The sequence below is a fragment of the Neoarius graeffei genome, chromosome 7 (genome assembly GCF_027579695.1).
Source record: "Neoarius graeffei isolate fNeoGra1 chromosome 7, fNeoGra1.pri, whole genome shotgun sequence".
Taxonomy (NCBI): Eukaryota; Metazoa; Chordata; class Actinopteri; order Siluriformes; family Ariidae; genus Neoarius; species Neoarius graeffei.
In genome coordinates this window covers 53,453,170-53,693,443 of record NC_083575.1, presented here as the reverse complement: position 1 = coordinate 53,693,443, position 240,274 = coordinate 53,453,170, and the positions used below count along the sequence as shown (strand labels likewise).

Sequence of the window (240,274 nt, the reverse complement as noted above, 5' to 3'; positions counted from 1 at the left end):
GAGTCGGGAGCAAACACACTCACCCAGCCGCGTTTAGGTAATCAGCAATCAGCTGAAGTAAACAAGCTACAGTGCGAATCAGAAGCGCACACAAGCACCAATTAAGTATCATACTTGCAACAAAACAATACTTATTAGATCGCTACAAAGCGAGAGAACACCCCTATGATCACAGTGAAACTGAAACTTATAATTAAAAGTTGCTAGTTGCCGAAGTCAGAGCGAACTTCACTCAGCAATCAGCTGAAGTAAACAAGCTGCAGTGCGAATCAGGAGCGCACACAAGCACCAAATAAGTGTCATACTTGCAACGAAACGATACTTATTAGATCACTACAAGGCGAGAGAACACCCCTATGATCGTGGTGAAACTGAAACTTATAGTTAGAAGTTGCTAGCTGCGGAAGTCAGAGCGAACTCACTCAGCAATCAGCTGAAGTAAACAAGCTGCAGTGCGAATCAGAAGCGCACACAAGCACCAATTAAGTATCATACTTGCAACGAAACGATACTTATTAGATCGCTACAAGGCGAGAGAACACCCCTATGATCACAGTGAAACTGAAACTTATAATTAAAAGTTGCTAGTTGCCGAAGTCATTGCAAACTTCACTCAGCAATCAGCTGAAGTAAACAAGCTGCAGTGCGAATCAGGAGCGCACACAAGCACCAAATAAGTGTCATACTTGCAACAAAACGATACTTATTAGATCGCTACAAGGCGAGAAAACACCCCTATGATCGCGGTAAAACTGAAATTTATAATTAGAAGTTGCTAGCTGCCAAAGTCAGCGAACTTACTCATAAACGGTTTTTTACCTTAAGCAAATGGCAAATCGCAGTCTTAAGAGGGTGAAAAAAATGCAGCTCCAACCCGTTAAGGGTTTGCAAGACTCCAGCGATTGCTCTTAGAAAATAGTGCTACTCGAATAATCTGCTCTGCACGAGAAGATGCAAGAGAACGCTTCCGGGGTAAACGCACCTTAAATACCGGTGCAGTGACATACGTCACCCCTGTCGCAAGCGACTTTGTTGGTATACACACTCGAACTGCATGCGCATGTGATGGACATCCGGGTGCTTAAAGCACCGCCTCTGGCGGTCAGGAGAAATGAAATAGGACATAGATGACATATCAAATGTTTAAACTGAGAAAATGTATCATTTAAAGAGAAAAATTAGGTGATTTTAAATTTCATGACAACAACACATCTCAAAAAAGTTGGGACAAGGCCATGTTTACCACTGTGAGACATCCCCTTTTCTCTTTACAACAGTCTGAAAACGTCTGGGGACTGAGGAGACAAGTTGCTCAAGTTTAGGGATAGGAATGTTAACCCATTCTTGTCTAATGTAGGATTCTAGTTGCTCAACTGTCTTAGGTCTTTTTTGTCATATCTTCCGTTTTATGATGCGCCAAATGTTTTCTATGGGTGAAAGATCTGGACTGCAGGCTGGCCAGTTCCGTACCCGGACCCTTCTTCTATGCAGCCATGATGCTGTAATTGATGCAGTATGTGGTTTGGCATTGTCATGTTGGAAAATGCAAGGTCTTCCCTGAAAGAGACGTCGTCTGGATGGCAGCATATGTTGCTCTAGAACCTGGATATACCTTTCAGCATTGATGGTGTCTTTCCAGATGTGTAAGCTGCCCATGCCACACGCACTAATGCAACCCCATACCATCAGAGATGCAGGCTTCTGAACTGAGCGTTGATAACAACTTGGGTCGTCCTTCTCCTCTTTAGTCCGAATGACACGGCAAGGCAAGGCAAGGCAAGGCAAGTTTATTTGTATAGCGCATTTCATACACACAGGCAATTCAATGTGCTTCACAAAAAATAAAAGTATAAGAACAGTAACAAAGAATTAAAGTAAAAGTGAAATCATTAAAATCCAAAATTAAAAAGAAATTAAAATAAAGAATTAAAGTAAAATCATTAAAATCAAAATTAAAAGAAATTATGTTAAAGGAAATTAATTACACTTTAGGTAAAAATTAATCAAGTGAAAGCATCTGAAAACAGCTTTGTCTTGAGCCTGGATTTAAAACTAACAACAGTAGGAGCATTTTTTATATCATCTGGAAGTTGGTTCCAAAGCTTAGCAGCATAGCAACTAAAGGCTGCTTCACCACACTTCGTTTTGACAGCTGGTATTACTAGCAAGTTTTTCTCCTGTGATCTTAGAGACCTAGTTGGTGCATATAATTGAAACATATCCAGTAGGTAGCTGGGTCCCATCCCATTTAATGTTTTAAATAGAAAAAGTAATGCCTTAAAGTCAATTCTATAGCTCACTGGGAGCCAGTGCAGAGACCTTAGGATTGGAGTGATATGGACGACCCTTTTTGTTCTTGTAAGAACCCTTGCTGCTGCATTTTGGATTAGTTGAAGCTCTTTGATGGTCTTTTTTGGAAGACCTGTGAAAAGGCTATTGCAGTAATCAACCCTACTGGAGATGAAAGCATGAATAAGTTTTTCTAGATCATGCTTTGACATGAGACCCCTGAGTTTAGAAATGTTTTTTAGGTGATAGAATGCAGACTTTTTTTACCACTTTCATATGACTGTTGAAGTTAAGTTCACTGTCAATAAGGACACCAAGGTTTTTGACAGTATCCTTTGCTTTAAGCCCCTTAGTTTCAAGAACAGTGGCAATCCTAAGCCTTTCCTCCTTTTTGCCAAATATAATTACTTCAGTTTTATCTGCGTTCAGCTGAAGAAAATTGTGAGACATCCATTTGTTAATTTGGTCAATGCATCTATGAAGAGACTCAAGAGGGGCATAGTCATTAGGTGACATAGCTAAGTAAAGCTGAGTGTCATCTGCATAGCTATGGAAGTTTATTGAGTTATTCTTAATAATTTGTCCAAGTGGGAGCACATAAAGGTTGAATAGTAATGGTCCCAGGATTGAGCCCTGGGGAACCCCACAGTTCAAGGACACGGGTGATGAACTGTGGCCTCCAATGGCCACATAAAAAAATCTTTGTTGTAGGTAAGATTTTAACCAGTTGATTACTATACCAGTAAATCCAACCCAATGCTCCAGTCGATGTAACAGTATGAAATGATCTACCGTGTCAAATGCAGCACTTAAGTCTAAAAGCACCAAGACTGATGTTTTACCAGCATCAGAATTAAGACATAGGTCATTCATGACTTTAGTAAGAGCTGTTTCAGTGCTATGATTGGCACGAAAACCTGACTGAAACTTGTCAAAACATCCGTTTGATGTCAGGAAGGCAGTTAATTGATTAAAAACAATTTTTCCAATTATTTTACCAACGAATGGCAAATTGGATATGGGCCTGTAGTTGTTGAGTACTGAGACATCCAGGTTATTCTTTTTCAGTAGGGGTTTTACAACCTCTTTTTTCAGAGATGAAGGAAACATGCCAGTTCGTAAGGAGGTGTTGATAATCTGAAGTATCTTGTCTGATATTAGGTGAAGAACAGATTTGAAAAAGACTGTAGGTAAAATGTCCAGTTCAGATGTGGAGGAGCTGAGACTTTATACTGTTTTTCTCAGAGTCTCAACATCAATTAAACTAAATGTTGACATTGTATTACAACCCCCTCTCTCTTTATCCAATGGTTCCAGATTTTGAAGTGTTTGCACCTGTGTGGCTATATTCATACGTATTTTATCAATCTTTCCTTTGAAAAAAGATGCAAAGTCGTTGCATGTATTAACTGAGAGAAATTCAGAAGCAGTGGCGGCTTCTGAATTTTTTTTCAGGGGGGGCAATTTTCCCCCGTTATGTCTACACGGACCGTAAATGTCCACAGGACTGAAGTAAATTGATCTAGGTAGCAAATCAATTGGCCGAACTTGTTTTTGCCTGGTAAATTCAGATATCAATATAGACAATCTCTTCTCTCCACTAGGTGGCAACACTAAACAAGTTAAAGGTGGCAAACTAAGGTAGCCTAGTAAACTAGACCCACCCACCTAGCAGCCAAAAATATTTTTGCCTACGAGTGGCAAATATTCACATTTAGTCTGGCTTGCCAGGCTAAAACTAAGGAAGATCCATTGTGAAGCCTTCAAAGCAAAACATTTGGCATCACAATCAATTAATATTACATTACTCATTTATTTTCTCATATTCCAGTATTCTATAATAAGTAGACACAAATTCTTAATTATAAACATATTCTAATTTCTTCATTCTAAAGAATGCAATTAAAGTGGCAGGATATAAATCCAAAACAAGTGTTTATTTAAGTTTTGAAAAAGATGAAGAAAAGCATAACCATCAAACAAACATCTCATCTCATTATCTCTAGCCGCTTTATCCTTCTACAGGGTCGCAGGCAAGCTGGAGCCTATCCCAGCTGACTACGGGCGAAAGGCGGGGTACACCCTGGACAAGTCGCCAGGTCATCACAGAGCTGACACATAGACACAGACAACCATTCACACTCACATTCACACCTACGGTCAATTTAGAGTCACCAGTTAACCTAACCTGCATGTCTTTGGACTGTGGGGGAAACCGGAGCACCCGGAGGAAACCCACACGGACACGGGGAGAACATGCAAACTCCACACAGAAAGGCCCTCGCCGGCCCCGGGGCTCGAACCCAGGACCTTCTTGCTGTGAGGCGACAGCGCTAACCACTACACCACCGTGCCGCCCTCAAACAAACATGTGCAGCTTAATTATGTGTTTTTTTTATATGGAATTGCACCATTTTAACAACAAATAATAATTCTAAATAAATTCTGCAGTTTTTCCCCCCAAGAATTCCTCCAGAAAGCCATGCCTTAAAAGGAAATTTAAAGTATTACAAGCATGTCAATGAACACAAAAGGCTTTAGTTATTTAGCTATATACACACAAGGTTTTGTAGTCAGTGCAACTTGGCTTAACAAGTTGGAAAAAAGGTAAGGTGCTGCTGGCTCCAATGAACACATATACTGTACAATATATAAAAACTGAAAATATGCTTAATTTACACCAAGTCAGAGAGAACTTGAGGCTACTGAAATATTCCAAGCATGGCAATGTTAAACTGCCATTGGTAAAACAAAAACATGGCAATGTTAAACTGCCATTGGTAACACACACACAAAAACAACTTTTGCCTAGTAAATTCAAATATCAGATATCACTGTACCGTCTGCTGTGCTACTTCCAGGGTGGAAGAGAACGCAAGGGTAGCAAAAAAGAGCACTGACTACATCACAGCCAGCTAGCCAAGTTTTCCGGTGGTACCAGTTCTTGTTAAAACCTCTTGAGTAGGTCTTCTCCCCCTTCGTAGACACTTGCTTGATGTTTAAATTTGGTCTAGGAGGTCCTAGCTGTTTGATTGCCATTTTCTCCTCATTGGTACGACGACTAAAGGGAACTTCTTTCAGAGACGCTATCATATTGTTGCACTCAACACTCGCCATCTTCTTCATAGAATGTTCACACATTTCCCGCGCAAGTTGCGTTTTCCAGCCCAAAATTATGTTCAAAACCCACCAAAATGCACTTAAAACCGCCCAATCTGGCAACACTTGCGCGGCGCAACGGGCGTATGACGTAAGCATGCTGCTTGTGCGAGCACATAAAACCTAAGAGAAAATGCATTGGGAGCATGATTTTCGAAAAAAACGTACGTACCATTACTGTCAATGAGAGATTTTGGGGCAAATCTGAACCTGACAGAAATCGCCCCAAAAGGGCGTGGCTACACCAGGCGCGACCTTAGCCTGATTGGACAATGACATTACTGTTACCGTGGTAGTAGGAGTAGATAAAAAAAAATCTCCCTCCCTGTTTGGGAGTGCGTCGCCCAAATCACCCCTATTAACGAGCCGCCAGTGTTCAGAAGGCATTTGTCTTGATGGGTTTGTTAGCTTTTCAACTGTAGAAAATAGCACACGGGCATTGTTGATATTCCTGTTAATAATGTCAGCAAAAAAAGACTGTCTTGCTTTAGAAATTTCTAAGTTGTGTTTACATAACATCCCTTTGTAGATTTGATAATGAATCTGGAGTTTAGATTTACGCCATTTTATTTCAGACTTTCTACATTCCCTCTTTGACATTTTAACTGCTGGATTTAGTTTCCAGGGTGCTTTTCCTTTGTCTATGACTCTTTTGGTTTTTAAAGGAGCAATAGCATCCATAATATGTTTTATTCTTGAATTAAAAATTTCCATTAGATCATCTGCACAATCTAAAGATTGACATGGGAGTTCTGAGAGTGCCTGCTCAAAAAGAGCTGCTGTGCCATTGGTAATTACCCTCTTTTTTACAGTCACAGACTTGTTTTGAAAGTGAGGGGAAATGGAAACATCAAAGAAAACACAGAAATGATCAGATATACCCAGGTCCATGACACTAGTAGATACATTAAGACCCTTAGTGATGACAAGGTCGAGGGTGTGGCCATGGGAGTGTGTTGGCCCTTGTACATGTTGTGTTAGGTTGAAGGCATCAATCAGTGTAAGAAACTCATTTGCATACGTGTTATCTAGATTATCAACATGGAAGTTAAAATCCCCAGAAATAATAAGATTGTCAAACTCTAAACAAATATTTGACAACAGTTCCCCAAACTCCTCTAGGAACAGTGGTGCAGAAAGTCTTGGTGGTCTGTAAATAGTCAACACTAATATGTTAGAAGAACATTTTAGGATTGCACTTAGGTATTCAAAAGATGTAAAGTCACCAAGAGTTGTCTGTTTGTACTGAAAACATGCCTTGTATATATTTGCTATTCCTCCTCCCCGTTTATTGGCTCTTCCAACACTCATAAAATCAAAGAGTGGGGGAGTTGCTTCAATATATTTTTGATATAAAATATAACGCTAGTAAGAGTAAGATCATGATTATAAGGAGCAGAGAAGATAAACGATCACTCTTCCCTGTCTTTATCTGGCTGGCACTGCACTCAGTGAGTGCAGTGAGATTAAATATCTGGGCCACATTATTGCTAATGACCTGACAGATGATAGAAATACCTATAGGCAACATCAGAAATTGTATGCGCAAGCGAACATGCTGTGCTGTAAATTTAGTATGTGCTCTGTGTCGGTCAAGATCTCACTCTTTAAAGCGTACTGTACACCATTGTATACTGCACACCTATGGTGCCACTACAAACAAGGCAGCATTAGGAAACTCATGGTGGCTTACAATGACAGCATGAGGCTGCTGCTGAGAATTCCAAGGAGGTCTAGTGCAAGTCAAATGTTTGTCAGTGCTGGGGTACCTACTTGTGCAGCTGTGTTGTGTAATCTGATGTATAGATTTATGTGCAGGGCATCTGAGTCACGAAACAACTTAATTGCTGTTTTGGCTAGCCCTGGACGTAGCTCTGTGAGACTGTTCTCTAGCTTGTGGAATCACTGGCGAACATGCCTGTATGTGGGACAATGACTAATGAGAACTATGCAACGTTTTTGTTTTTTTTCTTTTTGTCTGTCTGTTTTACTTTTTACTGTGTTGTGATGTTTTTATTGTGATATGGATCCCCCTGGGTCTGGAATAAAGAATTGAAAAAAAAATAAGAGTAATAGAGCTGCTTGATTGTTCAAGCCAAGTTTCAGTAAGAAGCATAAAATCCAGTTTGTGTGTACCGATGAAGTCATTAATTAAAAAAGGCTTATTAAGTGATCTTACATTCTGAAGAGTTAGTTTTACAGTGAATGTGGGGGTAATTTCCACAGAAGCGTTCTGTGGTTGTTTTGGAACTGGAAGGAGATTTGACAAGTTTACCCCATTGATAGGATGTATAAGAACACCTCTCCTTCTTGTTAGCACAGGAATAGAAAAGTACGTCATGGGTCCCAGCTTATTTTCAAAACTACCATCTGGACCCAGATTATATCAGTTCATTCCAACATGGTCATCACTGCTGCCGGTGAACTGTAGCTGTGCACATGGTCCTTGAGTCTTATCTGTAGTCACAGGGGGAGGTGGTGCCCTCCGTTTCTTGGGTGCTGTAGCAGTTGGGTATATCATTAAAGATGTTGGGGTACACAAGACCTGACCATGAGACAGCTCTGTGTACGGTACTTGATTTGAGTGTCCTCTTGGGCTTGCCAAAGACACTCGGCTTAAAGACAATAGTCTCTCCATTTTCTCAGGAAAACGCAGTCTGGGGGGTGAAGGAGATACAGAGGGGCTTGGGGTTACATCCACTGTTGTTGTTGGTGATTGCCTATTGCCAGTCTCAGGAGGTTGTGGTGATGCTTGTTTATCTGATTGTCTTTCTGATAGTTCTGCCAGCTTACGTGTGATGGGGATATGTGTGGTGATAGATCCACCCTCTGATCATTTTCCTGAACTGTATTGGGGGCAGATGAGCCAGCATGATCCTCTGTAGTTGCTGGGGGCTTAGTTGCCTTCGTTGGTGACAAGGAGTTTTGCTTGACTCCACTGAGAATGGGAACTGAGATTGGACATTTCCCGGAATGTTGTGAATCATCTGTGTGTTTGATGTTGTTTATCACTTTTTCAGTTTGTAATCCATCAGAGTGAGCGTTAGTCCCGCTTCTTTCTGCCTGCAGATTCACTGTTACAGAGTGTTTCGTGTCGTAAGCCACTGCTTGAGTTTGAACCTCAACAGTGTGTTTCCGTACTGTTTTTGAGTCTTTGTTGATGTCCCTGGGAGGTTCAGTTTGTACCCAAACAGAGTTCGTATCAGTGTTGTTAACTCCTTTCAGTGCAGCTACAGAGCACTTATCAGAGAGTGTACCCAAGGTCAGCATGGAATGGTGGACAGAATATTGATAATGGTCTGCCAAGACTTTGGCACAAGTCCAGCTGAGTTCTGTGCTATTTGGGCTGAAAAAGGCTTTGCGTTTCCAGAAAAGGTTGAAGTTGTCAATAAAATTGTTGGGTTCACCCAGAAAGAAACCCCGATTCCTTCGTGGGCCTTCCCCTCGGATCTGAGGACGAATCAACAGGTCGAGAAAAACAGACAGAGAACCAGAGGTTTCACATGCCGGTTTATTCGCACAGTCACTTCGTCAAAATGAAAACATTCTTGAAAATGTCTTATAGTGTCTCTGTGTTTATGTTTTGTCTTCGTGTGTGTGTGTGTGTGTAATGGGTGTGCGTCTATGTGGAAGTGTGTAATGATCTTGAATCATCTCATCTCATCTCATTATCTCTAGCCGCTTTATCCTTCTACAGGGTCGCAGGCAAGCTGGAGCCTATCCCAGCTGACTACGGGCGAAAGGCGGGGTACACCCTGGACAAGTCGCCAGGTCATCACAGGACTGACACATAGACACAGACAACCATTCACACTCACATTCACACCTACGGTCAATTTAGAGTCACCAGTTAACCTAACCTGCATGTCTTTGGACTGTGGGGGAAACCGGAGCACCCGGAGGAAACCCACACAGACACGGGGAGAACATGCAAACTCCACACAGAAAGGCCCTCGCCGGCCCCGGGGCTCGAACCCAGGACCTTCTTGCTGTGAGGCGACAGCGCTAGCCACTACACCACCGTGCCGCCCGATCTTGAATCAATCATAATATAATATATTTTTGCTGACAGTAAGGTACAGATAGATATCAGAGTCTTGGCTTATGATCAATATTATGGTTAATATTCATGGAATAGCATGGAATGTTTAAACACAGATAATGTCTAGTCTACAGAGAAGGTCAAAGACACTAGTTTGCACAGAAAGGATCTTAATAATTAAACATAATTTCTTAACACATAAATGTGTGTTAAGTCAGTAAATTACATCTTGATTTCATCAACATAAGTAAAATAACAAATAACAATATGTCTTTAATAATGCTAAAACAAGGAATGTTATAAGAAAATAAACATAAAAAATAAGAACAACTTAAACACAAGAACAATGAGAATATGTCTGAAAGAGGGAGAACAATTAAACAACTAACAGGATTAACTCATAACTAAATTAGGTTAATGCTTTTAAACTAAAAACCCTTAGAATCATAAGATCTTAATTATAATTATAATCCCATTATGAAACTAATCTAAAACTATAAAACTAACATTAAATCACGGAATGCATTCATTAATTACGGGATCCAAATCACTACCATAGTATATCTCAAGCTTTTATGAAGCTATGACCTAAGTTTCAACTAAATGAATTAACATAAACATGAACTTTAATTCTACCATTTCAGAGTGTGTGTGAGTTGATCTGACACCAAAACAGACCTTGGTGAATCCTTCAGACACTTCTCTGTTCAAAATACACATTCATATCAAAGAATAAACAAAATGTTCTCAAACAACGTCCAGCCGAGACATAAGGTCAACTAATATAATTTTGACACAGAATAATTCGCTGAATTCTTAACTAAACTTACATATGTCTACATATATCTTGATTTAACCTACTGACTCTGATTCATATTCTGATCATAACCTACATATAATAAAATTTGACCTAACAATCCCCCCCTTTAATACTAATCACAGTATTAACTAGGTTTTAATTAGATTAGTGTTACACCCTAGCAGGACGATAATATATATTGTTTTCTCTATGCAGGGGTTTGCGGGTAAGACTATCATCTTATGCATTCTGTCCATCAAGCATCTCAAAATGCAAGGTCCCAGGAAAATAAACAAAAGAAAAATCACCACTACAGGGATACACATAGAAAAAATAGCAGACCAATTACCAAACAGTCTAGAAAACCACACCCACCCTGCCATATCCCCATGTTCATCATGTTCTAGTTGTTGAGCAATCTGTCTCATTTGATGTACTGCTGCACCTATTTCACCATCCGGGTTATCATTAGTAGGAATAAAAGTGCAACAGCTGTCTCCGATCATAGCACAAACACCCCCCTTTTCTGCTAACAAAATATCAAGGGCCATACGGTTTTGAGTAGTCATTAGACACAGGGCGGTTAACTCAGTCCTAATACCATCGACAGCTTTAATGGTTTCATTAACAAAGCTGGCTAAGCGATAATGTGTTAATTCTACATTCTTCCATAGATCAGCTACACCAAAATGAGGAAACATTGATGTCCAAAACCGGTGCCACCTAGTAGTAAGATGATGTTCCAAGGGTGGAAAATTATGAATGACATCTCGTTTTGGGCGATGAGCAAAGAGAGAGGATGGATAGCAGTGATAGCGTTTTTGAGTTGTATGGGAGCGCAAATGCCTGACCACTTGGTGGGAAACGAAACAAGGAGATTACTATTACTGCAGTACCAGTACCAGTTTAATGCTAATTTAACACCAGGATAATTACAGTTGTGTTCAAAATTATTCAACCCCCAATGCTGTAAAGGGTTTTAGGGAATTCAGTGTACATTTGTAATTGTGTTCATAATGACATCTTACAAGGACTTGTTAAAGAACCAAATGCAACTAAAATGACATAAACTGCTTTTTTGTAATAAAGTATTAAATGGCCTTTTTGTGATTTCTTCATTGACACAATTATTCAACCCCTTTAAGACTACCACGCTTAAGAACAGAGGTTCATTCAAGTGTTTTCAATCAGGTATTGAAAACACCTGTGGATGTCAACGAGCATCAGTCAAGCATAATAAGCACCAATTAGGCAGATTTAAAAGGACTGTGATACTCAGCTCCTTCTAGACATTTGCTGGTGTGTTGACAAACATGGTGAAGGCAAGAGAATGGTCCCAGAAGACAAGAGAAGAGGTTATTTCTCTTCACAAGAATGGCAATGGATATAAGAAGATTTCCAAAATGTTAAACATTCCAAGAGATACTATCGGAAGCATCATCTGTAAATTCAAGGCAAAGGGCACAGTGGAAACGCTACCTGGTCGTGGCAGAAAGAAGATCCTGACGGTGACTGCTGTGCGCTACCTGAAGCGCCAGGTGGATAAAAATCCCCGTGTGACTGGTGAGGAACTGAAAAAAGATCTGTCAGATGTGGGCATTGAGGTTTCAGCACAGACAATAAGGCGCACACTGCGTAATGACGGCCTCTATGCCAGAACTCCCAGGCGCACCCCCTTGCTGACTCCAAAGAATAAGAAATGTCGACTGCAGTATGCCAAAAGTCATATGGACAAGCCACAAAAGTTTTGGGAAAGTGTTCTGTGGACTGATGAAACTAAATTAGAACTGTTTGGGCCCATGGACCAGCGCTATGTTTGGACCAGGCCTATGAAGAAAAGAACATCTTGCCTACTGTGAAGCATGGCGGGGGGTCAATTATGCTTTGGGGCTGTTTTGCTTCTAATGGTACAGGGAAGCTTCATCGTGTGCAGGGTACCATGAATTCTCTTCAGTACCAGGAAATCTTGGAAGAAAATGTGATGGAGTCTGTCACAAACCTGCGGCTTGGGAGACGTTGGACCTTTCAACAGGACAATGATCCTAAGCACACATCCAAGTCCACTAGAGCATGGTTGAAGATGAAGGGCTGGAACATTCTGGAGTGGCCATCGCAGTCACCAGACTTAAATCCGATTGAGAACCTCTGGTGGGACCTAAAGAAGGCAGTTGCAGCGCGCAAGCCTAAGAATGTGACTGAACTGGAGGCTTTTGCCCATGAAGAATGGGCTAAGATACCCGTTGGTCGCTGCAAGACACTTGTGTCAAGCTATGCTTCACGCTTGAAAGATGTTATAACTGGAAAAGGATGTTGTACTAAGTACTAAGAATGAATGCCACTTGGGGGTTGAATAAAACTGATAATGATGTGAGCACACAAAAGACATTTGTGGCCATTTTATTATAAATGTTATGTTATATTTGTCTAATTTACAAGTGCCTCTTTGATTTAATTGTAAATAAGATGACTGAAATGATCAAAATCAATGTAAAACTGGCCAAAACACTTAATTTCAGTGGGGGTTGAATAATTGTGAACACAACTGTATTAGGGTGTGGTGGAACACAATTAGGATGAGCCCTACATGTATTCTTGATATACCCGATACTGTTGAGTGTACAATCAGTTAGCGGAGGGTTACATCGACATGAATTCGGGACTGTAGCGCAGACAATGAGTGGGTGGAGCACAGAGGATGGCAGGACAACGTTTGGAGGTAGTGACAGCGTATTTATTAGTAAACTTTTCAGTCTAATAATCGCAGCACACAGACACACACTCAGCCTCCAATCCCGGGTCGCGCTCCCTCTGCTCTCTCTCAGCCTCCTAAAATAGGGAGCGGTTTACTGGGAAAACACACACAAAACACAGGTTAATTACAGTCAGGTGTAGCGAATCTGCCACTCACCTTCCCCGGCTCCACCCTCCTGTCACAGACCGATGCTTGACCACGCCCCCGCTGCCACATACCCCCACTGCCCGACTCAGGCCGGGCGCCCGTCCGGCCCGCAGCCGACTACCCCCCCCCTTGACGGGAGAGGAAGTCCGCCACGACCATCTGCGCCCCCGGCCTGTGGACCACCTTGAAGTTGAAGGGTTGGAGTGCCAGATACCAACGGGTGATCCGCGCATTGGCATCCTTCATGCGGTGGAGCCACTGGAGGGGCGCGTGGTCCGAACAGAGGGTGAAAGAGCGCCCCAGCAGGTAGTAACGGAGGGCGAGGACCGCCCACTTGATCGCCAGGCACTCTTTCTCAATGGTGCTGTAGCGCCCCTCACGCACTGACAGCTTGCGGCTGATGTATAGGACTGGGCGGTCCTCCCCCTCCACCTGCTGGGACAAAACGGCCCCCAGCCCTCTGTCCGACGCATCCGTCTGCAAAAAAAAAGGGAGAGAGAAGTCAGGGGAGTGTAAGAGTGGCCCCCCACACAGTGCAGCCTTTACCTCAGAGAAAGCCCGCTGGCACTGCTCCATCCACTGGACCGGATCTGGCGCCCCCTTTTTAGTGAGGTCAGTCAGCGGGCTGGTGACGTCCGAATAATTAGGTATAAACCTACGATAGTAGCCAGCCAGCCCCAGGAACTGTCTCACCCCCTTTTTGGTCTTGGGCCTCGGGCAGGCCGCAATCACTGCCGTCTTATTAATTTGGGGACGCACCTGCCCGTTGCCCAAGTGGAAGCCCAGATACCGTACTTCCACCCGCCCAATCGCACACTTCTTCGGGTTGGCAGTGAGTCCCGCCCGCCTCAGCGACCTAAGGACGGCCCTCAGGTGTTGCAGGTGCCGCTGCCAATCATTGCTATAAATGATGATGTCGTCTAGGTACACGGCCGCATAGGTGGCGTGCGGCCGGAGGACCCGGTCCATCAGCCGCTGAAACGTAGCGGGCGCCCCAAACAGCCCAAACGGAAGTGTGACGAACTGGTGTAAGCCGAACGGTGTGGAAAAGGCCGTTTTCTCTCAGGATAATGGAGTCAAGGGGATCTGCCAATATCCCTTTGTCAAATCCAGTGTCGAGTAAAAGCGAGCCGTGCCTAGTCGATCGAGCAGCTCATCAATACGAGGCATTGGGTACGCGTCGAATTTAGACACCGCGTTGACTTTTCTATAGTCCACACAGAACCGGACCGACCCGTCGGCCTTGGGAACCAAGACCACCGGGCTGCTCCAGTCACTGTGGGACTCCTCGACGATTCCCATTTCGAGCATGGCCTGAAGTTCTTCCCGAACCACCTTTTTTTTGTGTTCGGGTAATCTATAAGGGCGGCTACGCACTACCACCCCCGGGGGCGTCTCTATGTGGTGTTCTATGAGGTTAGTGCGACCGGGCAGGGGCGAGAACACATCCGAAAACTCGGCCTGCAACTGGGCGACCTCCGCGTGTTGGGTCGGGGAGAGGTGGTCTCCACAGGGGACCGGAGAGGTACGTGATGCCAATGACCCTTTAGGGACCTCCGGCCCCAGCTCCGCCTTCTCCGGAACTACCGACACCAACGCCACGGGGACCTCCTCATTCCAGAGTTTCAGCAGATTGAGGTGGTAGATCTGTAGCGCCCCCTCCCTGTCCGTTCGCCTAACCTCATAGTCGACGTCCCCGACTCGCCGTGTGACCTCAAAGGGTCCTTGCCACTTGGCGATTAATTTGGAGCTCGACGTGGGCAACAGGACGAGTACCTTATCTCCCGGAGTGAACTCTCTAAGGCGCATGCCCTTGTTGTACAGGCGGGCTTGCCGTTCCTGGGCCTGCCGCAAATTCTCCTGAGTTAGGTGGGTGAGCGTGTGGAGTTTTGCGCGCAGATCCATAACGTACTGAATTTCGTTTTTGCTCTGTGAAGGTCCCTCCTCCCAATTTTCCCGCAGTACATCTAAGATGCCGCGCGGCTTACGCCCGTATAATAATTCAAACGGGGAGAACCCCGTGGAGGCTTGGGGGACCTCTCGCACTGCAAACAACAAGGGTTCGAGCCACTTATCCCAGTTACGTGCGTCCTCACTTACGAATTTTTTAATAATATTCTTGAGGGTGCGATTGAACCGTTCAACTAAACCGTCCGTCTGTGGGTGATAAACGCTGGTGCGGATCGGCTTAATACCTAGTAGCCCATACAGTTCGCTCAGTGTCCGTGACATAAACGAGGTGCCTTGGTCAGTCAGAATCTCTTTCGGGATTCCAACCCGGGAGATGACGTGGAAGAGGGCCTCTGCAATACTGCGTGCTGAGATATTGCGAAGAGGCACCGCTTCCGGGTATCGCATTGCATAGTCCACCAGAACTAATATAAAGCGGTACCCTCGTGTTGACCTATCTAATGGCCCGACGAGATCCATCCCAATTCTTTCGAACGGGGTCTCGATTAATGGTAGGGGGCGCAAGGGCGCTTTTGGAATGGCCGCTGGATTTACTAACTGGCATTCGCGGCACGCCGTACACCACTTACGGACGTCGCCGCGAATCCCCGGCCAATAGAATCGGGCCATTATCCGGGCGAGTGTCTTATCCTGCCCGAGGTGTCCAGCCATGGGATTAAAGTGGGCCGCTTGGAATACCAATTCCCGGCGGCTCTTTGGAATTAATAACTGGGTGACTCGCTCTTTCGTCTGAGTGTCCTGCGTCACTCGGTATAATCTATCCTTCAAAATGGAAAAATAGGGGAAGGACGGGGTGGCGTTCGGCTGGAGCGTTTGACCATCGATTACTCTCACTTGGTCAAACGAGTGTTGGAGAGTCTCGTCTTGCGATTGTTCCAGTGGGAAATCCACGAGGGATTCCCCAATAGAAAGAGGAGGGGCCGGCGGCTCCTCACCCTGTCGCGGAGATGACGTAGACGGCTCTGTGACCGCCGCTCCAGCCAAAGCGACACCGGGACCCTCCCCCGTCAACTGGCAGGACCCACTCTTTACTAGGCGTGCCATTAAACCCCGAAATCCCGGCCAATCGGTCCCCAAGATCAAAGAGTGGGTAAGGCGAGGATTAACCGCCGCCTTCACTATAGATTTTTCCCCTCTAAAATATATGTGGACCGACACCAACGGGTAGCTGTGAATATCCCTGTGCACACACAACACCTTCACCCCTTGTGCTCCCCCCAATGCCTCGTCTTGCACCAGACTTTGGCGGATCGAGGTCTGATTGCAGCCTGAATCCACCAACGCCTGATATGTAGCCCCTTGCACACTTACCGGTATGCGATACGCTCCGGCCCGATCGAGGGCAGCCTCTGGCGCGTCGGGGATCCGCACCACCGCCCCCACCTCCATCGCTGCACATTGTTGCTGCAGGTGGCCCGGTTCCCCGCAGCGCCAGCAAACCGGCCCGGGCCTTCCCTCTGCAGCTGTGTTCTGGGGCTCACTCACCTGAGGGGGGGGAGAGACAGACACAGAAGGGAGAAACGGGAGGGCACCACGGGTGCGGCGGGCCGGCTGGGGTGGAGCCGGCCCCCGCCTCCGTGGTGGGGGAATGGGGCGAGGACGGGACACGGGAGGAGGGGGGGAAGACAGAGAGAGAGAAGAGGAGACAGAAGACAATGTCATCCGTTGTCCTGCCGCCGGAACAGCCGCCAGATGATCCTCCGCCAGTCCTACGGCCTGATCCAGCGACGCCGGGCGGTGGCACTGGACCCACTCCGCGGTTCCGGCTGGTAAGCGGGCACCGAACTGTTCCAGCGCCACCTGGTCGATGATTCCCTCGGCGTCGCGATCTTCGGCCCTCAGCCACCGCCAGCAGGCGTCCCGGAGCTGCTGGCCGAACGCGAACGGGCTGCCGACTTCCTCCATCCGCAGCGCGCGGAAGCGCTGGCGCTGCTGCTCCGGCGTGCACCCCACGTGCTGGAGGACGGCCCGGCGAAGGTCAGCGTAGGCCAGCCGGCGGTCGGCAGGGAGCTGTAATGCGGCCAGCTGCGCCTCTCCAGTCACGAGGGGGAGGAGGCGCGCCGCGCGCTGCTCCATCGGCCACCCTGAGGCTTCGGCGACCTGCTCGAACAAGGTGATGAAAGCCTCGGGGTCATCCTGCGGGCCCATCTTGGTCACAGTGAGGGGAGACGGGCCCGCGGCCGGGGCGCTGGTGGACCCTGCCGACGCGAGGAGCCGCCGGAATGCCTCTCGATCTTCCTGTTGAACCAGCACCAGGGCTTCGAAGCGGCGCTCCTGCTCCTTTCGGAGCGTGACGAGTGCCTGGTGCTGGCTCTGCTGAGCCGTGGCGAGGGCGTGGACCAAGTCCGCGAACGGGGAGGATTCCATGGAGCTGCAGCACTGGTGCTCCACCTTTTCCCGGGTTTCGGCACCACTGTAGCGCAGACAATGAGTGGGTGGAGCACGGAGGACGGCAGGACAACGTTTGGAGGTAGTGACAGCGTATTTATTAGTAAACTTTTCAGTCTAATAATCGCAGCACACAGACACACACTCAGCCTCCAATCCCGGGTCGCGCTCCCTCTGCTCTCTCTCAGCCTCCTAAAATAGGGAGCGGTTTACTGGGAAAACACACACAAAACACAGGTTAATTACAGTCAGGTGTAGCGAATCTGCCACTCACCTTCCCCGGCTCCACCCTCCTGTCACAGACCGATGCTTGACCACGCCCCCGCTGCCACAGGGACCCAGCGAGGACATGGAGAGGTGGCGGAATTCTGATCATATATCTGCTTACATTGAGACTTAGGAATGTGTCCTAAATAAATATTACTTTTTTGAGAGTAATTCATTCTAAAACAGTGAGGGAAAGTGAAATTAGAAGCCATATCTACTTTCAGAGTAGTGAGAATAGAATCTTGTAATATAATGTCAGGGGTATTTGTGCCATGTGCTAAAGAAGTCTGGTTTAACCTTGCTACCACAGAAGGGTGAGGAGAGTAATCACAGAAAGGGCCCCAAAACTTAAAAGGTTGGCCTTTTGGTCCCCAAGCATAATATAAAGCTTCAGAGCATAACGGCAAAGTTGGGCGTGTAATAATAGTAGAAGACGGCATCAAATGACATACATAACAACTTTCGTTTGTGTGAGCCCGTGCAGTCCAGTTAGCGAATTGCCAGAAGATGTTGTCTCGAGGTCCAGCTCCAGCGGGTAACCCTGCTCCGAGCAATAAGAGAATAGTCACGAGGGCTCGGGCGGGTAACCCTGCCCCGAGCAGAGATGAAGCAGCCATGAAAGCTCGGGCGGGTAGCCCTGCCCCGAGCAATGAAGTGGTCCCGAAGGCTCGGGCGGGTAGCCCTGCCCCGAGCAATGATGAAGTCACGAAACCCGCGATGCGGACCATCATGGTTGTAGTGAGGTGGTTCCAAACGGTTCACGGGTGGTTCCAAAATGGGCGCGAGATCTCTTCCCCTTTTTGTTCACAACGTCTCGCAGGCAGTAACTGATTCTCAGTCAGCCGGGCTGCACACAGGTCAAATCTATATAGAGCACAGAGAGAGGAAGAGAGAGAGAGAGAGACAGACTGGATAGGGACACAAAAAGCGTTAATAGCAAACTGATTATTGTAACACAACTTTGTTATGGAGCCTTCTTCAGTCGGGTGGCATGGATCCACTGTGGAAAAAGGTCAGTTAAGACAGCAGTACGAGTAATGGCGACTATTTCTGCAGGCTCACTATATCTAGGTTCTCCCAATTGTCCAAATCGTTTAAAAAGTCTCACCAGCACCTTGTCTCCCACTTGGAAGGGGTGTGTGTTTGCTGATGGTGGAAATGATATCGTACTATTGACCTTAGTACAAATTTCATGCAATTTATTGATAAGGGCTGCAGAATACTCATCCATATGTGTCTTCAAATCAGAGATACCCAGAGCCGGAGTCCCTTTTCTCCAGGGGACAGGGAACGGTCGCCCAAAAATGATCTCGTAGGGGGAATAGCCGCCAAGACTAGGTTTCGATGTCATGCGAATTTCAGCCAGTGTGGCTGGCAATAGGTCTACCCAATTTTTGGAACCTGTGGTCTGCATAGCCTTAGTTAGTTTGTCTTTCAATGTTCGATTAGTACGTTCTACGATACCAGAAGATTGAGGATGGTACGGAATGTGAAAACACCAGTTTAGTGAGAGATACTTACACAGGTCTTGTGTGACCTTTGAGGCAAAAGGGGTACCCTTGTCTGAGTCTATGGCATCGGGAACCCCATAAAGAGGTATTATTTCTTTTGCCAGCGTACGAGTCACTACCTTTGCATTCTCTCTAGAACACGGAAAGGCTTCTACCCATTTAGAGAATTTGTCCACAATCACCAGGAGATATTTAAACGGCCCACAGGGAGGCATGTGTGTGAAGTCGATTTGCCATTCTAGGAATGGAGACGTAGGTATGGGTAAACACTCGTGTTTCGCGACTGCTTTGGAGTGATTGTTTTGTGTGCAGATGAGGCATCTCTCGAGAATTGAATCCAACAAACTGTTTAGATTGGCTATACAGAAAAGTTTGTTCATGTCCCCCTTCACCCCCCTTCGTGCACGGTGTGTCACGCCATGAAATTCACGCACGAGAAAGGGAAGGCAATGTGATGGAAGACAAAGGCGGCCATCCTGGCTGTACCATAGGCCATCAGAGGCGACATAAGCATCTTGTAGCTGCCAAAAGGCAGAATCATTTGGAGAAGCCGAAGCCTGTAAAGAGATAAGGTCTAAATCTGGGATCAGGCTTCTAGCAAGACAAGATGTATTACATGATGAAGGGTCTAGACCAGGAGACATGACACCAGAAGCAGCAGCAAGTTTTGCCATACGATCAGCAAGAGAATTACCCATGCGTTCAGGGGTGTTTCCCGAGGCATGCGCTTTAGTCTTAACTATGGCGAGTGACCTAGGGAGATGACAAGAATCAATAAGGTTTTGTACTAAGGTAGAGTGTGAAATGGGCTTCCCATCTGCGGCGTGGAAGCCCCGTGACTGCCAAATCTTCCCAAAATCATGAGCCACCCCAAAGGCATAACGAGAGTCTGTGTAGATTGTGATGTCCTTGCCCTGAGACAAAATACAAGCACGCATTAGTGCATACAACTCGGCTGCCTGAGCGGAAGAGAACGGGACAGCATAGGCCTCGTGTACAATGTCAGGCAGGGAACACACAGAATAGCCACAGAGGAAAACACCATCTGAAGGTTTAGAACAAGAGCCATCAACAAAGATTACTTCCCCCGTCTCCAGAGGGCTGGAGGAAAGATCAGACCTGATACTGGTAGTATGCAAGATTTCAGATAGACAATCATGATCGGTGTCCTCTAAGGTGTAGCCCTGAGAGTTAAGAAGGCGTATGAGAGCGTGACCTACAGTATTAGAGGATGTGGCACGAATTTCGAGATTGTCAGTAGAAAAGAGAATGGTTTCATATCCGGAGCGTCGCTGCGCAGTCATATGTTGAGTCTGTAAATTTTGCAATACCTGCTTAACTTGATGTGACGAGTGCAAGATCAGTGGATGAGACAAAACCAATTTCTCTGCATCTGAAACCATCATAGCACAGGCAGCGACAGCTCTTAGACACGCAGGCAAGCCTTGAGCAACAGTGTCTAATGTTTTAGATAAGAACGCACACGGACGAATCCCCCCTCCATGCTCCTGAGCCAAAACACCAGACGCCGTACCTTGTTGTTCACAGGCGTAGAGATGAAAGGGCTTTGAGTAGTCAGGTAAACCCAGAGCTGGGGCGGAGCAGAGAGCGCTTTTGAGGGAGTGATAAGCGTTAATCATAGTGTCAGTCCAGGTCAAAGGACGTCGCTGTGGATCTTGATGAGAGATTGCAGAACGGAGAATCTTGTCATATGAGGAGCAGTCAGGGATCCATTGTCTGCAATAGTTGATAAGACCCAAAAAAGACATGAGTGCATGCTTAGTGGCAGGGCATTTTGTGTCTAGAATCGCCTGCACCCGATCAGCTGACAGCTTACGACAACCTTATGAAAGTTCAAAGCCCAGATACTTAACAGTGTCCTTGCAGAACTGGAGCTTGGTTCTGGAAACCTTGAAACCCTTTTGCGCCAGATGTTGGAGCAGGCGCAATGATGCGTCTTGGCAGATATCAGAAGATCATCTGCGTATGTCAGAATCACAGAGCCCTGGGGGAGGGAGAGGTCACAAAGTGCGTTACGAATTACAGCTGAAAACACAGCTGGAGAATCAATAAAACTTTGTGGTAGGCGTGTCCAAGTATACTGCTTCTGTCTGTGCATGAACGCAAACAAAGGCTGTGTGTTTTCTCCAACTGGAACGCTGAAAAAAGCAGAGCAGAGATCAATGACGGAGAAACAGCAATGATCAGCAGGAACTTGTGATATTACAGAGGAAACGTCAGGTACAATGGGTGCTACAGGAACAATCAGTTCATTAATCTTACGCAAGTCCTGCATAAAACGCCAGGTACCGTCCGGCTTGGGCACGGGGTTGACAGGTGTATTGTATGGGCTAGTACACTCTCTCACCACGCCTTGTTCAAGGAGAGACTGTAAGATGACATCAATTCCTTTGACTTTATCCTCAGAGAGAGGATACTGGTTAACATAGACAGGAAGCAGGTGTTTCAGCTTAGATTCATAAGGAACACAATGAACTAGGCCTACCTCATCCTTCTGTTCAGCCCAAAGAGAGGAGGGGATTTCAGCCAAAGCCGTAGAAGGGTCAGTAGAGGAAATAACAGGGTTTACAGAAGTCATGCAAACAGCAGAGATATTTGGCACAGTCACATGTGAAGAAAGATAAGATAAAGCAGGAGGCAGCGAGTCAGGAGTGCAAATAGTCATCTTGGATCCCTGAAACGAAATGGATAAATGTAACAGACTCATTAGATCCCGTCCCATTAAGTTAAAAGGACACTGTGACATCAGCACAAAAGAGTGATGTTTACGAAGTGCTGGGTCAGCGGGACAGGTTACCAGTAACGGAGGAGTGCAAGGGGAAGAAAAAGGGACCCCATCAATTCCCACAGAGCAAACAGTTTTGTTAGACATCGGACCCTCGTATGAATTTCCCACCGAGGACATTGTAGCACCAGTGTCAATTAAGAAAGGGAGCACCGTTCCATTCACAGCTAATTCTACAACAGGCAAATCACTAGCTAGATAAGAGTCGAAAGAACAATGTAGCATCATGGGGTCACAGCTCTGTAGGCAGCTCTATGCTCGATATGGGCCTATGCTTGCCGTAGGAGCAGGCAAAGCAAGAGGAGGAGGAGGAAGAGCACGCTGAAGATTAGAAGAAGAAGAAGAAGAGGATCTTTGCCGTGCCCTGTCTTCATCCGCCCTTCTCTTTCTACACTCACGTTTCCAATGTCCTTCTTTACCACAATAATAGCACAATCTATCACCAGGGAATCCCTTATTCCCCGCCCTGCCTTGTGGATCACCCCAATTCCGCTGTGAGTAACCACTAGCAACGGAAAGGCAGGCCACCTGCTTAGTATCCAAAAGATCATCTCCCTCCAAAACTCTAATTTTCTCCCCTAGAGCTCTCACTATCATATTACTCCGGTCACTCAAATGATGTTTCAAAACCTTCTGTACATCAGGACGAAAATTATTCAGAAATGTCGAAATAAAGAGAGGATTGCTTTGCTGCTGATTCAGTGGCATATTTCCCAAACAAGTCCACGTCTCGCTAAAGCGTGTCAAAAACTTTGAAGTGAGTTCAGCCTTCTCCTGTTTACAATTAGTAACCTGTGAAAGATCACGGCTAGCCTGTCTTTGTGAGAGCAGATAACGCGTCAATTGGTCCTTTAATTCTGCCATAGCTCTATCAGTCTCTTTCCAGTAAAACTTAATCACGTTTAGTAGTGGTTTGGCCGTCTTCTTCTACCTTCGTTTCAATCACTTCATATTCATCATTCTCAGGACCTAAGCAAGGCACGGCAGCTAGCAATGCAGTTTCATCATATCTATCACTGAGAACAGCATGCATGATAAAACGATAATCTGCACCAACCATTTGTTTATGCCTGCACATTCTTACGAGCATGTCTACAAAGTTGATTGGGTTGTTTATCGAAGGCAACAACTTAATAATATCTTTTAATTCTAATGCCGAAGGCAGATTGATCTTGAATCCTTTTCCTCTTCGCGCCCACACACAAGCTGTATTTATTTCGTCGTCAGAATCTATATTAGAACCGTTCGTCTCGTTTCTTCTGTTCATTACAGTTTTTCTTCTAGCGCCTGTATTATGAGATACGCTAGGAACGTTATCAGCGGGACATGAAGTGTTCGCCGGTGTATCTACAGGAATGTTTCTTGCTCCCTCGGATATCAGCGGGGAAACAGAGGCTATGGCTATGGATCTAGATAAAGCAGGTTTCACCTCTTCATTACGCTTAGGATGTGGTATTGAATTCTTTTGCTCTTTAGTCTCTTTAATTCCATGAAAATCATCCCATATTGGCTTCATTTTAATCCACTCTAAATAACCTTTGGTCATGTAATCATAATCCCATTCTGGGTTGCCAAATCCTTCATATATCTGTTTATGTGCCGAAACGAGATACTCTGGTTTAAAAGTTCCTGCACGAGGATAAATTAACCGAGACTGAAATTGTTTTTCTGACCACTCGGCTAAAAGGTCTAACCAAGGAGTAGTATAGAGTTCTAAATCACATCGATTGATCCAATCCCGTGGAGTGTCTTCAGAATCGGGTCTAAGTACCTCCTTACTACAGATACCCCCCATGGCTGCACGAAGGAATCAACAAAAAGCGCGCTCTTCTCGTGACAGCTCTTTCACTTCACGAGGATCACCTTCCCGTAAACAAATTACGAGGTTTACCAGTCTTCCCGTGGCTCTACCAAGCCCCGTCACGTCCCATAAACAAGAGTCTAAAAAGTCTACGAGGTTCCCCAAAACGTCCCGTGCCTCTACACGAGGTTTACCAACCTGAATTGGGTCTCTTTTCTTTTTTGAAATTACTACCAACCAGGCGGCAAGTCTAACCAATCAAATTATAAATTAAAATTAAAATAATTTACTCACCTGGTTGGCAGTATTGCACTTCTGACACCAAATTGTTGGGTTCACCCAGAAAGAGACCCCGATTCCTTCGTGGGCCTTCCCCTCGGATCCGAGGACGAATCAACAGGTCGAGAAAAACAGACAGAGAACCAGAGGTTTCACATGCCGGTTTATTCACACAGTCACTTCGTCAAAATGAAAACATTCTTGAAAACGTCTTATAGTGTCTCTGTGTTTATGTTTTGTCTTCGTGTGTGTAATGGGTGTGCGTCTATGTGGAAGTGTGTAATGATCTTGAATCAATCATAATATAATAACATATTTTTGCTGACAGTAAGGTACAGATAGATATCAGAGTCTTGGCTTATGATCAATATTATGGTTAATATTCATGGAATAGCATGGAATGTTTAAACACAGATAATGTCTAGTCTACAGAGAAGGTCAAAGACACTAGTTTGCACAGAAAGGATCTTAATAATTAAACATAATTTCTTAACACATAAATGTGTGTTAAGTCAGTAAATTACATCTTGATTTCATCAGCATAAGTAAAATAACAAATAACAATATGTCTTTAATAATGCTAAAACAAGGAATGTTATAAGAAAATAAACATAAAAAATAAGAACAACTTAAACACAAGAACAATGAGAATATGTCTGAAAGAGGGAGAACAATTAAACAACTAACAGGATTAACTCATAACTAAATTAGGTTAATGCTTTTAAACTAAAAACCCTTAGAATCATAAGATCTTAATTATAATTATAATCCCATTATGAAACTAATCTAAAACTATAAAACTAACATTAAATCACGGAATGCATTCATTAATTACGGGATCCAAATCACTACCATAGTATACTTCAAGCTTTTATGAAGCTATGACCTAAGTTTCAACTAAATGAATTAACATAAACATGAACTTTAATTCTACCATTTGAGTGTGTGTGAGTCGATCTGACACCAAAACAGACCTTGGTGAATCCTTCAGACACTTCTCTGTTCAAAATACACATTCATATCAAAGAATAAACAAAATGTTCCCAAACAATGTCCAGCCGAGACATAAGGTCAACTAATATAATTTTGACACAGAATAATTCGCTGAATTCTTAACTAAACTTACATATGTCTACATATATCTTGATTTAACCTACTGACTCTGATTCATATTCTGATCATAACCTACATATAATAAAATTTGACCTAACAATAATTAATGCCAGAGGAAAAACATGTCTTTGCAAGCCAGGTGTTGAGACTGAGCAGTCGGGAAAACCCGTAATTGCCGATCACAGATCCTGGTAATGGACCACTGATAAAAAAAAAAGACATTCCAAGTCCGTTTAGGGCAGAAAAAAGGTCTTTGAAAGATTTCCTCACAGTGAGCTGTTCCCTGAAAACATCATTTGCTCCAACATGCACAATAATGCGTTTAATTGATTTGTAGTTTGACAGCATTTTTGAAATGTTGTCTGTAGTCTCTGAGATGGAAGCGTGAGGAAAACAGCACACAACCATGGACTCTCCTCCAATATTTTTCACAGTGAAATCACCCACAACAAGGGTTGTAGGATTAACAGGTGTTGGCGGCTGCTTTCTACCTCTACTGCGAGCTTTATTTTTGTTATTCAAATTCTGCCACTTTCTAGGAACTACTGGTTCCATGTCTGTAAGGCACTGAAATCTGTTCTGGAGTGTAATGGGCTGTGTATATCTGTAGTTTTCAGCCCGGTGGTATTCATAGACTGTAGATCTGACGGCATCAGACCGCAATGGAGTTGAAGTTAATGCCCTTTTGTTTTTGGGTCTAGCACCTTGTCTTTTCCAGCAATCAGTACTCACATTTTGCTTTGTGAAGTCAACCAATTCATCCAAATTCCCATCATTCAGATGCTGAACATTCCCCGCATTCCCCTTTGTGGTATCGGCTGCTGGACTCCCTTCAATCCTTAATGGACGGGCATCAACCATAGATTCCAGGCTAGAAATTCTTTTTTCAAGCTCAGTCCATTTGTTACTAGAGTTCCTTGGTTTCCCCATTTTACAATAATCCAGTCTTCTGTGTCAGTTGCTTTGTCTAACTTCTAGGTTATCTTGTATAAATGGGAGAAAACATCTGTCCTTCCTTGCTAAACTTGTTGAATGTAAGTAAAAAGAAAGCAAATAAGAAAAAATAGAGAAATAGTGAAAAAAGCGGAAAAAAGGAGTTCAAGCAGGAGCAAAGCAAAAAGCGTCCTACTCGCTTGAGTAGGAGGAGCAGTTTCCATAAAGAACTTCAAATTTTGATTCGTCTGATCACAGAACAGTTTTCCACTTTGCCACAGTCCATTTTAAATGAACCTTGGCCCAGAGAAGACGTCTGCGCTTCTGGATCATGTTTAGATACGGCTTCTTCTTTGAACTATAGAGTTTTAGCTGGCAAGAGCTGATGGCACGGTGAATTGTGTTCACAGATAATGTTCTCTGGAAATATTCCTGAGCCCATTTTGTGATTTCCAATACAGAAGCATGCCTGTATGTGATGCAGTGCCATCTAAGGGCCCGAAGATTACGGGCACCCAGTATGGTTTTCCAGCCTTGACCCTTACACACAGAGATTCTTCCAGATTCTCTGAATCTTTTGATGATATTATGCACTGTAGATGATATGTTCAAACTCTTTGCAATTTTACACTGTCGAACTCCTTTCTGATATTGCTCCACTATTTGTCGGTGCAGAATTAGGGGGATTGGTGATCCGCTTCCCATCTTTACTTCTGAGAGCTACTGCCATTCCAAGATGCTCTTTTTATACCCAGTCATGTTAATGACCTATTGCCAATAGACCTAATGAGTTGCAATTTGGTCCTCCAGCTGTTCCTTTTTTGTACCTTTAACTTTTCCAGCCTCTTATTGCCCCTGTAATCATTTGAGTAGGGTGTGCACATCCAAAAACTCTTTGCAGGTGCCAGACAAAAATGTCAGACAATAAAAGAAAATAGGTCTGCACACTGCTGGATACGCTCCAAAAAATAAACTTTATTTAATTAAAACAAGCAACGTTTCGATCACCCTGGATCTTCATCAGGCATATGGGTAACAGGAAGAGGCTGTGGCCTATATCACATGACCCTACTCTACACCTGCCCAGGCAAGGCACCCAAAGGTGCCAATCAATTAGACAGACAGGTGTCTTAACCTGTACCAGTCATACAAAAGGCAAAACCAAAAAACATTTGCAAGTTTGAAAGATTAAAAAGATGTGAATATAGTACACCAACATCTAAAATACATATCACGTGAAAATCAATTACAAAAAAGGTTTTAAATCAAAATACATATTCATTCCCTTAGGTTTCAAACTTGCAAATGTTTTTTGGTTTTGCCTTTTGTATGACTGGTACAGGTTAAGACACCTGTCTGTCTAATTGATTGGCACCTTTGGGTGCCTTGCCTGGGCGGGTGTAGAGTAGGGTCATGTGATATAGGCCACAGCCTCTTCCTGTTACCCATATGCCTGATGAAGATCCAGGGTGATCGAAACGTTGCTTGTTTTAATTAAATGAAGTTTATTTTTTGGAGCGTATCCAGCAGTGTGCAGACCTATTTTCTTTTATTGTCTTATTGCCCCTGTCCCAACTTTTTTGAGATGTGTTGCTGTCATGAAATTTCAAATGAGTCAATATTTGGCATGAAATTTCAAAATGTCTCACTTTTGACATTTGATATGTTGTCTATGTTCTATTGTGAATACAATATCAGTTTTTGAGATTTGTAAATTATTGCATTCCGTTTTTATTTACAATTTGTACTTTGTCCCAACTTTTTTGGAATTGGGGTTGTATTCTATTCCCTTCTGGTGGGTTTCATTCATTTGGTTTGATAGCATGCAATATTGTTAGCATATTGCTTATCCTCTGTGTACATAGGATTCTGGCTACCTCAGCATTCTTATCCTCCTCGACCTCACTGCGGCTTTTGACACCATCAACCACACCATTCTTCTTTCCTGTCTGGAATGCCATGTCAACATCACTGGCACTGCCCTCTCCTGGTTAAAGTCATATCTCACAAATAGACAACAGTTCATCAATATTAACAACTGTACCTCCTCTGTAGCCCCTTTGTCCCAAGGCATCCCCCAGGGTTCAGTGCTTGGTCCTCTTCTATTCATCCTCTACATGCTTCCCCTTGGCAACATCATCCGTCAGCATAGTCTCCACTTCCACTGCTATGCTGATGATGTCCAGCTCTACATTTCCACCAAATCCATCACTACTGCAACTTACTCTACTCTGACCAAATGTATCACTGAGGTTAAATCCTGGATGCAAGCCAATTTCCTCATGCTAAACTGGGAAAAATCAGATATGATCATCATCGGTCCCAAATTCCTCACAAAAAATGTTCACGTCTGCCTCACCATCAATAACTCCACATTGTCTCCCTCCCCACACATCCGTAACCTTGGGGTCATTTCTGACAGCAACCTCTCTTTTGAACACCATGTTAACTACATCATCAGAACTGCTTTCTTCCACCTAAAGAACATAGCATGTCTTTGTTCATCACTCTCCTTTTCTGCTGCAGAAACTCTGATCCATGCTTTCATTACATCCAGGATTGACTACTGCAACAGCATTCTTCATGGCTCATCAACCAAAGTCCTAAATAAACTTCAATACATTCAGAACTCTGCTGTTCGCTTGCTCACTCACTCCCGTTCCTGTCATTACATCACCCCGGTCCTTCAGAAAATCCACTGGCTTCCTGTCCCTCAACGGATCCAATTCAAAGTTTTCCTTTTCACCTTCAAAGCCCTCCATAACCAGGCCCCCTCCTATCTTACCGACCTGCCCCATCTTCATGCTCCTTCCCGCAGCCTCTGTTCCTCTGATGCGAAACTCCTGTCTGTACCATGCAGGACCAAGCACCGGACCTGGGGCGATAGAGCCGTCTCCATTGCTGCCCCCTCCCTCTGGAATTCCCTCCCCCAACACATCCGAGATTGCACTGAACTATCAATATTCAAATCCCTCCTTAAAACCCATCTCTTTCGAATTGCTTTTAATTCATGATTAACAATGTGTCTTATACCTTTTTATTGCATTGATTTTATGACTTCTCTCTCCTTAGTCAAGTGCCTCTGACTCTTATACTTATTTTATTATTCTTATGTTTTCTTGTGATTTTTCTTGATTATGATTCTTTTACTGATTATTTTATGCTTGTTAAGCATCTTTGAGTATCATGAAAAGCGCTCTACAAATAAAATTTATTATTATTATTATTTGTATTACATCACTCTACCCAATGGAGAATGAGCATTGAATATGGTTTATGATATTGCATGGTTGTCAAGACAACATGACGTCACACATCAGAGACGTAAAATTTCCACGCTAGCAAGCAACTGTGACAATTTGTAAACAAACATGGCCGCCAGGTTTGCTTCATTAAATACAGAAGATATTGAGAGAATTTTGAAAGAGAAAGATGCGTTGAACACCCGAAAGGAATGTGTATGTATAATAATAATATTGGCTGGCTTTTTTTTCGTGGTATATCAGATATATTCCATTCAGCTAGCATGATACTGAACTTGTCTTCGACTCATCCTATATCATGCTAGCTGAATGGAATATATCTGATATACCACTCAACACCAGCCAATATTATTTAAATAATTTACACATCAAAATTCCACCAGATTCCTTGAATTATTTAATGATATTATGCAACATAGAGGTTGAAATTTCCAAATCCCTTCCGATCTTTCTTTGAGGAACATTGTTTTGAAACATTTCAATAATTTTCCTTATGCATTTGTTGACAAACTGGAGATCCTCAGTCCATCTTTGCTCCTCAAAGACTAGGCCTTTCCTGGATGCTGATTTTGTACTAAATCATGATTACAGTCAACTGTTGACATCACCTTGTGACAGTTCATGTAGGTGGGTGGAGCACAGAAGGACGGCAGGCGAGAACTGAGTTCACAAAACTCTCTTTTATTCAGCTTTTCGGCTTTTTTAAACACTCTCACACACTCGGACACACGCGCGCACACATCAGCCGTCTGGTTCGGGAGAGAGCTCCCTCTTCTCTCGCTCTCTCTCCTTAAATAGGGCGTGGTCACTGGGAAGACACACAAACATTAATTAACGACAGGTGTAGTGATTCTGCCACTTACTTTCCCTGACTCCGCCCTCCTGTCACAAACCGATGCTTGACCACGCCCCCGCTGCCACATACCCCCACCGCCCGACTCAGGCCGGGCGGCCGTCCGGCCTGCAGCCGACTCCCCCCCGACGGGAGAGGAAGTCTGCCACAACGATCTGCACCCCCGGCCTGTGGATCACCTTGAAATTAAAGGATTGGAGTGCCAGATACCAATGGGTGATCTGCGCGTTGGCATCCTTCATGCGGTGGAGCCACTGGAGGGGCGCGTGGTCCGAACAGAGGGTGAAAGAGCGTCCCAGCAGGTAGTAACGGAGGGCGAGGACCGCCCACTTGATCGCCAGGCACTCTTTCTCGATGGTGCTGTAGCGCCCCTCACGCACCGACAGCTTGCGACTGATGTATAAGACTGGGCGATCCTCCCCCTCCACCTCCTGGGACAAAACGGCCCCCAGCCCTCTGTCCGACGCATCCGTCTGCAACATAAAGGGGAGAGAAAAGTCAGGGGAGTGTAAAAGTGGCCCCCCGCACAGTGCAGCCTTTACCTTAGAAAAAGCCCACTGGCATTGCTCCGTCCACTGGACCGGATCTGGTGCCCCCTTTTTAGTCAGATCAGTCAGCGGGCTGGTGACGTCTGAATAATTAGTTACAAGCCTACGATAATAGCCAGCCAGCCCCAGGAACTGTCTCACCCCCATTTTGGTCTTGGGCCTCGGGCAGGCCGCAATTGCTGCTGTCTTGTTAATTTGGGGACGCACCTGCCCATTGCCCAAGTGGAAGCCCAGATACCGTACTTCCACCCGCCCAATCGCACACTTCTTCGGGTTGGCTGTGAGACCTGCTCGCCTCAGCGACCTAAGGACAGCCCTCAGATGTTCGAGGTGCCTCGGCCAGTCGTTACTATAGACGATGATGTCGTCGAGGTAGGCGGCCGCATAGGTGGCGTGGGGGGGGAGGAACCTGTCCATCAGCCGCTGAAACGTAGCGGGCGCCCCAAACAGCCCAAAAGGAAGTGTGACGAATTGGTGTAAGCCGAACGGTGTGGAAAAGGCCATTTTTCCCCGGGATAATGGAGTCAAGGGGATCTGCCAATAACCCTTTGTTAAATCCAGTGTCGAGTAAAAACGACCCGTGCCTAGCCGATTGAGCAACTCATCAATACGAGGCATTGGGTACGCATCAAATTTAGACACCACGTTGACTTTTCTATAGTCCACACAGAACCAGACCGACCCATCAGCCTTGGGTACCAAGACCACTGGGCTGCTCCAGTCACTGTGGGACTCCTCGACGATGCCCATTTTGAGCATGGCCTCGAGTTCTTCCCAAACCACCTTTTTCTTGTGCTCGGGTAACCTGTAAGGGCGGCTACGCACTACCACCCCCGGGGGCGTCTCAATGTGGTGCTCTATGAGGTTAGTGCGGCCGGGCAGGGGCGAGAACACATCCGAAAACTCAGTCTGCAACTGAGCAACCTCTGCGAGTTGGGTCGGGGAGAGGTGGTCTCCACAGGGGACCGGAGAGGTACGTGATGCTAATGTTCCTTTTTGAACCTCCGGCCCCAGCTCCGCCTTCTCCGGAACCACTGACACCAATGCCACGGGGACCTCCTCGTTCCAGAGTTTGAGTAGGTTGAGGTGGTAAATCTGTAGCGCCCCACCCCTGTCCGTTCGCCTCACCTCATAGTCGACGTCCCCGACTCGCCGTGTGACCTCAAAGGGTCCTTGCCACTTGGCGACTAATTTAGAGCTCGATGTGTGCAACAGTACGAGTACTTTATCTCCCGGTGCGAACTCTCTAAGGCGCGTACCCTTGTTGTACAGGCGGGTTTGCCGTTCTTGGGCCTGCCGCAAATTCTCCTGGGTTAGGTGTGTGAGTGTGTGGAGTTTTGCGCACAAGTCAATAACGTATTGAATTTAATTTTTGCTTGGTGAAGGTCCCTCCTCCCAATTTTCTCGCAGCACATCCAAAATGCCGCGCAGCTTACGCCCATATAATAATTCAAACGGGGAGAACCCCGTGGAGGCTTGGGGGACCTCTTGCACTGCAAACAACAAGGGTTCGAGCCATTTATCCCAGTTACGCATGTCCTCACTTACGAATTTTTTAATTATGTTTTTGAGGGTGCGATTAAACCATTCCACTAAACCGTCCGTTTGTGGGTGATACACGCTGGTGCGGATCGGCTTAATACCTAATAACCCATACAGTTCATTCAGTGTTCGTGACATAAACGAGGTGCCTTGATCAGTCAGAATCTCTTTTGGGATTCCAACTCGGGAGATGACGCGGAAGAGCGCCTCCGCAATACTGCGTGCTGAGATATTGCGAAGAGGCACTGCTTCCGGGTATCGTGTTGCATAGTCCACTAGGACTGATATAAAGCGGTACCCTCATGTCGACCGATCTAATGGCCCGACAAGATCCATCCCAATTCTTTCGAACGGGGTCTCGATTAACGGTAGAAGGCGCAAAGGCGCTTTTGGAATGGCCGCTGGATTTACTAACTGGCATTTGCGGCACGCCGTACACCACCTACGGACATCGCCACAATTCCTCGGCCAATAGAATCGGGCCATTATTCGAGCTAGTGTCTTATCCTGCCCTAAGTGTCCAGCCATGGGATTAAAGTGAGCCGCCTAGAATACCAATTCCCGGCGGCTCTTCGGAATCAAAAGCTGCGTGACTCGCTCTTTAGTCTGAGTGTCCTGCGTCACTCGGTATAATCTATTTTTCATAATCGCGAAGTAGGGGAAGGACGGGGTTGCGTTCGGCTGGAGCGTTTGACCATCGATTACTCTCACTTGGTCAAATGCATGCCGCAGTCTCATCTCGCGATTGCTCTAATGGGAAATCCACGAGGGATTCCCCAACAGAGAGAGGAGGGGGCGGCGGCTCCTCACTCTGACGCGGAGATGACGTAGAGGGCTCTGTGACAGCTGCTCCCACCAAAGCGATACCGGGACCTCCCCCTGTTAAATGGCAGGACCCACTCTTCACTAAATGTGTCATTAAATCCCAAAATCCCGGCCAATCAGTCCCCAAAATTATAGAGTGGGTAAGGCGAGGATTAACCACCGCCTTCACTATAAATTTTTCCCCTCGGAAAAGAATGTGGACCGACACTAAAGGGTAGCTGTGAACATCCCCGTGCACACACAACACCTTCACCAATTGTGCTCCCCCCAATGCCTCGTCTTGCACCAGGCTTTGGTGGATTGAGGTCTGATTACAACCAGAATCCACCAACGCCTGATATGTATCCCCTTGGATACTCACTGGTATGCGATACGCTCCGGCCCGATCGGGGGCGGCTCCTGGCGCATCGGGGATCCGAACCACCGTGCCCACCTCCATTACCGAGCACTGCTGTTGGAGGTGGCCTGGCTCCCCGCAGCGCCAGCAAACCGGCCCGGGCTTCCTCTCTGCACCAGTGCTCTGGGGCTCACTCACCTGAGGGGGGGGGGGGGGGGGGAGACAGACACAGAAGGGAGAAACAGAAGGGCACCGCAGGTGCGGCGGGCCGGCTGGGGTGGTGCCGGCCCCCGCCTCCGCGGTGGAGGAATGGGACGAGGAGGAGACACAGGAGGAGGAGAGAGAGAGAGAGAAGAGGTCGTCTGCTGTCCTGCCATCAGGACAGCCGCCAAATGGTCCTCTGCCAGCTCAACTGCCTGATCCAGTGACGCCGGGCGGTGGCACCGGACCCACTCTGCGGTTCCTGCTGGTAAACGGGCGATGAACTGTTCCAGTACCACCTGGTCGATGAGTCCCTCGGTGTTGCAGCTGTCGGCCCTCAACCACTGCCAGCAGGCGTCCCGGACTTGCTGGCCAAACGCGAACGGCCGGCCGACTTCCTCCAAGCGCAAAGCGCGGAAGCGCTGATGCTGCTGCTCGGGGGTGCACCCCACCCGCTGGAGGACGGCCCGGCGAATGTCTGCATAGGCCAGCTGGCGGTCGGCGGGGAGCTGTAGCGCAGCCAGCTGCACCTCTCCCGTTAGCAGGGGGAGGAGGCACGCTGCGCGCTGATCCATCGGCCACCCCGAGGTATCCGCGACTTGCTCAAAGAGCGTGATGAATGCCTCGGGGTCATCCTGCGGGACCATCTTTGTTAGGGTGGGGGGGGACAGGCCCGCGGTGGAAGCATTGGTAGACCCCGCCAACGCGAGGAGGTGCCGGAACGCCCGACAATCTTCCTGTTGCGCCAGCACCAGGGCCTCGAACCGTTGTTCTTGCTCCTTTCGGAGGGCGAGCAGTGCCTGGTGCTGGCTCTGTTAGGCCGTGGTGAGGGTGTGGATCAGGTCCGCGAAGGGGGAGGACTCCATGGGGCTGTTCTCTTCTGTGCTCATGATCCGGGTCATGGCACCACTGTGACAGTTCATGTAGGTGGGTGGAGTACAGAAGGACGGCAGGCCAGAACTGAGTTCATAAAACTCTCTTTTATTCAGCTTTTCAGCTTTTTTAAACACACTCACACACTCAGACACACGCGCACACACATCAGCCGTCTGGTTCGGGAAAGAGCTCCCTCTTCTCTCGCTCTCTCTCCTTAAATAGGGCGCGGTCACTGGGAAGACACACAAACACATTAATTAACAACAGGTGTAGTGATTCTGCCACTTACCTTCCCTGACTCCGCCCTCCTGTCACAGACCGATGCTTGACCACGCCCCCGCTGCCACACACCTGTTTCAAATCACATCATTATTTGTTTTACCTCATTACTAGACTTAAAATGCCCCCGTCCCAACTTTTTTTGGAATGTGTTCCAGGCCTGAAATGCAGGAATGGATGTACAGTACTGTGCAAAAGTCTTAGGCACATACAAAGAAATGCTGTAGAGCAAAGATGCCTTCAAAAATAATGAAATTAAATGTTTCTATATTTAAAAAAACCCCATAAAGATCAGTAAGCAGTAATGCATGAAAAAAGTCAGTGTTTGGTGTGATGGCCCTTTGCATAAAAAAATAGTAGTCTCAGATACAATTAGTGCAGTTTTATAAGGAAATGAGCTGTAGGTTTTACTGAGCATCGTACAGAATCAGCTGCAGTTCTTCTGGAGACTTTGTCACATTTCCTTCTTATTTTTGCAGCAAAACCCGGCAGCCTTCAAGGTGGGGTATGAGATTTTGGAATAACGGTTCCTGCAAGCCATATTTTGAAAAGAAACACGCCCGCCCTCGCCATGCTCCCACCCCCCGCGTCTCCACCCCTCCTCCCCCTTAGAGCAGAGTGTAGAGAGCTTGGAAAAATAGCTCAAACTTTCTCATTTAAACTGTGTTTTCAGCCCCAATTTTCACTCCACACACATAATTTTCTCAAAAGTAGTAGTTGTCCTGATTCACCCAATGTGTCTACCTACACGATAGGACTTGCAGTTTTTGAATGAGAAGCCTGAAAGTGAGGAGAGCACAGCCACCCAGCCCCATAGACTTCCATTATAAAACTTGCCAGAAAAGTCACTCGTTTTTAACTCGCTCTAGTGACCTCATTCTTTTACACTACAGACAAAAAAAATTACATCAGTGTGTTCAGGAGATCCTTGTGGCACTCACTGTGAAAGAATTTTGTGAATATCTCCTTCCGTTTTCGTGTAAATCCCCATTGTTTGGAGGAAGTGCACTGAGAGAATCCTGCGCTCTGTGTGACACTGCTCGCTCTCTCTCACACACAGAAGGGACGGGCTGCTCGGGCTTCAGTCTGATTGACGTGTCAGTATCCAATCATTTTGAGGTGGTACCTTGATATGATTGGATGGCGTTTTTCCTTTATTTTACACTGTAGACTGGATTAAAATATTTCGTTTTTGGGTCAAACCTTCTATTGTACTGCTTGCAACATGGGTGTGAGGAGCTTTTCAAGCAATATGGTAAAAAATACTCCTGAAAAAAATATCATACTCCACCTTTCATTATGTTTTTGTCTTAAAAGTAGTATGTAATATGCTGCTTTCTTTACTGACATACAAACATTTTTTCTGTAACATTTAATTTTGTGCTGGAAAACTAATGTTTGGAATCTAAAGTGTTTTTAGATATCCATCTCATGACTACTTGGATGTGGATTCTTCTGGGGCACTAAACAGACTGGGTATTTTTCTCTACATTTGAGGAGAACTATGCCAGATTGTATGAAAAGCACAAAGTACTAGGGTTGGGCGGTATCCAAATTTTGATACCTTTAAACGGTCTCTGTGTTTTCCCGGGGTATACGGTATTACCGAGAAAAAAATAATATTTTGTTTCGGCCTACTGTGTAACGTGCGCCTATGCCTCAAATGTACTATTTAAAAGCAGCATAGCGAATTGTGTGCATTGTGGTATGGATTAAGCAGCAAAGCGAATTTTGTGCATTGATGAATGGATTAAGAGATATTTCAAAGCATCACGCAACTCTTCCTTCATCTTGAAAATAGCATTCAACTGTCGTTTACACATGTCTGCGTTGAAACGCCATTTGCAGCACTATTTCACCTACTCCATCAAAAAAAGTACACGATGAGCAGGATCATACCCTTTCAAGCATGGGAAAAAAAAAAAGAAAAAGAATCAACCAACACCCAAGTCCGTTTAGACTGCGCGATAAACCATATTCTTCAGCGCAAATGAGGCGAACCTAATTCAAATGCGTGATAGCTGCACAAGGCAAAATCATATGGGCCCACGTCATGCCATGGCGGGGAAATTAATAATCAAATGGCCTTACCTTGCTTAAAACGTTGTCTTGTCAAAGATAGCAAGCGCATTGCTAATTCCCACGAGAAACCTAACAGTTTACGCTACGATGTTTTCTTCCGTTTCTTCAGTAGATGACATTTCAAACGTTTATTACCCACATCCCAAATGTCATACGTTATATTATTTTACCTTGTTGTTACTCATGTAACCTACTCAAAACACAACTCATTGGAGAGATCTCGTGGAAGTGGAGTACCCCAGGCTATGGTGTGCCTTAGGGGACATATTAGATTTTTCGTTTGGTTTGAAACCAAAATACTGCCACACTGCCGATGTTGTATTTTTTTTTGCCACTAACTCGTTATCTTGACTTGCCATCTTTCAACCGCGGTTTCAGTCTCTTTTTTTTTTTTTTTTAGATAGGACAGTATAGAGAGACAGGAAATGAGCAGGGGAGAGAGAGACAGGATCGGGAAATAACCTCGGGTCAGAATCGAACCCGGGTCCCTGGATTTATGGTACGGTGCCTTAGCCATCTGAGCCATGACACCCCCGGTCTCAGTCTCTTGCGAAGCTTTCTGTCAGACTCCAACTGTCACGCAGGGTTGCCATGGTAACGACATAAACAACCCTGCACGCGATGAGAACTTCTTTAGGAAATTGATAGAATTAGTGAAAATACGATCACACAGTTATTCGGGATGATCTTCAATTTATTATTTTATATTATGACCTCATGTACTCCATATTTATTTAGATATTATATATTTTTTTAAAATGACGGTAATGAGACCGATACCATTGGTACTTTTGGATACCTCGGGATACCTTCTTACCGTAATACCGCCCAATCCTACAAAGTACATTTTTGGACATTACACTTCAGTAGACCATACCAGAAAAAACATATATGCATGGATTAAAGAAAAAAAAATCATCTGACTGAAAAAAAAAGCTCCATGTCGTTGGCCCCTACCACGTCAGCGATGCGTCAAATTTTAAATGCCGTGTTGTCCATTGTCCCCTAGGTCCCTACTTATAGTACATTTATATAATTTTAACAATGACTAAAGCTAAGGCAAGACTTTACCATTGTCATTACCGGCTATAAATGATGAAACATCAAGTTTTCAGCGCAAAGTGCAAATTTATTTCAACAATACTTTAGTAATGCACAACAGTGGTTAAGAGAAAAGTGCAAGTGCAGTCGAACTTGAACCATGCTTTCAAAAGAGTGGAACAGAAAGAAAAATAAGAAAATCTGTTGAAATAAAACCAGGAAACAAGAAAAGTAAAGTGAAAGTTCACTTTTTCTGCTTCTTCGCAGTGAAGCCAAAGGCATTTAGTTTGGCAACACCTGATGCCCGTTTTTGTTTCTTTTTCCTTGGCACAGCAGCAGGAGCTTGCCATTATTGCCCATTTCATTTAGCCAAGCCCATCTCCACTTATTCTTTACCATTTTGTCGATGTCTGACACATCTGTGCCTTCATTTAAAAGAAGCGCGTCCATGCTGGCAAAACCGAAAGTAATTTGACGCGCTCTAGTGATGGAAATCGAAGGGCCTATGTCCGGTGAAATATGGCCTTATACGCAGTACTCGAGTTGAGGGGGGATGTGGGGGGATGGCATCCCCCTTCTGAAATAAAAATCTCAAATCATCCCCCTTATAAAATGGCCATCCCCCCATCACATCCCTTGTGCCATTTTATCAATTAATGTGGAAATTAGCCTACTATTATTTTAACAAATATTACTACCATTTCAACATTAGAGGCTTTGCGCAGTGATAGCCTACATGTAGCCGGATAAAAAAGATGCATATTTATTTATTCGGTTGCACCTCTCATTCACACCTATACGGAGGTTTCAGTCACTGAACACAGCTACTTTCGCAAACTCTGGGCAGAGTGAAGATTTCTGAAAACTCCATCTTCAGACACGCGTGTAAATCGGGAAAACGAAGCAACAGTGGGCGAGAGGGCATGCGCGAATATAATGAGTCATAGGTGTGAATCTTTCACCGAATGCCAATTGTCCCGGTTCTTCATGAAATCGCACGTGCATGCACAAATTCATTAGGTCAGGGCTTTTCAGAGTGTGGGGCGCGCCTCCCCTAGGGAGCGCCAGAGTTCTTCAGGGGGGTGCAATGTGAGGAAAAATAAACCAGAATAAGTAACGATTGCGGACATTTAGCGAACTACAGCTAGCCTTTGCCAGAGACAAAATGGATAGATTTTTAGTACCTAAAACTACAGTGAGTGAGGAGACAGAGTCTGGCCCAAGCAAAAAAAGAAGGAAGTATGACCACGATTATTTAAAGTTTGGATTTTCATGGACTGGATCTGAAGATGCTCCACTGCCACAGTGTGTTGTCTGCCAAGAGGTGCTAGCTAACAATGTTATGAGATGTTTAAAATCTGTAAAACAAGATGTTGTTTTTTTTTTAAAAGCACAGATGTTTAAAATGTGTAAAAAAAGATGTTTTAAAAAAAGCACAGATGTTTTAAATGTGTAAAAAAGATGTTTTCAAAAAGCACAGATGTTTAAAATGTGTAAAAGAAAAAAATAAAAATGTGTACAACACCCTTTTTTAAAAAATATGAATGGAACATTAAGTATAGCAACAACAAAAATTGTAAGGGGGAGCGCTGTTGTTTATTTGCTCTCTGAGGGGGGGCTGACTCTCCCACACTTTGAAAACCCCTGCGTTAGGTTAACTTTCAAATAACTGTTCTTGTGCACTTGCGACACCGGAGCCACTTTCCTGAATTTTGAGCTTCGGAGTATTGGCTTCTTTATCTATTTAATCAATGAATTTATTTGTCACATACATTAAATTACAAATCTAAAACATTCGTAGCCTATTTAAGCAATAGCTGTTTTCTCCACTGTTTTCCGACCTTTTGTGCTGAGTGAATGAGACACTTCATTACACTCCACTGACTGACTTCCAATTCCGGACTTTTTTGAAAATGTAAAATATAGGCCTACGAGATGTTTTTTTGGGACTTAATTCGCGTTGGTCCTTCACTATTAATTTTTGAGACTGATGAGGCACTAAATACTGTGGAATTATTTTCTCCTTACTATGAAGTTTGGCGGGGCGGCATGGTGGTGTAGTGGTTAGCGCTGTCGCCTCACAGCAAGAAGGTCCTGGGTTCGAGCCCTGGGGCCGGTGAGGGCCTTTCTGTGTGGAGTTTGCATGTTCTCCCCGTGTCCGCGTGGGTTTCTTCCGGGTGCTCCGGTTTCCCCCAAAGTCCAAAGACATGCAGGTTAGGTTAACTGGTGACTCTAAATTGACCGTGAGTGTGAATGGTTGTCTGTGTCTATGTGTCAGCCCTGTGATGACCTGGCGACTTGTCCAGGGTGTACCCCGCCTTTTGCCCGTAGTCAGCTGGGATAGGCTCCAGCTTGCCTGTGACCCTGTAGAAGGATAAAGCGGCTAGAGATAATGAGATGAGATGAAGTTTGGCATCTTAAACAAGTGTCGGGAAATCTTGCAGCCCGACTCTGGAGCCTCCAATGTTTAAGCGAACTGCTGAAACCATAATGTTTAAAGATTAAATCGTAGGCTAATCAAACCAAAGAAAAATACAGCCTTTCCAGAACGTTGTCTGCTGAAGCCTGTTTAACCTACAAAAGGCTTAATAGCAAAGGTCTTGCTGCGGCTTCAGCAGGGCTGTTTAGATTTTTCACCTGATCACCTTTCAATAGGCAAATATTATTATTATTATTAGGGCCCGAGCACCATTCGGTGCGAGACCCTATTGTTTTTTGAAGGATTATTATTATTATTATTATTATTATTATGCCATGTTTGGCCTTACTTGAGGCATTTCCCATGCACAAAAACTCATGAAATTTGATATACACATCAGTCATTGTCATCGCTATTCAGCCACAGACTTTTGGCCCCGGGCATGGCCCAGGGACTTCATAGCGCCCCTTTTTCCATTTCCCATTGAAATGAATGGGTAGAACTTTGGAATGATGTCACAAGGCCATTTGGAGTGAAATTACACATGGTCATTTTTAACGTACGCCTCCTAGACGGTTCATCAAATTCATGTCAAACTTGGCAAACATGATGCCAAGATATTGCTGAAGTTGAATTGCTAAGGGATATTTGGTATGTTGTAATATGTTGAAATATTATAACATATGCCAAGATATTGCTTGATCCATCCTGGTGCCCTGTGTCTGGTCGGAGTTTTATCGCACCGCTCCTGTGAAGGACGGCCTCATGAGGACAGTTGAGGGTTATACCTGTTAAAACTGTTAATATTATAGTCATGTTGTCTGTTGTTGCCCAAATGAGGATGGGTTCCCTTTTGAGTCTGGTTCCTCTCGAGGTTTCTTCCTCATGTCGTCTGAGGGAGTTTTTCCTTGCCACCGTCGCCACAGGCTTGCTCATTGGGGATAGATTAGGGATAAAATTAGCTCATGTTTTAAGTCGTTCAAATTCTGTAAAGCTGCTTTGCGACAATGTTTATTGTTAAAAGCGCTATACAAATAAACTTGATTTGATTTGATATTGCTGAATGTTGAACTTGATATCTTGTAATATGATTCTGATTCTCTTTAGCTGTTATGGGCCTGTCTGGTATAGCGCCACCAACTGGCCAAGGAAAGAATAGGGTTTTGAATATGTGTGTTTTGACACATGATGCATTTTAATATGCTACTCCTAGACGGTTCATGAGATTCATGTGAAATTTGTTATACGTGATGCCAAGATGTCGCTGATATTAAATTGCGAAGGGATTTTTGATATCTTGTAATATGTTGAAATGGCCTTATGATTTTAATATCTTGCCACATAAACAGGAAACATGTCAAAAAGCCACAGTGCATTGACTGTATGGTCGGACACTTCTTACTTCAATAGATATTATGATTATTATGATAACCTGACGCCCAATGGGCCTGCCTGTTATAGCGCCACCACCTGGCCACGCAGGAAATGTGCCAGAAATTGGCAATGCCTTAACTGATTGATCTGACACTTTACAAAATATTGTCTATTATGATTGTGATGGGGCGGCACGGTGGTGTAGTGGTTAGCACTGTCGCCTCACAGCAAGAAGGTCCAGGTTCGAGCCCCGTGGCCGGCGAGGGCCTTTCTGTGTGGAGTTTGCATGTTCTCCCCGTGTCCGCGTGGGTTTTCTCTGGGTGCTCCGGTTTCCCCCACAGTCCAAAGACATGCAGGTTAAGTTAACTGGTGACTCTAAATTGACCGTAGGTGTGAATGTGAGTGTGACTGGTTGTGTGTCTATGTGTCAGCCCTGTGATGGCCTGGCGACTTGTCCAGGGTGTACCCTGCCTTTCGCCCGTAGTCAGCTGGGATAGGCCCCAGCTTGCCTGCGACCCTGTAGAACAGGATAAAGCGGCTAGAGATAATGAGATGAGATGATTGTGATGATAATCACATGTGTAATTCAGATGCTTAGCACAGCGCCACCATCTGGCCAAGCAGGAAATGTGCCAGAAATTGGCAATGCCTTAACTGATTGATCTGACACTTTACAAAATATTGTGTATTATGATGATATTCACATGTGTAATTCAGATGCCTAACACAGCGCCACCATCTGGCCAAGCAGGAAATGGGGAAAAATGTTCAATTCATTGGTGGATTGATCTGAAACTTTACAAAATATTGGATATCATGAGTCTGATGATATAACATATACAATTCTGTGCACACTCATACACACACTCACAGTCATATGCATATTTATGCATACACACACACTCTCACAAATGCACTCACATGCACACGCAACATCTATGAGCACACTCTCTTTCACACACACACACTTTTTCTCTCTCTTTCTCTCTCTCTCCCTCTGACAAACAGACACACACACAATAATAGCGGAGCACCATACCTAAGAAGAAAATGGTAAACACATCGAGTCGATATTTTGTGGTTTGTCCGTGTACCACCAGTCATACACACCGCCTAGTGGTCGGTGTTAGTAATTACCAGTCATACACACCGCCTAGTGGCCAGTGTTAGTAATTACCAGTCATACACACCGCCTAGTGGCCAGTGTTAGTAATTACCAGTCATACACACCGCCTAGTGGCCGGTGTTAGTAATTACCAGTCATACACACCGCCTAGTGGCCAGTGTTAGTAATTACCAGTCATACACACCGCCTAGTGGCCAGTGTTAGTAATTACCAGTCATACACACCGCCTAGTGGCCAGTGCTAGTAATTACCAGTCATACACACCGCCTAGTGGCCAGTGTTAGTAATTACCAGTCATACACACCGCCTAGTGGGCAGTGTTAGTAATTACCAGTCATACACCGCCTAGTGGCCAGTGCTAGCCAGTAAAGAAATAAAACAAAAGAGACTGGCTTGGATATAAGAAAATTTTACAACCCAGAAACAGATGGGAGCTCCGCTTTTAGGCAGTGCCTAAATCTATATATTAGTGACCTGCCATCATTGTGCATTTTGTTGCAGACATATGAAAACTCTGCATGTACACACACACACACACTGCAGACACAGGAAAGCTAAGATGACTTAAGATTACAGCGTGAGATAGAGATAAGGAGGAGACACATGTACAGTTTTATACATTATATATATATGTACATTTTCACACTACAGAAACACACAGTCTTTGTCTGTCTATCTCTCATCCATCAAGCAGTCATGGCATTTGCAAAATGCACATCACCTTTGAACATTTGATGAATATATGACATGTGACTGTTTTGTTGGGTGGCGGGATGTCCTGGGCTGTGGAACCACACGTGCGAGGGCCCGTCAAGGCCGCTAGCGGCTTTAATTATTAATATTATTACTACTACTACTACTACTACTACAATAGGCCTAGTATTAGTAGTAGGCAAGTAATTGCCTAGTAGTAGGACAGCCAAATTGTTTCATCAGTGGCCTACGCCTAGCCTCCCCGGGACTAGACAGTAGCGTAGGCTGTATTTATTTATTTATGCCTATCTAGCACAACAACTTATTCCTTTACATATACTCAAACATAGCACAAGAAAGGGTTCAACAACAGGCAATCACAGCAGCTTGGTGAAGTTCTAAATCACATCGGTGTCAGACCTATGGGCCTACCCCCCCCTTTTCCCCCTCGGATCTGCATCAATCTCATTATTGACCTTTAGCGCTCCCAGTTGACGGAAACCCGTCGTAGCGACGGAAAACTTTAATCCATGTATATGTTATAGCTGTTTTTGTAAGTTTATTACACTTTATTGTTTATCGTTCCAAAACAAGCACCAGTTCACAGTGAGGTGTGTGTGGAAACATATCCACAGGAATAGCAAGCTTTGGTTTGAAGGGCTCTCCGATGAGCTTTCTCTTTAAATCGGGCTTTCCACAAAGTTCCCTGAAATTCCGCATTGCTTCTCCTTCTGGCTTGCAGGATATATAGATAAGTCTTTGTAGGTTAGGATGATTGCGCAGGGCTTGGATTACTCTATAATGCAGGCCTGCCCGGGATGGATTCACAACAGCTGTGAGTGCTCCCTCAGAGTGCAGTGTGGGTATCAGTTTAGGAAGAACAATCTCTGCTTTTCCTGATATAAACTCACAGTTATGAACATCATTTAGTGCTGCGTTATATTGTGCATCCTCTACAGCCTGCTCAATCAGTTCAATCCCAATGACCTTCTTCAATCTTGGGGATAATGAAATGCCAATGGCTCCTGTACCACAGCACACATCCAGTAGAGTTCCCTTTTCATTGGCCTTGTTCAGTTCCATTACAGTCATGTACAGGGCCTCTGCTGCACCTCTATTCACCTGAAAGAAGGAATCAGCAGAGATGCGGAACTTGAAGCCAAGGATCTCCTCGTAGATATGGGGCTCCCCATACAGCAGCTGGTATGGAGAATCTTCATGACTGCAGCGGGTCATGGTGCTTTCCTGAAAATAAAGAGAGTCCAGTTGGCAAACTGTTCCTGGACCTTTTGTGAAATATTCTACAAGAGATGCTTTATGGACATCAATCTCCTCAGGACTTAGGTTTTGTGGATGGAAATATACTATGGCCATTGTGTTACCAGCAGAGTTTGTTCTCACTGTAATTTCTCTCCAATGTCCACCATCATGAAACAAAATGCATGGTTTCAGTGGTGAAGCACGTATAAAATCCTCATAACACCTTCCCACCAGATTGTGCTTTGATGGCATGTTAGGAAGGTGGTCACTACGAATACAGACAATGTTTCTTCCTTTCCCAGTGCCAATGTAGAATCCTACAGTTTTTGGATCTCCATCTACTCCTTTGTTGACCGAGAAGGTGGATTTATTGCGGTAGCCATTCCTCACTGGTGAAGGCACTATGGGCAGGACAGGAAAAGGAAGCTCTCCTTTACTGGATGCCAGAGATGAGTCCTGTGCCAGGTGATCTGCCATCTGAAGTAAGATCTTGTGCTGTTGTTCCTGTTTCCACTGAAGCTGCTCCTCATAACTCAGTCGCCATAAAGGGGTCACTGTATCAGCTAATCTTTCCTCCAGAGACAGAGCTTCTCCACCTGGAACCCAGGACTTCTTTTTTCTTCTTCTTCTCTTTTCAGTACTGCTTGTACATACTACACTGCGATTTAGTGTCGCATAACTTACAGGAACTTTGAGCAGATCCCCAACACATTTTAACACTGCTGTTAACATCTTACACGAGTGCATTTTACTGATAATTTTTCTGAATTCTTACACATCTAGGAAATCTTTCCTTCACTGCATTCCCCCCGTATATTTTGGATTATTCTGCTGTTCTCGCGCTTGTTTGGCAAAGCTGTGACGTATCATTTCAGCGTCTAGTTTTGCTCACGTCATAATGCTGCGCCTAAAAACCTCAGTTCCGCTGTCGCAATGGAATCAAACAAGGACGAAGCGGAGCGTTGTATAGAAATATCTATCGCGGCGCTTCGAGATAATCAACCCGACAAAGCTCGGAGATTCCTGGAGAAGGCACAGAAATTGTTTCCCACACAGAAGGCACAACGTAAGTGAATTTGGTTTTGTTACGCTACATGAGAGCTAAATCTGGCGCTAATGTTTATGAGCTAGCTCGTTGGCTAACGTTAACTAGCATCCTCAGATCTAACTAGTCTTACCTGGCTTGTGTAGAACTGTGTATGCCTTGACCTTTACATTTTTGACTACAGGTGTGCTTCCTGCACTGTTATGATGGTGTCCACTATTATTCAGTAAAAAGCTAAGCTGCTGTTAGTCATGTATAGTTTAGTGTAGCGTCATAAACCCGGAATTACCAGTGAATGATTTCCACCGCCTGGGATGGGCAAAGATATATCAAAATGTATTTTAAAATAAGATACCAAATACCCCAATTTTAAATGTACCAAAAATAAACTGAAATGTAGCAGTCACACCATGTAAAAAAAAAAAACCTGGAATAAACTAAACTATACAGTAATGCACTGTCAAAATAAACTACTGTCATTTTTTTTGGGGGGGGGGGGGGAGTTTAAGTATTTTTTTAAAAACCTTTACAAGAGAACATGAAATCACTTCACAATCCTTCAGTCCATCAGCGTATTTGATCTGTCCCTTCACCAGGACACAGACTCACTTGATCCAGTGGGCAGTATTTAAAGTGCATATCCTGGACCAATTTTTTTTTTTTAATATGAAAGAATGTCCCTTTACACACTCATCCAGAAGGGTAATTTTGCACAAGGCCATCTGTCTACAGCAGAAAAAAATAAAATAACAAAACGCGTCTGGAAAAATCCCAAGGGAGTCTGGAGCCAAATTCGTGACGTCACCTGCGGAAGCATCAGCAGACTGTGCGAGCTTTGCACGGTTTCAGTGCACAGCCTGTGTAGACCAAGCGCTCCCGTTTCTCTCTCATTGTTCGGTCTTTTGGGAAACGATGAGTACTAATCCCATCAAGATTGGTGTTGCTACACCCTCCTACGATACATCTGTTAACCATTTTAATAATTATGTGATAACGTTGAAGAAATTTGCAGAAAACCACCAGGTCGTTTTCTCATAAACAAACCAGTGCTGACGTAGGATTCAGAGGGAGGCGTCCCGCACGCGACGTCACGAAAGTCAATGTTTGCCGGGAAATCCAAATGGCAAGTTTTTTCAGAGGCAGACCAATTTGCCTCAAATGGTTTGATTTCAACTGAATTTTTCTGGTATTGCGCAAGGTAAAAAAATTGCACAAAATGTGACAGATATTTGACCAAAGTTTAATATAAAATAGGAGAATTACATTGATCTTGCTCCTGAATTTACCCGTGATATGCACTTTAAGAGCCACAGCTTTCCTCTGCCACATGCCAAATGTTCTGGCCTGAGCTTCCGAAAGGCATCGCAGCACAAAGATCATCATTAAATGGTAATGCGAGCAGCATGATGAACGCTGTCTCTCCTAGTTAAGATGCTCTTAGTGTTAAGCGGCTTTTGGGAAACCCACTCCTGATCTATTGGTCTGTTACATCCCAGATCACCCAGATGAAGGTTAATTTTAAAGTAACCAACAGATCAATTTGTTAATGAAGTAGCTTTGGAACCAAAAGGTCACTGCTTTGATTCCATGGGCCAGCAGGAATGAATGAAGTGCCCTTAAAGGAGATATGCAGAACCTTTATTTTTAAATACATTTCTGAGTGGATAGTATCTCCATCCTTGACTCTTGTATGCTGCATAAATGGGAATTAAAAATATATATATTTTTGAGCGCTAAAATCCAGCCAGCCAGCTCTGAGTGTGTGACGTCACAGCAGCAACCGGTTTTAAGGCCGAGGTCTTTTACAACTATAGACCAAAGTCATATAAATAAAAATTTATGGTGAAAGTAAGAAATACCGTTACCGACTTGCTCAACTAAGACTGATTTGACTTCATTGATTGTGGGTTGACTCTCATTAAAACAGGATAGGTGTTATAACTTATGCAACATACATGTACATGCATGCATTTTCACTGATAAAACATAAAAGGCTAATTAAATAATCAGATGAACTGTGACAATCACATTCTGAAGCAAATTAAATAATCTTATACCGGTAACTTAAATACGCAATACAAGTTACATGTATTAATCTAAATGCAGGTAAACGTTTTTTTTTTTTTTTTATCCAAACGAGAGTTGGAGCTTACCCATCTGTGTTCTCGCTTCTTGAAGGCCGATCTTGTGGCCGTTTTTTTTTTTTTTTAAACAGTCTGACTTTCAGTTATTCGTTCAGTTCTCCGTTCATTCGCTTCTTCCACATAAGGGCGAGATGGCAGCAATATCCGGTTTAGAAATGAGACTGCTGGTCCATTCATTCTCTCCATACTGTGTATTCCGCCATTACAGTTGCTCAGGTAGTTGCTAAAACCTGGGACTGAACGGGATGTTACCAGTATTAGCAACAACTGCGGGGAGGTCACTGCCCGAGCGATATGTCCCATCCTGTTCCGTCCCGGGTTTTAGCAACAACCCAACTGAATTCACTTTCCTTTTAAAAAAAATTAATAAAATGAATAAATACTTTCCTTTTTTTGTAGTTTTATTTTCCTTTAATTGTTGGTACTGCACCCTCTTTCAATACAGGCTTATAGCCAACACTCCTTAACAGATCAGAGGTCTCGTACGAGTCTTCGGTACAATGTGCAGAGCAGAGGAGAGACCACTTCATAGGTGTCTAATGTGCCCGCAAACTACTCGCAAAACGCGTCCAAATCTTTGCAGTTTGAACATTCTTGGGCCATGAATGCAATATAAATCCAGCTTCTGTCATGTTGCTGTACCGGCCAGCAACACATCTACGTGGCATGGCGATAAATTGGCTCAAAATGGAAGATCAGAGTTGCAGTTAGCTCTGTCTTTTTAGTATAGCGGAAATGGCGATGAGACCAATAGCCTTCCTGCTGTGACATTACGGACATCAAGGTCATTCACTCAGACTGCTACCTATATAAGTCACTTTAATCGCAAAAATTACTATATTAGATTTATTGTTGACGCTTAAATATTCCTGTGCCGTTCTTGAGGTTTTAAGGCATTTATAAACGAAAGTGAGGCCATGGCTCTGCGTATATGCTTTAAGCAAGGCACTGAACCCCCAATTGCTCCCTGGGTGAGGTGTGTCAGGGTCCTGTTATACATCACTATAGATAAGAGCGTCTGCTAAATGCCTGTAATGTAATGACTCATAATTTAATTAGTTGGAGTTTGGTAATAAAGGGCCTCCTTTTCATCAGCAACACTGACTGAATGACAAACAAGTCATTCATACAGCTGACAGCACCTTTATCCATAGCAACAAATTTCTGAGTAATTAATAAAACATTTGATTGATAATCATAAATGTGTTAGGCAGTCATTCATGTAATGTTATGCGAATGCATGATTCTACTAAACAATTGCTTTAATTAAGGTACAATCATTGAATAATCAGTTATTTACTTATCAACCTTTAGATACTGATTTGAAAGTTGGAAAAACATTTTAGCACTTGGTCAGAAATTATTAAATGATCAATATGTTTCTGGTATCAAAACATAATCGGAATGACACTGCAGCACAATGGAGTTAATGACAATAAGGCACAAAACATGGGTGTGTTTAACAAGTTACACCATCTCATGGCATTATAAAGTAATGGGCAACAATTCTGAAATGCTTTATTGTCCCCCTGCCCATGCACAACCAATGAAATCTTAAAGGGTACCTGTACAGTATTTAATCAAGATCGATACTGATATACAAGCCTTAATTATAATAATGCACACAAGTGCAGCCACCTGATTAGCTATCATAAGTAGCTTTAAGTGCTTAAAAGTCCAAAAGCAGATCCAGTTTTATTGCACATGTGCAACTAATATGGTGCCCAGGATGTGATGTCAAGTCGTTGATGGCCAGGTACTGGAAGTTAAGTGTAGCTGATGTAAACATATGTGAACCTGAATTTAGTCAGATGAAGGTTATCTTAAGGTCAGTATGGACAACAGAGAAACCGGATATCTGTATGAACACTGGGGGGGAAAAAAGGACTATCAGCATCTGGGAAATGATTTCAGCAGCGAATCAGATGATTCTCATGATGAAAATCGGTGGTGCTTTGCAAGTGTAAAGTCGGGAAGGCAGGTCAAAGCATTCGGCAGCTATCCGGTGCTGATGTGGAAAGTGTGCCAAGCAGAAAACTGACATTGAATGTGTTTGTTGTTTCAATCACAAACTTCTAAACAATATACATTGAATTGTTTCACGGATAAACCTGGCTTGGAAACCTATGTCACGCACAAACCTGCACTGGAAATGGACTACAGTGGTATACAAAAGTTTGGGCACCCCTGGCAGGGCTCGAAATTAACTTTTTTTTCTTTGTGTCCCCCAGTGGTCCCGAATTCTGTGTTGTATTGTCCCGAATGGAAGCAATAGTGTCCCCATTTTTTTCCTCTCTGAAATAACCAGTGGTTAATATTATCATATGAAGTTACTATTATATTTGTAACTCTGCGATTTTGAACCCTTTATATCATTTTTACAATAAGTCACAAGACACAAGCGACACATGTCCTATACATCATCTACTTCAAAATTACAGTTATTGCATTTTCAGTTTATTAAACTTTGGCGATCTCACTGTATGAATAGATACCCGTTTATTTAAAGGGGCCAACTAGCTCATTCAGAAAATGTTTCAACTCACTACATCTGCAGTACACTTTAGTTGAAAATAAGACCCCTTTTATGTTCGTTTCATCTACTTATACCTTGAATATCTGTTGGCACTTATAAGGCCAACTTATCATTTTCACCATTACCGTTATCCATTTTTATGAACTTTCCGTTATCCATTACCGTTATCCTTTTTTATGAACTTTCCGTTATCCATTTTTATGAACTTTCCGTTATCCATTTTATGAACTTTCACTGCCGGGTGCAAATGTTAGCAACATCAGCATAGTGCCAGGTCCGAGCCTAGTTGTGCTGCTAACTGACTAAACTTTCTGAACTAGAAAGACACCAAGAAAACTCACTTATTCTGTTGAACGGTATCTTCCGTCAATATCATCCACATCATTCCTGTTGTATTTTATAACGTGTCTAACAGTGTTCATTAAGTTCATTCAGTTGCTAGCGTTGCCTGCAGACCAGGCGATGACACTTTGGATCCTGAAGGTCCCGGAGACGTTATGTCTGGGCTTTCAGTTTCTTCCCCGCGGTCGGTCCGCTTCAACCACTTAAGCATTTTTATTCTGGCAAGAGTCGGCGCAGCGTGTGCGGTAGCAATTCCATTCCAAGTCCATATAATGCGGACACCGGCCGAAGATTCTAGAACAGAATGCGCTGCTCTGTAGCCTACGGATGCAGGTGCATCGAAAGTGTAGCTACTAATGTATTTTTCGCTGTTAACGTTTTAAAATTAAAATTGACAAATTAGGTGAATGTCTACGTATGTGTGACGGCTTTGTAAATAATATTAATGTAGAACTTTTTTTCTAGATCTATTTTTTTCCATTGTCCCGGGATTGTCCCAGATATGATAATTTCGTGTCCCGATGACATTTTTTATGGTCCCCGGGACATCGGGACACCGTTAGTTTCGAGCGCTGACCCCTGGTCAAAATTGCTGTTACTGTGAACAGTTAAGCAAGTTGAAGATGAAATGATCTCCAAAAGGCATAAAGTTAAAGATAACTCATTCCCTTTTATATTTTAAGCAAAAACAATTTTTTATTTTCATCTTTTACATTTTCAAAATGGCAAAAAAGGAAAAGGGCCTGAAGCAAAAGTTTGGGCACCCTGCATGGTTAGTACCTAGTAACACCCCCTTTGGCAAGTATCACAGCTTGTAAACACTTTTTGTAGCCAGCTAATAATCTTTCAGTTCTTACCTGGGGGATTTTCACACATTCGTCCTTGCAAAAGGCTTCCAGTTCTACAAGTTTCTTGGGCTGTCTTGCATGCACTGCTCTTTTGAGATCTATCCACAGATTTTCAATGATGTTTAGGTCAGGGGACTGTGAGGGCCAGGGCAAAACCTTCAGCTTGTGCCTCTTGAGGTATTCCGTTGTAGATTTTGAGGTGTGTTTTGGATCATCGTCTTATTGTAGGACCCATTCTCTTTTTAACTTCAACTTTTTTCAGATGGTGTGATGTGTGCTTCCAGAATTTGCTGGTATTTATTCGAATCCATGCTTCCCTCGACCAATGAAATGTGCCCTGTGCCACTGGCTGCAACACAACCCCAAAGCATGATCGATCCACACCCATGCTTCAGAGTTGGAGAGGTGTTCTTTTCCTGCAATTTGGCACCCTTTTTTCTCCAAACATACCTTTGCACATTGTGGCCAAAAAGTTCTATTTTGATTTCATCAGTCCACAGGACTTGTTTCCAAAATGCATCAGGCTTATTAAGGCTACGTTTACACTAGACCGTATCTGTCTCGTTTTCTTCGCGGATGCACTGTCCGTTTACATTAACCCCCCTGAAAAAGCGGGGAAACGGGAATCCGCCAGCGTCCACGTATTCAATCTAGATCGTATCAGCTCCGGTGCTGTGTAAACATTGAGAATACGCGAATACGCTGTGCTGAGCTCTAGCTGGCGTCTCATTGGACAACGTCACTGTGACATCCACCTTCCTGATTCGCTGGCGTTGGTCATGTGACGCGACTGCTGAAAAACGGCGCAGACTTCCACCTTGTATCACCTTTCATTAAAGAGTATAAAAGTATGAAAATACTGCAAATACTGATGCAAATACTGCCCATTGTGTAGTTATGATTGTCTTTAGGCTTGCCATCCTTCCACTTGCAAGTAATAAGTGATATGCGCTGGGATCTCACACACAGCGGCTCAGTCCCGAATCGTGGCTTGTTCACTTCACTCGCGCGCTCTGTGAGCTGCGCAGGGCCGGAGTGCGCACCCTCCAGAGGGCACTCGCTGTTCAGGGCGGAGTGATTTGGAGCGCAGGATGCCTGCGGAGCCGAGCGTATCCGCGTATTGGTGTTGCTGTGTGCACGGCTAACGGTTTTAGTGTAAACGCGAATCGTTTTAAGAACGTTAATCTGATGATCCGCTGATTCGACGTAATGTAAACGTAGCCTTAATGTTCATTTGCAAACTTCAGATGCTGAATTTTGTGGCTAGGACGCAGGAATGGTTTTCTTCTGATGACTCTCCCATGAAGGTCATATTTGTTCAGGTGTCGCTGCGTAGTAGAACAGTGCACCACCACTCCAGGGTCTGCTAAATCTTTCTGAAGGTCTTTTGCAGTCAAACAGGTTTTTTTTTTTTTTATTTGCCTTTCTAGCAATCCAACGAGCAGTTCTTTCAGAAAGTTTTCTTCATCTTCCAGACCTCACCTTGATCTCCACTGTTTCTATTAACTGCCATTTCTTAATAACATTACAATCTGAGGAATCAGCTACCTGAAAACACTTTGCTACGTTCTTGTAGCCTTCTCCTGCTTTGTGAGCATCAATTATTTTATTTTTCAGAATGCGAGGGAGTTGCTTAGAGGAGCCCATGGCTGTTGATTTTAGGGACAAGTTTGAGGAGTCAGAGAATTTATACAGCTTTGAAATCTGCATCATCTGACCTTTCCTAACGAAGAATTTGAACAAGCCACAGCTCAATAAGCTAATTAAGGTCTGGAACCTTGGTAAAAGTTACCTGAGAACTCAAATGTATTGGGGTGCCCAAACTTTTGCATGGTGTTCCTTTTCTTTTTTCACTCTCCAATTATACAAAACAAAAATAATACACAAATCTTGCAGAAAACGCTGAAAAGAAATGTGTCGTCTTTACCTTTATGCGTTTTGGCGATCAGTTCATCTTCTGCTCACTTAACTATTCACAGGAACAGACATTTTCAGTAAGGGTGCCCAAACTTTTGCATGCCACTGTATATACAGGCCATGACAGCCAGGCAGGTGTGAGGGACAGCACCAGATAGAGAACTCACAAATCAGTCAGCATCTTGTGCTATCTATCTATCTATCTATCTATCTATCTATCTATCTATCTATCTATCTATTAGTGCTGTCAAAAATGTCGCGTTATTAACGCGTTAACTTGACTCAATTTTAACGGCGATAATTTTTTTTATCGTGAGATTAACGCTCTATGACATGATGCCACGCCCCGCACAGCCAGAGTCCTCTGCCCTCCCCCGAAGAGCCACGGTGCTCGGCGGCTCCAGCCCCACTTTGCAGTGGCTGTGACAAGACGTGTTATGCTCTGCAATAAAAAAAAAAACATTGGTACAACCAGTGTTCGAACTATGCCGATATTTTCGGGGGGGTCCTTTATTTTCCCTTGGGGGAGGGGGTGCTTGCGCTTGTCTCAGAGCGCGGATCTCCATCGCGCGCTCACTTCGGATATGCAAATGCTTCCCGTTACACACGATTGCTATGTCAATAAACATCATTTTGCCAATATTTTAGAGACCTCCCAACATTTCCCAAATCATGTTTTCAAGGGCTCTCATGTCTGTTTCAGGGGATCTCGGATCCCCCGTGTACCCCCGTAGTTCGAATGGTGAGCAAGCCCATTCACTTTTTTATGCTGATAAGAGAATTACAATGGTTTTTCATGTGACAAAAATGTGCGATTAAATTGCAATTAATCGCGAGTTAACTATGACAGTCACGACATTAATCGCGATTAAATATTTTAATCGCTTGACAGCACTAATATATAAACTGTGTGTGCATGTGGCCCATTCCACACACAGTGGTCCTGAGTTGCAAAAAATGAAGTGATTTGTTTGGGGCAAAAAATACTTATTTCTGATATTCTGAGCTTCAGAAAAAACACATTTGCATTGCCTGTGGTGGTGCTGTGCTGTCACCAGCTACTGAAATTGACTACTCCAACCATGAAAAAATTCTCTAAAAACCAAGAACACATGTATTTCAATAAAAAATCAGTTTATTTTATAAAACTTCAGTTGTTTCTTATTATTCCATAAAGCAGGGGCGTCAGACATACGGCCCGCTAGATGGTTTAATCCGGCCCCAGACTTGTAGAGAAAAAATTTCTAAGGATGTCAAAAAAAAAGTAAATCTCTTGCCCATTCCTGTGACGACTTCTCATCTCATTATCTCTAGCCGCTTTATCCTTCTACAGGGTCGCAGGCAAGCTGGAGCCTATCCCAGCTGACTACGGGCGAAAGGCGGGGTACACCCTGGACAAGTCACCAGGTCATCACAGGGCTGACACATAGACACAGACAACCATTCACACTCACATTCACACCTACGGTCAATTTAGAGTCACCAGTTAACCTAACCTGCATGTCTTTGGACTGTGGGGGAAACCGGAGCACCCGGAGGAAACCCACGCGGACACAGGGAGAACATGCAAACTCCACACAGAAAGGCCCTCGCCGGCCACGGGGCTCGAACCCAGGACCTTCTTGCTGTGAGGCGACAGCGCTAACCACTACACCACCGTGCCGCCCCTGTGATGACTTATGAATTTTTAAAGAAATAACCGAAATGCTCAATTCAGCCGCTAGGGGCAGCCAAAAAAAGCAGCACTGACATAACAAGAGATCAGGAAATAAACAGCACATTTTAGCAACGTGCCCGGATATGCTGCCTGATTCCATGAATGGCAGTCTTGCCTCACCACTATTAAGTTGCTATCAAAATTATCAAGAGTGATACCCCCATTACCAAAATGTCTTTGTCAAAAAGAAGAAAAGTTGACGGAGAGTGCAGAGTTTTCCAGGAAAAATGGACTGAGTATTATTTATTCACAGAGGTGAATACAAAACCAGTGTGCTTGGTATGTAATCAGCAGGTTGCAGTGCTCAAAGAATATAATATTCATCGCCTCTATGAGATTCATCATAAAGAAAAATTTCACAATTTGTATGGACAATTAAGAAAAGAGAAGATAAACGAATTGTTAGCTGGTCTGAAGAAACAGCAGTCTGCATTTACTCGCAGCCGTGAGGTCAGTGATGGAGCAGTGAAAGCTAGCTACCTTATTTCAAACGAGTTGGTGCAAGCATCCAAGCCATTTTCTGATAGTGAACTTGTGAAAAAAATGCATGCTGAAGGCTGCAGAAGTCGTGTGCCCTGAAAAGCAATCTGCCTTTGCCAGCATTAGTGTGGGGATTTGGTTCAGGTTGTAAGATGTAAAAATGTATTCACTCAACTGTATAAAAATAAACCAGTTGTTTGAGAGTGAAATGCATTTTATTTCAAATCCATTGGCCTCTCTGTGAATAAATGTGTAATAATCTAGATCCCTTGTGATCAGTGATTATGTAGGCTACAAATGTAGGCTGAAGCATAAAGCATAGCCTACTGAAAAAACAATGCTAAAGATTTGGAGTTAACAAAGGTTATTTTGCAGTTATTTTACTGGTCCGGCCCAGTTGAGATCAGATGGGCTGTATGTGGCCCCTGAACCAAAATGAGTTTGACACCCCTGACCTAAAGAATGATAATCCTCTACAGTCTTGATGACCCTCCTGTGCCAAAAAATAAAGAAATTAAAAAAGCATTGAGTCCATGTGACACATCACTTAATAATTTTCATAGAAGGGCACTGAAATCAGTCTGATTATTCATGTTCAATATTTAAAGCTAGAAAACAGTTATAAACAAAGTTTTTAAATATAGCTGATGCCAAAAGCTTCCAACTTTCAGTCAGTGCGTTTACATGCACATCCAAATCGAGCTACTGTCGGTAATCGAGCTAAGGGTCCCAGCAGGGGTGCCAGAGAAATCCAATCCTATATGCACACAAGGAAATCAAGCTATTGTGTGAGGTACATTGTGCACCCGAGCCACAGGTGGCGCTACACGCCCCATCGTGTTGGTACACTTCCGGTTGTCGTCATGAAGAAGAGCTACTCAAGAGTATAAACAAAGTTATCAGTTCCATGTTCTCTTCTGCTGCTCGCTACTACTACTGTTGTCATGCCGACCGAGGCTGTTGTGTTTCCCGCTTGTGGTCTCGTCACTTCCGGAAGGGGCAGTGCTGAAGTAAGTAGCTCAACTACGTAGCTCGATAGGGTATACATGCACTAAGTAGCTCGGCTGCAATCGCATAATCTAGGTCGCGTAGCTTGATTACGAGAAATCCAGTTCGGTTTGATTTCAGCCGAGCTAAGGTGTTTCCATGGCATTTAGAACTTCGATTTCAGTCGAGCTACGGCAGAAATTCGATTTTCTCTATGTGCATGTAAACGCACTGAGTGTATTACATAACTCAAATCCTGTGACGCATGTAACGTTACGTATGTCACAAGGTATGTGTGTTACAGCAATTTTTTTTTTTTTTTTTTAGGGTAAATCAGCTATAACTGGTGCATTTTATTGACATGTTTTATTTTAAATGCATCCAAGGTTAAAGGGATAGTTCGGGATTTTTGACATGAATCTGTATGGCATCCCTATCAATAGTGTCGTGCAAACACACTGACTTACCCCTGACAGCATCCTGTGAGTCCAGTTCTTGTCCAGTTTTGGTCCAGATTAAGGTAGTCCGGCAAGTTTGTTGGGGTCACGAAAGTAAAACGTTTTTCGTCTCAAAACAGTATGTGTTCAAAAGAGTGATATATTTGCATCACAAAACCGTTGCCAAATAAAAAGTCAGACCTCGAAATCGCTTGGCACTATTTTCTCTCCCTCGGTATCACTGTGCGCTGTCATGTTGACATCTGCGCAGGAATCAACACCTTTCCCATTGTTTGGCAGTGATTAGGAGTTCAGATCAGCGACGCTAACAAGCTAATTTGAGAGCAAGAACAGCGACAAATTTATCACCTTCTATAACCTATACAATAATATATTTGTGAAAATGGTGCGCACTTGCGACTATCCAGGCTGTAGCAACAAAGATGTGGCTGAATCTCCGCACACATTTCACCGTTGTAGTCAGACATGTTGTCGCTAACTTTGCTAGCAGTAAACAATGTAGTGATGTGTCGGTCGCGAACGATCCGGTTCAAAGAGCCGTCTCTTTGAAGTGAACGACGGGAGCCGGCTCTTCGGTGGGAGCCGAGTTGGGGAGCCGAATTAGTTTTTTGTCCTTAGGTGCCTCAGAGAGAGAGACAGAGTTCAGCTCAGCTGAAGGATGATTGTCTATTTGACAGCCATGATCATTGTTTTGTTGCCGTGAATTCCTAAAGCTCATGATACAAATTGTCGCTCATAAATTGACAGGTTCGGGCGGCAACCGCCTTGGCATGGCCAGATTAATCTGCGGTATACAACGAGACAGCAGTCATTATAACAGGAGCATATTTGCTGTTCCAGCGGCTTCTCATTACTGGTGGAGCAGAGTGCGGCACTTTTTTCTCTTTTTACATGCGCTCAAGGTGCCACATATTTTGTTGCACATTGTTCTGTGTTTGTTAAAATAATTTCCAACTTTGCTTCATAGTTTCTTAGGCCTGATTTATACTTCATAATTTATTTTGTGGCATTTTGTTCAAGGTCGAGTGTGAAATAAAGCCATAAAGGATAAACAGTTGATGTCTTCTGTGTATTTTATATTGGTAATATAACACAGTTTTGCATTATGTTTGTGAGAAAATAATTTATTAATTGGTAAGTAAGTTTTATTTCTATAGCTAGAACATTGTTACACTGCTATACTTTACAAAGCTTTACAATGGCTACAAAAACTCATCTCATCTCATTATCTCTAGCCGCTTTATCCTTCTACAGGGTCGCAGGCAAGCTGGAGCCTATCCCAGCTGACTACGGGCGAAAGGCGGGGTACACCCTGGACAAGTCGCCAGGTCATCACAGGGCTGACACATAGACACAGACAACCATTCACACTCGCATTCACACCTACGGTCAATTTAGAGTCACCAGTTAACCTAACCTGCATGTCTCTGGACTGTGGGGGAAACCGGAGCACCCGGAGGAAACCCACGCGGACACGGGGAGAACACGCAAACTCCGCACAGAAAGGCCCTCGCCAGCCCCGGGGCTCGAACCCAGAACCTTCTTGCTGTGAGGCGACAGCGCTAACCACTACACCACCGTGCTGCCCGGCTACAAAAACTAAAAAATAAAATGGAAAACATCCTATTGATAAAATATAAATTATAATGTAATTAATTAACTAGTTCTCCCCGTGTCCGCGTGGGTTTCCTCCGGGTGCTCCGGTTTCCCCCACAGTCCAAAGACATGCAGGTTAGGTTAACTGGTGACTCTAAATTGACCGTAGGTGTGAATGTGAGTGTGAATGGTTGTCTGTGTCTATGTGTCAGCCCTGTGATGACCTGGCGACTTGTCCAGGGTGTACCCCGCCTTTCGCCTGTAGTCAGCTGGGATAGGCTCCAGCTTGCCTGCGACCCTGTAGAAGGATAAAGCGGCTAGAGATAATGAGATGAGATGAGATGAGATAATTAACTAGTTAATTGCAGCAATTAAATCAAAAATAAAATCTCAGGAGCCGTTTGGGAGCCGAAAGAGCCGGCTCCTTATAGTAAGAAGAGCCAAAAGAGCCGGCTCCCGAAAAAGAGCCGAAATTCCCATCGCTAAAACAATGAATGAAACAGCTGTGGCTGTCACCTGGCGGCAGCGCACAGTGATAAGAAGGGAGAGAAAATAGTGCCAAGCGATTTCGAGGTCTGACTTTTTATTTGGCAACGGTTTTGTGATGCAAATATATCACTCTTTTGAACACGTACTGTTTTGAGACGAAAAACGTTTTACTTTCGTGACCCCAACAAACTTGCCGGACTACTTTCGTCTGGACCAAAACTGGACAAGAACTGGACTCACAGGATGCTGTCAGGGGTAAGTCAGTGTGTTTGCATGACACTATTGATGGGGATGCCATACAGATTCATGTCAAAAATCCCGAACTATCCTTTTAAATCAGCACAATTCTACTATGGCTTCATTCTAGCCTTTTGGTTGAACATCTTTAATTTATCAAGTCTTCATGTCAAATTCATAGAGGACATTTTCTCCTTCTCCAACACCAAGATCTACATGCACAGGTGGATTTATCTTATCAGCAATGGATTCTGATTTGTAATCCATTGCATCCTCATGAGCAGGCCAATGCCATTTGCCTTTTCTGGCACTATTCATGACAGAGATACTCACATCTTCACACACTACTTGAATTACCTCCCCAGGGAACTTCAAATCATCATGCACCCAGTCACCAACATTCAGATTTACCTTCTTGGGGGCAGACTCATACATGTCATAGATCACTCTACCCAATGGCTCTGAATCTATTTCTGTGTGCAGAAGCTGACCAGTACCACGAGAACACCTCACCACATGCACTTTGCTTATACCAGGTGCATCTTTGACCCCACTCCAAGGTTTATCCCTTTCTATAACCTCAGAAATTTCAGCTTGTGTCACATGCAGAACATTCACTTCTTTTAAACTCTAGCAAAATCAGATAAACTCTGGACTATTTTTGCTGTAGCACCTTTGCTCATTACCTGCCTTCTAACATTTGATTTTGCAACTCCACCGATTCCATCAACAACACCTTTACCATGTGAGGTGGCAAAATATTTCCACTGTACTCGACAGTGGTACCTTGCAGCCAGATCAGAGACAAGTTTCACCATGTACTTGTTTTTGAATTCGGATGAAGGCCCATCAGTGAAGTTGATAAGCTCATTACCCTCCTTAATTTTGATAAGTCTGACCAACTGCAGTAGAAATGAGTATACAGCATCTTTTCCTTTGTCCTGGCTGTCAGTGACTATAAGAAAAGATTTGCATGGTTTGAGTTTACTGTAGAGAGCTGCTGTGAATACATTTACAGATGTGTGTGACCAAAGGGCCGACTGAACCTCATTTTGGTATTCACAACAGGCCTAGAAATTCATATATTCATATATATTATATCATATATAAACGTTTTTTGCTTTATCCTGTCCTACAGGGTTGCAGGCAATTGATATAACAATTGCACTGATGATAATTAGTTTACAGTTATTACAACACATTGATTAATACTGATAATGGTTATGAAAGGTGACAGTTGTTTTTCTGTGTTTAATGTAACGCTCTGATGATTGTATGACTGCATAAACAGGTTTATGCTGTTACCTGCTATAATGCAGAACAGGCTTTTAGGCAGGATTTTTTTTTAGGGAGTCTAACTTTTTTGCAGGTGTCACTGTATGTGGCGAGGTGTAGCGGCGCGTTGAGCGCCGCTGGCACGAGTGTTTTAGGGGGTTCCGGGGGTACTCCCCCGGAAAATTTTGAAATTTCTAATGCTCTCAAATGCTATTTCCTTCATTTTGACAGCAAATTTTGAGCAATACCGAAAATACATACATATTTTTGAGAATTATGTAAAAATGTTAAAGAAAATGTATTCAAAATACATGTAGGTATAACAGATTGGTAATACAATATCAACTTTGGGAACACCAAAACAAAATACACTGCAAACTGCGTATATTTTTAATGAATATTATTATTAAAATGGGTATATTTCTGGGATTTTTTGAGCTGGAGTTGCATATTAAGCATGACAAATTAGCTATAAAGCTTTCTGATCGCAGAATACTACATAAATAAAGCTTGTTGTAGCTGTGTTTGTCTCAGTCAGTAGTGCACCTATTGCAATTGCATTACATGTGACAACCAACCCCGAACACAGTGTGACAACCAACCCCGGCTGACCAGTTTTGCTTTCAAAGCCGCTAGCGTCCAAAGATTTAGTATAACAAAGAAAAAAACACACAGGAAATATGGCTAAGTCTTCAAACATTATAATGGTATTCGTTTTTTATTTATTTATAACGAGGGCTCTCACAACTTTGAAATTAGTGCAGCCATAGAAACGCGTGTTTCTGTAGCTCTGCGGCGGGTGCCTATATTTTGTACTCTGGGCTCGTGCTGTTGCTATGGTAACCCTGGGCGTCTTCGGGAAAGACAGCTGTCAAAGCGAGACTTCTGAAATTTCCAAAATGGCGGTGTCAACAAAGCTTGTAGATCCTCGGAAAGCTCAGACTCGGCGATTTTTTAACATATTCAGCTAAGTTACCGGACATAACACGGGCGGAAATATTAGGGCGTCTTTAGGGCGTCGTACTAAAAAGTAGGGCGTCCAATTTCTTGTTTTTTTCAGTACAGGGCGTCGAAAAGACGCCCAGACGCCCCTCTATCTAAAAGCCTGATGCAGAAGATACTCGAGAACTTCCTCAGCCAACTGTGTACTGTACGACACTCAGTACACAGTGACCGCCATTTTGGACATGAAGAAATAACGGTTTATGGCACAGACCCTTTCAGTTCTCGCTCATCTAGCTGCTACAATGACTGCTTAGACTGCAACAATAATACCTAACACACATTTAAGTATCCGTCGTAAAGACGTGAAACTCGTCGAGTGACGAGTGTGTTCATTGATAAGCTAACACAATCTAAAAGTAGACATACCATCACACTGCCCTGGCGCTGTGTACAGTTTACCCTCTATGGTTTGTGCACTCACTATTTGCCATTACTTTCTCCAACCCAGTGTTCGAACTATGCTGATATTTTCGGGGGGGTCCCTTTTTTTCCCTTGGGGGGGGGGGGGGGGGGGGGTGCTTGTGCTTGTCTCAGAGCGCAGCTCTCCAAACACATGAGAAGCCTCTCTTACACACATATCACGCGGACTCCACACGTATCGCGTCTGAAGTCATAACTCATCAGGGGAAATCGTGTCCGCATTGGCATGTTCAAAAAACAACCTCGCGTCAACAATGATACCACACGCAAGGGAAAAAAAAAACAGTCAGGCTACTCAACACATCTGATCCACAGCAGTACCAAAGCATCACTGGAAATCATGTCAACAACCAATCTTCCATTTCAACACGCGTCAACAAACAAATGGCACCACAAACATGAACGAATCGGTCAGGCTACCGATTCCAAACCCACAGCAGACGAATAATTAAATGCATCTTACCTTAAAGCAGAATCGACCACAAAGGAAGTGTGTTGGCACTGTTGGCACACTTTCTTTCTACTAGTTTGTGTCCCCAACCTGGCAGCAGCAGTCGTTGTCATATCGGTTTATTTTATCTTTGATGTAAACACAACACCAGATATGCAAATGCTTCCCGTTACACACGATTGCTATGTCAATAAACATCATTTTGCGAATATTTTAGAGACCATCCATCTTCTCCGTCGGTCAGCATCTGTCGGGATCCGATAAAATGATAAACCTTGCCTTGTGTGTTGATGGTTACTACATCCAAGTGCACAACAATATAATGGCATGATGGAAGTCTTGCTGAAAGTAAAAACTTTCTTTGATGGCTATATTCCTCTCGATGCTTCGCCGTCGTTCCTCGTTGTTGGCTGTGGTAGACTACTGGTAGTTCATGTCCAAAATGGCGGCCGCGTTTGTCATGACGTCATGTGAAAAGGGTCTATAGCAGTCTCCGATCAGAACTTTACTCAATCCAGAATTGTAGATGAAACTGGGCTAACTAATAATCTGCAGAAATCAGTACTCATTTAAAAGGACAATTTTTTTTTAAGAGGCTTCTTTGTTGCCTTTATTCAGTGGCTTCAATTGCACATGGCTTTGCACCAAAAATGCTAACACAGGATGGCTCCACTGTCTTCAGAGTCATACATGTCTTCCTCCGGAGCCATTAAAGCCATGTGATGATAATTCTGCCCGAATCACTTCACAGCCTGTAGAAATAACTTGCATAACCATATCTATCATGTCAATGCACATACAACATAAATAACAATGTAAAAATTGCAAAATAATGAAGTGTACATTGCCTGTTTCAGATTTGTGACACACATAACACTACATTTCACCACTGAAAATTGTAAAAATGTAAGAGTTTCTGAATAATCTTTTTTTTTTTCTCCGATAGACTCCATATAAACTAAAATGAACTAAAAAGATCAAATATACAATGACACACTTCACAGAATTTTCACATTTTCTGTCATTTTCATGTTTCGTCTGAATGTGACACACGTAATGTTACTTAACACCGCCCTGTAAATAAGGGTCATGAAATTTTTTCAGTGACCAGATTGATTAGTACTGAGGTAGCTACATTTCAATACAAAAAAATGAGTGAGAAACCTCTCCAGAGCAAAACTACTCATCTCATTATCTCTAGCCGCTTTATCCTGTTCTACAGGGTCGCGGGCAAGCTGGAGCCTATCCCAGCTGACTACGGGCGAAAGGCGGGGTACACCCTGGACAAGTCGCCAGGTCATCACAGGGCTGACACATAGACACAGACAACCATTCACGCTCACATTCACACCTACGGTCAATTTAGAGTCACTAGTTAACCTAACCTGCATGTCTTTGGACTGTGGGGGAAACCGGAGCACCCGGAGGAAACCCACGCGGACACGGGGAGAACATGCAAACTCTGCACAGAAAGGCCCTCGCTGGCCACGGGGCTCGAACCCGGACCTTCTTGCTGTGAGGCGACAGCGCTAACCGCTACACCACCGTGCCGCCCAGCAAAACTACTGAGAAATAAATTTCAAAAACTGAGTCCCAACTGTGACGCACGTAACGTGGAATGGGCCATGTGTTTGTATATACGTGTCCAGACTAGCGATAAAGCCTATTTATTTGTGTGTGAGAATACAGGTATACACATGCAATGTGCCACAATAGTTTATATGGTCTAAATATAGGCTAGTGACTGCTCAAAGCCAAGTGTGGCTCTCTAGCAGAGCGAAGCTCCATATGAAGAGAATATGGTAATGCATCGACCTGATTTTTGATGGCTTTTGCATCCGTAGGGAACTGGATCGTAAGTGCAAGGCAACCTATCTCATAATTTCATTGTTTGGTAGTCAAGTGTTTTATCTTTTAGCTGCAGAAGATAAATGAGGTTTTATTCAGTGCTTATTTTAATTTGCTTTTTTAAAAATAATGCGGGATTATTTACTAACATCTTTATTCACTGGAAGCACCACTTTTAGGTAGTGCCATATATAATATAAAAAACAGGCCTTTCAGTTACATAATTTGGGCTACACCCTGTATTTCTGAATTTGGGCTTTTTCCATCGTGATCCAGGGTAATTTGGGATTTTCTGCATGCGCAAAGTGCTGTTTTCCCAGCGCTCTGTGTTTTAAATGATACACAATAGGGTAGTAAACATTCTGGTTCACACTCTAGTCCAGAAGGTGGCGGTAATGCACCTAAAAGCTGTTTGCCAACTGCCATAAAACAATATGAAAGAAGCTTTACCTAATGTGGAAATCCTGCTCTGGTCATTGGTACACGAGTCTCACTCCTCCATGAAATGGCGTGCCGATCACCGTTGAAGAATTCGTGCTCTGCGTGAGGCTTACAGCTAGTTCCACGAACCCGGAACAACACGGGAATGGTGCGGATTTCGCATCAATTACGAGAAATACATGCTAATTCTTGCTAATTTTGGTGTTTTTAAAGAAGAAAGTCAAGACATTGGGTTTTATGCAGCCAAGTTTATTTAATCAACATTTGGTGTGGTTTGTTTGTTTGTTTGTTTGTTTGTTTGTTTGTTTGTTTGTTTGTTTGTTTTTAACTTTTTGTAGCATATTTTGGGCACTTGACCTTAAAGGGATAGTTCGGGATTTTTGACATGAATCTGTATGGCATCCCCATCAATAGTGTCGTGCAAACACACTGACTTACCCCTGACAGCATCCTGTGAGTCCAGTTCTTGTCCAGTTTTGGTCCAGACGAAAGTAGTCCGGCAAGTTTGTTGGGGTCACGAAAGTAAAACGTTTTTCGTCTCAAAACAGTACGTGTTCAAAAGAGTGATATATTTGCATCACAAAACCGTTGCCAAATAAAAAGTCAGACCTCGAAATCGCTTGGCACTATTTTCTCTCCCTTCTTATCACTGCGCGCTGCCGCCAGGTGACAGCGAAACGCAGACCCACTAAGCTGGTGGGAGACCAAGGCTGCACTCTATCCACGGCTTACACACGTGATGGCACGGAGGATGTGTATAGTGGCAGCATCTGTCCCCCCAGAGAGGATCTTTTCAAAAGCAGGACAGATTATAACTGAGAGGAGAAATAGAATCAGAATTAACTAGTTAATTGCAGCAATTAAAGGAATAGGTAGGAAAAGGAAGGCGCAAAGACACCGCGCAGCGCCTGAAAACGGGTTTTCAGGCGCTGCGCACCCGTTTTCAGGCGCTGCGCGGTGTCTTTGCGCCTGCAGCGGTGCTTTGCCTGTGCTGTGGCTGAAAATAGTTCCAGATATAAATTGGTCTAGTAAATCCCTTCGTGTTAATTTGCATCGATATGTGTACTCGATGTGAATGTACAAGTCATGAGAAATAATTATAAAAAATCTTGAGTTATTTAATTCACTTTTGCAACGACAATGCTAGCTGGACACGCCGGATTACAGCGACTATGCTAAGCTAAGCTAACCTGGGCGTTTATAGATCAGGACAATGGCTGGGTCGGCTACAAAACGCTTTGGCTCACTCATCCAACTCTAGGGACTGCAGGGACTGACTCAATTTCATTTGGGGGTGGCGTATTCCTTTAAATCAAAAATAAAATCTCAGGAGACGTTTGGGAGCCGAAAGAGCCGGCTCCTTATAGTAAGAAGAGCCAAAAGAGCCGGCTCCCGAAAAAGAGCCAAAATTCCCATCACTAGTAAACAATGAATGAAACAGCCATGGCTGTCACCTGGCGGCAGCGCGCAGTGATAAGAAGGGAGAGAAAATAGTGCCAAGCGATTTCGAGGTCTGACTTTTTATTTGGCAACGGTTTTGTGATGCAAATATATCACTCTTTTGAACACACTGTTTTGAGACGAAAAACATTTTACTTTCGTGACCCCAACAAACTTGCCGGACTACTTTCGTCTGGACCAAAACTGGACAAGAACTGGACTCACAGGATGCTGTCAGGGGTAAGTCAGTGTGTTTGCACGACACTATTGATGGGGATGCCATACAGATTCATGTCAAAAATCCCGAACTATCCTTTTAATTTGGGTACCTACAACATTATCTGTCGCAGGTTTCATGTAATTGAAAGGCCTGGAAAAATATAAATCATGTATGTACGTCTGTACTATTCTAGTTAATCATCTTGCACGGCCTGAATCCCTTGACTGTGGATGGTGTTGGAATATTGTTGGCACTGTTTCAGGTTTGAGTCTAACGTGACCTGCATAGCCCAAGAGCTCAGCCTGTAGATTGCTTTCAAAGCAGTCAGGCTCAAAATGATCCTTGCAAACAGAATTTCAGCCAAAGGAGAGTTGTTCCCAAGTTGCCACTGTTTAGCAAGTTGTTTACGTTGGTCTGTTGTCGGCAGTGAAGCACAGAAAAAAAATGCTTTCCCTTATGACGTTTATTATTTTTGTAACCATAGATTTTCCACTCTGCCATTTTTCAACGTTTTGTACATCCGGCTACATTGCGGTGTCAGGAGCAGCGAGCCAATCAAGATACAGGAAACCTATCAATGATTCTACATCATGCTGAGCTTTGACACCACCAAACCTTTGACAAAATAGCAATATGGCTGCGCCCATAAGTGAACAAGAATACAAAAGAATTTTAAAGCACTGCTTCTTCTTCTCGTATGTTAGCTGGAGTTGACTGTTTGTTTACTGCAGATTTGTTATCGAGCTCAGGCGTGCTACCCAGGGTGGACGTAGAGCAGTTCCCACTCAACCATTCACACACATTCATGCCAATGAGCAGTTTAGAGTAGCCAGTTAACCTAACCGCATGTCTTGGAACTGTGGGGGAATCCAGAGCACCCGGAGGAAACCCATGCAGACAAGGCGAGAACGTGCAAACTCCACACAGGAAGGCCTCCATCGGCCGTGAGGTTCAAACCTGGAACCTTCTTGCTGTGAGGTGACCATGCTAACCACTACACCACCGTGCTGCCCAAAGCACTACTTTGTGTGATACTGTGTGACAGCACAGGGTAGTCAAAATGCAGTTGTGCAAAAAGAAATAATATTTCTAGCCTGTGGTTTTTGTTTTTTTTTTTTTTTTTTTTTGCTGCAGGTACCCATTAACAAAGGCTGAAAGTATTAAGCTAATGTTAATTATGAGGGCTGCTACTCGGGTCAAATAGTGACCTACAGCATTCTGTAAAATAGGGGAAAATTTTAGCCTAAGCTACTAAAACTTCTTCGTTGTCCATCGCAGTCGATGATGACCACAGTCTCCATTTGTGTGTCCTCATGTGGTTAATCAGCCCAATTTTTGCTCGAAAAGATCTGCCACATAAGCTACAAGTGCAGCGATCAACTGCTAGGTTTTCCGCAGCTCTCTGCTTGCGGTGGCGCCTTCTTTCCACTGCATGTAGCTTGCGCTTTGCCTCTGCAGTTTCTCCTGGTGGCAAGGTGGTGTAGTGGTTAGCGCTGTCGCCTCACAGCAAGAAGGTCCAGGTTTGAGCCCCGTGGCCGACGAGGGCCTTTCTGTGTGGAGTTTGCATGTTCTCCCCGTGTCCGCGTGGGTTTCCTCCGGGTGCTCCGGTTTCCCCCACAGTCCAAAGACATGCAGGTTAGGTTAACTGGTGACTCTAAATTGACCGTAGGTGTGAATGTGAGTGTGAATGGTTGTCTGTGTCTATGTGTCAGTCCTGTGATGACCTGGCGACTTGTCCAGGGTGTACCCCGCCTTTCGCCCGTAGTCAGCTGGGAGAGGCTCCAGCTTGCCTGCGACCCTGTAGAACAGGATAAAGCGGCTAGAGATAATGAGATGAGATGAGTTTGTGCTCCTTTGTGGATGGCTTCTTTCCATGATGACCTGTCTGAGGCTGCTACTTCCCATGAACTTTGATGTTAAAAGCTTTAAGCGAGCATTTCAGTCAGTGCGTTTACATGCACATAGAGAAAATCGAATTTCTGCCATAGCTCGACTGAAATCAAAGTTTTAAATGCCATGGAAACACCTTAGCTCGGCTGAAATCGAACCGAACTGGATTTCTCGTAATCGAGCTACGCGACCTAGATTATGCGATTGTAGCCGAGCTACTTAGTGCATGTAAACCCTATCGAGCTACGTAGTCGAGCTACTTACTTCAGCACTGCCCCTTCCGGGAGTGACGAGACCACAAGCGGGAAACACAACAGCCTCGGTCGTCATGACAACAGTAGTAGTAGCGAGCAGCAAAAGAGGTCAGGAGGAACAACATCTCTCGATGTTGCTGTCCTCGTCGTCGTTCTTCTTGTGAACACGGAACTGATAAATTCATTTATACTCTTGAATAGCTCTTCTTCATGACGACAACTGGAAGTGTACCAACACGATGGGGCGTGTAGCGCCACCTGTGGCTCGGGTGCACAATGTACCTCACACAATAGCTCAATTTCCTTGTGTGCATGTAGGATTGGATTTCTCTGGCACCCCTGCTGGGACCCTTAGCTCGATTACCGACAGTAGCTCGATTTGGATGTGCATGTAAACGCACTGAGTGTGTCTTTGTATCTTTCTCTGTCCTCCGTGAGAGCGTTTCCCAATGGTGAGTTCTCCATATATTAGTTGCTTAGGAATGCGTTCATCAGACATGTCCCGCCCATCTAATTTGGTTCTTCTGGATGATACTGTGAACGGATGGCTGATTTGCTCGAGCTAGGACTTCTGTGTCAGGGATCTTGTCTTGCAATTTAATCTTTAGGATCTTACGTAGGCAATTGAGATGAAAGTGATTGAGTTGTCGAGCACGTCTGGCGTAAACCGTCCATGACTCCAAGCCATAGAGCAGAGTGGTTAAAACCACTGCCTGATACACTTTCACCTTAGAAGAAGATTTAACACCTCTACGATCCCAAACATTAGAACAAAGCCTTCCAAAGCATGCACTAGTTTTCGCAATACAACAGTTCACTTCTTGATCGATAACCGCATCACTAGTGTACTTCCTAGATAAGTGAACTTATCTACTAAAACTAACACCAAACTTAACAGGAACTGTTAATTCTTAGCATAAATTGTTACAATTATTAATAAAAAGCTGGCAACTTGCACGCCTCCCACCTTGTGCTGGATCAATTTTCATGCTGCCCTTAACGCAACCGGGCAAATTACTGAGTGGACTGCAGGCATCATTTTGCATTTGTACGATGTCATTACGTGGACATCGCACAAAGTATTTTACAGTATCTTTAAACTATAAAAATATGAAACACTATTCTTCAAAAACCTCTGTGGCAGTTTTCAAAAGTCCTATTATGTATTTAAAAATGTCATAAATACTGCCTGAAAATTGCGCAATACATTTCTTACACAAATTGTATTGTCCAACAGTCCTGTGACTGCAGGCAAACCAACATTAATAGCTGCATTGTTCTACACTGACAAGCGCTCTCGAAAGAACAGAGAACTGCTCATCCTGTGTGTGCTCATACTTGAGCTTCATTTTGCATTAGGCTAATGGAAGGATCTGCATTGTGTATTTTAAAAAACACACACACGAGTGCTCTGAGCCATCTTATTTGATGTAAACAGTACAGGCAGAAGATGGCAGCGTTGTGGGATGGGAACATTTTCCTGGTACATCCTGTGGCCTTCACAGTCCCCAGATCTCAGCCCTGTCGAGCATCTCTGAGATGAGGTTGAAGGGGCTCTGCAGCCATTTAATTTGCTGAAATTGTGCAATTCTGTATGGTGCAACATTTATGCATAATAACAGATACAGTACCAGTCAAAAGTTTGGCCATGCCTTCTAATTCAATGGTTTTTCTTTCTTTTTATTAATGAGGACACTTTGTGTCTTAAGATGGATGTCGCTTCTCTTTACTTAGTTGAGTGGCTCCTAACATAATATGGATTACTACAGTTATGGAATAGGGCTATTTTTACTGTATTTTTATTATTTACTATTTACCGTTTGAGCTCAAACACATTAAGAAGGCAAGAAATTGTAATTGTAGCTAATTAACTTTTGATGAAGTACACTGTTAATTGAAAACAGGGTTCGTACGGCCTGGAAAAACCTGGAATTTCAAAATATGCCCTAAAGGCCTGGAAAAGTGCTTGAAATTTCATATTGAGTCCTTGAAAATCCTGGAAAATTGGTCTTAAACAAATAAAATGATAAAATGCCCTTATTGTAGGTTATATCTAAAGTTTCTGTACACGCGCGCATACACGTTTTCATAGAAAAATCATAGCGACGATTAACCATCGGTATTCAATGTTTATAGTGACGTGAACGCCATCTGTTGGTAAAATAAGATGCAATGCTCTGATTTGATGCATGTGTTGTAGGTCTGTACAAAATGGTGCCACCTGCAAACATCATGCGTTAGCTCATAAGCGATCAGCTTTCGGTAGTGTTAGTGTAGTTTTTTTTTTTTTTTTTAGTTATATATATTTTTATTAATTGTGATGCCTGGAAATTGTTCGTTTACTGATCGATGGCTACAAAAGCCAGAATACGGTAAGTGGCTGCGGCGAGTGCCGGGAGAAAAGGCAGCTCATGGATGAAATTGACATAGTGAAAACCAAGAAGCAAAGATTGGTAGAAGACATCTCCAGCATGGAAAAGTCTGCTAATGATTTGTCAGAGAAAGCAGAAAGAACGGGAAAACTGACTTTCTGTTCTCATTCAAATAGCTTAAGAAGAACCATCACTGAAAAGAAGGCAGAATTGGATGAAACGGAGAAATGTTTAGATGGACTGTTAGTCAAACATAAAGGACAGTAATCATCAAATGAGATGGGAAATTTTTATTTTCAATATTTATTTACTGTCAGCTGAGTTTAATTCTAGTCTTATTAATATTTTTCTATATTTTTTATTTTTAATATTTATTTACTGAGTTTTATTCTAGTCTTGATCCAGCAGAGGAGTTTTTGTTTTACAGTCTAATCATAGTCTGGCATTATCAATGTCATAAGCTATAAATACAGAAGATTAAGTGTGCATAATTATTGTATAATAATATTGCTTGATATGTTTTCATTTTCCAGTAGACCGTGGGTTGTTGCACATTTTATATTTTTTTGTTTGTTTGTTCAATGATTCATATTCCGTAATTACAGTAGATTATTTTTGTTTTATTGTTCGTTTAGTTTGATGTTTATGCAGATGTACAACTTTACAATTTATATTTTTATCATTTGATAACATTTTTATTTTTTATGATTTTTTTTTATTTACAAATCTTATTTATAGTACATGATATACAGATTGTTGGCTCACACACAGATGTGTGTGTGTGTGTGTGTCCTAAATTTGATAAAATATGTATTTTCACAAGAAAAAGAAATAGTATGAATCTTTAATTTCCATAATTCAAAGTTTTAATTGCATTTTGAATGATAATTATTGTTGATACACATGATTATTGTTGTTGATAAAGAAAATAGAAACATTTCTGTGTACATGTTTTTCTTGGCTGAGGTCCTGGAAAAATAAGATTGTAACCTGGAAAAGTCATGGAATTTCATTCCCTCTCAGGGGGAAGAACCCTGTGAAAAGCGTTCCGGGTGACTACCTCATGAAGCTGGTTAAGATAATGCCAATAGCATGCAAAGTGTCATCAAGGGAAATGCTGGCTATTTTGAAGAATCTAAACTATGAAACTTTTTTTTTTTAAGCTACAAAATTCCATTTTGTCCCGTATGTTATTTCATAGTTCGGATGTTTTTAAGTATTGTTCTACAATGTAGAAAATGGTCAAAATACAGAAAAACCTATGAATGAATAGGGTTGTCCAAACTTTTGACCGGTACTGTATGCCTAGCTATGTGTATGCTATTCTACTGTTGAGTTGTATCTAATAACTTGGCTACTCACTGTGGTTAGATTAAATTTGCTTGCAGGTTGACTTGTCAGTATGAAAGACTGATGCATATCTTTTTTTCACCTCAACTTGCTGTTTTAGGTTTATTAGACTCGATCGCACTGAATGGAAATGCACATGGCAGTAATAATAACTGTGGCGAAAATGCGGGCAGTGGAGTTAGACACCGAGCCACCAGTGCTGGAGAGGAGATATCAGAAGACGCTGCCACAGATGGAGCAAAGTCATATACAGCAGAACAACTGGATGCAGTCAAACAGTGCGTTTCCCTTGAACTGCAATTGTACACATCTACTATGGCTCTAAGGCTACGTTCACACTGCAGGCTGAAGTGACTCAAATCCGATCTTTTCGCCCATATGTGACCTGTATCCGATCTTTTATTGACAATATGAACGACACAGATCCGAATTTTTCAAATCCGACCCAGGCCGTTTGGATATGTGGTCCTAATTCCGATTCCTATCCGCTCTTTTCATATGCGACTTCAGTCTGAACCGCCAGGTCGTATTCATCCGACTTACACGTCATCAACAAGCCACAAACGTCACTATTCTGCGCTGAAGTAGGTGTCGGGTCTCTCAAAAAAAGTTACAACAACATGGCGCATGACCACGGGCGCAGATAGAGGGTGGGACTCGTCCCACCCAGATTTAAATTCACCTCGTTCGGTCCCCCCCACTTATAGGGAGGAAAAAACGTCTATGCTGTCTTTCTTTGCATAAGGCAAACCTCACGGAAAAATCAAAAGACTAATTACCATTCGGTTTATTGAGGTGCACGGCAGTGTATACATATAGTTGCAACAACTCACATAAAACAAAACAAAGGCTGATATTCGGTTGGTTGAGCTGCGCAGACTGCACAGGTTGCGAGCTCGAGCTTGGTTGCTATGGTTACTAACAACAAGTTTGACAGGCATATCGGGGTTGGGGTTGGTTTGCTGGCAGCTTTGTCCCCCCCAGTTCAAAAAACGTATCTGCGCCCCTGCGCATGACATCAATGCGAGGGACGCTTCGGGCTGTGAAGGTTCTGAATCTTCTCAATGGAAGGACGCAGAGGTTAGGGAGCTGATTTCCATTTGGGGGGATACAGCTATTCAAGCTAGATTGGATGGGTCATACCGCAACCGGGCGGTTTTACTTCCGTAAACATTGGCCATGCTCACTGCGTGTGACGTCGTCGTATCCTGCAATGCGCATGCGGAACACTTTTAGGTCGCTTTTCGTTCATACTGAGGATCACATACAAGTCGCATATATTTGTTAATGTGAATGACCTCACAAAAAAAATCGGATTTCACAAAAAAATCGGAATTGAGCATTAAGCCTTGCAGTGTGAACGTAGCGTAAAAGCTACCTTAAACATCATGCGGTTAATTGTGATGCTGTCTTGGTTTTGTAATATACCTTTCGTATGATCTAGGATAAAGAAGTGCAAAGACTATTACGAGATTCTGGGAGTCAATAAAGATGTGTCAGAGGATGATCTTAAAAAAGCTTATCGAAAACTGGCTTTGAAATTCCACCCGGATAAAAACCATGCTCCAGGTGCGACAGAGGCATTTAAAGGTATGTCATGCCCATGCTTTTTAAACTCTCGGCTTCTTACTCTGATGAAATATAATCCTGTTTAGTGGTCTTAAGCAAGTTCCTATACCATGTTTGTATTTATTTATTTTTGTTTGTTTGTTGGTTTGTTTCCAGCTATCGGAAACGCATATGCTATTCTTAGTAACACAGAAAAGCGGAAGCAGTACGACCTTTATGGTGAGGAGAAAGTTCACCAGTCACGTCATGGCCATTCTCATCATGGCTTTGAGGCAGATATTTCGCCTGAGGATCTTTTCAACATGTTCTTTGGAGGTGGATTCCCATCTAGTAAGTGAACAATTTGGTAATTGGTATATTCTCTATATGCTAAAGCCACTGTTAAGAATTTAAGAATGGCATCCAGGCTTGGGTGATGGAGTGATGTTATCAGATATCAGCGATAATTAACGCATGACCTGATGCTGATGTTTGACATGCACTATTCTCCAGTGCTACATGGACACAGGAGCACACGGTAACCATAACATGACACTCCCACTGTAATGGTAAGGGGAAATAAAAGCTGAGCACTCTGATCACCTTGCAGGCAATTAAAATAGAGTTAGCTTAACATATTAGCCTGTTTACATAGTTTCTATTACTGTTATTAAACAAAGATTTTAAAAGCATGGGTTGTGACCGGGTGAACAATCAGGCTACAGCAGAGCGATATTTATTTATTTTATTTTATTTTATTTTATTTTATTTTTTGACTTGTACCCAAGTGAGCCCTATGATAACCTGGCGACTTGTCCAGGGTGTACCTTGCCTCTCGTCCATAGTCAGCTGGGATAGGCTCCAGCTTGCCTGCAACCCTGCACAGGATAAGCGGCTACAGATAATGGATGGATGGATTGCACCCAAGTGTGGCATATTTTCTAAGGAAACATCAGCTTGGGTGTTCAGAGAGATCAGATGGGGGTTGTACAATTAGGATATAATACTTCACTGTGAGTGTGTATTGCGATCATTATGGGCTTTTTTTTTTGGGGGGGGGGGGGAGTACTGGCAAATGTTAGAGGGCCAGAAGATATTAAAATATTGTGATATGTAATCATGGTTTTCCCCAAAGCGTTTTAGCGTATCAGGCCCGATACGCTTGCTCTGCCTGCTGATACGCTTAGATTTATACCGATATGTTAAATTTCCTACCTACAAGTAACTAGATACATGGGAGAGCAAATAACAGATCCATTTACATATTGATTGATATTTGTGTTAAACAAATGTTGTTGTGTTTTTTTTTGTTTTTTTTTTCCCAATGTTTGTGTTGATTCTGTCAAAGTAATATGTCCGCGTGGTATGATGTAAACAAACTGTAATCTGTTGGCTATGTCAAGATCACGTGTTCAAACCGTCCAATAAAAATATCGAAAGAAAATGTCAGACATCCCGGAAGTTTCCGATTCATTATAAGCGATCTCGTTGGCTGCCGATGTCGTCCCCCACCAGACGGACAAAGCTGACTGATTTTAATCACAAAAGTTTGACCTGGTCTATTATCATTCATGAATGTGTTTTATAAGTACATAATCTTTCTGCAAACTTAAATGTAATGAATTAAGTTTTCTTTTCCTTTAAATATGTTTTAATCTTAATCTAGTCCATTTAATAAAGTGCCAAAATTTAAACTTTATAATATGCAGTTGCCTTACTTTTCTTTTCGGTGTATATTACGGTAATTGCATCAGAAACATTCTAAATCAGGGGTGGGCAAACTTTTTGGCTCAGGGGCCACATTGACTTTTGAAATTTGCCAGGCGGGCTGGGCCAGCACCAAATTCATACATATCGAACATAAACCGGAAAAGCTTTAGTGTTGTTGTAAGGCCTTCACTGACAGAGACCCAAATGCAGATCAGATTGACATTTATTTTAGTTCTCAGTCAACAAAGGCAGAGCAGAAAAATGCTTGCAGTTCAATAGATTGGCACATAAAAAAAATATATACACATAAAAACAAACACCAGCACTACAGCAGCCACCCACGACAACCAAAATTACTAAGAGTTATACTTTTTATATTATTATGTCTGTAAACATGTGACTACCATCTTATTACAGCTCCAACATAGTTTTAAAAAGAGAAAGTGTTAATACTCACATTCACTCCGCAACCGCTGAGCTGTATTCGTCCGTGCTTGCGCTGACTGGTTGTTAGCATAATTAGCATGCTTGGAGGAAAAGTGCCGTTTGATGTTATATTCCTTTAAAACTGCAACGGTTTCTTTGCAAATAAGACATACAGCCTTTGATCGGACTTCAGCAAAAAAATATTTAGTTGTCCATTCTTTATTGAACACCCTGCACTCACTGTCCACTTTTCTTTTTTTAGGACCACTCATTGTAAAGTTTTATCGTGTGTTCTCGAGATCATCAGTGGCACGGGCGCCAGAATGACTTCCATGGCACGCGCTGCACCACTCTGCAAATGTAATCTCGCGTGAATACGACTGACTGGAAAGACGGATCTCTAGAACACCTGTCTACGTGATAACACTGATGCTTATAGTTTATAGATCTGCTCAATCGCGTTTATATGATTGTCTTCCGCGGGCCGGATTAAAAACGCCAACGGGCCGGATGTGGCCCGCGGGCCGTAGTTTGCCCACCTCTGTTCTAAATCATTACAGTTATAGTAATACAGCAACTTATTTTAAGGTGGCAGTTCTTAGGTTCAGATCCCTTTGTGATCAACAGGAGGTCATGATGATCGATTCTCTTCATTGGGTTGCATAAGATGGAGCAAAGCACTGTTCATATTTTCATGCACATTTTTGTTATAACACTACTTGATCATAGATAATTAAGGGATCCCCGTAGATTTTCAGTCTATCATATACCTCAGTAATCTATAACAAAACAGTTTAACTTGCATGTTGAACTTTTAAGGTGAAATTTCAAATGTGTATGCATTATTATTTAGGTCAGAAATTATTGAAACACTGGTAAAATCTATTGTATAATCATGTATCGAAAACCTCTGAGACCCTGAAAATGCACCTGAGAGCATCTGTTTTCAAAAAATAGATGCCGTTTCGCTTCACGCCTTCAGCGCTCGCTTTCGTGCCATTGGTGCTCAATTGCCTGTGTATTATCATGCCAGAATTTAGGGCTTTAATTTTTTCTGGGGAAAAGAGTGTGTAATTATCATGATTATTTTTAGTTATCGCCCAGCCATGGAGGCATCACATTGCTTCATCAGCATAAATTTTCAATTTTAGATTTCTGGCACACTTGTTGACTGACTTATTTTTGTAATAAAATGGAGCAGAATGGTAGCATTCTGTTACAAATCTAAAAATCTATCTGTAGATCATAATATTGAAGAGTATGAAAATGGAAGCAAAGCAGTTTTACAGATCCCTGTTTAGTGTTTGTACAGTTTTGGTTACATGTTTCCTTTGCACATGCAGACCTGCCAAACTTCATGCATTTTGCTTAGGAGCTCCCTTTTTTAAATATCAGAGTACACTAGTACTCCGAGTATCACTCAAACTTGCTAAAAGAGCAATCTCACTACTACTGAAATATATGGTCTAAAATGGCACTTTAGGTTTTTGGCTGAAAGAAAAAAAATCGTTAAAGTGATTTAAACCCAGTTTCTGTTGTTCACATGCACCAGTCAGTGTTCAGTTTGAGTATCATGAGAAAAACATTCCTCAGTTTGTATGCAGGGCCTTAGACAGGCAATTGGGTAAAAGTGTTCTGTCTAAAATCTAACTCCCACCTTACAGGACCACACATTTCCTCTTCTGGGCTGGCAGCTCTGCAAATGTAAAGCACTCGCATATGGAAAAATGATTTCAGGTGTTTGCATCATGAATCTTTTCATTCCTTCCAGGTAATGTCCATGTTTATAGTAATGGCAGAATGAGATTTGGACCTAACCAAAGGCATGAACGAAGAGAACAACGGAGAGATGTAAGTAGATGCACTGGAACAGTTTTACAGCCTCTGAGAAGACATGCTATGTATTTTTAATGAATTTGAAGCATTTTGGCACAATTTCTTTCAAGGCTATAATAGTGGGGGGGGGGGATTTTATTTTTTTTATTTTTAATTGTATAATGCCATTTAACTATGCCAGAATGTCTATCCACAAGCTGATAGTTTAACAATAAGAACTGTTTAACGGATTCTACTTTTTATTCTTTCTTCACAAATTAGGGAAGCCTTGCTCTGTTCGTTCAGCTGATGCCCATCCTCGTCCTCATTGTAGTTTCAGCCCTTAGCCAGTTGATGGTGTCCAGCCCCCCCTACAGTCTAAGCCTCAGACCGTGAGTCTGTGCATGTCTTACTTTTAAACAGCAAACACTTTTCAAACTTGTCTGACTCACTTTTGTATGTACTAAACGATAGTTTTTATGTTACTTATTGAAAAGGTTTGCTAACCACACAAAAGTTTGCCTTGTTGGAAAATTATCAGCGTTTTATAATATCCAGCGGAGTCCAAAAGTCTAAGATCGCTAGTGAAAATGCTTCCATTTTACGTTTTCTATTTTAAAACAGTTTTTTAAATTTCAAATTATTGACAACAACTTGATTGAAAAGTAGAATCTTCTAAATATTTTATATGCATTTCAGAGTTTCTTAGTACATCTCCTTTTTGCACTCCAAGTTTTTAAAACCTTATGGACCATTCTAGATCAAATCCATCGCGTTGTCGTCTGAACACAGGCTTCAGTAAAAGACGTTAGCCATGAGGAAAATCTGACCTTTTGTATAAAGACATTAACATTCTCTATATCACAAGTTTACTTGTGTTTTAAATTGGGATCTAGAAATAGTGCAGGATCTTGAATGTTAAATTTTCAAGATATTGAACTTTTCTTTGTTTAAATATTTCAAAGTTCTAAAACCTTTTGTTTATTGTAAAATTTGAAATAAAAAAAAAAAAGCTCCTTTTCAATGTGGTCTTAAACTTTTGGACCCCACTGCTGTTCCCTTTTACCCCTTTTCCACCAAATCAGTTCCAGGGCTGGTTCGGGGCCAGTGCTGGTGCTGGTGCTGGTTCACAACTCGTTCAACTTGCGAGCCAGCTGAGAACCAGTTTGCTTTTCCATAGCTCGCGGTGCTAAGGGAAGCCATGTCATTACGTCGCTGTATACGTCAGTTACGGCGCTACGTTTGCATAAACTTTGGTGCGAATATCGAAGCAAAAACAACACGGAAGAAGCAGCAGCAACAACAATAATAATAATGGATGACTTCGCGTTTGTACAGCTGCTGCTTCTCGTCACTTAAAAATGGTGATCTTTCGCGGTCTTGTTATTGTTGTTGGTCTTAACAACTCCGCCCCCCGCTGACGTAAGCGGTTCTTTCCTCTGGCCCAGCAGAGAGCTGGTGCTAGCCTGGAACCAGTTTTTCTGGCCCCAGAGCCAGTTCTTTGTCAGTGGAAACAGAAAACCCGGTTCCAAACTAAGCACTGGCCCCGAACCAGCCCTGGAACTGCTTTGGTGGAAAAGGGGCATGAAACACCAACACTAACTAGGTGCTTGTTCTTGGCTGGTGCTGGTTTAGATTTGGTTCAGTTTGGAAACTTTCTATGAACCGGTTTGCTTTTCAACAGGCTAGAGTCACCATTAAGTCTCACCATTGAGTCACACCATTATGTCACTGTATATGTCTGTATGCATCTTTGTTTTCCCAGAAATGCTAGATCAGCAACAATAATGGCAGACTACTGGGTTAGTCAGAATAGATGTTACACTAGGGTGGTTTTTTTTTTTTTTTTTTTTTTAAATGGCAGTTTTAGCTGGTCTTATTGGTCACAGCAGTCCTGCCCCTGATGGAAGCGGTTCTTGGTTCTAGACCAGCAGAGTTTGTGCTGCTCTCGAACCAGTTTTCCTGGCTGAGAGCCTGTTTTTTTGGCTGTCAAAACATCAAGATCTGGTTCAGGATTTGGCACCAGCTCTGAACTGACCCTCAAACTGCCTTGGTGGAAAAGTGGTATCAATGTCCTTCAAGGAAAAACAATTTGTATTTCATATGCTGCAGATCCTCAGGGCACACGAACAGGCGGCAAACAGCTCATCTGAAGGTGCCTTACTATGTGGGTGACCACTTTTCAGAAGAATATACTGGAAAGCATCTTAAGAATGTTGAGCAAAGTGTGGAAGATGACTACATTTCAAACCTTCGAAATAACTGCTGGAAGGAAAAGCAACAGAGTGAGTGAAACCATTTAATTGCATTGCATTTGTCTATCAAGACTTTTGGAGCCAATTTTAAGTATCATATGATCTTACAAAACCACAACTCCGTTTACATGGGGAGGTGGACAATGATTGAGCATTCAGCACAAAACTGTGCTACACAGCTGTCGTAGTGAAGGTGCATTATCATCAGTACTGAGTACTTGAACTTTTTTGTATTTGCAGAGGAAGGGCTGTTATATCGGGCACGGTATTTTGGAGATTCAGACTTGTATCAAAGGGCTCAGAAGATGGGCACACCCAGTTGTTCAAAGCTGTCAGACATTCAAGTCCTTTTACATGGACACTGAAAAACAAGTAAGTTTTTATAAAACTATTAGGAGTTCTTTTTTATAAAATATAATGTAAGAAAAGCCAGTAATGTCCGCTGGTCTGGTTAAGTTTCCAGCGGACATTATTGGCTTTTCTTTCTGAATATGCGTTCTTTAACCTGGTCAAGCTTACTATTATGTAAAAGTTAATTGTACAATATACCGTACATCTAGAGTATTTAACCATTATTCGCCAAAGGCAAGGTGAATAATAAGAGATGACGTTGAGGTTGTTATTCACCAATGTTCACTGAACCCGAGGTGGATAATTGTTTAAATTTTTCTTTTAATAATCATTTATTTCAGTCTTCAAAAGTGGTATGCAAATGTATAATGTGTGCAGGCTTGTGTCCTTAATCTATGCCAAGTCACATAAAATGCTTTGTTTAGAAATGGATCACAATTCCACCTTACCTTTGAATAGTTTTAGACCAAACTTCGTAGCCTCTTTAGTGCTTTGAGGAACAGCATTTTCTTTCATAATTTGTAATTTCCCCTCACTTATGGTGACGAAGCGATTGGCCGCCATCCTGGACAAAGTTTGGTACCCATGATTGCTAAAATCTTCTTTTAATTTTATTTATGTGATCTTCATGTGCATCTTCCATTCCTGGAATTCTTTGGACAAATTGGGATGTAGAGCATCAAATGTTTCATCAGGTTAGATGTATTGCCTCCACCACTATACATTACCTGAGACACCATTTGCACAAATATGTAGAAGGGGTCTCTACTTCTCCACTGCCACTTCTCCTAAAAGCAAAATATCATCTCTCCCAGAGAGCCTTGTTTCTCAACAGGTTTCAGAAATATAATGCTGAATCCATAACATCTTCCCTAAACTTGGCTAGATAACTCGAGGCGGTGTGGCAGGTCACTGGTCAGAGGGAGAGCTCTTCACTGTTAGACTTGCATCACACCCACGAGCTGCCAGTTTAGTCTTAAAGGGTGGCAAAAGCATGAACTCTTAAAGGTGCATTTCAGAGTATAGTGAAAAGTGATAAAATGCAGTAATATTAATGACTGAAATTTGTGAAATGATACCGTACTGTTTCAAATGTCAGATTTACCGGTAACAATAAATTATTGGTAACCGCAGCAACCCTAAGAGTGCCGTATAGTGTATAACTATAAATGGAAAAATCCACAATGGTTGAGTAGTAAATTTTTTTTTTAAATAAATCGTGTGCAAATTGCTTCACACCTGGCTGTGTAATACCACCAGTCTTTTTTTTTTTTTCCTTCCTTTAAGAGCTATTTGATTTTAAAATGTTACATCATGGGCGGCACGGTGGTGTAATGGTTAGCGCTGTCGCCTCACAGCAAAAAGGTCCGGGTTCGAGCCCCGTGGCCAGCGAGGGCCTTTCTGTGTGGAGTTTGCATGTTCTCCCCGTGTCCGCTTGGGTTTCCTCCGGGTGCTCCGGTTTCCCCCACAGTCCAAAGACATGCAGGTTAGGTTAACTGGTGACTCTAAATTGACCGTAGGTGTGAATGAGAGTGTGAATGGTTGTCTGTGTCTATGTGTCAGCCCTGTGATGACCTGGCGACTTGTCCAGGGTGTACCCCGCCTTTCGCCCGTAGTCAGCTGGGATAGGCTCCAGCTTGCCTGCGACCCTGTGGAACAGGATAAAGCGGCTAGAGATAATGAGAGATGAGATGTTACATCATAAATTGAAATGAAGTATTATATAAAATTCAATTTATTTATTACTTATAGACCGGTTGGCAACAAAGCAGTTTAATCCTGAATGTGTGGTGTTTGAAACTGCTGTTTAACTTGCTGTTTTTGAGGAATTGGTCTTATAAAATCCCTGCTATGGTGCTTGTGATATCATGTACCGGTATATTGTACTGTGTTTTGAGTTCATTTTTGAAATTGCTGAAAATGTTAACTTTTTCCAATGTAGTGAAACCTTTTTAATTCTATGTGTCAGCATTCCCATGTTTTATGGCCTTTTTTTTTTTTTAGGAAGGTCCATATTTGAAGGTGACCAACTACAAACTCACCAAACTTTCACTGAAGAGTGGGAATTTGCACCAGTTCAAGAAAAAAAAAAATCTCTCTCCTTGCAGCAGCTGGCAACTTTCTTTCCTCTCTCCCATAATGATGAAGTGGGACATCATTGGGTAGCAATTACTGAGATCTGAAACAGCACGAACACTTAATTGTGTTTTGTTTTGAAAGTAAGTGGTGATGCTTATGAATGTGAAACATGAATAGATATACTGTATTCTGAATGGTAAGTTACACTCCAAGCTTAATGCCTTTCTCCATGTCCATGCACCCAAGTTTTATGTTAAGCAGTTCTTAAAATCCCATCTTTGGGTTATCTGAGCCAATTCAGACTTTTAGTATTTGAACAGCAAGATGTTTGAACACTTCAGTTATTTGAATTGTTGCCATTTGTTATTTAATTCTTCACTGTAAAGTTCCTGTTGGATTTTTTTTTTAAGAAGCAATTGAGATTAATGAAGATATTTGCCCTGTATTTATTAAAATTGTATCACCTATTCCTGTATGAGTAACTTTTTTATTTAGATTTATCACAAGGGCTAATCTATCAGAACTAATCCATAGTTGAGTGCAATATTTATACCCCCAACATTTGAGAGGAAAGAAGCATTCCAAGAAGCTGATAAAGCCATGTGTGTATAAAGCATAAAGTAGTCTGGGGGGGAAATTCTCCTTTCTGAATTTGAAAAAGGCAGCGTGTGACATCTGGCAGAGACAACACAATTCAAAAGAACCAGTTGTCCATGACAAACAGTGAATAGAAGCGCAATTGGTGGTGTTGTGCAGTTTTATTTGTACAAAAAAAAAAGCCAAAATTTATGGCTGTATGAAGTTTAAAAAAAAAAAATGCAAGTCTTTTGGCAATGCATTCAGATTTAAGCACTTGTGTTCATCTGGATATCTGATGAAAGAACACTTAATAAAATTAACACATTTTGTAAACATCATATAAAGGAGGTAGTGTAAACATTCAAGCATAATTGTAAAATGTCTCCTAATTACTTTCCTGAGGTAGTAACTGCCATTACTCAAGTGATGGGTATTTCCAAGGGCTAGATTGTAAGTTTATGCTAACACAGCTTGACCTATCAGCTTAAGTGTACAGTAAGACCCATATCAATATTTGTATTTATTTTTAAATAAGGAAAAAAAAATCCAAGAGAGAGTTCAAGTACTGGCTATAGCTTAGAGTAGTTTGTAGTAGAAGTACAATCTTCAGGTTATAATTCTTCCACATACACTCCCTCCGAGCTGTACAGCTTCCTTTTCACCACTCTAAAGTTTGTGCTCAGTTTCACTGTGTTACTGATCCTACTTGTGAACTTTGGCCACAGTCCTCCAACATCCATCCGCAGTAAAAACGTGAGATGAAAAGTTGGAACAATGTCGGGGTCCACAGAGATCTGTGCCACACTCTGATGACCCTTGCTGTTGTCCACACACACGTCGATCAGAGCCCCTCTGAGTCCGCAGGGTTCAGTGGCCGCCAGCTGCAGCAGCTCCACACTGATCCTCTCCAGTAACGCAGGAGGAACCAGCAGTCTGGAGGAGCCCAGGAGCTCAGAACTGCTCTCCTTCAGGACATCAGACACGACGGACACCGTCTCTGCACACAGAGCTTCTTCAAACGGGTCGTCGTCCATTGAAATAACCGATAAACACCCTGAAAGACAGTTTCAATTTCCATTCATAATGCAGACTTCCAGTGGAGAGTCCTTCTAGGACCTTTAACACTGTGCAGACTGTATCATCTTCAAAGTAGAGAAATATTAAACACCCCGAGTTTACCTGAATCTCTCTTCCTTGCTGTTTCTGTCTCATCAGCATGACTGAGCAGCTTTTGGACCACTCTCCCCCAGGACAGGCGTTCTGGACCACCCGAGTCTGTCGGTGAAAAATACATCCCGCAGTAAACAGAATAAATAAAGCTGTAGTGGAGAGCTCAACACCTCTAAGGAGTATTTATACATCCTGATAGTGACCCCGCCCTCTCATACTTCCTAGCCAATCAGGTTTTACGGCACGTTCTCAGCGTTTCAACGGGTCTGAAATCGCTTCCGGCTTTTTTGGAAGAAAAAGCTGAATCAGTTTACAGTCCTCATTTCCGTCCAGAGGGGCTGAGAGAAATATGGACGGCTGGTGAGGAAAATGACAGCGTTTAACCACAAATGTGAAAGACAAAAGCTAGAAAATACTTTTCTCGGTCTCGTGCTGGAGTGACTGTGTGAGAGACTGAGCTCTTCCGGGTTATTCCTTCTTGTAGGAATGATGGTGTATCAAACACAAGGAGCGTAAAACCTGGATATTTACTGCTATGTTTTACCTCCTTTTTATCCTGTTTTGAATACAAAATGAGAACGCGGACCAAATGACTAATTTTATTCGAGATAACGTATGTGAAGGTTTGTGTGTAAGACTGCCTCTGGGGAAACTTTTTAACATGCTATTGGAGGCTTTTTTCAGCTCTTTTTTTTTTCTCGTCACACTTCCGAACCAATCAGCTTTCAGAGCACGTTCACAGCCTTCCACTCTGCTGGAATCCCACTCTGCTTTGAGCTGCTGCTGTGATGTAACCGTAACTCCTTCCCTCCCCCACTCCGACCGAATATAGGTGAACGGCAGAAATGTCACGTAGACACCGGGACTCGAACAGTAACATGTCAGATCTTGTTCGAGGTTACCGGATTATTAGACGATTCCGAAGTAATAACCTGCTAACTGGAAAGTTTCAAAATCTATGTGTCAGACCTTGAAAATGAAAGTCGTAATAGTAAAAGAACACATCTGCTGTATAATATTCATCTCATCTCATCATCTCTAGCCGCTTTATCCTGTTCTACAGGGTCGCGGGCAAGCTGGAGCCTATCCCAGCTGACTACGGGCGAAAGGCGGGGTACACCCTGGACAAGTCGCCAGGTCATCACAGGGCTGACACATAGACACAGACAACCATTCACACTCACATTCACACCTACGCTCAATTTAGAGTCACCAGTTAACCTAACCTGCATGTCTTTGGACTGTGGGGGAAACCGGAGCACCCGGAGGAAACCCATGCAGACACGGGGAGAACATGCAAACTCCGCACAGAAAGGCCCTCGCCGGCCACGGGGCTCGAACCCGGACCTTCTTGCTGTGAGGCGACAGTGCTAACCACTACAACACCGTGCCAACCCTGTATAATATTATTATTATTATTATTAATAATAATAATAATAAAAGGGGGCGGCACGGTGGTGTAGTGGTTAGCACTGTCGCCTCACAGCAAGAAGGTCCTGGGTTCGAGCCCAGCAGCTGGCGAGGGCCTTTCTGTGTGGAGTTTGTATGTTCTCCCCATCGAGGGCCTTTGGGATGGGCTCTAGCTTGCCTGTGACCCTGTAGGACAGGATAAGCGGCTACAGATAATGGATGGATAGATAATAATTAAACCTCCAAATCATCTATAATGATCAAGACAAGTCTCTGAAATGTTTGGTGCAAGCAGCAAAATAAAACCTGAGCAGCAGAATGTGATTCACTGATATTGAAACGAGTGTACATGAATTATCATTTGTTTGTTTGTTTGGATGGGAGCCCCAGACACTTGGAAATGGACTCTTCTTTAAAGAAGAATTCACAGCTTTGGACATGAGCTAACATTTTATTATACAGTACCAGTCAAAAGTTTGGACACACTGCTTCATTCACAGTAATGTGTGTCCAAACTTTTGACTGGTACTGAAACTGGAATAACTGACGTTTTATGTGTTTGAATCATATTAGATTCTGCCTTTGGATAATTGTATCAGTTATACATGGTTCACAATCAAAGCAAATATTAACAAGTGTTGCCAGGCAAAACAAACCTCGCCCGGTAGCATTTATGATGAATATGAAGGAAGATATTGTCAAAAAAAAGGTACCCTATGCATACATGTGCCTACTGCTTATAAATAAAAAAAAAAAAATTCTGATACCATGTCCATACAGTAAACATAGCGCATATATATCACACACTCTGCGAGGGAGTAGCCACAAAAATGAAGCGTAATCCAAAAATGAGCAATTTAAAATCACAGAAATACAGTGGTGCTTGAAAGTTTGTGAACCCTTTAGAATTTTCTATATTTCTGCATAAATATGACCTAAAACATCATCAGATTTTCACACAAGTTGTAAAAGTAGATAAAGAGAACCCGGTTAAACAAATGGGACAAAAATATTATCCTTGGACATTTATTTATTGAGGAAAATGATCCAATATTACATATCTGTGAGTGGCAAAAGTATGTGAACCTTTGCTTTCAGTATCTGGTGTGACCCCCTTGTGCAGCAATAACTGCAACTAAACGTTTCTGGTAACTGTTGATCAGTCCTGCACACCGGCTTGGAGGAATTTTAGCCCATTCCTCCGTACAGAACAGCTTCAACTCTGGGATGTTGGTGGGTTTCCTCACATGAACTGCTCGCTTCAGGTCCTTCCACAACATTTTGATTCGATTAAGGTCAGGACTTTGACTTGGCCGTTCCAAAACATTAACTTTATTCTTCTTTAACCATTCTTTGGTAGAATGACTTGTGTGCTTAGGGTCGTTGTCTTGCTGCATGACCCACCTTCTCTTGAGATTCAGTTCATGGACAGATGTCCTGACATTTTCCTTTAGAATTCACTGGTATAATTCAGAATTCATTGTTCCATCAATGATGGCAAGCTGTCCTGGCCCAGATGCAGCAAAACAGGCCCAAACCATGATATTGCCACCACCGTGTTTCACAGATGGGATAAGGTTCTTATGCTGGAATGCAGTGTTTTCCTTTCTCCAAACATAATGCTTCTCATTTAAACCAGAAAGTTCTATTTTGGTCTCATCCGTCCACAAAACATTTTTCCAATAGCCTTCTGGCTTGTCCACATGATCTTTAGCAAACTGCAGATGAGCAGCAATGTTCTTTTAGAAGAGCAGTGGCTTTCTCCTTGCAACCCTGCCATGCACACCATTTGTTGTTCAGTGTTCTCCTGATGGTGGACTCATGAACATTAACATTAGCCAATGTGAGAGAGGCCTTCAGTTGCTTAGAAGTTACCCTGGGGTCCTTTGTGACCTTGCTGACTATTACACGCCTTGCTCTTGGAGTGATCTTTGTTGGTCAACCACTCCTGGGGAGGGTAACAATGGTCTTGAATTTCCTTCATTTGTACACAGTCTGTCTGACTGTGGATTGGTGGAATCCAAACTCTTTCGAGATTGTTTTGTAACCTTTTCCAGCCTGATGAGCATCAACAACACTTTTTCTGAGGTCCTCAGAAATCTCCTTTGTTCATACCATGATACACTTCCACAAACGTGTTGTGAAGATCAGACCTTGATAGATCCCTGTTCTTTAAATAAAACAGGGTGCCCACTCACACCTGATTGTCATCCCATTGATTGAAAATACCTGACTCTAATTTCACCTCAAATTAACTGCTAATCTTAGAGGTTTGCATACTTTTGCCACTCACAGATATGTAATATTGGATCATTTTCCTCAATAAATAAATGACCAAGTCTAATATTTTTGTCTCATTTGTTTAACTGGGTTCTCTTTATCTACTTTTAGGACTTGTATGAAAATCTGATAATGTTTTAGGTCATATTTATGCAGAAATATGGAAAATTCTAAAGGGTTCACAAACTTTCAAGAACCACTGTATATCAAGTGTCTGTACTTTATATTATTCTACTCTTACCTCTTACAGTTTTCAAAACTGAAACCTCCAAACCGAGGCTGACATACACACGCTGTCGCCATGACCGAAACTTTTATTTCCCAGAAATGGCCCGGCGCTAGAGCTCAGTGGAACGCACTTTCCCTCTGTAATAAGCATAAACATGTCTGAAAGCAATTTCTTTAGTGTAGTCCATTTATTTCAAATGGTAAACCAAATTGTATACACTCACTGGCCATTTTAATCAGAACATGTGTATGCGCATGCGTAGTGTGTGATTGTTACACTGTTACATTCTTACAGCACAATGACATAGTGGCTAGCACCTCTATATGAGGCAGTAGCCACAACAAAAACGATTTTGACCTTTTAGGTGACCTTGACCGGATGACCCCCAAAAAGTTGGAGGTTCTATTTGAGACCAGTGCCCATCTATCCTGAAAGTTTCATGAAGATTGGTCCAGCCGTTTTCCCGTAATATCGACAAAAAAAAAAACAAAGAAACCCAACCGAAAACAACACCTCACCCTCTGGTGGACTCCGTCCTGGGTGAGGTAACTAGCATTCTAGCTAGTGTTAGCTATCTAATTCAATGATGTTATAGGCTATCTTAATGGCCTAGCCATTATTTAAGTTGTCACAGAGTTTTGGTGTGATTTTCTACTGACATGAAAGATCCCAGAGCAGTTAGAAGAAATGAATAAACTGTAAATATTCAGTGGTGCAGGGTGACAGGGGCAGGTAGTGTTTCAGCCTCACAAATCCTTTCTGGGGTTTGGTTCTGAGCCCAAGCCTGGTTTTCAGTCTTTAGTCTGCGTGGACATTTTTTGTGTCCTTTTCTCTCTTCCCCTTCCTGTATGTGTTAGAAGGAGAGAGAGAGAGAGAGGTGAACAACAGGGGTTGTAATGTGAGATGAGATCTAAAATATCAGTTATTTCTATTTATATTGATTTCTGATTTATTGTTTTGACACCTCAGTTAAATTTTACTATCATGTCTCGTGTAAAGACGGTTTATTCATCTTTACCTTATGCTATGGCTCTATACTCATACTGTGAATTGGAAACAGTAATAATGGTCTTATTACATACTTTTAAAATTAAGGGCTAAGATGTGGAAAGAGCAAGAGAAAAACTGCATCTTGCAAAATTGTTTGTGGCATCAAAGAGGCCTAAATTCTGTGTATATGTGGATATGCAACAAACAACTTGTTTTCATTTACTGAAAGAAAGAAGCAAAGAAATTGCATATTTCTGAAAAATTATGTGGTAACACTTTATAATACTGTTCCATAACTCATTGTTAACTACACAGGAACAAATGAAAAGTTCTTCATTAACACTTACTGTATGTTAACTAATAGTTAGTTACTTATTAAGTATATTAATAGGAGTTCACAATTGACTAAGCAGCAATTACCAAGTCCTAAGCAGTAATTACCTAGTATTACTTTACCCCTGTAGAACTATATATGACTCTTCTATAACAACTACTGGACGGCACGGTGGTGTAGTGGTTAGCGCTGTCGCCTCACAGCAAGAAGGTCCTGGGTTCGAGCCCCATGGCTGGCGAGGGCCTTTCTGTGCGGAGTTTGCATGTTCTCCCCGTGTCCGTGTGGGTTTCCTCCGGGTGCTCCGGTTTCCCCCACAGTCCAAAGACATGCAGGTTAGGTTAACTGGTGACTCTAAATTGACCGTAGGTGTGAATGTGAGTGTGAATGGTTGTCTGTGTCTATGTGTCAGCCCTGTGATGACCTGGCGACTTGTCCAGGGTGTACCCCGCCTTTCGCTTGTAGTCAGCTGGGATAGGCTCCAGCTTGCCTGCGACCCTGTGGAACAGGATAAAGCGGCTACAGATAATGAGATGAGAAGATAACAACTACTGATTAGACATTAATTCCCAATACCTAAGCTGCACCTTCCTTGTGGAAATCTGTCTTAGCAATAATATATCCATCTTGCCATGCTACCGCATATTTGATAGACTAGAAAATGTCATTGGAATTAAGGGAATGGCCCTCTCCTGGCTCAGGTCTTAGTTAACTGAGTGTTATCAGCTTGTTGATGTAAATGGTGACTTCTGTATAATAAGGCAAAGTTTGGTGTTCCACAAGGTTCTGGTGTAGGCCCCCTGCTCTTTCCTTTATATATGCTACCTTTCTGTAATATTATTCATAAGCATGGTATTAGCTTCCACTGTTATGCTGATGACACACACTTGTATGTTTCAGCAAAGCTAGATGAGAGACACCAGCTTAATAAAACTGAGGAATGTGTAAATTGCATTAGACACTGGATGCTTATTAACTTACTTCTACTTAATTCTGACAAGACAGAAGTGCTTGCACTAGGACCACATGCAGCTAGAAATAAGCTTCCTGATTAAAAAGTAACTCTGGCTGGCCTTTCTATTTCATCATATGCAGCAGTTGAAGACCTTGCTGTGATTATTAACTCCAGTCTTTCATTTGAAGCTCATGGATACAATATTACTAGGATAGCCTTCTTCCATCTCAGAAATATTGATAAGATCAGAAATATAATGTCACTACACAATGCAGAAAAACTAGTTCGTGCCTTTGTTACCGCTAGGTTGGATTACTGTAATGCCTTACTGTCTCAATGTTCCAGTAGATGCACAAACAACCTCTAATTAGTCCAGAATGCAGCATCAAGAGTGCTTACCAGAACCAGACAATATGAGAAGTTCTGTCTGCGGTTCTGGCTATTTGTCTTCGATCTTGGAACATATCCCCCAAGGATACAGTGCTCCCACTGTATCTGCCGATGTTTGCTTGCTGTTTTGAGTTTGGTGCTGGTTGTTTTACATTGAGGCAGTATGACTAGTGCTATCACAATATCACTGTGTCATCATTTACATCATCACAACCGTTCACAACATGTAAATCTGACAGTTCTGATTTTCACTAGAGTTGGGACAAAAAAATATCCATTAGTGTTACTATTTCAACGGGGGGTAGATTACCATTTTGACTTTGCCAGTTTACTCCCATTCCCACAGGACACCATTACTTTATAACAGAAAGACTATGGTTTTCACTGTGAGTGGGAAAGGGGTAAAGTTAGACCCTGTGTGCAGGGGGTCTACGGGTTGAAACACCTCTTTGTTGAGAGAGAGAGATCAGAGGAGAATGACCACAGTGATTTGAACTGACAGGAAGTCTACAGTAACTCAAATTGTAACATGTGAATTGCCCCTATGAGGGATCAATAAACTTTATTACTACAACTGGTGAGATCCCAGTGCAGGATTTGAACCTTGTCAGTGTTACAGGCACAGTCTTTTTCTCCATTAAGGCAAAGGAACAGGTCAGACCCAATTGCAGAGACTCACAGGAGAGAGAGAGAGAGAGAGAGAGAGCGCACGAGCACACAACCACCCCACTGTCTGTACTGTAGCCAAACATGAGCTGAGTTCACAGAGGTGGACAAATAATCCGGAGAAGAGAGGAAACAATCTAGAAGTTTAAACAAAATAAAAGTAGCAAAAATCCTAAAAGATAAACTACAACAAAATACTACAACTCAGAACTTCCAGAACACCACCAAGGCACCGGTGCTAAGAATACAACCACACCAGAAAAAAACCCTGATGAGCAAAGAAACCGATACAGGGAGGGCTTGTATACAAGGGCTGACAAGGAACAGGCGCAATGAACACAATAATCACAGGATATGAGGAAGCAGGAAGTAACATAGTAGTCCTAGGGAAATAATGGCTCCACCTGGGGTTCAGGAGGAGAAAAAGTCTTGGATCCTGACTTCTCTTCTCTTCTCTTCTCTTCTCTTCTCTTCTCTTCTCTTCTCTTCTCTTCTCTTCTCATTCTTTACAACATAAGTGAGTAGAAAAGCATCTCAGAATACACAATGCATCAGACCTTGAGGTGGATGGGCTACAACAGCAGAAGACCACATCAGTTTCCACTCCTCTTAGCCAAGAAGAAGAACCTGAGGCTATTATGGGCACAGACTCGCCGAAACTGGACAGTTGAAGACTGAAAAAAGACCAGGTGTGTTTCCCCCCCCAACCTTCAACTTTGTTCAATCTATTATTTTATTATTGGTATTTTTATTTAACTGGGTTCAGTAATTGAAACTTAACATTTGAATTGATTGATTGATTGATTGATTGATTGATTGATTGATTGATTGATTGAGTTTGGAAGTCCTGCTTTGTACCATTATAATGAATGACAGAAATTGTTCTTGTAAAATGATTTCATTTTCTTTTAAACATTTCTGCTTTGATTTGGAAGCATGTTTGGCTTCATAACTTGTTGAAAGATTCTATAGCTTAAAGTCTTGGTTATATAAACCCTTCAGATGGGGTGGACAGCTGTAGTTCAGAAAAGTCATGTGACCACCACAACTGCGAATGACCTGGTGGATCATTATCAGTGTTGGGGGCCGTAAAGTTTTTTTTTTTAACCTGGCCTCTATTGTCCCATATTTATATGCCATTTTCTTTAGTGAATATTGACACATCCCAGGTGATGCCTGATCATCTTCAGTGAGTGATGATAGCTGCTGCACGCACAGTGAAGTATACTTTATGGCCAAAAGTATGTGATACCCAAAATTATGGGCATTTATAGGGTGTTTAGGCAACGACTCTCACCCCACTCTACCCCTTTTCCATTATAATAGCCTCCAATCTTCTGTGAAGACATTTTTTTCAGAGCGTGGCTGTGGGGATTTGCTCATTCAGCCACAAGAAAATGAGTAAGGTCAGGCAGTGATGTGAGGAGGACTGGAGTGCAGTCAGTGTTCCAGTTCATCCTACAGGTGTTCAGTGGGGTTGAAGTCTGGGCTCTGTGCAGGACACTCAAGTTCTTCCACTCCAAACTTGGTAAACCATGTCTTCATGGAACTCCCTTTGTGCACAGAGGTGTTATCATGCTGGAACAGGTTTGGGCCCCTTAGTTCCAGTGAAGGGAAACACATTCATGCTACAGGATTCCAAGACATTCTAGACAACTGTGTCCTTTCAATCTTGTCGCAACAGATTGGGGAAGAATTACATATGGATGTGATAGTCAGGTGTCCAAAAACTTTTGACCATATTGTGTATCTACACCTAATTTTCATCATATTGTGTTTGTAGCTGGATGTGGTCAAGCTTAACATGTCAACATGTATATGGTAAAATATTAAGGTAAGACAATTTTGGAATATTTAAAAGAGATTATTGTGAACAATTAAATGTTTTTCCAAGTAAAAGTCAACCATATTTTTACCAGATGTCCACCCTGCCATTGTGTGTGTGTTATATGTATGGTAATGTATTGATTATATTGACACGATTGTTTAACTGGGAAATACGCCATTTGTATTTTTCATACGAACTACATCTGGGACATTGAGTAACATATTTAACAGTTATTCCACGAAATGAAGTCGTACATGAACTGATAGCCGACGAGGTGCGCAGCGACGAGATTGAGTGGAATAACTGTTTTATTCTATCCACATTCACTGGATTTTGAGAAACAGAGCATTTTTACTTTTATTTTTTGCAAATTCGATAAATAAAAACTTAATAAAAAACATCCAACAAAATCATTTCCACTTAGAATATAAACAAACTGGTGAAATGACAGGAGCAATTTGTGAAAAATGCTATAATAATAATAATTCTTGAAAAATAAAAAAAGATACGTTGTTAACATCGAATACTTTCATTCCATATTATGTTGCTTTTTTGTATTTTGGGGGGTTTTCAAGTAAAGTTTTTATTTCATCCTCAGTTGGTTCAGCAACACGCGCTGCCATTTTGTTTTTCTTCTTCTTTAGGGTTTTTCGGCGGTTGGTAAACCTACTTAAAAGTGCATTGCTGCCACGAACTGGGCTGGAGTGTGGAACAGGAAATATGGGGGTGGAGTGTGTGTGTGGGTGTTATATTCTTTTAGCTGTTTCTGTTTCTTTTAAATACTTGATAATAAAGTGATATATCTGACTTGATGTGCTTTGCCATTTTGTTTTTTTCTACTAACAGTATATGAGCTGATATCCTAATAGTAGAGTAGCCAATCAGAGCATGTGATTGCTAATATCCAGTGAATGTGGATAAAATAAATGTATTTTTTTCGCGGTCCAAATCCTGCGCTCTGATTGGCTGGCGAGCGGGTCTGTATCCTACGATATGGTCCCGAGTTACGGACCCCAGTTACAGACCTCTGGCGACTCGCTCGTTCACAACAACAAACAACATAGTAGCATTTTTGTCACCATTTATCTTTTTTTTATAAGATTTATTTATAAATATTATCAAAAATCTTTTATAAATTTTTGCCAGCATTTCTCAGGAGAATAGCATTAATTTTACATCATGGATAGCGATAACAACAGTCTTCACAGCGAAAGCGAGTTTTACTACCCTCAGGAAGAAGAAATAAAATAAAACATTTTAGGAGAAAACTAAAACCTGTAATTTGCTAACACCAAGCAAAAACATGGCTGAATCCTGAATGACTCCTATTTGTTTAAATAGGGGACTACATAGGTGGCAAAATGTAGGTTTTGTTTTTTTTCCTGCCATGGAAGTGCACTTGTATACCGAGGAGGAAGCAATTTGCATTACAGCTGTGAATGAGGATTCAAAATGGCGGCTCAGCTTGGTTTTCCCTTTCGGGGGCTCTCGTTTTCTGTTAGAATTTGGTAAAGAAAAAAATAAATATATTATTTACCAGCTTAAGGTCGGTCCGTATGGTGAAATATACTGACCTCGGCCCAGAGGGCCTCGCTAAGTACTTTCAAGACCTCGGTCACGGTATTTCACCATACGGAACTCCCAGCTGGGAAATAACATATATATATATATATATATATATATATATATATATATATATATATATATATATATATATACAGTGGTGCTTGAAAGTTTGTGAACCCTTTAGAATTTTCTACATTTCTGCATAAATATGACCTAAAACGTCATCAGATTTTCACACAAGCCCTAAAAGTAGATAAAGAGAACCCAGTTAAACAAATGAGACAAAAATATTATACTTGGTCATTTATTTATTGAGGAAAATGATCCAATATTACATATCTGTGAGTAGCAAAAGTATGTGAACCTTTGCTTTCAGTATCTGGTGTGAACCCCTTGTGCAGCAATAACTGCAACTAAACGTTTCCGGTAACTGTTGATCAGTCCTGCACACCGGCTTGGATGAATTTTAGCCCATTCCTCCATACAGAACAGCTTCAACTCTGGGATGTTGGTGGGTTTCCTCACATGAACTGCTTGCTTCAGGTCCTTCCACAACATTTTGGTTGGATTAAGGTCAGGACTTTGACTTGGCCATTCCAAAACATTAACTTTATTCTTCTTTAACCATTCTTTGGTAGAACGACTTGTGTGCTTAGGGTTGTTGTCTTGCTGCATGACCCACCTTCTCTTGAGATTCAGTTCATGGACAGATGTCCTGACATTTTCCTTTAGAATTTGCTGGTATAATTCAGAATTCATTGTTCCATCAATGATGGCAAGCCGTCCTGGCCCAAATGCAGCAAAACAGGCCCTATGACACTACCACCACCATGTTTCACAGATGGGATAAGGTTCTTATGCTGGAATGCAGTGTTTTCCTTTCTCCAAATATAACACTTCTCATTTAAACCAAAAAGTTCTATTTTGGTCTCATCTGTCCACAAAACATTTTTCCAATAGCCTTCTGGCTTGTCCACGTGATCTTTAGCAAACTGCAGATGAGCAGCAATGTTCTTTTTGGAGAGCAGTGGCTTTCTCCTTGCAACCTTGCCATGCACACCATTGTTGTTCAGTGTTCTCCTGATGGTGGACTCATGAACATTAACATTAGCCAATGTGAGAGAGGCCTTCAGTTGCTTAGAAGTTACCCTGGGGTCCTTTGTGACCTCGCTGACTATTACACACCTTGCTATTGGAGTGATCTTTGTTGGTCGACCACTCCTGGGGAGGGTAACAATGGTCTTGAATTTCCTCCCTTTGTACACAGTCTGTCTGACTGTGGATTGGTGGAGTCCAAACTCTTTAGAGACGGTTTTATAACCTTTTCCAGGCTGATGAGCATCAACAATGCTTTTTCTGAGGTCCTCAGAAATCTCCTTTGTTTGTGCCATGATACACTTCCACAAACATGTGTTGTGAAGATCAGACTTAGATAGATCCCTGTTCTTTAAATAAAACAGGGTGCCCACTCACACCTGATTGTCATCCCATTGATTGAAAACACCTGACTCTAATTTCACCTTCAAATTAACTGCTAATCCTAGAGGTTCACATACTTTTGCCACTCACAGATATGTAATATTGGATCATTTTCCTCAAGAAATAAATGACCAAGTGTAATATTTTTGTCTCATTTGTTTAACTGGGTTCTCTTTATCTACTTTTAGGACTTGTGTGAAAATCTGATTATGTTTTAGGTCATATTTATGCAGAAATATAGAAAATTCCAAAAGGTTCACAAACTTTCAAGCACCATTGTATTTCTCTTGCATTTAAAAAAAATAGTCAATGTAATCCATGTTATTAAACATGTTTAATTACATTAATGTAATTAAACAATGTAATTATGTAATCCATTCTGTTAAAAACAGATACTCACACATAAACACCTATTAAAAAAATCCACACACACTGTTAGTTCATCCTCCATGCTACACATTAATGCATTCCTAAATTCATAGCTATTTAATAATTTCTTCATGTAAATAATTTCTTATTGTAATTTCTTATTGTAATGATCTAATAATTTCACAACTTGCAATACATTTCTATATGATGAAACTATTAGAGAAAATTGCAGTAACTTGACATTTTGAAAAATTCCTATCAAATTTGTTCATTTAATTGACTGAAATATTTTCGTGAAATGCCATCCATCACAGGTGTTATGTTTCAAATATACAGTGTTGTAGTGCACTGCATTCTTCATTTTCTAGCAGAATGTTCAACAAATCCTGTAAGTAATTCAAATGTTTTAATTAATTTGTTATAAACAATTGGCCAACTCATCCATCCATCATCTGTCACCGCTTATACTGTGCAGGGTCGCGGGCAAGCTGAAGCCTATCCCAGCTGACTATGGGCGAGAGGCGGGGTACACCCTGGACAAGTCACCAGGTCATCACAGGGCTGACACATCAAGACAAACAATCATTCACACTCACAGTCAATTTAGAGTCACCAGTTAGCCTAACCTGCATGTCTTTGGACTGTGGGGGAAACCGGAGCACCCAGAGGAAACCCACGCAGACACAGGGAGAACATGCAAACTCCACACAGAAAGGCCCCCGTCGGCCACGGGGCTCGAACCCAGAACCTTCTTGCTGTGAGGTGACAGTGTTAACCACTACACCACCGTGCTGCCCGGCCAAATCATATTATTTGAAATTTTGCTTAAATATCTTTGTTGTTAGATTTTGTAGAGAACAGAAAATGAATCTTGTGTGGATTGGGTTTTAAAACACTCTTATTTTTAAAAGATTTGATAATGCAGCCATAGGTAGAATAAATCCTCCTCCTTTTAAAGGGTGTCTTTTTTCTTTTTTTTTGTCCTTTTGTTCTGTCTACTTCATTTACTTAAAGGAAAACTCCGGGAGTTTTTAACCTGTGCCCCATTGTCCCGTCTCTTTGGGTCCAGATATTTACTCTGGACAAAATCGCTTGAAATTGGTCCAGTATTGAGTTAGAATGCTATAACTGGCAACCTACAAAACGGCTATATAATGTAATCCTATGGAGCAATCATCTGTGTCAAAGTAAACCGCTTGTTTTTGCCACTGACAAGCTCATAATGTTAGTATAAATGTCTGACAACATGGGAAGCATCCCTACAGAGATACAGCTGTGTCTGTTCAGCTCATTAACTGTAAGGATACTGTAGAAAATAACTGTTTCTACACTCATTGTTTCACCTTCAGATGGATGTGCCATTACTCACTAAGTTTTCTCTATGTTTTTATGTAAAGCAAATTAACCATATGTCAAGCCACACAGTGAAATATTAGATGTTAGATTTTACTGTTTTACACATACCGGTAGAAGTGTGGTGTGTTTGTGGTGATATAGAAACCAATCCAGTAGTGTTTATATTTGTGCAGTTATGCAGTGTTTCTTTCTCATGTTTTAGTTTGATTTCCTCAACAATTCAAATATAAGCTTAGTTACATATATATTAGGTGAACCATGTAGGAAGTTTATTTTATTTTATACAGATGTAAACATGCTCAAGTTAAAACAAAAATAACAAAAAAATTACTGTAGAGTTATTCCAATGTTGTGCAGTTTACAATATACAGTGGATATAAAAAGTGTACACACCCTGTTAACATGATAGTTTTTCTGCTGTAAAAAAAAAAGAGACCACAATAAATAATTTCAAAACTTTTCCCACCTTTAATGTGACCTATAACCTGTACAATTCAGCTGAAAAACAAACAAATCTGTTAGGGGAAAGAACATAAAAAAAGTACAATAAGCTGGTTGCATAAGTGTGCACACCCTTAAACTAATACTTTATTGAAGCACCTCATCTCATCTCATCTCATCTCTCATTATCTGTAGCCGCTTTATTCTGTTCTACAGGGTCGCAGGCAAGCTGGAGCCTATCCCAGCTGACTACGGACGAAAGGCGGGGTACACCCTGGACAAGTCGCCAGGTCATCACAGGGCTGACACATAGACACAGACAACCATTCACACTCACATTCACACCTACGGTCAATTTAGAGTCACCAGTTAACCTAACCTGCATGTCTTTGGACTGTGGGGGAAACCGGAGCACCCGGAGGAAACCCACGCGGACACGGGGAGAACATGCAAACTCCGCACAGAAAGGCCCTCGCCGGCCACGGGGCTTGAACCCGGACCTTCTTGCTGTGAGGCGACAGTGCTAACCACTACACCACCGTGCCACCCTTGTTGAAGCACCTTTTAATTTAATTACAGCATTCAGTCTTTTTGGGTACATACCTGCCATCAATTAAAATGACTATGATTAACCCCGTGGGCGACATGGTGGTGTAGTGGTTAGCGCTGTCGCCTCACAGCAAGAAGGTCCGGGTTCGAGCCCCGTGGCCGGCAAGGGCCTTTCTGTGTGGAGTTTGCATGTTCTCCCCATGTCCATGTGGGTTTCCTCCGGGTGCTCCGGTTTCCCCCACAGTCCAAAGACATGCAGGTTAGGTTAACTGGTGACTCTAAATTGACCGTAGGTGTGAATGTGAGTGTGAATGGTTGTCTGTGTCTATGTGTCAGCCTTGTGATGACCTGGCGACATGTCCAGGGTGTACCCCGCCTTTTGCCCATAGTCAGCTGGGATAGGCTCCAGCTTGCCTGCGACCCTGTAGAACAGGATAAAGCGGCTAGAGATAATGAGATGAGATGATTAACCCCAAATAAAGTTCAGACATTTACTCAGTTGCATCGTCCAGCAAAAGCCAGGGTTCACAGGGAGCTTACAAAGCATCAAGGGGATCTCATTGTTGAAAGGTATCAGTCAGGAGAAGGGTACAAAATTTTTTCCACAGCATTAGATAGACCATGGAGCACAGTGAAGACTGTCATCAAGAAGTGGAGAAAATATGGGATAACAGCAACATTACTGAGAACTGGATGTCCCGCCAAAATTGATGAAAAGGCAAGACGAAAACTGGTCAGGGAGGCTGCCAAGAGGCCTACAGCAACACTGAAGGAGCTGCAGGAATTTCTGGCAAGTACTGGTTGTGTACTACATGTGACAACAATCTCCCATATTCTTCATATGTCTGGACTACAAGGTAGGGTCAAAGAAAAACATCCAGACCTGGCTAAATTCTGCAAAAAAAAAAAACTCTCCCAAAAGCATGTGGGAAGATGTGTTATGGTCTAATGAAACCAAGGTTGAACTTTTTGGCCACAATTTGAAAAGGTGTGTTTGGCGCAAAAACAGCATTACACACCAAAAGAACACCATACCCACGGTGAAGCATGGTGGTGGCAGCATCATGTTTTGGGGTTGTTTTTCTTCAGCTGGAACAGGGGCTTTAGTCAAGGTGGAGGGAATTATGAACAGTTCTAAATACCAGTCAATTTTGGCCCAAAAGCTTCAGGTGTCTGCAAGAAAGCTGAAGATGAATTTCATCTTTCAGCATGACAATGACCCCAAAAAAGTTTTGGAATGGCCCAGCCAGAGCTCAGACCTAAATCCAATTAAAAATCTGTGGAGTGACCTGAAGAGGGCTGTGCACAAGAGATGTCCTCGCAATCTGACAGATTTGGAGCGCTTTTGCAAGGAAGAGTGGGCAAATATTGCCAAGTCTAGATGTGGCAGGTTGATAGACTCCGACCCAAAAAGACTGAATACTGTAATTAAATCAAAAGGTGCTTCAACAAAGTATTAGTTTAAGGGTGTGCACACCTATGCAACCAGCTTATTGTACATTTTTTATTTTTTATGTTTTTCCCCCTAACAGATTTGTTTGTTTTTCAATTGAATTGTACAGGTTATAGATCACATTAAAGGTGGGAAAAGTTTTGAAATTATTTATCGTGGTCTCATTTTTTTTTAACAGCAGAAAAACCTATCATTTTAACGGGGTGTGTACACTTTTTATATCCACTGTACTTGCATTGTTGTAATTTAAATTGCAAACAGTGTTATATATGGTAATGATGTAAAAATGTTTAGTGGTAATGAGAGTGAACAGTTAGCAATCTGGGTGGTATGGTGATGTAGTGGTTAGCACTGTCGCCTCACAGCAATCGGGCTCTGGGTTCAAGTCCAGCAGCCGACGGGGGCCTTTCTGTGCGGAGTTTGCATGTTCTCCCCGTGTCTGCGTGGGTTTCCTCCGGGTGCTCTGTTTTCCTCCACAGTCCAAAGACATGCGGTTAGGTTAACATGGGGCAGACATGGCCTGAGATTGGTGAGCAAGGCACCAAACCCCCAACTGCTCCCCGGGCGCTGTAGCATAGCTAGAGTATGTGTGTGTTCACTGCTTCAGATGGGTTAAATGCAGAGGTTACATTTCACTGTGTGTTTAAGTCTGTGCTTGAGTGTACGTGTGACAAATAAAGGCTTCTTGGCTTGGCTTTTCAGAAAAAAAAATATTTGTAATAACAAACATGTACACTAGGAGGCATTCATGACCTATTATGGTTCACGTAAACCAATTGGTTTGACCTCCTAGGTTTTGTTGTAATTGTGCAGACATAAGTATACTTCTTAACATTATTAACAAAATTGATATTACAATTGTGTTGTGCCTAAATATCTATTAACAAATGGCTACCATGTAAAATGCATTGCAGCCAAGCTCATAGTGATCTGTGGTACACGTCTACACTTCAGCCTGCATTTAGAGCAGCTCCAGATAGCACTACTGAATAGATTCAGCCTTTTTGAACATGTAGGACATTTTCCTTGCTGTATATGGGTGGTTGTGCTTGCACCAAGGAGAATAGCTGAATTCTCTGTCATCATGTGGCCTCAATGCTGATACCATGAGTTCTGTTAAACAGTGAGAAATACTGAATCAAATGTAGAGGGAGTGCTGCAGGAGAGTCCCAGGGCTACACAGAGTAGTTCGTATCCATAGAAACACCATGCTTTAAGGACACGGAGACTTCTGTTTGGTATGGGCCGCATCTGCTGAAAGTCTTGAAAGCTTTATTTGCTGCCTCTTCTTTTCTCCATTCTGCAATCGCAAGCTACATAGCAAATGCGAAACCCAGCAGTATAAAAATATAAACTAAAACTAGCATGCATTTGAAATATTGGCTGTATTTGGAAATACAATGCTTGTTTGTCGTTATGCTAAGGTTTGTTTTTACATATTATGACATATGAGCAATATTAAACTCAATTCACTCTACAACAAAGTGTTAATGCTGTCTTTAGATAAAGACCGAGTGTGTGGTTTTTACCTGTGGCCCCAAATAAGGTGCTTTCTATGCTTCTCTCTCTCTCTTTCTTGTCTGTATGTGTGTGCTCTTAGTCACTGGCTAAAACATTGTTCCATTTACAGTTTGATTTATGGCTGGAAGAGCTAGAAGAGGATTCCAATTCCCAAAGGTGCAGCAGAAACAGTGATGCTGGATAAATCTTGCTGAGAGGCAATGTTCTCTTTTTCAGTTCCCATACTTTGCACAGCACCTCTTTGTACAGTCGTAAGGTTAATGTGGTGGAAAAACGTGTATGCAGCTGACAGTTTTCGTGTATTAGGATACATCAGTAAATTAGTAATAATATCATACTACCATGCCACATTGCAACATTTCTGCTGCAGTATGGCATAAACATAAAACTGTCTCCAAGAGCTGTGTTGCCATAGGCAGAAACAATAACATCATTCATGTTAATAAATCAAGGCTGTGCTGTGTTCATTAAAATGAAGATACTCCTGACTTTTGGAAAGTCCAGTCATTCCGGCGCCAAGCCAAATCCAAACTAATATCAAGACATGATATGACTAGGAAAGTAAGCCCACTTTTCAAAATGATTATTTTTCTTTTCTGGAGGAGGAGGGAACGAGTTACCGTGAGGCATAGTGTATATAATGCAGCATTGCCCATTTCCCGCGTGGTCTGACTTACTGATTTGATTTTATTCATTCTCTGAGCAGCCATTGCTTTCATTAATTAAAAGCATGCTGTCTTTCTGAATACAGTTTGCTGCATTCAAAAGAAAAGTGCAAGATAAAAGTGGGATCAATTATTAAAACTGAGGGAAAAGCTGCATTCTAGGAGTGGTTTAATTTGTGTTGTCTTATTTCTGTCCAGAGTCCATGCTGAAGGAAAAGTTTCTATTTAAAACAAACAAGCAAACCCATAAAGGTATTAACCTTCACATAAAATGCCCAATGGTTTCACATTCCCATTATCTAAACTGAATTATGTGATACAAAATTTAAAGACCACTTTTATAGCCTTGAAGAACTGCAGTTGTTGCAATTCATAGTTCATCATATAGCGGAGCCTGGATTCTCTTTTTCTCCACATCACAGCCTGGTTTCTTTTTCGAGCAGTACAGAACAAAGAAGAATTGCAGTGCAAATATAATTGTTAAATGATCAAGCAAGCATCAGTTTGAACACACTCTCATCTTAACATTGCAATACTTTTGGCAAACTAGACTTTTGCACTACTTTGTGTATATTAAGTACAGGGTGTTTCAAAAAATTTGATATCATTTCACAATCTAATAACTTTGCTAATTCTCATTCAATTGACCTCAAATTTTAACAGCATGTGTGGAAACAGGTCAAAATTTTAGGCTTAATGTTTTTTGTTTTTATCTTTTTAGGTATAGAAATGCCATTCACTGGAAAAGAAAAGGTGTTTTGTGTGTTAGAGTACGCTCGAACACAGTCGAACAAGACTGTACAGCGTGCATTTATGAGAGAATTCTCTAAAAATGCACCAACTGCAATGCAGATTTGGACACGGCACAAAAAGTTCAAAGAGGAAGGCTGTCTGTGTGTCTGTGTCTCAGGCGGCACACATATTGAAAATTTGTGAACTCATTCATGGAATCCACATACCTTTGAATTCCTCAAAATTTGGATGAGAAATAAGTCTTACATTGCTCAATATTAAGCCTGTTCTGTTTATTTGCCTAGACTATGTAGTTTCTGGGATATTTACATCTCAAATAATATCAATTTTTTTGAAACACCCTGTATATTAAATATACTGTGTATGTATATTAAGTTATAACTTAGCGATATAGTTTTGTGTATGGATTTTCTTAATTTACTTACAACTAATGCTATTGGAAAGCAGTAGCATACACAGATGTAAAGTATAAAAGCCATGAGAAGAAAAACCTACTGAAACAGTGTGTGACCAAAGTGTGTGTGCGTGACCTGTATTAGGCTGCAGAACTAATTGCTTCTGAGAAGGGATTGATATCAGAGATGTGTCAGCATCTCACGGCAATTGAAAGAAGGTGAAATCAGGGTGACTAAGTATAGTATTGTTCTTCACTGCAGCATATCAGTGACAGAAGTGGCTCTGCAAAGCAATGGTGGAAACTGCTGAGAGCAGGGGAAACTGTCCCCTCCTATGCTATATAATACAATCTCATCTCCAAACACTGATGTTTCTCCCTCAGAGGTTGAGAGAAGAAAGATTGATCCAGCAGCCTGCAGTCAATAGTCAATCCATTCCATTTAGAAAAAAAGGGGCCTAGGAACAGAAATGGGAGAAGGTCAGCGAAATCAGCGATGGTGGTACAATTTTAAAAAGGTTCTGGAAGATCCAGGAATATTTAGTAACCTTATTATTGATGATACTTAATAAAAACCTAATTTAACGCCTATTTCAAAATTCAACAGGTTGACCCAAGAAAACACTCCGTCACACAGGCACATGTAGGCTAGTTATACATGATTAATTATAACTGGATGTTTAATTCTATTCATATTCCTATTCGCACAAGAGACAGTGCTGCTTGAGGCAACATGCCATGGTGCGAAAGGGATTTCTGGATTTAATAGTACAGTAGTTATACTGCATACTGTGAATGTAATAAACTGAAAATGATTTTAAAATGAACAGAAACATTCTTAGTGGATTTACTGCAGTAAATAGTTTAAAATGTCAGCAGGGTTAGGCATACTGAAAGAGTCTAGTCTTAATGGATACATATTACCATGGATGCATATCACAGAAGGCATATACAATTCTCCATAAGGATTTGGTGCATGCTGTCTTTGTACTAGGTTTAGTGTTTCAGGCCTGCAGCTCTTTGGATTACTGAATCAATAGTCACTGACAAACATATACCTAAGAACCTCAATCACATAACCACATAATAACCAGTCATGGTCATGTACACCAGCGTTTCTCAACCTTTTTTCAGTCACGGCACCCTTCAGAAGTATGCAAATTTCCAAGGCACCCCCATATAAAATATACGCAGTCACGCTGACCATACGCTGACCCCGGCAGTGGCGTTGTGACATGGGAAAGGGGGCCGTGAGACAAATTTTGATGATGCATGAGGTGGCGATGATCTGCATTAGTGTAACTATCGTTTTTTGGAATTTTAATTCATTTTATTTCAATGTTAGAATATATACTTTTTTGACGGCACCCCTAACAAAGCCAGACGGCACCCCGGTTGAGAAAGGCTGATGTACACTATGCTCCTTCAGTAACAAGTGGAACACCAGGAAGTTCCCTTGAGTGTCTGTGGTTTCGAATACACCACACACTGGCATGTATGAGTGACACAGGATTAATTATGCTCGGACAGTGTGTCGTCCGTTATTTTATTTGTTACATTAAGTTAATTAAGATTAAGAATCGAAAGGAAGAGTAACAACAACAAAAATGTTACTCCACAACTATATTTGCAGCTCACTTAATAGTTTTCAGTGTTTTAATAACTAATTTTTAGTTCAGCAACCAGTGTCAGTGATTGCAATTTGTGTTTGAGTGTCATTTTTGCAGAGAAAAACAACCACCCATTCAGGCTTCAGCTGTATGTAAATTCTCTCAGCAATTTGAGTAAATTTACATATTGCACATTGGATACTGTGGCTTTCAACGATTTTATGGGCCCTGTGCAAATGCAATCTCTTTCCTTGTCTTTTACAGTAAATGCAGGAAAGTGTTTAGTCCAAGCCTTTTGAAGGTCACTTCCATTTAGGTTCCTTGGTTAGTCTGTTGCCTGATTGAACAGATTTGTACAGTGATAGCCTTAGCTTTTGTTCTTAAAAGAGTACTTCATAGAGGTACCACATGGAATGACACCCTGTTGCATATTTATGTGCATTTAAGTGTTTGCTTTGGATACTTTGGACAAAGGTTTGAATAATGCACAAGAACAAAATGAAAATAATGTTTATGGACTTGTGTGTGTGTGTGTGTGTTAATGGAAAAGAAATCCAGTATCATAACGGCACAATTTGTAACGATTGCATTTCCATGTCTGGATGTGATTTGAATATTCTTTTAATAACTCGTCTGGCCACATGCTGTTTACACTTTTTTGTGCATCCTCTGAGCAGCTTTTGCATCTTTTCTGTTGTAATATTTGCCCATTCTTCCTCATGTAACTCTCCCTGATACTGCAGACAGCCTTTTTCAGAGGTTCATTGCAAATTTCATCTCATCTCATCTCATTATCTCTAGCCGCTTTATCCTTCTACAGGGTCGCAGGCAAGCTGGAGCCTATCCGAGCTGACTATGGGCGAAAGGCGGGGTACACCCTGGACAAGTCGCCAGGTCTCATTGCAAATTTCTTTTCAATAAATATTTTTGTATTAAAAATGCTTTTGGCTTATATATAATTTTCATGTTGTGTTCATCCACATTGTCAGAAATAGGAGTACAGTACACTGCAAAAAAATATCTCATCTCATTATCTCTAGCCGCTTTATCCTTCTACAGGGTCGCAGGCAAGCTGGAGCCTATCCCAGCTGACTATGGGCGAAAGGCGGGGTACACCCTGGACAAGTCGCCAGGTCATCACAGGGCTGACACATAGACACAGACAACCATTCACACTCACACCTACGGTCAATTTAGAGTCACCAGTTAACCTAACCTGCATGTCTTTGGACTGTGGGGGAAACCGGAGCACCCGGAGGAAACCCACGCGGACACGGGGAGAACATGCAAACTCCGCACAGAAAGGCCCTCGCCGGCCCCGGGGCTCAAACCCAGGACCTTCTTGCTGTGAGGCGACAGCGCTAACCACTACACCACCGTGCCGCCCCTGCAAAGAAATATATTAAACTGAATTTGAGGAGAAAATTACTTAATACTAGTGAAATTATCTTTCTGCATGGACTGATATTTTTACTTGATAAGACATCTTAGAATAAAGTTGGTTGCAATCTAGAACTAGGTTTAAAAATCTCAGAATTGGTGTCTTGTATTCTTCTAATAGGAAATGCTAGATCGTTTCAACTATTTTCAAGATATTTTCACTTGCTAAGATATCATTTTTTTTTTGCAGTGTAAGAGTTCATTTCTGTCCCCTGAGGTACTACACTAATGTACCCTCTAGGGCTCATTACTGGACTTCCAGGTAACTATGTGCACCTTTATAGGGTCAAAAAGGTATATGTTCCCAATTATATATTCCCAAGTATATAAATGGTAGAAATAAGTACTTTAGAGGGTACTGCCCAAATAGCAAGCAGTTGTATCCAGGTATACTCACCTTCTTCTTTTGGCTGCTCCCCATTACGGGTCGCCACAGCAGATCTTTCGTCTCCATTGCTCCCTGTCTTCCGCATCCTTCTCTACCACACCTGCCACTTTCAGGTCCTCCCTCACCACATCCATGTATCTCCTCTTTGGCCTTCCTCAACATTCTCCTTCCAACATGCTCTGCATCTCTTCTCAGGATGTGCCCATACCATCTCAGTCTCATCTCTCTTAGCTTAATTCCCAAGCTCTCTGCATGTGCTGTCCCTCTGATGTGCTCGTTCCTTATCCTGTCCAACCTCGTCACTCCCATTGCAAACCTTAACATCCTCAACTCCGCCACCTCCAACTTTGCCTCCTGTCTCTTCATTAAGGATACGGTCTCCAATCCATACATTACAGCTGGTCTCACTACTGTCTTATACATCTTACCTTTCACTTTTGCTGGGACTTTCCTATCACAAATGACTCCTGAAATCCTTATCTACCCTGCCTGCACTCTCTTTCTCACCTCACTATCGCAGCCCCCATTTTCCTGCACAGTTGACCCCAGGTACTTGAATTCACCAACTTTCTTTACGTCTACTCCTTGCATCTTCACTACACTCTCATCCCCATTCTCATTGATGCACATGTATTCTGTTTTGCTACTGCTCACCTTCATTCCTCTTCGTTCCAATGCATACCTCCATCTCTCCAGACCCAACTCAACCTCCTTTCTACTTTCACCACATATCACAATATCATCCGCAAGCATCATGTTCCACTATGGCAAACAAGAAAGGACTCAAAATTATAACTGTATATTATACAAAACTAAAATCACTGTAAGAATACCAGGACTTTATTTGATTAATTCCTTGTATGATGTGTCCCTCTGTCCATCTCTCTGTGTTCCTCGCTCCCTCACAGTCTGCATGGAAGCCCTCTTTTAGATGCAAGGTTGGTCACTCTGAACACAGCGCTGTCAACTCACCCCTCTCTGGTGTCCTTGGACCTGGGAGATTGTATGCTGGGAGATGAGGCGATTCAGCTGATTTGTGGCATGTTGCCTCCAGATGGGGCCAAATCTGGTAAACGTTTATATTACCCTTAAAAAAAAAAAAAACACCATAAAACACATTTAACTTTTCAGCCATGTACAGTATTAAAATCACTGGGAGAAGGAATGAGTATTCAGAGTCAGATTAAAATGAATTTTTTTTCTTGCCATATTTTATTCTTAGATAAAAGAAAGAAAGAAAGAAAGAAAGAAAGAAAGAAAGAAAGAAAGAAAGAAAGAAAGAACAACTTTATTCATCACACACTTGTGAAATTCCTCTCTGCATTTAATCCATCTGAAGCAGCAAACACACACATGCACACACACATACCCAGAGCAGTGGGCAGCCATGCTAACAGCACCCGGGGAGCAGTTGGGAGTTAGGTGCTTCACTCAAGGGCACCTCAGCCCAAGGCCGTCCCATATTAACCTGACCGCATGTCTTTGGACTGTGGGGGAAACCGGAGCACCCGGAGGAAACCCACACAGATACATGGAGAACAGGCAAACTCTACACAGCAAGGCCCCTGCCGGCTGCTGGGCTCGAACCCAGAACCTTCTTGCTGTAAGGCGACCGTGCTAACCACTACACCAGCCATGCTAACAGTATCTGGGGAGCAGTTAGGAGTTAGGTGCCCCGCTCAAGGGCACCTCAGCCCAAGGCCGTCCCATATTAACCTAACCGCATGTCTTTGGACTGTGGGGGAAACGGGAGCACCCGGAGGAAACCCACACAGATACGTGGAGAACAGGCAAACTCTACACAGAAAGGCCCCTGCCGGCTGCTGGGCTCGAACCCAGAACCTTCTTGCTGTAAGGCGACCGTGCTAACCACTACACCAGCCATGCGAACAGTGTCCGGAGAGCAGTTAGGAGTTAGGTGCCTCGCTCAAGGGCACCTCAGCCCAAGGCCGTCCTATATTAACCTAACCGCATGTCTTTGGACCATGGGCGAAACCGGAGCACCTGGAGAAAACCCACACAGACACGTGGAGAACAGGCAAACTCTACACAGAAAGGCCCCTGCCAGCTGCTGGGCTCGAACCCAGAACCTTCTTGCTGTAAGGTGACCGTGCTAACCACTACACCAGCCATGCTAACAGTGTCCGGGGAGCAGTTAGGAGTTAGGTGCCTCGCTCAAGGCCGTCCTATATTAACCTAACCGCATGTTTTTGGACTATGGGGAAAACCGGAGCACCCGGAGAAAACCCACACAGACACGTGGAGAACAGGCAAACTCTACACAGAAAGGCCCCCGCCGGCTGCTGGGCTCGAACCCAGAACCTTCTTGCTGTAAGGTGACCGTGCTAACCACTTACACCACCAAAAAGTTGACTTTACAGATTTTGTAAACATGTACAGTATTCTGTTTTGCTCCTGCTCACCTTCATTCCAGTGCATACCTCCATCTCTCCAAATCCAACTCAACCTCCTTTCATCACATGTATCCAGGTATAATAATGCACTTTATTTTCTGACAATCAGTTCAGAAACTGTGATGCAAACCTGTGTAGAGAGAAAAAAAAAAGCACACAGTGTTTGCTGCAAATTGACTTGATACACTGCATCTCTCCCTCTCTCTCTCTCTCCCTCTCTCTCTCTCCAGCAGAGTGTGTTGCATCCTGTAATCGGGTCACATTTCAGTGAAGCCTCAGCATCCATCTCTTGCTGTTAGGAGAAACAGATCCTCTGACTCTGTGTGTTTGTTTTGGGTTTTTTTTTCTCTTGCACGGAAATCATGGTGCTCTTGTGTCTTCTCTGTCTTCTCCTCCCGATCCTGATGCTCTCTGGGTCTCCGGTTCAGGTGGACGGAAAGCGAGGTGGCAAAGATGCGGTTGAGAAAAGCGGCAATTTCATGGAAGACGAGCAGTGGCTGGCCACCATTTCCCAGTACAGCCGCAAGATCAAACACTGGAACCGGTTCCGAGATGTAAGTCCGACTGAACGACCAAGACGAGCTTCATTTGGTTTAATTGCTTGTTTTTAATGCGGATTTAATGCAGGCTACAGACACATAAAGTCTCCAAAAGCCTTCGTTTACAGTTCCACTGAAGGGTTGCTGTGGGAGGTCTGGCGTCGAAGGCTGTGTCCCAAACCGCATAGCTTTATTGCTCCTGCACTAACTGGTGTGTTCAAACAGCACACTGATCATTCTGTTCAGTTTCTGACACATCCATGCTTTAGATATTTTTGATCAATTTACTTTGAGTCTGGGTTGAAGTATGAACTAAATGTGGCAAAGTCATCTTGTATTGTAGCTTAGTTTACAACAGTGAAGTAATGAAGGGGTTCAGTTCGAGTCCCCAGTGCTCCTGGTTCACTATTGGCTAAAAGGTGAAACCTCACTTCCACTCTTGTTCAGTTCATTAATGGGTTTCAGTTTTAAATGCTAGAGTATGTTAGTTATTGTGTTTTTAATTTCCTCACAGATTTTGTACTGCATACTGTATGTGGCAGCTTAATTAGCCAGTCAGAGCAGTTAGAAGACAGCACACACACACCTTACCACAGGATATGTGACTAAAAATAAATGAAATAATAATAATAATAATAAAGGGGCGGCACGGTGGTGTAGTGGTTAGCGCTGGCGCCTCACAGCAAGAAGGTCCGGGTTCGAGCCCCGTGGCCGGCGAGGGCCTTTCTGTGCGGAGTTTGCATGTTCTCCCCATGTCCGCGTGGGTTTCCTCCGGGTGCTCCGGTTTCCCCCACAGTCCAAAGACATGCAGGTTAGGTTAACTGGTGACTCTAAATTGACCGTAGGTGTGAATGGTTGTCTGTGTGTATGTGTCGGCCCTGTGATGACCTGGCGACTTGTCCAGGGTGTACCCCGCCTTTCGCCCGTAGTCAGCTGGGATAGGCTCCAGCTTGCCTGCGACCCTGTAGAACAGGATAAAGCAGCTAGAGATAATGAGATGAGATGAATAATAATAAACAGCTAAATTTGCAAGCTACATTGAGGGTCAAAAATCCAAAAGTATTGGATTATTTTGTATTAAATAACTCGAGCAAGAATCTAATCAGGCTGTATGGACTAGCACTAGTGAATGAAACATTAACCCCCCCCCCCCCCCCCCAAGAGAAAATTTGATTTAGCACTGTTAATGATTTTTTCCAATAGTATTTATTAAACTCCTGAAGCTGGACTGTGTATCATTCTCTAAATTAGCAGCACAGTGAGATAGGGATAAGTTAGAACAAGACCATTATGATTTACCAAGGAGTTTTACATGATCACACTGTCATTGAAGCTCCACTACATAGGAGCCTCTGTAGTCTGATCATCAGGTACTTTTAAAAAAAATCGCATCAAAAAGTGCGCTCATGACCCCAGTATTAGCCATTCAGTTAAGATTCTTTTATCTCATCTCATCTCATTATCTCTAGCCGCTTTATCCTGTTCTACAGGATCGCAGGCATATGCATCTGAAATTGAGTAAAACAGGCTACAGACCTCTCCTCAGTGGTCGAACATTTTCCTAATTTTGGTATAGCATTCAAGTGACTGTGGTAATCTTCACATGTATTCTATGACTAGTCATCCCGTGATCTTGTAATTCAGTATATTAATGCAAAACCAAATCAGTAATCACACATTCTAATGAAAGCTGCTTTAGTGCAACCCACCACTTTCTCAAGCCAAACCTCTCTGTAACATCGGAACTGTGGGATTGAGTAATATCCACTGCTCTTCCACTCTGGATTTTTTATTTAATTTTTTTTAATGTAACATGGCCTCTGGTTATGTTTTTTAATCTAAAGTATCTAGTGATAATGAATATTTTCAGATGCACTCATCTTTCTGTAGTACTGATTTGACATACAGTTTATAGCACAAATACTGTACAATATGTTATTTCAATTGCAGTGCCAGGCCTTTGTATTGCTTGTTTATGCATAGATCATATTATGGAAACAAAGAAAGTGCACTGGCTCCTAAATATGTGCATTGTACAAGTGTTTTTGTTTTGTTTCCATGTGATTAGATTAGATTAGATTAAACTTTATTGATCCCTTTGGGAGGGTTCCCTCAGGGAAATTAAGATTCCAGCAGCAGCATTACAGATAAACAGAGAAAAGAAATAAGATAAATTAAAATAAATTAAGTATTTACATATACAAATATAAAAAGAATAAGATATGGGGAAGAGAGGAGGGGGAGAGAGAGGAGGGGAGAAAAAAAAGCTTCAGGGAAGTCACATTGTTCCTAATGGTTACTGAAAACTGCAATTTGGGATTTGTTACCTTGTGTCTCTGGTGAACAGACACTGGAGAACCCCTGTAAATCTGATCCACCATGCCTTCTCCTGAGAGCAATGTCAACAACTCCTTTGATAGAGGTGAAAATTTAGCAGCAAGAAACTTGAAATTGTATCTCATAGTATTTCATTCTTTTTTGAAGAATACTCTTCTTTTGCTGAAAGGAAAAGAGATTTATGATAGTTCATGTGTCCTCTGAGATGGCTAAGATGCACCATTAAGCTGAGAGGCACATCGTTTGAAAAGAGCAGTGGCATCCTTCATACCCGTTTTTTTTTTTTTTTAGCAGACTTGTGTCCTTCACATTCCAAGAATTATAATACAAAGGGCCAAATTACTCAATTCTGATTGGTCAATCAATTATTGACCCCTTAACCTGGGGCCGTATTTCTGAAATGCTATTGGCTAGTTCATTGCTTGGTTACGGTTACAAAAATTAGCAAATTTTGTCAACAAAATGGCTGACTCTGATGACTCAGCAATGCCGTGTTTCACTATATTTGACGAAGAAATGATAAACCAATTGAAAGCTGCAAGCGAAAATGAAAATACCAAAAAAAGTATGAATTTTTGGCTTTCAGTGTTTAAGAAATGGGCCGCAGAAAGACAAATAAATGACTCTCTAGTGGCATATGAATGCTGTGAGTTAGACAAGGTGCTATCGCAGTTTTTTTTGTGTCATGATGAACGACGCTTTAGAAGCTGATTCAAACGTGCAAGATAGTCTTGCGCCCTGATTGGTTCAGAAAACGTGAATGACAAATGTTGTGAACTTGAATGGCTTCCGAAGTATGAATTTGGCCCTATATATTATAAATAGTGCTGTCAAGCGATTAAAATATTTAATCGCGATTAATGTCGTGACTGTCATAGTTAACTCGCGATTAATCGCAATTTAAACGCACATTTTTGTCACATGAAAAACCATTGTAATTCTCTTATCAGCATAAAAAAGTGAATGGGCTTGCTCACCGTTCAAACTACGGGGGTACTCGGGGGATCCGAGATCCCCTGAAACAGACATGAGATCCCTTGAAAACATGATTTGGGAAATGTTGGATGGTCTCTAAAATATTGGCAAAATGATGTTTATTGACATAGCAATTGTGTGTAACGGGAAGCATTTGCATATCCAAAGTGTTGTGTTTACATCAAAGATAAAATAAACCGATATGACAACGACTGCTGCTGCCAGGTTGGGGACACAAACTAGTAGAAAGGAAGTGTGCCAACAGTGGAGATCCGCGCAATGGAGATCCGCGCTCTGAGACAAGCGCAAGCACACACACACACACACACCCCGAAAATATCGGCATAGTTCGAACACTGGTTGTACCAATGTTTTTTTTTTTTTTTATTACAGAGCATAACACGTCTTGTCACAGCCACTGCAAAGTCGGGCTGGAGCCGCCGATGGGAAAACGAAACCTAGCCGAGCACCGTGGCTCTTCGTCCCGAGGCGCGGGGCTAGCGCGCTGGTTCTTTGGGGGGAGGGCAGAGGACTCTGGCTGTGCGGGGCGGGGCATTACAGTCTAGCTGCTATCGTTTTTCTAAGCAAAGTCTCTGTTCCAAGTTCCTGGCAGTTTCAAAAGCTTATGAAAAACCTACATCATGTCACAGAGCGTTAATCTCCCGATAAAAAAACTATCGCCATTAAAATTGAGTCAAGTTAACGCGATAATAACGCAACATTTTTGACAGCACTAATTATAAACAAGTAATCGTATGGTTCCTGGTAAAATTAAAGGATCAATTTCACTCGTGATTTCAAAGTTTTGACATTTTCAAAACTTCGAAACCACTCGTGAAATTAATCCTTAATTTTACTCGGCCCCATACGATTACCTACAGTATACTAATAGTGTGTTGAAGCACACAACTCCTGTGACGATATGATTATTAATAGGGACTGCAATTACATCAAAGCAGTGCGTTCAGTACATAGACATTGAACTCGAATATATTAAACGGCATTGTAGTCAGTAAATTTGCACAGACCGGGTAAATTGAAAAAATGTACCGTGATACTGATGTTTATTATCTTTTCCATACAGATATAGGAAGTAGTTCAACTGTATTGGGTTCTCTTTGTGAAAATATTTATTTTATCTTCACTGGGTATCAAGGCAAAGTCAAATTACTGAAATTGATTTTGACTTTTAGTGCCCTTCCAGACACAGAGTATTGAGTGGCATTGTAATGAATGGTAACAGTAATCCAAACAGCAGAACAAAAAAGCATATGTCCTCACACACAGAGATAAATATTTAATGAACATTCTTTGCCATTTGTTATTGTCTGTATCAGGGGAGGACGTGTTTGTAGATATGAATTTGCTCCACTGGGATAGATATTTCTTCTGCTGATGGGCTTAAAAACCAGACATAAGCTTAATCTCTGCCTGTAGGTTAGTTTAACATACAGTACAGTAGGTTGAGCAAACAAGCAGACATAGAAATACTCCTCTCTTGCTGCTTCTTATTCTGACTGTCTGCATATAGATCTTTGCACTGCCATTTGCAGTGTCTCTTAGACCCCAGAGTCAAAGATGCCTAATAAGATAGCTAATCTATGGATCATGAAACACCTTTCTGAGTTTTCAACTTGCTTGTATCTTGAGAAACTAGTTTGAATTGCCAGATAATGCTGAGACATCCTTGTGTAGGATGCAAAAATCATGTTCAGGAAATTGTGCTTTGTACACTATTAAGAAATGGTGGTTGGATATTAAAGGAGTTTTGTTTGGTTATATCATATATACAGGGGGCTGCAAAAGTAGGTATACAGTAATGAAAAACAAAACGTTATTTTATTGATTATCCAAACATGTCAGTTATAACATATTAATCCCTTAAATGTTCAAATTGTTTGCCCCCGGCATTCATACACTCCACTGGTCGAGTGTGGACACCCATGCACGCTCTGGCACAAAGGTCTTTATCAGGATCAATTTCCTGACAAGCCTCCCGTATGAACTGAATCATGGCATCAATAGAACGTGGCTTGCGTGCGAAAACCCTATCTTTTACACATCCCCAGAAAAAGAAGTCCATAGGGGTGAGATCCGGCGAACGTGGTGGCCAGTCAACGGCTCCCCGACGTCCAATCCACCTGTCGGGAAATTCTGTCAAGTAGCGCACGCACATTGAGTGCAAAGTGCGGTGGTGCCCCATCCTGCTGAAAGTAGAAGTCGTTCTGCTGCTGTTGTTCACGTATAATCCTTACTGTATACCTACTTTTGCAGCCCCCTGTATAAAGGTTTTTAATGTATTTTAAATGTCACCTAAAGAATGTACACTACCGTTCAAAAGTTTGGGGTCACCCAGACAATTTTGTGTTTTACATGAAAAGTCACACTTTTATTTACCACCATAAGTTGTAAAATGAATAGAAAATATAGTCAAGACATTTTTCTGGCCATTTTGAGCATTTAATCGACCCCACAAACGTGATTCTCCAGAAACTCAATCTGCTCAAAGGAAGGTCAGTTTTATAGCTTCTCTAAAGAGCTCAACTGTTTTCAGCTGTGCTAACATGATTGTACAAGGGTTTTCTAATCATCCATTAGCCTTCTGAGGCAATGAGCAAACACATTGTACCATTAGAACACTGGAGTGAGAGTTGCTGGAAATGGGCCTCTATACACCTATGGAGATATTGCACCAAAAACCACACATTTGCAGCTAGAATAGTCATTTACCACATTAGCAATGTATAGAGTGGATTTCTGATTAGTTTAAAGTGATCTTCATTGAAAAGAACAGAGCTTTTCTTTCAAAAATAAGCACATTTCAAAGTGACCCCAAACTTTTGAACGGTAGTGTATTTCAGTATAGCCTAATATTCATGTTTTGTGGGTTTGTTTTTCTGGCCTGTTTACTTCTTGTAGTATTTTATGGAAGAGCAAGGTGTTTTCCTTCCCCAAATTGGCAAAGAGCAATATTTATGATGAGATTTTCAGTAAACCAACCATGACTTGTGTGAAATAGGCAACACTAAGGAGATTCCTGCTTTCAGTTTTAACACTGTGGCCTTGATCTACTCGTGTCATGCTCGCTGTCTATTTACATATTAGTAGAATATAAAATCCAATTCCACGGTTGATATTTAAACCCATGTGAATGACGATGTAAAAGAATAGACCATTTAACATCCTGACTGAACATATTTAATTATAAGCAATATTTTAACCAAGCCGTACATTCATCAGTCTCAGCGTTAAACAGTACATTCGCAAGACGAATGTCCAATATTTTCCTTGGATGCAATAACATTGTCTTCTAATGACTCGCTCAGTGTTGTAATAGGATTATGCTCATTATCAGCATATATGTCTCAGTTTCTGTGAGTGCATGCCTCTGATTGCCCCTTCCTCCACTAGCAGCTAAGAGAGAGTTTCTCAGAAAGCAGAAGTGAAGCTGTCATCTGTTCCACTGAAAATAAACAACGAACAGAGTCGGCCAATCCTCTGGTGGCTGCCAGCCTCTATCTCTCCCCCTCTCTGTGTAGAAGGAGCTCATTAAAAGCAGTGCTTCCCCTCAGCAGCGGAAGACCGTGTCAGGCTTGCACCTGTTACACTGCCACTACATTTTTAATGAAGCAAAATGTTTCATGCATCTTCTCCCCAGTTCCCTAGTCATTACCATGGTCTTAAGATGCACACTGGACCAGGCTGAGGTGGGTGTAATAATGTTGCTCTTAGGGAAGCCTGTCATTTGGCAGACTTCCTAATTGCAGATAGGAAGATTTTTTAAGATAAGACAAGCAGGATGATGATGACAGTTCATAATGTCTTGATTGGTGGAGTTGAAGCTTGATCAAGAGATTAATTTGTTGCTTCTCATCAAGTGCATTAATCACTGGTAGAAATGTGTGCTGGTTTGCATTTGTGAGCCTAATAGATTAATGAAGTGTGACTACCATATGAGCTGAAATGCTGAAGCATCCGTCTTTACCCTCAGTGATAGGTGAGATACCTGGCTGGGTAGTGTGAAGAGTGAGTACTTGTGACAGTCCCACAGGGCATGTATCACAGCTATATGAAAGTCCCACAGTGCTGTTATGACTGGCACTAATCCATCAGGATTGCAGCCAAGTGGCCGTGTAGGTTGGTATACGTGTGTCATCATGTCATATTGACTAAGATTATCTATAATACTGTATAACGTAATGCCAACAAATATCCCAATACAGTTTGTGTTTAGACAGGGCTGCCAACTTTTCAAAATTCCTTGGAGTGAGATTTTTTTTTGGGGGGGGGGGTCGACGGCAAAATTTTTCCGCACACCACGCAGTAAGTGGGAATTTTGTATTCAGTTTGATATTCACTTGTCCCCCTGCATTCTGGTGTTTTGTTTGTGGGTCGTCCAGCTGGAGATGGACAATGGGGGGGGGTATTGAGATTTTGGATTTAGTAGATGTTCCTGCATTCTGGTGGATTTTTGGAGTGGCCTGCTGTGCCATACCTACATTCTTACACACCCTGACTTGCCAGGCCTTCAGCTTGTGGCCAACAAAAGCACCAAGTTTTGGCTTAAAAGCCCCCACACTAGAAAACTACAGATGACTGCCAGTGTTCCTGTAGCCCTATAGACCTGCTCTTCTGTCTGCCCGGTTTGTTGCTCTTCTGTCTGTCCTGTCTGCCTTTTCTGGCTTGGCTGGACTGTCAAAATAAAATATTCCACTTTTGTCCTGCCAGTGGTCTTACCCTTCGGGACATCCTACCTTTGAAAGAATTCAAATAGTCATGTTGGTTTAATAAATCTACGCAGTCACAACAACATGCCTTTTCCTGGAGGACAAGTTTCTTGTGTTTATTCTGAATCTTACCTGCTCTGAGTGGTAGGCAGGCCTACAGCAAAACGGTCAAGTTCTTTGATCTTACAGGTGACCATGCTTTATTTACTTTAACTGAGCAATTACATACATCATAAATAATTAAAAATAAATACCCTGTAAATAAACAATAGGTATGGTGGCTAATGGCTCTTCTTGCATTTGTAATATTATCTCTTACTTGCTTTATTTTATAACATTTCCAGTATGGCTTCAAATAAAGTCATAAAGTATGATAACATACAGTAAACAAAACTAAAAATGCGCCTTAATAAACATGTGCTAAGGAGGTGCTCTCCCGTGCTGCTTGTTGGGGAAGATAGAGGCTGTGGCACAGCAGCAGGCCTATAATGATTTAGCATGCCTAGTACACAGCTCTCGATATGGCATTAAATATTCTCACAACACTTATAGGCTAAAACGATTAAGAAACTTTATATAAGTTCATAATTACGCCAGTAATGCCACACATTGGCGTGCATATGTACAAACCTGTCTGAGACACTCGTCTTCAACTCGGATACCTTCTTCTCTCTCCTCTTCCTCTAAATTGGCGGTAGGCAATTATCCAACTTCTGGCGAGTGCAGCATCATTAGATGCGCCACCTACCATAGGGGAGTGTGTACAGAAGGGAACACCTGTCTGCCTGTTTAGCCGTGCGTAAGGCATAATTGATCGATCGCAATGGGTAGCCTAGATCAGATAGATAAACTAGTTTTTTTCTAGCGTGAGAAATCAGAGGTATGGCGTGTGAGCGTGTGAAGACAGTCAAATGCGTGTGTCTCACGCTCATTGCGTGAGAGTTGGCAGCCCAGGTTTAGACAAATCACAATTCTGCAAGCTACACTGGCACAAAACAGCCAGAGAATTCTGTTTGCAATGGGCAGGTTTCTTGCTCTAAAGCCAGTACTGATAAACTCGCAGTTTTACCCTGAGGGACTGGGCACAGGCTTAATGGGGAGCAGAGTTGGAGTACACTGAAATGGCAGCCAATGAAAGCAAGTTAGTGGGGTGTAGGAGTTTCTGGCCACACACCAGTGTTGTTGGTGGGACTTTAATCGAATCAAGAGAAACTGGTCTTTCATCATGCTGATCCTGTGTTCCGTGCCCTTTCCTGCTGAATTGGACATTCAGATGTGCAGGTGCAAAGTGTGGCAGGCCCAGCACCAGTTTCAGTGCTGCTCAGTCTCCTGTACATTCCTGAGCGAGACTTTTTTTAAATTCTATTTCTAAGACTGCTAACGCTTATTGACGAATTGAACATTTCCATGCTTCTACCAGCTATTTCACTTCAGTCTTCAGTCTAAGTTTAACAAAGAAGGTGGTTGAATTATCTGAAATAACTCAATAAAAGTGTAGCTGAATTGGAACAGTGGATGAACTTTCTGTCTTTTTTTGCTTGTCCTTAATAAAGTCAAGAGCCGAGTATACCTCAGACTGGGAACTTTTCTTTGAAAGTAGTAATGAGTAGCCAGGTTATTTGGCAGAGACTTGGTCAAAATGCCAGAAAGGTGCAGTCTGCCTGTAGTCATAATGAGCCAGAGTATACTGGGAATGCGTTTAGGAAATGTGTAACATTGACATGCCCTGTCAAAGCTGTCAAGATCTGCTCCACAGCAGTCAAGTCCCTCACTTCTTTCTGCTGCTTTTGGGCAGAATGGGTTATTGACTGCTTCTCATGTCAAATTTGCTCATTTAAAGGCATCACTGTATTGTATTGCTCCCTCTGGCTGTTACCTTTATAGCTGTCATTCATTCTCATTGTGTGTGTCCCAAAGTGTGTCCTGAAGACTAACAACTAGGAAATTGTTACTGAGTTACAAAGAGCTTGTTCATTTGTCTCTGCAGCATCCATTCACAGCCTGAACTAAATGAATGTGTATGGATTGGGATTGATTAAGGCTCAGGGATTGTATTAGTGTGCCTTGACAAATTAAATGAAGCACTTATATTCATTAAGCAGGAACATGTATGAATGTATCATCCTGCTTGTATATAGTTAAGAATATAATGAATAGTTCTGTGATGTTTTTAATAAACTGATGGCATTTGTCCTAGTCAGATGATATTCAGTTACTTTTCTGAAGTGTTCATCATCAGTACATGAATATATATGTTATGCCGCTTTTCCACTACCAACGCGGCTGAGCCGTGCCGTGCTGAGTTGGGCTGAGTCGAGCCGAGCGGGGCTGTTGGAGTTGCATTTCGACTACAACCGCGCTGAACCGTGCTGGCTGGAAGTGGGTGGACACATTGGGTGGAGTTAGCGAAAGTGGGTGGACGTCAGGTGATGTCGTTAGGCGGCGCAAACAGTGACATCAGTGAGCTTTTAAGCGGTAGTCTCACAACCCGGATAGTAAACAATAAACATGGAGGACATGGAGTCGTTAGTGTTGCTGGTCTTGGTGCTGTGGCTTGTTGTCACCGACAACGCCAACAGATACTGGCAAGAGCGTATAGATGAGGCGAGGCGCATAAGGCTTCCTAATTCGTAATTCTCCTTCTTCCGGGTTTACGGTGTTTACAGATCCCAGCGTGCTCGCGGGGCGTGTGAGGACACTCCTCCTCACCAATCAGTGCACAGGGGAGTGTCTGCTCACGCCCCTAGCCTCACTCAGCTCGGTTTGGCTCGCTTCAGCCCCACTCCAAAACGGTGCGAGTTTTGGGGGCTAAGCAGGGCTGAAGCGAGCTGAGTCGTGCTGTTTTTAGATAGTCGAAACGCGAGCCGTGTCGGGCTGAAGCGAGCTGAAGCGAGCTGAAAAAGGGTAGTGGAAAAGGGCCATTATTTACCAGTTGGGAGGTCCGTATCGTGAAATACCGTGACCGAGGTCTTGAAAGTACTGGGCCGAGGTCAGTATTCAAGGCCAAAGTCACGGTATTTCACCATACGGCCCGACCTTAAGCTGGTCTCATCTTATCTCATTATCTCTAGCTGCTTTATCCTGTTCTACAGGGTCGCAGGCAAGCTGGAGCCTATCCCAGCTGACTACGGGCGAAAGGCGGGGTACACCCTGGACAAGTCGCCAGGTCATCACAGGGCTGACACATAGACAACCATTCACACTCGCATTCACACCTACGGTCAATTTAGAGTCACCAGTTAACCTAACCTGCATGTCTTTGGACTGTGGGGGAAACCGGAGCACACAGAGGAAACCCACATGGACACGGGGAGAACATGCAAACTCCACACAGAAAGGCCCTTGCCGGCCACAGGGCTCGAACCCGGACCTTCTTGCTGTGAGGTGACAGTGCTAACCGCTACACCACCGTGCCGCCCCCTTAAGCTGGTAAATAATATATTTATTTTTTTCTTTACCAAATTCTAACAGAAAACGAGAGCGCTCGAAAGGGAAAACCGAGCCGAGGCGAGACGCCATTTTGAATCCTCATTCACGGCTGTAATGCAAATGGCTTCCTCCTCGGTAAACAAGTGCACTTCCATGGCAGGAAAAAAACTACATTTTGCCGCCTATGTAGTCCCCTATTTATACAAAATTGAGTCATTCAGGATTCAGCCATGTTTTTGCTCGGTGTTGGCAAGTTAGAGGTTTTTAGCTTTCTCCTGAAATGTTTTCTTTTATTTCTTCTTCCTCAGGGTAGTAAAACTCGCTTTCGTTGTGAAGACTGTCGTTATTGCTATCCATGCTGTAAAATTAATGCTATTATACTGAGAAATGCTGGCAAAAATTTACAAGATTTTTGATAATTTTATAAATAAATCTTATTAAAAAAGCTAAATGTTGACAAAAAAATGCTACTATGTTTGTTGTTGTTGTGAACGAGCGAGTCGCCAGAGGTCCGTAACCGGGGTCCATAACTGGGGTCCATAACTGGGGTCCGTATCCTACGATACGGACCTGCTCACCAGCCGATCAGAGCACAGGATTTGATGGAAACCGGACCGCGAAAAAAATAAGTATTATTATTCTATCTGCAGTCGCGCGCTCTGATTACTACCAGGCTATCAGTTCATATACCGTGAGTAGAGAAAAACAAAATGGCGGAGCGTGATGCTGAACCAACCAAGGATGAAATAAAAACTCTACTTGAAGATAAAACCCCCCAAAATACAAAAAAGCAACAAAATATGGAATGAAAGTATTTGATAGTAAGAATGTATGTTTTTATTTTTCAAGAATTATTATTATAGCATTTTTCACAAATTACTACTGTCATCTCGCCAGTTTGTTTACATTCGTCATCTTTAATCATTAAAATTTGTTGAATTTTTTTAGACCGGTTCAAAAGCTCAAAGAAGTTTGAAAATTACTAGTGCTGTCAAAAATGTCGCATTATTAACGCGTTAACTTGACTCAATTTTAACGGCGATAATTTTTTTATCGCGAGATTAACGCTCTGTGACATGATGCCACGCCCCGCACAGCCAGAGTTCTCTGCCCTCCCCCGAAGAGCCACGGTGCTCGGCTTAGGTTTTGTTTTCCCATCGGCGGCTCCAGCCCCACTTTGCAGTGGCTGTGACAAGACGTGTTATGCTCTGCAATAAAAAAAAACATTGGTACAACCAGTGTTCGAACTATGCCGATATTTTCGGGGAGTCCCTTTTTTTCCATTGGGGGGTGCTTGCGCTTGTCTCAGAGCGCGGATCTCCATCGTGCGCTCACTTCGGATATGCAAATGCTTCCCGTTACACACGATTGCTATGTCAATAAACATCATTTTGCCAATATTTTAGAGACCCCCCAACATTTCCCAAATCATGTTTTCAAGGGATCTCATGTCTGTTTCAGGGGATCTCGGATCCCCCGAGTACCCCCGTAGTTTGAACAGTGAGCAAGCCCATTCACTTTTTTATACTGATAAGAGAATTACAATGGTCTTTCATGTGACAAAAATGCGCGATTAAATTGCGATTAATCGCGAGTTAACTATGACAGTCGCGACATTAATCGCAATTAAATATTTTAATCGCTTGACAGCACTAAAAATTACATAACTAAAATGTCCAAGGAAGAATTAAATAAATTTCTAAATCTATTCTATACCTCGGCAGGACGGCACTTTCTACAAAAACACAACACTAAAGTCAATTTGTGCAGTCATCGATAGGTTTTTAAGAAGTCCACTTCAGTGGAAATGATTTTGTCGAATGTTTCGTATAAAGTTTTTATTTATTGAATTTGCAAAAAATAAAAATAAAAATGTTCTGTTTCTCAAAATCCAGTAAATGTGGATGTAATAAACAATTATTCCACTCAGTCTTGTTGTACATTGCTTATAGCCAACTCAGCGCTAAGCGCCTTGTCAGCTATCAGCTCATGTACGACTCGATTTTATGGAATAACTGTTAAGTATACACACTCGGGGAGCATGGATGTAGACAAGACACAAAACAGCAATACAGTGCTTTAATACTGACACATTGTGCTTGATACAGATGTCTAGATAGCAGTGTGGTATGCTTGTGACAGTTTTATTGTATCAGACCAAATTTGGTAAATGTTTTTACATACATTTTTTACAGATTTAAACAGCAGTAACAAAATTCAATCCCTCTGTCTTGCCACACCACATTTTATCGAAATGATGGATTTGGCATTCACTGACCTCCAGTCACACTTTGATTAATAGATACTCAATTTTATTAATTGCTCATGTTACCTGAGAACCTCTTTTCACTGTTGGTTGTCATGTGTCATTGTGTATGCTACAGATGAGCAAGTTTACACGTTGGCTTCTTGGAATCTGAAAGCTAAGGAGACAGACTACTATGCTGAACCTGCCACCCACAGCTTTATGTTTCCTTAATAGACAGTAGTGAAGCAAGGCGTTAGTCAACTGCAGGGCATTCTCTCAGAGATGTTCGTTTTATTCTGTGCAAAGCCTTTGGGCTTCTTAAAACGATCTGTCAGTCTGGGTCAGAGATGTGTCTCTGAGGAGATGCCTGCCTGCCTCCCTTGGCTCTGAAAACCTCTTCTGAATGGTCGACCTTCAAGCTTCTTCCAGAACATGAAGGAGGGCTGGGATGCTCTGAATCAGCTGAGTGGGCTGGTAACAGTGCTTTTGATGTGCTGTACTGCTAATCTGAAAAGCCTGGTCAAATAAGCCTTGTGCATAAATCAAGTGGGAGGCTTATGTTTGCCTGTCTGCTCCAACTGTGCTATGACAGTGAAAATAGAGTTCTGGTGGGCGCATTGCTTATTCCTAGTCTTTTCGTGGTACATGACTGATTGGATTCTCAATTGAAAAGCAACTGAATGAGAACACATGTATTTGGGAGCTGTGAGAAGCCCACATAACTGTTAGTAGCCAAGCAGAGTTATCTTTGTGTGGGATGTGAGACCATTTTGAGGTCTTCATCACAATGATACATCTGATTTTGATAAAGCCTACATGCAATCATTATAGTCAAATGGCAGAACTGTTAGGAATTTGAATATCTGTATACAGTGGTGCTTGAAAGTTTGTGAACCCTTTAGAATGTTCTATATTTCTGCATAAATATGACCTAAAACAACTTCAGATTTTCACACAGGTCCTAAAAGTAGATGTGTTGTATTGGGAGTAAGCTTGTGCAAGTCTGTCTGTCTTCTCTTGCATTTGCATGTATGTGTGTGAGAGTAGAACTATATCGTCTGCATAATCCAGATCATCCAGTTGCTCCCACAATGTCCACTGGATTCCATTTCGCTTTCCCTCTGTTGTTTTTCTCATGACCCAATCGATGGCGAGGAGGAAAAGGAATGGTGAGAGAAGACATCCTTGCTTGACTCCTGTCTTGACTTCAAAGGTCCGGGAAAGCTGACCTGCATGCATGACTCTACAGGAGGTGCCGTCATATAAATTCTTGATTAGGTTTATGATCTTGGTGGGGATTCCATAGTGTTCCATTAGCTGCCATAGTGTTGTCCAGTCTAAGCTGTCAAAAGCCTTCTCAAAGTCAATGAAATTCATGTACAGGGATGTGTTCCATTCAATAGACTGTTCAATGATGATGCGAAGTGTTGCTATGTGGTCTGTGCATGAGCGATCTTTCCTGAAACTTGCTTGCTGGTCCCGCAGCCTCCTGTCAACGGCTTCCTGAAGACGGTTCAGGATGACTCGATTAAAGATCTTACTGGGCACTGAGAGTAGGGTGATCCCTCGGTAGTTGTTGCACTTTCTTAGGTCACCTTTCTTCGGGAGTTTCACTATGTGGCCCTCTGCCCATTCTGTGGGTGTTTTTTCGTCCTCCCAAATTCTTCCAAAGAGGCTGTACAGCATGTCTGTAGATGTGTTCACATCAGCTTTGAGGGCTTCAGGTGGAATATTGTCAGGGCCAGCAGCCTTACCTGGTTTTAGTTGTTTGATTGCAGCTTTTATTTCAGTTTTTGTTGGTCTGTCACACTTGATCTTTAGCTGTGTCTGGGCCATAGGAATGTGTGGCTTCTCTGCTGGTGGTGGTCTGTTAAGAACCTCTTTGAAGTGTTCTACCCATCTATTGAGCTGGTCTTCTGGGGTTGAAAGGAGTTGGCCATTCTTGTCCGTGATCGGTTTATTACTTTGTCGATGTGTCCCAGCCAGTTTTCTTGTGATGTTGTACAGTTCCTTCATGTTTCTTTGGGATGCTGCAAGTTCTGCCTCCTTAGTCAATCTCTCCACCTGTGATCTCTTGTCCTTCTTGATGTTCTTGCGTACTTCTTTGTGGCAATGGTTGTATTCCTTTACGACTGCTGCTTTTTCAGATCTTGTTTTTGCAATGTTTACTTTTTCCTTCAGCTGTCTCCTCTGATGGATTCTGTTGAGGGTTTCTGGTGTTATCCAATCTTTCTGGTTTTGTGATCTTCTCTCCAAGACCTCCTCACATGTTGAGCTCCAAGCAGTTTTTAGGTTTTTCCACTCTTTGTTTATTGTCCATTCTCTTGTGTGACCAAGCTGCATCTCTGTATTTTTCTTTGAGAGAGTATCTCTGAATTCTTTCTTGATTTGAGCATTGCTGAGGTAGCTGGTATTATATTTTGTCCTCTGGCCCTTTGCATGATGGTATCTCTTCAGCCTTAGTTTGAATTTCCCCACCAGGAGATGGTGGTCTGAGGCTGCATCTGGCCCCCGTCTTGTCCTGACATCTTCCATGGTTCTTCTAAACTTTTTATTTATACAGATGTGATCGATTTGGTTTTCTGTGACATGATCTGGTGACACCCAGGTTATTTTATGGATTGTCTTGTGGGGGAAAACACTCCCCCCTATTAGGAGGTTATTGTTCACATAGGTTTCAGCAAACATCTCGCCGTTTTCGTTCATGGTCCCCCACTCCATGTTTACCCATCACAGACTCGTATCCCTCATTTTGGGCTCCAATCTTTGCATTAAAATCCCCCATTAGAATAATGAGGTCCCTAGTTCCAATGTCATTGAGAAGGTGGTTTAAGCTGTCATAGAACCTCTCCTTGGCCTCGTCATCTGCGTCATTGGTGGGTGCGTAGCACTGGATGATGTGGGCTTTCACTCTCTTATTACTAGTGTTGAAGTTTGCTGAGATAATATGGGAGCTGATGGGTTTCCATGCAGTTAGGGTCTTCCTGGTCTCTTTTGTCATCATGATAGCCACTCCCTCTGTATGGCTTGCTGCCTCTTCTTCATATCCAGAGTAGATAATGGACTGGCCACTGGTTAGTTTGACCTCACCTGACTGTGTCCATCGAGTTTCTGCCAGGCCCAGGACTGAGAGATTGTAGCGCTCCATTTCCTTGCCAATGGTAGCAGCCTTGCCAGCCTGGTACATGGTTCTGATGTTCCATGTCCCCACGGTAATGAGTTTCCTTGGCGTCAGAAGGTGTTTCAGCCTACCAGCTCCCTTGCGGGTTTGGCTGGTAGGCGTCATAGTCCCCATTGCTGGGGCACCCTCTTCGGCCAGGTGAGTGATTTGGTTTTTCTTCGTCAGCGTTTCCGTAACTGGAGTGTGTTTTACAGGGTTGGGTAGTTAACCCAATGCCCAACCCCCAACCTGGAGGGCCAGCTGCTGCTTTTCATCTGGCCTCTACTCTAGAAACCTGCCCGGCATGGTTGGACCTACCAGGGGCATGGGCCCCCACCGATATAGCCTTCAGAGTCACGGAGGCACGCAAGCAACCCTACCACGACAAGGTAGCAGCATAGGGGAGTGAACACAAGTGATCAAGATCCACTCCAAGACCAACAATCCTGTGACCTTGAACAGCGCTGCCCTAGCAGAGGTAGAATCCTTTACCTACCTAGGCAGTGTTGTAGACACCACGGGAGGGACGGATGTGGACACGAGAAGCAGAATTAACAAAGCAAGAGTGGTATTCAACATGCTCAGAAACATCTGGAGCTCAAAGAACATCTCCACAAACACTAAGATACGCATCTTCAACTCCAACGTGAAACAGGTGATGCTGTATGGGTCTGAAACATGGAGAACAACACAACACACAGGCTACAAACATTCATCAACTCCTGCCTCAGAAGGATACTAAACATCTGGTGGAAAGACAAAGTGAGCAACGTGGATCTATGGAAAAGAACAAATCAAGACCCCATAGATGTACAAATACAGAGAAGAAAATGGAGTTGGATTGGTCACACCCTCAGAAAACCTGCCACAGACATCACCCGTCAAGCCCTGAAGTGGAACCCCCAAGGGAAAAGGAAACGAGGTCGCCCCAGGAACAGCTGGAGAAGAAGCATAGAGGCAGAAATGTCTGAGAGAGGGTTGAACTGGGGAGAGCTTGAACAGAAAGCCAGCAACAGAGTGAAATGGAGGTGGTTCGTCAACGGCCTATGCACCCAAGAGGAGCAAAGGGCTTAAGTCAAGTAAAAAGTAAGCCTAAAAGTAGATAAAGAGAACCCAGTTAAAAAATGAGACAAAAATATTATACTTGGTCATTTATTTATTGAGGAAAATTATCCAATGTTACATATCTGTGAGTGGCAAAAGTATGTGAACCTCTCATCTCATCATCTCTAGCCGCTTTATCCTTCTACAGGGTCGCAGGCAAGCTGGAGCCTATCCCAGCTGACTACGGGCGAAAGGCGGGGTACACCCTGGACAAGTCGCCAGGTCATCACAGGGCTGACACATAGACACAGACAACCATTCACACTCACATTCACACCTACGGTCAATTTAGAGTCACCAGTTAACCTAACCTGCATGTCTTTGGACTGTGGGGGAAACCGGAGCACCCGGAGGAAACCCACGCGGACACGGGGAGAACATGCAAACTCCACACAGAAAGGCCCTCGCCGGCCCCGGGGCTCGAACCCAGGACCTTCTTGCTGTGAGGCGACAGCGCTAACCACTACACCACCGTGCCGCCGTATGTGAACCTCTAGCAGTTAATTTGAAGGTGAAATTAAAGTCCGGTGTTCTCAAACAATGGGATGACAATCAGGTGTGAGTGGGCACCCTGTTTTATTTAAAGAACAGGGATCTATCAAAGTCTGAGCTTCACAACATATGTTTGTGGAAGTGTATCATGGCACAAACAAAGGAGATTTCTGAGGACCTCAGAAAAAGCATTGTTGATGCTCATCAGGCTGGAAAAAGTTACAAAATCATCTCTAAAGAGTTTGGACTCCACCAATCCACAGTCAGACAGATTGTGTACAAATGGAGGAAATTCAAGACCATTGTTACCCTCCCCAGGAGTAGTTGACCAACAAAGATCACTCCAAGAGCAAGGCGTCTAATAGTCGGCGAGGTCACAAAGGACCCCAGGGTAACATCTAAGCAACTGAAGGCCTCTCTCACATTGGCTAATGTTCATGAGTCCGCCATCAGGAGAACACTGAACAACAATGGTGTGCATGGCAGGGTTGCAAGGAGAAAGTCATTGCTCTCCAAAAAGAACATTGCTGCTCGTCTACAGTTTGCTGAAGAACACATGGACAAGCCAGAAGGCTATTGGAAAAATGTTTTGTCGACAGATGAGACCAAAATAGAACTTTTTGGTTTAAATGAGAAGCGTTATGTTTGGAGAAAGGAAACCACTGCATTCCAGCATAAGAACCTTATCCCATCTGTGAAACATGGTGGTGGTAGTATCATGGTTTGGGCCTGTTTTGCTGCATCTGGGCCAGGATGGCTTGCCATCATTGATTCGCTGAATTATACCAGCGAATTCTAAAGGAAAATGTCAGGACATCTGTTCATGAACTGAATCTCAAGTGAAGGTGGATCATGCAGCAAGACAACGACCCTAAGCACACAAGTCATTTTACCAAAGAATGGTTAAAGAAGAATAAAGTTAATGTTTTGGAATGGCCAAGTCAAAGTCCTGACCTTAATCCAATCGAAATATTGTGGAAGGACCTGAAGTGAGCAGTTCATGTGAGGAAACCCACCAACATCCCAGAGTTGAAGCTGTTCTGTACGGAGGAATGGGCTAAAATTCCTCCAAGCCGGTGTGCAGGACTGATCAACAGTTACCGGAAACGTTTAGTTGCAGTTATTGCTGCACAAGGGGGTCACACCAGATACTGAAAGCACACACACAAACAAAGGTTCACATACTTTTGTCACTCACAGATATGTAATATTGGATCATTTTCCTCAATAAATAAATGACCAATTTTTGTCTCATTTGTTTAACTGGGTTCTCTTTTGTCTACTTTTAGGACTTGTGTGAAAATCTGATGATGTTTTAGGTCATATTTATGCAGAAATATAGAAAATTCTAAAGGATTCACAAACTTTCAAGCACCACTGTATCTCTATATGACTTAAAGGGAGATGCCCCTTACCTGAACCCTGAACCTCATACCAGTTCAAGGAAATAGACTGTAAAATATATTATACACAGTTATTATACAAGATATACACAGATATTATCCAAGTTCTGGAGTTTAATCCTGAGCTCAGGTTTCTTTGCTTTTTATCTTTGTGTCCGTGTATAACCCCAAATCGAAAAAAGTTGGGACAGTGTGTTGAAATTGAAATTAAAACTTAAGGCAATGATTTGTAAATAATCTTTGACCTGTATTACACTCAAATCAATACAACAGCACATTATTTGATGTTTTACCTCGTGAATTTTATTGTATCTTCAAAATAAACACATTTCAATTTTGATTCTTGTAAGATGTTTCAAAAAAAGCTGGGACAGTAAAGCATTTACCACTTTATAATGTTGCTATTCCTTCTCACAACACTTAAAAGATTTTAAGGACTTAAGACACCAAGCGATGAAGTGTTATTTTTTTCAAATTTTTTCTGCAAACCGGTCTTAAGGTGTGCAACATTACAGGGTCATCACTGTCATATTTTTTGTTTCAAAATTCACCACACATTCTCTATTGGGGACAGAGGGGACAGGCACCCGCTTCTTCTGCAGCCATGTCTTTGGAATGTGTGTATAATGTGGTTCTGCATTGTCTTGTTGAAATATCCCTGGAAAAGATCTTGTTTTGAAGGCAGCATATGTTGCTCCAAAATCTCAGTGTACTTTTCTGCATTAATGCTGCCATCACAGAAGTGTAACTTACCTTTGCTAAGGGCAATGACACAGCCCCATACAGACCCTGGCTTTTGGACTTGTTCCTGGTAACTGTCTGTATGGTGCTTTATATCTTTGGTCCAGAGCACATGGCATCCATTTCTTCTTCTTCAAAAAAAAAAGAAAGAAAAAAGACTTGATATACAAATTCATCTGACCATAATACACATTCCCATTGCGTGATGGTTCATCCCAGATGCGTTCGAGCCCAGAGAAGTCAACGACACTTCTGGGCACAGTTAAAATAAGCCTTCCTTTTTGCACAGTAAAGTTTTAACTGGCATTTGTAGATGTAACTCTGTATTATAGTGCATGACAAAGGTTTACCAAAGTAATCCTGAGCCCATGTGGTTATATCAGCTCTAGATGAATGATGGTTCTTGATACAGTGCTGTCTGGGGGATCAGAGATCACGGATGTTCAGCTTAGGCTTGCGCCCTTGCCTTTCACACACCGAAATTCCTCCAGATTCCTTGAATCGTTTAATGATAATATGCACAATAGATAGTGAAATATCAAATCTCTTCCTATCTTTCTTTGAGTAACATTTGTTTTTAAACATTTCAATAATTTTCTTATGCATTTGTTGACAAAATGGAGATCCTCGGCCCATCTTTGCTCCTCAAAAACTAGACCTTTCCTGGATACTGATTTTATACCAAATCATAATTACAGTCACCTGTTGACATCACCTGTTTCAAATCACATCCTCATTTTACCTCATTACTAGCCCTAAATTACCCCCAACTCAACTTTTTTTGGAAAGTGTTGCAGGCCTGAAATGCATGAATGGCTGTATATTAACAAATGAAATGAAGTTGGCCAGATACCAGGGCTCTACACTAACTTTTTATTTCAGGAGCACACGTGCGCCTAAGTTAAAAATTTTAGGAGCACAGGGGAAAAAATGGGGGCACAAGCACAAGTAGGTTTTCATTTTAAAGGTTTATTGCAGCGCAAACCTTAGACACACCAACACATAAAACGCAAAATTCAATTGAGAATGAATGAATGAATGAACAAACAAATGAATAACGAACAACTGAATGAATGAACAAACAGTAGCTAAACAGAGAGCAGAGCTCAGCAGAGCTAACAACATCATCAAGGACAGCTCCCACCCTGGCTCTGAGTTCTTTGACTTGCTGCCCTCAGGCAGGCGTTACAGGTGCATCAAAGCAAGGACCAACAGACTCAAAAACATTTTTTTCCCATAGGCCATAACCACCTTGAACAATTAGCCTTTTTCACATTACGTCACTTGCAGGGGAACTCCTATCCGTTTTCAGCCTTTTGAATGGAAGAAGAGGTATACGGCGGCAACATATGTTAACAAAACTGTGTCATTCACAGATAAGATTGATATTAATATTGCGCATTGTTGTTAATCATTACGTATTGTTAGCGACCATTCCAGTCACCTATCTGCCTTGTTTTGGAAAGGAAGTTTACTGACTTTCTATGGTTGCTACTTGTTAGCCAGCAGATTAGCATGCCGCCTCTTCTTCCATTCAAAGGGCTGAAAACGGATGTGAGGTTCTTCTGCAAGTGATGTAATGTGAAAAAGGCTCATTACATGCACTGACTGATGCCACTTCTGGCAGGTGCAACAATGCACCAACAAGGACCTAAAAGGACAATATTCTCACACTTACCTGATACAGTGCAATACTTATTACAGTGCAACCTCACAGAGCAACTTTTTAGTTTTTATAGCTTTTGTATATTTTATATTTATATTTCTACACTTTTACATCCATACCCAATACAATGCAATACCAAATACAGTGCAATATCCTGAGTTTTGTAGCTGAACTGAGTTTCTATAACTAACTAGAGACAATTCCCTTGTGGGAAATTGTGAGAGTGATGCAGTGTGTGTAGCAGTCACAGTTGCTGGAGCTGAGCTGTACTGTGTGAATGTGTGACTTGCCATGAAGCTACAAGCCTGTAGTCTGGCTAACGCGACTTCAAAGCTCTGCGAGCATTTGGTCTGGCAAAGATATTAAGCCCAACCGTTTCCCAAAGTGCGTGGTTGACCCGCCTCCTTGAAATGCCTCAGTTTGCTACTGGTTGAAGCCAGAAAAGGCTGTGATGAAGCTTAAACCAGTCACATCACTCTTTCCTCTGACGTATGTGACGCGACGGGGCTAACTGGTAGATTAAACTCTTACAGAAGCCGGTCGGGAGCAAGGCAAAAATGTCCTTCCTTTCAATAAATACCTCCAGGGCTGCTCTTTGCTCCGTTTTCAATGAGAACTTGCTCCATGTTCGTAATGTTTCTAGTGAATGAAGCGCTTCCGGCATAGATTCTGTAAACAATCTATGGCTTCCGATCGCAGTTCTACTACGTCAGTGCCTTGAACACGCCTCTACCCAGGGCCGTTGGAGATGCTCAAAGTTGATTGGCTCCTGATTTTTCGGGAGCTTGGAAGAGCTGTAGATAGCTTGCCTTGCCAGACTAAGCTCGCAACAGGCCCTTGTGTTGCGTCACACTTAGGATGGGCGGGCCCAGGCTAACAAGCCTGTGTCTCTCTGAGAGGGAGCAGACCCTCCCTCCTGTGTGTGTGTGAGAGAGCGAGCAGCCCCTCGCCCACCCGCGCGCTGAGCACAGAGTGTCACACAGAAAGTGCAGGATTTTCTCAGAGTGCTCCCTCCAAACAACAGGGATTTACACGAAAACGGAAGGAGATATTCACAAAATTCTTTCACATTGAGCACTACAAGGCTCTGATGAACACATTGATGTAATTTTCTTGTCTCTAGTGTAAAAAATTATATTAGGTAGGCTATCCAGCGCTGGATTTACATACTTTGCAGTTTAACGTTTGATACATTTTAGAATGTTAAACTCGTCGCGTCTGTGCTCAGTGCTTTCCTAAATTGTCGGCCGCAAGAAGCCCTCGCACGAATGCGCGTTTTTTTTTTTCGTCGTTCGCATGCCGAAAAATTTGCTCGCAAATGCGAGTGAAATGTGTGCACTGTAGAGCCTTGCCAGATACAATCTAAAATATTTTGGATTTATTCTGTCTGCAGTGAAATACAAGTCAAAGTTTCCATACCATCCCAACTTTTTTCTCATTTTGGGTCGTATATTTTCTCTGGTTGCTTTGGCCCCCACTCCTGAAAATTTCTTTGGTATGAATAAGTGTTTGTGTGTACATGTGTGTGTCTAATACCCTTCAATTGACTGGTGTGCTGTTCAGGGTCTATTCCTGCCAGCAAGGGCTCTAGACCCATTGTGACCCTGAATGGATGCTGAACAACTATGTAAATCACCATAACTTGTTATGCAATGCTGGAATTGAAGGAAATGTATCTATTACATGTGTTTCATTACTTATATCTTGGCTACAAGGATAAATCACTCTTACACTGTGCTGTTTCTTAAATGTAAGAAAGGAGCTGATCCTGTTCACCCAGGCTTACTGCGTTTGCTTTTCAAACTGCATGTGCGCATACAGTACAACCACATGCATGCACTCAAGTCCTAATGCATGCCACTAAAGCACAGTTCAATTTTCGAAAAGTGTGTTGGGAGATTAAAGGGCTGTCGATAAGTGTTCTCAAGCAAAGGAGGTGAGCAAAATATTGTGCTGCACTGAACAATGAGACACGGTCCTGTGAGTGTTATCCATGACAGAGCACACTCAAAGGAGTTCTCTGGCATATCTGATGACACAAAGCACTTGGTGGTTATCAGATAAAACCAGATTTTACTAAATGTTTATGTGCTCAGGTAGATCTAGATAAAGATATGTGAATCATTCATAAGAGATTATGTTATAACTGGATTATGTTCGCACAGATGATGGCAGGTTCTAAGGAAAAAAAACCTCCTCGTAGCGGCCCGTGCTATCTAAAATAGCGCACAGGCTTCAAGATGAGAGGTTCTCAGAGTTCAAGTGAAGGCTTGCAGTGCTACTTCAACTCTGTCAGGGAAAGATGTGAATGTTGAACATTTGACATACTGTCTCTTTTTCACACAGTGCATCACAGTTGTCTTACCAATGAAGGACATGTTCTCACTCAGTATAGAACCTCCAGGGTCAGTTAACGTCATAGCTATTTATTTTCCTTTAAAGGATTCCCAAGGGTGTCATAAGATAATCGAGTAATCATGCTAAGGTGCTAGTCAGTGCTATTGTTATGCTCATGGTGGATTATACCCACTGTACATCAATGAACATGTACAGCTATCTTCGGCTTTTTCGTATTATTTGTTGCAGAATTTGGATATTACAAAACATCCCAAACATCTTTATACTATTTGAAAGCCCTGTTGCTCAAATAGAGCTTCCCTTGGAGCTCTGTGCAGTGTTTCTGTGTGGTGTGGTACTGTTTCATGCTTGTGTTTGCTCATCATCATCATCATCATCATAGCAAAGATGAAGAACTTATTAGCAGGTTATTTTCTATTCACTCTGCTGTCTGAGTGTAAAGAGTAAAGAAAGTAGGAGTACATGCCAAATAAACACTTGCATTGATTTTGTTTGAAGATATGTTCAATGTGCATGCAGGAACAATTAACCAAAATAAACCAAAAACTCAATAGCTTCATCACCCTGACCAAATAAAAGCGATGACTTCTTCTGCATGTCCTGCCATGCTTTTTGGTCCTTGACAGGGCACTAAATGATGCATATGCCAGGGTACCAACATCATGTCTGCGTAGTGCTATAGATTATCCAAGGTTTGAAGTTCTAGGCTTTTACAGAGTGACATCACTCATGACTTTTTATTGTATAAGCTGAATGGGTGAAGCCGTTTCTCATTTTGATGAAGCCGAAAGACGTTTAGATGGCTGAGGCTGTTTGATTAATGCTATGCAAATAGAAAAGTTGATGTTGTGGCAATCATAGAGCAATTTACCTCAATGAAATAGGTCTTGAAATGAAACGCCAAAGTGCCAAGCTCTTTTATGAGGAACATTTATTCCTCTATGATACGAAGCAGGGGTTTCTGGCAGCTTTTTTTTTTTTACAATATGTACTGTAAATTTTTAGAGGGCTGTATTTCTCAAGACTCTACAGCCCAGGAAAAAGGCACATAAATTCACAGAATGGCTTGTATTTACTGTAGGACTAACAGCAAATAAGCTCTATATCTGTATGGTTACTGACATTGTTTTCGATTTTAACTCATCTACTCTGGTTACTGGCATTGATTTATAACAGCACATCTCTCTTCTTAACAGCATGATGCTCACTATCTTGCTCACATTTTTAAAAAACTTGACACTTTTCTCTTGTTTATGTAACTGCATTAAACACAAATTATTAAAGCATTGTGAAGTTTAATTCCAGTCATGTATTTGCCAACACTTCTTATTTACATGCAGAACAGCAACAAGCAATGGGTGCAAGGCGAATAATTGGTCATAATGCTCACATATGTGACTGTGAAGACCCTGAATAGCAAATGCATGATGAAACAATTTAGCTATTTTAGTGCACACATTGGGAAATATGCAGATGAATTATTTTGCCGAGAGATCTATTAAGCAGTTGTACGTTGTCTTCTTTTACTTTTGTATTTTTCCTATGAGACTTATTCTCCTCTAACTGTGCTTTTTCTTCTCTCTTTTACTCATCCGCCTCACGTTTCACCAGGAAGTAGAGGTCAGTAATATGGTCTAAATCTGTCTTACACCCTTGGCTTTCTTTGATGTTTCTTTTTAAGATGAGGAATGTATAATCATTATGTATTTAACTCCAGCCTACTTGTGTCTTTCAGCCCTCTTCTTTTGTCCTGTGTTTCTGAACCTTTTACTTTCTGCTTGTTGTTACTTAATAATGCTTGTTACTCTCTTCAGTAGAAACCCATAAGGATTTAATTATATGGAATCCAGATTACATACACAGCACTGTACAAAAGTCTTAGGCACCCTATTTTTTTTTCAGTGCAAACTTTGTTATAGATTCCTATTTTATGACTTCTACATTAGGTGGCACGGTGGTGTAGTGGTTAGCACTGTCGCCTCACAGCAAGAAGGTCCTGGGTTCGAGCCCAGCGGCTGGCGAGGGCCTTTCTGTGTGGAGTTTGCATGTTCTCCCCGTGTCCGCGTGGGTTTCCTCCGGGTGCTCCGGTTTCCCCCACAGTCCAAAGACATGCAGGTTAGGTTAACTGGTGGCTCTAAATTGACCGTAGGTGTGAATGTGAGTGTGAATGGTTGTTTGTCTCTATGTGTCAGCCCTGTGATAACCTGGTGACTTGTCCAGGGTGTACCCCGCCTCTCACCCATAGTCAGCTAGGATAGGCTCCAGCTTGCCTGCGACCCTGTAGAACTACAGAGGATGGATGGACGGACTTCTACATTATCGAGCCAGTACAAAAAACATTTTAGAGTCCAAACGTTTGTTTTCCAGCACAAAATTAAATGTTACAGAAAAAAAAAGTTTGTATCTGAGCAGCATATTACATAAGAGAGCACGTTTCAGCTTAAAAAAGAAAACATAATGAAGGCTCCTGGGTTTTGGTGCAAAATGAAGACGCGAGTGTGACAGTCAAAGTGTCCAGAAGAACTGGGGCTGGTTCTGTAAAGCCACAGTAAAACCTACAGCTTGTTTCCTTATCAAACTGCACTAACTGTGCCTAAGACTACTATTTTTTTTTAAAGCAAAGTGTCGTCTCACACCAAATATCGACTTTGTTTCGTTTATTACGGCTTACTGCTGTTTATAGTATTTTGTAATGTTGAAACATTTCATTTCATTATTTTTAAGCCATTTTTGGTCTACAGCATTTCTTTACATGTGCCTAAGACTTTTGCACAGTACTGTAGGTTTAACTCATCAATTTAAGGTTAATTTAAAAAATTCTCTCTTTCTCTCCATTAGGATGATTACATCAGATCATGGGATGAAAATCAAGGTTCAAATGAAAGTAAGTTTCATATATTCACAGTGATCACAGTTCTGTCCAGTTATTTGACTTAATGACAATCACGTCTGACTTCTGTTAAAAGCATAATGACCAGTCGAAGCATCAGATAAGAAAACAGTCAAACCTGCAGTTCATGAACACAGACATCCTCATTAAACCTGCAGCCTGGCATGATCTATATGTGATACTTTATAGCTGATATGGAGTGACCTCTACAGAATTCTAAAGTGGAGAAATGGCCAGACACGTTTCAGTACTGTATCTTGATTTGCAGTTTAAATGAAGAGCACAGAATAAAGGAGTCCATTATCACATATCAAAATGTAATTAATGAATCTCTGTCAGTTCAACTGAAGGCATAATAAGAGTCTTGGAGGCTTGATTTAGCACGGAGTGACATTGGCTTTGTTCCGACCCACTTAAAGTGCAGACATCAAAGATGCTCCTGTATTTCATGACTTATTTTACAACTAGGTTAGCACTCCAAGTCTGCAGCAGCAAAACTCTGTGACTACTAGCCGTTTGACAGAAATGAAGTATTTTAAATTTCAATAACGAGTACTATTAATTATTAAGCTCTGCAAGAAAAATAATGCAAAGCTGTATACATATAATTCGCTCATAAATGACATTCTGATAAACTGGAGAGGGCGGCAGTATGGTGGTGCAGTGTTCAGTGCTGTTGCCTCACAGCAAGAAGGTTCTGGGTTTGAACTTCATGGCCGACTGAGGCCTTTCTGTGTGGAGTTTGCATGCTCTCCCTGTGCCTGTGTTTGTTTCCTCCCACAGTCCAAAGACATGCAGATTAGGTCAACTGGCTGCTCTGACTTGCCCATAGGTGTGAATGCGTGTTCATCTCTGTGTTAGCCCTGTAACAGATTGGTGAGCTACCCATTGTGGACCCTGCCTCTCACCTGAAGTCAGCTGGGATTGGCTCCAGCGTCCCTCACAGCCCTGACACATAAGCGGTGTAGATAATGGATGGACTTGGAGAGGGTTTATTTGATATTTGTGTATTTTTGTTGCAGGTCATGTAGCTTTTTATTATTATACAACTGAACCTAAAGCAAAGGTTTATTAGCTCATCCGGCTGACAGGCGATGAGGTTATGCCATCATGTGCTGTCCGGCGTTGTCCACATTTCACAAAAATCACTTCTTCTCTCTCAATTCTTCACCGATTTTTATTCTTTTTGGCAGGAAGGTAGGTCTGCCTGGGGTGCATATGGCTTCTATATCCAAATTTGCATAATTGCAATTAATAATGAAGATATGGAGTAATTAAGCCCTAACGATGAGTTTCCACACAAATCGCTTCTTCTCCCTCAATTCTTCACCGATTTTGATTCTTTCTGGCATGAAGGTAGAGGTACTGTACCTAGGGTGCATATAACTTCTACCCAGATTTGCTTAATTATAATGATTAACGAAGTTGTGGACTAATTAAGTCTTAATGAGCAGTTCAACAAAAATCGCTTCTTCTCAGTCAATTCCTCGCCATTTTGGATTCTTTCTGGCAAGTAGGTCGGTATTCCTAGGGTGGATATAGCTTCTATACATAGCTTGTATATAGCTTGCAACATGTATTTCGCAAGGTGGCCCACTTTAGATTGTTCCTTCTGGACTAGACAGGGCCAGAGTGAGCTACGCCATCATTGACGGTTTTGTTACTCTATTAGATACCTTAGGGTCAATCAATAAAAACATACACACTGAGACAAACCTGCACTGTAACAGTTATTCAGTGAGGAATTTGTGTCTTTTGCTTTGTTTGTCTCCTTTTTCATTCGCTAAATCGTAATTTCTTGGTTAAATAATGAAGCAGAAGAAGGATGTGTACCTGAGATTTTTTTTGCCTCTGATGTCTCCACTTAAAATATCTGTAGTGTGCATTGTAGAAACAAAGTCGCAGGTCACTGATCTTAGAAAGAGCAGTGAATTGTTTTATAGCAAAAAGAGAACCTTTCTCAATCAGTTTGGGTTTGTCCTGTCTCAGCGGGTGAAAGAAAATCATACTGAGGTGTGCTCTGGACCAACAGACTTTAACAGAAGAAACACTGGATTCAGCAGGCTCCTCTGCATGCGAATGATTAACATATTGGGATTGTAATGCTGCTCAGGGAAGGTCAGATTCTATGCTCAGAATTACATCCTGTCAGATAGTAAGTGCATGACTGCTCAGTTAGCGCAGCTATAGATCAAAGTCATGTAAAATCCCGGAATGCCCTTTTTTGACATTTTCTCCCTAATTGATATACTGATCATCATCCTTGATCATGTGGAAACAATCATAAATATCAGTTAAAAAGCAATTCAAAGACAGTATTGCTCCAGGTACATTAGTCATATTTTCCCCAAACGTCTAGTGATATATTTTAGCCTTTACAGCTATAAATCCTATCCTCTTATGTTCAGTTATTCTAAAATATGAAAGTGCCAAATCCAATCTGCAGTAGTCTGCCTGCTGTTTACTCACGTTTAGAGCTTGTTGCTAGATCAGGAGTTTGTGTCTGGCGTTCGGCTCCAAGACAGTGATGACTGTATTAAATGCTTCTGCGTGTGTAAACAAAGCATGAGCCTGACGATTAGGACAGGAAGCAGAGGAAGCATTCACTCGAAAGCAGCTCTGATTTTCTCCATTTGCCCAAGCTGAATTTAGCTCTGCCTCGATACAGGAAGCCTAATTCCAATTTTTATAGGGTTACTGGGCAAACCTGATGAAGATATATCCTGATAGTGAGATTGCAGAATCAGAGGTAAAGAAGTGTATGTCTGGGAAAAGGTAGTGCAATTCTTGTCGCTTACCACAGTCTAGCAATTGTCCTGCCTCTCTATAGTATAGTGAGTCTGTTGCTATGGCAACATCATCATTCTTGTATTTTCTTTAATCTTACTGAAGCTGTAGTGATGCAGTATGATTTATAGATCCACCCAGAGCCATGGTACCTACCACTGAATACCTTCATGCATCTAAAGGAAAATGATGATAATAATCCTGAGAAGGTTACTATGACAGTGATGTGATACAATGCCGTTGATGGCACTGCAGCTAACTAAGCGCATGAAGTGCCAAATGTGACTTCAGCACAAATGTGATTACCAATGAATAAAAGGTTACGTGAAGAGCAAACAGTAAGACTACTGACTGCATGCAATAATATCATTGTCTACCTATGTAATGTTTTGAATAAAGTTGGATCGCTGTATGGAATCATTTGAATGTGTGCTTCTACATCATTTAAAGATTTGGACAATCGATTTACAGAAAGAATGTCACAGCCTGGAAGCTCATGGAAAACTTTGCTTGACAGATATTTGATCGTGCTTGATTGGTCACAAGATTTGGTTTATAAATTTACTTCATTTATCCTTATAGTGGTACTGATGCTAATCAACTGACATACAATAGCTGACTTTTTTTTTTTTTAAAGCTATTTCGAATTTGTCCTTATGCATTTAACCTCTGTTTCTCTGGAACCCAGAATTATTTTGGAGATAATTGTAGTCTCCGAGCAGCCTGTTTGTCCCCCACAGTGATTGCTGTTATGGATTACAAGGTCCCCTCTCCTCCTACAGATGTAGACACCACTAAAGACCCCTGCCAGAAGGTGAAGTGTAGCCCACACAAGGTGTGTGTTGCCCAGGGCTACCAGCGTGCTGTGTGTGTGAACCGCAAGAAGCTGGAGTACAGGTAAGATTAACTCATCCTTTAACAATTCATTCTCTCTCTCTCTCTCTCTCTCTCTCTCTCTCTCTCTCTCTCTCGCTCTCTCTGGCTGAGTTCTATCATAAGAAATCAGTTACAGATTTGCATTATACTGTATAAAGCAATCACAGTTTAAAATTATGTACTATTAAATATAAAAAATTAATAAGTAAATAATGCATGCATGAATAATTAAACTAAAACATTAAAATACTGACACTTTTACAAAGCTAGCTTATATTGAAAATGCAATCTGCTATAAAAGCTAGACTTAAAACGTTCAGTATTAACATGTGGAAGTAGACTTCCCGGATTTCTAAGGCGCAAGGAACGGTGTTTAATACAAGGTAAAAGATGAAAAAGAGGATGGCAATGCTTACTTGAAATTCTATTGAAAAAAGAAAGATCTGATTTTTCTACAAGGTCAGAAATAGCTATTAGTTGGGAAATGTATTTGCGTTTATAGCAACGTTTAAGGAAATTCTGGATGGTAGTAAGTTCTGGAGGAGAAGTGGCATAGACTGATAAACCATACGTAATTTTTGATAAAAACATAAAGTCAATATTAGGTTGCTGGTAACCTTCCTTACGTAAGGTTAGAGGCACTTGTTTGCCTCTATGAATTTTCCTTCAACATGCTCATTAAATCTCTTATTACTCTGAAAAATTACTCCTAGTATTTTAAGCTTCTCTACTTGCTTTATGCCAATAACTGAATTCATGTCTACCTTAGTTTTCTTCTGAATAACTAATTCATTAGATTTATTAATGGTCTGTAGACCAATCAAAATATTGTTCAACAACTTCCTTACATATCTGATCATTAGTATTAGTATTCTTGCTCTTGCATACCTTAACTTGGATGGTAATATCGTCCGGATATATAACTATATGATTCAATTCATTTTCAACAATATCAACATCATTAATAAACAAATTAAAAAGATATGGGCCACTTACACTTCCTTGAGTCGTTCCCTTATTAATATGATGCCATGTTAAGGAAAGGCAGCAAGACATTTCAAGAATAAACTGTTGTCAATTGAGATCTTATCAATCAAATGTATTTGTCTTACAATAATATATTCTAAACATGCTTAGGCCGTAGGGCTCTCAACCTTGGGATGAAGTCGTCTGAGATGCAGATGGGGACGAAGGAAATCTTTACCAACTATCATTGATAATGTAGTTCTATGTACATAAATTGATTTATGGAATATTTAATTCAATTTGGAGCTCCTCTTAAGCCTGTTTTACACCAGACTGCAGCGGTGCCCCATCCATCACGCTATCATGTTAATCAGTTTGGCCTTTACACTGACAGCGCACAGAGTGGCTATTCAAAATAGAAATACGAATTTTTGGGTGGCATGGTCATAGGTTATGCTAGAAATAATATAAAACACTCATGCTATAGTTTACAGTGTATGCTCATGCTATAGTTGCTCATATGCCCATAATCTAAACTGCACATGGGCGATATTTGAGTCTGTAGCGTACCTTCACCTAACAGAGTGTCCTCTGGTATCAGTTAAAATTTCATGAAAGTTCATGTTTTTTTTTTCTCCCCCCTTCCTCTCTCTCTCTCTCTCTCTCTCTCTCTCTCTCTACACGCTGTTTGCACTGTTATTGGAGATGCTTTAATCTCATTGTACATGTGTATAGTGACAATAAAGGCATTCTATTCTATTCTATTCTATTCTATATCAGGAATAATGCACGTTGATAATACTTACAACACCAGCACAAGAAAGCACAGAAATGAATGCACCACGCCCTAGCACACACATTCTGCAATGCTTTTGCTGTAATATGGATTTAAAATTCATGAAAATTTGACATGAAATGCAACAAATGGACCTGACTAAACCGACAAACCCAACCATTTGTTCGCACTTATTTATGGGACTCAGGGTTCATTGCCCTTGTGTGCATCAATTCAAAGTAGCAATCTAATTTGAATGTAATCTAGCTGAAATGAGATGCGCACTTTTGACTACATCTCCTGAAGCTGCAGTGAGGTTCAGTGAGTGTACGCAGAGTGCCTGCAGTTGTAGGATCTCACACAGTGATTCATAACAGCATTGTGAAATGTGTAAATATATAGAACCCATGTGTTGTCTTTCCTTCTTTTATGTATAACAGTTAAATGTAATGTGCAGTATACAGTAAGTGGTTTTATGTTTTTATGTATGGATTTGTTAAGATTAGTTTTGTTCTTTAAATGAGAAAGAATGAATGTTTTAAAATAGTAGGTCTATTATTCCTACTAAATGAACAGAGGGGAACCGTCAGGGCCTTCTAGGCGTTCAGAGAAGGCCCAAACATATAATTTTAAATGCTATATTTAATTTCTTTAATCCTTTATTTCTTTCATTCTTTCATAATTTCATTATAATTATTCTCTTCTAATTCTAATTTGGCCTCATTTTCTATCAAGTTTGCTTCAGAAATGAAAGGGTTACTGTCCTGAAAATGTTAAAATAGAGTTATTCATTGAGATTTTTTTTGTTTGTTGTCTCTAGGCAGAGAAGAGTTTAGAGCTGGCTCAATCACTGTTAGGACTTCACTGCTGGGACAGAAGGCCATGGCAGTGTATGTTCATGTAGGAAGTGACAGATGAATTAACCAATCAGATTTTGAGTTACAGTGGGAGGGACCAAAAATTTATCGCCCTCGGCCTTCTCAAAGGCCAATGCTTACTTCAGCACAGCAGTGAAGTCACCTTCCAGCCGGTGTAGCGTTCATCAGTAGTGTTTGCGAATGCTAATGAAGCGGTCAAGCCAGTGCTATGGAGAGCAAGTAGCACAGGCTAATGACCGAGAAACTAAGATTTCTGTCTCCAGACTCTTCTTCCACGCGTGCTCGCCACAGTATTTTTCACTCCTACTTAAGTATTCATTTCCCTGTGTAATTTACTTAGTTACTTTTAAAATCAGCATTGACAACTACACAATACGGAGCTACCTGGCAGCCTGCCGCTAATCCCTTGCAAAATCCTTTGCCCTGTTGCCTTTTTGGTGTGTCTGGCTAAGTTTTGGCTGAGCTGAAGTCCCAGCTATAATAGTAATGGTTCGCCACTGTAAATGAATGAATACACATCACATTGTTGAACAAATTATTACAGACTGTATCCTACATCAATCCTGTTTCTGTCAAACCACTTATTTGCAGTTGTTTTTTTAAACTACTTATGCACATTTCATGACAGTGCCTGCTCGGGAAAGTCTCAAAGCTGTTTGTGAAACAAATCTTTAGTTTTCATATCCATGCTAACTCTTCTTTAAAATTAAATAACTACAAACCTAAACTGCTCCAACAGATATGATGGTGATATTCTGCTGACAGATTAAGAATACAATGATGGGATGCTGAATTGTCCTTTTGTGGTTCAGTGGCTTCACACTGGGAAATCAGCGTGGTAGAACTGCAAGCTTCCTGGTTTGGTGCCTGGGCATCAGGGATCATTGCTCTGTAATAAAGGACTTTTAGATTTATGAATCATTTCTCTGATGGTTGCAGTTGGGGTGGAACCCTGGGCCTGTTGTACACCTGTTTCTCTCAGCACGCTGTCCCTGGAAGAGACAATGACTGCTTTGTGGCCTTAGTGCAGATTAAAACATTTGTAAGGAAACCCTGATGTGTAAATAGCAGTTACAGTGTAGGGTGATGAAAACATTGCAGTAAGCAAACATACATCAGTCTTTATTTGCTGAAGAGAACATCATTCAAACCTCAGAGCTATTACAGCACACCACAAAATGTATAAAACAAACAAAACAACACATTGAATGTGTTGAGCAACTGACACAATCTCACTTTTTGAGTTTCAGTTTTTGTCTACGATCCCAATTCCAAAAAAGTTGGGACACTGTTTAAAACATAAATAAAAACAGAATGTGATGATTTGCAAATCATGAAAACCCTATATTTCATTGAACATTGTACAAATACAACATATCAAATGTTGAAACTGAGAAATGTTATCGTTTTTTGAAAACTATATGCTCATTTTGAATTTGATGTCAGCAACACATTTCAGAAAAGTTGGGACGGGGCAACAAAAGACTGAAAAAGTTGTGTAATGCTAAAAAAAAAAATTTGGTTAACTGGCAACAGGTCAGTAACATGATTGGGTATAAAAAGAGCATTCCAGAGAGGCGGAGTCTCTCAGAAGTAAAGATGGGGAGGGATTCACTGCTCTGTGAAAGACTGCGTGGGCAAACAGTGCAACAATTTAAGAATAACGTTCCTCAATGTAAAATTGCAAAGAATTTGGGGATCACATTATCTATGGTACATAATATCATTAAAAGATTCAGAGAATCTGGAGAAATCTCTGTATGCAAGAGACAAGGCTGAAAACTGACATTGGATGCCTGTGGTCTTCAGGCCCTCAGACGGCACTGCATTAAAAGCAGACACGTGTCTGTAGTGGAAATCACTGTATGGGCTCAGGAACATTTCAGAAAACCATCGTCTGTGAAAACAGTTCATTCCTACATCCACCAGATATAAACAATATCCAGAAACACCGCCACCTTCTCTGGGCCCGAGCTCATTTACGATGGACTGAGGCAAAGTGGAAAATTGTCCCAAGGTCTGACGAATCAAAAAGTAGAAATTATTTTTAGAAATCATGGACACCACGTCTTCCAGGCTAAAGAAGAGAGGGACCATCTGGCTTGTTATTAGTGCACAGTTCAAAAGCCAGCATCTGTGATGGTGTGAGGGTGCATTAGTGCACATGACATGAGTAGCTTGTACAGCTGGGAAAGCATCATTAATGCTGAATTTTATTTATATATATATATATATATATATATATATATATATATATATATATATATATATATATATATATGTATGTATGTCAGAGCAATATGCTGCCATCCAGACAAAATCTTTTTCAGGGAAGTCCTTCCTTCTTTCAGCAAGACAATGCCAAACCACTTTCTGCACATATTGAAACTGCATGGGTCTGTAGTAAGAGAGTCCAGGTGCTAAACTGGCCTGCCTGCAGTCCAGATCTGTCTCCCATTTAAAACATTTGGTGCATTATCAAATGAAAAATATGACAATGGAGACCTCAAACTGTTGAGCAACTGAAATTATATACAGTGCCTTGAAAAAGTATTCATACCCCTTGAACTTTTTCACATTTTTCCACCTTACAACCACAAAGTTAAAAGTTTTTTATTGAGATTTTATGTGATAGACCAACACAGAGTAGCACATAATTGTGAAGTGAAATGAAAACGATAAATGGTCTTCAACATTTTAAACAAATAAAAATCTGACAAATGTGATGTGCATTAGTATTTAGCCCCCCGCGTCAATATTTTGTAAAGCCACCTTTTGCTGCAATTACAGCTGCAAGTCTTTTGTGGTATGTCTCTACCAGCTTTGCACATCAAGACACTGACATTTTTGCCCATTCTTCTTTGCAAAATAGCTTAAGCTCAGCCAGATTGGATGGAGAGCATCTGTGAACAGCAATTTTCAAGTCTTGCCACAGATGCTCAATGGGATTTAGGTCTGGACTTTCACTGGGCCATTCTAACACATGAATATTCTTTGATCTAAACCATTCCATTGTACCTCTGGCTGTATGTTTAGGGTCATTGTCTTGCTGGAAGGTGAATCTCCTTCCCAGTCTCAAGTCTTTTGCAGCCTCCAACAGGTTTTCTTCCAGGATTGCCCTGTATTTAGCTCCATCCAGCTTCCCATCAACTCTGACCAGCTTCCCTGTCCCTGCTGAAGAAAAGCATCCCCTTAGCATGATGCTGCCACCACGTTTCACAGTGGGAATGGTGTGTGCAGGGTGATGAGTTAGTTTTCCGCCACACATAGCGCTTTGCATTTAGCCCAAAAAGTTCAACTTTGGTCTCATCTGACCAAAGCACCTTCTTCCACATGTTTGCTGTGTCCCCTACATTTCTTATGCCTGTTTTTCAACAATGGCTTTCTTCTTGCCACTCTTCCAAAAAGGCCAGATTTGTGGAATGTACGACTTATAGTTGTCCTGTGCACAGATTCTCCCACCTGAGCTGTGGATTTCTGCAGCTCCTCCAGAGTGATCATGGGCCTCTTGGCTGCTTCTCTGACCAGTGCTCTCCTTGCTCACCCTGTCAGTTTAGGTGGACGGCCATGTCTTGGTAGGTTTGCAGTTGTGCCATACTTTTTCCATTTTTGAATGATGGATTGAACAGTGCTTCTTGAGATGTTCAGAGCTTGGGATATTTTTTTATAACCTAACCCTGCTTTAAACTTCTCCAGAACTTTATCCCTGACCTGTCTGGTGAGTTCTCTGGTCTTCATGATGCTGTTTGTTCTTCGGTGTTCTCTAACAAACCACTGAGGCCTTCACAGAACAAGTGTATTTATGCTGAGAGTAAATTACACACAGTAGGACTCTATTAACTAATTAGATGACTTCTGAAGGCAATTGATTGCACTGGATTGTATTTAGAGGTATCAGAGTACAGGGGGCTGAATACTAATGCACATCACATTTTTCAGATTTTTATTTGTTTAAAATTTTGAAGACCATTATGTGCTACTCTGTGTTGGTCTATCACATAAAATCTCAATAAAAAACTTTTAAGTTCATGGTTGTAAGGTGGAAAAATGTGAAAAAGTTCAAAGGGTATGAATACTTTTGCAAGGCACTGTATCGGGCTAAAATGGGACAACATTTGTCTTTCAAAACTGCAGCAATTGGTCTCCTCAGTTCCCAAATATTTACAGAGTGTTGTTAAAAGTAGAGGTGATGCAACACAGTGGTAAACATGCCCCATCCCAACTTTTTAGAAACGTATTGCTGACACAAAAATGAGTATATATTTTTCAAAAAAACGATCAAATTTCTCAGTTTTAACATTTGATATGTTATCTTTGTTCTACAGTGGTGCTTGAAAGTTTGTAAACCCTTTAGAATTTTCTATGTTTCTGCATAAATATGACCTAAAACAACATCAGATTTTCACACAAGTCCTAAAAGTAGATAAAGAGAACCCAGTTAAACAAATGAGACAAAAATATTATACTTGGTCATTTTATTTATTGAGGAAAATGATCCAATATTACATATCTGTGAGTGGAAAAAGTATGTGAACCTCTAGGATTAGCAGTTAATTTGAAGGTGAAATTAGAGTCAGGTGTTTTCAGTCAATGGGATGACAATCAGGTGTGAGTGGGCACCCTCTCTTATTTAAAGAACAGGGATCTATCAAAGTCTGAGCTTCACAACACATGTTTGTGGAAGTGCACCATGGCACGACCAAAGGAGATTTCTGAGGACCTCAGAAAAAGCGTTGCTGATGCTCATCAGGCTGGAAAAGGTTACAAAACCATCTCTAAAGAGTTTGGACTCCACCAATCCACAGTCAGACAGATTGTGTAGAAATGGAGGAAATTCAAGACCATTGTTACCCTCCCCAGGAGTGGTTGACCAACAAAGATCACTCCAAGAGCAAGGTGTGTAATAGTCGGCGAGGTCACAAAGGACCCCAAGGGTAACTTCTAAGCAACTGAAGGCCTCTCTCACATTGGCTAATGTTAATGTTCATGAGTCCACCATCAGGAGAACACTGAACAACAATGGTGTGCATGGCAGGGTTGCAAGGAGAAAGCCACTGCTCTCCAAAAAGAACATTGCTGCTCATCTGCAGTTTGCTAAAGATCACATGGACAAGCCAGAAGTCTATTGGAAAAATGTTTTGTGGACGGATGAGACCAAAATAGAACTTTTTGGTTTAAATGAGAAGCGTTATGTATGGAGAAAGGAAACCACTGCATTCCAGCATAAGAACCTTATCCCATTTGTGAAACATGGTGGTGGTAGTATCATGGTTTGGGCCTGTTTTGCTGCATCTGGGCCAGGACAGCTTGCCATCATTGATGGAACAATGAATTCTGAATTATACCAGCAAATTCTAAAGGAAAATGTCAGGACATCTGTCCATGAACTGAATCTCAAGAGAAGGTGGGTCATGCAGCAAGACAACGACTCTAAGCACACAGGTCGTTCTACCGAAGAATGGTTAAAGAAGAATAAAGTTAATGTTTTGGAATGGCCAAGTCAAAGTCCTGACCTTAATCCAATCGGAATATTGTGGAAGGACCTGAAGTGAGCAGTTCATGTGAGGAAACCCACCAACATCCCAGAGTTGAAGCTGTTCTGTACGGAGGAATGGGCTAAAATTCCTCCAAGCCAGTGTGCAGGACTGATCAATAGTTACCGGAAATGTTTAGTTGCAGTTATTGCTGCACAAGGGGGTCACACCAGATACTGAAAGCAAAGGTTCACATACTTTTGCCACTCACAGATATGTAATATTGGATCATTTTCCTCAAGAAATAAATGACCAAGTATAATATTTTTGTCTCATTTGTTTAACTGGGTTCTCTTTATCTACTTTTTGGACTTGTGTAAAAATCTGATGATGTTTTAGGTCATATTTATGCAGAAATATAGAAAATTCTAAAGGGTTCACAAACTTTCAAGCACCACTGTATTTTCAATTAAATATAGGGTTTCCATGATTTTGAAAATTATCGCATTCTGTTTTTATTTACAGTTGACACAGCATCCCAACTTTTTTGGAATTGGTGTTGTACATCACAGGACAGACATGTATTCATTCATCTTCACTTCGCTTTATCCTGGTCCAGGTCCGGATTCTGGAGCGTGTCCCAGGAACACTGAATAGGACATCAGTGCATCCCAGAGCACCATGTACACACAAGTTCACACACTCATTCATACCTAGGGACAATTTAGCATCGGCAGTCCACCTAGAGACAAACATGCAGAGAACCTACATGCACAGTAACACAAAGTATACTTACTACCTGTCAGGAAAGCCCTGGTTCTCTACAAGCACCATGCACAACAAAAGCAAATTCACCATTTATGACCATAACAGTTATGTAATTGCTGAGTATGAACTGGTTTAATATTTCAGGCTGAAGCGTCCAGTGGTGGGTCAGCAGGAGAACGACTGCAAACCGTGCCCCGTGTCCACCTCTGGATCTGTGTGTGGTTCTGATGGACATAACTATGCTTCTCAGGTAGAACACATCTATTGAGATGCACATCTGATTTTGTTATTTATTTATTTTCATCTCATTTCAAATATCCCTACTGTGTGCATTTTAAGACTGTATTATTGCCACTACTACCAACGTACAAACATGCACTCTTTTTTTTTTGCTTTTCTCCTTTTATTCAAATTACTGAAGGAAATTATAGAATTAATGCATGTAGTTATTTATCCTTCATGATTCTCCTATGGTTCAGCATGTGGAGTGGCAGTGGGCTGCTTTATTAGTTTCTCTGTCATCACGGATATCCCATTTATGGTGGTCCAAGGAGTCCATAAAACCTAAGATGAATAGCCCACAGGGACTGCAAATATCAAGGGACAGGAGGATGAGTGCACTTCAGAAAGAGAGACATGAAGAGAGCGACAGAGAGAAAGAAGGAAGAAATGAAAAGAGATTGATGTATAGTCTCGTTTTATCTCTTACTGACCTTGCTGAGAGGCGGAGGTACTGAAGGAAATTAGCTTTCCCTGAAAGATGAGGCCTCATCTGAATGAGATCTTTTTTTTTTTCTTGTGTCACCTTTATAAAATATTTGTACAGAATCTGGACTTTAACTCAAATCCCACGGCTTAGACAAACTGCTTTTATGGCCTGACGCACAACAATAATCAAAGGCTGCTACAGCATGTTTTATCTGGACCATCTTATTTTATGTGTGTGTGTGGTTGCCTCAGTGTAAGCTGCAGCATCAGGCCTGTCTCACAGGGAAAGAGCTGAGCGTGAAGTGCGCTGGTCCCTGCCCATGTTCCACTACAGCTGTGCCAAGTACACTGACAGACGGTAAACACGGTATGTAGCTCTTTCAGTGGCCACCAAACAACTGCATCTGTTCTACTGCTATAACATCCTCCATCACTGCACTGCTGCAAAGCTTAAACAGCTCTATGATTTATTTATTGCTACACCTGCATACATAGTGCCTTTTTTTTTTTTTTGCGCTGGTGGGAGAGTTTGCTCCAGGTCAGGTGTTTGGAGTAGTGGACCGCTGCAGTACTCTGCTGCTATTAGTCATTCACTGAGCTCACAGAGCAGATTTACTCAAATGCCTTTAACTACACTCATTTCTGTAAGTCATAGCCAACAGGGACTCTCATCTCATCTAAATGCATGTGATTTTGCAAACACAGTCGACCCAGTTTGCAAGAAAACGAGTGGATTGCTCGTGCCAAATATACTGAAAGTTTATAATTATAATGAACCTTTTTTCAAGGACACGATACCAGATCAATAAAACAACTGGATGATGTGAAATTCTGTACGACTGGGCGAAATAAAAGATTTAAAGGCATAACCTGACATATTAATTGATGAGTCTACTCTTGCTTAGAAACAGTCTCAAGACATTTTTCTCATCTGACATCCCTTACAGTCCTCCCTGTAACACAGTCTGCTGATTTGATGAGCAGTCCACAATTTATTCAGTTTTTCTCTCTCTCTTTGTGGATATCTTTGGGAGGTTGTGCTGCTCGGTATCAGAGATGTCTACAGGCTCCACTAGTTTCAAAGCAAAGCAGTTCTTTTTTGTAGTTACCTTTCCACAAAGCTTTTTTTTTTTAAACTAACTTTCCTGAGTTGTTTTTTCCATTTCCTCCTTTTATATTCTGCTCTCTGTCTTCCTCCCACTCTGTACTATAGACAGTTGTACAGGCCAGGACCTTGCAGATTTGGGTGATCGTCTGCGGGACTGGTTCCAGCTGCTTCAAGGCAACGCCAAACAGAACAACACACGCAAGACTACTGCAGCCACCTCAGCATCAAGTAAGGCCCAAAGCGCTCAGCTGTCTGTTCCGCCATTGATTTGATGCTGAACAACATTACACCAATCGACTTTTGCTGAGGCCGCCTAAATCTAAAGCTCACTGCTGAGAAACAGAAAACGGTTGGCATATAATATTAAGAATGTGCTTGTAAGTGCAAGTTGTTTCCATTGAATATAAATTTACATAAATATTTCTAAATCGGCTTTCCCATCTACCATAAAATCATGCTTAATCACGATCAGCTTAGTTCAATTATGTCACTTTGAAGACCAGTTAGAAATAAGCCTGTAAGCTGAAGCAGTGTTTAATTTTGAATAATGTGTCTTTCTGTACAGTTTTGGACCGCACTCTAGTGGCAACCTGTAAGGACTCGATTGGATGGATGTTTTCAAAGTTGGACACAAATAATGACCTATATCTGGACCAGGCTGAGCTGGCTGCGATTAATCTGGACAAGTATGAAGTGTGTATCCGGCCCTTCTTCAATTCCTGTGATTCCTACCGTGATGGAAAAGTCTCCACAGCTGAGTGGTGCCTCTGCTTCTGGAGAGAGAGTAAGCTACATTCATACATACATTGAGTTGACCTAAAATTCACAAGGGTCTTCCATGGCTGATTTACTATAACAGAATTATAGGAGTTCAGCTTGCTTGAGCTGATTTTATTTGTGCATTGCTAAGCTTGCATCCTCAGCTCTTGGCCTGAACATGACCTATATTGTGTTCAGAATCGGAAAAGGATGCTTTCTATGCACTGCTTTATCGCTTTATAATGAGATGAGAAAAAGCTAGACATTTAAGTGTGTGTGTGTGTGTGTGTGTGTGTGTGTGTGTGTGTGTGTATATATATATATATATAAATCACAGATTTTTATATGCTTTTGGGCTCCCAAGTGGTGCAACAGAAAAGCGTTTGCTCTGTCATCCACTGATCATGAGTTTGAATCCCAGTGATACAGTGCCTTGCAAAAGTATTCATCCCCCTTTGTGTTTGTCCTGTTTTGCCGCATTACAAGCTGGAATTAAAATGGATTTTTGGAGGGTTAGCACCATTTGATTTACACAACATGTCTACCACTTTAAAGGTGCACATTTGTTTTTTTATTGTGACACAAACAATAATTAAGATGAAAAAACGGAAATCTGGAGTGTGCATACTGTAGGTATTCACCCCCCCCCCAAAGTCAATACTTTATAGAGCCACCTTTTGCTGCAATTACAGCTGCAAGTCTCTTGGGGTATGTCTCTATTAGCTTAGCACATCTAGCCACTGGGATTTTTGCCCATTCCTCAAGGCAAAACTGCTCCAACTCCTTCAAGTTAGATGGGTTGCGTTGGTGTACAGCAATCTTCAAGTTATGCCACAGATTCTCAATTGGATTAAAGTCTGGGCTTTGATTAGGCCACTCCAAGACATTTAAATGTTTCCTTTTAAGCCACTCCAGTGTAGCTTTAGCAGTATGTTTAGGGTCATTGTCCTGCTAGACCGTGAACCTTTGTCCCAATATCAAACCTCTGGCCGACTCAAACAGGTTTTCCTCCAGAGTTGCCCTGTATTTAGTGCCATCCATCTTTCCTTTGGTCCTGACCAGTTTTCCTGTCCCTGTAGATGAAAAACATCCCCACAGCATGATGCTGCCACCACCATGCTTCACTGTAGGTATGGTGTTCTCAGGGTGTTGGGTTTGCACCACACATGGCATTTCCCACGATGGACAAAAAGTTCAATTTTTGTCTCATTTGACCAGAGAATCTTCTTCCATGTGTTTGGGGAGTCTGCCACATGCTGTTGTGAAAACTCCAAATGTGTTTTCTTAAGCAATGACTTTTTTCTGGCCACTCTTCCATAAAGCCCCACTCTGCAGAGTGTATGGCTTAAAGTGGTCCTATGGACAGATACTCCCATCTCTGCTGTGGATCTTTGCAGCTCCTTCAGCATTATCGTTGGTGTCTTTGTTGCATCTCTGATTAATGCCCTCCTTGCCCGGTCTGTGGGTTTTGGTGGATGGCCTTCTCTTGTCAGGTTTGTAGTGGTGCCATATTCTTTCCATTTTGCTATAATGGATTTAATGGTGCTCTGTGAGATATTCAAAGTTTGGGATATTTTTTTATAACCCAACCCTGATCTATACTTCTCCACAGCTTTGTCTCTGACCTGTTTGGAGTGTTCTTTGGTTTTCATGTTGCTTGCTTAGTATTGTTGCAGAGTCAGGGTCCTTCCAGAACAGGCTGATTTATACAGACATCATATGACAGATCATGTGACACTTTGATTGCACACAGGCGGATCTTAATCAATTAATTATGTGACTTATGAAGTGAATTGTTTGGACCAGCTCTTATGTAGGGGTTTCGTACGAAAGGGGGTGAATACCTATGCACACTCCAGATTTCTGTTTTTTCATCTTAATTATTGTTTGTGTCACAATAAAACAACAATTTGCATCTTTAAAGTGGTAGGCATGTTGTGTAAATCAAATAGTGCTAACCCTCCAAAAATCCATTTTAATTCCAGCTTGTAATGCGACAAAACAGGACAAACACCAAGGTGGATGAATACTGTACCACAAGCCATCCATGGCTGGGAGCCTAAGAGAGCAAAATTGGCCTGTGCTGTCAAGGAGGGTGGGGAGACATACTCTGTCTCCCTTGTCAATTACAGTGATGCTAGACAATCGTGGCCGTCTGTATAAAAATACTACAAATAGCTCCTCTATCTCTCCTTGTTTTGCATCATTAATGAATGATCTTGAATGACCCAGATGTGTATTAGCAATTACTGAGAAGATTAAAGATTGCTATTAATGCCTGATGTACTGCTAAATTGGATCACGATGTGCATTTTATATAAATAGTAAGTGGGAGACAGTAAAAGAGGATGAAACAGTGGCTGAAAAAATCAGGAGGATTTTTTGGGTGCTGCAATTTAAAAAGTCTTAATCACTCAATTTATTTCTGCATAGAATGATAAGCCAAAACATTATGACCGCTCAAAGAATAAGAAAATAACATTGATTATCTTGTAACTATGGCAGGTGTCAAGGTCTGGGATATATTAGATGGTAAGCAAACAGTCGGTTCCCATAGTTGGCATGCTGGTTGGGAAGATGTGCAGACCTGAGCAACTTTGGCAAAGGCCAGATTGATATGGCCAGGTGATTGGCTGAGTATATCTCAAGGCTTGTTGACAAGGCTTGTGGGGTGCTCCTGGTCAGCAGTGAATGTGGTGTGAATGGGAAAAACCATTAACTGGCAACAGGGTATTGGGCGCACAAGGTTCATCGATGCACAAGGGCAATTAACCCTGTCCCGTCTGGTCCAAACCAAGAGAAGGGTTTCTGTGGCACAAGTCACAGAAAACCTTAATGATGGTTAGAGAAGGAATGTACCCTGACACATATGGGGCTGTGTAGCCACAAACTCGTCAGAGTGCCCATGCTAACCCCTGTCTACCATCGAAAGCAATGGAAGAAAGTCAACTGGTCCATTAAGTCCTAATTTCTTTTGCATCACATTGACAGCCAGGTACATGTATGGCATTTACCTGGGGAAGTGATGGCACCAGGATGCACTGTGGAATGAAGACAAGTCAGTGGAGGGAGTGAGATGCTCTGGGCAACATTCGGCTAGGAAACTCTAGGTCTGGGGAATTAGTGTAGATGTCAGTTTGACATGTGCCACCTACCTAAACATCGTTGCAAACCTGGTACAGCCCTTCATGGCATTGGTATTCCCCAATGGCAGTGGCCTCTTTTAGAAGAATAATATGCCTTGCTACACTGCACACTTTGTTCAGGAGATGTTTGAGGAACATGACGAAAAGTTCACAATGTTGCCCTGGCCTCCAAATTCCCTAGATCTCGATCCAATCAAGTATCTGTGGGATGTGCTGGAAAATGAAGTCTGATCCACGATGGCTTCACCTCACAGTTTACAGGACTTAAAGGATCTACCGCTAATGTGTTGGTGCCAGATACCTTCAGAGGTCTTGTTGAGTCCATGCCTCGGCAGCTCAGAGCTGTTTTGGTGGCATGAAGAGGACCAACATCATATTAGGCAGATGGTCAAAATGTTTTGGCTCATCAGTGGGATCATATGTTGATCCCATTTTTGTCATATCCTTTAGAAACACTTATTATAATATGCAGTATTTAAATTTTTTACAAAAATAAGTTATTAATTTCTTATTTTAGTGTACGTGAAGAAAAACAACAATAAAATAATAAGCTGTTTCCCCATTTTCATTTCAAAACCAAAAATGAATGGACACAAAGTACAAGTGCTAAAAGCTTTCATTCAAAATTTTACAAAGCCGCCTCCTGCAGCAGCTTTCCATTGTGCTCACCTTCGTATTCTCTATTTTTACTGAACAGTGGATTCATATCAGCTTATTTAAATCAGTTCAATTTGAGAAAGATATTCAATGGCAATCAAAGTTTTGAAAGCTTGAGCATATGAATATATACATCAGTAGTATGATTTTTTTTAAACATAGTGCATTCTGAGCAAACGTGATGCAAACACTAAAGTATTACGAGTCTGTCTGGTGCAGTGTCACTGGCCTTATCCCGCACGCTGACAGAATTCATTCAAACTGCACTGGATTAGGCTGAACTGCTTTTCTAAATATAATCAGAAAATTGAGAGCAGAAATCAACCATATGTGGGTTGCTTGGATTACAGTAATCCAAAGCTTTCGAATCCTTCACGCAGTTTCACCCTCCCTAGCCATGTAGAGAGTAAGAGTGAAGGGAGTGACACATACTCAGCGTCCAGAGACTTTGTTTGTTTAAGGAAAAGAAAAAGAACCATCTGTCTGTTTCCACTGGTGCTTCTCCAGAAATCTGTACTGAATGAAAACTACAGAGATTCATGTGACTGAGGATTAGCAGGTGTTTTGTGTGTGGGTGGCAGTGCTGTGTTTGCTGAGGGGAAATCCCTTTTTGTGTTCACGTGTGTTTGTCAGTGGGGCATAAAGCACATTGTGTGTGTGTGTGTGGGCATGCCTATGCCATGGAGCAGGATGAGAATTTTACAAAAACAAGCATATGTTCCACCCTCCAATACAGGAACGGCACAGAGAAGAAGCTCTGCTCTGCACTGCGCGCACACAGACACAGACAGGCACACACACACACACACACATACATACATACATATATATATATATATATATATATATATATATATATATATATATATATAATATGCACAGTATATTAGTTTCACTCATATTTGATTCCGGTGAAGCATTCTCGCCTCTCCTGAGACGGGTGTATTTGCCTTTGGCCTGTCACACTTTTCCCCCTCAGGTTTTCCCTGATGATGGAGGGGAAATAGGCATCACAGAGCGTTATGGAACAAAAACATCACTGTTGTTTGTTGATCAGACTGCATCACTCTGAGGCCCAACCAGCCGGGCAGAAATTCAGCATGGGTTTAAAACTTGAGGGGCATAGATCATCCTGACCTCTGATCCTTGACTTTTACTTTTGTGTGAGCGATCTGGCAATTGGAGTAATTGATACATTAATTAAAAATTTTAATTTATGTGTATTAGCAGCCTTCATAAAAATTAGCTAAAATGATTGTATGAAAGAATGTGTGCCAAAATTATGGAATTCATAATTAATTTTTTAAATAAATACAAACAAATTGTCATTCTCAAAAAATGTATATAATTTGCTATAAACATATCCTGTTTGCCTGGGGTATAACATTCAAAGATTCAAGATTCAAAGATTCTTTATTGTCAATTCACTATATATCCAAGACACATAGGAGAATCGAAATGCCGTTTCTCTCTCACCTTACTTGTAAAAAATAAAGATTACACACACAAAAAATAAATAAAAAGAAAAAACAATATATATAAATATAGATAAAAAATATAGTCTAAAATCAAACAATGTACCAAATAGCAGTAGTGCAATACAGTACAATAACGGAGAAGGTGCTAGAAGAGCAGCTTATGAAGTGTATATGGCAGTAGTGCAAATGAGCAATAGCAGCAGATACAGCAGTAATGTTTGTGGTGTGATGTGCAAACGGATGAGGTAGTTTTCTTGTGTGAATGAATGTGTTTCAGACCAGGGGTAGGGGGTATGTAGTGGACAGAGTTCAGCATCCTGACAGCCTGGTGGATGAAGCTGTTTAGCAGTCTTGTGGAGCGGGCCCGGAGGCTCCGGCACCTTTTCCCTGAGGGCAGGAGGCTGAAGAGTGAGTGTGAAGGGTGGGAGGTGTCGCCAGCGATGCTTATGGCTCTGCGGGTGAGACGGGAGTGGCAGATGTCCATGAGGGGTACCGATGATCTTGCTGGCCGTGTTCACTATGCGTTGCAGAGTCTTCCGGCAGGAGGCACTGCATCCTCCGTACCACGCAGTGATGCAGCCAGTGAGGACACTCTCAATGGTGCCCCTGTAGAATGAGCACATGATGGGGGGTGGGACTCGTGCACTCCTCAGTTTGCAGAGGAAGTAGAGGCGAGTTTGAGCCTTCTTGGCCAGCAATGCGATATTGTTGGACCAGGAGAGGTCCTCAGCAATGTGCACCCCTAGGAATTTGGTACTGCTCACCCTCTCCACTGCAGCACCATTGATGGTCAGAGGGGGATGCTGTGAGTGACCTCTCCTGAAGTCGACTACAATCTCTTTGGTCCTGTCCATGTTCAGGAAGAGATTGTTGTCTTTACTCCACTCGACCAGTTGGCTCACCTCATTCCTGTAGTTGGCTTCATTGTTGTTAGTGATGAGGCCCACCACAGTCGTGTCATCCGCAAACTTGATGATGTGGTTGGTGCTGTAGATTGGTACACAGTCATGGGTCAGCAGGGTAAAGAGCAGTGGGCTGAGCACACACCCTTGTGGGGCCCCTGTGCTCAGCATGATGGTCCTGGAGGTGTTACTGTCAACCCGCACGTTCTGTGGCCTCTCAGTAAGAAAGTCCAGCACCCAGTTACAAGGAGAGGTGTTGAGTCCCAAATGTCTGCGTTTTTGTATTAGCTGCTGGGGAATGATTGTGTTGAATGCCAAACCGTAATCCAAGAACAGCATTCGCACATAGGTGTTCTCTGAGTCCAGGTGAGTGAGGGCTGGGTGGAGAGCAGCGGAGATAGCGTCCTCTATGGACCTGTTTGACCTATATGCAAACTGGAACGGGTCATGAGAGGGAGGGAGAATGGACTTGATGTTCTGCATGACCAGTCGCTCAAAGCACTTCATGATGGAAGTTAGTGCTATGGGCCGATAGTCGTTATAGTTAGATGGGAGGGGCTTCTTTGGCACTGGTATTATGGCTGTAGCTTTGAAACACGTGGGGACAACAGCTTGGTTCAGGGAGATGTTAAAGATATCAACAAGGACATCCCTGAGCTCCATGGCACAGTCCTTCAGAACACGACCAGGTATGTCTGCACACCCATCCACCCCTCCAATACCATCATTAAATTTGCGGATGACACCACGGTTATTGGCCTTATCACCGGAGGGGATGAGACTGCATACAGGGATGAGGTCAACATGCTGGCAGGTTGGTGTTCTGCACGCAACCTGCTGCTCAACACCAGCAAAACTGAGGAGATGGTGATTGACTTCAGGAAACACAGGGGGGATCCAGCCCCACTGAGCATCAACAGGGACTGTGTCCAGCGGGTGTCCTCCTTCAGGTTCCTTGGGACACATATAACCGAGGACCTCTCCTGGACTGCCAACACATCCGTGGTGGTAAAAAAGGCCCGACAGTGACTCCACTTCCTAAGGATACTCAGAAGGAACCATCTGGAGGAGAAACTGTTAGTGGCCTTTTATCGCAGCACCATCGAGAGCGTCCTGACGTACTGCATTACAGCTTGGTACGCCAACTGCTCTGTGGCAGAAAGAACCTGCAGAGGGTCATTAAAGGTCCCATGGCATGGTGGTTTGTTGATGCTTTAAACGGGCTCGTGGAGGCTTCTGGATGTTATATCCGCAGCCTTTCTCGAAATGAACCCTCGGCACGTAAATATAGCCTCCTGGGAGAAAGCCCCATTTCAGCGCTTTTCCCAGTGCGTTGTTTTGCTAATGAGAAGCAGGAGGCGGGGAAGGGTAGAGGGTGGGGGCGGGCCATGGGGGGAGGGGGAGGGGCTTGACCAAGCTGCGGCCATGCTAGCTGTGTGTGAACAGTAGCAATGGCAATACTGATACTGATCTACATACTGACAGAAAATTATGGACACACAAAAATAAATATGAGAAATACATAACATAAGAAATGACCACTAATCAGGTTCCTTCACAAGTCTAAATAAGGGAGTGGGAAAATGTGTGTACAACACTAGTAGTATAGTATAGTAGTATAGTGTTTGCGTGCACACACATACTCGCTGCTATCAGCGCCTGTAGCCACGCTGCTAAGACAAAACCCCGTTCTCCCTCGGACTCCTTTCGTAAACTCAACGTGACACAGAGAACAGAGAGTGAGAGTGTTCGGAGTGGTAGTTTACGAACGTATAATACCCTAGGCTTGAACACGCACTCCATAACCAAAGAGGATAGAAGCCGCAACTACAGCAACATATCGCTTATCCAACAGAAGACATGCATTGCGGAGCAATAGTCAAACATAAGCTCATAAGTTACAGTCAATTTCCAGACTAAACTCAGTTTAACAGAGCATGCTGCATGCTCTTTAGTTTTGTAGCGCAGATTACCTGGCTAACTGCAGGAAGCGGTTAGCTGCACAGCTAATGTAGCCATTGCTAGGCTAACGCACCGATTTTAAAACATGGCAAAACGACCAGTTATACACTTACTTGTTCGGTGTTTGTTGCTGATGCGGCAGGGATGCTTGGTACAGACCCAGGCTTCAGTGACAGTTGATGTGCAAAACCTGCCCTGTACTGTCCCAAGTTGTGGAAACATTCCTCAGGAAAATGCTTCCGACAAACATACACCGTCTTAGGTAGACTCGATGACGTATTATTGAAGTAAATAAAATTAAGCCACTGCGTCTTCAGGGGCTCTCCCATCAGCAGTAAAAACAGACTCTTTTCTGTGTTGTCACATCCATGTACAGCACAATTTCCATGTTTCGCTCACTTAGGTGATGCCATGTTGTTGTGTCCTCTATGGTCTCCTCACTACAACTGGGCGGGCAATCCATACAGTGGGTGGGAATCCAGAGGGGGGCGTGGGGATCATCTCCCTTGCTGACGTAGTAAAGGGAAGAGCTTATCAACGCGCCGTTTTGACGCGCCATTCTCAAATGTTGGGCATAGTTTGGTTTACACATTATGAAATTTCTAGCCACCGGGGTGACTTAAGAAGGTCAGAGGAACTCATTTTAATGTTAAAAAATCTCAGAAAGTGAAAATTTCATGTCATGGGACCTTTAAAACTGCACAACACATCACCTGGCAGTCCCCTACCTTCGCTAGAAGACATCGCTAGCACACGGTGTCTCAGGAGAGCGAGGGCGATCACTGCTGACCCCTCACACCCGGGACAGCACCTGTTTACCCTCATGCCCTCTGGCAGGAGATACAGGTGCCGCAAAAGCAGGACAAACAGACTTAAAAACAGTTTCTTTCCCTGGGCCATCAGGTCCCTGAACTCATAAGAGAGCGTATGCTAGTGTAATGTGTAAATGATGTAAATATGCATTCCTTTCTTATTTCTATTCTACTCCTTTCTTATTCTTATTTTACGGTTTTACTGTTTTCTTTTAATATTTCACTGTTTTTGTTTGTTTGTTTGTTTGTTTGTTTGTTTGTTTTATATTTATTATGCACAGGCCGGAGAAGCACTGCAATTTCATTGTATACCTGATGTGCAATGACAATAAAGATTCTATTCTATGTTGTCTGGTCCAGCTGCCTTACGTGGGTTGATCCTGGAGAGGGTCCTCTCCATGCTGGCTGGATCCAGACATACGGCCTGTTCATCCGGGGGAGGAGTGGTCTTCTGTGCTGGTGTGAGGTTACATTACATAAAACTACAGGCATTTAGCAGACACTCTTATCTAGAGTGACATACAGTATACCCAGGGAGCAGTTGGGGGTTAGGTTTTTTGCTCAAGGGTATGTCTGTGAAGATTCTCAATCATCCAGGTCATAGTAAACTGTGGGTGGTAGAAATGGGCAACTGGACTTGCTTGAAAATTCTTGAAAACGTTTCACCTCTCGTCCAAAAGGCTTTCTCAGTTCTGTCTGACTAATAGGGAGTATCAGATATTTATCTTCTCCTGGATCAGAATCAGAATTCTGATGACCAGCTCATCTAAGGTGTCATTGAGGCATCATGTTGGTGTGGGTCACTGGAGGCTGGGTGTGAACGGCGAGTCATTAGGGTGATCAAAGGACTGCCCGTTAGGGTGATCAATGGCAATCTGACTCTCTCTGTCCTCCTGTGAGTCACCGAAAACAGCTGGGTCCTGGTGTACACCCAGCCGTCTGAGGTGGAAGCTTTCTCGAAACACATCAATGCAGTGGATAGCAATATCAACTTCACTCAGGAGGATGCCAGTGGGAAGAATCTAGCCTTCTTGGATTGTGATGTACACATTAGACAAGACAGAAGCCTTAGTATCGAGGTCTACCGGAAACCCACACACACAGACCAGTACCTACTTTTCGACTCTCACCACCCACTGGAACATAAATTGGGGGTCATTAGGACCTTGCAACACAGGGCTCAGAACATTCCTACAACATTAGAGGGAAAAGAGAAGGAGCAGAATCATATCAAGAAAGCACTTCAGAATTGCGGTTATCCCAACTGGGCTTTCCTAAAGAGCATAAAAAGGAACATAACTGACAAGGATGATAACAGGAACAAACGCAAGAACATTGTCATTCCCTACATTTCTGGTCTATCCGAGAAACTCAGGAGGATCTTCTACAAACACAACATTCCGGTACATTTCAGACCCAGTAACACCCTGAAGCAGAAACTGGTCCACCCTAAGGACAGAATACCCAGACACAAACAGGACAACATAGTGTATGCAATTCAGTGCAGTGATGATTGCACGGATTCGTATATTGGGGAGACGAAACAACCGCTATACAGGCGCTTGGCCCAACACAGGAGAGCCAGCTCCTCAGGCCAGGACTCGGCTGTCTACATTCATCTTAACAACAAAGGACATTCATTTCAGGATTGTAACGTATGCATTTTAGCCAGAGAGGATCGTTGGTATGAGCAAGGAGTTAAAGAAGCCATTTTTGTCAACCTGGAACGGCCATCACTGAACAGAGGTGGGGGTCTAAGATATCATTTGTCAAACATCTACAAGGCGGTCTTGGACACTCTTCCCAGACGGCTGGGTGTACACCAGGACCCAGCTGTTTTCGGTGACTCACAGGAGGACAGAGAGAGTCAGATTGCCATTGATCACCCTAACGGGTAGTCCTTTGATCACCCTAATGACTCGCCGTTCACACCCAACCTCCAGTGACCCACACCAACATGATGCCTCAATGACACCTTAGGCCCTGTTTACATTATTTCGAATCAGCGGATCATCAGATTAACGTTTTTAAAACGATTCGCGTGCACACAGCAACGCCAATACACGATTCGCGTGCACACAGTAACGCCAATACACGGATACGCTAATCACATGACTAATTAGACGGCACGTCACATGATCCCAGTGCATATTGGGCATGCGCAAGTCACTCACCACTTGCAAGTGGAAGGATGGCAAGCGAACACCTTCTCCAGCAGATAAACACACCTGGCTGTGATGTTCATGTTCTCACTGAGTTTAAGCGCCTGAAGGAGGTTGAAATGTGTAAATAAACCTCAGTGCAGCTCAGCGCTTCCTCCTGCGCTCCAAATCACTCCGCCCTGAACAGCGAGTGCCCTCTGGAGGGTGCGCACTCCGGCCCTGTGCAGCTCACAGAGCGTGCGAGTGAAGCGCATGAGCAGTGATTCGGGACTGAGCCGCTGTGTGTGTGATCCCAACGCCAGCGAATCAGGAAGGTGGATGTCACAGTGACGTTGTCCAATGACGACGTCAGCTAGAGCTCAGCACAGCGTATCCGCATATTCTCAATGTTTACACAGCACTGGACCAGACACGATCTGGATTGAATACGTGGACCCTGGTGGATTCCCGTTTCCCGGCGTTTTAATGTAAATGGACAGTGCATCCGCGAAGAAAACGAGACAGATACGGTCTAATGTAAACTTGGCCTTAGATGAGCTGGTCATCAGAATTCTGATTCTGATCCAGGAGAAGATAAATATCTGATACTCCCTACTAGTCAGACAGAACTGAGGAAGCCTTTTGGACGAGAGGTGAAACGTTTTCAAGAATTTTCAAGCAAGTCCAGTTGCCCATTTCTACCACCCACAGTTTGCTCAAGGGTACTTCAGCTATTCCTGCTGGTCCAGTGAATCGAACCAGCAACCTTTTGGTCCCAAAGCTGCTTCTCTAATCATTAGGCCATGGCTTCCCCCAGTTACACAAATATACACTCGCCATCCACTTTATTAGGAATACCTGTACGCCTGCCCAGTCAATCATGTTACAGCAGTGCAATACAAAAATCATGCAGATACAAGACAAGAGCTTCAGGTAATGTTCACATCAAATATCAGAATGATTTTTAAAAAAAAAAAAGTGTGATCTCTGTGACATTAACTGTGGCATTGTTGTTGGTACCAGATAGGCTGGTTTGAGTATTTCATAATTCTTGGGATTTTCACATGCAACAGTTTCTAGAGTTTACACAGAAAGGTGAAAAAAAAGCATCCTTTGTGCAGAAGATCTGCAGGCTGGAGCACCTTGCTGATGAGAGAGGTCAGAGGAAAATGGCCAGATTGATTTGCGCTGCCAGAAAGGGTATTGTAACTTTATACAATCTCTCTTTACAACAATAGTGAGCAGAAAAGCATCTCAGCATGTACAAAACATTGAATCTTGAGGTGGATGGGCTACAACAGCAGAAGACCACATCAGGTTCCTCTCCTGTCAACCAAGATCGGGCGTTTGAAGCTACAGTGAGCACAGGCTAATCAAAACTAAACCAGTTAAAGATTAAAAAAAAATCCTCAGCTGTCCAGTTTCAGTGAGTGCCTATGATCACCTCAGATTCTTGTTCTTGGTTGACAACCTGATGTGATCTTCTGCTCTTGTAGCTCATCCACCATGGGAAAAACAAAAGAACTTTCAACACGTATGCAAAACGGTTGTTGACCTACACAAATAATTTAACGTGCGTATATGTATGTGTGTGTGCATATATATATATATATATATATATATATATATATATTTTTTTTTTTACAAAAAGTAAATTATTAGAATTACATACAAGCTTTAAGTTCTGTACTAAATTAATTAGTGTGAATATGTGACTAAAACCCGATGTGTATATTTCTCTTCTTTTACTGGGTTAGATTTACTGTTATTTTGCAGGCGTTCACAAAACTATTTTTAAAAAAAAAGTAGTGACGTTTACTTGAATGGATTATATCATAATGCAGGAGCACGTTTTTTTTTTGAATGCTTTGCGTATTTATTTGTGGAACTTTAGACAGATTGAATTTTGAGCATTATGGTGGAAAAAATATTGTTTTCATTTTTTTCTTGTTTTGTGTTGGCTTTAAGGCCTAAGGCTACTGTATTATGAAATGTTTTGAAAGATCAAGTGTTTCAGTAAAGTTTTCTTGGTTCACTTTCTTTGTGTTTCTCATTCAGGTGTAGAGTTTGTCTGCATATGTGCAAGTTATTTCAGTTGTCATGTTGAGTTCTGCCAGTTCAGTCTTTATGAAGGCTGATGTAAGTGCATGTACCATTGGGGTTCGAGTTGTAGTGATAAATGTTTTGCAGAATCAGATGCTGAGATTTACATAATTCAGTTATGCTCTCTTACATGAAATAAATAAGGACAGTTCTTCAGCAGAAAGGCCAAAATTATGAAATTAAGATTGCCTTAACTTGTCAGCTCAGTGATATTGCTATACTGATAGAATCCAAGGCAAAATGTACTGAAAACCATATTTAAAAATCATCACTCCAATTATAGCAATGTCGCTTCAGAGAACTCTTGGTTTGAATTTTAAGAACTGAAAGGTGGGTTTTTTTCTGATGTAATTCTGTTACTGACTTTTATTTCTTCATAAAATATTTTTCATTCAGAATTAAACACAGAATTTTCTATGCTTTTTTTTTAGGGTCAAAAGATACCCCATACAGTGTTAAAATTTTTATTTAACACCATTATCTTGAGTACTGCAACTAAAAAAGTTACCACATTTTGATGTGAATGTAATTCCGTTACCGAAGAACCACCCATAAGTCACATTTACTTAAAACAAAGAAAAAAGTTTGATTTTAGTTGTTTAATTTGTGCAATTGTTAACTATTTATCTGAAGTTTGAATAAAATTTAAAACTGCTAGTTCAATGTACTTCAAATTTGTTATGAGAATATTCCTTGGCACCAGATAAACCTTACTTAAATATTTGCTTATTTAAATCTATAAGACCGGGTGGCACGGTGGTGTAGTGGTTAGCGCTGTCGCCTCACAGCAAGAAGGTCCTGGGTTCGAGCCCCGTGGCCGGTGAGGGCCTTTCTGTGTGGAGTTTGCATGTTCTCCCCGTGTCCGTGTGGGTTTCCTCCGGGTGCTCCGGTTTCCCCCACAGTCCAAAGACATGCAGGTTAGGTTAACTGGTGACTCTAAATTGACCGTAGGTGTGAATGTGAGTGTGAATGGTTGTCTGTGTCTATGTGCAGCCCTGTGATGACCTGGCGACTTGTCCAGGGTGTACCCCGCCTTTCACCCGTAGTCAGCTGGGATAGGCTCCAGCTTGCCTGCGACCCTGTAGAACAGGATAAAGCGGCTACAGATAATGAGATGAGATGAGAAATCTATAAGACCTTATGTATGGAAATGGTTACAACAATTTTCTTGATTAAATCTAATGTGTTCCCTTCTAGACACATGAATCCAGCCAGCTGCATCTTTTCAAACTCCTCTTCGTGATACCTCACTGGGCAGCGTAACACACTTAGAGGAAAGCTCTATCTGCTCTTTTTTTTGCATGTGAACTCTTAGATATTTGGCTAGAGTCACTGTGATGGACAGCTCTCTTGGAATATGGCATTGTCAGGATTCAAACACGCGATCTCCAGACTACAGCGCAAATGATTTTCTGTTTCTTTTCTCCACTCAGGACCTTTTTTCTTTACAAAAACCATTTTAATCCCTACAGTACATGCCCCTCAGCCATTGTTTTCACCCTCTTTGGTTAGTTTAATTATGTGCATCACGAAACTAAACCAAATCAAGTACCAAACAAACCCAAAGTATCAATGTATTCTCAAATGGACTAATAGACATGAAAGCAGCTTAAGGCTACTTTCCCATATACAGTGTTTAATTCATTTGAATGGGGCGGGGCACTGGTGCCTCACAACAAGCAGGTTCTGAATTCAAACCTGTTGGTCGACTGGACCCTTTCTGTGTAGAGTTTGGATGTTCTACTCGTGCCTGTGTGGGTTTTCTCCAGGTGCTCTGGTTTCTTCCCACAGGCCAAAGACATACAGATTAGGTCAACTGGTTACTCGAAATTGCCCATAGGTGTGAGTGAGAGTGTCTGTCTCTGTGTTAGACCTGCGATAGACTGGTGACCTATCCAGGATATTCAAAACCTCTCATCCAAGATCAGCTGGGATTGGCTCCAGCTTCCCCCATGACCCACAATGAATAAGCGGCATAGATAATGAATGAGTGAATGAATGAATGAATTCACTTATTTGAATCAAATCCTGGTGTGTTTTATTCCTTGGTGCAGAAGATATAGGCATATAATTTTAATATTTACACACACTGAGGCCTACGATGTTGCCAACTGTCTGGTTTGGAGAGTCCGTGCCCACTGTAGCATCAGATTCCTGTTTGTCTGACAGGAGTGGAACCCAATTTGGTCTTCTGTTGTAACCTATTGGGTCATTCCATGCCAAATCAACAAGAGGTTATGTTCGATCATCTCAGATTTCAATGAAATTTGGAGGGCTCAGAGATACTATTAAAAGAAGTGAATCCCCAAAACTTGAGCTTCCTATCACCAATAGTTTCAGAGATACAGGCATTTGAATTTTTCAATTTTTTTGCATTTTGCTCAAAACATACATATTTCAAAGTGCAATATAATCTTTATTATGCAAGATAGAAACCTAAAATTTTGCACAGAGAGACCCAATGTCTTGTACTACAAGCTTCAACTTAGAATTTCAATGGTCATTGTATATTAGATGGTGATTTTAACAAGGAAATTAAAAAGACAATTTTGCATTTTTTGCATTTTTAACTCATTCTGGAAGCTTGCCTGTGGCAGTAATGCTTAAACTAAGAATGTTATTCAAATCTACACAGAAATATCTGCCAATTTCAGTTTTACCAAGTCTCCACTGTTCCTAGTTTGTCTGTAATAGGGTTTTGAAATTCGCCGATTTCTAAAACATGCCATTTTCAGTAGCAAGAAATCCAATGTGGGATAGCAGCTAGGAACTTGTAAATTTTTTTCAGTAATCCCGAAACCCATATTTTATATTTCCAAATTTTTGTTCTGTGTCTCTCAAGTATTTTTAAACTACAGGGGTTTAAAAAATCCATTTTCACCAAATTCGAATTTTTGATATATTTTCATATAACTGATATTTGAGGGTTAATAAATGCTTCATTAAGGCTCAAGTAGGTTAGGAGACATGTTTCTTCCTCAATTTTAAATAAAATTTCAATTAATGTTCAGTATTAATTATTTGTAAATTGATTTTAATATAAGACTGTGTAACATTAGCAATCAATGACCAGCTATTGTGTACCAGTCAACAGCCAGCCTTATCAATATCAACACAGCACAATAGGTGACCTTTGATACCAGAACAGGTGGCTCATATCTTATAGTTTTAGAGTCTGTAAACTGCATACTTGTTCAGATAACATTATATTGCTTGGATTATATTAAATACATTGTAATACAGAGCACTGAGAAAATTTACCAATGTTATTAACTGAATGTGTTTCTTTGCAAGGATTGGATATTTTGAATAGTTGACTAGGGAATTTAATTGTAGTTGCTTTCAATTTGAGATCAGTATAAATGAGTTTGTTCTTAGACATCTAGAAATGGCTGAATTTCCTCCCTGTTCTATAGGAATTGGACTAAAGAAAGATTCTGACTGCCATAAACTAACTATACTGAGAGAGTGTATTTAACTTACAATTTCTGTTGTGTTAGTTCATGGCAGTCAGAATCTTTCTTTAGTCCAATTCCTATAGAACAGGGAGGAAGTTCAGCCATTTCTAGATCTCATCTCATTATCTCTAGCCGCTTTATCCTTCTACAGGGTCGCAGGCAAGCTGGAGCCTATCCCAGCTGACTACGGGTGAAAGGCGGGGTACACCCTGGACAAGTCGCCAGGTCATCACAGGGCTGACACAGACACAGACAACCATTCACACCTACGGTCAATTTAGAGTCACCAGTTAACCTAACCTGCATGTCTTTGGACTGTGGGGGAAACCGGAGCACCCGGAGGAAACCCACGCGGACACGGGGAGAACATGCAAACTCCACACAGAAGGGCCCTCGCCAGCCCCGGGGCTCGAACCCAGGACCTTCTTGCTGTGAGGCGACAGCGCTAACCACTACACCACCGTGCCGCCCCCCATTTCTAGATGTCTAAGAACAAACTCATTTATACTGATCTCAAATTGAAAGCAACTACAATTAAATTCCCTAGTCAACTATTCAAAATATCCAATCCTTGCAAAGAAACACATTCAGTTAATAACATTGGTAAATTTTCTCAGTGCTCTGTATTACAATGTATTTAATATAATCCAAGCAATATAATGTTATCTGAACAAGTATGCAGTTTACAGACTCTAAAACTATAAGATATGAGCCACCTGCAACTCCATACCATCAGAGATGCAGGCTTCTGAACTGAGCGCTGATAACAACTTGGGTCGTCCTTCTCCTCTTTAGTCCAAATGACATGGCGTCCCTGATTTCCATAAAGAACTTCAAATTTTGATTCGTCTGACCACAGAACAGTTTTCCACTTTGCCACAGTCCACTTTAAATGAGCCTTGGCCCAGAGAAGACGTCTGCGCTTCTGGATCATGTTTAGATACGGCTTCTTCTTTGAACTATCGAGTTTTAGCTGGCAACGGCGGATGGCACGGTGAATTGTGTTCACAGATAATGTTCTCTGGAAATATTCCTGAGCCCATTTTGTGATTTCCAATACAGAAGCATGCCTGTATGTGATGCAGTGCCGCCTAAGGGCCCGAAGATCACGGGCACCCGGTATGGTTTTCCGGCCTTGACCCTTATGCACAGAGATTCTTCCAGATTCTCTGAATCTTTTGATGATATTATGCACTGTAGATGATATGTTCAAACTCTTTGCAATTTTACACTGTCGAACTCCTTTCTGATATTGCTCTACTATTTGTCGGCGCAGAATTAGGGGGATTGGTGATCCTCTTCCCATCTTTACTTCTGAGAGCCGCTGCCACTCCAAGATGCTCTTTTTATACCCAGTCATGTTAATGACCTATTGCCAATTGACCTAATGAGTTGCAATTTGGTCCTCCAACTGTTCCTTTTTTGTACCTTTAACTTTTCCAGCCTCTTATAGAGATCTTGCAGTCACATGACCGGAAAGTACACAACCCCCATCTTGTCGGTCAAAAACACCGCTGAATACTGCTGCACTCGTGTACAGAATGGATCAATTTCAACCAACGGACTACACAGCTCATTTTTCTAATGAACAGATAACTAGATATATGTCTAAAATAAACGATCTACAGATTTGTGACCCTTATGGCTTACCGGACGGAGTTTTCACGACCGGATTTTGAACTGTCAGCGGAATACCCGGACGTGTATGATTACCTCATTAACTTTCCCTCGCTGTTCAGTGGTGAAGCACTGCGTGCTTATAAATCTCTGGACAGTTATCTCTACAGAAATTCAGGATTTGTCAGCGACTCAGATGTGGCATCTTGTAAACAAGAAAATAATCCTCATTGGATGGGTAAGTCACTTAAGTATTGAGTATAGCACTGACCAGCCGATTATAGAATAGAATAAGGTAATTCCAAATTGTCCGTCTTGTTTACATGGATCTGGCGTTGGAGAGGTAGAGGCTTGGCAGTGGAGGTTTGAGTAGCTGTTTTCTGAGCTTAGTCAACAGGCCGGCTCTGCCTGTAGCCTCGCTTTTGCTTCCGCTCCCGGCGCCGCCTCCTTCCCTTTGCTTCCAATAACAATCCACGGAGACCCCGCTGGTCTCGCCATCTCGTCCGGAATGTTTTTTTTTTTTCTCATCCGGAATGTTGTGCATGCGATGGAAATCGCTACAAACCGTCATTTTCTGCTGGAAACCAATGTCCAGTAAGTCCATACGGTTGTAGTGGATATTGAAGTCCGGTACAGACGAACAACACGCAAAAATACACACAAAAAACATAAAAAACGTGCACAGGTAGGGAGAGCTTGTAGCCGCAGCCATTGTAGTAGAATTGTATATAGTAGGGTTTTCCAGAAGAAAAGGTAGAAGTAAAAGCAGAAGTAGAACCAGAAATAGAAGGCGGAATATGGCGTTTGACCGACACGATGGCGTCTGTCACAATCTGGATTGGCTGTGACGTCACATGCAAGTGCTCCATTGCCCCTGTTCCAACTTTTTTGAGATGTGTTGCTGTCATGAAATTTCAAATGAGCCAGTATTTGGCATGAAATTTCAAAATGTCTCACTTTCAACATTTGATATGTTGTCTATGTTCTATTGTGAATACAATATCAGTTTTTGAGATTTGTAAATTATTGCATTCCGTTTTGATTTACAATTTGTACTTTGTCCCAACTTTTTTGGAATCGGGGTTGTACAGTATGTGATTATATTAACAATATTGTCAGTGCTGTATTTCACTAATAGCATTTTCTGAATTTGTAGCAACACAGGCTTATGAAAGTCTATCAATCAATATCTTCATGAAAAGAAATATATTGGAGCATGATTTAATAGAGGAGCTGCAGTGGGAAATGAATGGCATAATGTCAGTTTCATCAAGGGCTGGTGCAGGAGCTTAGTGTTTTGGCTGGAGGAGATTAACACACTGCCTCCCTCTAATGCTCTAATTGTTTTGCTCCTCAGAGCCTCCCTGCCTGGCTGAATTAGAGAGGATCCAAATACAGGAAGGAGCCAAAAAGAAGTCAGGTATGTATGAACATTCATTGGGAGAAAAAAATCATCATTTGGGCCAGAGACAGAGGGATGGAAAAGGAAAGTGACAACCTGAATAAAAATGAAAAAGTACAAATGTGGTGAAATACACAGGGATATGGAATAGCCCAGGAATAAGAAGAAATAGTGAGCAAGATGCAGAAATAGAAGCTTAGAGCTACAGGGGGAAGAGAAGGGGATAAATTAGGTAAAGGACAGACTGATCAAACATCACAAAGTAGATGCTGGAGGAGTTTCGTTAAACAGATGACAAGCACGAGGCTGGGATTAGCTGCTAATCAGGCATGGGGATTAGCATGGAGCAGAGCTGGCAGTGGGCAATGCTGCATGTTTGGCTCTGCTGCCAGCAAGAATCTCCAAGGACATGCTGCAGATGCAGGAATCAGCCAGAGGTAGCCAAACACACACATGCTCCCTGATGCCTTGCCACACACCGGCATCATCACCACAGTGCAGAGCTGTTCCTTTTGGATCCTAAAATACTCATCAGTGGCTTTTTTAGGCTCAGCCTTCAAAGCTGCCTCAAACTGGCAGAACACGTTTTTGTGTTTTCTCATATGTATTTATATATGCAGGATTTTTTATTTTTTTACTGTTCAGAAAAAAACGGCATCCAGTAATCGTTTGGAAAGTCCTTCTCAAGGTTGTTCCCTACACACTGCTGTCATTTGGCTCAGACTCATGACTGATTATTTGCAGAACTAAGACTGCGATGCAATGCTCAATATGACTGACGGATGATTTGAAATTGAACATAAATCATGACATGTCTGAACTGAAGATGTGTGTTTTTGGTACGATAGGTATGTATATCCCCAGCTGTGATGAGGATGGTTATTATAGGAAGCTGCAATGTGACCAAAGCAAAGGGGAGTGCTGGTGTGTAGACCAGCATGGAGAGGAATTAATGGGCTCCAGAATCCATGGCAACACTGACTGTGGTAAGCACACACGACGCACAGACACACAAACACACGTATAGAGAGCACAAGGCCTCCTTTGTTGCATGGGCTTCGATACACAAAACCATCAGTCACCCCTCTGACAGAAGACCAAGTGTTACATTCATTAGACCAGGTTCATTACCATTCCAAAAGAGCAGTTGTCTCACTTGAAATAAAGGTCTGTAAGATTAATTACTACTGGCTGTGATGGACCTGCAGGTGATAAGAACAAATACCCCAACTGGGCTTAAAATAACCCTTAAAAAGCCCAGTGTCAAAGCCACAAGGCTTGTTTGTTGTACCCAAGCAGGTAGCTGAAGCGTTCTCATTTCTTCCCTGACTAAATTGCTCATTTTGCTTTAATGGAAGTCGTTAATACATGCTGCATCCTCTTAGACTCTTTTCTTATGGTGTCATTAATAGCAAAACACACATGCTTGTCAGTTACCATAATTTAAGCAATTAGACTTTTAATTCAGTCTTTATTAGAAGTGATGGATTGTGATAGTTACTGTGATTTGTTTTGGGCACTGAAGCTGATGGAAAGTAAGCAGCAGATTCATTCATAACGTATTACAAGAACGTTTAGTCTTTTCCTACTTTTGCTTTGTATTTCCTAGATGAAGTGGCTGGCTACTCAGGGGACTTTGGCAGTGGTGTAGGATGGGAGGACGAGGAGGAGAAAGAAGCAGAGGACACCGGAGAAGAGGCTGAAGAAGAGGAGGAGGAGGAGATTGGGGAAATGGATGATGGTGGCTATATTTGGTAGACCAAAACAAAATGGTTGCCTGGTCAAGATAGCTTTATTTGACCACTGATTCAAAGGCAGCTCCTTCTCTTGCTGACACAAAATGGTGGAAACTGGAAGGTTGGACAGCTCTACACTGAACTTCAAACAGCATTGGCCAGGGAGGGGAGGGGGGAGGGTTTGAGTTGTGATAATTGTAGTGAAATTATGGGTATGGGAAAGAGTTTAAAAAAATGATCTTATACATACTTGTGAAACATTTTTTGTTGTATGTTCAAGATTGTGATCTTCTGATAAAAAGAGTCAATAGCATCAGCAACCTTAAGCCGGCATCTAGGTAGTTGATAACTGGACATTTTCTTGTTAGATGAACTGGAGCTTTGCAAACGCTATACAGTGTGCTTCACCTCATCATGTGACGCATTATCCTTATGCAGGAAGCATAAACTAAATGCACATATACAATTGGAATTGTTACCTTTCAGTCCCAGACTTTTATGGTAGCATTTAGATTTGAACAAAGACTGGCAGACCACAAGTGAAAACGTAGGAGTGAGTGAACTTCTTAACGTTTGGTGAGTACACCATTTACAGGTTTAATTAACCCCATATAGTTTCACTGGAGAGAACACAGCAAGAATAAATTCAAGAACCAGAACTGCTCTGAGAACTAGCTACAACTCAGTTACTGATACATTATCTAACTATCAAGAGTTTGTGTCATTTGAAGGTACGTCAAGTCCTGTCCTTGTCTATAAATTTGTGCACCATTATAATGCATTTCTTGTTGGTCAGAACATAAAATGTAAGGTCATGCTTTGCATATTCCTCAACATATTCTGCATATTTGTCTTTTTACACAGTTACTCAGTAGAAGGCGTTTTATTGTATCCGACTTAAGTAATGAATCCCCTGATTCTCCTTTCATACCATGTCTTGAGAACATCTTCAGAGACCCAGCAACACTTTGTAAAAACTTGGTCTCCACTTTCAGATTTTTATCATGGAACCTGCTCAAAAAGTAGACTTGGGGAAAAATGCTTTATCTCCGAGATAACAGTATGTCACAGTAAATATATGTATGAATAGCAGTATGAAGAATAAGATATGCAACCTGAGGACAGTCAGGGGGACCTGTCTGTCTTTCAATTTGTCTGTCGATTAATCAGATCCTCTCATCAACCATGGCGAATTAGGAGTCTACTGTAATGTTACTAGGTGTACATATTTTTGCTGCAAGGGTTTGTCGTTTTGGTTTACACTGAGGAAGAAAAATTCATGTACCAAATGCATTAAGACGTTTCTGTCACCAGATAAGACTTGTCTTACAAAGTTTCAGGTTGTCTGTGGTATCAGGTCATAGTTTAACAGTGAGACATGAGGCCCCAGTGATTCCATACATGTAAAAACAGGTCTTTTGGCGTAAACACTGTGCAATTTGTCTTTCACACTGAAACAATCATAACGTATTCAACAGCCTCTTGAGAGCACAACACTGTTTGAAAATGCTTTTCTATGCTCAGCACAAGACATGCATAATCCATGCAGACCTTAAATGCATGTGAATCACAGATATTATCTGGTATGGTAATACATTCAGACAGAATCAGGCTGTGAGCTCGAAGCAGGATTGGGAGTGTGATGTAATAGGATGTAATATTCTTGTCTTCTCTTTAAATCAACAACAGATAACAACTAGTTCTCTGTAAGAATGAATAATAGGATTGTTTCAGTTGGATTAAAGTTTAATCCGTGTCAGAGTGGCTGTCACTCCAGGCTGATTGTGAGGAGAAAACGGTTTTTGTTTTTCCTCACACATTTGAGGGCATCACCTCCGAGTATGGATTAGCTTGCATATGATTGTATCGTCATATAAATTTATCATTGTAAATAGTTGGAGTATACAGACACAGTGTATTTGCCCTGGCAATTGCATTATATTTGCATTCAGTTGCATGTTTCTTTGTCCCAATATATCATCTTTTTTGGCTCAGTATAATTATGATTAAAGGCATTGGGCCCAAACATTGTGTTCTCTTGTAATCAGTTATTCTGCGATTAAGCTTTTCAGTCATGGTTACAATCAGTCTCGCTCTCATCAGGTGGGAAAAACAAATTAGTTCTTCTGTTGATCGAGAGCAGTGATAAGATGTCAAACTTGGCAATAAGCGATCCCAGCAGGTTCAGCCGATTTACAACCCTGTTTTTGAAAAGAACCTGATGCTTGTTTAAAAGTGCAACGCTGCATCACACTGAATTGCATCCAACACTGCTTTCCTGCCCTACCTAACGCTAAGAGTACACAGACTCATACCTAAACCATATTTTATAAATACTAAAAATATAAACTGGTAGCTGGTATCTATAATGCCACTGAGATGATCCAATTATTTTGGTGGGAATTAGCATTGACTAACATTGTGGAAAATTTCATGGAGCATCTCTGGGCTTTGCTTGACCCTAATTTCAAAATGTTGAAAATAATTTGACAACAATAAAATAATTAACTTTTAATGAGACACAATTACAATGTGAAGCTGAAATGCATTGTGTCAGAATTGAACAACTTTGTTCCGGTCAAGTTAACGAGCAGGGGTGGGTTTCCCAAAAGCCTCTTAACGCTAAGAGCATCTTAACTAGGAGAGAGTGTTCATTGTGCTACCACTTAAAGTTGATCTTTGTGTTACGATGCTTTTGGGAAACTTGGCACAGTTCAGTCAGTTAAACTTCATATAGGATAAGGGTTGTTTTACAACCAGGGTACAAAGTTTGTGTCACAGGGGTCCAAAATTCAAATTGATTCAAACTGGTTCTTGTACCAGTTTTTAAGTGAAGGACAAGTTAAAGAACAGATTTTAGGTAATTTTTTGACATGTGTGTATGGGAGTTTTGTGTAATCTGCTATAAGATGGGAGAAACAAATGAAGTGATTCTCGGAGAGGACATTTTTTTTTGACAATTCAGAATCCACTACTTCCATAGTGCTTTTAAATATAAGACTGTAAGCTTTGTGTTCGCTGTCTCTAATATTTATGTTCCAATATTTTGACCACATTTTAGGATGAAAATAATCATTTTAGATATGTTATTTTATATTGAAAAATTAGCTGTCTCGGAGAGGACATTTTTTTTGACACAATTACATACTAATTTGATCAAAATAGTCTGAAAACTTACTGGCATTCAACATTAAAACTTAACTATGTTTCCAATGACATGGAACCAAATATGTGTTTTATGGTATAAAGAATGATTTAAGTGCATCCCTTTTGGAGCTACCTGTGGTCAAAAAAGCACTTTTTCTAAATGACACGAGTAATTTTGCTAAATATGACATATATTGCCATACATTCACCAAAAATAACGTTATCACCAATTTTTTTTTTTTTTTTGCATGGTAAATAGAGCTATCACAGGGCTACAATAAACAACCAAGTTTATTTAGTCAAGCCTTTTGATATTGAAGATAAGTGTTAAATGTGATTTTTAGCTTGCGTACCCTGATTGTAAAACAACCCATAAGCCATGGTCAGAAAAAATTGTGAAAGCAGCAGTAAGTCAATAATTTGCATCTCCAGTCCAAGAACAACTGCTTCAGGCTTTATTTGTTTTCTAAATCAGACTCTCCTTTCCCCAGATTTACTGAGTTTCAGTCAGAGTACTGGATAGTCTCCTAAGCTTAAGTAATACTGACAGCAATATGCTTGAAGAGTCACACCACTAAAGAGCATTCCCATGTTCAATTCTTCAAATCTGACATCCATTTCATGGCTGGCTTAATATTGGCCTACTATACAACAGAACAAGTAGTTATATTTTCAGAAACAATTCAAAGTTTGCCATAGTTGAAATAAAGCATTCGTCATTTGGTTGGTCGCAAGACATGGCAAAACAGCAGAATAAAAATTAGCTTCAGTTAAAAATCTTTTGAAAGCATCATCGAAACACTGCAATATAGTAAAATTCATTAATTCATTTTATGAATTGATAAAACCAAATTGAGTTTTATTCTCGTAGCAATATACACAATTGCTTATATTAGTCTTTCTACCAATCAATTATAATTACATTTGAGATCCCCAAATCTTTTAGATCTGTTCATTGAAAGACAAACTAGCCAGCAACCAATAACCTCAAAATCTAGTTTCCTTTTCTTTCTATTCTTCCAGCAGACTGAACGTTCAGTAATTCAAAGCAGAACAGTGTTTCTTAATGCCAATGTGGGAATGTAGAATGCAATGGTATCCACATGACAATGTCACTTACGTTTCCTATTTGACATACAGTATATTCACAGCTTACTTTGAGGAATCTGAAGTCTCCACACACTCCTAACCTCATCCTCTGCACTGTCCAATTCCTGAAAGATAGCAGGGTCTTGCGTCTGCGCAAAGCGACTCAGAAGAGGCTCCAGCACAGAAACCGGGATGCTGAAGTTTAAATGGGGATATGTAACTTTGGCTGCAAAGTCTCTTGTATTACTGGACACAATACCTGGATAAAAGCAAATGCATTTATTAATTGTTAGATTGATATAATTGAGATAGTGCAACTTTAATAAACAGCTTAGAAAAGTCAGGTATAATACATAATATGAAATTCCAGCATACTTTTGCTAGAAACTTCATATTAGTTCAATGACGCCCCCTAGCGTCAGTAAAGGGTTAAAATCAGAAAACTCTGTATCCATAGCTATATGGATGCAAGTGATACACTGACAGTAAAAATGTTACTAAGAGTGAAAGAGTTGTGCTTTACTGAATAAATTTTGCAAATAACTGCCCTATGAAGTTGAAGCTGTTTTAGATGATTATTGAACACCGTGTTACCCAACAGTTCGCCCGTTCTGGCGCGGACAACAGCCCCACCACTGGCTCCACAATTCACTGCACAAGTTGTCTGCAGCATCACCGGCTTGTTTCGCAAGTGGATAACTCTGGAAAGTATCCCTGAGGTCAGTGAGGGGCCACAGGTTTTCCCTAAAGCCCCATAACCCAGCACAAGCACGTCCTCACCTAGAACCAGACGGAAATAAGCAGACCTTCTATGTAGCTACTAAACAATGTAATTTATTCTATCCACGTTCACTGGATACGAGCAATCACGTGCTCCGATTGGTTACTCTACTACTAGGATATCAGCTCATGTACCATGAGTAGAGAAAAAAAAGGCGTGTTGCTGAATCAACTGAGCATGAAAAAAACTTTACTCAAAAACAACCCCCCCCCAAAATAGAAAAAAGGCAACAAAATATGGAACAAAAGTATTTGATGGTAAGAACATTTTTTTTTTATTATTCAAGAATTATCATATTTTTCACAAATTGCTACTGTCATTTCGCCGGTTTGCTTACATTCTAAATGGAAATTCTTTTGTCGGGTGTTTTGTATAAAAAGGTTTTATTTCTCAAATTTGCAAAAAATAAAAATGCGCGCTCTCTCAAAATCCAGTGAATGCAGAGAGAATAAAACGGTTATTCCATTCAATTTCATCGTACATGGCTTATAGCCAACTCAGCGCTACGCGCCTCGTCGGCCATCAGCTCATGTACGACTCAATTTCATGGAATGACTTAAGTATATTGAGGCAATTCATTTGAAATGATCCTAACATTAATAAATATATTAATAAAATATGAATTTAAATGAATTTACATCTTACCAGGCAAAAAACTGGTGGTTAAGTGTGGCACCATGACGTGTGAGAAGGGCTTTTGAAGCTGCACAACAGCAACATCATAAGGCGAAGAAGCTTTTGTAGAATACAGCACTCTGCTGCTCACAGTCTGAGGTCTGAGAGAAAGACCATGTTTACATTTATTGAATTATCTTGGTGACTTATAATAAATTTTATTTCACAAATAAATTGGGGAAAAAAAAAAATGCATGACACTACCTTTGACTAGTGTTGAGTGTGACTTTCGGAAATTGTCCCCCATTCACAACATGCCTGCAAGTTAACACTAAACGAGGATTTAACACAATTCCCGAACCCCAAATTTGTCCACATTCAACCACTACCACCATGGGGTATTTTCCATTTTCTGACTTTTGGTATGCATCAGCTGGGACGTGAGGGATATCCGTGAACGAGTGTGTTGATATCTCTCTCAGAAACTGATGAGAGGTTACAACTTGTAATATGTTTTTCAAAATTAAATGCAGAGAACACACTAGAGTCAGACCAATCCATTCATTTGACTTCCAACACAGTGGTGAAGTGATTAAGCCCACAAGATACAGTGTGTCTCCATCAGTAACAAAGAGGCCTCCTCCCTGAGTGCCAGGCAGACAGCGGGCATCTGTCAAAATCAATGCGTTCTCCTGTCCGGCCAGGTTGCTCACGATACCTTTACTCAGTGTGCTCATGAACAGATCTGGACAGAAAGAACCAAATGGAGATCCACAGGCCAGGACAGAACATCCCTTTGTAAGTGTTGTACTCTTTATCCAAGGCACAGGATCAATTTGGGTGTTTGTTTTCATTTTCAGCACTGCAAACCAACTCAAGAAATTCGAGTCGGAGAGAATTTCATTATCCTCATCACAATCAGTAAACTTCCACTGTTCGGAGTCAGTAAATAGTTTCTGAAAAGCCATCTGGAACTCCACGCAGTTAATCATCATGAGCAGCTCAGCAGGTTTATGGCACGTTGGACGCCCATTCATCATGGAGCTCTTGCTTCTTCTTGTGCACTGGTTCACCTTTCCATCCATATGATCTATGTAAACCTGAATTTTGTTACTAAATTTGTGAGCACTTAATACATTGGGGAGTTGGTTTATACACTCTTTATCTAGTAAGAAACGAGAAAGCAACAAACCACTGCAGAGCACAAGTCCAGACTGGTAGTTTAACACCACTCCACTGCAGCTCAGGGGCTTTACAGTCAGCTGTTGCTTCTCATTGGAGCTGCTCTCAGAAACAGTGACAACGCAACACATCTGCTCGACAGACATTTTTTTTAAATCCTGTCGAATAAAATCCCCTACAATAAAGATACTTCAGAGATATTCAGCGCCTGTGTTTAAAGATTGCAAATTAATTTAGAAGCGAATTCAGCCAACCTGGTGAGATCAACTTTCACCCCAATAACATGTCGCCGACTTTTAAATAACTAACTTCAGATTAAATAGAGTGAAAAACAGCACCAATATAAATACAAACAACAAACGAAACCGTGCACACGGCTTTAACATATCCTATTTTACATTTATGTAAAGCACAGCCATTGCTACAAACACAGACGGTGCCGTACCAACATGTTAACTCAGCGTCTCTGAAAACACTTCCTGCTTTGATCTCATTGGTCGTTGTACAGGCCTGCGTCGTTTCCTATTGGTCCGTATCTGTAACGTACTAGCATTCCGTTTCCTGATTGGAGAAGAACCAAAACACGGCAGTTAATTTGCATATTTATAGTTATATAAACCCGTTACAAAAGTTTTTGATAGAATTATCTCGTTTTGAATTTCGCCGTATTTATGAAAATAATGTGCAAATCGTTAATACACTAACACAAAATAACATGCCAATGCACACTGTGGCCAAAAGTTTGTGGACGCCTGACCATCAAACCCACATGACCTTTATGAACATCTCATTCCAGATTCAGCCCCTCTTTGCTGTTATAATAACCTTTTCCAGCAGATGTTGGAGCGTGACTGTGGGGATTCGTGCTCATTCAGCCACAAGAGCACACTCTAAAAAATAAAGGTGCTTCAGTGGTTCTTCAAATCTCTGGATGGTTCCATGGAGAGTCAAAACTCTGTGATGAACCATTACATTATGCGAAAGGTTCTTCACATTGGAAATGGTTCTTCAGAGCCTGGCATTCTCTTACCATTTGCTGGTCAATGCACAGAGGCTATGTTTACACAAATCTGTCTTCACTGCTCAAACAAATGGTTTAAATGGTTCTTTAAAGAACTGTTGCATGATCGGTTCTTTGAAGCCCTGAAAAAGGTTCTTCTATGGCATCGCCCTGAAGAACCGGTACTGGCCCCATTATTTTTTAGAGTGCATTAGTGAGATAGGCAGTGATATCAAGTGATGAGGCCTGGGGTTCAGTCAGTGTTTCAGCTCATCCCAAACGTGTTCAGTGGGGTTGAGGTTAAGGCTCTGTGCAGGACACTCAAGTTTTTCCACTCCAACCTTAACAAACCATGTCTTAATGGAGTTCGCTTTGTGCACAGACACACTGTCATGCTTGAACATGTTTGAGCCGTTTAGTTCCAGTGAAGGGAAATTGTAATGCTACAGCACACAAATACAGTCTATACAAATATGTGCTTCAAACTTTGTGGCAACAGACCCATACAGTGGTGCTTGAAAGTTTGTGAACCCTTTAGAATTTTCTATATTTCTGCATAAATATGACCTAAAACTTCATCAGATTTTCACACAAGTCCTAAAAGTAGATAAAGAGAACCCAGTTAAACAAATGAGACAAAAATATTATACTTGGTCATTTATTTATTGAGGAAAATGATCCAATATTACATATCTGTGAGTGGCAAAAGTATGTGAACCTTTGCTTTCAGTATCTGGTGTGACCCCCTTGTCCAGCAATAACTGCAACTAAACGTTTCCGGTAACTGTTGATCAGTCCTGCACACCGGCTTGGATGAATTTTAGCCCATTCCTCCGTACAGAACAGCTTCAATTCTAGGATGTTGGTGGGTTCATTTTCACACAAGTCGTTCTACCAAAGAATAGTTAAAGAAGAATAAAGTTAATGTTTTGGAATGGCCAAGTCAAAGTCCTGACCTTAATCCAATCGAAATGTTGTGGAAGGACCTGAAGCGAGCAGTTCATCATCCCTCACATGAACTGCTCGCTTCAGGTCCTTCCACAACATTTCGATGGGATTAAGGTCAGGACTTTGACTTGGCCATTCCAAAACATTAACTTTACGCTTCTTTAACTATTCTTTGGTAGAACGACTTGTGTGCTTAGGGTCGTTGTCTTCCTGCAGGACCCACCTTCTCTTGAGATTCAGTTCATGGACAGATGTCCTGACATTTTCCTTTAGAATTCGCCGGTATAATTCAGAATTCATTGTTCCATCAATGATGGCAAGCCGTCCTGGCCCAGATGCAGTAAAACAGGCCCAACCATGATACTACCACCACCATGTTTCACAGATAAGGTTCTTATGCTGAAATGCAGTGTTTTCCTTTCTCCAAACATAATGCTTCTCATTTAAACCAAAAAGTTCTATTTTGGTCTCATCCGTCCACAAAATATTTTTCCAATAGCCCTCTGGCTTGTCCATGTGATCTTTAGCAAACTGCAGACGAGCAGCGATGTTCTTTTTGGAGAGCAGTGGCTTTCTCCTTGCAACCCTGCCATGCACACCATTGTTGTTCAGTGTTCTCCTGATGGTGGACTCATGAACATTAACCAATGTAAGAGAGGCCTTCAGTTGCTTAGAAGTTACCCTGGGGTCCTTTGTGACCTCACCGACTGTTACATGCCTTGCTCTTAGAGTGATCTTTGTTGGTCGACCACTCCTGGGGAGGGTAACAATGGTCTTGAATTTCCTCCATTTCTACACAATCTGTCTGACTGTGGATTGGTGGAGTCCAAACTCTTTAGAGATGGTTTTGTAACCTTTTCCAGCCTGATGAGCATCAACAACGCTTTTTCTGAGGTCCTCAGAAATCTCCTTTGTTGGTGCCATGATACACTTCCACAAACATGTGTTGTGAAGCTCAGACTTTGATAGATCCCTGTTCTTTAAATAAAACAGGGTGCCCACTCACATCTGATTGTCATCCCATTGATTGAAAACACCCGATTCTAATTTCACCTTCAAATTAACTGCTAATCCTAGAGGTTCACATACTTTTGCCATTCACAGATATGTAATATTGGGTCATTTTCCTCAATAAATACATGACCTAGTATAATATTTTTGTCTCATTTGTTTAACTGGGTTCCTCTTTATCTACTTTTAGGACTTGTGTGAAAATCTGGTGATGTTTTAGGTCATATTTATGCAGAAATGTAGAAAATTCTAAAGGGTTCACAAACTTTCAAGCACCACTGTATATGGGTGTGAAGGTCAGGTGTCTACAGATTTTTGGCCATGTAGTGTTTTACCACAATTTCAATACACTTTTTTAAAAATGCAAATAAACTTTATCCCAAATGCTGACGAACAAAGAACAGACAACATACAATGAGAATTGAAAATATTCACTTTTATTTTTGTCTGCTCCAAAATAAGCCTTGAAAATTGTGCTATTAAGGTTTTTTGAGCCACATCATTTAAGTAAGATGTTTGAAAGCATTTCTATTTACAAATGTGAAAATGACTTAACATGATATCGTGTATTGCACTTTCTCTGAAAGACTGTGGTGCTGTTCATGTACTCTCATTCACCACTTAGTTGTAGCTGAAGGTCAAAGACTACTTACTGCAGAAATAACTCATGAATTTTAACAAATCATAACCATAAAATAAAGTGTGGCCATAAAATAAAGATGAAATTATTTTTTTTCTTAAAAAGCACCAATCAGTTAAGGCACACTGGTATTAATAGTGTTTAAAGATAAAAATAAATAAAGCATATGCAAGCTACATAAGTCTAGTTATTGCACCATATTTCACATAACTCAGTTTATTTCTATATCATGGCAAAAATTTGCTTTTCCCGCTTTTATGTGCAATATCTATTTATCTGAAAGTGTAACAGAAAGTGTATGTAATGTGGACAGACTCAACAAACCCTAAATGTAATACTATTTATCCTAAAATACTCTCAACTCAACATGTACTATATAGTTTGCTTCATTTTTAAAAGGGGAAAAATATACAATCGGTCATTAGTTTTTGTCATTTGAGATGACAGAAATGTATTTTAGGAGTACATTTTATTTTTGGCACAATTTAAAAAAACCTACTCCTGGAATAATTGTCACGTTTTCATTCAGTTTTAAATAGTTCTTTACTCCTGAGTCAAATCTTCAATAAATAGGGTCAAGTAGGTTTGGAGAGGCGATTGGGTCTTAACCAATTAGTCAATGTATTGAGAAAGCCATCGGAAACCATCCCCGTATCCTTGTCTTTTTAACACGCTGCACATGAAAATTTCCATTGGCCTCATGTTCAGCTCTTTCAGTGCCACATTCCCCTAAAGAGAAAACAATCGATAATTGGCAAAAAATAATTTCAAATTAAAAAAAAAAAAAAGAATAAAATGCAAATAGAACAATTCTGTCAGTGTAATCAGAGGGACATTGTAATTAGAGCATTTCAGAATTGTACCAGCTTGAATGCAAACTACTGTAATGTACACTTGCTGAAAAATCCAATTTCAAAGAATTTAATCCTGACACATTTTTCTTTTTAGCAAAATGTTGAAGACGTGCTAAGAAATGCAAAAAAATATAGAAATAACACCAAAGCTTGTTCCTTATGATGTGTGTGTTTGTTAGTTAATTTTCTACCTTCCCAGTAGTGTGTCCATGTAGGCCAAATATTCCTCTCAGTGTATCTTCACTTATTGCCTCAGGTCGATCAATTTTATTTCCCAAAATAAGGATTGGCACATTGGATATGGTCTCATCAGTTAGCAGGGCCTAAAGTACAAGACACAAAATAGTCGTGTTGGAAGTTTCGATACAAACTGTGCCTTGGTAAAAGGAAAAGATAATAAAACAAAATTATTAATGATTTAAATGAAAACAAGCTTACGTTTAGTTCGACTTTAGCCTCCTGTAGACGCTCATGGTCAGCACAATCCACGAGGTAGACTATTCCATTTATGGCTGGTAAGTAATTCTTCCAAACTCTTCTTGCTGCGGTTAAAGAACAAAAATACATTTGCAAAGCTGTAAAACAGTTACCTTTACACGTTCCTGTAGCTGTAAAGTGTACACTAATATTAGAAACCATACTGCAAGATGGTTTGATCGCCATGGTTACCTTGTGCATGCCCACCCAGGTCAAATGTAGTGAAAGTCATCCCTGCGATGGTTAACTCTTCTGAAGCTGAAAGAAGCGATAAAAACAAATGCAAATTCATGACACCAGCCTTGATGATCAGAATTAATGTTATGCGTATTGAAACATTTATCAAGCCTTTCCCCACATATTACCAGAGGTGGACAAAGTACCCAATTTAAGTCAAAGTACAGATCCCACTGGTCAAATCCCTCTGATACAAGTGAAAGTTGTCCAGTCAAATTTTTACTTTAGTTAAAGTACTGAAGTATTTGCTTTAAAAATACTTAAGTATTAAAAGTACATTTTCTGTCAACACATTGTTGTATTATTGCCACAACGCTTACAAAACCTAATGCTGTTACCAAAGACAGAAATGTGAATTCTCAAAATGAACGCATGATGTGCCATCATGGTGGTTTAACGTTAAGCTAGCTAGTCAGTGAAACTCCACCTGACATGCTAGCAAACTCTTTTCAAACATGAAATCATATTGGGTAGCTAATGCTACTAGAAAAGAAAGATTTCTACATTCTGTTTATTTGGCAACATTATGCTAAAACATATTTCTGAAAGGACTTCAGATAAGTTACTCACGTTAGCGTAACTATTTTTACATGCTAACTAACAGTGTCCAAGTTAACTAGCGATGTGTAAATGTTAGCCATGGACAAGGCTACAACAACTTGACCGGCAAATCCATAGAAAGATCACTTGACTAATCAGACTGCGTAGCTACGTTTGTAACATTATTGCTAGCTCTAAAAGCACAGACAACTTCATTGCAAGCTTTCTCTTGGAATAAAATACTTATATGCCCCGATATGCTTCCGCAGGTTGGACAGCAAGTTTTTGTAGTCTCTGATGTGGTTCATTTTCGACAAAGCAAGCATTTAAAACGAAACATATCTTTAATCCTTTCAGAAAACTGAAACATGGGTTCTAGCTATAGCCATGAGTGCGTGCATTCCTCAGAAGTACCACCTCTTTCCATTCTGCCATCAACTGATTTTCAAATAATGCTGTTGAGAAATAATTGAACTTGATTTTATCCAGTCTATGGACGTGACCCTAGTGCAGGGCTCGAAATTCGTGGTGGTCCGGTCGCCCGAGGCGACTTAATTTGTCATTTGGCGGGTAATTCCTGTCACTAGCCAGCCCGGCTGGCTAGCTGAAAATAAAAATATATATACGAAGCGAAGTTTCAGACACACCCTCAACTAAAGCCGCCACATTAAGCATGTGCCATGTCTGTGTTAAATCGATGTGTTTATCGGCAGGACGGAAACTACTGAAGAATTCCGAATCATATCGTGTACGAGTCAGGCTGTCGGTTTTTTCACTATTGCGCATGCATATAACGCATCTCGTTGAATATCGCGGTAATCACGTGTAGTATTGGACCAGGTGGGTGGAGCACAGAAGCACGGCAGGCCAGAACTGAGTTCTCAATGAACTATTTATTGCTAGCTTTTCAGCCTTTTATCACTTCCCAGCCATGCGCGCACGTGTTCTGGTTGGGGAGAGAGAGCTCCCTTTCTCTGCTCTCCTCTCCTTTTAAAGGGCGCGGTCACTGGGGAAGACACACAAACACAGGTTAATCCCCATCAGGTGCAATGATTCCACCACTTACCTTCCCTGACTCCGCCCTCCATTCACAGACCGCCGCTTGGCCACACCCCTGCTGCCACATCACGTTATCAAATTCAATAGATGTGGCCACATTATCGCCCATTTAAACACGTGTTTTTTTTTGTTGTTGTTGTTTACATCTACATCTGCCAAAGCTATGTTGCGATGTGGAATTTTCTGAAAGGTGTACAGAAACCGCCAGAGACGGGGACAAAGCGACCTCAGTCTGAAGAGGAGAAAAAGGCCACCGATAAATCGTATGAGAAGGAGAAACGACAAAGGACTTATAAGCAAACGTGGGAGCAGGGTAGGCCTTGGCTGCTATACGATTTTTATGGAATAATTAATTTTTTTTCAAGTTGATTCCTAGTCAATATGAAGCTCCTAATGCTTTCTCTCTCATAAATGGTTAAATACAGAAAGCAAGTTGGACATATTTTGGGTGCTATAGTCATGATAGTAAATATATTTGTTTTCATTACTCATACACCAAGTTGCCAAGTTTTCCAATATATTATTATTTGTTGATGTTATATTATGGTGCTCTGTGTTGTTCTCATTTATGTATTTAACAATAGTATCAAAATACTCGGGTCTTGAAATAAATGCACATTAGTCATGAACAATGGTAACTACTCTCTTTTGTGTTATTTTTGACAGAAGTAAAATTCATACATGAACAAATTTTGGCTAGTTGATTTTCTGTTTGGCGAGTTACTTTGGAAGGTAACTAGTCCGGCTGGCTGGTGAAAAAATATATGAATTTCTAGGCCTGCTAGTGATTACTGATCAGCTGTCTCAGTGTCACCTGTGATTGGTTTTATCACATCTCATCTCATCTCATTATCTCTAGCCGCTTTATCCTGTTCTACAGGGTCGCAGGCAAGCTGGAGCCTATCCCAGCTGACTACGGGCGAAAGGCGGGGTACACCCTGGACAAGTCGCCAGGTCATCACAGGGCTGACACATAGACACAGACAGCCATTCACACTCACATTCACACCTACGGTCAATTTAAAGTCACCAGTTAACCTAACCTGCATGTCTTTGGACTGTGGGGGAAACCGGAGCACCCGGAGGAAACCCACGCGGACACGGGGAGAACATGCAAACTCCGCACAGAAAGGCCCTCGCCGGCCATGGGGCTCGAACCCAGGACCTTCTTGCTGTGAGGCGACAGTGCTAACCACTACACCACCGTGCCGCCCGTTTTATCACATTTTATGACAAAAAAAGAAAAATACATCCACTTTCAAAGCTGCTTCATAGTAAAGAGAACCTTGACAGAAATGTAGTGGAATAAAAAGTACTATATTTGCCTTTCAAATGTAGTGAAGTTAAAGTCATAAGTTTCCAAAAAAAAATAAAAATACTCAAGTACAGATACTCAAAAAGTGTACTTAAGTACAGTACTCAAGTAAATGTACTTCGTTACTATCCACCTCTGTATATTACAGTGTATCCACACAGCATAGATGAACAACAACAACAACTACTCACTTGGATGAAGTGTTGGCACATGCAGCCCGAGCCGATCATCCTTAAGCATGTGCAATAATGTTGTTTTTCCTGCATTGTCTAATCCAAGGAAAACCAGCTTTCCTGTCTTTTTATACAGTCCTAAAGAGAGAACGGGTGAAACCAATCAAGTGTGACTTACAGAAACGGTTTCTTACTGCTCTTATTATTAATGTTAATAGCTACAGTAAATGGCAGACAGTTCTAATGACAGAATGTCTTATTAGTGATACATTACCTAATATCTGCAACACACTACTGAATCCTCTGTAGATCCAATCAAATATGAAAGACATTCTGTTGCTGTTCCCTGAAGGCAAAGAAAAATCAGAAACCAAACACAGACTATTGTACAGTAGTCTTAAAGGGCATATTCTGGACCAATTTCTTTTTTTTTTTTTTTATATGAAAGCATGTCTCTTTACACACTCATCCAGAAGGGTAATTTTGCACAAGGCCATCTGTCTATAGCAGAAAAAAATAAAATAACAAAACACGTCTGGAAAAATCCCAAGGGAGTCTGGAGCCAGATTCGTGACGTTATCTGTGGAAGCACGAGCAGGCTGCGAGAGCTTTGCACGGTTTCAGTGCACAGCCTGTGTAGACCAAGCGCTCCCATTTCTCTCTCACTGTCCGGTCTTTTGGGAAACGATGAGTACTAATCCCATCAAGACTGGTGTTGCTACACGATACATCTGTTAACCATTTTAATAATTACATGAGAACGTTGAAGAAACTTGCAGAAAACCACCAGGTCGTTTTCTCATAAACAAACCAGCGCTGACGTAGGATTCAGAAGGAGGCGTCCCGCAGATGACGTCACGAAAATCAGTGTTTGCCGGGAAATTCAAATCCCAAGTTTTTTCAGAGGCGGACCAATTCGCATCAAATGGCTTGATTTCAACTGAATTTTTCTGGTATTGCGCAAGGTAAAAAACTTGCAGGGAATGCAGAATGTTACAGATATTTGACCAAAGTTTAATATAAAATAGGAGAATTACATTGATCTTGCTCCTGAATTTACCCATGATATGCCTTTTAAGCACCCTAATTCTCTTTTAATACGAACTTTGTTACAGATTTTTATTTTATGATTTCTACATTATCAAGTCAGTACTAAAACATTTTAGATTTCCAAACATTAGTTGTCCAGCACAAAATTAAATGTTACAGAAAAATGTTTGTATTTCAGTAAAGAATGCAACATATTATACACTGCCCAGCCAAAATAAAGTCACACACATGGTTTGTTGCCGTGCCTTTGATTATGGTGCACATTCGCCATGTCATTATTTCAGCAACCTTATACAACGTCAACATTTATTTCCATCCAGAGTTACATTAATTTTTTTGCTGAGATCTTAGATTAATGACAGGAGAGTAGAACCACTCTGTAAAGTATTCTCCAGCACATTCCAAAAAACTTTCCATGGGGCTAAGGTCAGAACTCTGTGGTGGCCAGTTCATGTGTGAAAATGATTCCTCATGCTCCCTGAACCACTCTCACAATTTAAAGCACTAATTTTATACCCGTGCCATCAAGGGAAAATTAAAAAAAATAAAATAAAAATATCTATTGATGGGATAATATTGTCATTCAGTACATTCAGGTCGTCAGCTGGCTTTATGACTCGACTTGACCAACTGAAGCAACCACAGATCATAACACTGCCTCCAAAGGCTTGTACAGTGACAGTGGCCACTATGCATGATGGATACACTGCTTCATGTGCTTCCCTTCTTCACCTATCCATCCCTTGCTCTGGAACAGGGTAAATCTGGACTCATCAGACCACATGACCTTTTTCCATTGCTCCAGAGACCAGTCTTTATGCTCCCTAGTAAAGCGTAGCCTTTTATTCCCATTAGCTTCACTAACAAGCGGCTTTCTTATGGCCACACAGCTGTTTAGTCCCAATTCTGTGAGTTCTCATCACATTGGGTGTGTGGAAATGCTCTTACTTTCACTAAATCACCACCAAGATGGTACCGCGGATGGCTGCCTCGGTGTGTTGGTGCGCATTGCTTTCTCTTATTTTGTTTGTAAACTCAGTTCACTGCTGCGATACTCAAACCTCCTTTGCCAGAGAAGAGCTCCTGAACATCAGGGGAACAATTCCAGTGGACTTATTACCAACTTTTCTGGTATCATCTGTGGAAATATTGGACATTCTGGTCAAAGGTGCTCTCACCTTTGCTCACTCAGTGAGACACCAGAGGAGAGGAAAACACACTGGTGCGCCTCTGTCAGCACGGACTTCGCACTCCGCTACCTGCAATATTTCTCTCCAATGTGCGGTCATTGTGCAACAAACTGGACGAACTCCAGCTGCTGGTGGGGAGAAACAAGGACTTTCATTCGTCTTCCATTTTATGCTTCACAGAGACGTGGCTATGCGGACTCATACCGGACTCTGTGCTGCAGCTGGCTGGCTGCAAACTTTTCAGAGCGGACCATAACACAGATCTCTCTGGTAAAACAAAGGGTGGTGGAATCTGTTTTTATGTAAACAGCAGCTGGTGCAGTAATGTGTTAGTAATCCTGCAACACTGTTCTCCTGACCTGGAATCATTTATCATTAATTGTAAACCCTTCTACTCCCCCCATGAGTTTGCGTCATTCATTCTGGTCGGTGTTTACACTCCACCACAGGCCAACATGCAGAACGCACAGAGCATGCTGGCCGAACAGATACTGGGTGTGGAGCAGACTAACCCGGACTCCCTAGTTATTGTCCTCGGTGACTTTAACAAAAGGTAACCTCAGCCACGCACTACCAAAACATAAGTGTTTATTAAATGCCCGACCAGAGAGGAGAATATTTTGGATCACTGCTACATGACAGTCAACAATGCCGATCACACTGTCCCCTGCGCTGCACTGGGCCACACTGACCACATCATGGTCCACCTGATCCCTGTATACAGAATCAGAACTAGACAGGGACACTCTAACGAGTGCAAACCCCACCTTTTCCCTATTAAAATACACTGGGCGAAAATTTCGAAGTTCTGCCATGACCTTGACCTTTGACCTCCAAAATTTAATGGTTTCCTTCCTGGGTGATTGGCAACACATGTACAAAATTTGGTCCAAATCGATCCATTGGTTCTTGAGATATCTTGCAGACACACAGACAGACAGATACACACACACAGACTGACGCAGGTGAAAATAATAACCCCTCCGACTACTGTCGGCGGGGTTAATAATTACTTTATTAATCCCCGGAGGGAAATTCTAATTTGCTACCAAGCTCCTGAATCAGAGAAGTAAACATGTCTAAAAATAGAAGATAAAATCATCTGAAAAAAGAATAAATAAAATAAATTTAAAGTTCAATAACCTAAATAAAAGCAAAATGAAGTGATTCTATATACAATGACTCCTATATGCATATATTGCACCTGAGTTAAGGATACAATATACATGGTAAGACAGTGTACCACAGTTATACAGTGGCATTGTACAGCTTGACTGCAACAAGTAGGAATGACTTCCTGTGTCTCTCAGTTGTGCAGCGTGGAAGAATCAGCCGTTTACTGAACGTGCTCCTGTGGCTGATCAGCTCCTCATGTAGAGGGTGGGAAGGACAGTCTAAGACTGTTTTTATTTTGGACAGTGTCCTCTTCTCCAACACCACTGTCAGAGTCCAGTTCCACGCCTACAACATGGCTAGCCTTCCTGATGATCTTATCGAGTCTGTTAGTGTCCTTCACCCTCAAGCCACTGCCCCAGCAGACGACAGCATACAGGATGGGACTGTCCTAATAGCATCCCCCGTGACTCCACACTCCAGAAATTAAAGCTGAGGAAACCTGTAGAGAGGACATCAAAGATGTGGAGCAATGAGGCTGTGGAGAACCTTCAGGCGTGCTTGGACTGTACAAACCGGGATGTGTTCAGGACTGCTACCAATAGTGTGGATGAGTACACAGAGGCTGTGACGTCCTACATCAGCTTCTGTGAGGATTGCTGTGTTCCATCACAAACCAGGGTGAGTTACAATAATGACAAGCCCTGGTTCACAGATAAGCTCAGACAGCTAAGGTTGCAAAAGGAAGAAGCGTTCAGAAGTGGGGACAGGAACAAGTTTAAAGAGTCTAGGAACAGGTTTAGCAAGACAGTGAGAAAAACTAAATGACTGTACTCTGAGAAACTCCAACACCTGTTCTTAGCCAATGACTATGTCTGTCTGGAAAGGGCTCAGACAGATCACCAACTACAAACCTTCAGCCCCCCACTCTGTTAACGACTTGCACCTGGCCAACCAACTGAATGAGTTCTACTGTCGCTTTGAAAGACAATGGGACTGTCCTAATAGCATCCCCCATGACTCCACACTCCAGCTCACCACCCCCACGTCTACTACTGCTGGGGCCTCTCTACCACTGCTCACCCTGGAGACCCATCCACCCACCACCACAGCCTCAACTCTCTCCACTCTGGAGAGAGATGTCAATAAGCTCTTTAAGAAGCTGAACCCCCGCAAAGCAGCAGGTCCCAACTCAGGTCCTGTCCACATGGCAACGGATTCAGGTGAATCTGATAAAATTGTTTATCGTTTCGGCCTGGCACGGCACCAGTGTTTTGGGTGCCCCAAAACGAAATCTTTTGAGAACGGGTTCCAGAGTGGAAAAATCTGGCAACGGCCCCGTTGCGAAGTCGTCTGGATGAGTAGAACGGATTTGTTTACGATGACGTCACAACCACATGACTGTCAGTGCTTCACGCCGGGTAGAAGTGTAACGAACTCGATGCGAGTTGTCAACAAATCCTATAACTAGTCCAAACACTGCGGAAGCAGTAACCAAAACCACGCACCGCCCGTGTGCTTTCCAAAAACAAAACCAATCCCGCCAGCAAAAATAGGAAAAAAAAAAAAGGAGCGATCTCACCTCTTCAGATGTTGGTTTAAGTCCGACAATACATTCCTCAAAAAGGGCGTAGAAGAAAGTAATCCATCAACGTGTAGCATTCAATTTATTCCGGACCATTAAAGAATTCTGGAGGATATCAGAATGTTGGCGCACCGGCTTCCATCTACCCCCATTCGTTCCTCTCTCTCTCCATCTACCCCCATTCATTCCTCTTTCCGTGTCTTTCGTTTTACGCTACTGATTAATAATCAAAACTTTATGTGGCTAAAGCTACAGAAGAAGGGGTTTATGCCCATGCGTCTACTTCTTCTATTGTTCTGGTGTCTCCGATGGGACCGTCTTACAGCGCACCTAGAGGTGTGGCATGTGTATTGCATCGTTTTCAGCAAGCGTTCCGTTGCCATATGGACCTGAAATGTAACAGATCCGTTGCCCATGTGGACGCGATATTTAAAAAAAAAACCTCGTTGCCGTGTGGATTTAGCCTCAGTCTCACCATTTAACCTGAAGCACCGTGCTGATCAGCTGCCTCTGGTGTTCACAGACATCTTCAACACCTCACTGAAGACATACCATGTGCCAACCTACTTCAAGGCCTCCACCATTATCCCTGTCCCCAAAAAGCCAAGAATCACAGGATTAAATGACTACAGACCCATCACCCTGACTTCTGTGCTTATGAAATCCTTTGAGTGCCTTGTGCTTTACCACCTTAAATCCATCACTGACCTACTCCTGGACCCCATGCAATTCACCTACAGACCCAACAGACCTGCAGACGATGCTGTCAACATGGCTCTTCATTTCATCCTCCAGCACCTGGACTCCCCAGGAACCTATGCTAGGATCCTGTTTGTGGATTTCAGTTCCGCCTTCAACACTATTATCCCGGCTGTTCTGTAGGACAGGCTCTTCTAGCTGTGTGTACCTGACTCCACCTGCAAGTGGATCACTGACTTCATGTCTGACAGGAAGCAGCACGTGAAGCTGAGGAAACACGTCTATGACTCCCAAACCATCAGCACCGGATCCCCCCCGCAGGTGACACCACCCTCATTGGACTCATCTCTGAAGAGGATGAGTCTGCCTACAGGTGGGACAAGGACCATCTGGTGACCTGGTGTAGGCAGAACAACTTGGAGCTTAATGCTCTAAAGACAGTGCAGATGATTGAAGACTTCAGGAGGAGCTCTGCCACACCTGCCCCATCACTCTGTTTGACTCCCCAGTAAACTCTGTGGAGTATTTTTGCTTCCTGGGCATTACCATCACTCAGGACCTTAAGTGGGAGACGTATACCTGCTCTCTTACCAAGAAAGCACAGCAGAGGATGTACTTCCTGTGGCAGTTGAAGAAGTTTGAGCTGCCAAAGACAACGATGGTGCACTTTTACACCAGCATTATTGAGCCCATCCTCACCACCTCAGTCATCGTCTGGTAGGCTGCTACCACTGCCAGGGACAAGGGCAGACTGCAGCGCATCATTCACTCTGCTGAGAGGATGATTGGCTGCAACGTTCCATCTTTTCAGGACCTGTACAAGTCCAGGAGCCTGTGGAGAGCAGAAAGGATTGTGGCTGACCCTTCTCACCCCGGACACAAACTTTTTGAATCATTCCCCTCTGGTAGGAGGTTGCGGACCAAAACCTTGTGCCAGAAGACCAGCTTTTTCCCCACACTGCAGCTGGCCTCATCAATAAGGTCAGAGACCCCCACTGCCTCTAACCTCACACTTCCAACCTGTGACGTTAATGCACTTCGTCTCTGAACTGCGATTTTGCACATTTCAAAGTCATGCCATACATCTTCGTTCTGTGAACTTTTATTGCACATTCCGGCACACACTGCACAGCTTGGCTATTTAACCTACTGCACATATTCTATTCCTCTCACACGTTCATATCATGACTTTTCTCCGTCTTCATCATGTGACCTATTTTTGCACATTCTGGGACATGCCATACAGCTTGGACTTCAACAACTCATGCACATACCCCTTAAATATATCCACTTTTCAAATTTGTATATTTTAGATTCTTATTTTTTATTCCTTTTGTCTTTGCTAACTTCTATCTTAACTGTTCAAGCACCAATCACCAGAGCAAATTAATTGTATATGAGAATGTACTTGGCAATAAACTTGATTCTAATTCAACATAACCGTGAGTTCTACTGTCAATTTTTTTATGATTCAACTTCACCAAATGTTTAAGTGATCTCCAATCATAGTCAGTCAAGATTTTTTCCCCAACCACATTTTTTCTATGAAGTTGGCAGTTCACCACTATCCAGTCCCCCAAGGATTTCACGGGCCTTTTTTGTGATTCTTGCGGGCTAAAATGTCTGATGTTGCAGGGGGTTTTTTCCCAAAAATTGCGATGAAAGTTGCGGTGTTTTTTAGGTTTTTGTTGCAATTACATTGCGGGAGGAAGTGAAAGTTGCGAGAAATTGTTGCGATTTTCTCTTTTTGTGATTAAAATTGAGTGATATGTTAAATATTAAGTTATTACTGAAAAACTATTGATTAAAAAAACAAAGACACTGAGAAATGGTCCTATAAACAACTTTACCAATATAAAAGATTACCAGGATTATAATAAAAACGCAGAAAAATAGGCTTTACTTATCCAAATGCACCTGTTGGTTCAAAAGTTAAAGTGCATAGAACCTCACAGCACAACATGAAGTTACCTTAAAATATAATATAAATGCCTCAGCTTTCATGTAAGAAAAAAAATAAACTATTAATACTAGTACTGTGTGCAGGCAGTCTCTCCTGAAGACTAAATTAAACAATAATTATAAACTAATAAAATAAATGGCTCAGGCTTCATAGAAGAAAAAAAATTTGAACAGAATCTCACAGTATGATGCTGAAGCTGCCGAAACAATGGAAAATAAAATACCATTTTGGCAAAAATGTTGGCATCCATTAATTTCTTGTATTAAGTAAAAAATAATGTAAAGTGCACACAGTCCTTCACTGTAAACAAAACACACTTTCAGTAACAGAATTTAAGCCTATATAAACATTGAGATCGCACATGCTGCTTCTCTTGAACGTATACACGGAAGTAAGGCGGAAGGTAGTTTGTCGACGTCACCTCAAGACGACGCCAACGATTGGTCAAATTTGCGGGAAAGTTGCGGTGATTGGATATAATTGCAACACTGCCCTGAATTCACGGGGATTGGTTGAATTTGCGTTGAAGTTGCAAATTGCAACATCGCGAAATCCTGGAGGGTCTGACTATCCTTCCAGGTTATAACAATGCACTGGACAGTTTTTAACTCAATTCCAGTATTTTTTTTCTTGATGCAGGCCAATAATTTGACCCTTCAGAAACATTTTTTCCATGAACTCAGGATACATCTTCCAATATGGTTGTTTAAGAAATGAGAAGCTACTCACCGTATCAGAGTTACAAGAATTGTTGCCAGCCGAAACACATTAAATCACTGCAGTAATTATCCAATCAAAGGCTCTTAATTATTTGCTCATTTAAACTCAAATGGTGATTTTTTTTTTTATCCAGGCAGTGTATAAGAGACCACTTTTCAGAGAAAAACATTTTAGATTTCCAAACATTAGTTTTCCAGCACAAAATTAAAAGTCAGTAAAGGAAGCAACATATCACATAATTTATGTCAGTAAAGGAAGCAACATATCACATAAGAGACCACTTTTCAGACAAAAACATAATGAAGGTTGCTGGGTTTTGCAGAGAAAAAAAAAAACAAAAAACACCACCCATGTGAGACAGTGAAAGTCTTCAGAAAAAAAAACAAAAACGTGGCTGGTTCTGCAAGATGCTCAGTAAAACTGACCATCTAATTTCCTCATAGAATTGCACACATTGTACTCAAGACTACGATTTGTTAATAAAAAGAAATGTTTCTAGATTTAAAAATACTATAAAAAGCAGTAAACAGTAATAAATGAAACAAAGTCAATATTTGACATGACAACCCTTTGTGGTAAAAAATATAGTAATCTTATAAGGTCATTTTAAAGTAGTTTCATAAGGAAATGAACTGTAAGTTTGACTGAGGACCTTCCAAAACCTACCGCAGTTCTTCTGCAGGCTTTGACTGTTGCACTTGTTTCTTATTTCTGTAGCAAAACCCAGCAGCTTTCATTATGTTTTTGTCTTAAAAGTGTTCTCTTATGTAATACACTGCTTTCTTTACTGACATGCCAATTTTTTTCTCGAACATTTGATGTTGTGCTGGAAAACTAATGTTTGGAATCTAAAATGTTTCTGTACTGATTGGATAATGTAGAAGACATAAAATAATCTACAACAAAATTGGTATGGAAAAAAAGCAGGGGAGCTAAGACTTTTGCACAGTACTGTATAACAATACCAATTCATTAATAAATACTATCATGGCAATTCCAGAACAATGTTTTGAGGTTTACATTGTAAAGTGAAGTTTATTGACTTTTTTTTACAATCATTTCAGATAGATATTTATTACTTTTTTATATATTTATTCACAATTGCACTCAGTTTAATGACAGCCTTACATGGTTCTGTTTAGTAAATCACACTGTTTATTTGTTATAATTGTGTATTATAGTGTTTTTTATTTTAAAATGTATATTGTTTTGTATATTTGTAAATTGTCTCTCTTGCGTTTTGTCTTTTAATGTCTATGAAGCTGACTTGTGGAAACCGCTCAAGAACTCCAATATACCTGTACTGCAGTGTACTTGTGCAAATGGCAATAAACTCTATTCTATTCTATTTAACTGACAAAACTAGAAGGCTAGAATGTGAGTAGTGGCATAGATTAATAACTTTTGATAAATTCATACTTAGTCTATGCAGTAACTACTCTATGAATTAAAGCTGACCAACATCTCTCTCGCGCTCTCTATTTTTACAAACGGGTTAGTGATTGTTACCCAACACCACGGACCAATTATACACACGCACACACACACACACACACATTTGTTATACTATCATTGTGAGGACTTTCCATTGACATTATTATTATTATTATTATTATTATTCAGCTATAAGTTGGTAGCTGGAATCGAATTTCAGTACTGAGGGCAAGCTATGTCTTGTAACTTTAGGCCTCAAGTACTTTTCTGAGGAGGCGTGCTGTGCCAAGGAGGGTTGCCTTCTGAAGCAGCTCAATCTTCATGGTCATGTCAATCGACTCGAGGTGTTTAGTTAGGTTTGGTATGACTGTGCCCAGCGCACCCAGTCTTGCTTTAATGTTCCATAACTTTGCTACCTCCCTTCACAAATCCTGGTACTTATCAATTTTTTCATTTTCTTTCTCAGCAACTCCAGTGTCTCCAGGGATGGCGACATCAATAATGTTGCCCAAACCCTTCTTTCTATCTATCACCACTAGGTCTGGTCTCCTTAATTGGATGTGGGAACACATCTGGATATTGAAATCCCATAGCAACTTCACTTCTTCGCGCTCCATTACCCCTTCAGGCTTATGCTCATACCACTTATCCGTTACTTTGAGTCCATGAAATCGGGCCATGTTTCAATGAAGGATCCTAGCCACAGGTGGCATGGTGGCGTAGTGGTTAGCGCTGTTGCCTCACAGCAAGAAAGTCCGGATTCGACCCCCGTGGGTGACGAGGGCCTTTCTGCGCGGAGTTTGCATGTTCTCCCCATGTCCGCGTGGGTTTCCTCCGGGTACTCCGGTTTCCCCCACAGTCCAAAGACATGCAGGTTAGGTTAACTGGTGGCTCTAAATTGACCGTAGGTGTGAATGTGAGTGTTAATGGTTGTCTGTGTCTATGTGTCAGCCCTGTGATGACCTGGCGACTTGTCCAGGGTGTACCCCGCCTTTTGCCCGTAGTCAGCTGGGATAGGCTCCAGCTTGCCTGCGACCCTGTACAGGATAAAGCGGCTAGAGATAATGAGATGAGATCCTAGCCACATTATCATGACGATATTTGTACTCTGTCTGCGCCAACTTACTACATTCAGTGATCAGGTGGTGGTGGTGCTATTATTATTATTATTATGGGGCGGCACGGTGGTGTAGTGGTTAGCACTGCCGCCTCACAATAGGAAGGTCCTGGGTTTGAGCCCAGTGGCCGACGAGGGCCTTTCTGTGTGGAGTTTGCATATTCTCCCCGTGGGTTTCCTCCAAGTGCTCCGGTTTCCCCGACAGTCCAAAGACATGCAGGTTAGGATAATTGGTGGCTCTAAATTGACCATAGGTGTGAATGGTTGTCTGTGTCTATCAGTGCGTTTACATGCACATCCAAATCGAGCTGCTGTCGGTAATCGAGCAAAGGGTCCCAGCAGGGGTGCCAGAGAAATCCAATCCTACATGCACACAAGGAAATCGAGCTATTGTGTGAGGTACATTGTGCACCCAAGCCACAGGTGGCGCTACACGCCCCATCGTGTTGGTACACTTCCGGTTGTCGTCATGAAGAAGAGCTATTCAAGAGTGTAAACAAAGTTATCAGTTCCGTGTTCTCCATTGCGCGTTTTTCTCCCGTCCATGAATTTTAATATATTCAACTCCTTAAGCTGAATGAGCATGAACTCTGTCTCCTCATTGCTCCAGAAGTGCACGTTTCTGCTCGCCATTTTCTCTTCTTCGTTTGTTCCTCCTGACCTCTTCTGCTGCTCGCTATTACTGTTGTCATGCCGACCGAGGCTGTCGTGTTTCCCGCTTGTGGTCTCGTCACTTCCGGAAGGGGCAGTGCTGAAGTAAGTAGCTCAACTACATAGCTCGATAGGGTATACATCCACTAAGTAGCTCGGCTACAATCGCATAATCTAGGTCGCGTAGCTCGATTACGAGAAATCAAGTTCGGTTCAATTTCAGCCTAGCTAAGGTGTTTCCATGGCATTTAGAACTTCGATTTCAGTCGAACAACGGCAGAAATTCGATTTTCTCTATGTGCATGTAAACGCACTGAATGTGTCAGCCCTGCGATGACCTGGCGACTTGTCCAGGGTGTACCCCGCCTTTCACCCGTAGTCAGCTGGGATAGGCTCCAGCTTGCCTGCGACCCTGTAGAACAGAATAAGCGGCTACAGATAATGGATGGACGAATTATTATTAACAACTAATTAATACTATGACTACACCTAAATCTAACCCTAACTTTACGCTTAAAAGCTGTCAAATGTCCCCACAAGGCCAAAGTTGCAGATGTGTTCCAGTCCCTGTGGGGGAAACACTGGGTCTCCATTATGATATAAAAACATGCGCGCACACACACACAAATGTCACTCAAATGGCAGGCAGTGACTCCCCATGAAGCCGAACCCCAAATCCTAATGTGTTTGTTTTGCGTTTTGTACACCGATTAAACATTGTGTGATGAACCCAACATGACGTGTAGTGAATAAATTACTTCACCAAGCTGCTCTGCTCTCACATTACTAGTTAGTGTGTTATTTAAAACGTCATTAGGCCAGCTTTTAAAACGGAACGGAAAAACAATGTGGCCGACTAACTAACAAACGAACCCATAACCACACCAGGTACCGACAGAGAGCGAGAGAGATCAAGCAACAAAATAAATCGTATTTGTCCCTCTAGTAAATAGTAAAACGTATGTCATGGCCAGACTCATCAGTATTATTACCGGACCGCGGTGTGGACCACACTCCTGCTGGAGTCTAAAACCCACCTCGATGAGGATGAGTGTCACCCCGTCAGCTTTCTGGCTTTATTGCTGTAGATGTCAATGCTGAGTAGAAGCTACATCGGCTAATTTCTAACTCAATGTGTCAAGTAAACAAACCGACTGTGCTCGGATATGGACATGCGCTAAAAGCGTGTGAGCAGCTCCCCCGTGTGGTGGAAACTGGTAGGACATTGTGTGTGAGTAACATGGGTTTAGCTAATGCTGGGGTCAGACTATACCAAAAGGCCATTTGCAGGAATTGGTCACGTGTCAATTTTCCCCATAGCAACAAGCCCGTGGTGGGCAAACTAACTTGATCTTCCTTGACAACCATAAGAGTTTGACTGGCGATGCTAAGCAATCCATTTCTATAATTTCTACTGTCTTTTTTGACCCGAATTTTCGTGTGTACTTGGAAAAAGTTTGTGGTTTTAACTTCTGTCGGAAGTTAAAGCGAAAAAGAAAGAAAGCACAACTTTATTCATCACACACTTGTGAAGTTTTCTCTCTGCATTTAACCCATGCACACACGCATATCCAGAGCAGTGGGCAGCCATGCTAACAGCGCCCGGGGAGCAGTGGTGTAGTGGAGATTTTTAAAGTGGGGGTACGCGATTCGTGACGTCATCGATTTGATATCATGTCAGAAGCGGTAGCCTTTGTTTGGTCGCCTATGTTTGGTCTGAATGATTTGTATAAATGTTACGTTCTTTTAACAACACAAGAGGGCACAAGAAGACACTTTTTTTTCAGACATTTTTATGTGTGCAATTTTCATTCGTGTTTGTCAGTACAGCCCAACTGTTATGGCGAAAAGCCGCGGTTTATTTTTGTCTCCAATAAATATGCCGAAATGGCTAAAGAGGAACAAATTCGCCTTCTCCTTCCGAATGCATCGTCGTAGACAGCACCACTCTGCTGCTGGAACTCAACATAAACCTTGCATAGGTTTAACATGGACTATCAGGCGTGAAGCCAAAATATTGGAAATTATGATACACAAACACCTTTGTTCATGTTCGATTCATGTTCATTTGAGCCGAGCTGCATTCGGAATTCGATATTTTTACTAGCCTACTTACTGCCGTGGCAACAGCTACAGCATGTGTCCAGAAGTTCAAAAAAAGTCACGTCACTCACTCACATCGCATACAAACCAGCAATGGGCTGAAATTTATTATAAAAGGCACCAATCGAATAAATCAAGCATTTAGTCTGGCGCGATTGAGGCACCTGCGTATACAAAATACATGACATGCAGCCATTGGGTTAAGCCCTACCATGCACTCCTTCTTAAAGACTTGAGTATTTCTTTAAATTTATTGTCATTTCGCATTTTTGGATGTACAACAAAACACTAAACAGGAAGGCCACAAAGATTATGAATTTCAAATCATATATACAGTATGTGGTGAAATTATCCGCGTAAGGATGACCAGGCAGGCGATTATATCAGTTCTGTTGCCCTCTCGGTGCTGCTACCATGAACGCCCGGAAATCTCACACACACACACACACACACAGACCCTACTGTTATTATTAGGCTATTCAAAATCATAGGCCTATACTGAGCAAAAATCGCATTAGAACTTCAAAGATCAGGAAGCATTAAACCGACAGATGGCGGAGTCAACCGTTTACATAATTCTAATATCTCGGCTGCGTTTAGAATGCATTCTACTTTGCGTCGCTACGTTTTACGTAACGTTCGACTGGGGGGGCATTGATGATGAGCACAAAGGCACGTGTCACTTACTGTAGAGCGTATAAACTCAGGCCATTGAATGACAGTTTTTTTTTTTTAATCTCACCTCGGGAGAAGTGGGTGGAAGTGGTACCCCCGCGTACCACGCCCACTACACCCCTGCCGGGGAGCAGTCGGGAGTTCGGTGCCTCGCTCAAGGCCACCCCATATTAACCTAACCTCTTTGGACTGTTTGGACGGGCAGAACGTGCAAACTCCACACAGAAAGGCCCTCACCAGTGTCACGGTCTGATCATCTCATCTCATTATCTCTAGCCGCTTTATCCTGTTCTACAGGGTCGCAGGCAAGCTGGAGCCTATCCCAGCTGACTACGGGCGAAAGGCGGGGTACACCCTGGACAAGTCGCCACGGGGAGAACATGCAAACTCCGCACAGAAAGGCCGTCGCCGGCCACGGGACTCGAACCTGGACCTTCTTGCTGTGAGGCGACAGCGCTAACCACTACACCACCGTGCCGCCCGGTCTGATCGTGCCCCCCCGATCAACTTCTGGGAAGTCTAAATGTACCATTTCTTGCTGCAATTTTGTGCCGAGCATTTCAACACATTTGTGGACTAACAGAACGCGAATTGTGACTACAATTGTGACTACAATTGTGAGATTTGATTATCAGTAGACAAGAATGGTTTGGATTGAATTTTATTAGTATATGTGTAAATGAAGTTAATAAAGTTGTCCAAAACACTTTACATTCTGACTTCGTTCTTTCATATATACTTAAATCAATATTCATGAAGATAAAGTTCATCATTCCTGGCTGCTGGCTGCTCCTGATCAGCCTACTTAGTGCATAAACTGGAACTAAAACACGGGTCATTCATTCATTCATCAAGATAAAGTGAAAATAATTTGTGGATCAAGTATGAACGTAAATCCCATATCATATTGGGCTGGTAAATTCTGACTAGGTCCAATGACAGGAGTCTAATTATACCAGGTTGGTAAATTTGAGAGAATAACTAAATTATTATAATCATGAGGAGTCTTACTTAAATCAATATTCATCAAGATAAAGTGTAAATAATTCAAGTATGAACATGAACATAAATCTCATATTAGGCTGGTAAATTCAGACTAGGCCAAATTATACCAAGTTGGTAAATTTATACAGTGGTAAATTCAGACCATGGCTGCTACAGTTTAAATTTACCTGGTAAAGTCAGACTGGTGGTAAATTCAGACCGTGACACCGGCCGCTGGGTTCGAACTCAGAACCTTCTTGCTGGCCGTAAAAGAGAGTTTTTTGGACTCAAGTTGGTCCAAATGGCGAATATATCTGTATTTATTTTTAAATTATCTTCACACGTTAAGCGAATGATAAAGGTAGAAAAGGAGAAATTATAAAAAGTTATAAACATACCTGAGAAACCCGCCATTTCGCACGTTAATTTCTTTCGGCGGCGACCAACTCGAGTCCAAAAAACTCTCTTTTACGGCCAATAATTCGCTTTAACTTCCGAGAGAAGTTAAAAGCGCAAACTTTTTCCAAGTGCACACGAAAATTCGGGTCAAAAAAGACAGTAGAAAAGGTAAAAACAGCTATTATAGAAATGGATTGCTTAGCATCGCCAGTCAAACTCTTATGGTTGTCAAGAAGGGTCAAGTTAGCTTGCCCACCACGGGCTTGTTGCTAGGGGGGAAATTGACACGTGACCAATTCCTGCAAATGGCCTGTTCAGTCCAGTTTGGACACGGTTTTGTTGTAACCGACACATTTCCAGCGTTGAGTCCGAATATGAACATCAGGAACGAAGAGCGAGTCTTATAGTCCTATAGTCTTATAGGACCACAATGGAACTAAGTATTTTTACTTTTTGTGTTATCCTCCGCAATATTTATATGTTCACATGTTATGTATATGTTTCTATTGCGAAATAAATCAATCAATAGTGTGACATAAAGCTACGGTCACACTACAGCTCAGGCTGCTTTGTGCTGAGTTATGGAAAATGAGGCGTTGTGCTGGTGATGTACAGGTGAGCTAAACAGTGACGCAACAGGCAAATGCTTCATCATGTCTTTGCGCACTCGAGCGGCCACGCCCATTCAGAGCGTGTTGCACGCGCGCTTAGGACCCGCCCTGTGTCTGAAATCACTCACTAGTGAGTTCGCCATTTTGTAGTGCTGTCCGAATGGATAGTGAGAATTATTACACCCTATTATAGTGGACTCCTAGTATCCCACAGTGCACCGTGAGAAGTAGTGGACAACCGATGGTCACTAACCAAGCAATATATACCAGCATGCACTGATAACAGTAAGAGAATAGAACAAAGACTAAAATAGAATAAGATAAAATACAGTGGTGCTTGAAAGTTTGTGAACCCTTTAGAATTTTCTATATTTCTGCATAAATATGATCTAAAACATCATCAGATTTTCACACAAGTCCTAAAAGTAGATAAAGAGAACCCAGTTAAACAAATGAGACTAAAATATTACACTTGGTCATTTATTTATTGAGGAAAATGATCCAATATTACATATCTGTGAGTGGCAAAAGTATGTGAACCTCTAGGATTAGCAGTTAATTTGAAGGTGAAATTAGAGTCAGGTGTTTTCAATCAATGGGATGACAATCAGGTGTGAGTGGGCACCCTGTTTTATTTAAAGAACAGGGATCTATTAAAGTCTGAGCTTCACAACACGTTTGTGGAAGTGTATCATGGCACGAACAAATGAGATTTCTGAGGACCTCAGAAAAAGCGTTGTTGATGCTCATCAGGCTGGAAAAGGTTACAAAACCATCTCTAAAGAGTTTGGACTCCACCAATCCACAGTCAGATAGATTGTCGACAAATGGAGAAAACTCAAGGCCGTTGTTATCCTCCCCAGGAATAGTCAACCAACAAAGATCACTCCAAGAGCAAGGCGTGTAATAGTTGGCGAAGTCACAAAGGACTCCAGGGTAACTTCTAAGCAACTGAAGGCCTCTCTCACATTGGCTAATGTTAATGTTCATCATCCACCATCAGGAGAACACTGAACAACAATGGTGTACATGGCAGGGTTGCAAGGAGAAAACCACTGCTCTCCAAAAAGAACATTGCTGCTCGTCTGCAGTTTGCTAAAGATCACATGGACAAGCCAGAGGGCTATTGGAAAAATGTTTTGTGGACAAATGAGACCAAAATAGAACTTTTTGGTTTAAATAAGAAGCATTATGTTTGGAGAAACATAAATGCATTCCAGCATAAGAACCTTATCCCATCTGTGAAACATGGTGGTGGTAGTATCATGGTTTGGGCCTGTTTTGCTGCATCTGGACCAGGACGGCTTGCCATCATTGATGGAACAATGAATTCTGAATTATACCAGTGAATTCTAAAGGAAAATGTCAGGACATCTGTCCATGAACTGAATCTCAAGAGAAGGTGGGTCATGTAGCAAGGCAACGACCCTAAGTACACAAGTCGTTCTACTAAAGAATAGTTAAAGAAGAATAAAATTAATGTTTCGGAATGGCCAAGTCAAAATCCTGACCTTAATCCAATCGAAATGTTGTGGAAGGACCTGAAGCAAGCAGTTCATGTGAGGAAACCCACCAAGATCCCAGAGTTGAAGCTGTTCTGTACGGAGGAATGGGCTAAAATTCCTCCAAGCCGGTGTGCAGGACTGATCAACAGTTACCGGAAACGTTTAGTTGCAGTTATTGCTGCACAAGGGGGTCACACCAGATTCTGAAAGCAAAGGTTCACATACTTTTGCCACTGACAGATATGTAATATTGGATCATTTTCCTCAATAAATAAATGACCAAGTATAATATTTTTGTCTCGTTTGTTTAACTGGGTTTTCTTTATCTACTTTTAGGACTTGTATGAAAATCTGATGTTGTTTTAGGTCATATTTATGCAGAAATATAAAAAATTCTAAAGGGTTCACAAACTTTCAAGCACCACTGTACAAGAAAAGTTACAGCGCAAAGCGAGGAATTCATCAAAAGCCTCAAATTTGATTTAATAAAAGGCAGTGGCAAAGAAGAAAGTATTCAGCCTTGATTTAAACGAACTGAAAGATGCAGCAGACATAAAATACTTTGTATTTATCAATGTGGGAAATACGTTCAGTATAATATGTATTTATCACAAAAATACATGCATGTATTTATTATTTTTGAAAACCCACCAGCCGACTGATCTGGCCCGTTTTAATTGTGCGACAGTGTAAATAACGGCATGGCGGAGTAGTGTCCGAAAGTGTTTTTTTCATTTTACCAATGAGCTCACTATATAGTCCTCTATATAGAATTCCCTACAGTATGTAGTGAACGAGAGAGCAATTTCAGACACATTGCCCCAGTCATTAGAGCAAACATCTCATGCTGAGTTGGGCGTAATCAGCACATGCATATAAGGACACTATTTTCACAGAGACTTTGCAAAGTATTATCATTATCACGTTTGTTCCATACTTATGGCTCTGATTAAATACTCTGCTTTCTGTTTCGTTTGTGTTTTGTTACTCTGACCTTGACTCATGTTTTGTTTTTATGAAGAACACGCCTGCTACTAAACACTCTTCCTGCACTTACACCTGTTTACCACTGCATACCTGACAGAATACTTTACATAAGCTGTGTCTGAAATCACTCACTCATTCACTACTCCCTATTCACTATATAGGTAATTCTATGTAGAGGACTATATAGTGAGCTCATTGGTAAAATTAAAAAACACTTTCGGACACTACTCTGCCGTGCCGTTATTTACATCATCATTACTGTCACACAGTTAAAACGGGCCAGATCAGTCAGCTGGTGGGTTTTCAAAATAATAAACACATGCATGTATTTTTGTGATAAATACATATTATACTGAGTGTATTTCCCACATTAATAAATATAAAGTACTTTGTGTCTGCTGCATCTCTCAGTTCTTTTAAATCAAGGCTGAATATTTTCTTCTTTGCCGCTGCCTTTTATTAAATCAAATTTGAGGTTTTTGATTAATTCCTTGCTCTGCACTGTAACTTATTTTTGTATTTTATGTCATTCTATTTTAGGTTTTTTTTCCCTATTCTCTTACTATTTTTAATTGTGGTTGAAAGTCCGTTTATAATGTGTTTATTCCTCTGTCCATTCACCCCAACACGCTTTTTTTTTTCTTTCAGCGCAACCGCAATGCATGCTGGTATATGTTGCTTGGTTAGTGACCATCGGTTGTACACTACTTCTCACAGTGCATTGTGGGATACTAGGAGTCCACTATATAGGGTGTAGTAATTCTCACTATGCTTTCAGACAGCACTACAAAATGGCGAACTCACTATATAGTCCACTATATAGTGAATGATTTCGGACACAGGGCTAGTCTCTGTGAAAACAGCGTTCTTGTATGCGCGTGCTGATTGAGCTCAAATCGGCATCAGGTGTTTCCCATAATGACTGCGTCCCAAGCGCACACAATGCGCACCGAAAAATCCCCAAATGTAAATACACTTTTCAAGCCTCAGTGACGATTAAGCTATGCCTTGCTGCTGGGATGACGAGGCTCTCGTGAGCATCGGGGAGATGGATTTGAGACAAATACATCTCAGCAGGCTCAGTGAAGGTTCCCCAACCTTCAGGAAATATTCCCAAACCCATCTGTGAGTATTCGCCTCTTAGTTTGTCAATGAAAACATCGCCACCAAATTTCAATGCATGCACTGAAATTTTTTGCAAGGTTTTTGAACACTCATGAGGCAAAGACACAAAAAACAACTCACGAAGCTCGGAAAACATTCGCCGTGCGTTGCATGATCGGTGCCGATGCTACCAATTTTTCATCGTCAAGTATTCGCAAACCTATCGCAAGCTGTAATGTAACCAGGGTCTAATCGAAGAACAGTGATGTAGCATCTTGGACGTCCCACAACACCATGAAGAAAAGTCTAGCATGTCAGAATTTTTATATTCTCACCTAATTTGACAACTCCTATGATATGTTTCTTGATGTTCCTTCTGTAACCATGATTGGCAATTTGTTGCCATCGTCCCTGATGACACACAAGGAGGATGTGAACTATGATTGGTCAGGGTCAGACTTATAGTGCTGCCAGTCTCCTGACGAAGACATGGCAAGAATTATGGTTCTATAATTGCCTAATCTGACGGTGACCATCACAAAGACAAAAATAGTATGTAGTCTGATCCCGGCTTAAGGTGTTGCGAGTGTCATCCTAGCCAAGCATGGTTGAGTATAACATCAAAGCAATGTCATACAGAAACTAACAGGTTTACCTAGGAACCACTGACCTTAAGGGAAAAAAACAGGTGTGCAAATATGTCAGATATTGTGTATTAGTATTTTACCACACCCAAGACTGCCATCACAATAAAGTCATTGGGTTTAACCTGCTGGCCAACCCATTGTAAAAGTTCACATTAAACATCCAGCGTGTGAGCCAACCTGCCAAACCTGCCAGCACCACTATGTAGCATGCAGTTATGAGACCTCCATCTAGTACATTTGTGAACCAGAAACACAGACGACACATTGACAGGAACAAGCGGAAAAACTTTATTAGTACCCGGGTTTAACCAGACTACTACTTTCCATAACAATCAATCATAAACTGTATGCAATCTAATAGCACAATGATTAAATGAAAAATATATATATTTTAGCAATGTGTTAACTTATCCCTACTACTCTGATCGTTAGCTTCCATACATGTAAATTATTCATTTCTGCTGATGTGTGCAGGTTCTAAAAGGACCAAGTTAGGTCCATCAAGACTGCTCTGTTCTCTTGTCACTTCTGATAATAAAACCATTTGTCAACTGAAAAAGAAGAGAATCACAAGGTTATTTTCTAATCAAACCATAAGCGTTGCATTGAAAACATGACATTTGCTTTTCAGTTAAAAATGAAATACCTCCTGAATATTAGAATTTTGCCCCAGAACACAAACTGTCTTATAAACCAGTGTTTCCCAACCTTTCTTGAGCCACAGCACATATTTTACATTCGAAAAATCCCACGGCACACCACCAAACAAAAATGTCACAAAAAGTATATATAATGAAATATAATGATCATCTAGTCTCAATTTACTCACAATTTACTTACTCAGTGTGAAATCTGGGCCTGTTTAGTTGAACACAAAGCTGATATACTCGCAGGAATTGAAGAAAGACACACACGAAGATCTTCCTCAACAGCGCTGAGTCTCTCTCCTTTTTTAGTTTTCATAGCAGTCATGCTTGAAAAGCCCAGCTCGCATAGATAGGTTGTAGAAAATCACCTTTTTTGCTTTCTTCTGACCTCTACTCATACTAGGGCCTTCATCTGGGTCAGAATTTTCTCCAGGATCCAGTTTGGATTGTGTACTTTTTCTTTTCAAATATTGATCCATCGCTATCACACCCAAAGCATTACTAATTCTATTGTTTGAATGGCAACAGGTACAGGTTAATTAGCTACCTGCTGCCATCTCGTGGAAGAGTATTTAATTGTTCTGCCTGTCACTATACGTCGCTGGCATAGACGAACGAAGACAAATTATTTGCAGTATGGTAAATAAATAATAATTTTCAGAACAATTAAGTGAAATTGGATAATTTCCCACGGTACACCTTATGATCTCTCACGGCACACGAATGTACCGCGGCACAGTGGTTGGGAATCACTGTTATAAACAATGCAAATTCTACATACCCACCATGGTTATTTTGGAGTTAAAATATATTGGGAAGAAATACAGAGCTACAGTTTTAAAACCTCTGAACTAACCCGGTCATGGGTCACTTTAACAAGAGTGCTCTGGGAGCACAATATCCCCTGCTGGCAACTATGTCATAACTCTGGTAAAATGTGACTGAATTGAACGAAATTGCAATATGCGTATTACCGACATATAACAAAGAATCCTGTCAAGTTTCATAAAATTCCTCCAAAAATTGTGAGAGGAGTTGATTTCAGAAGGTGAGCACCCTTCCCGAGACGGATGGACAGACGGACGGACATCGCCACGACATAATCCCCCTTCGGGCCTTTCGGGGGATAAAAACTTTTTGCCAAATTACATGAAATTCCTCTAAAAATTGTGAGGGAAGTTGATTTCAGAAAGCAAGCACACCTTGATGAAATTGCCAAAGTACAAGTTTGTTAATAATCAAGGGCATAACTCTGATAAAATTTGCCTAAATTAAACAAAACTTCAATATGCGTATACCTGTCATATAACAAAGCCTTTTGCCAAGTTTGGTGAAATTCCTCCACAAATTGTGAGAGGAGTTGATTTCAGAAGAACGTACACCTTCATGAACTTGTCAAAGTACAAGTTATGTAATCAAGGGTCAAAACTCTGGTAAAATTTTCACAAACAAAATTAAATTGCAATATGCATATTACTATCATATAACAAGGCCTTTTGCCAAGCTTCAAGAAATTCATCCAAAAATTGTGAGAGGAGTTGATTTCAGAAGGCGAGCACACCTTCATGAAATTGTGAAAGTACGGTTGTTAATCAAGGGCTGTAACTCTAGTAAAATGTGACCGAATTGAACAAAATAACAATATGCATACTATCGACATATAACAATGCCTTTTGCCAAGTTTCGTGAAATTCCTCCAAAAATTGTGAGGAGCTGATTTCAGAAGGTGAGCACCCTTCCTTGGACAGACGGAAGGAAATCATCATGACATAATCCCCCTTTGGGCCTTGCGGACAGCGGGGGATAAAAAGTAACCGGATGCAGGAAATGTTTGTGTTTAATAACTGATTAAAAAGAAAAAAAAAAAAGATCCACATACCCGAGTCTGGAATGGCTCCTGCATCGCCACAGGGACAAGTCTGAAATGAAAAGAAACAATATGGAAAGACATAAGCCTTCAGTGGTGTTTATGTACAATAAATCCTGTTTTGAAATGTTTTCATCTAGCAAAGTCCAAAAAATTGGCAATGTGCAGCACACAACAATAAATATCTACATTACAATAGTACATTTTTTTATTGCCACTATTCCAACTGAAGATGAACTGGATCAGATTCACCATCATGAACCAAACTGCTCACTATGGAAGTCAATGCATCAATGTGTTTTAGTTTATTCGGCAAATAATAAATGACAAAATGAAACAGACTCTGAATTTATATTTTTGGCATTCACTGTGAACTAGTGCAGCATACATTTCTCAATGCTATTCTTCAATTCTTTAAAAAGTTACAGTGGTGCTTGAAAGTTTGTGAACCTTTTAGAATTTTCTGTATTTTTGTATGAATATGACCTAAAACATCATCAGATTTTCACACAAGTCCAAAAAGTAGATAAAGAGAACCCAGTTAAACAAATGAGACAAAAATATTATACTTGGTCATTTATTGAGGAAAATGATCCAATATTACATATCCGTGAGTGGCAAAAGTATGTGAACCTCTAGGATTAGCAGTTAATTTGAAGGTGAAATTAGAGTCAGGTGTTTTCAATCAATGGGATGACAATCAGGTGTGAGAGGGCACCCTGTTTTATTTAAAGAACAGGGATCTATCAAAGTCTGAGCTTCACAACACGTTTGTGGAAGTGTATCATGGCATGAACAAAGGAGATGTCTGAGGACCTCAGAAAAAGCGTTGTTGCTCATCAGGCTGGAAAAGGTTACAAAACCATCTCTAAAAAGTTTGGACTCCACCAATCCACAGTCAGACAGATTGTGTACAAATGGAGGAAATTCAAGACCATTGTTACCCTGCCCAGGAATGGTCGACCAAAAAATAATACTCCAAGAGCAAGGCATGTAATAGTCGGCGAGGTCACAAAGGACCCCAGGGAAACTTCTAAGCAACTGAAGGCCTCTCTCACATTGGCTAATGTTAATGTTCATGAGTCTACCATCAGGAGAACACTGAACAACAATGGTGTGCATGGCAGGGTTGCAAGGAGAAAGCCACTGCTCTCCAAAAAGAACATTGCTGCTTGTCTGCAGTTTGCTAAAGATTACGTGGACAAGCCTGAAGGTTACTGGAAAAATGTTTTTTGGACGGATGAGACCAAAATAGAACTTTTTGGTTGAAATGAGAAGCATTATGTTTGGAGAAAGGAAAACAGTGCATTCCAGCATAAGAACCTTATCCCATCTGTGAAACATGGTGGTGGTAGTATCATGGTTTGGGCCTGTTTTGCTGCATCTGGGCCAGGACAGCTTGCCATCATTGATGGAACAATGAATTCTGAATTATACCAGCGAATTCTAAAGGAAAATGTCAGGACATCTGTCCATGAACTGAATCTCAAGAGAAGGTGGGTCATGCAGCAAGACAACGACCCTAAGCACACAAGTCGTTCTACCAAAGAATGGTTAAAGAAGAATAAATTTAATGTTTTGGAATGGCCAAGTCAAAGTCCTGACCTTAATCCAATCGAAATGTTGTGGAAGGACCTGAAGCGAGCAGTTCATGTGAGGAAACCCACCAACATCCCGGAGTTGAAGCTGTTCTGTACGGAGGAATGGGCTAAAATTCCTCCAAGCCGGTGTGCAGGACTGATCAACAGTTACCGGAAATGTTTAGTTGCAGTTACTGCTGCACAAGGGGGTCACACCAGATACTGAAAGCAAAGGTTCACATACTTTTGCCACTCACGGATATGTAATATTGGATCATTTTCCTCAATAAATAAATGACCAAGTATAATATTTTTGTCTCATTTGTTTAACTGGGTTCTCTTTATCTACTTTTAGGACTTGTGTGAAAATCTGATGATGTTTTAGGTCATATTCATACAGAAATATAGAAAATTCTAAAGGGTTCACAAACTTTCAAGCACCACTGTATAGCCTGTTTATTAGCTTTAAGCAAGTAATCATACTTCAACCTACAGTAAGTATAGCTACAAAAATAATAGATAGGTCTCCATCTTAGGGATTTTATGCCAAACACCATAGCAATTTAAAATGTTTGCCAAGGTTGTTTAAAGGTTTAATTTCTGCACTGTATTTGGATGTAGCTCACTGTATAGCCAAGATAGAAGAATAACAGACTTGTCAATATTAATCAATTGGCTATAGATTCTTTTGGTTCGGTTTTTGTCACCTTCATCCGCAAGTAAAGGGACAAACCAGGGAAGTGGATCCAAAGGGGTGGGGAAAAAAAAGGTAAACATCCACAATGTGCACAAAAGCCTTAATGGCTTTAAAATGGCAACCTTTTTTCTCCCCCTCATTAAGCAAAATGACATCACAGGTTTCTGCAGAAAACTGTTTCGTTACATAAAACATAAGTTGTTTTTTACTGTCACTTGCACTATTCTCATGAAGTTGATAAAGCTACTGACAATCTAACTGTAGGTTTCATGTCTATATTTTTATAATTTTTTTTCCGTTTGATATGGTGTTGACATGACAAGACATGTATGCCAGAAGATAACGCCAACATTTATAATTGCTACAAAAGAAGAAAATAAAATGAAAATATTTTAAAGCCACAGGATGATAATGAACAGCAATCACACACACACACACACACACACACACACACACACACACACACACACACACACACACAATGACCATCCATCTGCCTACTGCAAAATAATCACATATAAATACATTTCATATGGGAAGGGGGAAAGGGGGAAAAAATTCTTACGCCAACGACAGCCTTGGCATCCTCCTGTGAGAAGCAGAATGGACTGCATGCCTCCGACACACAGGTGTTTTTACTGCACAACAGACCAAAAAGATCACATCTATTAGAGTAAGTTTAGCATAAAGTAAGGATGGTGTTATGTACCAAGCTACTCTCCTAGCTCATTAAACATAAAATATACTCAAATGACGGAAAGTAACCAAGAGATTGGTCAAAACAAAACCAACCTAACTCAAATTGGATGGCAGTGGACAGACCCCCAGAGAGATGAGGCTTACTTTCTTTCCCATTGTTCTGGTCAGTCTTGCCATGTGTGAAGTAACTGTGTGGTTTTATTCTTTTTATTTTGTTTAGTTTTTTATATTTTCCATAAAAATACTAACAGGTGCTTCCTTCTCCCAGTATCCCTGTGTAGTTTGTTTAAATGGCATGCAAGTTGCTTCTGCCAGTGTGGCTGCAGGTGATTAGCTGGTTTAAAACAAACAAACAAGAACCCATTTGCCATGGAGCCAAGCTTACCCACCTCCCTTCTAGGCTGATCAGGCCTGAGAAAAAAAAACTCCTTTTTGGAGGAGTACCCCAACACCATACTTACTAGTCAAATAAATAAATAAAAACAACTGCTGTAGCAACTCTATCAATACCTCACACAGCCTCAATTTGTTAGAACATTATGCCACAAGCCTGTTCACCCCTGATCCTCCTGCAGGAGAACAGCATGGACCCCAACATCACAAGAATCAATTGGCAACTTAAATGGTAAAGAAAAATTAGGAGCGATCAAGACCATGTCACAGGACAGAACAGCCTTAAGCTGTTCGAATGCCACTTAACATGAATCTATCCAAGTTAACTTCACAGACTTCTGTAAGAGGTCAGCTAATGGTGCTGTCATTGCATCAAAGCAAGGAACAAATTTGTGGTAGAACCCACACATTCCCAAAAATCTCACAAGTTCTCTCCTGCTATGCGGTGCTGCAAGTTTAGATATGGCCTGTATTTTAGCTAACCCGAGCTTGAACTTTACCTTGCCCAACTACATGCTCCAGGTAAGTTATGGAAGCCTTGCCTATCTCACTGTTCTGTAAGTTAATGACAAGCCCCACCTTCTCTAATCTTTCAAAGAACTGCTCCATGTAAAGCATGGGCTGTTCCAAAGTGTTTGCAAAGAGTACTACATCATCAGTATAGACTGTACAGTTAGGCAAACCCTCAGTGATACAAGTTCTCAAATTCTGGAAAGAGGCAGAAGCATTTTTAACCCCCAAAAGAAAACTCCAAATTGGTAAAATCCATCAGGTGTGCAAAATGCAGTTGCTGGTTCTGACAGAGACACCTGCAATACCTTTCAAAAGATTAAATTTGGCTGTACCAATCCAGTCAAGGCAATCCTCTATCCTTGGAATTGGAAGAGAGTCTGATTTCGTAAGGGCATTTACTTTACGATAATCCACACAAAGCCTAAGTGAGCCATCTGGCTTTGAAACGGTCACTATAGGTGAGCTCCACTCAGTCATACTTGATTCGATGATTGGGTGCGCTAGCATATACGCTATTTCCTGTCTGATCCGAGACAATTTTTCTGGATTCATTTTATATGGATGCTGTGCTTAACCAGCACAGCATCACCTGTATCTAGATCATGTACCATCATGGGCATCTGGTGAACAGAACAGAATGGAAAACAACTTCAGGAGAGCCACAACATCCATAGATTGCTGTGACATTAGTAGGCCTGTTGCGATATTCGATATACCGACTTATTGTACGGTAAATGAAAATGAACTCGGTAATTTTTTTACCACGATTTTGGCATTTACACGCTGTACATCTACATAGGGAAGTCGCCAGAGTATTAGCTTGCCCCACTGACTGAATAAAACACCGCGCTGTTTTCTGTCGTCTCATGCGGCTCTCTGTCAGAGGCAGGGCCTCCCAGCATGCAACACTTATCCAGCCAGGGTATCCACTGGATGGGGAAAGACAACACCACGTTGCTCCGTTGTACAGATCATAGGCGTAGAATTGGGTGTGGACGTGTCCTTACCAATATTTCTGATTGGGGGGGGAAATCACGCTCCATGCGCGGTACACAAATGGTTACTGTAGGTTTCCACTGGGCGAAACCATGCAAAATTCGCTCAGGAATATCCACTCTGGGGGTGTGGTCGTGGAAACAGCAAGCATATTTGGCTACCATGTCAATTAGCAAGTCCGGTTGCAGTGCAGTGACCAGCTGCTAGCTAGCAAGCTAGCAAATTGTCCTTGAGGAATGTAACGTTAGATTAGCTCATAAAATGAATCAGTTAACAACAGTTCGTATTCAGTGTGTAAAAACGACAACATACAAATATGACTGTTTTTTAAGTTTGTGTGGCATGTAAATAACAATCTGACTTGATACTGACAACAACTGGTGTTCATTAAGGTCACAAAGACATTATTAAATCATATCAAATTGTGCTAATGTTGGCTAATATTGCACTGAGTCTTGCTTGTGAAGTGCCTGCAAGCTTTAGCAGCCCGCTAACCCTTAATTTGAAGTGCTTCAGTTAAGACCTGCAGAGAGCCCTGACCAAGTTCGTGTAACATGACACATGTAAACAACAACCCGATGGTGATGTGGACATTAAAAGGTGTCTGGGCCACGAACAATCAAACATTTTCACGTAATCAGCATAACAGCATCCGCCTTCTTGATCAGAAATTTTTGGTTACTCCCGCCTCTCTTGAAAACATCACATCCCGAGTACATACGTTGAACTGATTGGTTTTCGAGGGGGTTCATTTGAAAGCAGTAAGCTAAAAACGTCTCTGTAGAACCCCGTCACTCCCTCCTCTCTCCGCTCTGGGTTCAAGAAGACAACAAAAGGGCAATAATATAACAACCACCAAACAGAATTCAGATACATTCTGTTGCCAAGTAAAATTGTAACCTTTCAATGTGTCAGAAAAGTTCTCGAGCCCTCGTGCTGTTTTACCGTTAGATCAATCACATATCAGCTTAAACTAGCATTCTAAAACTAGTTAAAGATCACACAGAAGAGAGCCCACTCGCCCTGCCAGCCTCATGGAACGCAGTGTTTAAGGCTCCATATGTGTTTTACTTCCATTTATGAGGGAAAAAGAACATACACCCTCCTGTCAGTCAATGCGTTATTCGCTTGTAAAACACATTTGCAAATTGGTAGAATGAGTTAAATCACCACATGCAAGATTTGCAATTAATCAAATTAATTGCATATTATTATTATTCATGAATTACTACAGTTCTGAACTTCAAATTTTAAGAGTCTGGACTTTGAAGAGATGATGGATACTCTTTTGGTGGAACACAACGGAGCAAAATATTGTGACCCTCTAATGTTGACCTGAAGTTGGTGCCACTGGGGGTTGGCATTGGGTTTTTGTCCCCACCAATGTTAATACCAAACCTGCGCTCTTGCCTGCATGTTATCTCGTTCTAACTCTTGTTACTTTTATCCAAATGACAGCTGGCAATACGTTGTTACTTTGCACTTTTTGTTTATCTGGGTACTAATCTTTGAGAAACTGGATTGGCAGAATGTTGCCTGTGAAGAAAAGAATATCTTTATTACCCTGTGCCAAGTTAATATTTACTTAAGTGCAATTTTTAAGAGCCATAGATTGTATTTTATTTATTTTTTTTGTTGTGAGTGGTTTTGTTTGATTGTTGTTTTATTTCTTTAGGTTATTTATTTATATTTTTTACATTCCACTGTTGAATTGAATAAGTTGACTTAATTAAAAAGTTTACTGTTCTTTGAAAGGGTGTATTTGCATGATCATTATTATTTTACTAGTGGCATAAAATTGTCTTGAAAAGACGTCAACAATAATATCGTTTATCGCAATAATTTCTGAGACAATATATCGTCCAACAAAATTTGTTATCATGACAGGCCTAGACATTAGAGGACTTAAACTGTCCAGGTTAGCTAACACCACACTGTGACAGCCTAAGTTCCATAGGAGCCATCTCTGCTGGGTCAACAACTTCTGTCTGATCTGTATGAAGAACGCAGCCTTTTTATCAGAACGATCCTTCATTCTTCTTTGAGACACTTGTAAATGGCTCGTGGCTACTGCTTTAAGATGCTGTTTAAACGCCTACACATGGTCAAGCACAATCACCTCAGGATCCTCTGCCAAGAATTTGCGTTGACCAGCTTCAAATGGACCCCACACTTCTTGGTTATATATTAAGTCAAATGGAATGAATCCAATAGACTTAAAAACTGAATCTTTTATGGCGAACAGTAGGACTTTTTCCCCATTCCCCTGCTTGATCAACGCAGTAGAGCCTAATCATGGTCTTAAGGGTTTGATGATGTCATTCCAGTGCCCCTGTGACTGTGGATGGTAAACAGAAGACTTGAGGTGGTTGACTCCCAACTCTTACATCACAGCCTGAAAGACCCCAGACATAAAATTTGAACCCTGGTCTGACTGTATCTCTTTGGGAAGCCCAAACAAAGTAAAGACCTTTGAGACAGTCCAAAAGAGACTTTGCACTGATGATATGAAGAGGAAAAGGCTCAAGGCAACGTGTAGTTACATCCATTACAGTCAGCAAATACTGATGCCCCTGCTTAGTCTTTGGTAAAGGACTCGCACAATCTATTAAAACATGACTGAATGGCTCCCTAAAACCTGAACAGGAATTAGATTAGATTAGATAAAACTTTATTGATCCCTTTGGGAGGGTTCCCTCAGGGAAATTAAGAAAAAAAATCGATCCGTATGGTGAAATACCATGACCTCGGTCTTGAATACTGACCTTGGCCCAGAGGGTCTCTAATTCCCAGAGGGAATTAGCAGAACAGGTAGAATAGTTTCATTAAGCTTTCCTCCTGGCTGACATGCATGACGGGTCTTACAAAATGCCACCACACTTTCCACATGTTAGGTCAATAGAAGTGTCTCATGACTCTGGCCTTGGTCTTATTGATGCCCATGTGACCCAATTAGGAATGTCATGGGCCAGTCTCAAAATCTCTTCTACTTGTTTAATGTATGATAATATTGATATTAAATCAGGAGTTTATTTATTTTCAGATTTCTAGACTATATCACTATCTGTTACAGATACTGATACTGCTTTATGGAAAGACTTGTTAAAGTTCTTGTGTCTAAAATGGCCCAAAAGTTTCCAGATCTTGCCTTCATAGTCTGTACTTTCATGACATGTTCACATACAAACCAATTGTTTATTGGACTGCTGAGTAGATTTGCATTATTACTCTGACATGTTTAATTTACAGCTATGATTATCTACAGCACTTGCCCTGTGGGCTCAGCAAATCACAGCTGTGCCTATATTCAGCATCACCGTACTCATCACTCGTGCGATATTGCTTTTATGCAACAGGTCTATAAACAAGAAATGAATATCAAGTAAATGACATTTTGGACACAATATGGCCAAATGTTCTCTTTATTTTTGCTCCACTAGCAGAAATAGCCCTCCAAGAAGCTACACTTATTTCAGAGCACATTGGTTAGCTCACATTGATTTATACATTCCCATTAAAGGTACTGCCAGTAAAATCGATGTCCCATCTTCCATTTCATCTTCATCTGAGAGCTTTGATATTTCAAGCTAAAAGTTATATTCCTGAAAAGTACCTTTTGCTAGATCTGCTGAGGTCGCTAACCCTACTGTAGTAACAGTTTCAAAATGGTAAAGGGAAATTTATGTGGTGAACACAGACAAGCGGAGTGAGACACACAGTGAAATGTCCCAGTGCCATTATAGGAAATGTAGGCACTCTTGGAACACTGCATGATGAATCAAAGTAGTGGGCCGGAACTAACTGCTGTATAATACAATATAATATTGGTATAAGGAGTTAGCAATTTGCTTCAGAAAACAAAATAACAGAATTTCCTCTACTTTGTAAGCATTACACAGAAATTCACAAGAAAGTGAAAAAACTCTTACCAGCTCAAACCTCCTGCATTGGCCTGTTGTGAAATAAGTGCCTTCCAGAACTCATGGGTGCTTTTGATTGTCTTAATGGCAAAGTCCTATATTTAAATAAAAAACAAGCAAACAATAAAACAGTTTGTTCTGAACATGCTTACTGACATGATATTAGGTCGGGGTGGATAAATCAAATTCAATAGCTATCGAAGAAGAGTTCTAATACAGTGCCTTGAAAAAGTATTCATACCCCTTGAAATTTTTCACATTTTTCCACCTTACAACCACGAACTTAAAAGTTTTTTATTGAGATTTTATGTGATAGACCAACACAGAGTAGCACATAATTGTGAAGTGAAATGAAAATGGTCTTCAAAATTTTAAACAAATAAAAATCTGAAAAATGTGGTGTGCATTAGTATTCAGCCCCCTGTACTCTGATACCTCTAAATACAATCCAGTGCAATCAATTGCCTTCAGAAGTCATCTAATTAGTTAATAGAGTCCTACTGTGTGTAATTTACTCTCAGCATAAATACACTTGTTCTGTGAAGGCCTCAGTGGTTTGTTAGAGAACACTGAAGAACAAACAGCATCATGAAGACCAAAGAACTCACCAGACAGGTCAGGGATAAAGTTCTGGAGAAGTTTAAAGCAGGGTTAGGTTATAAAAAAATATCCCAAGCTCTGAACATCTCAAGAAGCACTGTTCAATCCATCATTCAAAAATGGAAAAAGTATGGCACAACTGCAAACCTACCAAGACGTGGCCGTCCACCTAAACTGACAGAGCAAGCAAGGAGAGCACTGGTCAGAGAAGCAGCCAAGAGGCCCATGATCACTCTGGAGGAGCTGCAGAAATCCACAGCTCAGGTGGGAGAATCTGTGCACAGGACAACTAAAAAAGTCGTACACTCCACAAATCTGACCTTTTTGGAAGAGTGGCAAGAAGAAAGCCATTGTTGAAAGACAGGCATAAGAAGTCCCGTTTGCAGTTTGCCAGAAGCCATGTAGGGGACACAGCAAACATGTGGAAGAAGGTGCTTTGGTCAGATGAGACCAAAGTTGAACTTTCTGGCCTAAATGCAAAGCGCTATGTATGGCGGAAAACTAACACTGCTCATCATCCTGCACACACCATCCCCACTGTGAAACATGGTGGTGGCAGCATCATGCTATGGGGATGCTTTTCTTCAGCAGGGACAGGGAAGCTGGTCAGAGTTAATGGGAAGATGGATGGAGCTAAATACAGGGCAATCCTGGAAGAAAACCTGTTGGAGGCTGCAAAAGACTTGAGACTGGGAAGGAGATTCACCTTCCAGCAAGACAATGACCCTAAACATACAGCCCGAGCTACAATGGAATGGTTTAGATCAAAGAATATTCATGTGTTAGAATGGCCCAGTCAAAGTCCAGACCTAAATCCCATTGAGCATCATGTGGCAAGACTTGAAAATTGCTGTTCATAGACGCTCTCCATCCAATCTGGCTGAGCTTGAGCTATTTTGCAAAGAAGAATGGGCAAAAATTTCAGTGTCTAGATGTGCAAAGCTGGTAGAGACATACCACAAAAGACTTGCAGCTGTAATTGCAGCAAAAGGTGGCTCTACAAAGTATTGACGCAGGGGGGCTGAATACTAATGCACACCACATTTTTCAGATTTTTATTTGTTTAAAATTTTGAAGACCATTTATCATTTTCGTTTCACTTCACAATTATGTGCTACTCTGTGTTGGTCTATCACATAAAATCTCAATAAAAAAACTTTTAAGTTTGTGGTTGTAAGGTGGAAAAATGTGAAAAAGTTCAAGGGATATGAATACTTTTTCAAGGCACTGTATGCTACCCAAATCCCAGGTGTATATATTTTTCTTTTTTTTTGTATTGTTCTTCACAATGGACAAAAAAAAAACAACTCAAAAGCACCTTGTTTTTAAATTCCTCATTGAAAGCAAACTTGTTTTCAGGCTTCCCGTCTGGTACTTTGTACAGTCTAAACCAATTCACAGTAGCTTCAAGGTAGCCTGGCTTGAGTCGCTGAACATCAGTAATATCTGAAATTAAAAATCACAGAGGAAATAAGAACAATACCATTCTAATAAACATTGCCATGCTAATGAAAGATAGTGGAATAAAAGTGATTAATATATGAGAATTTATACCTATATAGAAAAAAAATTAAAGTGGGACATTAAAAATCAGTCAGTCACCATTGAAGTCGTTTGCTTCTGGGTCATCAACATTGATGGCAATAACTTTCCAGTCAGTTTCACCTTCATCAATCATAGCCAGTACGCCCAGGACTTTCACTTTAATAACTTCTCCACGTGAGCATACCTTTATATTTAAAAAAAAAAAACACACCTTCAACCATGCATACAATAGAGACCAATACAAGGAACTAGATGCAAAATATAAATTGAAATAGATACTATTAAAATTAACAGACAAATTAATACATACCCTGCTGCCAATTTCACAGACATCAATTGGGTCATTGTCGCCACAGCATCCAGTATCACAGTCTTTGTGGCCAGGGTCTTCCCATGTCTGTCAGAAGGGGGGGAATGGTTGGAGTCAGAGACAACAAAGTAGGTTCAGTAATCCATGTTTGTGCTTCAATGCTCAATCTGAATGAAAGAAAAGGCAAAAATATTGACCAAGATTCTTCTGCACAAGATCAAGTACCCTTTTCATACACAAATATGATAGTGCCATAGATAAAATATCACCTTTTTTCATGGTGGATCACAATCTATGATCTTATCACAATTATTTTTCATGTTTGTTTTTAAAACCATTTTGGAAGTTGCTGAATAAATTCCCTCTTGAGGAATTATACAGTACAGATCTACATGGAAATATTATCTCAAAGAAAAAGAATAACAGAGTCCACTTAGGTCAAAGTACCTTTTCAAACAGTTTTTAATAAAGCGATCAAGCACGTTCAGCGTGAATCATAAAGTAATCAGGCACTGACAGGGTATTTAAAATGTACATCACCCATACGAATGTCTTCAGAACTGCAAAATGCAAAGTGCATTTTTAAAGACTAAATACACTAACAGAGTTGGCTTTACATTTTTAAAATAAGCTAACTACTACTTCATTGTATTGGTTTTCAGCATTCTGTGTACAGCCAAGGACCGACAGTGTCAGAAAAACATTTGAAACTCAGTAAGGCATAACGAGGATACACAATTTTATGGAAGTTCCTTAAAACCCTCTTTTTGACAAGTATTACAGCCTCGGCCTGAGACAAGGTCATATAATCAGTTACATCTTTTCAGCTCTTGTTTTCTCTTAAGTAGTGCTTTTTCAGAAGAATTTGCTTACTTTAGTGTTGTTCATGTGTGTTCCTTGTGTTATATGGATTTTGGCACTCTTTGGGGTGCGTTCTTGGTGGTTAAACAAATGCATGTTTTCAGCCATGCATATAAGCTGCGGAACTGCCTAGTCTTGGTTATTATTGGGGTTTTTTTGTGTGTGTCTATCAAGGAGAAGTTTTTAAAACCATTAGCTGAACTAATAAAGTAAGGCCACACCAATTCGATTAGTTGGTTCTCAGAATCGCCGCTTGAAGAAAATGCAAAATGAAAAAAAAAAAATCGAAATCAAACTCCCACCAACAGAAAAACATTGTGGCTGATAGTTCAAAATACTGAAGACTGCAGGTTGAGGTCACGTGACATCGAAAACCAACCAAATCGCCCCTTTCACTTTAGATAAAGACTTGTGGAAGAAACATGCCTGTGGAGGGGAATCCTGCAAAGCCTGTGTTTGTGATTGTTAGGATATTCAGCGAACAGAAGCGTAAAATCTTTGACAGGCGTGTCGAAATTCAAGAGGACACGTTGATGAATATTCATCTCGATTAAATTGATCGTGGAGTTTTAGTCACATAGGCTACCGTCCGCATATCTGGTGAAACAGCGCGATTTTGTCGTTCTAATGCTATTAGTCACAAGACTGTTGTTTCAGACTTTTATTTTCAATTATCCTTAATGCATATGGGGGGAAATAAGATAAGCTATTAAAAGAGCCACATGAAATGTGTAACAATAATGTATTGTCTTTGTTTTGTTTCTCCATTATGAAACCCCTCGATTTCCAACGCTAATTTAACCATCAGAGCATTTTTTAAATTTTATTTTTATTTCGCTCGCTCGCTTCATATTTTTCCTGAAAAAAATCCGAGAACCAACTAATTAAATTGGTGTGGCCTAATGCTGGTTTATAAAATAACTTTGGGTGCCATGCCTGAGTACTTTCAGTACAACTGACAAAATGTCTTTACATACAATCTTCCTGTAAAAACAGATCAATTTAATCATTCACAATGGAAGATGGTTATACTGCCCACCCCTACACACACACACACACACACACACACACACACACACACACACACACACAATATGATGCACTTTTAGCAAAGTGGTCAGAAATGTACAAGTTATATCTGCCTTACTTGAGGAATTGCACCATAGTTCCAGATGTATCCTTTATGTGGGAAAACATTGGCCACATAACGCAAATTCCCCTTTTTCACATCCTGCTTTATTGGATTAAGTGGGTCCTTTGTAGCAATCTGAGAACAAACACACTTTTTAGCACCGAATCATTCACAGTTAAGACACCGTTTACATAATTATATACGAGGAATTAGTCATACCTCCATTTTTGCGTTTGTCCATCGGGGTACCTCCACAACCATATTGAAAATGTTCTGTGGAATAAATAATTTCTGAATGTAATTTCTGCACATATAGTGATAGCTGTCCTTTAATCCTTACATGTTTATAACTAGTTTATAATAAGAAGTCCAGTGTAACTATTTCAAATTGTGCTAGGTTCCCATTTATCCACTTCTTGCAGCAATAGTTAAAAATATTTTGAAGTTGAGAAATAACCTCTGATTACCCAAGAGGTCACACGAGGAGAAAACACTTCTATAATTACACCCAAGAGATGAAGCTACACAATTCCCAGTTATGCAAACTGAACAGAAACAACCAAGTTACCAGAACACAATACCTGAGCTTCATCCGCGTAGATAGGGATGTCATGGAATGGTGAAATGTATTTTCCATCCTGGTTCTCTGTTTAGAAAAGGAAGGAACACACAGGCTCTCACACACAGTTACAGAAAGCGTGATCTACTGTACCTTCTCCTATTAATCACAGTATTTAGCCTAATGCTCCAATAAATGGAATAACTATACAGAACACACACACATTATATGTAATGTGTTAGCCATGCTAGCTAGTTGACTCGACTATAGAGCACATTATGAAATATAAACAAGTAGATTTGTATTTATATATTTAGTGTTTTATGGCTTTCATATTTGTCTGTGTGTGTGTGTGTGTGAGAGAGAGAGGAAACAATAAACCAAACTGAGAAAGTACCTACTGTACAACTCATTGTGAAAGTGAAAGAAAAGCCAAAGTTCTTTACCAACTTATCTATAATCCACTAAGTGCCTGCAGTGTACTATATTACACTCAAAAAAGGAAACTGGCTTGCTGTTACATTTACGCAAGTGTAGCATGCATTTTCTATGAAATAAATTCATGTTTCCAAGATGAACATGATTAAATCGTGAGGCATTTGCATGAAAGTCAACAACCTCACATGAATTAGATTAATTCATGTTAAATTGAACCGAAGCTATCTAGTTTCAGCGTGTAACTGAGAAAACCAAGGCAATATTATCCAATGATCCAATATTACATATCTGTGAGTGGCAAAAGTATGTGAACCTCGAGGATTAGCAGTTAATTTGAAGTTGAAATTAGAGTCAGGTGTTTTCAATCAATGGGATGACAATCAGGTGTGAGTGGGCACCCTGTTTTATTTAAAGAACAGGGATCTATCAAAGTCTGATCTTCACAACACATGTTTGTGGAAGTGTATCATGGCATGAACAAACGAGATTTCTGAGGACCTCGGAAAAAGCGTTGTTGATGCTAATCAGGCTGGAAAAGGTTACTAAACCATCTCTAAAGAGTTTGGACTCCACCAATCCACAGTCAGATAGATTGTGTACAAATGGAGGAAATTCAAGACCATTGTTACCCTCCCCAGGAGTGGTTGACCAACAAAGATCACTCCAAGAGCAAGGCGTGTAATAGTCGGTGAGGTCACAAAGGACCCCAGGGTAACTTCTAAGCAACTGAAGGCCTCTCTCACATTGGCTAATGTTCATGAGTCCACCATCAGGAGAACACTGAACAACAATGGTGTGCATGGCAGGGTTGCAAGGAGAAAGCCACTGCTCTCCAAAAAGAACATTGCTGCTCGTCTGCAGTTTGCTAAAGATCATGTGGACAAGCCAGAAGGCTATTGAAAAAATGTTTTTTGGACAGATGAGACCAAAATAGAACTTTTTGGTTTAAATAAGAAGCGTCATGTTTGGAGAAAGGAAAACAGTGCATTCCAGCATAAGAACCTTATCCCATCTGTGAAACATGGTGGTGGTAGTATCATGGTTTGGGCCTGTTTTGCTGCATCTGGGCCAGGATGGCTTGCATTGATGGAACAATGAATTCTGAATTATACCGGCGAATTCTAAAGGAAAATGTCAGGACATCTGTCCATGAACTGAATCTCAAGAGAAGGTGGGTCCTGCAGCAAGGCAACGACCCTAAGCACACAAGTCGTTCTATCAAAGAATGGTTAAAGAAGAATAAAGTTAATGTTTTGGAATGGCCAAGTCAAAGTCCTGACCTTAATCCAATGGAAATGTTGTGGAAGGACCTGAAGCGAGCAGTTCATGTGAGGAAACCCACCAAGATCCCAGAGTTGAAGCTGTTCTGTACGGAGGAATGGGCTAAAATTCCTCCAAGCCGGTGTGCAGGACTGATCAACAGTTACCGGAAACGTTTAGTTGCAGTTATTGCTGCACAAGGGGGTCACACCAGATACTGAAAGCAAAGGTTCAGATACTTTTGCCACTCACAGATATGTAATACTGGATCATTTTCATCAATAAATAAATGACCAAGTATAATATTTTTGTCTCATTTGTTTAACTGGGTTCTCTTTATCTACTTTTTGGACTTTGTGTGAAAATCTGATGAAGTTTTCGGTCATATTTATGCAGAAATATAGAAAATTCTAAAGGGGTCACAAACTTTCAAGCACCACTTAGAGAGAGAGAGAGAGAGAGAGAGAGAGAGAAAACACTGCAGACACTTATTGCATTATAGAGAAGTTGGTAAAGAACTTTGGCTTTTCTTTGAAAACCGAACAGATATAAAAATAAACTGACTTTCACTTTCACAATGAGTTGTACATACTTTCTCAATCCGGTTTGACTCTCTCCCTCCCTCCCTCCCTCCCTCCCTCCCTCCCTCCCACACCCTAAAACGAAAGTCGTTAAACACCAAATATATAAATACAAAATCTACATTACTTGTTATATTTCATAACGTGCTCTGTAATAGAATCAACCAGCTAGGCGTGGCTAACGCCTTACTGTACATCCCATAATACACCATATTCTACAGGGAGTAAAATGAAAACGCGCGCAATCCTGTGGTGCGTTCAAGTTAGCAGACGTTCTTTACAGTTAGCGGAACTTGAACGCACCTCTGTTGTCCATACAGTCCAGTTCTAGATGACGACAGAATACAGAGTCTTTAAAAACGTCCCCAGTAACATGGTCGAATCGTGAATGCTGTACTCGGTGCTTCAGAAACCCAGAGCCGGACAGCCATGAGCAATGACTCACAGCATCCGTGCTGCAGATATACAGTACTTTATTCTAGGCTCGGACAGCTCTGTCCTGAAACTGCTCCCATTTTCTCAAACGGTTTAGTTATCAGAACTAACACCACTTTCTTGCCAGGTTTTTTTTTTTAAATTGCTAGTGTACCATGTATACGTTTGTATGAAAGACCCAGCTCTCATAGGGCTGCTGGTCTGCCATGACAGATGGTGGAGAGATTCGACCCTCTGCCCTTATGACACCCAGAATGTTGCTTTGTGTTATCAGTTTTGCACCGTGTGAACTCTGCTCGCGCATATCCGGGGGATAGGATAGGCTCGGCTGCAACCCTGAGCAGATGATACAAATGATACAACTGGAGTCTCGGAGACACGTGGCCCGGTATTATTACATTCAAAAGACAGCATCATATGCATGCAAGGTTTCTCATAGGTGAGGAGGGGAAAAAACATATAACTTACTGTAAAACACCCTGTAGCTCAGAGTGTTCGGATTTCCTCTTTCTTCGATTGAGAAGCTCATGGCTGCTGCTGCTGCTGCTGCTCAGCGTCAAGCAATAATGAGAGTCAGTGACGTGGGATTCAGAAGTTCAGTCAAAGCCTGGGTGCAGGAAGAAGAGTCGTAACTCAGAGAAAATAAACCCCTCCTTCACTTTCCCTACAGCAAGTGCACAAGCGGAAACACTGCTACCAGTTGGCAGGAAACTCAACATCAGTGTTGCCAGATAGGAAATATGCAAGTATCGTACCAAAACCTCAAAATTATCGAGAGATTCGATAATTTCCAAAGAATATCGTACCAAAACCTCAAAATTATCGTTTTTTGTGAGAAATTATCGTACACGCGTTTTGTTTGTGTACGATAATTTCTCACAAAAAACGATAATTTTGAGGTTTTGGTATTATTACATTCAAAAGACAGCATCATCAGTGTGAGAAATTATCGTACACAAACAAAACCCGTACAATATTATTGTACGCGTTTTGTTTGTGTACGATAATTTCTCACAAAAGTATAGTTATTTTAGCTGTATTTTAATTTCCAAAGAATATTACTTAAATTTTTAAACAGTAATTCGCAATATTCCCGTAGTAGAGGGAAAACTATGACCCAAAGAGAAAGTAAATGCACAATTACCGTAAGACTAGAAAGATGTGTGTGCTATTGACGTGGTTTCTCAAAACTGTGCTCTCTGCGTACGCGTTTTGTTTGTGTACGATAATTTCTCACAAAAAACGATAATTTTGAGGTTTTGGTACGATAATTTCTCACAAAAAACGATAATTTTGAGGTTTTGGTACGATATTTTTTGGAAATTAAAATACAGCTAAAATAACTATATTTTTGTGAGAAATTATCGTACACGGCGGCACGGTGGTGTAGTGGTTAGCGCTGTCGCCTCACAGCAAGAAGGTCCTGGGTTCGAGCCCTGGGGCCGGCGAGGGCCTTTCTGTGTGGAGTTTGCATGTTCTCCCCGTGTCTGCGTGGGTTTCCTCCGGGTGCTCCGGTTTCCCCCACAGTCCAAAGACATGCAGGTTAGGTTAACTGGTGGCTCTAAATTGACCGTAGGTGTGAATGTGAGTGTGAATGGTTGTCTGTGTCTATGTGTCAGCCCTGTGATGACCTGGCGACTTGTCCAGGGTGTACCCCGCCTTTCGCCCGTAGTCAGTTGGGATAGGCTCCAGCTTGCCTGCGACCCTGTAGAAGGATAAAGCGGCTAGAGATAATGAGATGATGAGATGATTATCGTACACAAACAAAACGCGTACAATATTATTGTACGCGTTTTGTTTGTGTACGATAATTTCTCTCAAAAGTATAGTTATTTTAGCTGTATTTTAATTTCCAAAGAATATTACTTAAATTTTTAAACAGTAATTCGCAATATTCCCGTAGTAGAGGGAAAACTATGACCCAAAGAGAAAGTAAATGCACAATTACCGTAAGACTAGAAAGATGTGTGTGCTATTGACGTCTGAGATGGTGCAAGATTTTCCTTTTTTCTGAATGCTTCTTCGACTTTTCGTGGTTTCTCAAAACTGTGCTCTCTGCTACCATTTGAATGTTGCAACAACGGCAATATGCCTTAGCATCATTTCCCGGCACAGGTTTTAGCCATCCGGAAAATTTAGGATCTTTCTCCCACTCTGTCCGGTAAGTCTGTGGCCTGTGCTTACTTTTCCGTTGCTCTTCGGATGCTGCCTTTCTCTTTGCTCCTCCACTTTCATCCTCCCCTTCGTTTTCTGAACTCATTTAGGCACTTTTCTTTTTACGTCTCTTTGTCGACAGTTTCTCTCTTCTCGCTTAGCTGCTACGCTCAAAAGTTGTGTGTGGTAATGATGCATACATTTCTATGGCTACGTGTACGTGGTTACGTGGTTATGTGTGTGCGCTCTGTGTATGTCTTTTGATGGCGCCTGAGTGGAAAGCCTGCGAAATGATTCTTGGGGGTCAGAGAGAGAGAGGGATGCGTGTTTGGACAACCAACTGAAAACTTTGAAATTATCGTACATTTCAGATTTTTTCCCATTATTGATCGTACATCGTACAGAGGGCAAAATTATCGTACAAATACGACAATTATCGTACATCTGGCAACACTGAATTCAACATGAATTCTACTGTCAGGATGAATTCAGTGTTGCCAGATACTGCTGACGTTTTCCAGCCCAAAATATGTTCAAAACCCGCCAAAATGCACTTAAAACCGTCCAAAATGTAAAATGTACTTGATGCCTAATGCCTATCTTGTAAAGTAAAAATATGCAGCTAAAGGCCAGTATACTACTCGTGCATCTCAAAAAATTAGAATACCATGAAAAAGTTCCTTTTTTTCCATAATTTAATTCAAAAAGGTAAACTTTCATATATTCTATATTCATTACATGTAAAGTGAAATATTTAAAGCCTTTTTTGTTTTAATTTTGATGATTATGGCTTATAGCTCATGAAAATCAGAAATCCAGTATCTCAAATTATTAGAATATTCCCTAAGATCAATCAAAAAAAGGATTTACAATACAGAAATGTCCAACTTCTGAAAAGTATATTCATTTATACACTCAATACTTGGTTGGGGCTCCTTTACCATGAATTACTGTATCAATGCAGTGTGGCATGGAGGTGATCAGTCTGTGGCACTGCTGAGGTGTTATTGAAGCCCAGGTTGCTTTGATAGTGGCCTTCAGCGTATCTGTATTTTTGGGTCGGGTGTTTCTCATCTTCCTCTTGACAATACCCCATAGATTCTCTATGGGGTTCAGGTCAGGCAAGTTGGCTGGCCAATCAAACACAGTAATATCTCATCTCATCTCATTATCTCTAGCCGCTTTATCCTTCTACAGGGTCGCAGGCAAGCTGGAGCCTATCCCAGCTGACTACGGGCGAAAGGCGGGGTACACCCTGGACAAGTCGCCAGGTCATCACAGGGCTGACACATAGACACAGACAACCATTCACACTCACATTCACACCTACGGTCAATTTAGAGTCACCAGTTAACCTAACCTGCATGTCTTTGGACTGTGGGGGAAACCGGAGCACCCGGAGGAAACCCACGCGGACACGGGGAGAACATGCAAACTCCACACAGAAAGGCCCTCACCGGCCCCAGGGCTCGAACCCAGGACCTTCTTGCTGTGAGGCGACAGCGCTAACCACTACACCACCGTGCCGCCCCACAGTAATATCATAGTCAGCAAACCATTTGGTAGTAGTTTTGGCACTGTGGGTAGGTGCTAAGTCCTGCTGGAAAAGGAAATCAGCATCTCCAAAAAGCTTGTCAGCAGATGGAAGCATGAAGTGCTCTAAAATCTCCTGGTAGATGGCTGTGTTGACTTTGGACTTGATAAAATACAGTGGACCAACACCAGCAGATGACATGGCACCCCAAATCATCACAGATTGTGGAAACTTCACACTGGGCTTCAAACACCTTGGATTCTGTGCCTCTCCACTCTTCCTCCAGACTCTAGAACCGTGATTTCCAAATTAAATGCAAAATGTACTTTCATCTGAAAAGAGGACTTTGGACCACTGAGCAACAGTCCATTTCTTTCTCTCCTTAGCCCAGATAATACACTTCTGATATTGTCTCTGGCTCAGAAGTAGCTTGATATTAGGAATGCGAAAGTTGTATCCCCTTTCTTGAAGATGTCTGTTCATGATGGGTCTTGATACACTGACACCAGCCTCAGTCCACTCCTTGTGAAGCTCTCCCAAGTTCTTGAATCAACTTTTCTTGACAATCCTCTCAAGACTGCGGCCATCCCTGTTGCTTGCTGTGGCAGCGGGGGCGTGGTCAAGCACCAGTCTGTGACAGGAGGGCGGAGTCAGGGAAGGTAAGTGGCAGATTCACTTCACCTGAGAGCAATTAACCTGTGTTTGTGTGTCTTCCCAGGGACCGCGCCCTATTTAGGGAGGGAGAGCGAGAGCAGAGGAGATCTCTCCCGAACCAGACACCTGATGTGTGTGTGTGCGTGTGTCTGCGTTAAACATATTGTGTTCCCTGAAAAGTGGAACAATAAAACTATTTGTTGAACCTGATCTCTGTCCTGCCGTCCTCTGTGCTCCACCCACACCTAGGGAAAGCTACAGTGGTGCCGAAACCCAGGAAATGGAGCACCAACCCAGCAGCCCCATGGAATCCTCCCCGTTCACCGACCTGGTCCACGCCCTCGCCACGGCTCAGCAAAGCCAGCACCAGGCGCTCGTCACACTCCGAAAGGAACAAGAGCGGCGCTTCGATGCCCTGGTGCTGGCCCAGCAAGAAGATCGCAAGGCATTCCGGCGTCTCCTCGCGTCGGCGGGGCCCACCAGCGCTCCGGCCGCGGGCCCGTCTCCCCTCACCTTAACTAAGATGGGCCCGCAGGATGACCCCGAGGCTTTCTTCACGTTATTCGAGCAGGTCGCTGAAGCCTCGGGGTGGCCGATGGAGCAGCGCGCGGTGCGCCTCCTCCCCCTCCTGACGGGAGAGGCGCAGCTGGCTGCACTACAGCTCCCCGCCAACCGCCGGCTGGCCTACGCCGACCTTCGCCGGGCTGTCCTTCAGCGCGTGGGGCGCACGCCGGAGCAGCAGCGCCAGCGCTTCCGCGCGCTGCGGATGGAGGAAGTCGGCAGCCCGTTCGCGTTCGGCCAGCAGCTCCGGGACGCCTGCTGGCGGTGGCTGAGGGCCGAAGATCGCGACGCCGAGGGAATCGTCGATCAGGTGGTACTGGAACAGTTCATCGCCCGCTTACCAGCAGGAGCCGCGGAGTGGGTCCAGTGCCACCGCCCGGCGTCGCTGGATCAGGCAGTCGAGCTGGCGGAGGATCATCTGGCGGCTGTCTCGGCGGCAGGACAGCAGATGTCGACATCTCTTCTCTCCTCTTCTCTTTCTCTCTCTCTCTCCCCTCCTTCTGTGTCCCGTCCTCGCCCCATTCCCCCACCGCGGAGGCGGGGGCCGGCACCACCCCTGCCGGCCCGCCGCACCCGCGGTGCCCTCCCGTTTCTCCCTTCTGTGTCTGTCTCTCCCCCACCTCAGGTGAGTGAGCCCCAGAGCACCGGTGCAGAGGGGAAGCCCGGGCCGGTTTGCTGGTGCTGCGGGGAACCGGACCACCTTCAACAGCAGTGCACAGCAATGGAAGTGGGCGCGGTGGTTCGGATCCCCGACGCGCCAGAGGCCGCCCTCGATCGGGCCGGAGCATATCGCATACCGGTGAGTATCCAAGGGGCTACATATCAGGCATTGGTGGATTCTGGTTGTAATCAGACCTCAATTCGCCAAAGCCTGGTTCAAAACGAGGCATTGGGGGGAGCACAAGGGGTGAAGGTTTTGTGTGTGCACGGGGATGTTCACAGCTACCCTTTGGTGTCGGTCCATATTATTTTCAGAGGGGAAAAATTTATAGTGAAGGCGGCGGTTAATCCTCGCCTTACCCACTCGTTAATTTTGGGGACTGATTGGCCGGGATTTTGGGGTTTAATGACGCGCCTAGTAGAGAGTGGGTCCTGCCAGTTGACAGGGGGAGGTCCCGGTGTCGTTTTGGCGGGAGCAGCTGTCGCAGAGCCGTCTACGTCATCTCCGCGTCAGGGTGAGGAGCCACCGGCTCCTCCTCTCTCTATTGGGGAATCCCTCGCGGATTTCCCATTGGAGCAGTCGCGAGACGAGACTCTGCGGCATGCGTTTGACCAAGTGAGAGTAATCGATGGTCAAACGCTCCCGCCGAACGCCACCCCGTCCTTCCCCTACTTCGCGATTATGAAGGATAGGTTATACCGAGTGACGCAGGACACTCAAACTAAAGAGCGAGTCACGCAGCTTTTGATTCCAAAGAGCCGCCGGGAATTGGTATTCCAGGCGGCTCACTTTAATCCCATGGCTGGACACTTAGGGCAGGATAAAACACTAGCCCGAATAATGGCCCGATTCTATTGGCCGGGGATTCGCGGCGATGTCCGTAGGTGGTGTACGGCATGCCGCGAATGCCAGTTAGTAAATCCAGCGGCCATTCCAAAAGCGCCATTGCGCCCTCTACCGTTAATCGAGACCCCGTTTGAAAGAATTGGGATGGATCTCGTCGGACCATTAGATCGGTCAGCACAAGGGTACCGCTTTATATTAGTTCTAGTGGACTATGCAACGCGATACCCGGAAGCAGTGCCTCTGCGCAATATCTCAGCATGCAGTATTGCAGAGGCACTCTTCCGCGTCATCTCCCGAGTTGGAATCCCGAAAGAGATTCTGACTGATCAAGGCACTACGTTTATGTCACGAACACTACGCGAACTGTATGGGTTATTGGGGATTAAGCCGATCCGCACCAGTGTATATCACCCACAAACGGACGGTTTAGTAGAACGGTTCAACCGCACCCTCAAAAATATCATTAAAAAATTCGTAAGTGAGGACGCACGTAATTGGGATAAGTGGCTCAAACCCTTGCTGTTCTCAGTGCGAGAGGTCCCTCAAGCCTCCACGGGGTTCTCCCCGTTCGAATTATTATATGGGCGTAAGCCGCGCGGCATCCTGGACGTGCTGCGGGAAAATTGGGAGGAGGGACCTTCACAAAGTAAGAATGAAATTCAGTACGTTATGGACCTGCGCGCAAAACTCCACACGCTCACCCACCTAACTCAGGAGAATTTGCGGCAGGCCCAGGAACGGCAAGCCCGCCTGTACAACAAGGGTACGCGCCTTAGAGAGTTCACACCGGAAGATAAAGTACTCGTACTCTTGCCCACGTCGAGCTCCAAATTAATCGCCAAGTGGCAAGGACCCTTTGAGGTCACACGGCGAGTCGGGGACGTCGACTATGAGGTGAGGCGAACAGACAGGGGTGGGGCGCTACAGATTTACCACCTCAATCTGCTCAAACTCTGGAATGAGGAGGTCCCCGTGGCGTTGGTGTCGGTAGTTCCGGAGAAGGCGGAGCTGGGGCCGGAGGTTCAAAAAGGGAATTTGGCATCACGTACCTCTCCGGTCCCCTGTGGAGACCACCTCTCCCCGACCCAACTCACGGAGGTCGCCCAGTTGCAGGCCGAGTTTTCGGATGTGTTCTCGCCCCTGCCCGGTCGCACTAACCTCATAGAACACCACATAGAGACACCCCCGGGGGTGGTAGTGCGTAGCCGCCCTTATAGACTACCCGAACACAAAAAAAGGTGGTTCGGGAAGAACTTCAGGCCATGCTCGAAATGGGCATCGTCGAGGAGTCCCACAGCGACTGGAGCAGCCCGGTGGTCTTGGTTCCCAAGGCCGACGGCTCGGTCCGGTTCTGTGTGGACTATAGAAAAGTCAACGCGGTGTCTAAATTCGACGCGTACCCAATGCCTCGTATTGATGAGCTGCTCGATCGACTAGGCACGGCTCGCTTTTACTCGACACTGGATTTAACGAAGGGATATTGGCAGATCCCCTTGACTCCATTATCCCGGGAGAAAACGGCCTTTTCCACACCGTTCGGCTTACACCAGTTCGTCACACTTCCGTTTGGGCTGTTTGGGGCGCCCGCTACGTTTCAGCGGCTGATGGACCGGGTCCTCCGGCCCCACGCCACCTATGCGGCCGCCTACCTGGACGACATTATCGTTTATAGTAACGACTGGCAGCGGCACCTGCAACACCTGAGGGCCGTCCTTAGGTCGCTGAGACGGGCGGGACTCACGGCCAACCCAAAGAAGTGTGCGATTGGGCGGGTGGAAGTACGGTATCTGGGCTTCCACTTGGGCAACGGGCAGGTGCGTCCCCAAATTAATAAGACAGCAGCGATTGCGGCCTGCCCAAGACCAAAAAGGGGGTGAGACAGTTCCTGGGGCTGGCTGGCTACTATCGTAGGTTTATACCTAATTATTCGGACGTCACCAGCCCGCTGACTGACCTCACTAAAAAGGGGGCGCCAGATCCGGTCCAGTGGACGGAGCAGTGCCAGCGGGCTTTCTCTGAGGTAAAGGCTGCACTGTGTGGGGGGCCACTTTTACACTCCCCTGACTTCTCTCTCCCTTTTATGTTACAGACGGATGCGTCGGACAGAGGGCTGGGGGCCGTTTTGTCCCAGCAGGTGGAGGGGGAGGATCGCCCGGTCCTATACATCAGCCGGAAGCTGTCAGTGCGTGAGGGGTGCTACAGCACGATTGAGAAGGAGTGCCTGGCGATCAAATGGGCGGTCCTCGCCCTCCGGTACTACCTGCTGGGGCGCTCTTTCACCCTCTGTTCGGACCACGCGCCCCTCCAGTGGCTCCACCGCATGAAAGATGCCAACGCGCGGATCACCCGTTGGTATCTGGCGCTCCAACCCTTTAATTTCAAGGTGGTCCACAGGCCGGGGGCGCAGATGGTCGTGGCGGACTTCCTCTCCCGTCAAGGGGGGGGGAGTCGGCTGTGGGCCGGACGGCTGCCCGGCCTGAGTCGGGCGGTGGGGGTATGTGGCAGCGGGGGCGTGGTCAAGCACTGGTCTGTGACAGGAGGGCGGAGTCAGGGAAGGTAAGTGGCAGATTCACTTCACCTGAGAGCAATTAACCTGTGTTTGTGTGTCTTCCCAGGGACCGCGCCCTATTTAGGGAGGGAGAGCGAGAGCAGAGGAGATCTCTCCCGAACCAGACACCTGATGTGTGTGTGTGCGTGTGTCTGCGTTAAACATATTGTGTTCCCTGAAAAGTGGAACAATAAAACTATTTGTTGAACCTGATCTCTGTCCTGCCGTCCTCTGTGCTCCACCCACACCTAGGGAAAGCTACACTTGCGCACCTTTTTTCAGCAATGACCTTTTGTGGCTTACCCTCCTTGTGGAGGGCATCAGTGATCATCTTCTGGACAACAGGCAAGTCAGCAGTCTTCCCCATGATTGTGGTTGTGTGTACTGAACTAGACCGAGAGATACACTGTGTTCATACTGTTTTACTCAAACTCGAAATGATTCTAATATTTTGAGATGGGGTTTTTTTTATGTTTTTGTACTGTATGCCATACTGATTAAAATTAAAATAGAAAAATGCTTGAAACATTTTAGTTTATGTGTAATGAGTCTATAATATATAACGTTTTCACTTTCTTAAATAACTGATGGAAAATATTGAACTTTTTCACAATATTCTAATTTTTTGAGATGCACTAGTATTTGTAAATCGAACAACAATGCAAACAACTTCTAAATGGCAACATGAGACCGTCAGTGCTGGAGGTGAAAAATCTGCTGTCTGGTACTCAGCTCCGTATAGTTGAATCAGATTATAACTTTGCAATCATCTGCTGTGTTCTGAATCCTACATGCACCAGTAGGTGACACATGCATAATATTATGTAGGCTATATTACGCTACTATGCATATCTAACATCTGCATTGCTGAGGTTATTTATTTTTTATTTGTCTTTTATTTATTTATCTCTTTATTTATCCTGTTTGTTTTATTAATTTTATAGGCCTAGTTATTCTGCTTAATTTATTTTTGTCTACATCCATGTATTTTCTTCATCTGTTATCCTGATTTTTGTGGATTTGTTAGATTGTACCTGTTTTATATACTTCAATTTAAAAAAAAAGTTAGGCTACGATGCATGGCTGAATGTAACATGAGAAGAGAAAATGGAGAATGGATTGCGTCATTCTTATTTACTAGTTTGAGTTCAGATTCTGCACTACATTACACACATTCATATTAGTCTTACAGTTACATCAACATTTTTTTTTGTTTAAATAATACTTAATGAGATTAATGTTTATTGTTTAATTTAGGCCAATACTCAATTTTGGTTGTTTAAAATACCTAAGGGGTACTGGGTAAACTAGGTCTATGACTTGCCTCAGTTGATCAAAGAGAGCTGTTCTTCCTGATTTCGTTCGCATATTCAAGAACATCATTCGGCTTAGTTTAATATGGATTGGATTGGATGTAGACTAGTGGACGTAGATAGTACATAGAATGTGCTGCATCAAAGTCCTTCTAAGGCTATATAAGTGTCTCTGGCTGCATTCTCACACAGAACGTTGGTGCGAAATATTTATAAACATCTGATAAAAACCCGCCGAACTAACGTCAAACCTGCCCAATTTTTGTCAACCTGCCCAAGCCATTTTTTGCCCACAAAGTTGAATTCAAAACCACCCAATTGGGCGGGGAACCACCCAAACTGGCAACACTGGATGAATTTCACTGTTTGTTTATTATCATGAGCAGACAGAAAATTATTCTGGAGGTGACTGAGACTGACAAGAGAGGTAGCAATCTGTGAACAGCAGTACTGGTTTATACCAAGGAACAGCACATCGGATGCAATTTTTGCTTTAAGAATGTTAAGAGAGAAGTACAGGGAAGGCCAGAGAAAGCTACAGTTTTAGCCCATTCCTCCGTACAGAACAGCTTCAACTCTGGGATCTTGGTGGGTTTCCTCACATGAACTGCTCCCTTCAGGTCCTTCCACAATAT

At 42.0% G+C, this 240,274-nt stretch overlaps 7 protein-coding genes across 9 annotated transcripts; 2 read left to right on the top strand and 5 right to left on the bottom strand.

Annotated features, from left to right (window-relative positions):
• Window positions 1-43,416: 43,416 nt before the first annotated feature.
• On the bottom strand, window positions 43,417-45,831 carry trmt2b (tRNA methyltransferase 2 homolog B). The gene has a single exon (XM_060925975.1). The coding sequence runs from the start codon at window positions 45,721-45,723 to the stop codon at window positions 44,293-44,295; it is 1,431 nt and encodes a 476-aa protein (XP_060781958.1). The 5' UTR covers window positions 45,724-45,831; the 3' UTR covers window positions 43,417-44,292.
• Window positions 45,832-45,873: 42 nt separating this feature from the next.
• Window positions 45,874-83,377, top strand: dnajb12a (DnaJ heat shock protein family (Hsp40) member B12a). Its single transcript, XM_060925976.1, has 9 exons — window positions 45,874-46,042; window positions 72,839-73,016; window positions 74,183-74,328; window positions 74,464-74,637; window positions 78,194-78,273; window positions 78,520-78,629; window positions 80,350-80,522; window positions 80,733-80,864; window positions 82,848-83,377. The coding sequence occupies exons 1-8, from the start codon at window positions 45,910-45,912 to the stop codon at window positions 80,855-80,857; spliced, it is 1,119 nt and encodes a 372-aa protein (XP_060781959.1). The 5' UTR covers window positions 45,874-45,909; the 3' UTR covers window positions 80,858-80,864; window positions 82,848-83,377.
• Window positions 83,378-83,720: 343 nt separating this feature from the next.
• LOC132888675 (DNA damage-inducible transcript 4 protein-like) lies at window positions 83,721-84,833 on the bottom strand. The gene is made up of 2 exons (XM_060924738.1): window positions 84,681-84,833; window positions 83,721-84,555 (listed from the first exon to the last, which is right to left on the bottom strand). Exons 1-2 carry the CDS (start codon window positions 84,793-84,795, stop codon window positions 84,113-84,115), a joined length of 558 nt encoding a protein of 185 aa, XP_060780721.1. The 5' UTR covers window positions 84,796-84,833; the 3' UTR covers window positions 83,721-84,112.
• A 25,550-nt stretch (window positions 84,834-110,383) lies between these two features.
• Window positions 110,384-174,887, top strand: spock2 (SPARC (osteonectin), cwcv and kazal like domains proteoglycan 2). Of its 2 annotated transcripts, none has more exons than XM_060925974.1 (10): window positions 110,384-110,702; window positions 138,166-138,211; window positions 141,787-141,901; window positions 150,886-150,991; window positions 151,702-151,816; window positions 152,663-152,785; window positions 153,123-153,341; window positions 172,950-173,012; window positions 173,843-173,980; window positions 174,604-174,887. In XM_060925974.1, exons 1-10 carry the CDS (start codon window positions 110,511-110,513, stop codon window positions 174,750-174,752), a joined length of 1,266 nt encoding a protein of 421 aa, XP_060781957.1. In that variant the 5' UTR covers window positions 110,384-110,510; the 3' UTR covers window positions 174,753-174,887. The 2 variants fall into 2 exon arrangements, with proteins under 2 accessions (XP_060781957.1, XP_060781956.1); XM_060925973.1 differs by having other exon boundaries at window positions 141,745-141,901.
• Window positions 174,888-177,226: 2,339 nt separating this feature from the next.
• Window positions 177,227-182,007, bottom strand: tysnd1 (trypsin like peroxisomal matrix peptidase 1). Of its 2 annotated transcripts, XM_060924737.1 has the most exons (5): window positions 181,555-182,007; window positions 180,627-181,452; window positions 180,393-180,523; window positions 179,561-179,746; window positions 177,227-179,225 (listed from the first exon to the last, which is right to left on the bottom strand). In XM_060924737.1, exons 1-5 carry the CDS (start codon window positions 181,688-181,690, stop codon window positions 179,023-179,025), a joined length of 1,482 nt encoding a protein of 493 aa, XP_060780720.1. In that variant the 5' UTR covers window positions 181,691-182,007; the 3' UTR covers window positions 177,227-179,022. The 2 variants fall into 2 exon arrangements, with proteins under 2 accessions (XP_060780720.1, XP_060780719.1); XM_060924736.1 differs by having other exon boundaries at window positions 180,627-182,007.
• Window positions 182,008-184,924: 2,917 nt separating this feature from the next.
• sar1ab (secretion associated, Ras related GTPase 1Ab) lies at window positions 184,925-202,506 on the bottom strand. The gene is made up of 7 exons (XM_060925972.1): window positions 202,358-202,506; window positions 190,073-190,144; window positions 189,817-189,936; window positions 186,667-186,732; window positions 186,436-186,539; window positions 186,189-186,320; window positions 184,925-185,872 (listed from the first exon to the last, which is right to left on the bottom strand). Exons 2-7 carry the CDS (start codon window positions 190,128-190,130, stop codon window positions 185,756-185,758), a joined length of 597 nt encoding a protein of 198 aa, XP_060781955.1. The 5' UTR covers window positions 190,131-190,144; window positions 202,358-202,506; the 3' UTR covers window positions 184,925-185,755.
• An 8,093-nt stretch (window positions 202,507-210,599) lies between these two features.
• Window positions 210,600-229,968, bottom strand: ppa1b (inorganic pyrophosphatase 1b). The gene is made up of 11 exons (XM_060925971.1): window positions 229,837-229,968; window positions 226,677-226,741; window positions 226,315-226,368; window positions 226,111-226,230; window positions 224,103-224,189; window positions 223,850-223,976; window positions 223,566-223,693; window positions 221,657-221,742; window positions 215,692-215,764; window positions 212,862-212,901; window positions 210,600-210,886 (listed from the first exon to the last, which is right to left on the bottom strand). The coding sequence occupies exons 1-11, from the start codon at window positions 229,895-229,897 to the stop codon at window positions 210,858-210,860; spliced, it is 870 nt and encodes a 289-aa protein (XP_060781954.1). The 5' UTR covers window positions 229,898-229,968; the 3' UTR covers window positions 210,600-210,857.
• Window positions 229,969-240,274: the final 10,306 nt, after the last annotated feature.

Bases quoted from the DNA above. Each gene is read 5' to 3' on its own strand.
- spock2 (XM_060925973.1), top strand. From the start codon at position 110,511: ATGGTGCTCTTGTGTCTTCTCTGTCTTCTCCTCCCGATCCTGATGCTC. The intron at 138,212-141,744 runs GTAAGTTTCATA...TGTCCCCCACAG, and splicing joins AAATCAAGGTTCAAATGAAA to TGATTGCTGTTATGGATTAC. The intron at 173,013-173,842 runs GTATGTATGAAC...TTGGTACGATAG, and splicing joins AGGAGCCAAAAAGAAGTCAG to GTATGTATATCCCCAGCTGT.
- LOC132888675 (XM_060924738.1), bottom strand. From the start codon at position 84,795: ATGTATTTTTCACCGACAGACTCGGGTGGTCCAGAACGCCTGTCCTGG. The intron at 84,556-84,680 runs GTAAACTCGGGG...ACTGTCTTTCAG, and splicing joins AGCAAGGAAGAGAGATTCAG to GGTGTTTATCGGTTATTTCA.
- ppa1b (XM_060925971.1), bottom strand. From the start codon at position 229,897: ATGAGCTTCTCAATCGAAGAAAGAGGAAATCCGAACACTCTGAGCTAC. The intron at 223,977-224,102 runs GTATGTATTAAT...TTAAATATAAAG, and splicing joins TCTGTGAAATTGGCAGCAGG to GTATGCTCACGTGGAGAAGT. The intron at 210,887-212,861 runs GTATGTGGATCT...CTTCTTTTTCAG, and splicing joins AGGAGCCATTCCAGACTCGG to TTGACAAATGGTTTTATTAT.
- tysnd1 (XM_060924736.1), bottom strand. From the start codon at position 181,690: ATGTCTGTCGAGCAGATGTGTTGCGTTGTCACTGTTTCTGAGAGCAGC. The intron at 180,524-180,626 runs GTAGTGTCATGC...TCTTTCTCTCAG, and splicing joins ACACTCAACACTAGTCAAAG to ACCTCAGACTGTGAGCAGCA. The intron at 179,747-180,392 runs GTAAGATGTAAA...GTCTGGTTCTAG, and splicing joins AACCACCAGTTTTTTGCCTG to GTGAGGACGTGCTTGTGCTG.
- dnajb12a (XM_060925976.1), top strand. From the start codon at position 45,910: ATGGAATCAAACAAGGACGAAGCGGAGCGTTGTATAGAAATATCTATC. The intron at 74,329-74,463 runs GTATGTCATGCC...GTTTGTTTCCAG, and splicing joins TGCGACAGAGGCATTTAAAG to CTATCGGAAACGCATATGCT. The intron at 74,638-78,193 runs GTAAGTGAACAA...CATTCCTTCCAG, and splicing joins TGGAGGTGGATTCCCATCTA to GTAATGTCCATGTTTATAGT.
- sar1ab (XM_060925972.1), bottom strand. From the start codon at position 190,130: ATGTCTTTCATATTTGATTGGATCTACAGAGGATTCAGTAGTGTGTTG. The intron at 189,937-190,072 runs GTAATGTATCAC...TTCTCTCTTTAG, and splicing joins TAGTGTGTTGCAGATATTAG to GACTGTATAAAAAGACAGGA. The intron at 185,873-186,188 runs GTAGAAAATTAA...TTTTCTCTTTAG, and splicing joins ATGGACACACTACTGGGAAG to GGGAATGTGGCACTGAAAGA.
- trmt2b (XM_060925975.1), bottom strand. From the start codon at position 45,723: ATGCACTCGTGTAAGATGTTAACAGCAGTGTTAAAATGTGTTGGGGAT.